A 243,793-nucleotide genomic window follows, 5' to 3' on the forward strand; every position below is an offset into this window, starting at 1 on the left:
CTTTTAACATAAGTGCAAAAATCATAGAAAGTGATTAATCCAACCAGTTATGAAGGGAAAGCAAATTTTGTGATGATAGCCATTGTTACTGTTCTATCATGTTTCCAAATGAAAGATATTTTGAAATGTTTAGTTGCACATCTTCCACACTCTTTACTCTTTTAACATTACCACATTCTGTTGGGTCTGTGTATTTTCTTATTTGTCATTGTGTCATTTGTCATTGTATTCTGTATAGATACAATATATTACCTGCATTATTTCCTGTCAAGATTAGCTAATTTCCTTGTGCTTTAATTTTTTTTCAGATTTTTGTCCTGTGTATTTCTTTCAAATACAAGTTATGTGTATTTTTAATTATATCAATTTTTTAATTACTCTGTGAGCAAAATCACTCCTACGTTTTCATAGATTCTACAGTGTATAAAATATCATATGAGCCATTTAGGAATGACAGACATTTTTATACATGGTCCCTCTATTTTCAGGGGCTCAAAAGTATTTAGACAAACTAACCTAGTCATAAATATAATAATCATTTTCATTGACTGCCTGAGGTCTGGAACCCATAGTCATCTCCAAGAGCTGGGTTTCCACCCTAGTGATGCTTTGCCAGGCTTTTACTTCAGCTGTATTCATATGCTGTTTGTTCCTTGGACTTTCTACCATGAGTTTTGTCTTGAGCAAGTGAAAAGCATATCCAGTTGGGTTGAGGTCAGTTAATTGACATGGTCATTGAAGAATCTTCCACTATTTTCCGTTGAAAAAGCACTTGGGTTGCTTTCACAGTGTGTTTTGGCTCATTGTCCATCTGTACTGTGAAGCATTGTCCTATCAGTTTTGCAGCATTTGGTTGAATCTCAGCAGATAGTATAGCTCTATACACTTCAGAATTCATCCTGCTACTTCTGCTAGCAGTCATATCATCAGTGAATACTAGTGACTGACATCCATTGGCCGTCAGGCAGGCCCATGTTGTAACACTGCCTTCGCCATGTTTCACAGATGATGGGGTATGCTACATATCATGAGCCTTTCCTTTTCTTCTCCATACTCCTCTCTTTCCATCATTCTAGTACATATTGATCTTAGTTTCCTTTGTCCAAGAAAATTGTTTCAGAATCTGACAGACTTTTAAAAAATGTTTTCTGTCATAGTCTATTCTGCCCTTCCTGTGCTTGAGGTTTACCAGTATTTTACATTATCTGGTTTACTTTCATGACGCCTTCTCTTGATTGTCTTAAAATAGGGGACCATGTATAAAAATGCATGTCATTCGTAAACGGCTCATACAATATTTTTGGTAAACCCTATAAATCAGTGTTTCCCAACCTTGGTCCTTTGGCACCCCTGTGACTGCAGGTTTTTGTTTCAACCAGATTCCTAATCAGTGACAACACCTGATAGCACTGATCTCATTTAATTAGCTGGTATTATTTTTCTTCTACATTCAGAAAAGCACAGCAGCATGATTTTTACATTTATAAGACATTTAGAAATATTTCTACTTTTGCTATAGATTTAAATGCTTAACTCTCTTTTGTTGATTTCATTATATTTTGCCCTTTCTCTGTGCAGTTTTTCCCCTTTGTTGTATCTTATTAGTGACAATAAAAAATGAGCAGAGCAGACACGCTGGCAAACAACACTTAATCATCAAAGGCTGCAACTACTTTAGCAACCGACCCACTAATTAGTAAATAATGGATTAATTAAACAATTAGAACACCTAGAAAAGTAGAATGAAAATCAAGATGAAAATATTGTTAAAAAGACATTTTTCCCATATGATTGCTTGGTACATTTTAATATATAATATAATTATAAATATATATATACTGTGACGGACGACCGGCTATGGACTCCGGTCGCCACCCCCAGGCCGCTAGGAGGAGCCCTCCGGACAGCATATTCGTGCCCCGAGTTCCAGCAGGGCCTCATGGACTTTGTAGTGTTGTGACACAGCCCTGCTGGATACCTTGGGGGCCGCCAGGAGTCGCTGTAGGGGGGCTAGTGGGCTCTTGCATGCCCTATAACCCGGGAGTGCGTGTCAGTCACGTGACTGGAGGAAGCGACGTGCTCCCGGGATGAAGATGAGGACTGTTTGCCCTGACCCGGAAGGAAATGGACTTGTGGGTTGTGCTTAGAACCACTTCCGGGTCAGGAGCTATAAAAGGACTAAGGAAAGCCCAGAACGCTGAGCTGAGCTGGGAGGTAGGAGGGCGAAGTGTCTGGGAGTGGAGGATTGTTTGGAGAATAGTTTATTGTAGTATATGAGTGTGGTGTGTGTAGTGCTTTGTGCACTGTACAATAATAAAAAGAATATTAGTTGTACTTTTACCTCGTGTCAAGAGTGGTACCTGAGGGTTCGAGAGGTGGCTCCACGCTATATCTGCTACACTGGCGTAGTCGGCAGGATACTCTGGCCGTCCGTTGGCAGAAACCTGCATTTAAATATAAATTTTGTTGTGGCAGAGAACCCAGGGAAGGTCCCTCTAGTAACCGCGGAGGTGAAAACTCCACCCGCGACCAAGAGCGCTGCAGCTGTAAGCCAATCTCTACAGCAGACAACCATGGGGAAGAAATCCGGAAAGAAGGCTGGAATTGCCCAGAAGACTTCGGTCCCAGATCCAGTGGAGACCCTGTGGACTTACCTGACGGGCAGTGAGGAAGATCGGGAGCAGCTCAATACAGAGCAAACCCGAGCGGGACGACAGCCGGAACGTTGCAGGATTGCAACTCCCGAAGATTATTACAGGGAGTTGGAGCGTGACCGCAGACGTTCCGAGGTAAGTGCTGGGGAAGCACGCGAACCGCCGGGTGCTTGTTTTTCTCTGTTTGCAGAGGCTTGTCTGCACGAAGCGGACAAAGAGCACGCCCGCCTCACACCTAGACAAGATGGCCGCGAAAGAAAGGAAGCAAGCCAGTCTAGGCGTCCGCGGAAAGGAAGTCCATTGGCCGAGGATGTCCACGTGACCTCGCACGCCGGCGACCAGGAAGAAGAGCGGTTGGGAGCTGTCGGCGAGGCGAATACTTCCCTGACGCGTCTGCGCTCCCTGAAGGGGAAGGGGGCGGCGAGCGAAGCAGCGCCACTTTCACACGAAGGTAAAGAGGGGCGGGAAGTGACTGTAGTGTCTGCCGGCAAAGTTAAAAAGGCAGACCGCAGCCAGCTGCGGGAGGCTACCCGTTCCTCTAAAGACTCCAAATCCCAGGAGCCCTTGCGAACCCCAGCAGAGCACGTGCCAGGAGCGGACGTGCTCATTGGTTCCCGGTCGGCAGGTGATCATAATAAGGAAGTAGCCTTACTGCCGGCCGAGACAAATAACTTTATAAACTTAGGGGAGCTCGACGAATATCTCGAGCCCCTAAATATTGTCTTCCAGGGACTAAATGAGTTAAGGAAGCGAGTGGAGGAGCTGGGAGCTGCAGCCGAAGCGCCGTTGAAGGGACTACAGGAATACCTTCGGCGGTTAGGCCGTGAAGCCCTGGCCTCGATTGATTCGGCGGTGCAGGTGAGTGAAATCTGCGCCGTATATAATAAGGGGACGCAGTGTGAACCGGCACCGCGTTTAATAAGTTGCGGTTGCCAAAGCGCTGTGTACCCGACAGTAGAGTGTGGCGTGATGACTGACTGGACAGGGGAGGAAGCGATCCATCCGGGGCTTGCGTTTGACGCAGGTCCTCGGAACGAGACGCCACTCCAGACCCCGACAGGTCTGATGAAGGGGTTGCCGTTGGTTACTGAAGGGGCGGGGGAAGCACCGATCGTCCCGGGGCAGCTGAATAGTGCTGTTACCCGGAGCGATACGGTACTAATGACGCCGCCTCCGAGTTTACACAGGACAACGGGTGTGCAAACAGCAAAGAGGCTCTCTCTTTTCCATAGAGAGCCTCACGCTGTGCACAAGCCCCAGAAAAAGCAGGAGATCCCTGAATTAAAAAGAGGGTCTCCTAACAGAGTAAAGAAAAGGGCAGAGAGCAGCAAAGCGGCCGTTAAACCCTCCTTGGCAGAGGACAGGGTGGAGCTGACAGAATTCCCGAGGTGTTTCCGGTCTCGGGAAGAGAAGCCAACAGGAGGACGTCGGCGGTGCTACAACTGCCGGCAACCGGGCCACGTGTGGCGTAGTTGTCCCTGGAGGACAGGGGAGCGGTGGAATTGCAGATACACCGTTCCCCCAAGGTTCGCTGGGGGATCTAGACAGCAGAACCACGGCCCGGATCTCGCGTCCTCCTGGAGGAGGACGTCCCTCGCGGGAATCAACGCTCCGCCCCACTGGTCGTCGCTAAGGGGGAGGGACTGTGACGGACGACCGGCTATGGACTCCGGTCGCCACCCCCAGGCCGCTAGGAGGAGCCCTCCGGACAGCATATTCATGCCCCGAGTTCCAGCAGGGCCTCATGGACTTTGTAGTGTTGTGACACAGCCCTGCTGGATACCTTGGGGGCCGCCAGGAGTCGCTGTAGGGGGGCTAGTGGGCTCTTGCATGCCCTATAACCCGGGAGTGCGTGTCAGTCACGTGACTGGAGGAAGTGACGTGCTCCCGGGATGAAGAGGAGGACTGTTTGCCCTGACCCGGAAGGAAATGGACTTGTGGGTTGTGCTTAGAACCACTTCCGGGTCAGGAGCTATAAAAGGACTAAGGAAAGCCCAGAACGCTGAGCTGAGCTGGGAGGTAGGAGGGCGAAGTGTCTGGGAGTGGAGGATTGGTTATTTGAAGTCTTTATTGTGTTTATGAGTGTGTGGAGGAGAGTTCTTGGTGCACTACTGTATTATAATAAAAATAGTAGTTGTTATACTTTCACCTGGTCATCAGAGTGGTACCTGAGGGTTCGAGAGGTGGACAAGTGCTATATCTGCTACAATACGTATAAAATATAATATTTTACCAAACTTAGTTTTCTAATTTCTATATTGTTCCCAAAACACAGAACTTGGGAAATAACACACCAGTTAATTAGCCCAGGAGTCCAATTAAAAACAGAAGCTGGTTGGAACAAAAACCTGCAGCCACAGGGGGGCCACAGGACTGAGGTTGGGAAACACTGCTTTAAATTAAAGCTGAAAGACTATACTTCCATCATGTAATGATTGCTTTATTTCAAATCCATTGTGGTGGAGTACAGAGCCAAAATTATGTCACTGTCCATCTACTTATGGACTTGACTGTATACTTAATAATGTTTTCTGGATAAAATTAGTTTTGGATATGTTTAGTTTTGTTTTATTTAGATTTTAGATTATTCTGTTGTATTTTGCCAGATAACTAAAGATGTGCATTTCAAAATTATGTTCTTGATTGTTTCTACTAATCTTGCATTGATTTACTCCATTTTATTTTTATAGCTCAATCACTTAAAAAAGCACTACTCATATTTAAAGTCCACAGTGGGAAAAGCGGGGGTTCCACAGTAAAACTAAGAGGGAGGCACATGCCCTGGGCCAACTTCATGTTAGCTTGTCTATTATAATCCTGCTATACACCCATAGAGGCTGCTTTTCATTAAGACATTTTGCTTCTTCACAACACTGGGTTTCATGAGTCATCCCATGTTTAAAAAAAAAAAAATCTCTCTGGCAGGCAGTTCAAAATCTCTGGTACTAGTCTTAAAAGAAAAAAAAAATCTGAATTTGTAGTTTGGGATAGGAAATTAAGAGCAAAGGTGCCCCAAATTTTCTAGAGGGACATTTGTATATCCTTACATTAGAATAACTTCAAGGATAACCTGGAATGAATTAACAAGCATTCAACAAAAACAAATGTCTCATTGTTTTGCAGTTACAGATTATTTATACAAAATATACTTCTCATGGGTGTGATCTTTTTCCAAACTGCAAGGATGTACAAATGGAAGGCTAAGCATGTTGCACATTGTAGAATGTTTCCTTCACTTTGAAGTATATTTGAGAGTCAAATGTTTTCTATGTCCTGTAGCAGTAGAGGCCCCTATCGACCCCTTGAACCCTCAGGTACCCCTCCAAACACCGGGTAAAAGTACAATTATTCTTTATTTTATAATAATATTGTGCACAAAGCACCCTCCACTCTACACTACTCATATAACACAATACTCAAACACCAATCCTCCTCTCCCAGACGCGTTGCCACCCTTCCTCCCAGATCAGCTCACTTGTCTGGGGTTTCCCAGAGTCCTTTATAGTCCCTGACCCGGAAGTGGTTCCAGCCTTGCAATCCATTAGTCCTCCTCACTTCCGGGTCAGATTAAAAGTCCTTTTCTTCAACCTGGAAGCACGTTGTTCCTTCCGGTCATGTGATCATGACACACTTCCGGGGTTATAGGGCACGTAGCACTCTGCCAGCCTCCCTACAGCGGCTCCTTGTGGTTCCCATGGTATCCAGCAGGGTTGTTTATAAAAACTACAATGTCCATAAGGCCCTGCTGGAATTTGGGGACCTTCCATGCTGCTGGGAGGGCTCCATCTGGCGGCCTGGAGGTATAGACCGGAATATTTGGCCGGCCATCCCTCACAGTCCATAAACCTTTTCTCCATACTCCTCTTATCCGTCTTATCCCGAAGGTGTGTTTTTTTAAAGTACTGGTGTCCCACCCAGGACAACTAATGCTGCATTTAAAGGTTCCTACTCTTTGACCTGGCATTAGACAATGTAATCTTTGAATAATTGGAGAGCAGTTATGCTAAGTTAAATTCTGCATGTCATTCAGAGAGGCATAAGTGGGATTTGAACTAGAGTCTTAGGGTCTGACTTCCTCATTGGTATATAATTATGTCAAACTCCCAAACAAATCCTTGCCTGACCTAATGCTATAAACAAGTAGAACTCATTAAGCCGTGAGACATGTTGCCTTGCAAAAACAAGTCATATAAGGTATAAGTATCAGATCTCCAACTCTTTGCAAAAGTAAATGTTGCAAATAAAGCACTTTATTAGTGACCTTAAAGCCATTATTGGCATCACCTCATAACTATCACATTGGATATGCCAATTGCAGGAGGAGTCTGCAGTTTGTGATACCTGCCCTTCAAGGCTAAACAGTGTATAAACAAAGAAAAAGCACCAACTACAAACTGACCTAACCATGAACCATATCAAGAATTGTGAAGCGCTTGTCTTAACAGACAATATCTGCTTAAACCAACTTTTCACCCACAGAACTTTTCCTGAAACACAATCAGTCTCACCGATGAAGGACCATCAACAATAATGCTGATATAATAGAAAGACGCCATGTCAAGGAAGCCGTGCTTTCAGAATGGATGGAGGACATACTAGTTACTTATACATTTTCTCTGTTTTCACTGTTTTCATGTGTTTTTTTATTTCTTTTATACAGAAAATTGTTGGAGGACATGCCAGTTGCTTATAGAGTTTTACTGTTTGTATGTGGGGTTTTTCTAATTTCCTCTTTAATTTCCAAAGATGTAAATGTCAGGTTTCTTGATGGGGGTGTGAGTTGTTGTGCTGTATGATTCAACTGTGCATATTGTGCAGCAATGGTGTGTCTTGATATAAAAGGTCATCAATGATCAAAATCAATTAATATCTTGCTGGATTTATCTAATTGTTTGTTTTGATTTTGAATTTGGTTTGTGAAATAAGAGATACATAGCAGCACACAATTTATTCAGTTTGTTTACTGCAGTACAGAAGGCCGTATTTACCTTTCTTCATTTTAGAGCTTTTGTAATGGTAAGAAATGTTTCTTCTGCCTTAATTTGGCTTATCAATAAACAGAATCAGGTGTAAGTAAGTTTGTGACAGTCGGTGTTCATTTTATTTGTATGTGGTATTCAGCAATATTTCAAAATTCAAAAACATAAAGAAGAAAATCTTCAGAAAAAAGCTTGAGATGTTCAAACACATTCCAAATAAGAGATCAATAAAGGTTATCCATACATCCTCTGTTGGCTATTTTTGACATTACAGTCTGAGGCCAAAAATAAGCCCCCATTTCAAGCTAGGTAGGTGCCTGCAAATTTTAAACTGATTACAACAAAAAGAAGCAGCTATGGTGGTCCTGAGAGGTCAGCTTGGCATTCCCACCTCTCTTAGCTTCTCTTTGATAACATCTTGTCGGAAAAGTTTGAGTAACCTCAGTAACCAGTTCTCAAACTTTTCACAGCAACAGACAAGCAAGGAGTCCAATCATATATTTTTTTTTTGTTGAATAACGTTTTAAACCAAATGTCAATATTTAAGCATATTAAGGCTTCATTTAAGGAATCAGTATGTTTAGCAGTGTGGCTTTTTTTTTTTTTGGACACAATCAAAAATTTGTTTAAATGAGACACCTTCATTATCCACTTTTTAAATTGGTATATTTTATCATCTTTGTTAAATTTAAGGCTGTTTGTAAAGACTGATGGAGTCCTTCGTTATAGTTGGGATGACAACATATTTTAAACGAGTCAGAATGCTGCATTCATGTGTACTCTTGAGTGGTTCTTTTCTGCTTGTTCCCCTGTCTACTGATCCAGTAATCATGTCCCCCATGTAGATGATTTTCCTTGAGCAATATCATAATGTCTACAAAAAGTCTAGTGTATTTATTTTTCACATTTATCTATTGAGAGGAAATCTGCTGCAATCTGCTTACATCTCTGCTGGGGTCAAATAAGAAACATTCTAGAGTGATATTTCTGCATTGCTGATGTCTCCATTTGACAATAACAAACAGCTGGGTTGCCATTGACCTAGAATGACCCGTCTTCTACTAAAGGTTATACTTGGCATCAATTTTGGCTCTAATTAAAAAAAAAAAAAAAGTGGCATTCCTATGCCGTAATCCTCTGCAAGTCAGTATCAAATAGTTTACTGCATTCTGCAACTGATGGCCATTTAAAAAGAAAAAAAAGGTCTCATGTGAATGGATAGCATAAAATTCTCACAAAAAGTCGCACCTGTTCTACATTAACAGCACACAAAAATATTAAGGAACTGCAAAAAACTGCAGGCAAGCTGTTTAAGCACAAGGACACTACAATGATGTTATCTGAAATACTGTCACACCACAATAAGAATGCTAATTGTAGCCAAGAGATCATATTAAACAGCCACATTTGAAAGCAGCAAGACTAAGGCCTTACTAGAACTGCATCTGCATACCAATTCAAAATAATCAATGCAAATGTTTTCACCTTTAGTCTTGTTACTTTAGTAATAATTAAATAACATCAGCTCCTTGTTCAAATAGAGAGAATGGTATAGTATAAAAACATCTTGTTTAAAACCTAAATCAGGGTCTGCAAAGTTGGTCGTGGAAGGGCCATGGTAGCTAAAGGTTTTTGTTTCAGCCTGATTGCTTAATCAAAAAACAATCCTTGCTAAAAGTAGATATTATTTAATTTTATGGATTGTTAGTATTGTTAGCATTTTGTCATGTTAACTCATTCTTATATCACAAATTTGTATCCTTTCCAAGGATATTATCAAAATTAAAATGTATGAGTAATTCTCAGTCCTTCACTTTTTCCTCTTTAGTTTCTTTCCAAATATTTAATTAAACCAGATAGTTTGTGTTGAATACAGAAAGAAAACATTTTGATGAATACAAAGAGAAAATTGTGTGCTTTGAGTTTCCTGCACATACTTTAGAAGAGTTTGTTAGAAATCTGCAGAAATAATTGCCGGCAAAGGAAGCTCTCAGCAAGGTGGAAATGTCAGGTCTTATTTAAACTGCAGCTAGGTGGCAGTATATCAGCAGTCATTATATCAGGCAGTATATCAGTGATGAACTTCAGTCTAGCAGCATGAAAAACGTCTAACCTCAAATCTGGTATAACAGGTGTCATACATATATATATTTAATCTAATACAGTAACTGAAGCCCAGTCTAATCTATAGTCAAACAGGGTAAAAGAAAGTTATACCTGAACTACACCATATATAAATATCAAACCAGTAGTACAGTCTAATAGTATAACAGATATCGTATTGGCTTACCTCACTGATAATAAGTGCTATCCTACCTGCTTAGGGCCAAGTGACAGAATTACCGAAATCTGTACATTTATTATGATTTTCACCATGTTAGTCATAGTATTTGCCTACAAATCAATAAAAATAAATTCACATTGTAGCTTCATAATATTATGGAGATTGTAAATAAAAGCAAAAAGACCAATTTATGCTGACATGTTAAAACAAACTTTTTTGTATAGTCATATCTGGTATAAAGTCGGAACAGTCTGTATTTGGGCCAGTGGCAGCTTGACATTTGAATACAGTATGTCCTTATTACAATATACAGATTAAAAAATAATTAGTGCTAGTGCTTAGCCCCAAGGGATGCCATATCTGTCTGTCCCTAGATTTTCTTCAGGACAGCTGGTTGATTTGAAAATGAGTTGACAAGTTTAAACTAAAACCTCCTGCACACTGTGTTAAATATGTCCAAAATCTTAAGCCCAGGTAGCAGAATGCTTAGTCAAAAGATGTACTAAAAGTATAGTAATGGTAAGTGTTTTCATTAGATAATATTGACTTATTATTTAAGCATGAGTGTTGTACTGTGACTTAGCCATAAGCCAGACTGAAATTCTCAATAATGTGTTTTTTAATATGAGTGTGGATTTCATCTGTTTCTAAAACATTAAAAAGAAAATGAAAATGTAAAATTAATGTATATTTCTTAGGAAAATTTAGATCAGCTATAAATCTCATTTATTAAAATACAAGTGTACTGATTGCTGCTTTGAAAGAATCATTTTTCACTTTATAACGATTTATTAATTGTATCCATTATTGGTTGTTCAACTACTGCAAGTGATTTTCTTAAATATACTAGTTGGAATTGGGTCTAGTTTATTACTAAGAAAAAATCATAAAATCATTGATGTTAATCTCCTCCTCTTCTTTATCTGCAGTGTCATCCTACAGCCCACCATCCTATACTGTCTAACTACACTTTCCCCTGCTACCACTTTGCAGTCTACAATCTCCATTAGACTGACCCTCCTGCATAACATATAACCTACCTGTGTGCATCTTCCTTCACTCTTGTACGTCACCCTATATTTCCCACTTTTCTTAAAATACATATTCACCACAGCCATACCCATCCTTTTCGCAAAATCCACTGCCATGTGACCTTCTTCATTCCTGTCCTTGACATCATACCTACGCATCACCTCCTCATCTCCTCTGTTCCCTTCACCAACATGTCCATTGAAATCTGCTCCAATCACCACTCTCTCTCCATTGGGTACACTTTCCACCACTTCATCCAACTCACTCCAGAAATCTTCGTTCTCATCCATCGCACACCCAACTTGTGGGGCATATACACTAACAACATTCATCATCACACCTTCAATTTCCAGTTTCATAGTCATCACTCTATCTGACACTCTTTTCACCTCCAAAGCACTCTTCACATACTGTTTCTTCAGGATAACTCCTACCCCATTTCTCCTCCCATTTACATTATGATTGAACAATTTGAACCCACCTCCGATCCACCTGGCCTTAATTTCCTTCCATTTAGTCTCTTGCAGCACAATATATCAACCTTCCTTCTTTCCATCACATCAGCTAACTCTCTCCCCTTACCAGACATACTGCCAACATCCACCCTCACTTCCACTCTTTTTACCTTACTCCTCTCCTTCTGCCTGTGGACACGAATTCCCCCTCTTCTTCTCCTTCTTCAGCCAACAGTAGCCCAATTTCTGCCAGCACCCTGTTGGCTAACAGTACTGTACTTCCCTTCATAAGATGCAATTTTTGATCACCAAGGAATATTTGTATTTGAAAAGTACAGTCATTTTCTAGATTTAATTGGATAGTCAGTGGAACGATAAAAAAAACTGCATTTCCAAGATTAGTCTTGTATCTGACACACACAAACTAATACTCACCTAAACAGGGTCAATCATCCTGACTGGCACCACTTTGGGATTTGGCATTAAGTTGGAAAGGAGAAAGTCTATACAGATATGGTACATACGTACATAAGTCATGTGCAATGTTTTTAAGGCTATTCAGATGTTAACCAATTAGATTACTGGTTTTTGAGTGGTGCTAAATTATGCATTTTTACTTCATTTTAAATCAAATGTAGATTTGACTCATGTTAGCAGCATTCTGTGATATAATTTATGCCTTTTAGTGCAGTGTTTAGGGTTGTAAAATTGATTATTGTAAGATATTTTAGTGAATTGGACCACTGTCATTTTTTGCTAATCAGATCTGCTTTTTTAATTGATTTTATTTGAAGAGAACAACATTCCATGCGATCAAGTCAAACTTAACAAACTCTAAGAGAAAGAGAGGAGAACCATCAGCATAAGCAAATCTTTAAAAAAAAAATAAAGAAAGTAGAATGTCTCTTTCCCTCGATATAAAAGCTCATTCTAAGATTTGATTAATTAGATCTTTCCATATTTTAAAAATATTTTGAACAGATCCTCTAAGTTAAAATTTTATTTTTTCCAATTTCAAATAGTATAGAACATCAGTTACCCAATGACGTCTAACAGGTGGGCTGGGATTTTTCCATGCTAGTAGTGTGATAAAGGCAATAATAATCAATTTGTCCTTTTCCATTTTAAACCCATCCTGGAGTCCACCAAACTCGGCTGTAAATGAGTTAGGAGTGATTGGACACCAAGGATGTCTGATAGGCATTCAAAGATTTTAGTCCAGGATGATGTTAATTTGGTGCAAACCCAAAACATGTGGCCAAGTGAGGCTGGAGCTAGATTGCAACATTCACAGGTTGAATTGAGCAAAGTTACTCAAAATCTTTGGGAAGACAGAGAAATTAGAATATGTAATTTTTTTAATGCACTTCGATTACTGCATTTTCAGTGTATTTATTTACTGCAAATTTAAGGAACTTAAAATTTAGACACATGATTGTGGGATAAAAATGCATTTCAAAATATAAATAACTATTTACTATTTATAGTTCTTTTCTTTATGGTTAAATAATTTTGTTTTTTTAGAGTTACAAAAAAAAGTTTTTGTGTGTGGAGGCCATGCTAGTTTTAGCTGAATTATATATGTTCTCATTGACACATAAAAGAACAGTAACTGAATTACTATTATACTTAATGTAATACATAAGGTGCATGATGTACAGAGAGTTAGGTGAGGAAGGGAGGAAAAAAAGATGACAACTCAACAAATACTTTAGTGAACAGCAGCAGAAGTTAAGTATACCCGTCAAGAAGTGTCCTCCACTGTGGATGTAACTGGCGCTGAGGACTAAAAAAATGTTCTGGTTATAAAGGGCACTAATTTTGGTTGGAGTAATACTTAAGTGGCCCAGAGCTGATGTTGCTGTATCACTACATGGAGAATAGTAACAGGATACAATCTGGAATGCTAGTTTATTAAAACTCCCTTGATTAGTAGAGACCTTTGGAGTAAAAATAATTTTAAAAAAGCCAGTTATGCCCACAGAACTTAAGGAGCTATGTTGTAGTGTAAAAATAGGATGGCTTGTTTGCACCCTTTGGATTTTGGGAGCCATTCAGGATTTGCTGTTAGGCTGTAAATAAACCAGCTGCACTTTGCCATGACCAAGATAATGACCCAAGATTTATTAAGCTGTGTGCATTTGTATATGTACTGTACTTTGCGGCGTCAAATTGGAGCTGCTGCTAATATGAATACTCCAGGTCCTGAAGCACCTGGCAGGAATACCCTGCCTGGCCTCATGTCACAGTCGAGCAACTGACTGCTTTGCCAACATTTAACCAAATAAGTACAGCTGCACAAATATTGATTCAGGGCCAGATTAGCTAAACTGTGTTGATTACACTGCTCAACCCCCTCTTTACCACTTGCTATGCCTTTGGATTAAAATGAACAAGACTAAAAACTGAAGGAATTACTTGAACATGCTTCTTATTAACAGACCCTCTGGAGGAAACCTTCTCACTAAACAAGCGTCTGCGTGTATTGCCTGAGGTCACCTCACAAGGGGGTATTCCATATTTTCCCGAGAACTCTCCATCCTGCAATAAGTCAATGCAGAACACCACTTATCCTGTATTGCAACATTGAAAGCACGGAACGCCTATGTTAATCTTGTGAACTTTTGCTTTTCTGACTCTCAAATAGAGACTATGCCAGGAAATGAGTCATTAAGGCTTTATTTTTTCTGAAATTATATTATCTAAAGGTTGGTGCTTACCACAAGCTTTTGCAATAATATTTATCTTCCTCTCTTGTCCTTATTGCCCATGGCTCTGCACTGTTCATCTGTGCTGACCTCGATACTGTCAAATATATTGTTACCTTTACTTTGTTAGGCACCCTTTCATCACAAACAGTATCCTTTTGGCCACCTCCCAACATTTCATCCATGATGCCTTAATTCTTACAGTTGTTTCCATTTCATAAAGCCAACCTTCTCACTCCCTGAGTTATACCTGACCCTAATCATTTAAACTTCTCTACCTTCTTCATGTCTAGGCCAGCTCTGCTTTTATTAGCAATCTCTACCATCTCCTCCTGCTCCTAACCATGATCTCAGATTTTTTCAGCACTTATTTTCAATTCTTCCTATTCTAAGCTTACACCATTCAAACATACTTTTCTGCAATTCTTTCTTGGACTCTACAGTGGACACAAAGTCATCAGTATTTAACAATCCCCAAAATTGCCATACCTGATATCCTCGCTAAATACAATGTATCCACCACAAGTATAAAGAAGAGGGATCTAAGAAGCAAGCCATGATGTAGACCTACTTGCACATTAAGCATTTATCTTCCTTAGATAAAAAAACACTTCCATCATTTAGGACTATACAATAGGTCTTATCCAGATCTATAAATGCATCATATAGCTTTTAATTTCTCTCTAATATTTTCTCTTGACGTTGCTGCACAATGTCACATTCACTGTCCCTTTACATTTAAAGAGCCCTTCTTGCCTGTCATCTCTTCTAACAAATTCTCTTAATCTATCATCTATATTATTAAAGTGTTCCATTAACCTTAACTCCATGATAGTTTCTATAATCCAGTGCAATCCCTTGTCTTAATCAAAAGGACCAGTGTAGTTTTTCTACAGTCACCTAAGATCTTTTCCTCATTCCCATACTGCTTTCAGCAATTCCAGCAACCAGCCCCCCAGCCCAGCAAATTTGACTGGTAACCCCTATTTCAGGTGTTCAATGCCCACAGCTTACTATAACTGAAGACTCTGAGAAAGTCACTAAATCTGCTTGGGCTCCACTTCTGTAATGAAAACAGCATCATTTACTGGGGATTTGTAGATACTTGGGAGAAATGCAAAAGAATTGTGGATATTTGGGGAATCAAAATATGTGTTTTACTGGAAATTGTCTTTTAAATAAGGCTTTAGTCTAGAACGGATTTGAAAAAGAGAATATGGGAATACACTGTATATGTACAGTATTTTATTTTGTTTTTATTTTTGAAGTAACAAAGGCCTTGAAATGTGATTGTTTTGTATTTGTACTGTATTTATTAAAAAAATCCTACATATTATGACACTTGAGGGCAACCATAACACTGCCATTTCTATTTATTTTCATTTAGCACACTCCCAATAAATAGCCCAAAGTTCTATGAAATAATTACAAATATCTAAAAAAATTCAGCATAAGTACAAAATATAATGTTGAAACATAAACAAAGAGCATGCTGTATGTACAGTTAGGTCCATAAATATTTGGACAGAGACCACTTTTTTCTAATTTTGGTTCTGTACATTACCACAATGAATTTTAAATGAAACAACTCCGATGTAGTTGAAGTGCAGACTTTCAGCTTTAATTCAGTGGGGTGAACAAAACGATTGCATAAAAATGTGAGGCAACTAAAGCATTTTATTAACACAATCCCTTCATTTCAGGGGCTCAAAAGTAATTGGACAATTGACTCAAAGACTATTTCATGGGCAGGTGTGGGCAAGTCCGTCATTATGTCATTATCAATTAAGCAGATAACAGGAACAGCTCATTATCCAAAGCATAGCACATCATCTGTAAAACACGGTGGAGGCAGTGTGATGGTTTGGGCGTGCATGGCTGCCAGTGGCACTGGGACACTAGTGTTTATTGATGATGTGACACAGGACAGAAGCAGCCGAATGAATTCTGAGGTGTTCAGAGACATACTGTCTGCTCAAATCCAGCTAAATGCAGTCAAATTGATTGGGCGGCGTTTCATGATACAGATGGACAATGACCCAAAACATACAGTCAAAGCAACCCAGGAGTTTATTAAAGCAAAGAAGTGGAAAATTCTGATCTTAACCCAATTGAGTTTGCATTTCACTTGTTGAAGACTAAACTTCAGACAGAAAGGCTCACAAACAAATAGTAACTGAAAGCCGCTGCAGTAAAGGCCTGGTAGAACATTAAAAAGGAGGAAACCCAGCATCTGGTGATGTCCATGAGTTCAAGACTTCAGGCTGTCATTGCCAGCAAAGGGTTTTCAACCAAGTATTAGAAATGAACATTTTATTTCCAGTTATTTAATTTGTCCAATTACTTTTGAGCCCCTGAAATGAAGGGATTGTGTTAAAAATGCTTTAGTTGCCTCACATTTTTATGCAATTGTTTTGTTCACCCCACTGAATTAAAGCTGAAAGTCTGCACTTCAACTTATTTATTATTATTATTTTTATTATTAACTGCATCTGAGTTGTTTCATTTAAAATTCATTGTGGTAATGTACAGAACCAAAATTAGAAAAAAGTTGTCTCTGTCCAAATATTTATGGACCTAACTGTATATATTATGCCTCATCATACTCGCTAAATTCAATTCATAAATACCCAATTTCATTCCTGTACACACCCACAGGGCCATGTTAGGATTATCAACACGCATGTTTTGAGATGTGGAGGTATGGGAGGAAAACCCAATACTATGAGGAGAAAACATGCAAGCCCTACACAGGTAATGTTCAGACGTGGACCACTGTGCCACTACGTCCTCCAAAAAATGGAGAGTTTAATTTGAGATTTCAAGTTTCCAGTGGGTTGTTGACTAGCAGATAGGGACAATTTCATTTAGACAGAGCACATCAAAAATACTTCCATCCTGTTTGACTGGTAACTAGAAGTAAAGATTATTCCACACTATAAAAGAAAGTCAACCCTTCTTCATCTGCCCTTAACCTGGTGAATACTATACAGCCGAAACATTATATCTCTACCCTTAGTGAATGGTCTCATCAGTGTGGAAACTGAAAAAATAACTAAGTCTCATTGTTTGGCACAACACATCCGTTGAAAGGCAGACGAAATGTAGTTGTCAAGAAAAGAAAGAAAATGGGTAAGACTGAGTAATGGCCAATCAAAACAACTACAGTGACTTGAAAAGCGGCATGAAATGACTCTGCAGCAGTTGTAAGCATAAACTATTAAAATAATGTGTTTTTAGTCTTGATTTAATAGCACAAGTGGATTGGGTTTTTCTAATATTAGTATGTAGATCATTCCTATATAAATAACAATTTTTCTTTCGTTAATGAGTGGGTATTGCTGTAAAATAAGAGGCTAAACAATCCCAAATCTGAGGTAATGTCTACTATTGAAAAACATGTGGGAGTTGCTCAATTGTGTAAAATTTATTTGAATGGAAAAAAAACAGAAAAGCAGGCACCTTATTAGTCACAGTCAACACCCAGGACTAATTTGTTTCATCTTTATTTTTAACAATCTTTGATAGTATTTGTTTATAGGCTGGATATTGAAAATAACTCTTAATGTTCTCAAAAATGGCGGCACGGTGGTGCAGTGGTAGCGCTGCTGCCTTGCAGTTAGGAGACCCGGGTTCGCTTCCTGGGTCCTCCCTGCGTGGAGTTTGCATGTTCTCCCCGTGTCTGCGTGGGTTTCCTCCGGGCGCTCCGGTTTCCTTCCAAAGACATGCAGGTTAGGTGGATTGGCGATTCTAAATTGGCCCTAGTGTGTTTGGTGTGTGGGTGTGTTTGTGTGTGTCCTGTGGTAGGTTGGCACCCTGCCTGGGATTGGTTCCTGCCTTGTGCCCTGTGTTGGCTGGGATTGGCTCCAGCAGACCCCCGTGACCCTGTGTTTGGACTCATCGGGATGGAAAATGGATGGATGGATGCTCTCAAAAATGAATTCTCCCCAAGAGGTGTGTGCATGTTTGCTGGTAGACTTTGGAATCGTCATTATGTGATGATGAGAAGGTCATTTCACTTGCCAGTGCTCATATTAAAGGACTTAAATCTAAAACTTTTTTTATTTATATTTTTAGATAGATACTTTATTAATCCCAAGGGGAAATTCACATACTCTAGCAGCAGCATACTGATACAAAAAAACAATATTAAATTAAAGAGTAATAACAATGAAGGTAAAAACAGACAATAACTTTGAATAATTTTAATGTTTACCCCCCCGGGTGGAATTGAAGAGTCGCATAGTGTGGTGGAGGAACGATCTCCTCAGTCTGTCAGTGGAGCAGGACAGTGACAGCAGTCTGTCGCTGAAGTTGCTCCTCTGTCTGGAGATGATACTGTTCAGTGGATGCAGTGGATTCTCCATAATTGACAGGAGTCTGCTCAGTGCCCGTCGCTCTGCCACGGATGTCAAACTGTCCAGCTCCATGCCTACAATAGAGCCTGCCTTCCTCACCACTTCCAGGCATGAGGTGTCCTTTTTCTTTATGCTGCCTCCCCAGCACACCACTGCGTAGAAGAGGGCGCTCGCCACAACCGTCTGATAGAACATCTGCAGCATCTTATTGCAGATGTTGAAGGACGCCAGTCTTCTAAGGAAGTATAGCCGGCTCTGTCCTCTCTTGCACAGAACATCAGTATTGGCAGTCCAGTCCAATTTATCATCCAGCTGCACTCCCAGGTATTTATAGGTCTGCACCCTCTGCACACAGTCACCTCTGATGATCACGGGGTCCATGAGGGGCCTGGGCCTCCTAAAATCCACCACCAGCTCCTTGGTTTTGCTGGTGTTCAGGTGTAGGTGGTTTGAGTCGCACCATTTAACAAAGTCCTTGATGAGGTTCGTATACTCCTCCTCCTGCTCACTCCTGATGCTGCCCACGGTAGATAGATAGATAGATAGATAGTAGCAGTGTCATCAGCGAACTTTTGCATTAAGTTAACAGGCATTAACTTTTGCAACTTTTTATTAAAGTAATTACCTTGTACCAGACTAGTATGTATCCTTCCCGTGTGCTATTAGTCTTATGTACCTTAATTTTATTATTCATTTAGGAATACTGAAAATAATTATTGAATTAATTTCTTTGTTACTTCAGAATGGTTATGTACTGTATAAAAAAAAATGGCAAGCTCTATATGATGGCACTAGAAGCATGGATATTTTAGCCTGTGTTTCACAATTAAGTGCTTACAATTGTTGTGTGCAGTGTGTGTGCCGGCTTGCAATTCTTGTGCAATGAGACAGCCGAATGTCTGAATGCTGGTGCCACTTTGTGAGAGTAATCATCCCAATTGCCCGAATGAAATGGGACTTGTTGTCCATATCTGGAAAGGAAAGGGCGATAGCCTGCATTGTAGCAACTACAAGGGGCTAACACTGCTCTCGGTGCCTAGTAAGGTCCTTGCTAAGGTCACCCTGAATAGAATCTTGATCATTTACTCACCTACCAGTGACTAGTGCAGTCTGGGTTTATGACTAAGAAGTCTACCATCAACCACATCCTGGCAGGAAGGGTTCTCATTGAGCGCATACGCGAATATCAGCAGTTTCCTTGCAGCCTTTGTCAATTTTCACAAAGAGTTTGCCAATGAGACTTCGCAGGATCCCCCCAAAGTTGCTGGATATCATGGCTGGCCTGCACACTGGTACTGTGAGTGCTGTGCAGAGTGGAGGCAGAACCTCTGTATTTTTCCCAGTTGATTCTGGGGTTCGTCAGGGGTGTGTTCTTGTTCCTACTGTGTTCAATGCTTGCATGTACGGTATTTGGAAGAGTTGTGGAGTCCAAGAGCTGTGGGACATCTGTTGGTGAAGAGAGATTTACTGATCTTGACTTGGCTGACGATACTGTGATCTTCACAGAGTCAATAGAGGCTCTGATCGGGGCTCTCGGAGGCTGAGTGAGGGGTCTGAGTGTCTGGGCTTGCGAGTGTCCTGGATAAAAACCAAAATCCAGGCCTTTAATGACCTCTTAAGCATAGCCATCAGCAGTGTGTCTGTCTGCGGAGGGAATGTCAACCCCGCCAAGAGGTTTACTTACCTCGGCAGCAACATTCATGTAGACAGATTGGGAGAACATGAGGTCACTGGAAAGGGGTGTATGGCACTCCCGATATCTCTGCAAAAGATGAAGGTCCATGTCTTTAGAGTGTTGGTGCTTCCTGTTTTGCTATATGTTTGAATGACATAGAAGCAGCTTGATGGCCAAGGTCTCCAGGACTCTAAACAAATCCAAATCGTATTATGTAATATCATCTACTGTTGAATTCTGTTCTGTAATATTTCTATTGCACTATTATGTTGCATTGAGGATTACTTGTGTTCTGTTCTGTGTATTGGATTATATTTACTCCCCTTTTTTTTGACACCCACTGCGCGCCCAACCTACCTGGAAAGGGATCTCTCTTTGAACTGCCTTTCCCAAGATTTCTTCCATTTTTCTTCCATTCTTCCAGCTGGGGGGATGTCAAAAGACAGGACCTGTTAAAGCCCATTGTGGCACTTCTTGTGTGATTTTGGGCTATACAAAAATAAATTGTAATGTATTCTATATGCTATCCAGTGACTGGAGACAAAGACTGGACTCCTTCTGTACTGTGTTTCTTCGGAGAATCCTTGGGTACCGCTGGCTTGACCTCGTGTGAAAAGAGTGGTTGGACGTGGAGTTCCTAATGAGGCACATCACCTGCATTGTAAGGGAGTGTCAGTTACAGCACTATGGACATGTGGCATAATTCCCTGAGGATGATCTGGCTCACAGGATCCTCATTACTGAGGACCCGGGCAGCTGGACCAGGCCAAGGGGACACCCACGTAACACCTGGCTGTGGCAGATAGATGGTCATTTCTGGAGGTTGGGACTGGACCATGTGTCTGCTTGGGGGGGTTGCCAATCGGGATCCGGAGCTGTTTCATCATGTGGTGGTTGCGGCAAATCACTGTAGTAGTGCATGCACCCCAATCTGACCTGCTGACTGTGATGGTTTAAAACATCTATAATAACAAGGATGATTGAGATCTAACACGATATGTTGATATCGTTGGATATTGTAGAGGTGGATTGTTTAACATGCACTTTCACTGTTGCACAGAATACAGAAACGGTGCATTGGTACTGGGATTTGCAGACTCAATTTTAAGGAATAGAACATAGGCTGAGTCTAATAATGAATTTTTATGTTGGGAACAAACAATAGACCAATGCATTTTCCTTACACGGAAGAATGAGAGGTTATGGTAGTTGGCCATGGCTGTCTATGTATGTTTCGTTTGATTGGAGAAGGCCTATGACTGTAGACTATGTGGTTTCCTGAGGATCTATGGGGTCTTTGCTGATATGTTATTTATGTTGTATTTACTTAGCCAGAATCATGTTAACATACTCAGTGCTGAGATTGTGTAAAGTGTGGATAGGACTCTAAACAAGGCTGTATATTTCCCACTAACTTGTTAGTTTTTTCAACCGTATGTAAAGTTTACAGCCAGTGGTTTGGGGGCTGCATCTGTACTGTTCATTGAAAATGACACCCTCTTGGCCTCATTAGACTGGAGTTGTTAATAGCTGAGTGTGATATGGTGAAGATCAGAATTAGCACCTCCAAATATTATGTTATGATGTTCTCATGGAAAACAGTGACTGTCTTTCTATGCCTGGTGGAGGAGATCAATTAATAATAATAATAATAATAATTCATTACATTTATATAGCGCTTTTCTCAGTACTCAAAGCGCTCTCCACACAGGGAGGAACTGGGAAGTGAACCCACAATCTTCCACAGTCTCCTTACTGCAAAGCAGCAGCACTACCACTGCGCCACTTGTGAGGATTACTTTGTGTAAATAGGTGACTGTGACACTAAGAGCTGGTGCCATGGTTGCAGGATTTCTGAACATTATACCAGACTGTGGTGATGAAGTGGGAGCTAAGTTCTTGACCAAAGCCTTTTATTTACTGACCAGTATGTATTCTGATCCTTTCATTAATATAAATGGCAAAATTAAGTTCTTGGTATGGCTGGTTGAGTTGGGTTCACCCTTCATGATAGGATAAAGAGCTCAGCAAGATGAGAGGACATCAGAGCAGATCCGTACTTCTTTGGATCTATAGGTGCCAGCAGAAATTGTTTGCTTATGTATTGTTGACTCTTCTGGAGTCTACAACAAAAGGTATATTGAGCAAAAACCCAGGATACACTAAGGTGATTATTTCCCTTTGATGGAGAGGAACCGCTTGGAAATTTCCCAGTAGTACTTGGCAACTATTGTTTAGGGATAGGTTGGCCTGGTAGAAGCAACTTGGTGTGTTGCCAGTGTAGCCCACACCAAAACCAGTGGATATGGAGTGAAGTGAACCCTTGGTAAATGCTTTACAATTAGTATGACTTCGGACAGAGCATATAAAGCAATGCTTTGAATGTTTATTATAGGATAAAGCAGAGTATGAAAATGGTGTGTCACAGCTTAAATATAAGCAGAGTTTGACAAAACAAAACCAGATCTTCTAAGTGGAGTCCCCTTTTGCCTGGTGGTCAATTTATTACAGCCAAATTCATTAACTGACTTCTCATAACAAAAGTCTAAAGCACCGAGTACATGAGAAGAACAGGTCCAAGAATATTGTTGAAGATAATATGACAAAACCATTGAAACAGCTGCTCACTATTGAAGGATGTTTCACATGTGCAATGTCTTAATGTCTTGTTGCCATTCTGCCTTTCCCAGTAGTAACCCACAAATCTAGCAAGTTGTCTCCCTGCAACAAGTTTCTGTTTGCTAAGTGCTTCAGTGAAGGTGACAGTGTCATCGTTTTCTGGTTTCCCCATCATAGCTGTCATATGTAATTTATTCATCGGCATTAGATTAGTTACAGCATACTTTATTAATCCAGTGGGGGAATTTCGATGCATCCAACAGAAAAAACATAAAAAACAAACTCTCAGGACAAATAATAAAGTCAATCATTCAATTAATAGATGAATAAATATAAATGTGTTTTGTGCAGATATTTCAAAATGAACTCGAGTAGAAGCATTGAATTGCCTAATAGCAGCAGTAAGAAAAGAGCCCCAGAGATGCCTTTTAGCATACTGTGGTGGAATTAACTTCAAAAGAGCACCGCCTGGAGGGGAGAGAGGGGATATTTCATGATGGCATCTAATTTTGCCACCATCATTTTTTCCACAACAGCTTCCAGTGTGTCTATGGTTGGCCCTGTGATACAGCAGGCTTTCCTGATAGGTTTGTTCAGGTATTGTGCTTCTTTTGAGCTCAAGTTGTTCCCGCAAGGAGACTGCAGCATAGAACAACACACTGGCCACCATGGACTGACAGAACTTTTCCAGATTGCTGCTGACATCAAAATTTCTGAGTCATTGTGTTGTCAGACCAGTCCAGTTTTTTGTTTATGTGAACCCCCAGACACTTGTACCTCTGCACCACGTCCTCCCCTGGATTGTAACTGGTCTCAGAGGCTCCTTGGCATGCTGGTAGTCCACCACCAGCTCTTTTATCTTGTTGATGTTGAGTTGCAGGTTGTTGTCTTTGCACCACAAGATGAAGTCATCCACAATACTGATACCAATACTGATGCTCTGTGTAAGAAAGGACAGAGCCGGTTATACTTCCTTAGAAGGCTGGCGTCCTTCAACATCTTCAATAAGATGCTGCAGATGTTCTATCAGACGGTTGTGGCGAGCGCCCTCTTCTACGCGGTGGTGTGCTGGGGTGGCAGCATAAAGAAGAAAGACGCCTCACGCCTGGACAAACTGGTGAGGAAGGCAGGCTCTATTGTTGGCATGGAGCTGGACAGTTTGACATCTGTGGCAGAGCGACGGACGCTCAGCAGGCTCCTATGAATTATGGAGAATCCACTGAACAGGATCATCTCCAGACACAGGAGCAGCTTCAGTGACAGACTGCTGTCACTGTCCTGTTCCACTGACGGACTGAGGAGATCATTCCTCCCCCAAACTATGCAACTCTTCAATTCCATCCGGGGGGGTAAACGTTAACATCATATAAAGTTATTGTCTGTTATATCTGCATTTTTATTACTGTTTAATTTAATATTGTTTTTGTATCAGTATGCTGCTGCTGCTGGAGTATGTGAATTTCCCCTTGGGATTAATAAAGTATCTATCTATCTATCTATCTATCTATCTATCTATCTATCTATCTATCTATCTATCTATCTATCTATCTATCTTATAGTGCCTTTCATGTCTATCTATCTATCTATCTATCTATCTATCTATCTATCTATCTATCTATCTATCTATCTTATAGTGCCTTTCATGTCTATCTATCTATCTATCTATCTATCTATCTATCTATCTATCTATCTATCTATCTATCTTATAGTGCCTTTCATGTCTATCTATCTATCTATCTATCTATCTATCTATCTATCTATCTATCTATCTATCTATCTATCTATCTATCTATCTATCTATCTATCTATCTTATAGTGCCTTTCATGTCTATCTATCTATCTATCTATCTATCTATCTATCTATCTATCTATCTATCTATCTATCTATCTATCTATCTATCTTATAGTGCCTTTCATGTCTATCTATCTATCTATCTATCTATCTATCTATCTATCTATCTATCTATCTATCTATCTATCTATCTATCTATCTATCTTATAGTGCCTTTCATGTCTATCTATCTATCTATCTATCTATCTATCTATCTATCTATCTATCTATCTATCTATCTTATAGTGCCTTTCATGTCTATCTATCTATCTATCTATCTATCTATCTATCTATCTATCTATCTATCTATCTATCTATCTATCTATCTATCTATCTATCTATCTATCTATCTATCTATCTATCTATCTATCTATCTATCTATCTATCTTACCGCACTGTGACTCGTCTCCACTATTAATGCAGCCTATTACAGATGAGTCATCTGAAAACTTCTGTAGATGGCAAACACTGGTTTTGTGCAGGAAATCTGTTGTGTAGAGGGGAAACAGGAAGGGAGACAGGACAGTTCCCTGAGGTGCTCCAGGGTATACAAGGTCGCGGGGGGGGGGGGTTAGATGGGATAGAAAATGCTGAGGTGGTTCTGAAATGTAAACTCAAGTTATTGGGAATTGTGTTTGTGACTGCGTTGGTTGATGTGACCATTTCTGCTAGGACAGGGAGATAGTTTTGGGGAGAGGGCCCGATTAAGAAGACTGAGGCAATAAAACGAAGCTGGCTTCAGCAGATGTTACTTGGTGTACAAGCCAAGGCTTTTAGCAGAGTTTGCCAATAAGCTATCTTGGCCAACAGGAAGAAACTGGCCTAAGCAGATATCATTTGTTAAACATAAAGCACGCTGTGACACAAATGTGCACGGGTAGGCAGCTCCTTCATGCATTTTATCGCTCGTCAGGATCAAGAAAGCAAAATTCCAAACAATTTGGTGTGTTCTCGGTCATTTGTGACAACTTGTTTTTGCTGTCCCTTACTGTAAAAAAAAAAAAAAAAACAACTTGTTACCATTAGGATGGGAAGTCAGTCCATCTTCACTTGCTGAAAGCTGTGCTGCCTATTGACTAAATTGTCTCATACAGCTGATCTGGAAAAAAATGACCCTCTATGATTCATTACCTGGGCAGCAGGGAGCATACTGGGAATGTTGAAATGACAAGAATTTCACAGTTAACTGGTAGATAGTTTAAAGCCATTTGGTCTGTGTGTGCCAATGGAAAACCTGCAGATGCAGTGCTTCAGCACCTTTGTGTCTCTCCAAGATGCTTCTTTTGTGATAGAGCACTGTGGAGGAGCAGGGGCTATATTACATACCAGTGGTGTTGTCATAGTCCACTTACTTCTATAGTCATCTTTTCAGAGCTTTTGCCAAAGGACAGAACATTTATGGAACCTTAGACTTTATGCTGTTTTTGCTCCAAATTCTCTTTGTTTGCTGATTTCTGAAAGTTAACCTAGCTGCCAAGGGAGGATTTGTTTTCTGTGTGTGTGTGTGTGTGTGTGTGTGTGTGTGTTTAAGATAAACTGCTCCAGTGGGCTGTCTATGGAAAAGCTTTGGGAGGAGCAGCAATTCAGTGACAGAAGCCAGCTGTGACACATTACAATGAAATGAGTTTTCCCAGGGATCTCCATGACTCACTGGGGGTATAGCTCAGGGGTAGAGCATTTGACTGCAGATCAAGAGGTCCCTGGTTCAAATCCGGGTGCCCCCTTTGCGTGTGTTGAATTTTTTTTTTTAAGTAATTAAACACAGCAGTTGTGGTTTACTCAAAATGCCAAAAGAGCCCTTCTAGTTGCCTCTTTTTGTGCCTGCAAAACGCAAACCAAAAAGTTTTTGGTAAGTGAATGCAAGCTGCCAGTCTCACAGCCCCTGCTGCATCAGCGTATATACTTGCTTGCTTTTTGTTTTGTTACTCTGTTGACCTTTTTCACGGTGCCGTCACGCCAGTGGAGCTCGGCGAATCTCTTAGGATCTCCTCTGGCTCCTTGCGTTCCTGAGAGGAGGACAGAACCAGCAAGCATTCTCATGCAGATTCTGAGCTTTCTCTTCTAAATGAAAGAAGTATTTAATCCTTACAAACCACTTTCTTATTGTTTTAAACACCGGCCTCTTTGTACGGAGTAGCTAGAATGGCCACCTGCTGCCGTCTTCCACCGCATCCATCTATGCTGAATCATATAGTGCACAATGCTCACTACCTGAATGGGTATCAGAAAAGTGCAGGCTCTGTCTGTCGACCCTGTGTAAATTCTTTTTTTCATTTTTAGTTATTCTGCAGTCTCACAGCTCCACTGTCCAGGGTTCAAAAGCTTGCGGGGTCACTGCCTTTATTCACATGTGCATACAGTTAGGTCCATAAATATTTGGACAGAGACCACTTTTTTTCTAATTTTGGTTCTGTACATTACCACAATGAATTTTAAATGAAACAACTCAGATGCAGTTGAAGTGCAGACTTTCAGCTTTAATTCAGTGGGGTGAACAAAACGATTGCATAAAAATGTGAGGCAACTAAAGAATTTTTAACACAATCCCTTCATTTCAGGGGCTCAAAAGTAATCGGACAAATTAAATAACTGGAAATAAACCCTTTGCTGGCAATGACAGCCTGAAGTCTTGAACTCCTGGACATCACCCGATGCTGGGTTTCCTCCTTTTTAATGCTCTGCCAGGCCTTTACTGCAGCGGCTTTCAGTTGCTGTTTGTTTGTGGGCCTTTCTGTCCGAAGTTTAGTCTTCAACAAGTGAAATGCCTGCTCAATTGGGTTAAGATCAGGTGACTGACTTGGCCATTCAAGACTTTTCCACTTCTTTGCTTTAATAAACTCCTGGGTTGCTTTGGCTGTATGTTTTGGGTCATTGTCCATCTGTATCATGAAACACCGCCCAATCAATTTGACTGCATTTAGCTGGATTTGAGCAGACAGTATGTCTCTGAACACCTCAGAATTCATTCGGCTGCTTCTGTCCTGTGCCACATCATCAATAAACACTAGTGTCCCAGTGCCACTGGCAGCCATGCACGCCCAAGCCATCACACTGCCTCCACCGTGTTTTACAGATGATGTGCTATGCTTTGGATAATGAGCTGTTCCACATCTTCTCCATACTTTTTTCTTGCCATCATTCTGGTAGAAGTTGATCTTGGTTTCATCTGTCCAAAGAATGTTTTTCCAGAACTGTGCTAGCTTTTTTAGATGTTCTTTAGCAAAGTCCAATCTAGCCTTTCTATTCTTGAGGCTTATGAGTGTCTTGCATCTTGCAGTGCACCCTCTGTATTTACTTTCATGCAGTCTTCTCTTTATGGTAGACTTGGATATCGATACGCCTACCCCCTGGAGAGTGTTGTTCACTTGGTTGGCTGTTGTGAAGGGGTTTCTCTTCACCATGGAAATGATTCTGCGATCATCCACCACTGTTGTCTTCCGTGGACGTCCAGGTCTTTTTGCGTTGCTGAGTTCACCAGTGCTTGCTTTCTTTCTCAGGATGTACCAAACTGTAGATTTTGCCACTCGTAATATTGTAGCAATTTCTCCGATGGGTTTTTTCTGTTTTCGCAGCTTAAGGATGGCTTCTTTCACCTGCATGGAGAGCTCCTTTGACCGCATGTTGTCTGTTCACAGAAAAATCTTCCACATGCAAGCACCACACCTCAAATCAACTCCAGGCCTTTTATCTACTTAATTGATAATGACATAACGACGGACTTGCCCACACCTGCCCATGAAATAGCCTTTGAGTCAATTGTCCAATTACTTTTGAGCCCCTGAAATGAAGGGATTGTGTTAATAAAATGCTTTAGTTGCCTCACATTTTTATGTAATCGTTTTGTTCACCCCACTGAATTAAAGCTGAAAGTCTGCACTTCAACTGCATCTGAGTTGTTTCATTTAAAATTCATTGTGGTAATGTACAGAACCAAAATTAGAAAAAAGTGGTCTCTGTCCAAATATTTATGGACCTAACTGTATGTGTACATGAACATTCACTGTGTATCCTCGGGTTTCCTCTTCTAACCCAACGACATGTTGCCTAGGGTTATTGGTGAAACTAAATGCGGCTACTCCAAGTGTATAAATGTGCCCTGCAGTAGACTGTGTCCCCCTCCAAGGGTGGCTCCTGCATAGTGACTCGTGCTGCTGGAATAGGTTTTCTGTAACCCAAAAACTGCATTTAGAAGGTCTAATAAATGGGATCAAATGAAGGGTTAAATAATCAAGTTGTTTCCTGTTGTTTATTATTTCACCATTTTGTAAAATGACTCACAAATCTGTAGTGTCCACCTGTTGTTGTGTTTCTTTAGGATAGGAGCCTTGTTTATGGTTATGTAGTGAGTTAATGGTGTGGATGGAACAGACAGCCTTTTGTTTTATAGTCCAACACTGTCATGACTAGGTGGCCACACTGCCTGTTAGTGATATTTGTACTTTTATTGTTAGCTGGATTCCTTTCATATGCTCTACTTAGCAATTCTTGTAATGTGATTGCTCCTTAAATGTGGTATTCTTAAGGTATGAGATGGTCTGCTTAGGAAAATGCTATTGAAGAAAATAACCGATTTGCCTAATTAGCTTCTTTGAGAAAAGAGCAGTTGATACATTCATTTGTGCAATTTCAGTTGAATCATTCTGACTCTAAAGTGAGGGTGAGTTTTACTTTTTGTAGTTTTATTAAGTCACAATGATGATTTGAGAGCCTGGTAAGGTAACATTATCACACAAAGAAAGTAACTTCCATCCATCCATTTTCCAACCCGCTGAATCCAAACACAGGGTCACGGGGGTCTGCTGGAGCCAATCCCAGCCAACACAGGGCACAAGGCAGGAACCAATCCCAGGCAGGGTGCCAACCCACCGCAGGACACACACAAACACACCCACACACCAAGCACACACTAGGGCCAATTTAGAATCGCCAACCCACCTAACCAGCATGTCTTTGGACTGTGGGAGGAAACCGGAGCGCCCGGAGGAAACCCACGCAGACACGGGGAGAACATGCAAACTCCATGCAGGGAGGACCCGGGAAGCGAACCCAGGTCACCTAACTGTGAGGCAGCAGCGCTACCCACTGTGCCACCGTGCCGCCAAAGAAAGTAACTTGATTTTTGCAAAAGTTATCACATAGTTATAGTTAATAAAAAAATAAAACCTGTAAGCTGGAATTTACTAAAATGTGGTAGCACTGCTAGTGCCCAAATTGTTGAAACTGGGAAGTGTTTCATGTACAGAAATCTACAGTGGCACCACACAGCTCATGTGCACAGTTTTAATGTTCATATTGGTGACACGCTTCAGAAGGCCCACATGACCTCTTTGCAGTGATTTGACGGGGTTTCTGCAGTAGTCATTCAGGGAAAGCCATTTTACTGCTTGATGGCAGTGCCCCTGCTTATACTAAAAGTGTAGCAAAAGCTTCAAAGAGATGCTAAACACATACAATTCCTTGTCCTTCTTCTGAGTGACTACCAGCTATTAAACATTCTTAAGGGCTTCCTTACTGGGACATGCTATGCCAATGATGAAGACGCAGTGTCAGCTTCAGTTGACTGGCTGTACAAGAAAGACGAAATTAATTATTTGAGTAGCATACGAAATTGTATTAGTGCTTCTGGGAATTACTGCAGGTTTTAAAATAAAGCCTCTTTGAAGTTACTGGGGTTTCTATTGATAGGTCATGTTGAGCATTATTTCATCCCCCTTGCACCAGCAAGAGTTAATTTCAGAAAATTTTTCCCAGACTTTATTTTTTTTAACTGTTAAATTTAGGCAATATAGCATTTTGCAAAATGCAATGCTTTGAATAGTGGGGTGGATACCACAGTGGCCAGTTGGTTAGCACTGCCGCCTCACACATCCAGCACCATGGGTTTTCATCCTTCCCTTTCTTCATCATCTGTGCGGAGTTTGCATGTTCTCCTTGTGTCTTTGTAGCTACATGTTATGTTAAAAATCAATTTTAAATTGGATTCATGCCACTGTGACTGTTACCAGACTCCATGATGGACTGGCACCTATTCCAAGTTGTTTCCTGCATTGCTGTTAGTGCTGCTTGGATTGAATTCGGCCCCTTGCAACCCGGATTTGGATTAAGCAGGCTTGAAAATATATGTAAAAGCAACATGTCATGTCAGCATAACTCAAAACATCTTTCAGTAAGCTGTACCACAAATATCTGTCATGATGATCTTCACTCGTGTCATCTTGTCAATGAAGACAAAGGCTTCCACATCAGTAAGGTACAAAGAATAGTAGGGCTATGACTTCATTAAAATTATGAGCAGGCGACTCATTGTATCATAATGTTATTGATCATGGGACATGTCTCGTATGTCATGATACTTTAAAAACTTACATTCTGTACTTCCTAGAGTGGCATGAGCACCGTCTGAACTTGAATGCCAGCCTGTTCACTGCCCATTCCCCCTTTACCTGTGTGGGTTTCCTCCCATTTCCCAGAGCTGTGTTTATTAGACTAACTGGCATCTCTAACTGGTCCAGTTTGACTGTGAACTACTGTATAGTGTCCTGCCACCTCTGTGGAGTCAGTTCCTGCTTTTGCACTAACTCCTCATAAACCTTCCCAGGACTAAGCAGAGAGATAAAGAAATGTTTGCTACACATGTTTCATACAGTTTTTAAACAGCAAAACAATGATTTAATTTCTTTGTATTTCAGACTACTTTGTTTTTTTCTTTTTATCTAAAACAATTTATAATCATAGTGGTCCAGATGTTTCCTTATTTCTATAGTGTAACCAGTGGTGTGTTGGGATTTATTCAGGCATAAGGGTCTGAACTGGCAGCCTGATGTTTTATGATCCTGCAGTTTACCCACAAGGGGGCACACAGCATTGCTTGTTGTAAATGGAGTTCAGCCTTACTGTATCCTTCCACTGATGTGAATGCACGTGAAGACACTGCACCTGTACAACATGCCAGACTTGAAGGTAATTGCATCTAATTAAAACATTAAAGAACTCTTCTTTTAGTTAATGGCATGAAATAATTGATATTTTATTCAACTTTACTAAGGCAAAATAAACTTAACATTTCTATTAAGGAGGTACAGTACTATACTGTTGAACACGAAAATATTTAACTTGTTTTCTTTTTTTTTACTCATTCACTTCTTCTGTATCCCTAATTAATTTAATTTTATGATCACGTCATTTCAGACTAAAACCTAAACTGATAAGGATACCAGTCCATCACAGGGTACGAACGCACACAAGTCTCGTCTTCTCAATTTGTATTTGATAGTTTACCTAAAATGTAGAGCTTTGGGATGTGGGAGTATGAAAGTGTCTGGGTTGGGTGCAAGCAAAGTATCTAGAACCGTAACACACTAGAGCTAACCACAGGGACATCATGTTGCCTTACTTTGTATTTTAAAATTATAATTTACAAGGTCATTGGCTTTGCATTCTGAGTTTAAATTCTATGCCCAGTTGCTGCCTTTGTGGAGTTTAAACAGATTTCCCCCCAGTGAGCGTATGTATGCCTCTCACATCCCAATTGGCTGCTCTGAGTTGGTCCAGTGTGAAGGTGGGTTTATGCATGAGTGGGCTCTGTCAAGCACTGGTGTCCCATCCAGGGTTCTATCCTGTCTTGTGTCAGAAATTATTAATTATTCTTTGCATTTATATAGCGCTTTTCTCACTACTCAAAGCGCTCAGCAATTGCATGTTAAGGGCCTTGCTCAAGGGCCCAGCAGAGCAGAGTCCCTATTGGCATTTACAGGATTCGAACCGGCAACCTTCTGATTGCCAGTGCAGATCCCTAGCCTCAGAAGATGCCAGGGTAGGCTCTGGTGGTTACAATAATTAGATTTAATAGTGCATGTATGTTATGTGTATATACAAAACACTTTTATTTCAGAGTTGTATTTGCAAAGTACCACGGAGTGATGCCCACCCTAGAAAGAATTGATTATTATTTTTGACTATTTGGCTGATGTCTTTTTCCAAAACGGCTTAGAAGATTACAATTGTTTGTTTTTTTTCCTACAATTGGAGCCTAGCCATGTTAAGTGACTTATTAGGGTCATGCAGTGTGTAAGAGGTGTGCACTGAACTGGCATCTTTAATGCCCAGTGCCTACTCTACTACCCCACACTGCCTCCATAGATATGACATGAATTGTGTTTACTAGTAAAATACCATATCGTGGGTCTATATGGATGGAATAAATACAGTTATTTTAAGATTTGTGAAAATTTAGCAATGGTAGTTTAACTGGTTAAGAAAGCAACAGGCAACTAAAATCATCCAGGATTTGAGTGCGTTGGTGTTTGCAGCCTGTGTTATTTAGTGACAGTCAACATAAATGTGCACTTCATCCTTCAGGGCGAGTTCTGGGAATAGCAAGTCTTGATACCATAAATACACAAACCCTGCATGTCTGTCTTGGTTTCACACCCCTCGTGCTCTGGCTTGGGTCTAATTTAGGTACCATGTTAATCCTTGCTAATAAATGTTCCTAGAGTTAGCACCTTCTTGTGAGGCAATTCTAACAGCGATGGTGACTCTCCAGTGAACCTGGTGTACAGACTTACTGTACCTTCTAATGGCATTGGTGTAGAGTGTATCACCAGGAGTTATTTTAAGTTCTTTGCTTGATTTTATATCTTGGGAGTAGCTGCTGGAAAATGCAAATTCTTAATGTGTAGGCCATGGGAATGCCTATTAAGGGAATGTTAATGGATCCACAAACCCAAAGAAGTAACCTTTGGGGTTCACAACAGGTCAGAAACCTCATTTATATTCTAGCTCAATTTTGTGGCTCCAACATGGAGACCAAAGCACCAGACTCCCCTGTTATCCTTTGCATTCTAAATTGCTATTTTTGTGTTTGAGACTCTCTTACAGCTTCATCTCATTTGAACTTCAATGTCTACTGACTCATAAAATCAACCAATATTGGTATTCACTTCTGACTGGTTACTTGTGCTTTCGAAAGCTCCAGTCAGAAGGTCTCAGTATTCCCAAAATGTATGATGTGCTGCGACTTTGAATTTTACCATCACCATGGTTTTTAACTTTATATTTTAATTGCACTTTGAGATAGCAATTGCCGTGAAATGTGCTTTAAGGAATAAATATTGGACCAGTTTCCTGGCTATATAACACTGCTTCACTGCTGAAATCCAACAAAATCTGTTTTGTTTGTTGGGTTTTTGAAGCCATAATAATGTTTATTAGTATAACAACTAAAACGTGACAAATATACTGAAAATAAAAGTGATGCATATTTGAATAGAAATGGACCAAAAATTATGCTACTTCCAGTTAGGAGTAATTACTACACTAAAAGTCATTCTAATTATGGATTCATACACAGGCAACAGCTCAATTTAATTACTCGAAAACAATAGAATATCAGCTGTTTGACAGAAATAATCTTAAATTGACAAGGTGGATTTCATAAAGTTAGCCTTAAGGTTGAGACAAATCTAAAAAAAAAAAAAACATCAGCTTTTGTGACATTGTGAAATTTGCTTATTAACTATTATTCTTCGATAAGTGTCATTAACGACTTAATGTTTCCTCCACGTGCAGACACCAACAAAATCTCAAGTATCAAAGCAGAAGAAGCGGTCCTTTAATTTGAAAAGTGTGTTATTATAAAAGCAGCTGTAAAGACTTTCTAGTATTACCCATTAATGGCTGACTCTTAAAGCAGCTTCTTGACATAACAAGGCAAACTGTCCAGATAGTGGAACGAAGGTGGTGTGAGCTGCTCTATTAAAACAGCGGTAATCCCCAAAGAGCATCAGTGATAACTTGTCTGCAAACAGTCGTTTACAGCCTATTAGATACCAGGGCTAAAAACAGCAGGCCTCTTCTCAAACCGCAGGCCATACAAACATAGCCGATAAAAGACAAGTCCAGAATCTCCTTCCTGTCTGCTCCCTAAAATTCAGCCTCACTTCTCTGCCTGCTTTACATATAAAGAGGGAGAGATTACTAGCTTCCTAATCTTTTCCAATGCCTTATGCAACATGCTGTAGCTTCAAGATAATGGTTAACAGGAAATGAGAAAAGGTTAAAAACCACAGTATGTTAAAGGTTGATTTTTGTGAATCACAGAATACCAGAATTATCGTTTTACAATTTGTCTTTCACAATTTCCTTAATATTGATCCAGCTAGTCAAGAGTAATGCTATATAAGTTAAATAAAAATAAATGACCAGGAAATATTGGCATGCAGTATGCATACGTATGTGATGCTGTGGCTTAGTCAGTCATTAGAAGGTTGCCTTGGAGTTTATCTTTATGTATAATTGTAAATGACTTTCGATTAAACCTGCTAATTTCTGCACACCAAAAATGCTTGGATGATATACTTTAGTGAGCATGATGGTGGCTGAATGTTTTGCTTTTTTGGCATTGGGTACATAATCATCCTGATTTATCATAGCACGTGTTGATTCAGGGGATGTGGCAGTGGGGCATTGGTAACAATGACTGTTGTTGGATTAACACAATGTTCTCAAGACTGTTGCAGTAGGATCTAGTAGGCTCAGGGAAACAGTGCCATGGATGGACTGGTGGATCACAAAGCAGGTTATCACAACTCTTTCTACCATATAAAGTGTGAGCCAAGGTCTTGCAGAGTTTACACTCACAAGTATAATACCTGCCATTGACTGCTCCGTCTCCCACAGGATCTGAACTAGCATTGTGCTGTGGCGACCTAGATAACCATGAACTGGTGTCAGGTAAAGTAAGGCAATAAGTACCAATACAACAAAGTACGATTGTTTTCTGGTTTATCTGAAAAGTGTACATTGTACCACATCTAAAGAAACAAACTGAAAACTTTCCAACAATTTCTTGAAAGAAAATAATCTAAACTGTGAAATTTAAAAAATATTCATACCCTTTGTACATATAAGGCTAACTTTCCCCAGGTGTAGTGTATTCCCCTACCAACTTACCCAGTTTGGTAATGTTCTCCACCTGGTGGATCACCTCTTCTCAATTAATTGCTTTAAATAAATCTGCCCTTTTTAGCCGAGGTCCAACAGTTTGGTAGAAAATTTCCACAGAGCAAACCAAACTAAAGACAAAAGAGCAGGGATGTAATTCTAGAGAAGGAAAGATCTGGGGAAGGGTAGAAAACCATCTGAGATGCACTGAATGAACCTCAGCGCTCGGTTCAGTCCATCGTAAAGAAATGGAAAAAACATTGAACTGCAGCCGAAATGCTGAGGTCAGGCCGTTCACCCAAATTTAGTCACCACTGAAGACTGCCACTTGTCAAGAGAGTGTCCTCCTAACTTAGTTGCAGAAGTCAATGACCGAGTTTGGAGAGAATGTTCACGGCTCAGCAACCTTCAAGGTACTGCACACAAGGGCCCTTTATGGAAGAGTAGGAAGGAAGTAGTTTCGGGTGGAAATAAATATGTCCTTGCTCATAAAGAATTTGCAAAAGTCACTTGGAAGATACTATAAAGTTGTGGGAGAAAGTGGTTTGATGAGACTAAAGTGGAACGTTTTTTTGGCTTGAACACAAAATGGTTAGTGTGACATTAATCTAACACTGCACATCAGCCAGGTGACACCATCCCCACTGTCGAAAGTGATGGTGACAGCCTGATGTAATGGGAATCTTTTTCGATAGCAGTGACTGACACTATGCTGAGGTTTGATAGGAAGATGTTGCACAATCCAATAAATCATGGAGGAAAACCTGCTCCCCTCTGCCATATAAGCCTAGAGTGAGTAAGAGGTTTTGACCTAAAACATGACGCCTGAAAAACAGTGGAGTGGCTTAAAATGAAGAAAATCAATGTCTGTGAGTGACCCAGATAGAGTCCTGGCCTTAAACTCATCAAACATCTGTGACAAGACCTAAAAATTGCTGTCCTCCAATGTTCCTCAACTAACTTGTCAGAACTTGACTAATTTTGTGAGCAGCAATGCTCAAATCTTCTTCTATCATATTGTGTAAAATTAATGGAGACTATTTGCTGTAATATCTTCTAAAGGCAATTTAACCAAGTACTAAACAGAGGGGATGAAGATGTAAAGATTCTTAATGTATTAGTTTTTTAATTTAATTTCTTAAATGTTTTATAATTTTACTTCTTTTTTTTTGGTCAGCAGTGTGAAAAAGAGATTGAATTACAAATTAAAATTCTTTGTCAAATCACTCAAAATATCAGGTTGTGAGAATTCTGTATGTGTAAAAGAGTTTGGGGGCTGAATACCTTTTGAAGGCACTCTAAATATGTGAGGTATTTTGGGACTGAGCTTCATCTACACACTCTTGGTGAACCATCAGAACTGTTCTTGGTTTTATATGCCACAGGAAACCATTCCACACCTGTATGACACCAGCCTGACACAGCTGCTTGTATCAAAAATTATAGCCACTTTACTAAACACCAGACACTCCCATCCAATCCTTCCATTACAATTTTGAACCAAAAAATCATTTCTTGCTCTCAGGTTTTAAAGCTACCTTGTTATATGTTTCCATTTCTACACATTTCTTCACCGTGTTTTGTGAAAAACCAATGATGGGCATCTATTATCTTGTCAATATGGTTATATAGTGTATAGGCGTCCTTATATAAATGTACCTGTATGCATTATTCTAAAGCATGTTTTAGAATGTAACACACTTCCCAAGCAGAGCTCCACACAGCTGGATGAAAGCATGCACAATGGTGTTTCAGCATCACAAAGGAGAGCTGCACCTCTTTCAAATGCATTTATTAAAAGTGACACTGTAAGGTAAATACTTTGCGCACACAGGAAGAGCTTGTGGTGGAATGGGTTCCCCTTTATTTGACGATATCTAAATGTCAAAGTAAGTTATGTTTCACTTTATGTTTCCCTGGTTACACAAGGGTTGTATTCTTCTGAAAGTCTTTATGCCATCTTCTGAGTATCAAGATGTTCTGTGTTTTTGTTTAAATAAAATCCAAATTGCACCCAATTAGTAAACCAGGCCTCCAGGATTGATTGCTTCTTTGTTACCTCTTACTGCTGCTCCATTTAATAAGCCATTGTTAACTGGGAGGAGGGGGTCAGTTTTCTTATACATTGCTCAGTGTTCCAAAGAATGACATTTGTATGTTTCTAGACTTGCACAATCGATTTTACAGCTTGTTTCTTTCTCTTCTTTTTTTTTTTGGTTGTCTTTTCCTACTCTGGCTAGTGTTGAGTTTAAGGTTTACTGTCTTACATTTACACATTCTACTTATGGAAATGTATGATTTATATAGTACACTGTCTTCAAAGTTTTGCTGCTTATCTTGTACATCTTGACAAGATCCTTAATATAAAAATAGTAGTTCTTGTTGTAATATTCATGGAATCTTAATGCCTATGATTTTGTATAATGGGAAACAAATCAGAAGAGGAAGAGCATATGTACATTCATGTTAAATCGTAAGTACACCCCATGATTTTTTTTTCTTTTCTAATATATGTGGACAAATCAAGATTTGATCTTCATTTAAATTGTACCTTTAGATAAAGGTGATAAATACAGTATAAGCATCATGCCACATTTATATTTTGTAATTCGTTGTATAAATTAAATGAACATACGTGCAAATTTAACATGTAGAAAAAGTAAGTACACTCCGTGGACAGGTGGAAGGAAACTCGAGGACATCAAGGAAGTGTTGGGGTGACACCAGGGTCGTCCTATTTAATCCTAACTTAACAAATATTATTAAAGAAAGCAGGTGCTCAATGGCACCAAATATAGACAAATTAACACAAACAAGCAGTAGTCTTTGTGACTCACAATAGTTAGTAGCTCGATAGAGCAGGCGTTATTTGGGAGCTTCATTCTGGTCGCAGTTCGGGTCCAGATTGAGATGACTTTCTGGGGCATCTGGTCTTTTACAGTGCTAAGACCAGAAGAGGTGGGAGTCATTTGCCCGCAATGGGCATCTTCTCACCTCTGTGGTTGAGAAAAGCGACGACAGTGTTAACAACAGCATCCCCTCCAGCTCCGGGGTAGTACTACATACCTCAGATAAACCTGGAAGGGGATCCTCTGATGTGATTGTGTAATAATTGGGAATATTTTAATAATAATAATAATAATAATAATACATTTTATTTATATAGCGCCTTTCCCATGCTCAAGGCACTTAAGCTATTGAGACTATTCAAATTCCAGTATGTTACTGCATTGTTTAGAAGGTCTGTGATGTTTTTCTCAGTAAGGTACTATACATATATTAAGGTGATCTCAACTAACTTTACTCTGTCCTGTATTGTGGCATCAAAAAGAAAGTTTTAGCCAGAAATAAACTGTTCAATGACATTGAGTCAGTGGGAAAAAGATGCACAAATTGGACTTCAGGGTCATTATGATAAACTTCACAAACACCTAGAGAAGCACGCACCACAGTTCCAATACAGTGCTTCAGTAGAGAGGAGTGTAATTTTGCCAGCACTTTATATCTTAATGTGACATTGAGCAAGCCTGGAATGAACCCTGGATTGGATACCAGTCTGTTACACACACACACACACACACACACACACACACACAGGGCCGATTTGGAGGTAAATGTATTTGGTTTTTAGAAAAAAAAATGGAAGAAAACCTCAGAGAACACAGGAAGTAAGTGCAATTAAGACAGTGGTTAGGCTGGGAATCAAACCAATGAGGTAGTGGCACTAACCTCTATGGCACCATTCCATTCTGTACTCATAAATTACACATTTTTCTGAAGTATCCAAATATAGTTTTTAAGGATACTTAAATAAAACTGGTTTCCTCCAATAAATCAGCAAATTGGCCCATTAGGGGTGTCTTTGTTCATTCATTCATTCATTTTCCACTGCTTATCTGAGACTGGGTTGCAGGGGCAACAGTCTTAGCAGTGAGGCCTGCACTTGCTGTCCCCAGACACTTTTACCAACTCGTACTGTGGACCCCAAAGTCTTCCCAGGCTATCTGGGAGATATAATCCTTCTAGTGAGCCCAGGGTCTCCTCCAAGGTCTTCTCCCAGTTGGTCAGAGGGAAGTGCCTGGCAAACATTTGTCTGATACCCCAATGACCTCAATTGGCTTCTCACGATGCTGCTTTACTTTGGGCCTCTACCAGATGTCTGGGCTTCTCACCCTATGTTTAAGGGAGAGTTCAGCCACACTGTGGAGAAAACCCATTTTCAGACATTTGTACCCACGATGTCATCATTTCTGTGACTGGTCAAAGCTCATGATCATAGGTGAGGGTGGAGATGTCGATTTGCCTTCTGGCTCAACTTTTTCATCACCATTACAGATTGTTGTAGCAACCACATGACTGCTGTCACCACCCCGATCTGTCGATATCATCATCCCTTTTCCCTGCACTTGTGAACAAGACCCCAGGGTACTTAAACTCCTCCACCTAAGGCAGTAACTCATGACCCACTTGGTGAGGACAATCCACTTTTTTCCTCCTGAGGACCATGGCTTTTCTCCTCATCCCTCTAGCTTCACTCTTGGTTGCAAAGCGTCCCAGTAAGCTAGAGTTCTGAGCCTGATGAAGCCAACAGAACCATGTTTTAAATTCCAAGGGCCCCGAACTGGACACCCTCTACTCCCCGGCTTCACCTTCATATTCTGTCCATGAACATAAAAAACGGGATAAGAGACAAAGCACAGCCCTGGCGGAGTCCCACATCCACTGTGAACGGTGCTGATATTTTTCTGAGTATACGGACCAAATAGCCCTTATTAGAGACCCCAGCACAACTTTGAGAGGCACCTATAGCCTTCAGGCCACTTCCACAATGGAGGCTTCGAATAAGATCCATTCAGACTCTATGTCCTCCGCTCCCCTGGGACACAGGAAGAGCTCTTTTAGAGGTGAGAGTTGAAAGTCTTTAGGACAGGGGTCTCCCCTAGATGTTACCAGTCCACCCTCACCACTTGCTTAGGCTTTCCAGATCTGTCCAGGCGGCCCCGCTTTCATTTGACCCAGCTCACCACCTGTTCAGCACTTCCCCTCTTCAGATCATATGGCTGTAAATATGATGGTACAGTTATAGAATCAATCATAGATCTTTAGCCTAAGATGCTCAAGAGCTGCCTTTGTACAGTTGAAGGTCACAGAGTGTAGGACTCTGACTGCCATATGTGCTTATGTGCCAGATGGCAGTTCAGAGTACTGGGCCTTCTTCGAGTGCCTGAAGGGGATCCTGGAAGGGGTACGAGCTGGGGACTCCATAGTTCTGTTAGGCAACTTCAACACTCACTTGGGTAACGATGGAGTGTGATTGAGAGGAACAGCCTGCCTGATGTAAACCAGAGCAGTGTTTTGTTACTGGGCTTCTGTGCTAGATGTGGTTTGTCCATAACAAACACCATGTCTTTGTGCCTTTTGGAATCCTGGTGCTCGTTTTTGTTTTACATCTGTTCCTACTTTACATGACACTGTAATGGAAATTGACAGATGAAGAAGGGATATTTTTATTAATATAAATCCTGTTACATGAGCTAACTATCATCAGTAATAGCAGTTTGATAACTAATTCACTTAGTAGTAGTATTGTCACACCATACAGCGGACAATGACATTTCTGCTTGCGTTTCTGACCAACATGCAACATAATGGCACTCTCCAAAACGATCATAAACAAGAATGCATTAAAATTCAGAGCTTGATTGCTCCATAATTTTACAATTATTGGCAAAAACAGAAGAGAAAGAAACGCAAAGTAATTTTGACACTTAAGAGACATAATGTTGGTAATTATAAGAAGTGTTGTGATCAGCTAGTAGGATGATAGCTTCTGTAGTAGGGGCCTACTCAAGTCCGTTGTAGTAGTAATAGTAGTAGTAGCAGTATTGTCTCATTTAAAGAGTACAGTGAAAGTCACACTTGCATGTCTGAAGACCATGCAATATGGTGCCATGATAAACAAAGTATTAAATAACTTCATGTTATTTAACAGAAACCACAAACTGCTTCACCAGATGTTTCCCTTGTCTCTGTTTCCATTCATCCAGTTTTGCTTCACCTTTTTATGTGATTCACTTTGTTAAACTTTGCAATACTCATCAGTGGTAAGCCAAAGGGGAAATGTGAGCAGACCATACCTGTCAATGTGTTCAAGATCTACAGCCCCAACACTTCCTCAGGTCCACGTTTGAGACAAGACTATCTTGTTTAAACACTTCACACGTTTTTTTTTTATTTTGTTTCAACAATGCAGCTGGAAGATGCATGTTAGGCTACAGCAGTAAGATGAGCTGATGACATGACATGTTCTGAGGAGACAAAGAAAGATGGGGATTAGGACAAGTGAGTCTTTCAAGGTGATGATGCTTACATTATTTAAACTTTGCAAACATTTTAGAGCAACGATGATTAACTTTCTGAGATCTTCTACTACTGTATATCAGTTCTTACATTCAAAAAATGTAAATCTACCTCTGTTGGAATTGCTTCTTAAAACCCGTGAAAAACATGGCTGTATCTGTTGCATGATAACTGAATCCCATGCAGAGTAATTTGCATTTGTGCATGATCTCCAAAACCCATTTATCACTCTTAATTAATTTTTGTTTGCTAATGGAAAGCTGACTAATGCATTTAAGTAACAAAAGGCATGTTTCTCCATAATTAGGCTCACTCCTTGTTAGTGGTTATATTCTGACTCCGTCACGTTTTTCAATGCTGAAACTTTAGTGCTGTGAATTTTCTTAGTGGTCGCCACTGAAGAACAGCACAAATGTGTAAAAAATATTAGGAATAATGTAACGGAGTAGAATATTTTATGTAGTCAAGTACATTTACACATAAAAGGAATTTGCTTTGGTGGTTTCTTGTATTGACACATTAAATACATACACACATAAGTGTTGTAAGAAAATTTTAAAAAGTGTAATTGAAGCACAACTTCAATAAATGTGCACAAGGGAGCATAACTGAACAAATGCTTGGAAAACTCGAATTAAGAGTACATTGGGTATGTTTTCTAGTAAATAAAATGAAGTTATGTATTTTTTATGAATTTGATTATGAACAAAAAAGTAAGCAATGCACTGGTATGGGACATAATGCTTAATGAATTAGAAATAATGAGAAAAACAGGCATTGAGCAATTTTCTGCATTTGATATGTCATTATGGGAACAAATAGAAAAACTTGGCTAAATAAAAAATTGAAAGGAGACAAAATTTTTACTGGAGAAAAAACGACTGCTGATAGATAAACTAAATGGATCAGACATGTTTTACAAGGATACTTTATCTTTACGAAAACATTGAACTTCACTACAGTGAAAGAAGACAAAAATGAGCCAAACTGTGACAATAATTCATTGGATGATGTAGAAGAGTGGGCAAAATAGAGAAACCAGAAGATACTGGAGACGGGAAGCTGTCAAAAACAAAGAACTTAAAGGAACATAAAGTGTTGTGCATATCATTGGGCAGAAGGCAGAAACCAAGCCTTGCATTGTTGGGCAGATCAAATTAGACTGTGCAGTCTGCCTAACTTGCTTGTGATTAGTTTCTGGTCTAAAGCTTAAGTACCCCAAGGAGAAACTTAGAAACACAGGAAGAACAAGCAGAAAGTACAGAAATATGGATAATTACTATCCGGCATTTTTTTTTTTTTTTTTACATATTGTTATGTTTCAGAAAATACAAACTTCAATTACTCAAGCAGAAACAAATGTTGTATTCAGCAATACTATTAAATTTAAAAAATAAAGTATAGGTAATTTGGAAACATTATAGCTATAATTTAAATCCATATAACATCCATATTATTATATAACAAACTGTAGTGAACAACATCTGGAAAAATCATGAGGGCATGGAAAGTAAAGATTTGGTGCATAGTCAGAAAATACAAAGTATGTTAAAACCAAACGTGGCAGATCCAGACATAAGGATGATTCTGTGAACATGCTGGTGTCTGCTGCGTTTGACACTGGAACATTTCTTTTTGGGTGAGGGATTTTCATTTGTGCAGATTTTCATCATAAATCCTCATCTAGTCAGAGGCCGGTTCCTGCTTTTGGATGAAATCCACTCATTGACTGCTTGTCCGATATACGTGATCGGGATGATGCAGAGTGAAAATCCATAACATGGTGTAATAATGTGCATTATGATTTTTAGTATTTTAGAAACACTTTAGGGAGGAGGATAGTATTTAGCAACCATGTAGAAAGTGTGCAATCCAGTTGCGCAAATAAAATGACTTAAAACTCCATTATTTTGAAAGAGAAGAAACTAGTAAACAGCACTTCAGTTAAAGAGACTGCTCAGTTAAAAATGGTGATCAGCCTGTAATTTAGGGTAGCAGTACTAGTATGTCACTGGTTCAGAGTACAGGAAAATTCCTACTTGCATGTCCAAACAATATGTAACACATCACCACTCTCTGACTCCATGATGAACAGTACATTTAAGATGAATGTACATCCTAGTACTGTTCTAAACATAAACTCTTCTGACTAGTGCTTTGGTGCTCTAAGGACCATGGAGTATTGTAGAGTGCTATCACAACAGAGTTGATGACTGATGAGGCAAGTGCTGATAGTGGATGACAAGATCACCAGTACTGAAAAATCAGTTGTCACTATGGACTCTGTGCAAGAACCATGGACCATGAGTATGGGCGGCCACTAAATGTTGATTCTAATGCTGGTTTAACAAGTTTAACATTTTCCAGTTACCTTATAAAGCCCTTAATGGTATGGTCTCATAAATTGCCAGACCTCTTAATTGGAATGTTTGCTTTGAAGGTGTCCCCTTGTTAGCAGTTGTTGTGGTGCCATAAATACAGATAGAGACCAGCACAGTTTTAGAGCTGGCATGTTCAAGGAGATGATTGAGTATGTTCTATATTGATAAGAGAGATGCTCAGTTTCATTTTTACACCCTAATACTGGATGATGTTCTAATTTCAGGACACACCAGTTGTTCATCCACAGTGACAGACCCATCATCAGACCTTCTTCATATTTTACCCAGTTCATTGATATTTGCCTGCACTGTTGTACACTGTAGTGACATTAGTGATCTTGCCTGAAGAAGGGGCCTGAGTTGCCTTGAAAGCTTGCATACTGTAATCGTTTTAGTTAGCCAATAAAAGGTGTCATTTTGCTTGACTTTTCTCTGCATAGAACTCCCTGAATTTGAAATAGGCTTGGTAGTCATCCAGGTCATTATTGACTCTTTATTCTTCCTCTGGTGTGGAGGTGTTCTTGCTCACCCTTTCCATACTTTGTTTAAAGTGGCTTCTTGCCCTTTATATGGTGGGCCAGTCTGAGTAAAGCTAGATGGCCAGTATATCCCTGATAGCGCAGTAACATCTGTCTTCTATAAACACACCACCCCCATACCCTGGCCCTGAAAAAATGTCCAGCCTGGCAGCCACAAGGACTTTACGAATGAGGCTTGGGTGGGGGGAGGAGGAGGAGGGATATCATCTGATAACAGACATATTTGCAAATAGACTACGACACCCGACCATGCGGCTAGCAGACAGTTCACCTGCTTAAGCATCACATTGTCTGTTTGTGTGTTTATTTGGCTTACCCACCAGGGAAAATCCTTGAAATATCACACCTCATTTACAGGGACGTGCAGAGGGCAGACAGTGCTTACAAATCTCAAATTCCCCTGCATATCACATTCGTAAGTGTGCATACAGAACAGATTTACAAGATGTGTTACTGATAGAGAATACTGTGTTTAAAACTGTCCGCTGTGGCTCCAAGATTTCAGCCAAATGGTAAACACCATCAATTACACCACACCCCCCACTCAGTGTAGACTCCTCCCAGTCGTGAATGATTAAAAATCAATGAAATTAACAACAGCATCAGGACAGCTGTGCAAATCACAGACAGATTTTATCTTATTTTATTTTGGCAGAGAGACTTTGCTGAAATACAATCAGAAGTTTTAGGCTATTGGCAACATCAGCAAATTCTAGTTTTGCAAGGCTAGCAGAGTGAATTACTTCAAGATGGGACCATCTTTCTGCAGTCGGGGGAGGCAAAAGTTGGCACCTGTTCCACGTTTCTAATTTTCACCTGACTTTCTTATTAGACTGTTTGGGATATTTCAGCATGTGGATGGATGACCGGCACTACAGCAGAAACGTCTGGCGTGATCTTTTGTTTTTTTTTTTTTTTAAGTTAGCCATCATGACAAATGTGGAATTCTGGTTTGTTTTGTAAAGCTCTTAGTGATGGTGAATAAAGCTAATAGTGCTTTATCAAATAAGGATTACATTATTGATCCTGGACCACTGGATTCATGCTGAAATGTGTGATCAAGGTTTGAGAGATAATGGCAATGAATAAAGCATATTTCAGTGTGAACATTAAATGAATGCATAATTACTGGGACAGTGGCTTTAAAAAGAGTTCCAGTTAGTGGCAATGCTTGTGTAAGACCGTTTGTATTTATAAGGTTTTATATGGATGGTAACACCTAAGATATTTTTGCACACATCTTTTCTATGCATAATATTAATAATAATTTGGGTGCTAAATCAGTCAGACCATGGACATTCCTTAGTGTGTTTTGTAGTCCTGAGGGTGCTTTTATTGTTTTGCTTTTTTTAACAATTACGTTGGCATTGACGTTTGTTTACTAAGCTGCCACTTTCACCTAAAGCAACAGTGAATTTACAAGAGGTTTGGTCAGGGTCACAGAACAAGTTGTTAAAGATCATTGAGCAGAAACTTAGTCATTTTATAGAATTCATTTCCAAAGCAAACACATTACATAGGCAGGTCGTAGCATAATGTAATGGTTTCCATAGTTCAGCAGTAGCAAATGTATTGTTGTTCTTCGTGTCTCACTCACAGTGGAGTGGATTGAAGGGGCAAGCTCGTGGTTTACAGCCCAGTCAGTACCTTTACCAATAGGCCACATTGTCTGAAACAAGTTTCAGGTGTAATAGTGAGTAACTTTTTTTACCTTACAATGTTGATATCTTCTTCGCTTTCTTTGTCCATCCATGTGTGTTTTCTCCAGGTTTCTCACACAGTCCAATGACATGCTGTCATGTGGGTGGATTACTCTGTAGTGATGCGCGTGACCTTGTGTCCTGTCTGGAGGCTGCCTTGGGACACACTGTGGTAAGTGAACTGGTTACTGAACTGAAGACATGACTGATAAAAGTCATTTATTTCTATTTGATCACTCATCAATAGCTGTTTTTATCCCTTTTATCCCTTTCTCTATTTCTGCAGAAAATGACATCCTCTCCACTATCACCCGTATTCCCTTACCAACCACGATATTCTCAGATTTCAGTTTACCAGCTGAAAATAATATCTCAGAGCTTACAACAAAATCAAATTCTTCCACATGCCAATTAGATCCAATACCTACAAGCTTTGTTAAGTCCTGTCTGTCCCATATTTCCCCCATGATAACTGCTATAGTTAAGTCTTCCCTTACTACAGGTACGGTCCTTCTGTCACTAAAAACAGCCTCAATTACTCCAATTCTGGAAAAACCTGGTTTAGACCCAAATGTCCTTAACGATTATCGGCCTATTTCAAATGTTCCATTTATATCTAAAGTTCTCAAAGATAGTTGCCTCCAAACTCCAATCCCATCTTTCAAAAAATAACCTTTTTGAACAGTTTCAATCTGGGTTTCGTCCTAAACACAGCACAGAAACTGCCCTGGTCAAAATCACAAATGATCTTCTCCGGGCAGCTGACATGGGACTTTGATCAATTCTTGTGCTTCTTGACCTCAGCTCCGCATTTGACACCACATCCCATCAGATACTTCTGAAATGACTAGCTAGTTTTGGAGTCTGTGGCCTTTGTGCTGAACCCACTCTTGTTGAGCAGGGGCCATACTGCAGGAAGTACATGTCAGAAAGCACTTCTAACTCACACTGCAGCCATTTAGAAATACTAATCAGCCTTAAGAGGACGCTGAAGACCCCAAGTGCAGTGTGCTTTGAAGGTATCTCTACTTGGAGCTGTGCTGATCTTCAGGAGTTCAGCAGCAGTTCTGTGTACATACAGTATATTAGAACAAGTGCAAACTGGGTTATGAGATACCACAGGAAAACTGCTATGGGTCTTCTATTAAATATAATAAAGTTAGTTTTGTTTTTTTTATATATTACTTACTTAAATACAGCCTTACTGTTTATTGTCCAAGGCTGTATTTACCAGACCATAATGCCTGACAGATTATTGTGTTATCCTTGTGTGGGCTTAGACCACCAGCCTCACTATAACTGAATATGGCAGAGACAAGCTGACTAAATTGTTATGACTGTGACAAGGTAGAAGAAAAAGGTAGGAAAATATTTCCAGAAAGATGGCAAGAGAAAATGTAAAAACTGGCTTAGAGAATCGGATATTCAGCAAAGTGGCAAGTTGCATGCCATGGCTGGAGGTTCAGAATTTTTGTGTGGGACAGATGATAAGAGAGACAAGCAGGGCCTCCACCACAAGGCACTTGGGGTTAAAACCAACACCATCACCCAAACCCCCCAAATACAGTGCATGGGTGCAGTTACGCTGCATTCTATTTATCTTGTATGTCAGGGCTGGAAATGATGCCACACACAAGCTAACCACGCTCTAGTAAAACATTTGGAAAACTAATATGGACGCATCCATGTTTTCTCCATTGGAATAAATAGTAGTTGATAAGACCACATTACAGAGTGTTTTGTGTATCCAAACACAGTAGCAACATGTCCACAGATAGACGTTGGACAGTGCTGCGTGTACAACTGATTTAATGAGATGCTAATAAACAGTAAGTACTACAGCTCTCACTAATGTTTGCGGTGTATGTTGCCATTTAGGATTGACGTCATGACCTGAAGTCGGACAAACTGAGACTGACAAAGCAGCCCCCGAATTTCCAAGTTGGATACCTGACTTAAGGGGGCTTACCAGTTGAAAATTCTAACTAGAAACTCGCACATTTCTGACTCCTCACTTCAAATAGAAGACAACATAAGGTAGCAATGCCCCCCCACTTTGGCCTAGACTCTATTGGATACATTTTAATGGCAGCTTAATACTAGTGTGCTAAGTTTCCACTCGGCATCTTTTACTTTTTTTTTCTATTCTTCTTCTACTTTTTTAAATGGAAGTTCATTTTTTGGCCTGCACTCTGTAAAATGCTTGAAGCTCTCAGGAAGCTAATTACTTTTGGTGATAATTGCAGTTAATGAGAGTCCAGCCCTGGGACAAGCGGTTTTGCAAATTGCTCACAGCAGGACCTTTGTGTCCGTTTGTCTCTGGGGATGGGATGAGCGAATCTTCTCTCTTTTTTTTTTTGTTTTGCTCTGCTGAGCCCAGGGTTGTGGCAGACGTTGTGTGCATTGTCTGCGTTATTGTGTGAGGCTGTTTGTTTATCAGCGGACCCCATTTAGATAAGTCTTGAATAGTCCTGTGCTAGCCTGTTGTGTGCTCAGTTGACCACACACTGCTCCTCATCCTTTCCAGGAGGTGACAAGGGCTATTAAGCTAATCCTTTAACTACTAATCGTCTCCTCCCTCCCATGGGCTTGAGCAAACACTGCCATTGAGTAGGGGTCTACATAAAGCTGGGTTCGCTTTACTGGCACCTAGTAGCTTGTAGCTCAGAGGATCTGCCTCACTTGACACAGCTGAAGAACAAAAAAAGAAGAAAACGTCACAATGTGCAGCATTTTACAAAGCCTGCGACTGGGACTTGTTGCTTTCTTGTTTTACTTTTTTCTACCCTTTGCAAGGGGTCACATTTGGGCCTGGCTGTTGTCTATCCCATACAGCCCACCTGGAGAGGGACCACTAGCTCGTGAAGTGCACCCACCTTTGAACATACGGGATTCTCTGGTGAGTCTATCTGCACTTGTATCACAAAGTTTTTGTTTGCTAGCTGCACAGGTCTTACCGTCCCATTAGTGAAACGTAGCAAATTTGGAATACAACTCAACAAGTTAAGTTGATGCTCAGAGGTTTACTGAAGTAAGCAAAACATCCCAACAAATATGCCATATTAAAGAGTGAACTGTGTTAGGAAAAGTCTTGAAAATTGGGTGAAGCCACATGGGGCGTTGGAGAGGGTGGGTTATTAGGGTCTTTAAGGGCAACAAGAGGAATGATGGTAACAACCTGAAAGAAATTATGGCTGATAGTTCACAGCTTTCCTCTTTCTTCCCAGTCGTCCTGATTAAATATATTTGATTGTTGCCTAATGGGTTTATTCAAGGCGACTTACTACATCTGAGATACATTTGGTTACATTTCTTCTGTTTTTCTGTTGGAGCTCAGGCAGGTGAAGTGAGTTGCTTGCGGTCACACGATGTTAGTAGCAGGATTTTTTTTGTCTACTGCAGCTATGTGGATCGTGCAAATTTATTTATTTCTTTTTTTCAGACACTATGTTAAACTGATGCTCTCTATTGAAGATTTAATGTTTTTGTCAATGTATAGATCTGGTTTTCTGTTACAGGGGTCACTAAAACCTGGAATCTATTCAGTATCAGGAGCAAGGCAGGAACCAGATATGGATGCTAGATGTTCGCCCATCACAGGTCCCACTCACAGCTCTCATCCACGCTTACTCTGTTACCAGTCATTCACCTAATATGCAAGTCTTTAGACTGTAGAAGAATGTTAGAGTCTGCACGTGTATAACTGGAACTGGGCCCAATCCCATGGAGCTTTGAGGAGGCAACACCACCATCACGCTCTTTGTCCCTCCATGCATATACTGTGTGTGGTTTTATAGTTTCCACAAAGACATGTAATTACAGTAAGTAGTTCTAGGTCAGCCTTCACTGCACCATGCGTTTGAAGGTTTTAAAGTGGGGTTAAGGTGAGAGAGTTTCACTTCAGCGAGGCGTCATTGAGCAGAGGAATGACTTCATGCTATTTTTTACTTTGAAAGTGTGCGTGTGTGTGGATCTGAAAGTGGTCTTCGATTTTGGAAATGGATTGAAGACGCTGGTATCTTGCAAATCCTGTCTCATTTCCTTCCATTAGTATGGAATAGTTTCTGGAGATAGTTTGAACTTTATCACCACCCCACTAGCAACACCTTTGTGCAACGGCACATGACACCTCAACAACTGGACAGGTGTTTATGTTTGTTTAAATGGTGTCCCATCCAGTTTTGGTTCCTGTCTTGCACTGAATGCTGCCTGGATTTGCTCCAGCTCTCCATGACCCAACTGCAGATAAAGAACGTTTTAAAAAATGTATGCCTGTCAATGTAAAGGTAATGAAAAATAACTGAACAGCTGTGATGCTTGTTTTAATGCAACTCTTCCTAAGACGTTGTCTTTATATGTCACCATGTGGGTGTTGGACCGTGTTAGCCATTATGGGTGTAGTGAGAAGTCAAGCAGAAGGACCCCTTTAATTGGTTGACTAAAAAGATTACAACATGCAAGCTTGTGAGGCAACGCTCAGATGTAAACTGAAGAAGGGGCCTGAGTTGCCTCACAAGCCCGCATGTTGTAATCTTTTTAGTTCGCCAATTAAAGGGGTCCTTCTGCTTGACTTCTCACTATCACCTTCTAGTATAATTTCAGTATACTATAGATTAGATTAGATAGAGTGGTTACGTGAGGGGGACTGGTGAGGTTTCACATAAGCTATAATTTCTTAAAAGGTCTCTAGCTGTAACGTATTCTTAATCAATCAGGAACTGCACATTACATCATCAAATTAGCTGGATGATTCAGTCACCCATAAAGCTTATTTCACCCTAAACCTTTTATTTTTTATTTTTTGTCACTGTTTTGTACCCATCACCCTTGAACCTTTAAACATTAAATCCAAACGTAATTTCTTAATTGTAGAGGCAGACATTCAGTAACAATATAAGGGTTATGGAAGGGCCAAGCCTGGAAGTAGAGAGAGCGCTTATTTTGGCTTCCATGTTCTGGTTTCAGTAGTAGTGTATCACTGCAGGTGAAGTGTTAGAATACTGGATTATTTAATGTACGTTATAATATGAGCACCGTTAAACTGATTTATGTTTTGGAACTTGGGAGAAGAGCCGTGTGGGGCGTGTTTGACTTGTTAGGATGGCACATCTCCAGTGACTTTTGCAGTATTTGCACAGTCTGTTCTACTGGTGTACTGTGAAAGACGCTCACTGTTTGCTTAAACCGCAGGCTGTTAGAACAGAGCTAAACACGGATGTGTGTACTGAAGTTCTCCATTTCGTACAGAAACAAACAAGCGGATTTTGCAGTTAGCAGTAAGTCTATGAAGAATGTGCTGGCAGGGGCCACAACTCTAACTTGCTCATGTCTGCTGCCCTCTGAGTTTTGAAGGTGAACCTATGGTATCATTTTTTATGTGTTTCCAGCAAGAAGCAAATTAGGAACATTAAAAAAACACAATGCCTAAATAATCTATGTACTGTAATGGTCTGAAAATGATCAGACCTTGTTAAATAAAAATACGAACCCGAAGAGGATATTTTTAATTCAAACACTGTGGCCAGGTATGATGTGGCGGCCTCACGATGTACACCACAAAGCTGACCCGGCCTGTCTTTTTGGCTTTTCCAGGTTTCATGTGATCATGATCGCAGCTGTGGGAAAGGTTTCTCCTGTGACCGGCATTTTCGTGTCTGTGTGCCACTGAAGCAGGCTGGTCAGTACTGTCGCCGGGATGCCCAATGTCTCAAAGGATTGACTTGCATGTTTGGAAAATGTCATCATAGCATTCCAGAAGGCCAGGAAGGTAAGCGACTCGTTCCTCCCCAACACCAAGCTCTCTCAACTTAATTGTGCTAACTTACTTTAATACCTTCATGTCTTCGTCTACAGTAGTAGATTTTTTAGGTAAGGTGAATAATTTACATATAATGTTGGTCAGGGGTCTCCAACTCCAGTCCCAGAGAGCTACGGTGGCTGCAGGTTTTCATTCTGACTCTTCTCTTAATTAGTGACCAGTTTTTGCTGCTAATTCACTATTTCCCTTTATTTTAATTGCCTTTTCTTGAGACTCTGACCGCTGAATTGATTCTTTTTTCCTAAATATAAATTTGATGTGAAGTGAGCCAACAGATGACCAGCTAAGATGGGGCCTCAAACTCCTACAAACTTCACTTCATTCAGTTTCTTAATTTGAAGCCAATTCTCATTAGTAATTAAACCCGTTATTTAATTCCATGGCTCTCATTCTGCCATGGCAGACATTTGCAAAGCTGATTTTCTTTTTTAAGAGCGTGTGGACCTGAGCAGATCAACATTACGGAGGCCTTCACCTTTCTTCATTTTCAGTTATTGTGTGATGGACGCAGGTTGTTGTTTGTGTGTTGGTTCATTTTGTGTCTTAATATTGTTTGGTTGCTAAATTAAGGAAAAAAGAAATAATTAAGGGGGCCGAGTCTTACGATGTGCATCAATTTAAAAATAAGACAAAGAGTTAATTAGCAGCAGAATCTGCTCACTGATTAAGAAAAGGGTTAGAATGAAAACCTGCAGCCACAGTAGCTCTCCAGGACTGGACTTGGAGACCCCTGTTGTTGATGATTTAGGGTCCTCTATAAAAGTTCTTCTGGTGGTAGCCCTAGAGTTTTTCAATTTGCAAATAAGGAAGCCACATTGCTAAACTGATGCCTTCTCCTGCTTTACGCAGCTAGCTTTGAAGACTCCATGTTGTGTTTTACAGCAGTTGTGGTTTTCATTTGTAACTTGACACAGTTATATGTTGGGATGAGTCCATGGAACTTTGCCTAATAATTTTGTAGTTGAAGCCTGGGAGAGACCCTTACAGGGGTCGACAGTATTTCACAGCACAATTCCTGGCAGTACACTTTAAGCCGGAGAGCATTGCCCAGTAACTCTAAATTCCCATTCACAAAGCCCAGCATACAAACGCAACATTTTCTTAGTCAGCCTCCCACCTTCCACATTACTTCCATGGCCACTGTCCCAATGTCGCAGCTAAAATCTGTAAGGCGCCAGCTTCCCTGCCGCTGCCCAATGCATTATTCTCTACGCTGATGTTAGGTTTTTGCTTTCTGGATTTTTTGGAAGCCGGATTTGAGCCTGCTGTCAGGAAAATTGGATGTCTGGGGAGTACGTCTTGATCCTTCAGAAACACGTTGTTTTGTTTCCCTGTGCAGGTGCCCGATGCAAGCTGGATAAGGACTGTGGAGGCTCAATGTGCTGTGCACGCCACCACGGAGAGATGATATGTAAACGTCGCTTGATGCTTGGTGAAAGCTGCTTTGTCCCAGACGGCGGGCTGGCTTTCAGCATTAACCAGATATGTCCCTGTGAAGAGGGTCTGCTGTGCCGCAAAGCAACAGACATACCCCAGAGAGAGTGAGTTCAATTAACTTAGAGATCATAATCAAATAATGGCCAACACATCTCCTGTAATGTGCCTGTACTCTCGACAAAGGTAAAGTGGTAGATGTAATATGCATAGACTCCATGTGGAATTCATTTTCTTTTTTCCTTTACAGAAAAGAATTTGTATATCGCCCAGAGGTGGAGAACTGGCAATGCCAAGCCCCTGCTGTCTGACACAGTCATCAAACTCTATTTATTTTGTAAATATTTTGTACATACTGTATTTGTAACTAATGTTAAATAAAGAGACCTATAGTTATTAAATGTGTAAGTTATGGTTTCTGTATGTTGTACAGGAGGAGGTAGAAGGGTTTGTAGGAAACCCAATGAAATGTAAAAACACCACCCTTAGAGAAAGTGCCCACCATCAAAGGGGCTTTAAAAGTACAATACAAATGGACTGGCTGAAGTATATTAGCGGGTGGCACGGTGGCGCAGTGGGTAGCACTGCTGCCTCGCAGTATGGAGACCTGAGGTTCGCTTCCCGGGTCCTCCCTGCGTGGAGTTTGCATGTTCTCCCCGTGTCTGCGTGGGTTTCCTCCCACAGTCCAAAGACATGCAGGTTAGGTGCATTGGCGATCCGAAATTGTCCCTAGTGTGTGCTTGGTGTGTGTGTGTGTGTGTGTGTGTGTGTGCCCTGCGGTGGGTTGGCGTCCTGCCTGGGATTGGTTCCTGCCTTGCGCCCTGTGTTGTCTGGGATTGGCTCCAGCAGACCCCCATGACCCTCTGTTCGGATTCAGCGGGTTGGAAAATGGATGGATGGATGGACTGGCTGAAGTACATTACAGTATTTGCCATGGAACAGGGAGGCCAAGTACAGAAGAGGAACTCTGCATACTATAAGAGTAACACTGCAGGTTCCACTCAGGATTATTCAGCTTTCATTGGCTGTGTTTTTATGAAGTTGATTGTTACTTCTTCATAGATTTTGTTAATTTAGTTTTAGTCTTTCTGTTCCATTTTGTTGTGAAATTTTGATAGATAGATAGATAGATAGATAGATAGATAGATAGATAGATAGATAGATACTTTATTAATCCCAAGGGGAAATTCACATACACCAGCAGCAGCATATTGATAAAAAACAATATTAAATTAAAGAGTAATAATAATAATAATACATTTTATTTATATAGCGCCTTTCCCATGCTCAAGGCACTTTGATAACAATGTAGGTAAAAACAGACAATAACTTTATATAATGTTAACGTTTACCCCCCCGGGTGGAATTGAAGAGTTGCATAGTTTGGGGGAGGAACGATCTCCTCAGTCTGTCAGTGGAGCAGGACGGTGACTGCAGTCTGTCGCTGAAGCTGCTCCTCTGTCTGGAGATGACACTGTTTAGTGGATTCTCCATGATTGACAGGAGTCTGCTCAGCGCCCGTCGCTCTGCCACGGATGTCAAACTCTCCAGCTCCATGCCAACAATAGAGCCTGCTTTCCTCACCAGTTTGTCCAGGCGTGAGGCATCCCTCTTCTTTATGCTGCCTCCCCAGCACACCACCGCGTAGAAGAGGGCGCTCGCCACAACCGTCTGATAGAACATCTGCAGCATCTTATTGCAGATGTTGAAGGACGCCAGCCTTCTAAGGTAGTATAATCGGCTCTGTCCTTTCTTACACAGAGCATCAGTATTGGCAGTCCAGTCTAATTTATCATCCAGCTGCACTCCCAGGTGTTTATAGGTCTGCACCTTCTGCACATGTTTCTACCTCATAATCTTTAGCTTTTTGTTACATCCTTACCATTTTGTTATAGTGTATGTATTGTTATTTCTGACCTCTGCTGCAATGGTCTGTGGCAGGGGTCCTCAATCCCAGTCCTGGAGGGCCACACTGGCTGCAGGTTTTTGTTCCAACCCGGTTGCTTAATTAGAAAGCAATTCTTGCCAATAATTTAATTTCATGGCTTGTTAGTTGCTTTAACTCTGCCATGTCAGCTCGTTCTCATATCCTAGATTTTCTTCCCCTTGCTAAGGATATCATCCAAATGATTTGAAGGCTAAAATGGAGGAGTAATTCTCAGTCCTTCACGTTTTTCTCTTCACTTTCCTTTCAAGAATTTAGCCAGCCAATCAGTCATTATCCAACCCGCTGCATCCTAACTACAGGGTCACGGGGGTCTGCTGGAGCCAATCCCATCCTTCACAGGGCACAAGGCAGGAACAAACCCCGGGCAGGGCGCCAGCCCACTGCAGGATACACACACATGGGATAATTTAGGATCGCCAATGCACCTAACCTGCATGTCTTTGGACTGTGGGAGGAAACCCACACAGACACGGGGAGAACATGCAAACTCCTCCAAGTATCCAATTAAACCCAATAGTGCCTGATAAACACACACAGGTGTAAATGGTAACAAGCTAAATGGAGAAATGCTGGTCTCTTTTGTCATTTGCATGTTATTGCTAATAAGGAGCCATTATAAGAGTGGTGCCTCTGAGGCTGGCAATCGGAAGGTTGCCAGTTCGAATCCCGTAAATGCCAATTGGGACTCTGCTCTGTTGGGCCCTTGAGAAACGCCCTTAACCTGCAATTGCTAAGCGCTTTGAGTAGTGAGAAAAGCACTATATAAATGCAAAGTATTATTATTATTTATTAAAATCCAAGAATACAGCTGTTTTAAGACTAAAATAAGCAATAAGAGTTCAAAATCTTAACGAGTGAGATAACTAAAGTGAAGCAGAAGTGTTACTTGAGTAATATGTGCTTCTTATTAAGACATTGGGTTGGAGCAAAAACCTGCAGCCACTGCGGCGCTCCAGGACTGGGATTGAGGACCCCTGGTCTGTGGCTTCTGTCAAACCCAGAAATTGAATAAGCAGATAAGACAAAAGTTTTTCAGCCCATGGTGCTGCATGTATGTAACGCCCTTCTCGCTGGCAGTACCAGAAAAAGCAAAGCAGTTTTACAGATCCCCCCTAATTGTGAAAAACCGTTTGAGTTTATCTGTTTTTCAAAGCTGATAAATCCTTTCCAGATCATAAGGTGCTGGATACTGTAAGAATCGACTGTACATGGGACACCAGTACATGGCAAGGCACTCGCTCACTCACACCACAGTCCCCAGTTACTAGGCAACTTCAGGGCTGCTGGTTCACCAACTGCATACAACTTTTAATGTGTGATGAGACGCAAATACGCAATCCAAGTGGACTTGAAAAATGAAGTCTGGTCAGTGGAATTGTGACTCAGGAGTGCTAACCGTGAACTCATCCTCCCTCCAAATACACCTCCATGATGCAAGTTTATATGAGGACAGCAACCAAATCTCATGTCATTCCGATCTGAAAGAAAAGGAGATATAACTACAGAAGTGGGGGCAACACATTGTACCTCATTTGCTACTATTTTTGTTTTACTTTGGAGCACCCTGGCACTGCCCATTCGTCTGAAACATGCCTCTGAACTGTGTCACGAGACTGGATTCCATTTATTTTGTGAATCCGCTTTTTCCTTTACAGGTCGGTGATGAAACAGAGGGATATCACATCAGCATGGGGCATAAAGCCGAAAACAAGCCTGAATTAGGCGGGGGTGCACTAACTTCTATCAAGTAACAGTCATATAGGTGTATGTGTTTATTTATATGCAAACAAACCTGAAATAGGCAGTGAGCGTACCAAAAAGCAAATTGAATCAGTAACGGGACCCGCTGACGACTCCTTCTGCCCGACTCACACCATTAAATATGAATGACGTGGTATAAAATTCTTAAATCCTAATCCGTTTCTGGGTCACAGAGATGCAGGGTCTTTCAGTCAGCATATGAGATTTGCACTTCATTTTGTGTCTCCTCTTTGGTTTTCTTCTTCAAAAGACGTGCAGGTGAAGTGATAAAGCTCGTCGGTGGGCACACCCAAGGCAAGCCAGGTCGACTTATAGTGGTATCTGGGACGTACGGTTAGGGGAGGCATCATGAAAAATAATTAAAAAAACTAATAAAAAAATAAACGTTCACTGGTCTTTGGTATAAATTAGTTTTCTGTATGGTTCCAATTATTTTGATCATTTTTATAGTCAAAATCGCTGAATTGGCGCATTTCCTGTTCAAATACTGGGGAGAAACACGAGGTGCTGCAGCGACGAGCCTCGCCTCACCTCGGACTGCGCTCTCCCTCACACACTGACGGGGTTGATGCGTGTGATTGTCGCGTGCCTGTTGCTGTCTCTCTGTATAAGGTTTGCAGACACGTTTATTATACTTCCTGAATTTCCGCAGTCTGGCGAATATCTTTAATGAATGTGTGTGACATATTTAGTCTTGCTGATCGGACATAAAACCGCGGTGTGCAGACAGTACCATGCCGCCCTGAAGGGGGCGCATGTGAGCCCAACAGGTGCTCGTTGCTGCTGTTCTACGCAGAGGCGCCAATAAGTTAGCGACATCAGAAAGTCAAGTGCACTGCAGCGGTCCGTTTAGTTTTATTTATTTGTTCCGATTGACTGACAAAATGGAAGTTTAAGACTTGTAAAGCTAAAGGAAAATAAGGAGGACTTCTACAAGAACGTGTCGGAGATTTTCGTGGAGAAGAATAGGCGCACGGACTTCATTTACCAATAAAGGTAAGACCATAACCGGTTTTCAATTTTATAAAAAAATGGGAAAGAAAATAAAATCCAATACTTAAAAACTTAATTTTGACCTTAAATAAAATATTTGTTTTTCTTGTTATTCTTCTGTTGAACAGCCTGTATGAAAATTGATTAAAGCATCAAAATTAAAAGCTTTTCAAAACAACTAAATATTTCAATTAAGGTCAAAATTGAAATCCGTTTCTTTTTGTACGACACTCTATCCTTTCATCTTTATTGACTGAGTTTGAATTGTGGAATTGTAACAGCAAAGTTAGAACACACGGAGGGTGAGGTGCAAATGCGCTCTCACGCAGGCCCCGTCTTGGGTATTATGGGGCCCTAGGCGAAAGGGGGGTCCAGGGGCCCCCTGAGGGGGGCGGAGCCCCCCTGGAAGCTCTGTGAAATGCGTGAAAATTAGTCCAAGGAGTCGATCCGGGGCCCCCCAGAGGCCGGGGCCCTAGGCGGTCACCTACTTCGCCTATGCCTAAGGCCGGGCCTGATTGGGACAAATAATGCTGTAGTATATTTAAGTATATATGACAATTGCTCACTCGGACAATTTGTTTTGGGGGCCCCCAAGAAGGCGGGGGCCCTAAGCTATAGCTTGTGTAGCTTATACGTAAATCCTGCACTGCTCTCACGCCGCTATAAATGTGACGCTCTTTCTTAGCCAAATATGCGCCTTACCGGTGTGTGTGTGTAAAGAATGCTGATGAGATATGAAACATAAGCAGTAGGCACTGTACAGGCTGCCAGCTGATTAGTGAATAAGCGACACTTTGGGGTTCATATATTTGTAAATGTCACTCTGAAGGAGTCCGTGCCTCACCGCACGTCACTGAGATATATAAAGGTATTAAACAAGGAAACCTGCACTTATTTGGGATATCTGTGACAATCTACGTTGGCTATATACAAGAAGTGGAAAAAGTAAAATGCAACATTATATCATATTTATTTAGGAAGATAAATATTAAAACAACGAATCAAGACCACCAAAGTGATAACGCGCCTCTGCCTAAAGTATTTAATGAAAATCTTTCTTTAAAGCTTGACCCTGCTGCCATCTTGTGGTTCAGCTAGACAATGGCTGAAGGCGTTTCTGGAAGGCTGAAAGATAAAAACAGAATGTCTTTTGCTCCGCAGATGTTAAAGATCGAGCTGTACGGAATTCAGTAATTCATTATTTATTTTGTCGAACGTGGAGCAAAGTTCTACAAATACGGCTGTTCAGCGCCATGATAAAGCGAACTGATTTTCACGTATTATTACAACACGGCTGTCGGTCGCTTGGTTGCAGTTTACTAACATGTGGTACGTCGTTATGACACCTTCATCTTAACTTTCTAGCGGTATGATGATCTTTGTCACTTAGTCCCGCAACAAATTCCAAGCTCTTACTCCCCTCGGACTGCGAGCACAATCACCAGCCTACCGCAGGAACACCGAACTGCACAGTGAAGGGATGTGCGCCGCCGGGCACGGTGACGTTGAAAGGACCCGGTTTCTTATGACCCGGATTTTCCCCTATTGAGACGGGAGTTGGAGGTCAGTGGAATGGTGAGGATGCAAGGAGTCGAGTTGGCGAAGGTGGAGGAGTTTAAATACTTAGGATCAACAGCACAGAGTAAGGGGGATTGTGGAAGAGAGGTGAAGAAGAGAGTGCAGGCAGGGTGGAATGGGTGGAGAAGAGTGTCAGGAGTGATTTGTGACAGACGGGTATCAGCAAGAGTGAAAGGGAAGGTCTACAGGACGGTAGTGAGACCAGCTATGGTATATGGGTTGGAGACGGTGGCACTGACCAGAAAGCAGGAGACAGAGCTGGAGGTAGCAGAGTTAAAGATGATAAGATTTGCACTGGGTGTGAGGAGGATGGACAGGATTAGAAATGAGGACATTAGAGGGACAGCTCGAGTTCGACGGTTGGGAGACAAAGTCAGAGAGATGAGATTGCATTGGTTTGGACATGTGCAGAGGAGAGATGCTGGATATTTTGGGAGAAGAATGCTAAGGATAGAGCTGCCAGGCAAGAGAAAAAGAGGAAGGTCTAAGAGAAGGTTTATGGATGTGGTGAGAGAGGACATGCAGGTGATGGGTGTGACAGAACAAGATGACGAGGACAGAAAGATATGGAAGAAGATGATCCGCTGTGACAACACCTAATGGGAGCAGCTGAAAGAAGAAGAAGAGATGGGAGATACAGCCTGAACTGCAGCTAAACGACAACTTACGTGTCCAATAATTCATATCACCAAGCCATTATTATAATGTGCATTGCTGTGACAGACATATTGCACCTCAAAAGTGATGACTACAATGTGCAGCCTGCATTTTAGTTTCCTTCTGCATATTTGCATTGAAGAACGTTTCTTTTTATTTTATTTTTTCAGTTTATATCAGCTACCTGTTGTCACTTATCAGGGACCTGGCCAGCAGGTCAGGAATACCTCAGCCAAGCTTCACTCCATCACGCCCATGGTGCTGGAAGCCGTTAATCGACCGGTTTTTGTATGCTGTGGGTGCACATCCATCCATCCATCCATCCTCTTCCGCTTATCCGAGGTCGGGTCGCGGGGGTAGCAGCTTGAGCAGAGATGCCCAGACTTCCCTCTCCCCGGCCACTTCTTCTAGCTCTTCCGGGAGAATCCCGAAGCGTTCCCAGGCCAGCTGGGAGACATAGTCCCTCCAGAGTGTCCTGGGTCTTCCCCGGGGCCTCCTCCCGGTTGGACGTGCCTGGAACACCTCACCAGGGAGGCGTCCAGGAGGCATCCTGATCAGATGCCTGAGTCACCTCATCTGACTCCTCTCGATGCAGAGGAGCAGCGGCTCTACTCTGAGCCCCTCCCGGATGACTGAGCTTCTCACCCTATCTTTAAGGGAGAGCCCAGACACCCTGCGGAGGAAACTCATTTCAGCCGCTTGTATTCGCGATCTCGTTCTTTCGGTCACTACCCATAGCTCATGACCATAGGTAAGGGTAGGAACATAGATCGACTGGAAAATTGAGAGCTTTGCCTTACAGCTCAGCTCCTTTTTCACCACGACAGACCGATGCAGAGCCTGCATCACTGCGGACGCCGCACCGATCCGCCTATCGATCTCACGCTCCATTCTTCCCTCACTCGTGAACAAGACCCCGAGATACTTGAACTCCTCCACTTGAGGCAGGATCTCGCTCCCAACCCTGAGAGGGCACTCCACCCTTTTCCGGCTGAGGACCATGGTCTCGGATTTGGAGGTGCTGATTCCCATCCCAGCTGCTTCACACTCAGCTGTGAACCGATCCAGAGAGAGCTGAAGATCACGGCCTGATGAAGCAAACAGGACAACATCATCTGCAAAAAGCAGTGACCCAATCCTGAGTCCACCAAACTGAGTGCACATACATACAACATATATTTTTGCCAAAATAAAAAGGCAATTTCCATCAGTGTTCGGTTCTCCTAATGTAATCAGAGCACTTTACTGCACTCATATTGCAATAAGGGTACCTCACGAGAATAAAGCTGCTTTTGTTAACCATGAACAGTGACATTCCATTAATGTACAAGTCAATGAAGATGCCAGTGTAAGACTGACAATTGTCATGGCTGTCTTGCTTGAGTCAAACTGTGATTCAATCATTTTGAGGCAAAGGTGTGCTGCTGCTGTATGTGGTGGCTGGCATATTGGTCAGGTAACTGGCTGAACCCTCAGTGTTTCAGATGCAGGCCTGAATTATTAATTGTAACAGCAATCATGTCATTACATCAGCCAGGTAATAGCGGCTACCTGCTTAGACGATGACACCTTATGCCTTTCCCTGACACCCAATTTGCATAGGAGTGCTGCTGTAATGCCACGCGTGATTTTGTGCTCTCAGTTGTGAAGAGCTCCTAGTTCAGGGGTCTCCAACCTTTTTTCCCCTGAGAGCTACTTTTACAGAATGAAAATGGCCAAGGGCTCCTCATGTTTTCTAACGCTTATTCTCATAGCTTATTTCAACCCAAACACACTGAATAAGCTTGTTTTCCTGAAAATTTACAAAATGTTGGTGTCCACAACTCACATTTTGCATTAAAACATCACAAAAAATGTATTTATTTACATTTTGTATGTCTGTAAGCATTTCTAGTGTATCTCACACTATTGAATTAAAACATGAATGCTGTCAAAACAAAACAATGCAATTCCAAATACACAGATATTCCTTACTTATTCATTTGTCATTTTGTCCCATGTCACTGTGTCACTTTATTCACAGGTCCAGTTGCACGTGTGATGTGTTTTTTAGTTCGTCAGATGACTGGCACTGAGGTGTATGGTGGAGTGGAGCCACTGAGGTTCACTCTTATGGAGTCATTTCAATGTTCGTCTGTCAGTCTTGTTCTGAACTTTGATTTCATGACATTCATGTCAGACTCACAGATGTATGGAGACCCAAACAAAGCAGACATTTTCAGAGCTGCTTGGTGAAGATTCTTATAGTTATCTCTCTCTGCTAAGCTCCAGAAATGCTGAGAATGCTGTTGAGACTTTAACTGCACACTATTTTGAAGGTTTACTAATATATATAAAATCCAATGTCTCTCTGTCTGTCTGCATTTCACGAGAGAACTACTTAACGGATTTAGATCAGTTTTTTTTCTATAATTTGCTTGAACATTCCGGTTAATTTTGCAACTTCTCTCATTTCACTATGTATCATAGATCACTTGCGGTACCGATTTATTTGCGTGAATCCAAGAAACATGCAGCGGGTTGAGTGGGGGGGCCTTCCTCACTCACTCGCCAGCTTCAGGACGGGGTCCTTAACTCCACTTAGCTAGCGAACGAGAGAACAATTGAATTCAACTTTGTTTGATATTTAAAATAAAGTGTTACTTAGGTCTTGATGAGTATGAGTCCGGATATTCTCTTACGTGTATGACACATTGAAAAGATAGATTGCAATTCAGATTGTGGATCTTGATATGATTTTTTGGAAAGATCGCCTACCCCTATTTTGACTAATCATATTTTTCAAATTTATGTAGAATTCATTAACCCTTTGGCGAACTACTTGAAAAGGGGTGGTTGAGCTTACCGGTACCTCGCGAGTGATGTGTTGGAGACCCCTGCCTTACAGACACCTTGAATGCAGGTGGTGACGTCTCAGTGCGTCAGATGGAAGGCTGCTGTACTGGCCAATGAAGTTCTGCAGCATCATAATTGCATATGTGAGGTATGCGTATTTACACAATGATTGTGATTTAAAAAGGGTAAATTGTGGAGAAACCTGCATACACCAGGTTTTATAAATCTGATTTTTTTTTGTCGTAGGCCTTTTTCTGTGTTGTGCCTGGAGCTTTGAGGCAGCAGTGCTAACCAGAGTCCTACAGTGCCATCTTATTTGAATAAACAGGAAATGCAAAGGATTTCCATGTAATTTTAGGGTAGCTGAGTGCATTAAAGTACATACAATGTGTCCCGGACAGAGGTGGGTACAGTATCCAAAAATTGTACTCAAGTAAGAGTAGCATTACTTCAAAATAATAATACTCAAGTAGAAGTAAAAAGTAGTCATCCAAAAAATTACTCAAGTAAGAGTAAAAAAGTATTTGGTGAAAAGACTACTCAAGTACTGAGTAACTGTTTGAACATAATAAATGATTTATTTTTTAGAAATGTTGTAATAAGACAGACAAAAATAAAAAATAATGTGCAAATTCTGCTATTTCCAAATTCTAAAATAAAAAATGAGTACAAATAAATAACATCGTTACAAAATAAAGATGCACAAATAACACAAAGTTCCAAATCTCAGTTTTTCACAACAAAGCTTTTGAAGCCAATACCTACAGTAGGTAACATGTATGTTTGGACAGTGCAAACTACTTACAGTGACAAGATATACTGTACACTGACTGTATAATATTGTATATTCACTTTCAAATCCATAAAGCCATGTCACACTCCGTAGGCACAACTGCACGACCGCAGGGAGTTAATGAGGTAGCTGGAGGAGTCACACCTGCACGTGCAGGTGTGATCGTTCTCAATTGCTTCATTGGCTTTCTGCAGCGTGTGATTAAGGCCCATGGAGACGGGAGTATATATATACGGGTCGGCACAAAAAAAAAAAGGGGGAATCAAAGAAAAGGAGAAAAGAAAAGAGTCTGTAGGGGACCGGCATCGTCACACACTTGCCCTCCAATAGCACAGCTGATAGAAAATAACATTACAACAAGGCAGCTTGTGCACATACAAAAGGTCTCACTTTACCATGACTGTCTGTGTCTGTGCATGTTTGGTTAAAACCTGCTTGTTCTTCACTCAGTGAAGTGATGGTTAAGCTTCAGCAGGAGATGGCTCTCAAGGTTCTTGCAGTGAAGGTGTGATCGTTTAGCAGTGAACAGAAACCCTGCATGACTAAAAGTCTCTCACAGGCTGCAGATGCAGGAAGTTTGTGTGTGGTCATGTGACTGCATGGCTACGTCTGATTGGTGAAACGGAGTCATATTATTACTGTTGCTACATCTGATTGGTGAAACAGTCATGCAGTAGATCCACAAGCGACTTCTCTCTGGCAAAAATATAGTGTATACTGTATAATGGAAAAAAGTAACGATTCAAGTGTTGCCCAGTGTAGCGGAGTAAGAGTAGCGTTTCTTCACAAATGTACTCAAGTAAAAAGTATGGTGCAGTAAAACTACTCTTAGAAGTACAATTTTTTTTTAAAGTTACTCAAGTAAATGTAATGGAGTTAATGTAACTCATTACTACCCACCTCTGGTCCCAGATATGCCTAAGGGTATGTATGTAATTTAGCATACCTCAAGGAGAAGACCGAAGAAATCCTCATCAGGCTGTCCAAATCACCTCAAATTGTTTCTTTACATCTACAAGAATAGCTTTTCAGTGTGTTACACCAGCTTTGTGTCTTGTCTCAGGCATATTGTCAAACACAAAGCAGCACAAATCAGTAACACATGAATGGTTCTCAAAAAAAAAACCTACAGTGTAAAGTCATGTGTTACTTGATGTTATATTAACTGACACTTTTCCCCAAAGCAGCATAAAAATGAAGTAACACAGAACCTCAAAAATAAAGATCTGGGCTCAGATGCCAAACTCTGTGTTGTCAGTGTGGTATCTGCATGTGCTCACTGCGTACAGGTGGCTATTTCGTCCAAATCTCAGTCACTTTCAGATTAGGAAAATATGTGTGCAAAATGAAACCTTTTCCATCTCTCTATATATAAAAATCCAACGTCTGTCTGTCTGTTTTTCATGAGAGAACTACTAGACGGATTTAGATTGCTTTTATCATATAATTTGCTTGAACATTCCGGTTGATTCTGCTACCTCTCTCATCACGCTAAGTATCATAGTTCATTTGTGGTATCGATTTATTTGTGTGAATCCAAGAGAGACGCAGCGGGCCGAGGCCCTCCTCACTCACTCGCCAGCCTTGGGGCGTATCTTACATCCGCTTAGCTAGCAAATGCAAGAACTACTTAACTGATTTAGATCGGGCTTTTTTCTATAATTTGCTTCTCTCATCGCACTCAGAATCATAGTTCACCTGCAGGAGCAATATATATTTGTTCTAATCTGAGACAGAGGCTGTGCGACAAGTGGAGGGCGAAGTGTGATATCAGGAGTGGGGAGCCAGGCAGGGTCTTCCTCGCTGTCCTGTTTCACTTGTATACGAGCGGAGCCACGGAGGACGGCTAGTATGCAATATAACAAACTACCACTAGATAATCTCAGACACATGACAGGAGCTCAAAGTGGTATACAGCCTAACACGTCCTTAGCAGTATCAGCACATGCATCTTCCTCAATATGCACAGCACATGCCATGAACTGCTCTCAGCTGTATGGAAAAAAACATTTGTTCTGTACAGCTTAAGACGATGTAAGCACATTTGTAATATTAACACAGCAACAGAGGTACCCTTATCCCACTATACTCCTGTTGGACCTGATTTAATTCTTTGTTGTGCAGGACCTAATTTTAAGTGCTGTCAACAGGAATGGATGAGAAATAAGATAGACAGATAGCACTTTATGTGCCCCAAGGGGGATTTCTTGCTTGTTACAAAAACTCAATGAATAAATAAATAAACAGTATAACAAACAACAAAGCACCACCCCAACCAATGCACACCAGAATAACTAAAAGGAAAGAAAAGCTTATGACTTGACAAAGGGGAAACAAGCAGTCACGGTGACAGTGAGGCATTGCCACTGAATTCATGGAGCCCCAGTCGTGTTTCTTGACACATTTCGGCTTAATAATTTGCTGGCTGAAGGTCCTCAATGTTACTGTGCCAGAGAGAAAATGTGGAGCATTGTGTCTCCTTTGCTACTAGAGGGTTTGAAAGTGAGTCCCATATCTGAGCCTGCCTTTTCAAAGCAGGAACAAAGTAATTTGTACTTTAAAAACATTTTTATTCAGTTGCTGCATAAATCTGAATTATTGTGTTTGGCAGTATTTGCCAAAGTAGTACACAGACAGCATGAGATGCACCTGTCACACCTAAAATTACATCTCGATTAGTGTGAGATTGTGAGGTGGTGTTAGGCCAACGAAAAGAGCATTGTCTGCTTTATCTATTAATAAAACAAAAACATGATGAGCAATTCAGTACAGAAGTTATGTTTCACTGTTGTTAATAAGTGGGTAAAAATGCTTTGAATCCAAACTCATCTGAATATGTCTCGCTTGAATAATCCTAGTCTTATTGTAGTTGCGTTTGTCTAAAATTTCCAAGGTTCTGCAGTTTTGGCTTACTTCATAGAACAAATCAGGCAATAGATAGATAGATAGATAGATAGATAGATAGATAGATAGATAGATAGATAGATAGATAGATAGATAGATAGATAGATAGATAGATAGATAGATAGATAGATACTTTATTAATCCCAATGGGAAATTCACATTCTTCAGCAGCAGCATACTGATACAATAAATAATATTAAATTAAAGAATGATAATAATACAGGTGAAAAAAACAGACAATAACTATGTATAATGTTAAATATTAACGTTTACCCCCCCTGGTGGAATTAAAGAGTCGCATAGTTTGGGGGAGGAACGATCTCCTCAATCTGTCTGTGGAGCAGGACAGTGACAGCAGTCTGTCGCTGAAATAGTGTAACATGTTTTACATACCGTATATACTTACGTATAAGTCAGGCCTTGAAACCCAAAAAATTAATCATAAAATCAGGCATGACTTATGTGCACGTTCAAAAATGCAACATTTACATTTTTTTCTCGCCTCCTCAGATCTCGCACCAGCTTCTTAGATGCATTGAATTTTGTTGCAGCAGTGCAGTTACCAATTTCTTTCGCCACTTCAACAACTTTTAATTTCAAACTAGCTTCATATTTTCTTCTGATCGAACGCTCCATCGTAGATAAGGGATGCTCTTACGATAAAGGTGTATGAGGGTGTGAGATACAAAAAAACACAAAACAGTGGAAACGTTGCTTTAGAATAGTTCAGGTATTACCGTGTGGTCACGTAAAGCAAAATACATAGAAAAAAAGAATATGTGCTCCGTGGTGACTCTCTCAGGTGGGCGTTAGCATATCGTAATCTCTTGGACCAATAGCGTGAGTTTTCCGCATTCGACTTATACAACGACATTATAAAATACCAGAAATTATACGGTAAAATCAAGTCCCGACTTATCCGCAGGAAAACTTATCTGCGAGTACTGTATATACAGTAATTCCACAATCCAAGTATCTCCGTTTTTAAAATTTTTAGTAAAATTTAAAGCAAAACAGTTCACACAAAAATAGAAAAACTTAATATTACAAAGAAAAGAAAAGTTCTTGTTCAAAGAAAATTCTGTTTAAGGCATACCTACCTTGTTTCATTTCTCTCTAAATATGGACATACAGTACAGGCATAGTTTTATATGCTCCTAAAAAGTTGTAGAAAGATCAGGAGACGGTCAGAAAACTGTATGCCAAAGTTCTGTTTGTAAACTAATCTAACATTCCAAGCTTCTATCAGGGAGATGGCTTTCTAACTGGCCTGATTAACACTTTGTTTATACAGGAATAGCTAAAAAAGTTCTACTTCACGATAACTTACAGGAGGTAAAAGATTATACCATAATCTAAGTAACCTAGAGAAACTGATATTATCTTCAAATTAGCAGACGCTTAAAATGTATTTAACATTAACTTTCTAAGACTGGCTCTTACAACTGAGGCTCAGTTGGTTCCGCAAACAGAAATGGTTTCTTGATATCTCAAGATTGGCTTAGGTGATCCACGATTATACACACACTTGTGATATTTAAGCAGCACTGAAAAACGATCATTGAGAATATCTATCATGGCTCAAAAAGACGAAGTGGGAGAGAATAACATCACTCGCCCCTTTTTCTGACAGCCAGTAGTGTACTGATTATGGAGCCAGTGCCCGTGCAAAGGATGTACAGATAGAGTGAGTTTAGCTGCAACCTCTGCCCTTTATTCTTTCTTTTCATTCTATAGTGGTACATAAAACATCCAACATCATACAAAGGAGTTTCTCTTCTGTTTATCACGTTCAAAATACTTGCGTTCCTTATTCTTGGCAGCTGCATTATATGCATTATACTTCTGAGTGAGTGCTCATTGGTTGTCAGCTCTCACATGCACACAGAGGTTGTCGCCACGACTTGACGCAAAATCAAAACTGTTCAGTTTTGTCAGGGCGACTCGCAGACTGGTTGGACTGAGTTTCTGAGAATGTCAAACTTCAGTACTGACGTTCACTGGAGCATACCATGCTGTGACTACATCCGACTCACTACCATGATATAAATGAAGTCAGCATTTACTGTAAATCCCTGGAAAGGTTCTGTAATGTGACATGTCCTTTAATAGCAATTCTGGCACAAATAACCAAAAGAAACTCACAATAGATGCCTTACATCTAAAGCTGTTGCATTTTAATCATACAGTATAATGAATGTATTTTTAAAACTAACTTCACATGTTGTTTGTTAACATTAATCAGCTCTTATTCTGATTTGGCCCCAGAAATGCACCCCTGCTCACAGGTGGTTGGTTACTAGCCAGTTTGATCAATAACTGTTCATATCGATAAAAAAATCAACAGATCACATCATAACTTTGGATGTCCTTTAGTGATTTCAGAATTTACAGCTTTTTTCTATTCAATTTCTTATTTGATCAGAACTACTAATATATAAATTGTGTAATTCTGATCAAATAAGAAATTGAATAGAAATAATGATAGAAATAATAAATTACTTTCCAACCTGCTTCCATATTGAGTTGTTGCCCCCTGTGTAGCTGGCAGCTGGAGCTCTTGTAGAGCTCTGTGTGACATTTGAATTAAAAGCAGCAGGCCTGCTCCCTCAGGCACATGAGAACAATACTGTTCACCCATAGAGCAGGAGACACACGTGGGTACATTTTTCATAATTCCTGGAACCAGAGACAGCCCTCGGGGTGTGCGGGGCCTACGGCTGACCAACCCCATGCAGGGCCAGTTACGTCAAACGCTGTTACCGGTATGCGTGGACTGTATAAACTTAGGTATAAAAATAATGTTAACATACACCGGATTTTCTCATTATAGTATTCAGCTACATTTTTGCAAGATAACACACAGACTTTATCAAAATGTAACGATATAATCTATTAAAAAAGTGCAATTCATAATTCATGACAATGCCACAACAGTGCAAAATGTGATGCGGTGTCATGCCGAAATTAGCAGGGCCTCTTCTATAAGAATCCAAATTGCAAGTATACTCTGTGTCTTGATATGCAGGATGTCATAGTCATAACTCACGTTGATGTCATGTCAGCCAGTTATCACTAGTGATATGTGTTTCTGTGCATTCATTTTCTGACATGTTTATGGCCTACAAATAAAATGTGAGTTTCAGTGTTTTGACAGGAAGTGTGAAATTAACGTTGCGGCACCATTATGAAATCTCTTACCGGTTTCCAGGTTCAGAGACGAAAATCCACTTTTCTTGCCCTCCGATTAGAAAAGTCGTTGATGACATTCTTCGTAGTCTAATCCGGATGCAATGTCTTTTTCTATAGATAGGAGAAGCCAACCCAGCAACTAATGGGCGATAACTATTTTAGGAAGGGATTATACTGACGGCCTTTTTTGGGTGATGAAGGTAGACTACGGAATGTTTTCAAAGTTGTACATGTACGGGATTTGACCTTGAAGGGGGATTTTAAAAGGGTTCCTCTTAGAAGCATATCAAATATATATATATATGCTGGAGAATACAACTTGACAAATCCGCTCGAACAGGACACGCAGACCTCAAAGCGGGCCCCCTTAGACTCAGGGCCTGGGGTGGTTGCCCCACTTGCCACCCCCAAACACCGTTCTTGCCTGGAACTGAAACTCAAAACAAGGGTTAATATTCCATAACGCTAAATATAAGTGTCATTTTCTGGGACTAAGATAAAACTATTAGTTGATTCATTGCCATTACTTGCTTCACAAATATTACAACACTGGCTATTCATATGGTAGCGACGGACGGCACTGAGCTGATGTCCCAGGAGGATCTGCGCTGCAACTTAAATGAAACTTTTAATGATGATTTATTTCTTTTTGGATTTCGAACAATTCTTGTGTTTAATGTTGGGTTATAGCTTTTGGCAATGGGAGTGTTTTTCTTAAAGTTTAAAGGGGTTTTGAAGTTTGCCTACCAGTACTAACCGATGCTGCCTGGTGTATGAGTTCTGGTATCCGGAGTATAGAAGAAGGCTTAAGTTTAATGTTGTCGTTTTGTAGTGTTCGCATTACTTGAATGTATATCTTTACCATTTTATTTCCTTTTAAAAAAGCGTTTTCCTTATACATTAAGTGTGTGTTTATTTGTCACAATATGCAATAACTCAATCAATTTATCAGCCTTACCTTCAGGGACGTACGGACGGGGGAGGTAAGTGAGGCAGAGCCCCACCTGTCATCATGAAAAGTAAAAAAAACGAATAATGATAACATAAAATAAATGTATCCACCTGTCTTTGCTATAAATTTGTTTTCTGTATGATTCCAATTATTTCGATCATTTTTATAGTCAAAATCACTGAATTGGTGCATTTCCTGTTCAAATACAGGGGAGAAACGCGCAGTGCGACAGAGACGAGCCTCACCTCACCTTGGACTGTGCTCTCCCTCATACATGGAGTTGATGCGTGCAATTGTCACGTGCCTGTTGCTGTTTCTCTGTATGTCGCCAATATAAGTTTTGCAGACACGTTTATTATACACCCTGACTTTTCACAGTCTGGCTACTATCTTTAATGAATGTGTGTGACATATTTAGTGTTGCTGATCGGACATAAAACCGCAGTGAAAAGGCACAAGGTGAGGCAGACAGTACAGTGCCGCCCTGAAGGGGGCACATGTGAGCCCAACAGGTGCCTGTTGCTGCTGTTCTTCCACGCAGAGGCTCTGGGCGCCACTAAGTTAGCGATATCAGAAAGTCAAGTGCACTGCAGCAATCCATTTATTTTTATTTTTTGTTCCGACTTACTGCCAAAATGGAAGATTAATACTTTTAAAACTAAAGGAAAATAAGGAGGACTTTTTTTTACAAGAAAGTGATGGAGATTTTCGTGGAGAAGGATAGGTGCATGAACTTCACTTACAAATAAAGATAAGACGATAACCGGTTTTCAATGTTATAAAAAATGGGATCAGACTAAAAAAAAAATCCAATATTTAAAAACTATATTTTGACCTTGAATGAAATACAATACACAATACAATACAATTTATTTTTTGTATAGCCCAAAATCACACAAGAAGTGCCGCAATAGGTTTTAACATGCCCTGCCTCTTGACAGCCCCCCAGCCTTAACTCTCTAAGAAGACAAGAAAAAACTCCCAAAAAAAACCTTGTAGGGAAAAAAAATAGAAGAAACCTTGGGAAAGGCAGTTCAAAGAGAGACCCCTTTCCAGGTAGGTTGTGTGCAGTGGGTGTCAAAAAAAAAAATATTCCATTGTTTTTGTTGAACAGTCTGTATTAAAATTGATTAAAGCATCAGAATTAAAAGCTTTTAAAAACAACTAAATATTTCAATTAAGGACAAATTGAAATCCGTTTTTTTATGTACACCACTCTGTCCCTTCATTTGTATTGTATGATTATGAATTGTGAAATTGCAATGGCAAATTTAGAACACATGGAGGGTGCAGAGCAAATGCGCTCTCGCTGCTCTCTGTCACCACTATAAATGTGACTTTCTTTCTTAGCCAAATATGCGCCTTACCTATGTGTGTGTAAAGAATGCTGATGAGATATGAAATATAACCAATAGTCAGTTTGCAGGTTGACAATTGAATAGTGAATAAGCTACTCTTTTGAGTCCATATATTTGTAAATGTCACTCTGAAGGAGTCAGTGCCCCACCAGCCATGAGCCTCACCGCACGTCACTGCTTACCGTTACTGTTAGTTGACAGAAGCTGCCGGCCTGCGGGTGCCGTTTGTCGTCCACGTTGCCTTCCTTCCCGCGGTTTTTTTTTTTTTTTCGGCGTCCGCGCGTGCGCAGCACAGACTATCGCCGCTAGCGGTGCGCCTGTTTTGGCGGGCTACACCTGGGACTAACGGCGTGCAAAACTGCAAAGAAATTATTCAACGAACTTCTCTTCTCATTAACGGAACTTTGCAGAAAATAAAAGTGGAGTGAATTTTAAAGGATGAATATACATGCGACGCATGGCTCTGAGGCTAAGGATCTGCTCTGGTATCCCGAAGGTTGCCGGTTCGAATCCCCGTCAGTGCCAAAAGAGATCCTACTCTGCTGGGCCCTTGAGCAAGACCCTTAACCTGTAATTGCTCCAGGGGGCGCTGTACAATGGCTGACCCTGCGCTCTGACCCCAAGGGGTATGCGAAAAAAACTAACAAACACTGTTGTAAGTCGCTCTGGTTAAGAGCGTCAGCTAAATGATGTAAATATAAATCTCTTTTTGACGTATATCTGAATTGACCCGGACAACTTCACGGGACTGACACTAACCACGGTTATATTGCAGCAGCAATTGCGCAAAATGGATCTTTGAGACAAAATTCGTTCATATCCCTTGGAAAAAAAAAATGATAGAAATTTTGGAGGCTGAGATACACCACGCCAGATAAGCATTCCTTATTGAAAACAGGAATGCAATGCCATTATCAGACAGCAGGTGTCTCTCTCACCGTTCTCAGTGACTGTCCCGAGAGCGCGTACGAGACGGCGTTCAGTTGGAAAAGTTATTTGCTTGTCAGATGGAATATAAGACTGGAAGTGCCCTGCCTACACCAAGATGATCAGTCGAGGAATAACAGACTAACAAACAAAGCAAGGTAGATAATCTGCTTGTTAAGTACTAGTTTGGGCAGCATCGTTAAATCGAGATGATGATGCTTGATGTCGCTAGTCTGGAGTGCTTGAGCAGGGGGTTTAGGTACTGTGGGGATGTAGGGATAAAGTATATTTTTTCCCCAAAAGAATGTGGCTGTGTTAAAGTTTCAAGCTATTATCAATAACATTTTAGAATAAGCATTTAATTTGAGGAAGCAGGTTCTCTCCCCAGTTTTACTCCGTTTATCCATTTGTACTAGCATAAAGTTTTACACTGCTGGCCTAGCTCTCTTTCACAGGGGTGGGGATTGATTTGTTTTGAACCTTTTTTTTTTGTAAAACTTGAGTTATTTGTATGGAATGTTATTTGATTTTAATAAAATCAATAAAATAAAAAAAAGATAAAGTTATTCTTTACCACATAGTTTTCTGAAGTGCAATGGACTGGCACTCTGTCCAGAGATTGCTCCTGCTTTGCGTAATCTTGATGAGATAGGCTCCAGCTGCTCCATAATTGGATACGTAGAGCAAAATATTTGCTTATTTATTTTGTTATTAATTTTCCGAACGTTTATAATGGAGTACTACTCAATCAAACAATAATACCATAACAAACACAACCTTTTGCGTTAAAATCAATACAGAGAAAGTGAATTAAAATTTCAAATGCAAAGGGAAAAAAGCTAAAACAAGGTTTAACTCCAAAGAAAAGAGAGAGAGACACAAGCAAATAGAAAAACTAACTGCTTAAATATAGAGAAGAATTAATAGCATGAGAGATACAATAACATACCCAGCATGCTTATTCTAAAAAAAAGTGGTCCATGCAGTACTTTCGTGTAAATCTCACTTCACCTATCCATCCATCCATCCATTATCCAACCCGCTATATCCTAACACAAGGTCACAGGTGTCTGCTGGAGCCAATCCCAGCCAACACAGGGTGAAAGGCAGGAACAAATCCCGGGCAGGGTGCCAGCCCACCGCAGGGCACACACACACACACACACCAAGCACACACTAGGGATAATTTAGATCACCAATGCACCTAATACCTTAGTAAATCACTCAACAGAAAAGTGTAAAATATAATACAATTGATTGTACTGTACTATAATAAACAATCAAGTACATTAAATTACTTTATTATGTCCATAAATAAATGTAGAGTAAAATGAAGAGGTAAATGAATAAAGTGAACAACTTAAATAATATTTAATTTGAAAATAGACACATTGTTTCAAATGAAGTACTCAAGCTCCTTCGATAGACAAACCGATATGAGTGGCTTAATGACTCTGTCCATGTCAACCATTACAGATCTTTTGTGTGTGTGTGTGTGTGTGTGTGTGTGTGTGTGTGTGTTCATTTCCTTCTCTACATCATCCATCATGTGCCCTGGTAGGGTAAACAAGCTGTCAGCTATTTTCACTTACAAGTTTCTTTGGGTGTGTGAATGCATGTATGTGTACTGTATATGTGTATATATAAATAAATGATGCATGTCAAAATCTACTTGTGTGAAAATTCTGCAAATCAATAGGCCTGGTCCTTTCATTAAATTGAACAATCCTTGTTAAATGAAGCAATTTCAACTGCAGTTATAATTGGACATAGGTCAAATCGCTTTTGAAGGATATGGGGATAAGTACTGGACCAATCAGCCAAAAACAACAAGCCTGGAGTCAGTAACAAGACAAACACCAAACATATTGTTTGAAAAAGACAGGTCAATTTTTTCAGAAGTTATTGTTGTACATAGACCCCATGCTAAATTCAACTTTTCCTGAAAGTTTAAATATATCATAGAATTAGAATCTGAACTTAACTCTAGCACATTTTTGACTCCATAACCAAGCTTCCATTTACAATGAAGTAATAATATTAATTAATTGTTGCTAGGTTTTTTAAAAAAAAGTTTTTGGACATATTCTCTAAAAGAGAATTAGATTTTTTTCTAATTTCTAATATAGAACATCACTTATGCACTAAGTTATAGGAGGTGGAGGCAATTAGAAGCATATTAGTTTAATTATGTTAGTTTTTGTTGTTGCCTACATGTTTTTTTTGTGAAGTGGAGCACTTACTCACAGCAGCAGTTGATGTAGCACAAGGTAAACAAGGTTCAGCTGGAAATAAACACAACCTACCCTGGTTCACAGTGAAGTGAGCAAGAAAGAGTGCACGTGTATGTGAGTGAAAGTGTCCTTGAATATCTCATTGCAAATTCTAAAGCTGAAAAATAATCTTATTGAAGGTAGAGGAGTAGTGTAGTAGTTATCTCTGTTATCTTACTTTGCCAGGACACTGACTTCAGAGTCTAGCCTGGGCATGGTCTGCGCCAATCGAACCTGTAGTTTTTCATTGTTTTGGTCCAGGCACTTGGGTTTCCTCCCTAAAACACTAAACATTGTGTTAAAGAGTTTTATTAAGTTGATAGTTAAATTGACCCAGCTATCAGTTTTCAAACACAGTTACAAGAACAACATTTATTTATAGAGCACATTTTCATACAGCAATATGTCCAAAATGCTTTACAAGATGACAAAAAGAAAGTTACAAGAAGAGAAAACAATTGAAAATGAGCAATAATATTAAAGAATAAATAACAAGGTAAGGTCAGATGACTGAGAGGACATAAAAACAAACAAAAAAAAACTCCACTTAGGCTGGAGAAAAAAAAAAAAAATCTGCACAAGTTCCAAGGCCAAAAGTGCGTCCAGCCTGCACTGGGCATTCTACCTAACATAATTATTCCTAAATCAAACCTTGCAGATTCCAAGATTCACATGATGGAATTTGATGGAGTTGGTCTCCTGGACAGCTGAGACAACCGCCTTCATTACATCATCTCAGGGGGCTGCATGGTGCCTCGATCAGGTGGTTGTCGCACAGATCACCACCACAGAAGAACCGGAGAAAACAACAGAGAATAATGGATATTAGTACAGATTACAGATCTCTGAAGAGTCTGATAATTCCACACCCATATACTGTATTCTATTGGTAATACAACTAAAATGTTGCTACAAAAAAACATATTAAAGTAATGAATTTTTAGCAGTTTTTTAAAATGTTCCACAGAGTTAGCTTGGCGAATTTCTATAGGTAAAGTATTTCAGATTTAACGACAAAAGGCTGCCTCACCAACATCTTTAAGCTTGGTTCTAGAAATAATAAACTGTCCACCATTTAAGGATCTGGGGTTATGACTTGGGGTGTAGGGAGACAGGCATTCCAAAATATAGGACAGAGCAAGATTAATTAAGGATTTATAAACTATTAGTAGTATTTTAAAGTCAACTCTGAATGACACAGACAACCAATGTAATGATGCAAAACTGGTGAGATGTGCTGATTTTTTCTGTTTCTAGTTAAGATTCTGGCTGCTGCATTGTGAACTAATGCAACCGACTGATGTTTTTCTTAGGTAATCCTGTTAGGAGAGCATTACAGTAACCTAGTTGACTAAAAACAAAAGCATGAACTAATTTTTCAGGGTCTTGTAAAGTTATTAGAGATCTAATTTTTGCTTTGTTCTTTAAGTGAAAGAAAGCAGTCCTAGTAATCTGGTTAATGTGTGACTTAAAGTTTAGGTCAGAGTCGATGATTAACCTAAATTCTTTACTTCCGATTTAATTTTTAAACCTAAGGGATCAAGTTTATTTCCAATATCCCCACTATATCCATGTTTGCAATCACTATGATTTCTGTTTTTATCCATATTTAGTTTCAGAAAGTTACTACTCATCCAGTTGGAAACACTGCTAAGACATTGGATCAGAGAGCCAAGAGCATCAGGGTTATCAGGCTCTAGCAATAATTAAGCCAATTCAGAATCACAGGGCTGGAGCCTACCCCTACTGCAATTATCACAAAGCAGGAACCAGTCTTATACAAGATAGCAAATCAAATTGCACACTCACATACAGTAAATAGTCCCTCATAGAGAAGACGGTCAATTAGCCTAGCACAAGCATGTTTATGGCTTGGGAGAAGAACTAAGGTGCTTGGAGAAAGAAAAAAAACCTTTCAGTTATGGAGAGAATGAGTAAACTCCATGCACTACTTACAGACAGTGATTGAGGCAGGATTCAAAAGTAGTTATTTGGAGCTGTTTTCTTTTATACTGTATTATTCATCTATTGTATTCTTCATCAAGATTAGGATGTACAGAAACCTATCCTAGTGACAAAAGTGCCAATTTAGAATCGCCAATCCACCTGACCTGCATGTCATGGGAGGAAACCGGAGCGCCCGGAGGAAACCCACGCAGACACGGGGAGAACATGCAAACTCCACACAGGGAGGACCCGGGAAGTGAACCTGGGTCTCCTAACTGCGAGGCAGCAGCGCTACCACTCTTGGTGGGCTGCCAGTTCATTGTAGGACTCTTATTCTCATACCTTTTTTTTTTGTTCTTTATTTCGCCTTATACAATTTCTTGTATTAGGAATTTGTTAGTTTTCGCATACCCCTTGGGGTCAGAGCGCAGGGTCAGCCATTGTACAGCGCCCCTGGAGCAGTTACAGGTTAAGGGTCTTGCTCAAGGGCCCAGCAGAGTAGGATGTCTTTTGGCAGTGACGGGGATTCGAACCGGCAACCTTCGGGATACCAGCGCAGATCCTTAGCCTCAGAGCCACCATTCCGCCCTTTTACACATGTATCTGCACTTGCTTAGATCAAGTTCATTTGCTTTAGTGTTATATTTGTGTTGTTGTTTCATGTATTTTTGTGTTTTAATTTGTGTAACATTGTATAAAACTTTCTTAATTCAGTTCAGAGTCATTCTCATTCTCATTGTACATGTGTATAGTGACAATAAAAGGCATTCTATTCTATTCTATTATCCATTTAACGTCGGGTGTAAGGGAGGGTCTATTCTTGGATGGGGCAACAGTTCATTGAAGACCCCACTTGTACACACGGAAGCAATATCAAATCAAGAAGTTATCCAATGCTTACACCTTTGGAATGTTGGAGGAAATTGTAGTACCCAAATAAAAACCTACACAGACATAGGGATTATTTGCAGGCTACATATGAACAACAACTAGGTGTAGTAGGATTTATTTACAGGATGCTGAATCCATAAGGTGGTAGCACTTATGATTTCTCCATTGTGCCATGCAATTTGACTTTAGCTTTACCAAATTTGTAATAGATGACAGCATGCTAGAGTTTCAAGATGCACTTTACAAGAAATTGCCAGTTAACCCAGCACTGTTATTTCTGGGATTTGGGAGTTGTACTGGTGATAATACATGCAAAAATAAGGAGAAGTTGCTACCTCCATACTGAGAGTGATGAGGGCATTATTAAAATAAATCATCTTTGTGTGATATAATGTGATATAATGTATGATGGTTGTGGAGGATACTGCTACTGTCTCACAGATCCAGTATCCTGAGTTCAAATCCTGCTCCCAGACATTATGTGGAGTTTGCAGATTTTACCACTGACTGTGGGGCTTTCCCTTTGAATGCACAAGCTTTCCTCCCACATTCCAAAGATATGCATGTTAGGTTGACTGACAATTAAAAAATGGCCTTGTGAGGGACTGGTGGGGCGTACAGAGTTAGTTACTTCCTTGTGCCTAGTGCTGCTGAACTGGATTAACGGGATTTGAGGATGTTATGATTTGTTATAATATAAAGAATGATTTCCTGCCAAACACAAAGATTCAAGGATTTCTTTACTTGATCAAGATAAATGCATGTTTCTCAGAACTATTCACCTTTTTAGATTTATCAGAAGAATGACAATTTCAGATATCTGTATAATACTCTGTTTTGCTGTTGACAGTCTGGTCTCTTTGTGCATTCCGGTTATTCTGGGGTGTGCGTTTCCCGTGATAGAGTACTGAGGAAACGGAAGAGGATTTCTTGTTACTGAGTGATGGTTGTGTGCGTTCAGCATGACAAAGTCTATATTACAATAGCTTTGTTGTGTGGTGTTGCTGGAAAATCTGCTGGAAAGTCTAACCTTATAATCTGGTTTAAAGTGTCATTGTGTATATGAATAACAGCATAAAAAGTTTTTCCTCACCTATTTACGCAGCTTTTTTTTTTTCAAATGACACTTCCTCAGATATTTGTGCAATATAACTTTTTTTCAAATGAAGCAAGTCCATGATACTGAGAACAGATTTTTTTTTTTCTACTTAGAGATTTGATTGAACTTGAGGAAAATGACTTCTGTTTATCACATACGGTAGTTTCTCAAATCAGACAGGGACAGAGTGTCACTATAAGTATGGTCAATTTCAATCAATAGGAGTAAGCTTATAATTAAATTAAATAAGTCAACTGCAGATCGAGGATAATGAATTTCCAGTCAGAACTTTTGCTTCCACATATCAGACAGGAAACCAAAAACTGCAACAAAACATTATGTTTACAGAATGCAGTATATTGGTATTGAAGCAAACAGATTCTTAGTTTGTGTCTTGCAGTTCATTAAGGTGCTGTACGTACCAGATACTGACTCTTTAATTTGATGTATTATATATTATTGTTATAATGGCCCAACAGTTGTAATGAATGAATTTTTCAAAAAGAAAGCTGAAGGTAACCCCTTTTAAAAGAGAAATCCATTCTGTCTTTTACATATCAGTATGTTAGTCTCTAGTCCAGTTTCTTCAGTGAGTGCCATGTATTGTACAATCACAGCACTAGGCAACAGAATATAGTGGCATTCCTCCGCCAGGCAGCTGTCAATGTACTTAAGATGATGATGGCTGCTGGTCACATGGTGTCTCTCTTGGGGAAAGGGGGAGGGGGGTATAGGGAAGCGTAGGGGGAGTGAGGGGAGGGGAGTTAAGGCAATGGGCCAGCTCAGAGCAAGAGAGAGCACACATATGCATTTCTTCAGAAAGGCTCTCCCTGCCTCGCTCTTCCTTTCGTAAGTGACTACCGTCACATGTGAAATGGGAATGGCTTGGATTTTCCTCTTACAGCAGTGACAACAAGCTTGCCATGCCTGATAAAATTACCCAAGACCCGGACTGAATTCATGGCTCTGGTAGGCAATGGCTGTTTTATTTATTTTTGATGTTCAAATATGCTTCTGGGATAAGCAGTTATATTTATGTGTATATGTGTGTGTGTGTGTGTGTGTGTGAGAGAGAAGGCAGGAGATAACTGCCTTGTCAGTGTATTAGGGAAGGGTGTTGTCTCTCTCTCTCTCTCTCTCTTTCTCTCTCTCTCTCTCTCTCTGTCTCACTTAGATCGTTTTGCTTTCATTAATACTGTGAACCTTCCTGGCGTGAATGCCATCTGCAGCAAAGCTCCCTCAGTTGTTTTTCCTTTATGTGACATAATCCAAATCTAAGTGAAATCTGTACCTATTCTGCAGGTACTGGAGGTACTTTCTGTATATGTCTTGAATATGTATTGTGTGTTTATGTCAATCTACTATGTTTATACAGTATACAATATATATATATATGTAGTATATATATATATATATACAGTATATATAAATATATATATATATATATATATATATATATATATATATATATATATATATATATATCTTATATATACTATATATAGGGTAGTTGTAAGTAATGCCAAGTGAATAATTCAGGTTGAATATAGCAGGAAAAACCTGTCATACAATCTTTCAAACAGATGTCTTTCTGTCTTCTCTTTGTCCAGTTGACTGTAAGCCCAATGTGGTAGTGGTAGCCCCTGTTGTTTATAGAAGTGCTGTGCCCATAATGTTATCACCTTGGACCACGCCCAGCTTCTTATACTCTTGTAGTGTTTTTGAAAGTGTATTGGCATATATTTTAAGTACACAGTAGCAACCTTTATTATAGCTGTCATATGTGCATGTTTGCAAAATATACCTTTGATAGTAGGGCTTCCCATAAAAAAAAAAACAAAAAAAACAGGACCATCACAAGTATTGATGTAGTGTGTTATCTCATTGGGATCAGTTATTAAGAATAGTTATGGTGCGTTAATGATCATAAATAGTTTCTAAGCAATACAGTATTGAGTTTGATTTAATTATTATTCATTATTGTCTCATAGATTTTCAGTATATTAGCAATTTATCCCTGGTGCTTATTACTTGGCAGACTACAGCAATTGTTGTTAAAGTGCTCAGTGATTACCTCCTTTCCAGGTACAACAGGTGTGATACATAATAATGTTTTCTATTGATAATGGGAAACCAGAGTGTCTCCGAACTGGCAGTAGTGGCCTGATTTATGATGTACGAAGGCTATTTTCATTTTGTAAAGGTGGCATCTTTTAAAAACACGTATAAATAGATTTCCGTAATTATATGCTGATAAAATGAATGAATGTAGTGTAATGAAACTTCATTCTTTGCCATACATAATGAACAAGCTGGTGATTCCAATACTATAGCATGATACTATTGTGCATGATGTGAGCAAATTTCATTTTGTAGTAATACTACTGTGTGTACCTCTTATTTTAGGTTCATGGAAGTGTGTAATTGTGTGATGTAAAGTAGCTACTTTCTGAGTCATTTGCTTCACGCAAGCGTGTTGTGTATACTCATAACTCTGCTGAAGTCAACTATAAGACCTTTCCACTCTGAACTGACGGGAGTATTTGTGTCTATAGTGCATTCCAATTTTTCTTGCCATGTGCTATAGCACTAGTACACTTAAGCAACACTAATATGTGAAAGGTCTTTGAACATTTGAAATTGTATAGGTTACAGATTTCATATTATAGATCACTTTGGTTTTGCCTGAATTAAAATACTATAACATCAGACAGCTGCATGCAAGTACCAATGGACTATCTAGTTTAGCAAACTTAGAAATGTGTAATAGTGTGTAGTAAATTGGATTCTTTTTTAACTTGTGGTGTTATTGCTCTCTACAGACTAACCTTTGTTTGTGCTATTTTGGTAGATGACATCAAATATGTAGTGTAGAAAAACTGAGGTATATATTGGTAGAACGTATGTTATATGAAGTTAAATGTAGTAGTACGTGAATTATAATACATATGCCTTTTAACTGTATAGCAACATAAAGACATGTGGCATAAAAGCTTCTTCACTTAGTGCCATATGCACCTTGCTGGAGGAGGCCGAAAAACATGATTGCATTCAATTTATGTTCTGACACATTGTGGCTCCATTCTGTACAGATGGCAAGATCCAGGTGTGAGGCATGGTATAAAGCAGCTCCTTTCAGAAATTCTTTGTTTATATAATATATTTCAGCTCTACGTCCAGCACATTTATAGTATGAAATAGTGGGGTGTTGCAGAAATTCTTCACACTGTGCTCTCCAGATATCTTTCAGAAGGAGCAGCCGTTTATCTCCAGAAGACATGCCTTAAAATGGGGCAGAAAGATAGCTTGCTGAACACTTTCAAAAATATTTATTTGTGACAGTACTTTGGCTATATATTTTCCTGTTGTTCACATTTGACTTAACTGTGCTTATTTTAACTTGACAAAATACAGTACATAAAAATGTTAAAAATAAGCCAGTGGAAATGCTGTTTTACCAAGCATATCCTATTTATAATTTCCTTGAAAACATTTTGCAATCATGTTTACTATGAAAACACCGCATAAAATAAAAATGGACTGATTGTATGCCAGCATTATGGGATCAGAAGTCTCCCAGAACTGGTCTATTCTGCATTAATCTCATTATTTATTTAATTTAATTATATGATTGTTCCCACATTTCTGTTGTAACTCTTTTTGTGATATTTTCATTAACCTAATTTATGTCATTTTTTGTTATGACTTCAATTCCAAAAAAAGTATAAAAAATGCTTATATTAACAATGAGTGACTTGTAAATTTACTTTAACATGTATTTAAACAAAAACAGGTACAAAGATAATGTTTTTCGTGTTTTACCTAATCAACTGCATTGTTTTTTGAAGATACATTTATTCTAAAATTGATATCTGCAATACTTTTCAGAAAAGCTGAGAATTTAGGACTAAAAAAGATGTAGCAAGGTGATGTAAAACAGTTGAGGCAATCATATTATAGTATGTAAGAAGCCTTCAAAAAATGCATCATCCTTCAAGATGGGTTGAGGCTTGCCAATTTGCCAACAGATGTCTCAGTAAGTAATCCAGCACTTTGGGAGAAATGTTCCCCAAAGTAAATCAGTAGAATTATGGGCATTTCGCCCTTTACAGAGCATAATATAATTAAAATATTTAAGGAACCTGGTCATATCTGGGCACAAAGGGCAAGCCTAAGAACCATTTCTAAATGCACATGATCTCCACCCCTTTAGATGTCACTGTCTTAAAAACCATCATGTGTCTGTAATGGACATCATCATAAGAGTTCAGGAATACTTCAGTAAATCTTTGTCAGTCAACACTATCTGCCGCTGTATTCACAGATGCAACCTAAGGCTTTACTATGCAAAGCAGATGCTATACATCATCATTGTTCAGAAGTTTTGCCCACTTCTCTGTGCTCAGACTCATCTGAGATGGAAAGTAACACAGTGGAATCATGTTGTATGGACCAAAAAGTCAAAATTTTCGAGCCACACATGTCAGGAAATGACAAACTCTGTCCTCCATCCATCCATTCTCTTCCAATTATCCGAGATCAGGTCACGGGGGCAGCAGCTTGAGCAGAGATGCCCAGACTTCCCTCTCCCTTGCCACTTCTACTAGCTCTTCCGGGGGACTCCCGAGGCGTTCCCAGACCAGCCGAGAGACATAGTCCCTCCAGCATGTCCTGGGTCTTCCCCGGGGCCTCCTCCTGGTTAGATGTGCCCAGAACACCTCATTAGGGAGGTGTCCAGGAGGCATCCTGATCAGATGCCCGAGCCACCTCATCTGACTCCTCTCGACGTGGGGGAGCAGTGGCCCTACTCTGAGCTTTTCCCAGATGACCGAGCTTCTCACCTTATCTTTAAGGGAAAGACACCCTGCGGAGGAAATTCATTTCAGCCGCTTGTATTCGCGATCTTGTTCTTTCGGTCACTACCTACAGCTCATGACTAAAGGTGAGGGTAGGAACGTAGATGGAGCGGTAAATTGAGAGCTTCGCCTTTTGGCTCAGCTCCTTTTTCACCACAACAGACCGATGCAGAACCCGCAGCACTGCGGACGTCTCACCAATCCGCCTGTCGATCTCCCGCTCCTTTCTTCCCTCACTCGTGAACAAGACCCCGAGATACTTGAACTACTCCACTTGGGGCAGGATCTCTCTCCCAACCCTGAGAGGGCAATTCACCCTTTTCCAGCTGAGGACCATGGTCTCGTATTTGGAGGTGCTGATTTCCATCCCAGCTGCTTCACACTCGGCTGCGAATCAATCCAGTGAGTGCTGAAGATCACGGCCTGATGAAGCAAACAGGACAACATCATCTGCAAAAGGAGTGACCCAATCCTGAGCCCACCAAACCGGACCCCCTCAGTGCCAGGCTGTTCCTAGAAATTCTGTCCATAAAAGTTATGAACAGAATCGGAGACAAAGGGCAGCCCTGGCGGAGTCCAACTCTCACTGGAAACAGGTTCGACTTACTGCCGGCAAAGCGGACTAAGCTCTGACACCAGTTGTACAGGGACCGAACAGCCCTTATCAGGAGGTTCGGTATCCCATACTCCTGGAGCACCCCCCACAGGATTCCCCGAGGGACACGGTTGAACGCCTTTTCCAAGTCCAGAAAATACATGTAGACTGGTTGGGCAAACTCCCATGCACCCTCCAGGACCCTGCCAAGGGTGTAGAGCTGGTCCAGAAATGAAATGACAAACTCGTCACAACAAAAAAGAGTTGGGGAATAACCCTGTATATTGTCCAGTGTACAAACACAAAGAAAGTGAATGAAAAAAGCGATCAAAATACTTCAAGAAAGCAGCTGACACATGATAACAGAAAAATGGCCTTTATATACAGGAAAATGACTGAAGGAAATGATGTGGCAGGAGGTGACATCATAACAGATGGAGGGAAATGACGTCATTATCTGGAGACTGGAAGTGTCGTTGTTATGGCGGTGACAGAAGTGATGTCATCAATGGATGCCCAGAAGAGACGTCACCTTCAGGAGTCGAAAGTGATGTCATCACAGTGTGACCGGAAAGTGATGTGATCTTCGAGAGTCGGAAGTGACATCATCGTCAGGGGGCTGGACGTTCTGTGGAAGTGATGTTGGGCGGCTATCTTGGAAATCTGGAAGTGGGTGAGTAAGACAGATTATTTGTCTTCTTTTTGTCTGATGAAAAAGAGAGAGAGAGGTTAGGACCATAAATCAATCCTTAATCTTGTGATGTTTCATTCACCCCAGGGCTTGTTGACTGCCTCCTAAGCACATGTGTGTGACACATGCTGCCATCCAGAGGCCACCTTTTCCAGGGACTTTCCTGCATTTTCCAGCAGGACCATGCCAAACTACATTCTATCCAGATTACAAGGGCATGTCTGTGTAATCAAAGTGTGCAGATACAGGACTGGCCTGTGTGCGATCTTGACCTGTCTCTGACTGAGAATGTATGGTGCATTATGAAGTGCAAAATATAGTAATGAATGCTCAACGCAATTGCATAGCTGAAGACCTGCATAATGGATGAATGGGGAAAAAATTCTGCTTGCTAAACTGAACCAAGTTGTGTCTTCAGTGTCCAAATCGTTAATAAGTATTATTAAAAGAAATTGTGATGTTACACAGTGGCAAACACATGACTATCCCAAAATTTCTAGAGCGTTTTGCAGTCGAAAGAGATTTCATACTCTTTGTCTCAGTGAAGTTTATTTGTAGATGCTGATTATGCGATGATCCAATATCAGTAGGAACATGCTTGTGTCTTTCTTTAATAATAAGTCACCCATTAATCATAAGTGGTATGATTCTAAGGTGTTACATGGACACAGTTGTTATTAAAGAAGGTGCTATGTATTGTGACATGGATACAGCACCTCAAGATGTAGAAAATGTTATAGGTTTTGATACTGCCATGATTCTTCAATGGAGAGATTATTTTTCCTAACATGGACGAAAACAAAAATGTTTGAGGAGAAAAGAAATATTTAGGCTTTTTGTTTGATTTTTGTAAGAATTGTAGATAATGTGCATAAGTTTAGCACTAGCAGCACTTTAGAAATGTGATTAACTTATGTTGTCCACAAGCAATAAATATGTGGACATTTTGGTGAAGGTTTAAAGGGGTCCTCATTAATGTTTTGCATTGATTAGAAATTTTCCAGTAAACAAGAACCTTGTCACCAAGCACACTCTCTATTTGTCTACAAAAAGAAAGACAAAGTGATATGAATATGTGGACCATGTTTCATCTGAGAAATCAAGAAAGGAAAGGGGGGTCCACCATTAAGATTGTTTGGCCGAAGGAGTTAGGTGACTGGCAAGGTCTTAATCATTGCTTTTCAAAAGACACTAACAAATTTCAAGGAGCTACGCCATTGATTGAAACACAGTGTATCAATATATGAATCCTACACCTATTAGATTAGTTGTAGTATTTGCCAGACAGTCAATGTTACTGGGCAAATGTTCAACCCTTTTGTTTTCATTAGGATGTTCTTCTTTGTTGCATTTTCTTTTTCACTCTATAGAGTTCTAGCATATACTCCCTAACTGCATAAAGGTATAGGTATTTGGCATTATAATATTACTATCTATGCTGTTTTTGATATAAACATTAACAGTACACCCTTTTCATGTTCAAGTCAGAATATGGTGTACTGTATATATGCTATAGCTTTATGATGTTATTTGAGTTGAGAAATTGCATTCTGGCTTCTTCACTACAAAAACACTTAGATTTTCCTTTGGTTTTCTGAAGTAATATCCTTATAGAAATCTGTAAACCTTTACAGATACCATAATCAGAGTTAAGTTGCATCTTCATGCATATTGCATGTGTACTCATGAGCTGAGTTTCTGGTCATTGATCTTTGTCTACATATAGATGCCAAAAGGAAATTTTTGATTATTTATTAACATCTAGTCTCACTTTCACAGCTAAAAAGAACTATTGACACCCTTAAACCAGCCCCCAGTCCTCTGGATATTGTACCACCACGTCTCTTAGTGGAAGCCTTTGATGTGTTGGGCCCACTCTTATTAGCCATTATCAATGATTCTATTCGTTCGGGGGTTGTGCCCTCATTTTTTAAACATGCTGCAGTCCGTCCCAGTCTAAAAAAGGCAGAATTAGATCCTGGAGTTTTAGCCAATTTTCGTCCAATTTCCCAACTGCCATTTCTGGCTAAAATTCTAGAAAGAATTATTTATAATCAATTGGTTGATCACCTTAACTCCAATAATTTATTTGAGATCTACCAATCTGGCTTTAGGCGTTATCATAGTGTTGAAACGGCACTCCTGAAAGTGTTCAACGACATCTCTCTTATTACTGACTCAGGTGATGTCAGTCCTTCTCCTCCTTAACCTGTCCTCTGCCTTTGACACTATTGACCATGAGATATTGCTGTTGCGGCTTGAACATCTTGTTGGGCTTAAAGGGGCTGCTCTTAACTGGTTCAGGTCATATTTAACTGGTAGACACTTTTCAGTGACTTTTAATTCCTCTTCTTCATCTACTGCTCCTCTTAAATATGGTGTTCCTCAAGGATCCATTTTGGGTCCTGTTTTATTCTCTATATACCTTCACCCTATTGGAGCGATTTTTAGGAAATTTAACATTTCTTTTCACTGCTATGCTGATGATACTCAGGTTTATATTCCTGTCTGCAGCTCTACAACAAATCAACTTCACAACTGTCTGTCTGAACTAAGATCCTGGATGGCTAATAATTTTCTTGATCTAAATCAAAATAAAACAGAGGTGCTTATAGTGGGTCCATCAGCTAAAGCCCAAATTGGTCTTGGACTTCTCGGCTCTTTCTCTGTCTTTTCCAAACCTCAAGTCCGCAATCTTGGTGTTACCTTTGATAGTAACCTCTCTTTTGAGAAACAAGTAAATTCTGTAGTCAAGAGTTGCTTTTTCCAACTTTATCTATTAGGTAAGATAAAGCCTTTTTTATCTTCTATGGATCTTGAGATAGCTACTCATGCGTTTATTTTTTCTCGCTTCGATTACTGCAACTCGCTGTATTCTGGGATTAACAAATCCCTGATACACAGGTTACAGTTGGTCCAAAATGCTGCCGCTCGCTTTCTGGTTGGGGCAAGAAAGTATGACTCAGTTTCTCCTATTTTAGCTTCTTTACACTGGCTGCCTGTCAGTTTTCGAATTGATTTTAAAATCTTGCTGCTAGTTTTTAAATCTTTACATGGGCTTGCTCCTGCCTATTTATCTGAACTGTGTGTTTTACATCAGCCATCTAGAGTGCTTAGATCTTCTGGTCAGCTGTCTCTGGTTGTCCCTCGTACCAAGTGTAAAACCAAGGGGGACAGGGCTTTTGCAGCTGCTGCGCCTCGCCTGTGTAACTCTTTACCTCATCATATAAAGGAGTCGTCTACAATTGAACTGTTCAAAACAAGATTAAAGACTCATTTCTATTCACTTGCATTCCGTGACCTTCAGTAATACTGATGGTTTCCTCTTTGTGATTATATAACATTACTTCAATTTTTTATGTATATAACATTACTTCTATTTATTATGTATTTTATTTTATGTTAATATATTTTTTTTCTATTTATGTTTTATGTTAATTGTTTTGTTTTTCTTTTATTCTATTATTGTAAAGCACTTTGGCCACAGCATTACTATGTTGTTTTAAATGTGCTATATAAATACTTTGACATTGACATTGACAATTAAAAACCTTTCCTCAGCACACCCAGTCATTGACAAGAGTTTGAGCAATATTTGATTAACAATTTTTTTGAAAAGTCTTGCTTCCTGAAAAGTTTTTGCTGATTGTGACAGGTACCTACTGGGTATGGACAAATATAGTTTTGGTTTTACTGCATCACGTAGGAAAATTCAACAGAATTAAAAGTGTTTTGCTCCTGATTTTCTTTTGTATTCAATGTCTGGTGCATCACGTTGCAGTGTCCAACAGTAGTCAGCAAGCATTGATGGGTTCCAGTTGCCCTGGTATCGTTTCTCCATCGTAGCAATGTCCTGGTGAAACCTTTCACTGTGTTCGTCACTGACAGCACCGAGATTTGCGGGGAAGAAGTCCAAGTGTGAGTGGAGGAAGTGAATCTTGAGTGACATGTTGCACTTCATTGTCTTGTATGCTTTGAAAAGTTTTTCTACCAGCTGAATGTAGGGCTCTGTAATTGCCCAGAAAATTGTCAACAACGTCTTTGAAGGCTTTCCAGGCAATTTTTTCCGGCCCAACTAACAGATCTTCAAACTGCTTGTCACTCATAACATGTCTGATCTGGGGGCCAACAAAAATGACCTCTTTGATCTTGGCATCAGTTATTCTCGGGAACATCTGTCTTAAATAACGAAAACCTTCACCTTCCTTGTTCAGTGCTTTCACGAAATTCTTCATGAGTCTCAGTTTTATGTGAAGAGGAGGCAAAAATATCTTTGCCGGGTCGACAAGCGATTCATGTTCCACATTTTTCTGTCCTGTTACTAAGTTTTTACAGAGTGGCCAGTTCTGTCGAGAATAGTGCGACTCTTTGGCACGACTGTCTCATTCACAGATGAAACAACAGTACTTTGTATAGCCGAGCTGCAGTCCTAGTAACAGAGCAACGACTTTAAGATCTCCACAGATATTCCAGTTGTACCTGCTATACTGGACGTGCTTCAGCAACAGTTCCATATTCTCATATGTTTTTTTCATGTGTGCTGCATAGCCAACAGGTACTGAAGGATAAGCGTTGCCATTGTGTAGCAGAACAGCTTTCAGGCTTAACATTGACGAATCAATGAAGAGACACCACTCTTCCGGGTTGTAATCACAACCCAAGGCCGAGAACAACCCTTCAATGTCACAACAGAAACGGAGACGGTCGACTTGTGCCAAAAAATTTGGTGATATCATGATGTCGGCCTCGAAACACAGAAATTTTTGTACCTGGTGACAGCAAACACCATTCCTGCAGTCTCGAACCTAGCAGCTCGGCTTTTGCTTTTGACACACCCAAATTCAGACTGTGTTATCAGATATGGATCGCCTGATGAGGACGGTTCAAAATCCGGGTCAATGTCACTGTCAGTACCCCGATTTGTAGTTTCTTCATCTGGTTCATCTAAGGTCCAATCCTCTGGTGGTTTCGGAATTGGAAGACTGTCGTCATGTGGCACGGGTCTCATTACTGAAGGCAGATTAGGATATTCAATTGACTTCTTGTTTTTGGCAGAGAAACCAGACACATTAGTCAAACAGAAGTAACAGTCCATCACATGGTCTTTCTGTTTTCGCCATATGATCAGAACAGCAAACGGCATCATCGTTCAAGTGCCTCTGAGCCAGGCTCTCAAACTGACAGCACATGTCGCACAGCAAATGTGAGGCGCCCATTCCTCGTCTTGATCACCAATTTTGCAGCCGAAATACAGATGATAAGCTTTCTTCACAAGAGCAGTCATCCAACGTCTCTGAGGCGCAAGTGTATATTCGCCACAGATATAGCAGAATATATCGTGGCTGTTACAACATTGACGAGACATATCATCCAACACCAAAACATCTATAGCATCAAGCTTACTTACTGTTATATTGCTACAGATGCTATACTTTACTATACTGATACTATACATACACACTGACTATCTATATTAACCAAATGAGCAGGATCGGTATATGCAAGCCACCTTTATAGCATGCTGAGACAGCGTCAAGCTCGTTCAGACCTGCCAGCGTGTCAACTTCCACAGAACAGCTGCCAACCTGGCCTGATTCCATGCCTGGACATGCCCAGGCTACACAAACCATTGTTGATAAGTCACTTACGGGAGCGAAAATGTTTGGATAAAATATAAGAAAAAATCATGACAAAACTGAAACGGTACGTGATGGGTAAATTTTGATGTGATATTCGTGATCAGCACCCAAAAATCTATAAGAAACACCCAACAGTGTTCAAGAAGCAAAAACTTTGTTGTGCAGTGTTATTGCAGTTATTTCTTAAATACAGTTCAGTTATTTAATCATAAAGTAGAAATATATTAGCACAATTATTTATTTTAATCTACTATTTGTTTTCTTATAATCTGCACATTGCATTTATTAACAATTCATGTGACCATAAACTGCATAGCTGTGAGTCATTGGCTGTTTATCTTCCTTCAGGTCCTCGAGGCACAGTGTTTGTCTTCTTTGATGCACTGCTACTATTTCATGTTTGCGTAGGAATTTAAATTCTCAAGCTGTTCATATCAAATCTGTGAGTCCCGAGGTCTTACAATGGGGTGATTGTCTGAAGAAAGTAGGATGAATTTCTGAGCAGATTTGTGAGTGACAGACCATTTAGCTGATTCACTGTGATGTTGACCTTTCCAAAGAAGGAAGGAGAGTGGGACAGATGAAGATTTTATATATATACATTTTTGAATAAAATACATAAGACTTTTATATACTCCATGAAGTTTTATGTCATTTTGGGAGATAATATTAGAGTTAATATTAGAGTGACATCATTTTATAGTAGCATTCACATATAGAAAATTAAGTTCTGAGTTTCATCTGCAATGTGAATCGACCAATCCTTTGCATTTTAATTAAACCATTCTGTATTTAAGTTGGATTTTTCAGTTAGCTTCTTATAGCTTTACATTATGGTATCATGTCATAGGCCAGGGAAGAATGTTTTTCAATATTTACAGTAACTTGGAATGTTTGCTGCTAGCTCATTTGTAACAAGAGCCCAAATTGTATGGTCATTCAAGAAGTGTATTTTTGGATCAATAATATAATGTCCTTTAGTAAAGCCATGATACAGTATTGCCTTATGGCTTAGAGACTTATTGAATTACCTGTGATCTTGGTAGTCATCTGGTAACATTATGTGAATGACATCTTCCTGCCAGGAGAATTTGAGCTTGAAGTGGAAAGCAGAATGATGACTTCCCAGGGGTGTTGAACAGTGGCCAAGATAGAAGGGTAACTTCTTTGGCACTAAAAGGGAAAACAGTGGTTTTGTGAAGGGTGCACTCCCAATACTTCAGTAAATAACTCTTAGAGTAAAGTTAAAGTAGACAGGTAAGGTTTTTTTTTCCAATGCAGGCAATTGACGTCTTGTGGACCCTGTCTTTGAATCATTAGTTTAACGCCTTCATTTCTGTATATTTCCAGGACTGGATTTTTTTCAGGATTTCAAATGGTTCCAAGGGTTGTGCTAAGACTGCATTTTAGGACTCATGCAGCTTAAAACCGTTACATCATTAAGTGTGGTATATACAGGAGAAGTTCAAAAGTTGCAAACACATTTAAATTCAATCACTGCTCAGATAAAAATGGTCCTAAATAACAGAGCGAATTATAAGCTCTATGTATGACCCAACAGATATCAGCTCGATAATCCATTTTCTGCCTCACTATCTGCAGTAAACTTTTGTCAATAGCAGGAGAGATCCCCTCTGCATTGTCTGTAAAAGTACCACCTCACTAGAAAAATGTTAAAAAATATGAATAATTGAATAATTATAGGTAGTTTGTAGTAAAGTGTTAGATTTGTTCAGAACATTTGGATTAATCTTTTGCATTTCACATATCAGTTTTCAAATATTGGAAGTTTTGCTTCAGAATGTTTTTAAAGAGACAAAAACTATTATACTCTGAACAACTGCTGGTTTTTAATTTACAAGGTCTAAAATATGAATTGTGGCATGCTGGGGACATTTTTATTGCTTATTTACAAAGTAATTACTATACTAATCACACTTGTTAGTTCTTGAATATTATGAATGGTTCTCAGGGTTGGTATTATTAGAGGTTTGGTTGTAAGGTTTTATCTCCCTCATGTGGCTGATGGTGGGTAATACTGTGATCATTGTTTTCTTCATTAATGTGTGTTAACATTGGTATGAAGCCAGGAAACATGGTTTACATTGTAAAACTTTTTTTTTCATTTTCATTGTAGGACCTGATTCCTTTTGAATACAGCTTCTTAACAGCCAGATATTGCTTCTAATTCTATTTTGTTAAAACTTTAACTTTCTCTTGCTTAGTAACTTATACAAGTTCACATTGTGTAGTAAATGCATTGAATCGTCAGTTTATCTTAAATTTGGAGTGTGTGAAATAGAGTGTGATTTGGCATTCAAGGGAAGGACAATTTGGCTGTTGATCATGAAAAGCAGATGAATGAATCTTGACTATTTCCGAGGACTGAGGCAGGAAACACAGACTTAACTAAGATAACCTTCTTCTCCATCCTTACATTAGGTACAATAAACTTTTTAAAGTCTGCAACTGTAAGTGATAATTTTGTATAGTTTTCACTGTATAATTTTAAGACATAAGTTAAATAAAATATATTTACTGTACATATAACATAATGACTCATTATAGGTTAAGCAGCAACAACAGGTATTCTGGAATGTTGGAATTAATAGTTTTGTGACTGAGTAGCAAAATCTTGAAGATTTATAAGAGCCATTGTAGCTAAGCCAGTTAGATAGTGATGTGATGTAATTCTTGCACATGGCAAGAGTGGAGGCTCCAGAAGCAGTATTTTGGAACTGTTGTAATATTTTGATAATTCATGCAGAAAAACTGCAAAAAAATGCAAAAACCCTAGTGGGAACTAAAAATGCATATCATTGTCATTTCAAATCTTAGACTGAAAGGTAGAATCAGGTTCTAGCAATGTCCTCTACAGTATATTACATGATATTTTTTACAATTGGAACCATATTCCAAGATTGGTTCCACTTTGCACCTAATGTGGTTATGCAGAGGTGGCCTTAGGGGTGTGCGGGGCCTACGGCTGATCGACCCCATGCAGGGCCAGTTACGTCAAATGCTGTTACCAGTATGTGTGGACTGTATGAAGTTGCGCGTGAATTTAATAAAAATAATGTTAACATACACCGGATTTTCTCATTACAGTATTCAGCTAAATTTTTGCAAGATAACATGCGGGCTTTATCAAAATATAACAATAAAATCTATTAAAAAAGTGCAATTCATAAAGCAGACAATACCACGACAGTACGAAATGTGATGCGGTGTCATGTGGAAATTAGTAGGGCCTCTTCTAGAAAAGTATCCAAATTGTAAGTATACTCTGAGTCTCGATATGCAGGATGTCATAGTCATAACTCACGTTGATGTCATGTCAGCTGGTTATCATTAGCAATACATGTTTTTGTGCATTAATATTTGGACTATGGAATGTTTTCAAAGATGAAGAGGGATTTTAAAAGGGTTCCTCTTAGAAGCATCTCAAATATATATATACTGGAGAATATAACTTGACAAATCCACTTGAACAGGACATGCAGAAATCAAAAGCGGTGCCCCCTTAGGCACGGGGCCTGGGGTGGTCACCCCACTTGCCACCTCCAAATGCCATTCTTGCTGCGATGATTGATTTTGGCCCCGTTGCAAAAGGTGATGGAGAGGTGCATATTTTATTGGTGTCAAGTAAGGCTCAGTGGATAGTGAAAGAGGATAGTGGTATTGGGCATTCAAAAGAAAAGAAGCTAACTTTTTGAAATGGGCAGGAGATCCTACAAGGTTGGTGTTGTCATCTACAAATTTAATGAAGGATTTAGACTACTGTTTTCCCATGCCTTCATGGGTGAACAAAGGTTTTTAAAATTCATCCTGAAACTCTATCCAGGCTGGATCCCTTATGACTGTTGACTTTTTAAAATATCTTCCTTACATCATCCACAAAAACACTGATGGATGAATCATGTGGTGCTTTGGGCATAAGCATAAAAGACAGTTTGAGATTGCAATCAAAATGGATATAGAAAACATCAAGTTGTTACTAGAGAAAAATGTAGATGTCATTTGATTAGGCCTTAGTTTGTAATCCATAAACATTTGTAAATCATGAAATACACAATTATAAAAAGTGTTTTATTATTATACTTTAAAATGCATAACATATAGTATTTTTGAACATTAATTTTTTATTTTTGTTTTGGACATTGTCATGTTATTAAAATACTTGCTTGAAATTTCCTTGTGTCCATCACTTTTAGGTAATTTCTTCCAGATAAACAAAACTTAATTGTTTAATAAATAACTGACTTCAGATAAAGGTACAGGTGAGAATGCAAGGTAGGATGGACAGCTAGAAAACAGATAAGTATGTAGGACTGAAAAGAATGCAAAGCATTCACCCTTCTTTCAAAAAGAGCAAAAATAATGCAGGCTAGAAATGTTTTTTTTAAAGTGAAAGATCTGGTGGATATTCTTCCAGCAAGTTTGCATTATATTTGCTGTAACTGACAACCTTAGAGACATATAGCACTTTACACTAGGGTCACACATGAAAAAAAACAGATCTTGTTTATGAACAGTAAGTCCAGAGAATCTCAATGTTCACTCCATCTTCTAACCAAGAGTTTTGTTTATCATTATTTTCAGATAATAAAGAAATTTCTTCCAAGTAGTTAGGCGTTACTAGTGACATCTCAATCTGTGATGTGCATTAGCCTGGGATAAGTTGTTAATAGAACCATTCTCAAGGGTAGATGGGAAGGAAGTGAAAAATTAAGAGAGGATTTAAACTTCAGAAGAATCCCCTGGGGAGGAGATGGTGTTTTATCATATCATTATTTTGCATTTACAATGTCTGGATGGGTAGGCACAGTGGTGAAGTGGTAGCATTGCTGCCTCACAGGAAGGAGACCAAGGTTTTGTGTCCTTGGTGCTGCCTATGTGGAGTTTGCATGTTGTCCCTGTGTTGGCGCAACTTTCCTCTGAGTGCTTTGGTTTCTGCCCACAGACCAAAGACATACATGTTAGATGAACTGGTGTTCTGAACCTGGCCCCTTATGTGTGTATTTGTGTGTGTGTGTGTGTGTATTTGCCCAGCAATGGACTAGTGGCTTGTTCAAGTGTTGCTCCTGCATTGTACCTAATGCTGACTGAGATAGGCTCTAGCTGCCCTGTGACACTGCCTTATGTAAGCAGGTTAGGAAGACTGATGGAACTTTTAATTGGCAGTGTGTAAATAATAAAAATTAGGTTATTGCTTAATGATTACTGTATCTTTACAGATTATAGGCAGACTATAAATGCGAAATGGTTGAGATTGGCTTTATACCAAAAGCAACGTTGTTAGCCGAGGCTGGACATAGCATCAGAGTGCTCAGAATTTAGTATAAAGAATTAGCCAGCTCACCTCTCTTTGAATTTCACTGTTCACTCATTAATTTGATATGTGCAACAGCAGCAGGCGGGAACCATGGTTTAATTTATTTTGAGTTCTGTGCATTAACATTATACTGTTACATAATCAAAAATGCCTTGTTTCTGATTTGCTTGTGTCCTGAGGGCCATGCACTTCATTACAAATCATCATCAAGCTTTTTTTGTTCAGCTGAATAACTCTGCTGTCATCTTGCTTCACTGGATGAGCTTCATGGAACTTTAGCATGGTCTTGGTATGTGGATGTGTCACAGCACGTGTAAGTGCACATGTTCCAGTCCAACAAAATGTCATTGGTATGCATTATGAATATTTATAGCACTCTAGATATTTGAATGAAAACAACATGTTTATATAAATTAATGTCAGTGACTGTTCAGCCTGTGTGATTATTTACACGATGCATAAATATTTGTAAAAAAATGTCAGCTGTTGATATATGAGATAATATCCATAATATGTTATTTAATATATCTTTATTTTATAATTATTATTGTGTAATATATACGTAATGTATTAAACCAAATTTGAACATCCTTTTTCTTTCTAATATCTTTTAAAAATAGTATAGGTTCACAAGTTCAATTTATAACTTTTTTTAAATAATTTCTTTTGATTGTCATCCAGATCACAACACAGAAACAGCCTTTGCTCATGTAGTGTACAATATTCTAATTTTCTCCATAATAATAATTTTATGATAATAATAGAATCAGCCTGTTAGATTTAAGCACAATCTTGGACTCTGTTGACCACACAATTCTGTTACAAAGACTTGAGAATCATCTTCAGGGCTGAGGCATTATTCTTACATGGTTTTAGCTTATGCTAAACAAAATTATTTTCTATATGCAGAGAAACATTATAATGGCATGTCACTGTTTTCTGTCTAAATGCTACTATTAAGAGATATAGCTTAAAATGTGGTTTTCACTTTCAGTCATGTGTAGACCACATTAAACTATACGTAGCAATTGTAAGCAGTGATGTTTTTCTGATTCTTTAATCACTTCATTCAACAAGTCAATACTTGCTCCTAATCACTGACAAAAACAGAAGTTGTATTAGTGAGTGGAAACTCAGCAGAAGATAGTATATTATTAATTACTAACCAGGGGAACCCTGAATATTGTTTTTGCTAAATATGCAAGTATTTTATTTGTTATACTTGAAAATCATCTGTCCTTTAACACTATATAATAATTTGCCCTACAGCAGACATTTAACACTATTTAAGACATGATTTTTCTAAATTAAACATTTAGGAAAAATAAGGTGCTATAAATAATACATGAAAGTTAATTCTTGCAATATATAATTCTCATAAACAAAATAAATATATATTCATTGTGCAAAAAAGTCTGAATAGACAAGACAGGCTTCTCAATTTTCAATAAAATGTGAGTGGGAACACTGCTGTCAAGTGGAATTGGTGTTAGGAGCTGCCAACTCTCAAAACACAAAAGCAGGCTTTAAACAGAAATCTTTGCATAGAAACAAAAATCAGCCTGGCCCCAAAACCAAAAAGTAGGTTCCATGTCCTCTACTGGTCAAAATGGACATGGGCTGAAAATTCAACAGGGAGACGGGAAACATTAAAAGCACTGGCACAAGTCAAAAGGAAACTAGAGACCTAGCATGATTTTACAATACATTTTTTCCAAAGTTTATGAATCATTACTGTTTAATAAAATTAAAGGAACACTTTTTAATCAGAGTATAGCATCAAGTCAGGGAAACTTCTGAGATATTGATCTGGTCAGTTAAGTTGCAGAGGGGGTTGTTAATCAGTTTCAGCTGCTTTGGTGCACTAGAGGGGCAACAATGAGAGACCCCTAAAACAGGAATGAATAGTTTAACAGGTGGAGGCCACTGATATTTTCCCCTCCTCATCTGTTTTTTCACTTGTTTTGCATTTGGCTATGGTCAGTGTCACTACTGGTAGCATGTGGCGATACCTGGACCCTACAGATATGGCACAGGTAGTCCAACTTCTCCAGGATGGCACATCAGAAAGTGCCATTGCCAGAAGGTTTGCTGTGTCTCCCAGTACAGTCTCAAGAGCATGGAGGAGACACCAAGAGACAGGCATTTACTCTAGGAGACCTGGACAGGGCCGTAGAAAGTCCTTAACCCATCAGCAGAACCGGAACAGGATGAGCACTGCCAGAGCCCTACAAAATGACCTCCAGTAGGCAGGCTACTGGTGTGAATGTCTCTGACCAAACAATCAGAAACAGACTTCATGATGGTGGCCTGAGGGCCCAACGTCCTCTAGTGGGCCCTGTGCTCACTGCCTGGCACCGTGGAACTTGATTGGCATTTGCCATAGAATACCAGAATTGGCAGGTTCACCACTGGCGCCCTGTGCTTTTCACAGATTAGAGCAGGTTCACCCTGAGTACAGGTGACAGACGTGAAAGGGTCTGGAGAAGACACTGGAGAACGTTATGCTGCCTGTAACATTTTTCAGCATGACCGGTTTTGTGGTGGGTCAGTGATGGTCTAGGGAGGCATATCCATAGAGGGACGCACATACCTCCACAGGCTAGGCAACGGCACCTTGACTGCCATTAGGTATCGGGATAAAATCCTTGGACCCATTGTCAGACCCTATGCTGGTGCAGTGGGTCCTGGGTTCCTCCTGGTGCATGACAATGCCTGGCCTCATGTGGCGAGAGTATGCAGGCAGTTCCTGGAGGATGAAGAAATTGATACCATTGACTGGCTCGCACGCTCGCCTGACCTCAACCCAATAGAACACCTCTGGGTGGGACATTATGTTTCGGTCCATCCGACGCCTCAGACTGTCCAGGAGCTCAGTGATAGCCTGGTCCAGATCTGGGAGGAGATCCCCCAGGACACCATCCATCATCTCATTAGGAGCATGCCCCGATGTTGTTAGGCATGCATACAAGCACGTGGGGGCCATACAAACTACTGAGTTAGACTTGCTGCAATGAAATTTTGGTAAAATAAACTAGCCTACCGGATCATTTTTTCACTCTGATTTTCGGGGTCTCTTTGAATTCAGCCCTCTGTAGGTTGGTAATTTTCATTTCCATCAAACGATGTGGCATCCTTTCGTTCCTAACACATTACCATATCAGTCCATATCAGCAGAGACAGCCAGCAGGATTTTTTTTCCTATTCAGGTCTGATGTGTTCAGGTCTGAAGTGTTCCTTTAATTTTTTGAGCAGTTTATTATAGTTTAGTATACTGTATATACACAGGTTTGATCACAATCTGATATTCGGGTGGTTACCTATCAGATAACACATGTGGTTGGTTTAAGAAATGAATAGATGGACGGATGAATAGGATACCTTTCTGATTAAAGCAATTAACAGAGTGTTATGAAAGAATATGATCATGTTTTGAGTACTCACAACATTTTCAAGTAATTACAATGAGGCAGTTCTTGGCAATCAGGAAAAATTTACAACAATAGACCTAATGTAGGATAAGATATTAGCAGGATTTAAAGTATAACAGACAAAAATTACATAATTTTTGAATGCATTAGATTTGATGTAGAGACAGAAAATGCACTGCCAAAAGATGGATCGACGGCAGGCAACAGGGGCAGAGTAAAAGGATAGGGAAATAAACATTTCAAGGATAACCCACAAAGGTCAAAACCAGCAAGTCTAATCAATTTTGAAAATCCAAAATAGTAATCAAAATCAAAGTTGAAATGTTTTTCACCAGAGGTTGAAAACCAAAGAGAACTATGAATAAACATACATCAAAAGTCTTTTTAGAAACTATCTGGAATCTTGGAGATTTCTTAACTTGTAGTGCCAACTTATAAAGCGTGAGTGATGTCACACAGTATGACTTCTGGAAACCGTGCCCCTAACAATGAACCATTACATAGTGGTGATGAAGCCACAAGATGACAGTGCTCATGGTAAACAAAATGGAACATAGTAAACACAAAAGAAAAAGTGAATTAAAATTAACATTTATCCAGAAACAATATACAAATAAAATAATGATACATTTGAATTCTTTGAGTTACAATGCCAATAGAAAACTATATTTGATCAGAATAAAACATTTATTACTGAAAGAAAAAAATGATCAAAGTTTGCCAAATCATAAAGTGTACATTTGTGTTTAAGTGTTGCTGAAAGTGGTTAGACTTTGAGAATCTTGTCCACAGAAGTTTTTGAAACACAGACTTTGCTTTTAATGCATATCATAGTACTCTCACATATTGAATTCAAATACAGAAATGTGTTTTCTACATGGTAGAGAAATTCTAATATAAAAAATAAAAACCTCTTCCCAGACTCCTTTACCATAACATTTTTTAGGGTGTTTATATTGGGTTTAATTCCTTCTTATAAATGTGCCTTCACTTACTATATATTTGCAATATGCTATATATTATTACAAAAAGGCAGAGGTATATTAAAAGGTATATATACAGTACCACATACTGTACATACTGTATAGAATACATATTATCTTGCATAATAGATTCTTTAAGTGTCCTAATATTAATAAGTATGTGGCAATAAAACTAAATTTAAGCTCAAGATGTCAGCTGTCCTGAGACAACCATGGAGGAGGCAAATGTTGTCCTTTCTGATGGAAAATGACAAATGGTTTGATGAAGGGTCTGTCATTGGTGATGGCACATTAATTCTGATGCAGCATTCCAAGATCAGTAGGGTAACTTGATAAAACCTGAAATAACACCAAGTATTGAAAACCATAAAGATTTCTATAATTAAAAGGCAATATGAACAGAATCAATAGTAAACCTAATATGCTATGCAAAAATAAAATGTTTCTGGCCTTGATTTATTTGCTTCCTGATCAGAGGCATCTTTAATATTGGAAGGAAGTTGATTAGAAGGTGTGTGAGCTCTTTAGTTAACGTTTCTGCCTCCTAGTTATTAAAAATAAAAAGGATGAAGGTCTGGTGACAGAGTTGGTGTCACTGCTCAGTGGACACTAGGTTTATGTCTTGTCACTGTTTAGTTTTAATTGGTGTCCCTACATTTTCTCTGTAAGAGTGACTATGGTTGAGTGTGAGTGTGCATTGCAGTAGACTGGTATCCTGTCAGGGGACATTAGCCCAATGCCACCATGAAAGGCTATGGCTTCCTGCAGTACTAAATTGAATTTTGTGGGCTCAGGAAACAGATGAATGTTTAAAAATATCCATATACCCAAATTCCTTTGGTGCAATAGAACAAACCCAGCATTTTTAATCTCTATGGATGGGAATTCCTGATCTTTGAAGTGGTTGTACTGAATATGGCTGTTCTAATAGCAAACACATGATCCATGTAGTGATATGCCAGCCCTTTAATACATGCTGCTGAGCCTTGGTGAAAAGCATTTCAAATGTTCATAACTCAAGTTTTGCAAAGAAAGATTCCAAAATTGCATATTAAAAACATGCTGTTTACTTATACCTGGCATGGCCAAATTCTAGCATCTAGAATGACAGCTATAACAACATGTTCATACACAGTATGAAACACATTTGGAAAGACATTTCTTGCTTAAAAAGTAATTTCAAAATGAAAGAAACTTTCTTGTGTTGTACTGTAATGTAAATTAACATGTTTTACAAAACTAAACCTTTTATAGTACAAGTATTTGAAGAATGCTGCTGGGATAGGCTGTGGGCATCAATGACCTTTTTCTGTATTAAGCAGGTTCAGAAATGGATGGATGGCTTTTACTGATCTATTACAACTTTTTCTTACTCTGTCTTCCCAGCAGTTGAGTATCCTTGTAATAGATCAATTAGTTTTTTGGTCTTTTGTTTAAACTAAAGCAATCAGAATGGCTATGTATCACTGAATCTCAGTGAGAAAAGATTGTTTCTGTGGAAGAGTCATGAGTCATGGTTGCATTGAATATTGTACTATGATTTCCAAAGTCAGAATGTAACTACTCATATGTATGTTGATTGATTTTAATCAATGATTTTTATTTATAATTTTGATAGTGTTATTGAAAGTGTACATATGTAAAGGATGACTGGTTACATTGGATGGTTGCTTTCACATTAATTAAATCTGAAGAGCTACTTGCTTATGTGATAGACAATACAGTATACACACATTTTTATGTTTTACAACTTATTTGAATTGTTGACATGCATGATTGCAGCCACAGCAATTATATATGCAATAAATACATAACTCTTGATGGGCTTTTTTATTATAATACTTAAAAATACAAAATATGAACCGTAATTTTTGAAAACGATATAAACTTTAAGGATTATTTTATCGGTTCACAAATACCTCGTTCTACAGGTATGTGTCAGTTATTTACTTTTTCAAAACATATCTCGTAAATGATTTGATCACCTGTAAATTTACTTTAAACAGAGATATTTTTATTTCCTGCATTGTTCTAAAACGAGAAGCCAACCTTGATTACCAGAAGAGACCACCCGGATAACAAATGGAATTTCCAGAGCTAGTGAGGAAATGACAAACTTGTAATGGATTTTTTTTTTTGAAAACGTGGATAAATTAGACCGTCGACCGCACTGCAAACAGCGCCCGCTGTTTCCGGAGATCCAGCCAGGTTTGCGTCACGTCCAATCCCCCATTTTTTTCAATGAGGCCGCTCTCAGACACTCTCTTGTTTTGCTGGAAACCTCCACTTTTGCTTGGAGGCGGCTGTCAGTTCACCTTTTCTACTTTGTGGAATGAGGTGTCGGTTTCGAACAGTATACTGTACAGTTAATTGAATACGACACGCCTCTGACCCTCCCTTCGAAGGCCGGCCTCACACCCCCTCGCTTGCTTTGCTTTCCTTGTCCTGTCCTATGCAGGAGGTTAACGCCCCCTTTTCCTGAAATCCTTCCCCCCGTCCATGCGTCGTGGCTGCTTTCCTCCTATTTGGAGGGGGCGGCCTCTGTTTCTGCTGGCTGCCTGATTGAGTAACGGGACGAAGAATAGAGCAGCAACTAGGGAACCTCTGCCACCTCTGTTATTTTTTCATTGCTCGGCCACCCGATGAATGGAGTAGCTTTCTGCCTGGTGGGAATTCCTCCGTATACAGACTCTCAGGTAAATAACTCTGCCGGACTGGGTTCGGCTCGTCTTTTGGCTCTGCAGTGCGCTGGGCGGACGGATCTCGTCTCTTAAGCGGATTAAGGCTGTCTTCTGTGGTTTATTTATGTGTGTAGATTCAGACAGACAGGCTGATGGGCAGACTTTAGGGCCGGGATAGGAAGATAGCAAAATGTGTTGGGATGTTTGTTTTTGATAAGTGATGAGGGGATTTTGCCGTGTTATTCCCAAAAAAGCGAAACTTTTTCTTGCATTCGACATAGTTTTCTGACAGAGCCCGCCATTGACTATTCCAGCTGTTCATTTGCTGTAATGTACAAGTCCCGGTTTTAGTTGCCAGCGCAGCTTTATGTTTGGGACCGATGGCTGAGATGACTGTTTCACACTGCTTGGTGCCTGGATGCTTCTAGACAGTTTTAATAGAATCAGCTGGACCAGCCTCGGCCTCTTTACTAAATGAGAATAGAGGTGAATAAAATACAATCCCCCCGTTATGTTTAATAGGAATATGTGGACTAAACTATATCTTTGCAATCGAAGTGAAAACTTTATTATTGAGTATGATTTAATAACATTAACAAAACACTTTGAGGAATATAAGGAAATAATATTACATTTATACCTTCTTGACAGCTTGACAGAATGAATTGGAGTTTTTCTCAGACTGAAATTTTGTCAGGAATTTGCAAAATTGGTTAACGTTCCTTATTAGCTCAGGGTGAAATTTTATTAAATGTCTTCTCATCTTTTTAGACTGACATATTTGAAAAAGAAAACGTAAAGTCTATCCGATTGTTTGTAAAGCATAAGGAGTGAACCACTTGTTATATCAAGACAGTAGAAAACTGTACTTTACTGTTTTTTCCCTTCTGTAGTTCGGGAGCCAAGACCAAATATCAATTTTATAAGATTGTAATGGAACTTGTGAGAAACAAATATGTAACATTTTTAACATAAGCCAGATCAAAAATAAATCTTGTAGTGACAGTGTTGTGTAGTGCCTAAGCAATCTGATTTGGAAACACTTATGCCTATAATGTCCAAATGCTTCTTTACTACGTAGTATCCAGATTAAGTGCCTTTTTTTTTTTACTAACAGTTCCTGGCACTACTTACCTGGTTCTAGGCATGAATGCTGAGTCTATCCTAATTGAAATGGCATCAATGAGGTTGTAGTAATCATCACCAGTTGGTTTTAATTCCTGACATCATGTAGATGACATTTTTGTAGTTGAAGAGGTGTTTCTTTCATTGACATATTAAAACACTCATTTTAATTTTCTGGATTGTGTTTCTTCTGTGCAGTACTAGCATTTGGTGAAAAATAGTGTCACAAGTACACGGTACAACCGATAAATTAAAAGAAGTTGCAGAAAATCGGTCTAACGAAACTATTTACTGTTAGTATTTAGTATAGAGAAATTTTCAGTATACTATGAAGCACATCTTCATTAGTTTATCACGAACTTGAAGAAATGGATGGCATACTCATAAAACTGAAGAACAAAACAAGAATTTAAAAAAAGTAGAAAATGGTCTCCTAGGTGGTCTAGTTTTCAAATGTTCTTGGTCAGTGTAATGCAATAAATAATGAACAAGTAGTTGTTTGTAAAAGGAATTTACCTGTTATTAGATTATTGACATTGTCCTTTTTCACATGTCTTCTTGGTGTTGGTGGAAAAGCAACATATTTTATCAAGACAGCTTTCTTGCTTTATCTGAGAGAAAACTTTTCTATGTAGATACTATAGTAGCTCAGTCAGTGACATCATATATAAGACAGTTTAGCAGATTTTAATGGGTCATTTTTGCATGAATTAGGAGAATGAATAGGAGAATGGAACCCAGCGTGTTAAGTGAGTTGTGGTATCCAGATAAAGTGTTCCAATAACTCCACTCCTGCTGTTTTTTTTCACATATAAGTGTTATTTATGTGTGAATTGAAAAAAAGCTACTCCACAACAAAACACCCAGTCAATGGCAAACCTGAAGGTAGAAGAAATTGTTCGTGAAAGAGTTTGAGTCCATTATCACTTGTACAGCATAAAAGAGAAGTACAACAGTGGGTCTAAAATGTATACTGTATCAGCAGGCACTGATTATACTATGTTGTTATAAACAAGACTTGGGAAGTGATAATCCAATTTGGTTACACATCATTCGGCGAGAAACAAGGAGGTATGGTTGTATTGGGTTAAAGAACAAAAAAAGAAGTATTAGGCTTCAGAACACAAAAAGAATACCTTTTTGATATATCATATTTGCTACTGATTCATGCTTATGTGTACAAGCAGACTGCTAGTGTTGATGAGATGATGGGAGGTAAAGTTTTTTTTTGGCTATATGCTGGGTCCCTTGATATCAAGAACACCACATTTTCAATGCAGCAATATATCTGGACATCACTGCCCATTAAGTGTATAAGTGGCAGCAGTTTTTCCATCCGTCAATGGGATTTTTCTGTACGACAATACTACCTGCCACAAGGAGTGTCTTGGATTAGATCAGGAGTATGATAGCACAACAGAGTGATTTTCCCAATGACCAGACTTCCATTCTATTGAACATATGTGGGATTCTTTGGAATAAAAGATCCACATGAGTAAACGACACTCCTGTTTTCAACACTTTGTTGAATTCATATCTGCATGAATGCAGGGTATACTGAGGATAAATGGAAAACCTGCTCATTAATAGTTGGGTGTGTGTTTGGAATACTTAAGGACTTTTGAGTCATTGTTATGTTAGGGTCTACATTAAGACATGTGAATTAATAAATCATTTTACAGTAATCTCATTTGGAAAACATAGATTCTGTGTGACATGAAGGAGGTTACAGTGATTAGAGTTGATACTTTTCAGAAGCTAAATTTACTACTACAGCAGTTTTTTATGCAGCATCATGCAACAAATATGCACTTACACCTTTGGCTCATACAGTATAAAGACATTTTTAATCAGCCTATTTCAATAATTCAGGTTTATTTACAGTGTGATTAACTTCAGTTTCTAATGCAATGAGACTTCTGTTGTCATGTATAAATGATAAACATCTGTCTGACTCTGACCAACTTTGCATTGTATCTTTTGCTTTGTAGTATGAGGCTTGACATAGGAAGAGTATGAGACACAAAGTTCTTATTAGGTATTGTTGGTTAGATCATCTAGTGCTGTTATTGATGATCTAAAATACTTTAAAAAAGAGATTTTTGTGTCATTAACTATTTTTGACATTAACCTAGCATTTCTGTTATTGTAAACGTAAATTTTTAGCTGCACAAGAACAATTGCCATAGCTGTTACACTTTTTTAGTTCAATAAAATTACTCACCTTTTCATATAAACACTAAGCTTTAAACATGGTGTGAGATACCTCATAGCTTGGTATTCTTTTTTGAATGATGAGGGGGTTGTATTTTGATATCTAGTTACTATTTTTTTCAGTACTTTGCCTTGATTACAGAGATTGAGTTAATTTGTGTTTAGGGCACAATTGTGCTGGACATTCCAGGTCTATAAAATGTTGATTGACCACAGTCTTATTGAGGTCACCTAAGCTACACTTTGTAGTAAACTGCTTGAAACACAGTTCAGTTCTGACATCTTAGAGGTTTGAGGTGAATGACAGAAACTTTTTGGATTATTTAAGATCTGTTTATCATTGATTTTCAACTTGACTTTGTGAGGAAAACCATGTCCTGTAAGCCATAACTCCTGCTGGCAGCTGTATGTATGTATGAGTTTATTTATTGTAAATTATAAGTGCACGATATGTTTCCTTGCTTGGTTTGGTTTATTAGCAACAACACCATTGCCCTTGATGCTTTTAATGAAAATCAACTCATTATATTCTCTTTGCAGGTGTTGTTTGCACAAAATGCCTTTTATATGTCTCTTTGTCCCTAAAGCAGTAAACCAGGAGCGAAAGGCTGTTTTTTATAATGTAATATATTTAATGCTAGTTTAAAAAGCAAATTATTTTTTAAGACAAAATTATGTAATCTATGAACCCCGAAGTACTCTGTATTATTCTGTTTTTAACCAGTAAATGGAAGTTAAAAAGTCTTTCTTTTAGATAAACGTACATAATTAAGTAAAGAATATTATTTGCTATAGTTTGTGCAATATTCTTCTTTCATGAGCTCTTGTCATTATTTTTTTGTATTACGTAGGAATGAGTTCTCAACCACTAAATGTATATCGTATAAAATACTATAGATGTGTAAACCCTGATATGATGGCACAAAGTCCAAATGCCTATTTTTGTATATGATTTTCCGTCTTATACCCAAATCATGTAAAATTGTTTTTTCAGTTAAAACTGAAAATTAGATTGCAAATTAATTGAATTTTTTTCAGGATGCAGCAGTAAGTGCAATAAAGGTAGAGCATAAGGTGCATTTCTCGTTACTTCCAGTTTAGTATATACAGTACAGTTTCTTGAACTGGGAAAGTTCAACTACTGTTTAAAACACTGTTAATTATGTATTGCTAAAGCTTAGTTTTGGTAGATGGTACCTAAATGGTAGTATTTAGCTATCTCAAAGCCTCAAGTACATCTGTGATTTGGAATGGATTAATTATGCACTGCAATCGCAGCAGAACACAGTTTTTTCATGCACAATTTGTATGCTTAACATACAGTCATATGAAAAAGTTTGGGAACCCCTCTTAATTCTTTGGATTTTTGTTTATCATTGGCTGAGCTTTCAAAGTAGCAACTTCCTTTTAATATATGACATGCCTTATGGAAACAGTAGTATTTCAGCAGTGACATTAAGTTTATATAATTAACACAATTAGATAGGTGCATAAATTTGGGCACCCCAACAGAGATATTACATCAATACTTAGTTGAGCCTCCTTTTGCAAATGTAACAGGCTCTAGACGCCTCCAATAGCCTTTGATGAGTGTCTGGATTCTGGATGGAGGTCTTTTTGACCATTCTTCCATACATATCTCTCCAGTTCAGTTAAATTTGATGACTGTTGAGCATGGACAGCCTGCTTCAAATCATCCCATAGGTTTTCGATGATATTCAAGTCAGGGGACTGTGACGGCCATTCCAGAACATTGTACTTCTCCCTCTGCATGAATACCTTTGTAGATTTCGAACTGTGTTTTGGGTCATTGTCTTGTTGGAATATCCAACCCCTGTGTAACTTCAACTTTGTGACTGATGCTTGAACATTATCCTGAAGAATTTGTTGATATTGGGTTGAATTCATCCGACCCTGGACTTTAACAAGGGCCCCAGTCCCTGAACTAGCCATACAGCCCCACAGCATGATTGAACCTCCACCAAATAGGACAGTAGGTAAACGGTGTTTTTCTTGGAATGCAGTGTTGTTCTTCCACCATGCAAAGCGCTTTTTGTTATGACCAAATAACTCAGTTTTTGTCTCATCAGTCCAAAGCACTTTGTTCCAAAATGAATCTGGCTTGTCTAAATGAGCATTTGCATACAACAAGCGACTCTGTTTGTGGCATGAGTGCAGAAAGGGCTTCTTTCTCATCAGATGTTCTTGCAGGTCTTTGGAGGTGATCTGTGGGTTGTCTGTAACCATTGTCACAATCCTGCGCATATGCCGCTCCTGTATTTTTCTTGGCCTGCCAGACCTGCTGGGTTTAACAGCAACTGTGCCTGTGGCCTTCCATTTCCTGATTACATTCCTTACAGTTGAAACTGACAGTTTAAACCTCTGAGATAGCTTTTTGTAGCCTTCCCCTAAACCATGATAGAGAACAATCTTTTTTTTCAGATCTTTTGAGAGTTGCTTTGAGGATCCCATGCTGTCACTCTTCAGAGGAGAGTCAAAGGGAAGCACAACTTGCAATTGACCACCTTAAATACCTTTTCTCATGATTGGACTCGCCTGTCTATGAAGTTCATGGCTCAACGAGCTCATCCAACCAATTTGGTGTTGCAAGTAATCCGTATTGAGCAGTGACATGCATTCAAATCAGCAAAATTACAAGGGGACCCACATTTTGGCAGAGCCAGTTTTTCACATTTGATTTAATCTCATACAACTAAATACTGCTTCACTAAAAATCTTTGTTCGGAAAACACCCCAGTACTCAGATGTTCCTAGAAAATGAAAGACATACCACTGTTATCTTTTTTTGTTGAAAGTAGCGTCAATTATTATGCAGGCTGAGAGGGGTTCCCAAGCTTTTCCATATGACTATATTAAAAAACAAAGTTGTACAAGTATATTTAAGAAAGTATACAGTTTAGAACATGTTATCATTTACCAACCCCCATCCCCAGGTTTTCTCAGTGATTTGAGTTTGGGGAATGAATGAGGGTGGTAATTTGTGTTTAAACACAGAAAACATTTCACAGTTGCTAAGGTTTTTGACAGCAGATGGCTGTGGAACTACATATAATAAACTCCTGATTCAAGCAACACACATTAGCAAAGTTTGGATGCAACAGAAAAATCTTAAGGCTTAGTGTTGTGATATCAACTAAAAAGAATTCCTTCAGTTTTGTGATATTAATTAACAAGAGACTGTTGATGAGGCCACATCCATAATTTCTTGAACAGAATCTAATTGAATTCACTGTAATGCCCTAAATGCCCAAAATCTCAGCACTCTGTTGAATTTTTTAAAAACGTTTATTTTTGTGAGTAGGAAAAAGTTAATGCTGTTTCTATATCTGGGCCCAGTCATTGTCTTTGTGTCACCATGTCTGTACTTGAGTATTCCAGGCTACTTTACACATCCCTAAGATTTGTCTGTTACCTTAGTTGAACATTATCAGTTAGCCTGGTGTTAGTAGGTGTGAGTTTGTGCCTGATTACTGTGGTGGCCCATCAAGGTTGGTTCCTGCTTTCTTTTGCCCAGTACTGCCAGCATAAGCTCCATCTCTCCAGCAGGTTTAACAATATGTAGATGGAAGCATTCCTGGAGAAAGGAGGTTGTATGCATTCAGTCTTCTATGCAGAATGCTGTACATATTACACATGTCTTCAGCTCTAATTTTTCATGGTTGAACTAGTACAGTAACCCATCATTTGCAAAATCTAAGAAGGGTAGGTATATGTATGCATGGGGTGGAGGTTAAATAATCCCTTATGACCGCTTAAGGTTAAATAACCACTTAAGGTTTTGGGAAGAATTGTTGTGAATTTATCAAAAGAGGAAACACACAATACCACAATCAAGGATGAATTATTTTTAAAGTGGCACATATGCTGCTCTGCTAAACTAGGAGAGGCAGTCATTTGTATAGTAACTCTTGGAACTGAATTTCAGTCTAAGATACCTTGTAGTCTGTGCGCTTTGTGTGGACCACCAATCTTTTACTCCGTGGTGAGTGAGGTACTTCTTAACACTGCCTTGTCACGTGTACCTTGAAAAAACACTTCTGTGCAAGATAGTGAACCTCAGTGCTCCAATTGTTTCTGGAATGCTTTCCATTTGCTAAAATGCATACTTAATAAATGCCAATCAATGGCTGAGATTTTGGGGCATTTGAATGGGACGGAAAAAGCATCTGTCCAGAATTCTCTGTGATTCATAGGACTATATTGTGCAAATCACTTGGGCTGAAGCCCATTATTGATTAATGTCTAGTTTAAAACCCTGAAAGAGAAGATTTGTTCATTACATCCAAGGGCTGTTAAACCAAGGTGGATTGAATTGAGGTTTTACTGTGAAGGGTTTCAGGAGTAGTATTACACTGTTCTTTCTTGTTTATGAAAATAAGGATTTTATCTGTTGTGACACCAGAAACTAATTTAAAATATTAATTCAGACATTCATTATTATACTTTTTATGCAAATGTACCACTTGTAGTAAAAATGAATGTAAAGTGAAGCATTTACCAGCGAGATATATGCTAAAATATTACATACACAGATAAAAATGTGCCTCTCAGATGATGCTAAATGAACAGAAGTCAAAGACTTGTTGTGAAAAATAGTTGTTTAGGTTCTTGATTTCATCTTCGCAATTGAGTGCCTATGTAAAGGTACAAAATATACATGTGCAGGAGAATGTTTTAAATATTTCTTTGAATGCTTTTAACATTTCAATTAATTTCTTTTATGTAATACTGTAGACTTTCTCCTTAAATGAAGTGCATCAACATGTGTTTTGTTTTGTTGTATTGAAGTATGTGCCTTAAATACAGTACAATGCATTTTGCCACATTACAAATGAACTTATTTAGTTGTAGGACTGTGCCATTTCTACTATATCATAAGATATTGTTGCTCTATTTTTGTTTGTAACAAGACAAAGGTAATTACCATTTATACCTTCAAGTTTCATGGTCGAGTGTGAGCAGTGAACTGATATTTTTGGTTCGCTTCCTGGGCCCTCCCTATGTGGAGAACACTTTGAGTAGTGAGAAAAGCACTATATAAATGTAAAGAATTATTATTATTATTAAAAATATTTACTGTATATTACATTAATGGGCAATTCAGTGGATATTGCTGACACCAATCATTTCAAATGTTATACATAGAATAATAAATCTATTAATAGATTTCTCCATTGTCCAAGGAACATCTGCAGCTGGACCCTTTAATTGGTAGACCCTAGTATGTGCCGATTGGCAGCATCACTATCTCCACTCTGTTCCTCATTGTAGACACCTTACAAGATAGTGTGCTGAGTGCTCTTCTTCTTCAGCTATGACTTTGGGACCAAGCACATCTCTAACATCATTATATTTGCTGTTGATACAACTGTTGAAACCCTGACTACCAATACAGGTGAGATGACAATCATAGAAGAGATTTGAATTCTGACATTGTGGCACCAGAACCACAGTCTTTTCCACAATATTAGCAAATCCAAGGAGCTTAGCATAGACTTAAAGAAGCAGAGCACTCTCACACATACAGTATATTGGAGGATATGCTGTGGATAGGGTCAGCAGCTTTAAGTTTCTTGGAGTTACCTTCACTGACATCCTGAAGTGGGCATAAAATATCTCGGCTTTATTCAAGAATGCTCATCAATGCCCTTTCTTGCTCAGATGTTTAGGAATTCCCAGATGCATTCATGTATAGTCTCCAGCTCCTGTTGGAGCACAAGGGAGTCCATGCTCACTAGTTGCATTACATACTGGTATTGCACAGCTCAGGACTGCAAACTTCTACAAAGGGTAGTGAATTTGGCAGACCTATTACTTTTTTAACTTTTTTTCATGTTCAGGACAATATGCTTTTTCATTAGTAGATTCAGAGACAATGTTTTGTCTCATAATGACAAATTATTGTATGTAGAACCTTATCTGTTTAAATTGAATTCAAGATATGATATTGTATTTATTTAATGTTTTTGTCTTTTGTTAGTATATTGTTACTGTAACTAGTCTGTGGGAAACATGCAAGTAAGAATTTAATTGCAGTATGTACACGGGATGATAAACTTGAACTCAGAACTTGGAAGTACTAATTATGTATGCCTTAGTTTGTATATGCATTGTACTGTATTTTAAGTGATATTATGCAAGTGGTTGCAGAACTTGTGAAAACTTCCCAAAACTCCTTCATTGACCCATTAGATCAGTTAGCCAGAATGATCATGTGTGAAAAGAAAAGTAAATGTGATGTCATACATACAGTAGATGAAAAAATAATACCATATAGCATATTTTGGTGCAAAAACAAAATATTGTTGAATTCTTTTATTAAATTTCCTTGATAGTGGTGAAATATCGCACAAATATGCCAGCATGTCACCTGTCAGGACTTTATAAGTGCATTGACAATTCCTTGCAGATTCATCAGGATATGTATTATATCAAGGTGACCTATTTTGTTGAAAGAAAAGTAATACATAGTATTATTATTTTTCATTTTATGTCTGAATGATGCTTCACAATTCAGATCTAAACCAAATCACTTTGTTGGGTTTATGAGTGTTCACTGTGTCCATGTTTGGGTTTTTCTCACAGATGTCTTGTTTTCCTAATGCATTCCAAAAATGTGAATTTTAAATTAATTGTTGACCTTGTTGAGAGGTTTACTGATCTTGGCAGTGACATTCATGTCTCTGGTGACTCTTCCTATAAAGTCAGTAGATGGATTGGGAGAGCATGGGGGGTTATGAGGTCGCTGGAAAGGGGTGTATGGCGCTCCCGATATCTATGCAAAAGGACGAAGGTCCAAGTCTTTAGAGTCCTGGTGCTTACTGTCTTGCTATATGGTTGCGAGACATGGATGCTATCCAGTGACCTGAGATGAAGACTGGACTCCTTTGGTACATGTGTCTCCGGAAAATCCTTGGGTATCGTTGGTTTGACTTTGTGTTAAATGAGCGGTTGCTCATGGAGTCCCGAATGAGGCACATTACCTGCATTGTGAGGGAGCGTCAGTTACGGCACTATGGCCATGTGGCGCGTTTCCCCGAGGGTGATCCAGCTCATAAGATCCTCATTGTTGGGGACCCGAGTGGCTGGATCAGGCCAAGGGGTCGCCCACGTAGCACCTGGCTGCGGCAGATAGAGAGTCATTTCCGGAGGGTGGGACTGGACCGCGTGTCTGCCTGGGGAGTTGCCAACCGGGATCCCAAGTTGTTTTGTCGTGTAGTGGGTGCGGCAACACACTGTACCAGTGCATGCTCCCCAGCTTGACTTGACTTGACTTGTTGACTGAATTGAAGATGTGTCATTTAGTGTGCTCTACAGTGGACTAGCACTATGCAGGGTGGATTCCAGCCTTTCACGCAGTGCTGCTCATACAGACACCAGCTCTCTGTTAATTTGAATTGGAATATGCAGATCTGAAAGTTAATGTTTTGAAGGTTTAATGACAAATTGTTGCTTTATTTCATTTTAAGATATATTGCAGTTGGCACGCCTGCATGTCCTAAATCATTCAATATAATATCCTCTATTCACAAAAAATAAATGTGTTAAATGTGCTCACCCAGGCAATATGATACGCATGTTTAGACTACAGTTCTGTTCCATCTATTCCTTTTATGCTCTTATGTAGAAATGCAGGTTTCAAGAAGTTCTGCTTGTTTACAAAGTAGCTTTTAGCTGAATATGTGATGGACTGCAGCTGTATAAATTGTAGATGTATTCTTATATGTTGCGCTGAACCCTTGAATTCTCTATCTGCAAATACAAGTTGTACGCCAGTTATCTCCATATGATAGAACTTTCTGTCTCTTAACATGTTCCAGCATAGTTTTGGCCTTTTATTTTTCTTCTTTAGAATGGTGATTTTATTTACTGTACAGTATATGCACTTCTTTGTAGACTGATACAAGTTGACATCTGTATCTAGATCAAACTGACATTGCAGCCTGGTTTGTATTCCACTTCTGCCATCTAGTATCCTACACCTACTCATGCAGTGCTTGTTGATCTCATTAATTTTGTAAATATATATGTCACTTTTTTTCATGTCAACAGAATAGCATCTTTCTCTTAGCTTTGCATACTTGCCCAATGATTCTTTGCTACATTCAATTCAAAACAATTTCTGGCTTGTTACAATTATGTACTTTTCTAACATTATTACATTGTACTTGTGCAGAGTCATATATGACTATTCAGAAGATATCCAGTTTTACTTTTGCAGGAGCATTGTCTTTAAGTAAGGAACTAACACTGAACAGGTGGCTAGTAAGTGGGTTCATAGCTTATAATCTTGTGAATTAAGTATTGTTCAACTGTTCAACATTTAAGTATCACATACAATTCAGTAGATTCACATTTTCTATGAGACATACTAAAATATATTAAAAACAGAATGTTCACAAGACTTGCATTGTTCTTTTCAATCTTATGTGTATTCCCAAATTTTTGGTTATTAGGTTTTTAGTGATAAGGTTTTTCTGTTATCAAGGTTTTTTAATTCTAACTTTCCAAAATTTGCATGATAGGGCTAAAGTTTTATTATGCCTTCAATGCATTCTGACAGTTATGAAATCTGTTACTAGGAAGTACTCATCTTGTAAAATTAAAAGGAAAAAATACAGTAATTATCTCTTCTGTACTAAATGGAGATAACTATTAATTTTGCATAGTTTAATTCATGTCTTGGGATTGATGCCATATGTAACTTCAACAAAATATGTAACATAAATAAACAAAGTAGAAAGGGTGTGAAACCCCACCATACTTCATGTTACATCATTTCACACTGGTTAATCAACATCAAGCAATGGATCAGTGCCTATACATCAAGCAGGTTTGATTAAAAATGATTTTATTTATATAGATTATAAATTAAGAAATAAGTTAGAAAGGTAATGTACAAGGGGGCAATATTTATTTGTATTTGTATCCCTTAAAAGTTCCCCGGTGCTAGTTAAATACAGCAACTCCATAACACAACTTTGCGTCCACAAAGATGTATAACAGCATGGGACAGACTGAGTCATGTGATATGTCATATTTACTCCAATTAAATGTTTTATGGACCAGAATTTTTCATATTTGTCTTTCCTGAGCACAAAGTCATATCATACTTACTTGCAGTGTAACAAAAATACTATATTGTAAGGTTAATGTCAGATGTAAAATTTCATGTAACTGTACGTTTTTAAGGAAACATTTATAGAACAATTGGGATTTTGTTAATTCATATGCGTATTTTCTTCAGTAACTATTGAAATTTGGAGCTCTTTCAATTAAACTCTTAACCTTTTGCCGACATCCTTAACTGATATTCTTTTTTACCTTCTGTTGAATGGATATGTAGTTACAAAGACAAGCCTGATCTGTGTAGGCGGAATCATGGGACACTAAAGCCTTGTATTTGTTAATAGTTCTTAAAGAAAAAATCACTTCAGACTTCTTTTTCTTTTACATGTCTTCCTATAAGTAACAATACTGTTTCTGTTTGAAGTGGCTTCTTCATTTGAAAGTCACAGGTTGACTGTCATTTTATGAAGGCAGGTATTTATTCAGGAATCATTTAAACAACTATTACTACAAACATACTAAAGTGTTTTGGTGACTAAGATCATTATGTCTAAACAATGGGACTGCATTCTTGTTTAGTCAAAGTACGTAGTTTTGCTCCTTTTTTCTTTTAAATAACATTGCTCACGTTGATATCCCTTTTATGAATTCAAATGGTAAAAATAAAGAATAAAATAAATCCTCATTCTGATTTGCTAAATGTGACCTAATTAGATCAGGCAGACTCTTTTGCAAGGCAGTTTGTATAATTTAACATTGTACTACTTTTTAGGGTCTGTTATGGAAAGAAAATTATCTCTGTTTCTCTTTTGAGAATTAGCTTTTTTAATGCATGTCCATGCAAGTAAACTCCCTTTTTCTTATCTGTATATTGTAAGTACTCAACTGATTACTGATCCCGATAGACTGCCTTGTGCAGGATAAACAGAATTATCTCAAGAGCTCATGAGGGAAATGTATGTCTTGCCTGTTTTGATCCAAATCACTCCCTTTAATGGTAGATGCAGTGAGTTTCTGTGTCTTTCTGTTTGCCGAGCTGCTTTTGCTAATTTGCGATATCAACCATCTTAACAGTTTTAACCTCTTAGTACAATTAAAGAGTGTTTGTTCAATTACTGTATTTCCAGAATACAATATTAATTCTTTTGCTTGGTTTGCATGGTTAAGATTTATCATAGGTCCCCTGAAATTTCATATTTTTTGTTAGAGACATTCCTTCGTTACAGTGGTTTCAATGTGAGAGACTGAGAGAAAAAAAAACACATTAGAGATTAATCAAGAAAATATCATTTGTTTTATTGCCTGTATGAAAGGAGTAACGTAATATTTTTTTTACTTTTGTCCATTAGTAGTGCTTTCAATTTTTTTTTTAAGTTTGAAAAAAGAAAAAAAGAACATATATGCTCTGCTAAGTGAAGCAGTTAGAATAACTTCTTGAATTTTCTTTAGGGGTGTAAAATATTTAATATATTCATTTAGTTTTTAAAATTTTGTGTCTGTCTGATCCTAATTTTGTACCCCACATAATTCTATAACAACTCTTTTGTTTGTTTTTTCTGATTATTTGCTACTGTTGAACTGTTTTTTGGCTGATTTAAATATGCATCAATCTATGGAGCTATGGTGTGTCAGCATCAACCACTTTGCCACCATGCTATATGGTATTAGCTATCTTTGAGATTAATGATATTTAATTAGTGTAATGGAATGCCAGATTGTCTGAATTTATGATCGTTTCACATAGGACTACTAGTGCAATAGTTACATTTCCGTAAGTCCTCCATTGGTACTAGTTGCTTGCATATAGCTAAGTGATTTCTTAAGTAGACGTTTACTATAAATTCTGATGTTGATGGTTTAGTTGACTTTAGGCATGTGTAGCCACTTTTAGAAAAGATTACAGTATTGTTAGAATATACGCATGATTGACATACTGTAAATGAGGTCACAATGATAGAATGTATATTGCCTTTAGGTTATAAATGAGTATATAGTGATTATATAAATATAAATAATTAAGTAAACACAAGCGGAACGTCACTTCCACATTATTAGCTTTTATATGCCAAAATTTCCTTACTTTGTTCCTATGGTATCAATTTGTCTTAATGTATTCATATTAACTGAGGGTTGAACCTCTGATTAAATAGGCTGCCTGTTTGTCTGTTCTTATGCTAGGTATGCCATTTGTCAGTCTTGTATATTTTGCTTTCTCAAACAATTAAAAGTGTTTTGTTTAAAGCTTTTTGTAGCATGTAGAAAACAATTGATTCTATGACTTGCTTATTAATTCTGTCCAATAATTCACTTGAAAAGTGAAATGTTAATATTAAAAGATACATGTCATAATAATAAAGAAGCTCTTAAGATTCTGATTTCTTGATTTCATAAGTCATCTTTCTTTCAAGTACTATATACTAAATCAACACTTTTTGTACAGTATAATCTAAGAATTTTAATACTTCATTTATCTTTCATAATCTTGCAATGTTTAGTTAACACAATTCCTTGTCCCTCTCTGTCCACTGACACTTAGCTTCTATCCCAGGTTATTGCTGTACTAGGTTATTTCACCTGTGGTAGCTAGTTCTCTATTATCTCTCAGTTGACTTCCCCAGCTTGTTCCTAAATCTAAACATTTTGGATTTTCACACAAGATACAGTATAAACATCTAGATTAAATATTATTTATATTATTTTTTGCGGTCATATGTTTTGTTTTTTAAAAGTGATACTTGTACAGTGAATATTGGAAGAACTTTTTATTTTTATGGCTCTCATGGCTGTGTATTTTTTTTCACTGAAGCAATGCTTGGGACTATTGAAATTATTTAAGTTAAGGAGTTCAGTGAACTACAGACTGTCTCCTTTGTGTGAACTGTTAACAAAGGAATCATTCAGCTAGAGCTACTCTCACTGTACTGGAAATAGTATAGCAGCCTCTGTCAGCCTCTGTAGTAGTACCCGATTAGATGTAACCCATCCCCCCCATCATCCATTCCTTAGCAGTAACATGAATGCCAACAATATTAGTAAGAGAACAAAAGACCATCCTTCACTCAAACTGTACAGAATTGCCTCACTGTAAAATAATACAGTAATACACTTGAGCAGTAATGTTATCCCTCATTACTCTTCTCATAATTTAAATTTTAAACAAAAAAATTGCCAGCCTCTCATACAACCAGAAGAATTTAGTTCTTTTGGGTAAATTAAGTAACAGCATATTAAATGCAGTAGCTACAGTACTTAAGAATTTTTTTAAACTATTAGATTATTTGGCTACACAGATCTTGGACTAAACTCCTAAAACGATAATTTTCTGAAATGATACATTTAAAAAAATCTCAGTTGTATTTAATTGGATGATGGTGATGGCTGGAGTTCTGCTATGTATGTTTTTTGTAATCAGGTATAAAGTCCAGTTAAAGATGGAAGGCAAGATAATGGCTGTGGTCTCTGAGTGGTTCACGTTTCTGTGTTTTGCTGAAGAGTTTTATTCCTACTGGCATCACAAAACATTTTTTATCAATCAATATATCAAGAAATAACTTGTTATTTACTCTGTTTTTGTCTGCATGGTGCTTTATTATTGCCATCATGATTATATGTTTATACCCAGGCCAATTACTAATTAAGTTATAACCCAACTTTTACTATCAGGACCAGATTCAACCCTATTGCTTTGATGGTAATCTTCTTTTTCTTTCGGCTGCTCTCGTTAGGGGTTGCCACAGCAGATCATCTTCTTCCATATCTTTCTGTCCTCTGCATCTTGCTCTGTCACACCCATCACCTGCATGTCCTCTCTCACCACATCCATAAACTTTCTCTTAGGACTTCCTGTTCTCCTCTTGCCTGGCAGCTCTATCCTTAGCACCCTTCTCCCAATATACCCAGCATCTCTCCTCTGCACATGTCTAAACCAACGCAATCTCACCTCTCTGACTTTGTCTCCCAACCGTCCAACCTGAGTCAACCCTCTAATGTACTCATTTTTAATCCTGTCCATCCCCATCATACCCAATTTAAATCTTAGCATCTTTAACTCTGTCACCTCCAGCTTTGTCTCCTGCTTTCTGGGCAATGCCACCGTCTCCAACTCATATAACAAAGCTGGTCTCACTACTGTCTTGTAGACCTTCCCTTTCACTCTTGCTGATACCCATCTGTCACAAATTACTCCTGACACTCTTCTCCACACATTTTACCCTGCCTGCACTCTCTTCTTCACCTCTCTTCCACAATCCCCATTACTCTGTACTGTTGATCCCAAGTATTTAAACTCATCCACCTTCGCCAACCCTACTTCCTGCATCCTCACCATTCAACTGACCTTCCTCTCTTTTTATGGTAATCTATTCATTTAAAAAAAGCAATTTTTTTCTGGAATGTGGATGTTTTAAGAGGTACTTTCTTATAATGTGCATTTGTTTTATATGACTCTTTACATTATAGGCAATTTCAGTTTTTCCACAGGAAGCAAAGTTAGCATTGTCATTTCTGAAACAGGGTGTACAGCACCCACGAATTGTGAAAAACCGTGAATTTTGGATGTGGTTAAAAAAAATGCCCATTTTTATAGTTTTAAACCCAAAACACTTTAATTTAATTTCAAACTCAGCTTAATACATTACCTAAAAATAGAGAATGTAAAGGTAAACCTGTATACTGTACTGATATGTCACCCACAGTGCTAGAATGTAAAATGCTGATGTTACTGCTATATGTACTGTAAACTGCCACATACTTGTGGGTTAATGCATCCCTGGATGCCAAATACTTTTTTGCTGCACTTTTTAAGTAAACGTCACAATTCACAATGAAAAAGTGAAATTTTAATGGAACACTTTTTTCATGCAAAGAGCATCACACTTACACTAATCATTTTACACACTGCTAATGAACTGTAAAAACTATTTAAAAAACTACTGGAACAATATGTACAAGGTGCAACTGACGCAATAGATGAAATTCAATAAATCACCGAGCCAACTGTGCTTGAACTGGCTGCACTCAAGCACACAGAGGTAAGCGCTGATGCTGGCAGGCTAGTCTAGTGCAGCGGCTGAATGCCAGAGACAGTGAGGCTGCAGGGTGTTACGCTTGGGTCACAGAATTGCACAGAAACACAGGAGATTGTAGAGACAGGAACTTTATTCAAACACTTGAAACAAACATGTCTTTTTCAGAAGTTAAACAAGCTTAGTATGCAGTTAGTTCTCGATTAAAGAATAGATAAACATCATAGGGGAGCACAATGGGAGCGGGACCCCCAACAGGAGCAGAGGATGTCTGGGGGAAGAGAGAGAAACAAAGCAATCAGCCAAAAAGGACAGGTCCTGTTCAGGCTTTTAAGTATGCATAGCGTTGCGCGTGAAGCATTTCACGAGACAGAGCAGCCGCAAGTAAGCCCAGAAAGTAAGGGGGCAATGTGAAAGTAGTCTATCAGCGTTTTTTAAGAGAGGTTTTTTTGAGGAGCATCCGTGTCTTCTAGGGGTGCGTTCAGCCCCCTGCTCACAAGAGGCTGGCAGTGGTCATGAGCTGGCTGCTCAACAAATGTACAGCACTGACTGATCAGCTCCTGCGTGCTCACAAATGGCACTGGGAAACGACTGTAGCCAATTGTGGCGGTTTAAGGGTTATGTGGAACAAAACGGAAAACACAAGAACACTCAGCTGGAGGTGCATCACAGTCAATCAACAGGAAGGAGAAATGAATAATGCCGTTGCGGTCCAGTGCTGCTAAGATTTACACCGTTGAGAAGACGGTGATTTATTTATTTTTATGGTGAAGATTCCAGGGACGCACCCAGCCTTGGCCCGACCCACACGCACTCACAAACAGAGACAAAAATAAAGCAAACCGGTAATCAAACAGCAAATAAAGAATGTAATGAAAACAAATGAAATAAATGAAAACAACAATACCACCCTTGTTCCCTTTATGGCAATTACACATTAAATACAACAACGCACAAACAAAGCACACACAGTAAATCATGAAAAACAGCAATGGATGAAATGTAATGATGAAAATAGATAGTCCAGAGATCCGCACGTTGAATGGGAATGTAAAGATAGTCCTACCGCTAGTTCCCGAAATGGTGAAGACTGGTGGACGGGTTCAGGAGCACTCCTTTCTTTGCAGGATTTCCACTTACTGTCCTCATGTACACAGGTAGACGATCCAGACGCCAAAAAAAAAAAACGATTCAGGACAAAATTAATAAGTACAGGTAACCCAGCAGAAGGCAGACAGATAGGAACTTGAAACACAAATTACAAAAACTTTTTTTTTTATTTGGTCACCGGCATTTTACTTTTGGTCACCGGCCCAATTTTTAAAAGCCACGCTGACATCCTTTGACCCCAACAGCCCCAGCACCCTCAGCAGAAGACCAATCAGAGCCACTGCAGGGACTGCTGGGAGTTTGAGTTTCAAATTCTATTGGCTACTTTCACCATCCCAAGCCGAGTTTTCCTCTACAATTGCTTCCTGTTCTCTCTACAGTATAGTATTTCCATGAAAAAAGCCATAAAAATCACGGAGGATATTTGCGGTTTCCACTAACAATTATTAGATAGGTTATAAGGAAAAATCCGTGAATGACTGAGGCCGCAAACTCTGAACTGCGACTTCGCGGAGGCCTACTGTATTTCTTAGGTAGACATGCAGGTAAGGCAATAAATTAAGGTCTTAAAATACTTGTAATGTCAAAAGATATCAGGTAAATTACATGCAGATTTAGGAAAACAATATTCAGTTTCCCTGAGCTAAAGGCTGACAGCATCCCAAAGATGAGCAATAAAGGTTGAATTGAGATAATTTGGGTATGAATGTGTAATTGGTATAACTAATCCTTTTCCAAAATAAACATTTTAATATAATGCATAGAATAACTGGACAATGATAGAGAAAAAATTTGGGATGAAGGTACTGTAAAGTATGAGTATAAGGAATAGCTGAAGGTAAAAAATCAGCGCAGTTCATCAGATTTTCAGGATGCTAATTGTGGATATGTAATCATGATTGTGACAAGGGAAAATGTAATATATAATCTACTGTATGTCTAACAAGGACAAATTTAACAGATTAATAACCAAATCTAAAAAAAAGCCAAATGGGTTTAAAATTACCTAAAAGATTTCCAGATTTTAAAATGCTTGTATTGACAGTGAGTGCCATACAGTACATGTTTAATTTCATTTATTCACTGCATTTTGTATTTGTATCTATCCTTGCATACACCCTTCTATCTATCTATCTATTAATGCCTGTAGCCTAATTATTTTATTATCCAGTAAAATAGGAACTTTTTTTGGTAGACTTTATTAATATATTAATAAGTGTCATTTTTGGAAGACTTTTTTATTATGTTGCCTAAACCATTAATCTCAACACCATAAGATCAAGAGGTAGTGAGTGAAAGTGCATTATTTTAGATTTCTTAAAGTTTTTGCTTTTTTTGAATTCTGATTTTTAGGCTATTAAAACTGCTGACTTTTTCTCTGATCCTAATTAGCATACTTCAAATGTATATTTGTAAAAACAATTGTTAAAGTTCTGTTTGTATAGTAGCTGCCTTGAAGAAGATTACAATCAAAAACTAAGAATAACTAATAAAAGTGTTAGCTCTGCTCTATGCAGAATTTAGTTTAGTTTATCCATCATTGAACTTGTTCAAGGTTGTAGGGCCTGAAGTCTTCCCTGGTGGCACTGGGCACAAGACAGAACCAACCCCGGCAGGATGTTTTTAGATGTCCCTAAATATATATAGCATCTTCCACTCAAAAATACCAGGCTTTTAGCATATATCTTTCATGTTTGTGGTGCAAATAAGTACACTGACTGGTTTATTACAAATTAAAATCTAACAACATGCATACTACCATGTGCATAAGGTTGCTTGTTGCATTCATTGAGTTTTACAAATTTAGTGAGCCTCTCTAAACACAAATCTTCAGTCATGCATGGCTTTTATAATACAATTAATCATCAAGGAGTCCTGGACCAGGACTAAATTTTTAGCCATTTTAGGCACAGTTTATTTAGTGCTTTTGCTTCGCATCATTCGTTTATTTATTTATTCATTCATTTCCACTCTTGGCGAGGGCCATAGTGGCAAAATACCAGGCTGGACTAACTACGCCATTTTATCTTTAACTATTTTTCCAGCTCCTTCTGGTGAGATCCAACACTTTCAAGACATTTAAGAGATGTTATCTCAATAGTATGTCCTGGATCTGCCCTTATTTCTTCTTCCACTGAGCGATGCAGGTTATGTCCCCCTTGAAAGATGCACAGAGGCATCTTAATTATGTGCTGAAAACACTTCAGCTGTCTCCTCTCAATCTGGAGAAGCAAATTCTACTCAGGAGTCCTCCTGAATTTCTGACCTCTTTACCTGATCAAGGAGAGTTAGCTCAGCCACTCAGTCATCTCATTTTGGTTTATTGTTCTAATTCTTTCTGTCACTACCCAGCATATCTCACTTAAATTGGTGTGTATTAATCTAACTCTTTTATTTAGTTGTAATAGGCTGTTTTGGCAAACCTCTCTTTTGCTTCAGTGCCACACTCTGATTGTTCAAATTCTACACAACTAGGGTTCATTATTTATATTATGAGCATAGTATAGTCATTCATTACCTTTATGCTCACTAACATGTATATGTTGTGTGTGACTGAAGGAACAATGTTTTGATGAGTGACGTTTGCTTAAGAGTAATCAAACACAAGTGAGACCATGGTTGCTACAATAATAGGAAGCAAATGCTATTGGGCTAGAGATCATTGGAGCCGGTGGTCATATTATCAAAAACATAAATTATGCTTGTCTTAGTTTGATTGTTCTGTACATCAAGAATTGGTCTTCCGACTGAGAGGGACAAAAGATAGGATGTCTTACTAGTGACTCATTATAAGGCAGTAACTTGGTGTAATGTTGGCATTCCTGTCTAACAGAAAATGTTAAGACTTTAGGTGATTTAGTAAACTCTAGTATTGAATAATGGTGATGCTTCTATATTATTAGATCATAGTTTATGAATTCACACTGTTATCTTAGTGCATGTTCTGAATTTTTGGTATGATGTCTCCAGAACTGTGCTGGTGCTACTTATGCATTTGTATTGACTTTTTTTTAAACAAACATGTAATTCTAAATGGACAGAACCATTTGCTCAATCTCCCTAACTGCATTTATGCAGACAACACTGATTTAATTTAGTACAGCATACATTTTAAGCATATCTGCATTTACATGTAAGTGTATTTTTACTGATGTTGTTAATTTAACAGAAATAAAAAGCATTCTATCTATCTATCTATCTATCTATCTATCTATCTATCTATCTATCTATCTATCTATCTATCTATAGATGATCACAGATATAAAGTTGCACATGGATGAAAAGAGGGCTTTGAAGTTTCATAGTTCTCATGACTCTTTTTTTTTTAGCACACAAGCACAAGTTATATTGGTGGGATAGTGAATACTAAAACTGGGTCATCTCCAATACAAATCTAATTTATGCAAATTAGTTTTGCTTCTTTTTTTGAAAAACAACGAATGCCGTTTGCTTTTAATTGGACTTGTGATTTCTTTTTTTTAGAATGAATGGTCATGTGAGTGGTTTCTAGAAGACCCTTATTTTATTTTGGCGGGGAGAATTCTGTCAGTAGCCATTATTCACTTTGTAGACCTTTAATTAATTATGGCTTTAACCATCCTACAATAGTGCTAAAGTACAGTTTAAGTTGTTCTCAACTGAACATATGGCTCTAAAACATTACATTTAAAATCATAAAATAATGAACATGACCCAAGATACTAATGTATTAGGTAGTTTTGTGCATAAATGTATCCATAAATAGTGAGATAAAGAAATGATCTATATGCAAGATACTACTGAAAAACTAAATGGTCTAAGTCCACAAGATGGAGCTGTTCAATTTCCTGTCTTGCCGCACAAGAACTACTTATTTAATTATAAACTGAAAAAGACACCAATCAGACATTGGTATACCAGAACTACTGCCAATAAGAATGTGCTTCAATAATCAACATACATATTCTAACTGTTTATCAAGCTGAATAATTTAGTGCTTTGTTCAAGTCATTTTATTTCCATATAGCATGCTTCCCATTGGTTGGCTTTGCATTCTGTATCTATGATATAAAACTCTTTTATAATGTTGTATTATGTTCTCTACACCCCATGGGGAAGCCACAACAAGTCCTTTAAATGCTTTATTATAGAACAGGTTTAATTCAAGTTCAACGTTTTGGCAAAATGAGTTACAAATTAATTCAGAAAGCATTTGAATACATACTATTTACAAAATGGATGAGATCAAAATTGTATTGTTTTTGAGGAAATTAAACCACATTTACAATAACATAATATTTTTCGCTTTACCAAGCGATATAGTTCAATATCCAAAATGTGATTTTAACAGCAAATGAAGGATCGATGGCAGTGAATTTTAGAGATCAGGGAAGCTGATAGGAACACAAAATAACTGTGCAGATAATTTAAGAGATAAGAGCACCATATATCATCAAGCTTTAATGAGGTCACATATCTTCCAGAACAGATAAAGCAATGCTATGTTGTGTCTAACACATATATTAAACATGGTAATACACTTTCAGGCTTTTAGTTTATGTTGAGGTATCAAAACAACATCATTACAGTATTAATATTGATAACATATGAACAACAGTTCTTCTTCTTTTTTTGTTAAATACTTACTGCACCACTTATACAAATAACAGGGACGGACGCTGTATAAAGCATTCAATCAATGTAAGTATGTTAAGAGAACAACAATATAGTAGTCATTTACAAAGGTGCATTAATGTCTATAATTGTCATTATCATATTTTATATAATTGATCATTTTTATCATTCCTTACATTAAACAGGAGTCAATGCTAATCTGTATCAGTCTGGTTACCTTGCTGCAGTGTGATGTAACTGCTGTTACTATGTGACCAACCAATTATTCAATTAAGTTATTCCATTAATAACTAACCAGTGTAAACCACACAAACTAATATAAGCAGAACTGATTGGTCACTTTCAATGTACCTAGGACAACATATAGCACCAGACAGAGTTCATCACAAAATGCTTGAAAAGTAACAGTGAAATTTATTATGTTTAGGTAATATATAGTTCCTGTTTCTTCATATTTCTTTCTGGTGCTGAATGAAGTGTTTGATTGCTCATTAAAGATGAGTGATCAGGGCAGCATGCTGAGCCAGTGGGTAGTGCCTCTGCCTGACAACTTCAGCAATCTGAGTTGAATTAAAACCTGTGTGCTGCTGTTTATACCCTGTCCAAGGTTAGATCCCATTTTCTGTGGTGCTTATATTCTGCCTAAGGTTAATTTCTGTCTTGCTCCTAATATTGCTTGAATATGCCTTAGGACCTATGACCATATATTAGAATCTGCTGAAAAATCCACATTTCCATCAATATACTGCGTCTGTCCAGTTAAATGACACATTGCTTTGTCAGTAACACTGAGCTCAAGATGTACTGCAGCAATATAAAGGTGTCAGGTAAAATATACTGTGGGTTGTGGGAAGTAAGTAGAAGCACCTGATGAAATCCTATGTGGATATGGGAAGAATGTTTAAAATACACTGACAACATTTCTGACCTAGGTTTTAATACCAGGATTCTTGAACTTTAATGTAATATTGCTCACAATAGTGACACCATCCTTGCTACCAAATAATTATTTAATATGAGTGTATGTAGGTGTTATTTGTGATGTATCTTAATCTTAATGTTCACCCAGTTTGCTATTATACGGTGTTATCTCTGAGCTGAAATTAATAAGCAGAAAATTTAGAAAGACCATGTAAAATCCAAACGATAGAAAATGCTGTGCATGTCTGGCATATTATCCAGGTGCTTCCTTTCTCTTTTGGCCTCATATTTCTACTCCTCTTAGTTTATAAATTAAGAGGAAGTATAAAAAGCTTTCATGTTAAGTTGTGTTATCAGTAAACAGTGATTTGAAATTACAACCGATATATTTTATAGAACATCTTACAATGATAAACAAACCCTTTTATTATTTAATGGAAGTACATGTTAGCTAGCACAATCTAGATAGAGGTGAGCATGATATTATGTAATGTCAGAATATTCTGTTGCTATTTTAAAATAAATTACCCATTTCCTCTTAAAAAATAACTTCATAATAGATTTAATGAGAAATAATTAATTTTAGTCATACATTATTTATTTATTAGTGCGCACTGATGTAATTCATTAAGACCGTAAAGATTTTATTCCCACTCAGCTTTCAAAATTACCAAAAAAGTGTTCCGTACATCATTATGTATATAAGGAATGACTTTTCCATGTAACTGACAATACCCAATGTTAGGGTGACGTGTCATTCTGGAATTTCACTGGTTTGCAACATTACATTCTTTAACTTCCAGTTTTCTGTAAAATAGTAAGTTGAAGAAACAGAGTCAGTGTAGTCCATGCATTAATGTTTGCTCCATTTATTTGTGACAGTCTCTTGCTGAGAGCAGTGACTTTATCAGCATTCAGTGTTTCAGGTCATGGTCTTGGCAGTTTCCTTGAAGAAACAGAGAACTTGCTTTCTATAAATGCCATAAATTTGTAATTCATCATGAGTGTTAAAACCAATGGACAACATATAATTATTTTGTGAGAGCCATTGTGTCACATTGACACCACCTCACAACAAGCTGACATTTGCCCATTCATGTTGTTTTTTTATTCATAATAAATACATTAGCATAGCATCACACAGCCCACATAACTTAACATAACATTCTCAAGCCATTTAACTCAATTTAGTATTGTGTGGGGCTAAAGGCCTGCATGTAATCAGTAGGCTACAGAAAAGCATCATATGTATAAGGTGTTGCAATCTGATGTTTTTTTCAGCATAGCATTTGTTTAACCTTGTATAGTGCTCTACATTGAGTAAACACATTTACAACCATTATATCATAATATTGCCAAAGTAAAAACTTAACCTTTATATTTGTAAACCTATATATTAATGTAAAATAAAATTAAATTATAAATTCCATTGTATACCCCTATTTGCATAAGCACTGAGATATAACAGCTGACAGTGGATGAGAGGAAAATAAATACCCCGACCTAGAAAATGTAAAGCTGTAGGGGAGTTCAGGACTATTTACAACAGACAATGTCACAATTGCAATAACCTAGGCTGTCTGATCCCTCTTCCCATCCTGGGCATTTTGCAGTTAGCCAGTGCTGATGTCCACTTGTGTAAACTTAAGTAACTAACATAGCCTGATGTCACAGTAAACCTTAAATCCCCAGGTTTCAAGTCTCTAGGAAGAGCAGAATTCTAGTTTGTTGCTTTTTTAAATCAATTTACACCATATGTAAGAAGTTGGGGCCTGCAGCATGTCAGGCTCCGGAATTTATTACAATAAAAGATAAACAGTAGCCCCAATCATTTCTTGCTAAAGTTTAATTAATTCATCTTACTAGGATGCACAATAAAAGAAAGGGTGAGTGTGACATTTGCAAGTGACACCGTTCTACACCAAGGTTGCTTTGAAACTAAAAGTCATTGGCATCATGAATATCATACAAAGTTGGATTTTAAGTGAGTTGATGGGCTGAAGATAATTGTACAAATAAGTGGCGAATGCTTCACATGAGTTGAGGTTATCAGTGGAGTCCTTGAGTCATTACTTTTATATTAATGACATTTATTCTGGGGTAGTTAGTAAATTTATGAAATTCACAGAGGATGCTAAAATTAGAGATATACCGTAACTGATAATTAGGAGACAACAAAAACAAATCAAGAAGTCTTCAAAACTGCTATACACAGACAGAAAGAATATTAATTTATTAATATTAATATAAGTATATAAATCTTAATGTGTGTGTGTATATATATATATATATATATATATATATATATATATATATATATATATATATATATAAAGAAAAATATTTATGAATTGACACAACATTCTGATTATCTAGGCAATGTGCAGAAACAATTTAAAAGGCAAATAAATTGTTAGGTTTAATTGCTCAATTTAAGTGAAATGACATTTTGCTCAGACCGTATAATATGTTTGTGAGACCAAATCTGAAATAATGGCTGCAGTTCTAGGTCACCATGAGACAAGAAAGACATAGCAGCACTTAGAGGATGTGTACAGGAGAGCAATTAATTGAATCCTGGATGTGAAGGGCATATCCTATGCTGTCATGTTAAAAAATAAAATTTCTTTATTTTTGTGCTGAGAAGTCTGTGATGAGTTAATCCAAGTTGCCAAAATTGTCAAAGGCATTGATAAAACAGATCAAAAATTTTTTTGTGATATAGTGAATTTCATACGTAAAGACACTGGTGCATTTAAAAATTAAGCTGGGAAGTACATCTTTACACAGAGTCATGGGAATCTGGAGAAAACATGTCGAACATCAAACAGTATAGCAATTATTGGACCATACAAACTTTGATGGACTGAGATGACCCTTCTCGTTTGTCAAACTTATGTTCCACATGCTTTGGGTTTTTTTTTTGTTTTGTTTTTTTAATGGTGTAAGAAGATGGCAATTCAGTATCACATTATAATATAACCTTGGTTAAAGTAGTTTAATGATCAGTTAAAGCATTACTTATAAAGGAATACTTTTGCCTATTGTGTTGTGGTAATTTATTTTGTGAACTGTATGGTACAGTCATGCAAATTGCAACTACTGTATTTTCCTACTGTGTGTGTCACGGCCCAGTCAGTTTTTCACTAAAATAATGGGGCACACAAGTGTGTTGGAAACTAGAAGCACATAATATGCATTTTGTCATCTATTTAGCATATCTGTAGTAGGTGTGTATGCAAAGAGCAACAGAGATTGTGTGTTCATATTAGAAAACCGTTTATACATAGATTATTAGAAGATGTTAATTGCTGTCAGTGTGACCAATGAGATTTTCAAGCCCTGGCCATGACTTTTTTGTTTGTATTACTTTGTTCAGATACTTTATGAATCAACACTAGGAAATATAGGATTTTCTGTTAAATGGGCACAGACAAATTTAGTTTCGATAGTTGGGTATTTCTATAACAGAACCTGCATCATTGTTGAACAACTTAAAACGGCTTTGGAATAAATGTCATCTCCTCTTTTAATTTCATATATGTGAACTTGCTACCCTCTAGTGGAGACAGAGGGATAGCAAAGTTCATGGTGATGTAGTGTGGTGGTTCTACTGTCCTGGTGGAACCCAGAAGAATTTGCATTGCAAATAATTATATTACAAGGACTTATTTCTGCTTTTAACTGAATGTCTTGTTTGTTGTCCTATTTCTGCTCGCATTTTATAGTTACAAAGACATTTCAGTATGTGACTCTCTTTTAATAAATTATTTCTACACAGTTTGCTCTCTTAATTGCATTTAAATAGTAATATACACACTTACAAAAATAATGACAGAATTATGACAGGAAAACTTAATCAACCAATGTATAACACATACTTGCTAAATTTGTACTATATAAAAGGCAGAAAACATTTGTTTTCTAGACTAATATGCAGATACTATGAAATAACTGTGTGTCCTAATAAAATCAATAATTGCTTCAAACAAAAAGCAACAGCCAAAGAGAACCTTAGATTAAATTTAGGAACCATTGTCTTAAAATAGGAAATAGACTGGTTTGGTCAGATTAGATTAGATTAGATTAGATTAGATTAGATTAGATTAGATTAGATTAGATTAGAAGAGACCAAACCACACAAGACCTGATCTGACCTTACCTTACAGTTTACAGAAGTTGCCAAAAATTTTTTAAAATGATTAAAATAAAAACAAACATCAGCCCCCAAACACACATAAAAATTTAGAAGGTGGTTCAAATCACAATTCTTTAAATATTACATAGACCATACTACTTCATCTAAAGACATAATTTATAGAGAAAGACATTTTATTTGGTGACTCATAAATTCAACAGGGGGTGATTAAGTTTAATGTTGGGCATCTTTAACTGCTTCCTTTTGAGCAAACTTTATATATATAACTCCATATCGAATTTACAGGAGGCAGAATTCCTACCTTAGCCTGCTCAGAGGGCTCTAAAGCTGAATTTTAACTCTGTTTTCAGTCACCTCCAGGCCAGTTTTGTAATGGGATGAACAGTTCACATTTAACTATGCTTAATAGCACACATTTTCATTTTAGATGTGGATTAACTGTATATCAAATATTTGTAAACTTTGCACATATAATCCACTTTAGTGTGCAAACTCATTCTCTATGCATGTGTATATTCTTGGTAAATATTTGTTATATTTATCTTTCTTATGTTATTACAATTGTTTATATTGTACAGTTTGTGTTGTTCCATTTTTAGAATCTGAAAAGCAAATATGGACGACACAATATCGGACATCAGCTAGGACTTTTTCTTCATTTCTTATTTACTTTGATTGCCATATTTTGAGAAATCTTTCCCAAAGGCAGACCTTGTGGTTTTTTGCTCACAGCTGTATAAAAAGCATTAAAGATTATTTTTACTGCTTAGATTTGTCCCATGAAATGTTCTCCATTAGCAGCCAACTGAAACTTTAATGTAGCATCCTCTAATGTATATGGTTTTATTTAAAAAGGTTTATTGATTTTTAGAGTACAATAAATGGTTTTCTTACAACCTTGCCCTGAACCACCTTCTGTTCTATAGCATTTCCTGGAGCTCAGAATCAGTTAGCAGTCAAGAAAATATAATATGGTATACTCAGTGCATTAAATATTTTGTTGTTTCCATTGTCTTGGAGTACATTTTCCATTGTGTCCAATAACCTTCTTTGCACTGCCAGACTCTAGAATCTCAAAGTTCAATTGTCCATCATGCAAGGTTGTCATTACATAATGCTTGTTTTTAAATTTTGAGATTCACATTTCAAAATTCTTTTTACGTTGCAAATAAAAAAATGTCTTAAAACAAACATACTAGGTAAATAAAGAAGTACCACTTAGGGAGAAGAATGTAGCAAATATTTGGTATTGGAAGATATCCGTGATGCTTTATAATATCTTTATTTTAGGAAAACAAGTACAGTTTAAATATTTTTTGTGACCCATTTTTATTTGATCAAAACACACAATATAATATAAAAGAGATCAGTTTAATGGGTAAAGCAATATAAACAAGATTGTGCCCAGTATGCCCTCTGCTGAGAAAATGTTTCTGGAATTAGGGTAAAGTCTGAATTATTTTGAGTTGGATAAACTGGTAGTTAGGGTTTCTAGAACAAAATCTGACATGCATTAAATTATTTTTGGCAGGAGAGTGGAAAATCTAGTGAAACAAGTTCACAGGACCATTGTGAGATTAAAGGTGAGGTTTGTAGGTTGATTTACAGGGTAATGAATGAAGAGTAGAGACAGGCTTCTATGGGGCAAAAAAGGAGCAAAACAGAGAAAAAAGAGGTGTGAAACAACAGTGTCAGATAAAGAGATACCACAGAGAAAAATATCAGATAAAGAGACACCACGTACCCTGAGCATTGGTTGGTCCTGCAAGTGAAAGAAAAAGAATGAGCTAGGAAGAAAAAAAAGAGGCTGGCGAGACTGGAATGAAGATCAGTTTAGTTCCTAAAAGGTTTTGTTGATAACAGAAAGTTTTAGTTTCATATACCTTGTGGCGGATGGCCAGGGTCCATGACCTGCCGGGACACCCCTTTTTTTAAATTCTCGGGGGGAGCAGCCATGGACGGTGCAATACCTCACCCTGGACGCTAGATGGCTGCCCCCCTGGCTTGGAGTGGTGCCTCGGTTTCCCACAGGGCTCCATGGGAATTGGAGTTGGGGGCAGCCCTGTTGGGTCCTGCAGGCGCCGTCAAGGGGGGCTGCAGTTGGAACTCCTAAGCCCTTGTGGGCAGTGTTTTCACCACACCCGGAAGTGCAGCCAGAACTCAGCAATCTGGAGCACTTCCAGGTGAACTATAAAAGGGGCGAGCAGCCACCACTCGAGGAGCCAGAATCGGGAGGAGGAGGACGAGGTTGCCAGGGAGGAGTGGTGGAGGAAGAGAAAGAGTGCTTTATTGTGTGTTTGTGCTTGGGACTGTGTACTGCCTGTGGGACACGGTGAAGACGTGCGCCCACAGGTGAAGAAAAAAATAAATCTTTGTTTGTTTTACATGTGCCTCCGTGTCCAGTCTGTGTCGGGATGGGCGCCTTTATAGCGCCTCTTTCACAACCTCCATAATTAAATTTTAAGTAAGTCACTTGACTATCATTTAGATACAAGAAAGTATGCTGTTATAATTTGCATTTCACCAGTTAATGAAAAGTGTAGGTGTAGTGGCAAATTGGTAAGGTTTACAGCTTCACAACATTAAGGAACTACAGTAGGCTTGATTATTTTTCTAGTTACTAAGGAGTTTGCTTGCTGTAATTGGGTTAACTTGATTTCAGACAACCAGAAACACATTCACATTAAGAAAATTACAGACGCTAAATTGGCTAGTTATAATTAAATAAGTCTGTGTGCAAGAGTAGATGCTCTCTTGATGAGTTCTCATTCTTCTGGTCTTGTGCTTGGCACTGTCAGGATAGGTAATGAAAATGAATGGATATTTGGATGGAAATGTGCATATTCTTTGATAATCTTCACAATGTGAATAGTATATAAAATCAGGTTTCCTTTTTATATATACCAATATGTATATTACATTATAGTCCTTCTATGGTACTTCACATTTCACATAGAGAAAGAAGCCTTGAGCGATGTGTATGTTATGTTTTTCATTGTACATTCAAGCTCAAATAATTTGGTTAAGGCTTCAGAGAGAAAAGCAGTAGCAGTGAACAGACTTTTGAAACTTTACAGTAGTTTTTATAACTTTAACTGCTTATTCGGGGAGCAACAATAGTGCTCTGGTTTCTGTATATTGTAAGAGCCTATCAGATTAATTAAATTATTGTCTTTGCCAATACAACAAACTGTCAAAATTAAAATATGAAATGGGTAGCTGTAATGGTACGGAAAAAATAAAAAAAATAATAGTGTGGCATAAAACAGGGTACTAACCTTATTAATTACTAATAAGCAAAATAAAAATAGAGACTCTTAAGTCTATATATAAGCATTTACTAATCAAAGAAATCTGAATCTGTAACAATCTATTTCATTAATTTCTTTTTTCCCCTTTATTTGAGAACAAAGTATTGCAAAATATACAACTTAATCAAACAAATAAGATTAACATAGCGGATGCAAAAGTATTTGTTCAAATTATTATAGTAAAGGACTCAACATTTATCCCCCAGTTGAACAAATGAAATCTGTGTGTTACTAGTGTTTTATATGTTATTACAAACTTTTTCTTATAAAGCATTTAGAATTAATGCCACTTAAAGTAGTTATAAAGTAACTTTATATCCATATCCAGAAATATGCAAAACGTTTTGCCCAAAGTGATTTATATATATGGGTGTTCCCAGAATTTATGGTACAGAATTTTAGGCACTTGGTAACAGCTCTTACAAGCTGGATCTGGTCCTGGATATATTTTGGACAACTTTAAACGAGATATATGTGATTGCTGAAGAATTTAGGTTGAATTATGGTGTGCTTGGTGCGTATTGAACTACAATGTATTTTATGAATAACCTTTATCCAAAATTTGTTTTAAGGAACCTTTTCTTATTGCTCCCTACAGGATTATTAAATGGTATACTCCTGGAAATATTTTTACATACTATGTGAATCTTCACCCAGATGAGTTAATATCACTCCAGGTACAGATTTAGGCGAGATGTGTGGGAAATTGAGTAGGTTCCTTTTAAATAACTTTCTAAATTGTAGATAAGAAAAAAACATGTAGATGGAATATTAAATTTGGAGCACAATTTTTCAAATGATGAAAATACATCACCAGTTATATAAATCTCTAAATATTATCTATCTAATATCTCTAAATATGCAATCCTATGTGTTTTCAATAAATTGAACACATAATTTAGAGAAGGCTGAAAAAGATGATTGTGATAATCAGTCATCGTCCAACCCACTATATCCTAACACAGACTCCAGCAGACCCCTGTGACCCTGTGTTAGGATGTAGCGGGTTGAAAACTGACTGACTGAATGCAATGGTAATAAGGCATACTTGTCTTATATATGTATGTAGGTGACTTACCAATTAAATGTTAGTCAGTCATGACCTTCCACACTGACAGTAAAATCAAGTAACTGTTTTTTTTTAAAAGAGAGAGAGAGAATTAATGTTCAGATTCTATTATGGCACACTCAAGACATCAGGAATCACCAATAGTAAGCAAGTACCACAGCTCTTGTCTGTATGAGGAAAGAAAACACTTTTTGACACCAAAATTGAATGAGAAAATATTTATTTAATTCCTTATACATTACCCATCTAATGTAATTACTGTAAACATCCATCCATCCAGTTTCCAACCCGCTGAATCCGAACACAGGGTCACGGGGGTCTGCTGGAGCCAATCCCAGCCAATCCCAGCCAACACAAGGCACAAGGCAGGAACCAATCCTGGGCAGGGTGCCAACCCACCGCAGGACACACACACAAACACACCCACACACCAAGCACACACTAGGGCCAATTTAGAATCGCCAATCCACCTAACCTGCATGTCTTTGGAGTGTGGGGGGAAACCGGAGCGCAGGTCCCCAGGTCTCCCAACTGCGAGGCAGCAGTGCTGCCCACTGCGCCACCGTGCCGCCCTTACTGTAAACATTAAAAGCAAAAAGACATCTGAGGCTGTGAATGCTGTGTAAATGTAAATATTGCATTTCTCAAGCAGCACATCTTGTTGTGATGCAATGAAATAATAAAACCATTATACTTAGAAGTAAGGGTCGCACGGTGGCGTAGTGGTAGTGCTGATGCCTTGCAGTAAGGAGACCTGGGTTCGCTTCCTAGGTCCTCCCTTCATGGAGTTTGCATGTTTTCCCCGTGTCTGTGTGGGTTTCCTCCCACAGTCCAAAGACATGCTGGTTAGGTGCATTGGTGATCCTAAATTGTCTGCCCAGGATTTGTTCCAGCCTTGCACCCTATGCTGGCTGGGATTGGCTTCAGCAGACCCCCGTGACCCTGTGTTAGGATATAGCGGGTTGGACACTGACTTACTGACTGATTTAGAAGTACATTTTTGTTGTTTGTGTGAATGGCAAGAGGATGTTTTCAGGTGTCAGAGAAGTTGTTTTTTTTTAATATTATAATTTGCCAAACCTTTTTCACAAGGAGAAATAAAGTAAAAAAGTAGATTGCAGCCACAATTTTGTTGAACAATCACCATTAAGCGGCAACCCCACCACAAAACAGGCCAAAGAATGTAAGAAACAGGACTAATTAACAGATGCAAAATATGATAAATGTTCTATAGGTTACATCCATTTTCTGTTACCAAGCACAAACATATCATGGTATATACAGTATATTTTTGTACCAGTTTGGGCTTTAGAACTAGAATAAAGGTTAATCCTAGCAACATATTTGGGACTAAATCTGAATTTATTTAATGGGGCATATGATAATGGAGTACATATCATATTAAAAAGTCAGTGCAGCAAATAAAGAAAGTAATGTCTGCCCTTCATAAAGCTTTTTTAAAATTGTACAAGTATATCCTTTTTGTTCAATGTAGCTCAGTTGATTTTTGTACAATGATATTCAAAATAGATTGTCTCAGAGCACAGAAGTGAATATCACAATCTAAAAGAGAACAAAAATGATCATTTAACATATAAATGCAAATTATTGTTAGAACTAGTAAATTACAAACATAAAGATGATTACATTCATAATTTTACGTTGACTGATAGTTTAAATACACTAGATTGAGCAGAGATGTGAATGAAAGATTGTAAAAAGCCAGTAAATATGTTAATCCCAGGAGAATGTAATGCAGTCGAAAGAAATGCAACATGAACAGGCACAATAGATGATCTAACATGGGCCTTTCACCTCTTTTTAAATACTGAGACTGATGAACATTAGATGTCGAACCATTACAAGGTTTTGAAGTGCTGTATCTGAAAGCTATGGGAAACCTTTGTTGTGTGATTGCAGGTACAATTTAGTATATTGAAATGTTTTAAATTCAGCAAGTAGAAGTGAAGCTATTACACTCACAACTTTGCATGTTAAAAGAAAATATTAAAAAATTATTCTGAAAATAAGTAAACAGTTCACTTAAGCACTATAGTAATAGTGTGACCATATTTTCAAATTTTTGTGTTGATCCTTGTTGTTGCATTTTTTATTACGTGTAGGCTGGAAAAAGATGGAATGTGGCTCAGTATGCTGTCTACAGATAATTTTTCTAAAGTGCCAGCTATGTTGAGTGGCATGTTCTTTGCATATGTTTGTGAGTTTTTTCAGAGAGTCTAGATTCCACCAACAGTCCAAAGGCATGTTTTAAGATTGACAAGTGATATTAAGTGATAAATTTGGAATGGTCTGGAATCATATTTTATCCACATTGTTCATTTTCTTTCTGGTTCCCCACCATTTCTAGTATAAAAGTGAACTTTTTAGGGTAGATTGACAAAAAGAAAACAACGCTGCTTTAAAGTAATGTATTCCAGCAGTCCATTCTGCTATGTAAAGATAAGTGAATTAATTTCTCTGTAATTAAGTATTAATTGTTTTTCTAATCTAGAGAAAGCACATTTTTAGTCAGTTGATATTCATTAGTTTTGTCAACCTGCCTTTTCCATTTATCCATCTTTGACGCAAAGCACATTGTGAGTGGAAAGAAAATCTATCACATGGATCACTCAGATACATTTGGCCTATGTATAGTAACCAATTCAGATAAAATACACATCACTGGAAGTAGGGAGAAAACCGGACTACCTTGAGAAATTTTCAAATTTCACACAGCTAGTATCAAGGCCGGTAATCTATCCTAAGCCTCTGGAGCCATAGGATAATAGTGCTAGATTCTCTTCCACAGTGTCACTGAATTAATATTTGTATTAATACACAAACATGTTTTTAAACAGAATTTGCTCACCGCTTACTTTCATTAAAATGGAACTGTTACTTATTCATTAACTGAATTAACATTTAGTAATGCTATGGAGTATTCAGATTAGATAGAAAATTACTTGATACAGACACAGTGCAGATGAAGATTCGTGTTTAGAATAGTTAGCACTGACTGGCACCGACTGGTGCTGTCCCCGTCCTGCAGTGTTAAACTAATGAACTGAGGTCATATGTCACTGTTGTCAGCTGAATGCTGTTTGTTAAGCAGCTTTATTTCATGTCAGCATCTCCCTGTCTTCCTATCATTTCTTTTGTCAGTCAAAACCCTAATTCAACAGTTTTTACTGATCTCTTTTACTTTTAATGTTATCAAACTTCTTTTTACTGTTACATTTTTGTATTACTATCTTTTGTCCCTTAGCTTGCTATAATTAGATTGGTAATCATTATTGACTCATAAGTTTAATAATTCTGTTTCTCAGTGTTTAACACTTAACAAAATATAATCTAGGAGTACTTACAGTAATTGTCTTAGCTATACAATTAATATTGAAATTATTTGGAATAATTTTAAATCCCACAATAAGCGGAATAAGCTGTATCACAGAGTCCATAACTTTCCTAGTGCATTGCTCCAGCTTAAATCTAAACTTTTGTTTTAGTTGGACATAAAGGTGGTGATCTTCAGAATTTCTTCTTTATTTAAAGGGTAGTTTTAATTTTTGGGTGCTCTGTGGCTACATTTTCTTGTTGCAAAAAATATACAGTGTGGGTAACTGATGCATACAAATTGCACTGTGCCTTGTGTTGCACTGAATGATGTTTTTCTTCTAAGATATATTAGTCATAATGGTTAATTTCAGTTTCTCCCTTTGTGAAGTTTGCATGCTACTCCTGTGTCTGCCTGAGTTTTTCTCCAAGGATAAAGCGGTTTTAGAAAATGAATGGATGGATATCAGCTTCATGTTTTAACTGTTATTTATGCTGTATATTTGTGGAGGACAAAAGAGCTTCCAAAATAAAAGCTACAGCTGGAGCCACATTTAGTGGAAGGTCTGTACTGTTTTGCTTAAAGAATAAAGTAGAAAGATGATTTCAAGTTCTGATCTTATTCTTCTTTGTTGGCACATACCTTTGAACCAACTCTTTCTAGCAATCAAATAGTCTTTATTTTATGCCTTTCTTTGAGAACACTATCAGAAGCTGCTTTATTTTTTGGTATACTTTTAATTGAGATGAAGATTAATCATCACAAACATCTTTGTGTATGACATTATTTTTTCACCACAGTTACTAAAAGCCCATTACCCTTCTGTGTTGACCATGCCTATTAAAGCAGTAAGTGGATCCTTCAGACTGGTAACTTACAGCAATAGTGGAAGGGACTCTCTTCCATTTAATAGGAAAAAAATAGACATGGTTGTGAGGTGATGTTTGTAGGATGCATTTTTTAAATTTCATTTTTTTTTCTAATTTAAGTCTAACTTCTACAGTATACCTGCGTACTACCATACACTACTAAGGAACTGCTATGTGAATGAGTCATCCAGAATTTTTTAGATGCAAAGATATTTTTTATAAACTGGTAATTCAATTACTATTTTACTATTTTCAATTAATTCAATTACTAATTACTAATTTACCTGTGCTCATTCCTTGTCTCTTCCATTGCACTGTATATCACAGGGGATTTTTTCAACTTGAGGTTAATGAATTATTTTTCTTTTAATTTTTTGATAATGAAATGACACTGTTGAAAAGAATGAAGATTCTTTTAAAGTGTAGCTAGTATACTATCATTCTTGCCTGAAGCTGTTCATTAGCAATTTCCCAGCTTTATTTAAAAAGATCTAAAGTCATGAGCCTAACGATGAAATGACATATTGTGGGATATAAAATCCTGGAGAGGTACATAAAAATGCATTGCCTTGCATTATGCATTATTGTTTAGTCAATAATTATGTTTGTAAATCATGGAAATTAACACAAGGTCATAAAGAAATCAATCTTGATCAAAAATCTGCAACTACTGAAGATTTTTTCAGGTTTCAGTGGACACTACAATAGTTTATATAGTTAATTATATTATTAAGTGCTAAGAGTTAAAAACGAAAATATTAAAGAGTAGGAAACTAATAAACATAGATCTTAGTATCTATTCATTAAGATTTATCTGTGAAGGGCAATTTTCTTATAGTGTTTAATGATTTACTTTACAATTCTTGTGTCTTCTTTGATTGTGAAAGACAGTGCAGATCATCAGAATTTGTATAGTTTAGAAAATCTTTTAGTTATATGATGTACATTTTAATGTCTTCTTTTGTATATTTACAAAGGTTGATTTTTTAACTATGTTTTTTATCCAGTGATATTATGATGTGAGTTACAGTAATAAAAACCTATCTTCTCAGCAATACTGGACTTGAGGCGGGAATCCATTCTGAATAGGAAGCTAGCCTGGGCACAGTAAGGGCACACAAAAGTTCACAACAACACATTCTTTCTTTTATTGTGATCAGTTAACATTAACTAGTCCACCTAAATGTGTACGTCTTTGGAATTCTAGAGGAAAACTGAACTACGTGTAGAAAAGCCCATTCATTGGGGAATGTGCAAACTCCACAAATACTGTACAGACTTTGAAAGGGCACAAATTTTGAACTCCATCTTCTAGGTCAGTGAAGTAGCAGTGCTAACCACTGTGCCACTTTGCCTCCCAAAATAGTTGTGAGCTGAGAAAAAAATATTTTTGTACAGTGGCCCTGTGTAGATATTTTGAAAAAATGAAATATTTGCATTTGTCTTGTATTAGGTTTCTTAAAATAACTTGACATCATTCCAGTCAGTACTTTTGTTTTTGTGTTTACATTTTTTATTTCTCCTTCATTTGGCATGTTTTTCTGCTTTTTGGACACTCCACCTCAATTTAGTTTTACAGAGCTGTGAGAAAATTATCTAGGTTGCTTAAAGACATAGAAGGTACTTTATTTGTAAGAAAAAAGTGAATGTGAGTAGTTAGTACTGCACGGGAGTTTGCTCAGTCACAGGCAGGTGCCACAATTTACAATGAAGTGCAACTTGCTAGAGCTGTCCTGTGAGAGGCAGCTGGTGAGGGTGTTGGCCTGTACTTGAAGGGAGGGAATAAGCAGATTGAGGCCTATAGCAGCTGCTGCCTTCCAATTGTACGATGTATGCAATGGGAGGTGCCTCTCTTTCAGTAGACACTCACACTCACATTCTGTTTTTCTTTTCTGGTTTCTGTGTCTTGCTCCTGGTAACTTTATGCTACTGTTTCTTTCTACGTATCTCATATACAACACAAATTCGTCACTTTTGGGCATTTTTTTATTTTTAGCTAGGATACAGAACCAGTCGCCTGGATATCTCTCAGAGATTAGGCTACCACAGGTGCTGCCTTTATGCTTGGTTCTTCCTGTTTCATTGCTATGGATGATGGATAGTCTGTTTCAAAGCTTCAAGGAAAATGAAAAACTGGAATCACTTTCAGGAGCAATGCTGATTAAAACATGTGAAGGAAACAGGAAAAAGAGGGAGCACCAGACTAAAAGAGTAAAGATAAACAAGTGCCATGGACCAGGTTGACAACAGCCTCAGGCAAAGCAACATGCTTTTGCAGGCAGGTACGGTTGGAGGCCTGATAAAGATTAGCCTTTGTGTGATATTAAAACCCCTGGAGCACGTTACTGCTTGTCCACTGCTTACCAGAGACAATAACCTTCTGAAAGGATAAAGATGTCTCCTCTCTGTTCCTGATGATAGATGCTAGAGGGTTTGGCTTCCTTTATTTTATTCTGACCTGCATATGAAGACTAAACTACTGGAAGAGGTGCTTTAGTATTTTGCATTTGAATTCTTTTCTGTAATTTTTGAAAAAGTGTTCAGTTTGTGTAGATTCTTTAGTATGCTGTCAAATGCAAAAGTGACTTTTTAGTTCTAACCAGGATCACTGAAGTAGTTGAAGTGGACTGCTTTCAGAGAAGCAGTTTTTCTGGATTAATTGATTTACAGTTAAGTGGAACTGGTTGATTTTGTTTTTATTTTTATTTTTTTGTAAGAGCTTGTTTGTGTGGGTGAAGAGCATGTCATCAGGAAATCAAGCAGATATAGACCCTCACTCTCGTTTAGTTACTTTACCAGCAGCACCTATCAGAAAAGGTGTGTGGCACTTTCAGAGTCCTGTTGGGATTGACTGTAGTACCCCGGAACCTCGCTGTATTTGGCTTGCCGTATTGCAAAGAGCAACAGAGATGGGGCACTCCAAACATTTAAAGGGGATAACAAGTAAAATATCGAGAAGGGAGGCATTCATACGAAAAGACTGCCATTTGCCAAAGGTGAGTAGATTTTAATGTTTGTGCATCTTTGATGAACCATGCTCAGGTTGTGGTCATTTCTGTGCTGTCAAGGGAGCTACAGCTCCATTAGCAGTGTTAATCTAGTGTACTGAATATGGTGAATTTTTAAGTTCAGTTATCTTCCATTAGATTGCCTTCCTTTACTAGCCATAATTTTACTAAATTGTAGATTCTTACATGATTTTGAATCCATTATATTATCTGATTTGTGACATATTCTCTAATGATTAGTCTTAGAAAATATGTTTTTTCTGATTAAAGTGTATTTAAGTATGATTTGAAGCAGTTAATGCTGATCACAAGTGCCATTTAGTTTCAGGCAGTTGCCTTTTCTTCATGGAAGTAGCATTATCTTGTCTGAGTTTATATTATTGGATTTCCTTTTCCTTAACTATAGTGTATTGTGACCTGTTGTTTCTGCTTATAACTGTAATGATCAGCGACCCTTACATTTACAGTTGAATTAGTAACTTTGCTTAGTTTTGATCTTGAGGTATGGGGGAGGCGAATATTTTTTCTGTTGGACTTCTTTTTTTGAACAGATAACTAAATTACAAATAAGAGACTTTGCTTTTTGAGCAACCTGTGATTTAATTAGAGGTGCATATGTATTTCATTTTAGGCTGTTGTTCCATAGACCCTGTATTGTAGTTTCTCTGTCCAGTAAATGATTTATGTCTAATTTCATATACTATTTATTGAATTAAATGCAGTATAACTGTAAGGAAACATAGATGAAGTTGTCTGGCAGACTTGAAGCAGCATGAAAAATATTTAATCAACAAAACAGGTACTGTCAATAGAAGCCAGATATTTATTTACCAATGAGTAGTCATCCATCTATACATTTATCGAACTTGTTTGATCCAATTTTAGGATTAGACAGAGCAAGTCCCTTTCTCAGCCGCACTGGGCACAGAGCAGAAAAGAATCCTGGATGGGATGATTCATTGCAGGGAACTCTCATGCAGCCACATACCCACAGTCATACTTGAACAATTTAGAGTCTGCAGTTAACCTAACATACACACTTTTGGAACGCGGAAAGAATATGGTAGTACCCTGGGGAAAACCCAGATTAACATGGGGAGAAATGTGTAAACTTCATACAGGCATTGCCCAGGTCAGGATTCAAATTTAAAATTATCTTTGAAGTTGCCTCTTTGAAATTCCACTGCTCAAAAGAAGTTTACCATTGCTGTCTTTACCAGTATACAAGAACTGGACATAAATAATATCAGTCCAGGTTTAATAGTAAATGTATGTATCTGAATTGCATTTTCTTTTTCAATGCTTTGTAGCTGCTACGCTACTAATGTTATAAACTTTGGAGGTTTCTGATCTTTTGTTTATTTGAACATATAAGTAACTAACACTAGTGTGATGTGTGCTTAACACTGGGATGCTGCAGACTTTGGAGATAATCTGGGACATTTTTGTTGCCATCTGGAAGACAGAGTGAGTAAATCAGATAGACCAAGATCCTTTGCTGCTTATCTCCCTTTGGAATAAAATGGCATAGTTTGTAAATGACCTGCATGGTAAAGGTGCAAACTGTTAATTAATTTTAGATCGATGGTACAGGAAAACCTAGTTGTGATATGCACTTTATGATAAAATCTTGACTGTTATGCTTTAGGTGAAATGTCTCCCATTTGCCAGAGAGCTGTCTGTTTTATTCTTCTTGTTGGACTGCTGAAATAGCTCCAGTTATGCATAAAGGGTGTAATTACCCAGCAAGAGACATTTGCGAAGCTGGAAGTAAGCTCATGTTGGAACATGTCCTGCCCCTTTTCAGGCTGTACATTCCCTAGTGGTGTCTCCGCCTCACTTCTTGGCCTGTGTTATTCTATCTCTTTTGTTAATCTCTGAGTTTTTCTTGTTTGAGCAAACTGTTAATTCCTTCAAAACTTACACATTCAAATTTGCCTCCTACTATCATTAAGCTTTGGGACATATATGACAGTGTTCTGATGTTGCAATATTTTTTGGTTTAGAAGCACTGGGTGTTAATTTATTTTCAGCATTAAGGTCTTGTTTAAGATGCAGGATTATTTCAGTTTGTAAGATAAATGAGCTTATAAATTACATTTAAGGATTTCCCAGTCTTCACCATCAACTTTCACAAAAAAGATAAAAAAGTATTCCTAGTGAAAGTGCAGTAAAAATAAAATAAAAACACATTTTAGAATATTTAAATATTTAGAATATGTAAATACTTGCATGTTATATCTTTAAGGAACCAAATCTTATATTAAATTTGTATAAAAATAAGAAATGGACTAGAGTCTCTTTCAGGACAGGGTTAAGTTATGAATGAGCTGACTACAGTGCAGCGCTAGCAAGCTAGTTACTATTTTTAGATGAGTGGTATTTTCTGAATTGCCACTGACCTCAGGCATGGCGTTTCCTTAGTGCAGACTGCTTTTCCTGTTTTTGCTGTTACTGGATTGCGAGGTCAGCAATATGTAGTGCATTTTGGACAGGAAATTTCTGTTCTTTGAGGTGGAATCCTTCATCTGATGTACATAGTATGAGTTCAATGTGATTTTCATGGGAGGGATTTTGGATTCCTTACTTCTTAAGGACTCGCTTCTATTATTATATTGATGAAAAGCTCAAAACTTTATATAGTAGAGATAATATAATGTTTCTGTACAGAATTCAGTCACTGATGATCAGATTGAAACAGTGTTATAAGAAATAATGAATAACACTTTATGATTGCTGAAGAAAACTCTAATGAAAAGAGAACAATGGATCACTTTTAGGACATATTTTTGTCAAGTACCTTTAATACCCAAAGATACTTGTTTGTCTAGGACTGCAACTATCCTAAAAATTATTGAAACTGAGAAATAACTTTGAAATCTGAGTTCTTAATGAACATTATTTTAATGGGAGGAGAAACAACAGAAAGAGGAACATTTCTGAAGTACATTAAACAAATGTTGTGTCAGGCTACCAAATTCAGTCTTTTGGTATGATCTGACATACAAAAATTCCTTGTTGAAAGAATCTACTTTTTTATCTATATTATTAACTACTATCATTTTGGCCATGATAAAGATCCCGATTTTTAGTTTATGTCTTGAAGCTTTTTGGTAATAATATTTGCCATTTATGGAAGATTTAAGAAAAATGTTAAGATTTGTGCACAATAAATAACATAAACACCTACACAAACATGGGTACTCAACTTGGCACAAGGTTGTCTTGGAGACAGACAGACAGACATACAGACTTTATTTGTCCCCAGGGATATCTGGCAATTTAAGGAAAAAAGTTAATGCCTTATTAGAGCCAGTGATTTAGGAGTTCAGTGGGACATGTGTGCAGAAGTCACATTACAGTGATGCATCCAAAATGGAAGATAGAGATTATTTGCTCCAGGTATGTTTGACTGGAGTTCCAAAAGTGACTTCATGGAATGGGAATAGTCCAGGTGATGTGATGGACTGGCAGTTGTTCAGAAGTTCCAACAAACTGGCCTCTTGGTAATAGTCCATAAACTATCCCAGTAGGAACGCCAGCCCATACCTGATGTCCATTGAAGTAAGTTATTCGCACAGTTATTGCGTTCTGTGCTATATAAATAAATGTTGTTGTTGTTCTGGTAGAATATGCTGGAATCCTGGTAGCAGATACATAAAGCAGGCCCCATAAAGTTTACCAGGGTTAAAAGTGTTAAATGATTAGCAGATGCAGTGAACTATGGTTGTAACCTTCAGTATCATTGTGTGTGTATGTATTGTGTCTCTGTATGTGGGTAATAGTAACAGAAATGAATTAAAACAGTTTTGTACTTTCCTTGTACAGTACAGCATTGTTTCATGGATAGGCAACATTACTCACACAGAATGCTGCTTTAATATAATTTCTTCAGACATGAACAGCTGAAGTCTATCGCAGGAAAAACTGGCACAATTCAGGTATCAAGACTTAGGGAAATGTTGCACTATGGGGGGCTCTGGCACTTATTTCTTAATAAGGGAAATTATCTTATTTGAAAATGGTCAGCTACATTTTTTTCTGCTGTTTTTCTTTTTTGTTTAACATCAACATTTTTCACATGTATAACATGTTCTAATGCTGATTGTATAATGCATACATTCTTTGTAAAACAGCAAAAAAAACATTTAATATTGATATTATTGATGTTACAAAACATTTCCACCATAATAAACATGTTAATTAAGATATTATACTTTGTGGAAACCAGGGGGTGGCGCCCCAACCCCGACACAGACAGGCAGAGACACGTGTTTTAGCACAGCACACATTTATTTACAAGTGGGTAATTGCTTTTCCTTCGCTCCCCACAGTAGCACAGTACAATGCACCAATACACGGTTCCTTTTCTTCTCCTTTCCACCTCCACCCATCCATGATCAAGCTTCATCCCTCTTCCTCCCAGATCTTGCTCTCCGAATGAAGAGAGGCGGCTCCTTTTATGATACACCTAGGTGTGCTTCAGGTGGCTCATCAAGGTTAACTGGAATCACTCCCAGGAGTGATGGAAACCCAAAGTAGGGTTCTACAGCTTCCCCTGACGGCCCCATGGGACCCAACAGGGTTGTGCCAAACTCCAACTCCCAGCGTGCCCTGCAGGAATCTGTGGTGCCACAGCCGTCCAGGGGAAGGTAGTGCCTTGTGGATGCTCTCTCCCCAGGTCCTTCCATCCAGCTGGCGTCCATGGTCACAACTTCTGTACATACTGTGTCAATTACAGGATTTTTAAGATAGTTCAGCCCTGTGTGGGTTACCAGTCCACCACAGGACACATTCACAAACTTCCACACATACTAATATTAGTATCAGAACAGAGAATGTGCACATTCCAAACAACCAGTGTTGGCAAACAAGTGAGAACCTTTAGAGCTCTGATGCGGCTTGTAAATAAATATTTTATCTTTCTTACAGATGTATTCAGTATGTTTTATTTTTTGATGATGACCCAGACAGGGCAAGTTTTCTACTTTAGCTAACAGTCTTCATATATTTTCTTAGACACTTGTGGTAGATATTTTTTAATCAATGCTATTTCTTGAGTAAAGCAATTCTTTAGGAAGTAGTCAGCAAATGGCATAGACTTTGACAAAACCTTCTGTCAACCTGTAATTCATATGTACTTTTTTAAAGGGCAGATGTCTCATTCCCTTTTTTTGTTGTTGACTTTTAATTTTTGTCTTCCTTATTAGTGAAGGCCTTGCAGGTGGATAGGGGATCCTTAATTATGCTAAATTAAATATGCTTGATTGCTTTAAAGTAGAAGCAGCAAAATAAAATACCATGTTTTGCACAAAAATATTTTTGCAAGGTTTTCTTTCTCACAAATTTGTTAATTTACAATGTGCCATTACCATTCTTTCATTCTGGTAATACCCCACTTAATTTATTGTATTTGCAGTCAATAGACCTGTTAATCAAATGAATAATACCTGCTCACCTCCATGTTTATCGTTTTTAAAGACAGCAAAACATTTCAGTAAACCAGCCAAAGAAAGCCTATTAGAGGCATGACTTCTGTATTAAAATGTGTATTTGCTTATTTAATATCAATTTCTTAAAGCAGAATCCTTCTTATATTTGATTCATAAATTGTTGTACAAATCAACTAGCTTGCAAATTGTTGGTTCTACAGCTGGTATAAAAAATCAAATAGTGCATAAAATTATACCTTATAACTCATCTTGATATACAACAATTTATTGATACATGGCACTGTAAAATGGATGTAACTTAAATTAAATACTTTCATTAAATTTGCTGATGTGGACAAAAGATGTTGCATTGTATAAACATGCATTATTTAAAAAAATATATTGCTAAGTAAATCTCTCTGCCAATTCCATTATCAGACCTGCCTGATCAAATTCAGGGTTTTTGGCATTGGAGCCTATCCAGAAGTAATGGGTGCAAGGATAGAGTCAATACTAAACAGGTCCCAGCCTATCATAGGGCATATTTATGCATTTTCCCAATGACACTCTTCCTTGTACTGGCCAGTTTAAAGTTGCCATTTATGTCTTAAGGATGTTTGAATAAAACCATTATTCCTGAAAGAAATCATGGAGATTAAGGACAATATGCAAACATTTGATGAGACATAAATACTTATTACATCATTCTCTGCTCATGACTAAGGAGATTTTATTCGTTTATTCTGACAGAGTAGGAGATGGACTTTAGTTAACGGATCCATTTGGTTGCTGTTTTCTTTGAGAGTTGCTATGTCTTTTTTGTGGCGTGGTGACCAGATCTTCAGAGGACTGCATACAGGTATGTGATCACCCTAGTGTGGGCATACCATCCCTTGATTTATATACAAGAGTTTAATTGCTTCTCTGCATTCTGTGGCCAATGAATTTTTATTTTAACGTAAACCACTGAATTCTTTTTCATTAGTACTTCCTATATATGTATATAACTATATTCCTATATAACTTCACCCATTGTCAGAATTTGGCTGAGACATAATAATAATAATAATTCATTACATTTATATAGCGCTTTTCTCAGTACTCAAAGCGCTATCCACACAGGGAGGAACTGGGAAGCGAACCCACAATCTTCTTACTGCAAAGCAGCAGCACTACCACTGTGCCACCTATGATCCATAGGCACTGCTCTTGCTTGAATTGATCCTTTTCCCATCTTAATCAGTATCTTTTACCATAAAACACTAATCAGGATACAGTTTTGTGATATGAGGGGTGCTAGAAAATAACACAGGGTGCTTAATGGAAACACTTGGTTTGAGTATTATATTTTTAGCCCTAATTGAAAGATTTTTGTCAAGCTGCCATGTGATTTTTCGTGATTTTTGTTTCTTATCCTTTTTAATTTTCTTTTTCTATTGTGATTTTTCTTATACTGTTGTTTGTTTCTGTTTGCTGATTTCTTTTTTGCCATCTGCCTCTCTCAATTATTCTTTGCATCATTGGACAATAATAAATAATAATTGTACGATTTTCATTATGTCATTGTTTATGGCAGCCAAGGTACAGATTGCTAGCTGTACTTCACAGTGTTATAATAAATAATAATAATAATATAGTTTTGCCACCCATACAGGTACATTAATACTAACACACTGTGTATTGTGCTTCCATAATACTTACTACTTTGACATGCAGCTTTGTTGAAAGAGCCGTTCAGATGCTGAGTTTTGTACTTTGTGACTGCTCCTCGAGAGGGTGTGAAATGAGCTGTAGTTTAGACATAGACAGCAAAGAAAGATATTGATCTGACAAATGTGCTCTGCAGAGAAGACAAACATATTTGGTTTGGTTATTATTTTATATATTACCCAATTTTGCATGCAGGCAGCACATCCCTAAATATTATGACAAGCATTGACATATTCCCTGTGACAGTCTGCTATAAAATTCTGCTGTTAAAGTTCTTCTTGCAAGTCTCTCAGGTTTTTCCTGCACTATAAAAATCTATCTTTAGAAGTTCACCTTTGGCTTTAATTTAGTGATTTTGGTTGTTTTGGACATTCCTGCTTTGCTAAACTTTTGCCCTGTTTTACACACAGTTTTTCAGAGTTTAGTTGCATTTAAGCCTCATACATAAACACTGTCTTTGTTGATAAGACATTTACTTTAAGTTGTGTATCTTATAATTTTATTCAGTATAAACTTGAGGTCTCCTGAGTTTGCAAAAATGTCAGAATTTATTAATCCAACTTTTATATGAATTTTTCACTCACCTACATACATGTCAGTCATATTATGCAGTCAAACAGAGTGAACACAAATCATATAAATTCAAAATAATAAAGGAAAAAGTGCTTTATAACTTAATTGCAAATATTACCATCAAAATAAGGTACATATTATCAATTTTCCTACACAATTTTCCATGCTGCTTTTCTGATAAAGGTCATACCAGCAATAGATTAAGTTTATTAGACCAGACATCTGTAACCCCAGCAAACATCTTTTAGTTCTTACTGGGGAGTTTCCAGGTGCTACCAGGTCAGCTCAGATATAACATTCCTACAACATGTCTTGGGATTTTGTTCTGGGCCTCATCCCAGTGGATTGTGTCCGATATACTTCTCATGGGAGGTGGTCTAGGGCATTCTAGGACATTCTCACAGCTTACGAAAACCATTTCAGCTGCCTTCTGTTCATCTGCCTGTTTTGACAGTTCACAGTCATAAGTACAAGTGACCTGTGTCTAACTTTAATGTGAACACATCTGTTCTCCATAATATCACACACGTGCACATTGACACGTTTCTTGACAAATCGTCTTTGTCACCAATGTCTAGAGTAAGGCAAAAGGTTTGTCACCTGTACATGATTAGGCTAAGAAGGTGAAAAAAGCTAGATGGCTTGCTTTTGCTGTTTTCATAGCTATTACTCAAACTGATGCACCAAGAGATGTGAGAGGAGAAAGGAGCCAGCAATGGTGGGACCATGAATGTTGACACAGCTGTATATCTCCTTCATGTTTTTTTCCGTGCTGCTGGTGCTGGCTGATGACAATAGCGTATAGGCAAAAAACCACATGAATGCCAATCTGACTGTTCTCATTCATGTTGCATGTCCACAAATCAGACACATATCCAATCCGTTCATCTAATTTGAAAAGTTCAGATTTTCACAATCCTGATGCAGGTTAGGTGGATTGGCGATTCTAAATTGGCCCTGGTGTGTGCTTGGTGTGTTGGTGTGTTTGTGTGTGTCCTGCGGTGGGTTGGCACCCTGCCCGGGATTGGTTCCTGCCTTGTGCCCTGTGTTGGCTGGGATTGGCTCCAGCAGACCCCCGTGACCCTGTGTTCGGATTCAGCGGGTTGGAAAATGGATGGATGGATGAATACATCAGATTTGTATCACATTCAGGCAAAAAACTGGATTTGAGTCACTTCAGCCTTTTAATGTGAAAATACCTTTAGGGTTCTCCCTTCTTGTTGGGCATCTCACTTGTTTCAATCTGTGACCTTCTTTCAGTTACCATCCATAGCTCATACCTATAGGTCAGGATTGGATGTAGACTGACCAGAAAAGTGTCTGTGGTACTGTGACAACTATACTGGTTAATCTCATGATTACTTTCACTGTCATACAAGACAAAAACTTTTAGTTACTTAAACTCCTCTACTTTAGAAGTTCCTTACCCCTTACCTGTAAAGCGCATCACTCTTTTATGGTAGAAAACTGTAACCCCAAATTTGAAACTGCTCATTTTCATCCTAACCATTTCACATATGGCTGTGATTCACTCCAGTACATGTTGAATACCCATTAAAATTAATTCATGAGGATAACGTCATCTGCACAGGGCAAAAATGCAGCCCTGGTTTAGACGAATTTGCCACAAATAATGAAATTAGCAGACCAAGGCATCTAATAACATATCTATACATCATTGAGGTAAACAGGCCCTTCTACTGCCACAGGGTCAAAAATTTAGAAGGAATAAGGAAGTCAATAAATGCAAATTCATTATCATGTAACCTAATAACATAGCATCACTGAAGCAGACAGACCTCCCATAACCACAGGATCAAAGTTTTAGGAGGAATAAGGAAGCAAAAACATGCAAATTCATTATCAAGTACATTATGCTTTCTGTCTAATTTTCTAAAACTGTATTTGATAGAAACTGCATTATTCTTTAGTATGAACTGTTTTTCTAGTAAAAGATTATGGCAAACCAGAGCCTATTCAAGCATAACAGCAACTATAGGTAGAAAGAACAGAAGACTATTGCATAGCATACACATTCATACAGGTTCAATTTTAGAGTCATCATTCAGCCTAATAGTATGTCTGTACATAGTGAGAAGAAACCAATGTTTCTATATAAAACCAATATGATTAACCAAAACTATTAGTACATCCACAAGTTTAAGCAGCATGCTTCAAAGTGTCAGAATTCCTTGTGCAACCATGTTGTTCTTATACAATGTTTTATCAGTGTTCCTTTATGTTCAGACTTTTGTAACAATAACATTTGTAATGTCCTATCATGCAGGAACTAGCTCAATGTGGAATGTCAGTCCTTTCTAGGGAATACTCTGGCTTACACAAACACATTCATACCGGGGCAATCTTGAGTTTATCATTCCTGTACATTCCTTGTAATTCCTTGTGTGATGAGAGAACAAGTGAAGTTTAAATCTGGCCTGAGCTTCAATGAATATTCTTGAGCAGTGAAAACAACTCTGATGTCTAAGCAATGTGATGGTAAGGGTCACAGCATGTATTTGAAGACTGATGTTTTCAACACATTTGGCTTGTGTATGAAACTTTACTAACTTATTGTGCATATAGCACATACATAGTCCATATTTTACAAAACCTTCTGCAGGCCCAAGAATTTCAAATGCAAGTTTGTACATATTCAAACAATATTTTATATGTAAAAAATTCAAATTTCAGTTATTGGCAGACAGCTCTGCTACAAACATAGAGGCTCATTGCAGAAGGTTTCACTCAGAATTAATTTTTATGTTATACGTTAATGGAGCCTTCCCAGTTTTGTGGAAACTGCTGCAGTATTTAAAATTAATTTTCATAATTGTAAGATTTAAGTGAAATAAATAGAATCAAGAGTTTTTTTATTTGGCATAATCACTATAGGAATATAATTTAATCTTTAACTTAAGTCAGATAAAAGCAGGGTAATAAATTGCAATAAATAAATTGCAGAATTGAATATATAATATTTTAAACATCATAGTATTGTCTATTAGGGTAAATTGTAATGTGAGGTTCCTGGTAATTCCCTCTGTTACTCATTGGTATACATGCTACTGTAGCAACTAACCATTTTACTGTAAACCGAGATGACTGATTTCACTGTGCAGACTTCATTGTAATCAAATTATGTCTGAAATTTTTAACTGTCATTTTGACAACTTTTGCTAACATTACACAGAATTTATGCTTTCTCTAATAGTAAATGTAAATGTATAGGCAAGACATATATTGTAACATATATACAGCTTGACAGCTCTTTCAAAAAACAAGTATTCACACACAAAAAAAAATCTTGATCGACCCCACCTCATACTATACATAATTATCTGTATCAGCTCAAAAAAAAGAAATATATTGTATACTAAACACAAATCTATTCCTTTTTAGTCCATTGCAAATTATGTAAAATGTAAAGAAATTGCAGGCAGACACTAATGTTAGATATTAAAATATGTGGGGAAAAAACAGCAGTGTTTTCCAATAAAACAAAAAAGCTCACTGTCTATATGTTGGGTAAAAAGTATGCAGTTTTGGTCTTAGGACCCTTTCTAAAATTTTTCTCACTTGGGCAGCTAGCTTGTCACATCAAATTGAATTGTTCTTATGATTGTAAACCATATTTTTATTCTTAGACTTAGATAAATGGTTTCTGCAACAAGTATTTGCCAGTTATCTTACAGCCTATTCACCCCTGATTTTCCTCACATTTTTCCTCTGACTCTATAAATCTGACTTCTTCTACCCCTGGAAGATATATTTATGGGACTTGCTCCTTACAGGCTTGCATATGGTTTGGTCAATTTACAGGAAACCTTTGGGCAAGACACAGACACAGACAAAACATGTCTCTTTTTAGGTGCATCCACATATAATGCACAAAGCACCTATTGTGATAGCCCATGTCTGTCTGTCTGTAGAACTTGTATAGTGGTGTGCAGTTCATGATTTTACTTTTCATTTAATTTTTGTGCAACAACATTGTGTGCTGTGGGGGATGCTAGTTTGAAGGCAAAAGGTAGTAACACCAAATATTGATTTGATTTAGATTTTTCTTTTGTTTGCTCACTTTGCATTTTGTAAATAGATAACAATAAACAATCATTATTTATATTTCTGAAAGCATTCTTTGTTTACAGCATTTTTTCACACCTGCCTAAAACTTTTGCACAGTACATATATGTATATACATATATATATATACTGTATGTGTATATATATCATACTAGCAAAATACCCGCGCTTCGCAGCAGAGAAGTAGTGTGTTAAAGAGGTTATGCAAACATATATATACATATACATATCCACATATACACATATCTACATATACATATATATACATATATACGCATATCAACATATATATATATATATATATATATATATATATATATATATATATATATATATATATATATATATATATACACACATACATATACACACATACATACACACACACGAAAACATAGCTTTATCCCAGATTACACTCAAAATTTGGATACGCTATGTAGACGACACATTCGTCATATTAAGAAAGAACCAGCTGAATGAGTTCTACAATCATATTAACACAATATTCCCTGCAATCCAGTTCACAATGGAAAAAGAAATCAATCGACACATCAACTTCCTGGACATTTACATCAAAAGAAATTGTGACGCCACCCTGACCACAAGTGTTTACCGCAAACAATGCTACGCAGACAAGATTCTACACTTCTCCAGCAACCACCCGGTATCTCATAAACGGAGCTGCGTGAAAACCCTATTTAAACGAGTCCACACGCATTGTAATACCAAGGAAACAAAAATTAATGAGAGACGCTATCTCTTCCAACTTTTCACCTCGAACGGATACTCAAAAACATTCATTAATCGGAGTCTACACAGCAGACGCCAAAGGAATCAGCATACAATCGACTTAAATCAGAACCCCCACCCCACCTGGCATTCACTCCCATATCACCATAATGTGTCAGAAGGCACAGCACGCACCCTGACCAAGTGGGGCATCAGAATAGCACATAAACCCACGAACAATCTGCGCATGGTCCTGTTTAATGCTAAAAACAATAAATCGACAGCCGAAACACGAAACGCAGTTTATAGTATTCCATGCAATTCTTGCTCAGCTGTATACATAGGACAAACGTCAAAAAGAATTTCAACACGTGTACAGGAACATCGCAACGGCGTCAGAAGAAAGGACGCACTATCTTTGATATATGCACATACTAAATCGACAGGACACACATTCAACTGGGACAACGTAAAAGTAAAATTTAAGGCCAGCACTAAAAGTACCAGAGAGTTGGCCGAGTCTTGGCTATCAGATGAAAACGCCATCAACAGACACTTGGACATAAATCCAGCATATGCCAACTTAAGAAGGACATGTACACAATAATTAAACTATACAACCCCCCCCATGTCCCCCCCCCCCGATCATACTGACATAGTCACCTCTGGACAAAAAAGAGGTTTCAGTTATGACCATTACGCGTAGAATTTCGAAATGAAACCTGCCTAACTTTTGTAAGTAAGCTGTTAGGAATGAGCCTGCCAAATTTCAGCCTTCCACCTACACGGGAAGTTGGAGAATTAGTGATGAGTGAGTCAGTCAGTCAGTGAGTGAGTGAGTGAGTCAGTGAGGGCCTTGCCTTTTATTAGTATAGACTAGCAAAATACCCGCGCTTCGCAGCGGAGAAGTAGTGTGTTAAAGAGGTTATGTAAACATATATATATACATAAACATATATACATATATATACATATCTACATATACACATATCTACATATACATATACAGTAATCCCTCGCTATAACGCGCTTCGCCTTTCGCGGCTTCACTCCATCGCGGATTTTATATGTAAGCATATTTAAATATATATCGCAGATTTTTTGCTGGTTCGCGGATTTCTCCGGACAATGGGTCTTTTAATTTCTGGTACATGCTTCCTCAGTTGGTTTGCCCAGTTGATTTCATTCAAGGGACGCTACTGGCAGATGGCTGAGAAGCTACCCAACTTACTTTTCTCTCTCTCTCTCTTGCGCTGACTTTCTCTGATCCTGACATAGGGGGATTGAGCAGGGGGGCTGTTCGCACACCTAGACTATACGGACGTTCGTCTAAAAATGCTGAAAGATTATCTTCACGTTGCTACCTTCTGTGCAGCTGCTTCCTGAAGCGACATGCTGCACGGTGCTTCGCATACTTAAAAGCTCGAAGGGCACGTATTGATTTTTGATTGAAAAACAAACTCTGTCTCTCTCTCTCTCTCTCTTTCTCTGCTCCTGACGGAGGGGGTGTGAGCTGCCACTTTCAACAGCTTTGTGCCACGGTGCTTCACATACTTAAAAGCCAAACAGCCCTATTGATTTGTTTGCTTTCCTATCTCTTTCTGACAGGCTTTGCTCCTGACGCGCACTCCTTTGAAGAGGAAGATATGTTTGCCTTCTTTTAATTGTGAGACGGAACTGTCATCTCTGTCTTGTCATGGAGCACAGTTTAAACTTTTGAAAAAGAGACAAATGTTTGTTTGCAGTGTTTGAATAACGTTCCTGTCTCTCTACAACCTCCTGTGTTTCTGCGCAAATCTGTGACCCAAGCATGACAATATAAAAATAACCATATAAACATATGGTTTCTACTTCGCGGATTTTCTTATTTCGCGGGTGGCTGTGGAACGCAACCCCCGCGATGGAGGAGGGATTACTGTATATATATATATATATATATATATATATATATATATATATATATACACATCCACATATACATATATATATACATGTACAAATTTACATATCTACATATATATATATATACATATAAATATAGACATACATATATACATACATACATACATACATTCACATATATATATATATATATATATATATATATATATATATATATATACTGTAGGCGGCACGGTGGCGCAGTGGGTAGCGCTGCTGCCTCGCAGTTGGGAGATCTGGGGACCTGGGTTCGATTCCCAGGTCCTCCCTGCGTGGAGTTTGCATGTTCTCCCCGTGTCTGCGTGGGTTTCCTCCGGGCGCTCCGGTTTCCTCCCACAGTCCAAAGACATGCAGGTTAGGTGGATTGGCGATTCTAAATTGGCCCTAGTGTGTGCTTGGTGTGTGGGTGTGTTTGTGTGTGTCCTGCGGTGGGTTGGCACCCTGCCCAGGATTGAGGCGTAATACGTGATGACGCAATACGTGACTCCGCCTCCTCCATTAGAGTATATGGACAAAAAACAGGTTCCAGTTATGACCATTACGCGTAGAATTTCGAAATGAAACCTGCCTAACTTTTGTAAGTAAGCTGTAAGGAATGAGCCTGCCAAATTTCAGCCTTCTACCTACACGGGAAGTTGGAGAATTAGTGATGAGTGAGTCAGTCAAACAGGTTCCAGTTATGACCATTATGCGTAGAATTTCGAAATGAAACCTGCCTAACTTTTGTAAGTAAGCTGTAAGGAACGAGCCTGCCAAATTTCAGCCTTCTACCTACACGGGAAGTTGGAGAATTAGTGATGAGTCAGTCAGTCAGTCAGTCAGTGAGTCAGTGAGGGCTTTGCCTTTTATTAGTATAGATATATGTGTATATAGATATATATATATAGATATATATATATATATATATATATATATATATATATATATATACTATATATATTCATGGCATTCGTAGTCTGAATCACAGTCTGATTGTATGGGTGGTTATCTACCAGGTAACGCTTGTGGTTGGACTGCAAGCCGGCAAACATCCACCACGGTGCCCTCTTTCAGTTGCGAGAAGCAGAATGAAGGAGAGAAATTCTGGGAATGAAGATTGTTTCAGAATTTTGGATAGCGATCAGTTTGCACTCAATAATATTTGTATGTATTAGGGTAACGATGAGTCTTGCTCTGATGCAAAGACCTTTTGATGGCATAATATTTCGGAGGAGCATAACTACAGCTCCCACCTTCAGATGAAGGATATGGGGAGGCATGCCAGTTGGTGTGAGGGTGTGTAAAAACTCCTGTGTGTACATTAGTTGATCATTAGGATCGTCACTGACTACTGTATCTACACTCTTGAAGGTCACTTTTTCACCCTGTATAATATCAAGAACTTTGTTGTTAATATGTAGAGAATCGTCGTTTGTGACGTTCAGTATTGGTCTTGTAGCAAGTTCTTGGGGAGACACAGTCCAGAAATTAATATCACTGTAAAGTTGAGCAACTGGGTCTTGTTGTTGTGGTAAACATTGAGATGGTAGTTCTGCCGTTTCTCTAGTTTTACCTTCCTGAACTTGAAGAAGCCATTGAACAAATTGAGTTTCACTTTCGAGAGCTCTCAAATTTTTTGTGAGTTTTAGGACTTTCATTTCGTTCCACAGCCTCTGTTTGTTGATGGAAGAGGCAACGGTGAAAGCTCGAGAACCGCGGAAGATAACAGGCAGTATTTGGCGGAAATTAACGATACTGTCATTCATTTTATAACAAAGGCTTAGGAAACAATCATCGCAGTATAACGAAAATAGGAAGGAGCGAAATGAATAGCAAGGAGCAACACCAATGCCAATGGTTTACAGAGTACCTTCCTGTAGCAGGCTACGGAAAAGACTCCCAGGTGCACACATGGCTGAAGTGAAAGATCACGTGGTCAGGCTAGATATAGGGCGATGATATGACACCAATGTGGTCATGAGAGAGGATTGTGGAACGCGGTAGTCCAAAGGAGGAATAGGAATCGAGAAAAGCGGCGTGGGGGTGTATGGGAAGCCTCAGGCAGCGTGGAGAAGGGTTTGGAAGAGCAGGAATAGGAATCGAGAAATGCCATGTCGGTTGCATGTGGGCGGGACCGGTTTTGAAGAGGAGCCGCAGGCAGCGTGGGGAAGGGTTTGGAAGATGACAAATAGCAATCGAGAAATGCCGTGTCGGCTGCGTGTGTGCGGGACCTCTTTTGAATAGGAAGCAGGACGAACCAGAAGAGAAATATATATGAGATATATGCACACTGTTTGTTATGTTACAATATTTGTTCCTATGACTAGTTGTTTAGTAACCTTATGACCAGTAAATAGAAACTGTTCTTAAATATACTAGTACAAGTGCCAATGGTCTGGTACTGGCTGACAGAAGGTAAGAGTGAGAAAAAAAATGCCTGTGAAGGATGGCAGATGTCTTTATCTTGTTTGTGTTGCATGATGTACAATAAAATTGTAATCTAGTCACTTCCTTGACCAAAAACCTATTTCAATTGTTTAAACTTCTTTTACAACATATGAAAAAAACCTGTATTGAAGCACATCATAGTGGTGGCGTAAATGCAGGCATATAAATGTGTGTATCATATTTATTTATTTGGTATACTTTATTAATCCCTAAGGAAGGTCAGAGCGCAGATTCAGCCATTGTACAGCACCCATGGAGCAATTATCACATTAAAGGCCTTGTCCAAGGGCCCCTGACAGAGTAGGATCACTTCCAGCAGTAACAGGATTTGAATTGGCAACCTTCCAGATACCACCGCAGATCCTTAGCCTTAGAGACACCATACCACATATTAAAGTGGCCTAAATCTGATCTAAAAATTTTCCAATTTAATTTGGTTTTTTGCTTTTCAGATTTCTTTAAAAAGAGTGTATCTGTGTCACATGAGTGCAAAAATCGGAATGTACCTCCAGTATGAACGTAGTGTTAGTAAACAGGTTCTGATTCTGGTGAATTGAAGCAGGCTGTTTGAACAAAGCTCTGGTGAATATATTCTAAATGGTATAATGCTAATAAACTGCTTTTGTTTAATAACGGTGTGAACACAAAACTAAAACTGCATAATACTCACAAATTGCACATTACAGGTGAAAACTGTCTGATTCTGATGAATGCAACATTTACATTTAATACTTTACAGCGCGGGTGGCACAGTAGCGCAGTGGTAGCACTGCTTACTCGCAATTATTTCATGACCCCTTCTTCAAGCAAGTTGTAGTTCTCATTATATCAGTAAGACATTTGTGCAAGAAATGCAGTCTGTGTTTCTATATAAAGTATTTAGCCTATATTTTCCATTTGTTCATCCATGCATGTCCTGTTAATTGTCAAAAAAACTCAGCAACTAAATAAATATAAATATGAACACAATCAGTTTTTGTAAACATATCTAGATTTGAATTTGTTTTGTAGTGAATTATTAGCAAGCAACTAAACAGACATAAGTAGGTTATATTACTATTGCAGGGACTCTAAAAATGTACAGATTCAGCTAACTCGGAGCCTAGTGAAGCATTGGTTGGTAGAGTTCTTTTGTATTTGAAGCTCACATAAAACAATAACACCAAAATTATTGATAACTTTTACAGTCTAATAGGCCAATACCTGTAAAGTAAAATCTGTATAGCTTTAATTGATCACAGGTCTGATATTAAGTCTACTTTCACATGAGAAACATCAGATATGTACATGGGTGTCTACTTTTTTGATTAAGACAACAGACAATGGGTGTAGGTTGGCATTATATTTTTCACACAAACAGGCAGATAGCAGAAGGTTCTGAAGTGAAGAGTTGTTTTATTATTAAACATCCATCCATTATCCAACCTGTTATACCCTAACTACAGGGTCATGGGGGTCTGCTGGAGCCAATCCCAGCCAACACAGGGCGCAAGGAAGGAAACAAACCCCGGGCAGGGTGCCAGCCCACCGCAGGGCACATACACACACACCAAGCACACACTAGGGACAATTTAGGATCACCAGTGCACCTAACCTGCATGTCTTTGGACCATGGGAGGAAACCAGAGCACCCGGAGGAAACCCACGCAGACACAGGGAGAACATGCAAACTCCCCGCATTTATTATTAAACATGTTGCATAAAGTTTGAACTCTTCCCAGACTCACTTGTTAGAAAGAATATAGTCTTCAGAAGGCAAAAGAAAGTTATACTAAAGCAGATTTTAAATCTAACAACATTTTTGTGTGCATGTAGAAGGGTTTTGTTACTCAAATAATAGGGACTAGCCAACCTGCGGCGTAGCATACACCGCATAATTATTTATTGATGTGTGAACACTTCCTGAAAGACACAGTTGTCCAAATGGGGTGGGTTTGAGGATACGACTGTAAGTGAATGAAAAGATGGAACTCTGGAGAGAGCAACATACAATTATCCGTGACTGAAAACTGGCTCTGACTTGCGTCTTGCCTGCCATGGTCGGCTGCCTTAGTGAATTATATATATATATATATATATAGATAGAAGATTATACCATAGAATGCACAGCGTAATAGTAAACTAAATGTAAAAACATTGAATAACACTGAGAAAACCTTGAACAACAGAGAAAACTTAACACTGCAAGAGAACCGCTCGCTAAAAACACTTTTTTAATGAGTTTTAAGCACAGGGAAACAAATGAACACTTGAAAAATCCGTAATTTAATTAATAAACCATCAAGAAAAGTAACAAGAAAAGTAACATTGCAACAATGCACGCTACGAACCGATCGCTGTAAACAGAAGTGAAAACAAAATCAAGTCCGGTGCATTCTTTAACTGCCTTCTCTGCCTTATGCGTCCAGCCCCCTCTCTTTCGCGTGTGTGTCTCTCTCTCGCGCGTCTGTGTGTGTGTGTGTGTGTCTCTCTCTCGTGCACCTGTGTGTGTGTGTGTCTCTCTCGCGCGCCTGTGTGTGTGTGTGTCTCTCGCGCACCTGTGTGTGTTGCTCTCTCTCTCTCCCTCTCTCTCTCTCTCTCTGGCTCACTCGCTCGCTGCACAGGGAATGCACAGGGAGAGACTGAACAAATGCAGAAATCATCGGCATGGTCGGCTACCTTAGTGAATTATATATATAGATGGGCAGCAAGAACTGTTGTGGAGCAGTTCAAGTTGCAAAACATTCTCGAACCCTCATATTTCATTCTGAGTCACACTAGACCAGGGCTTATCTTGGCAGCATGAGGTGCAAGGTAGGAATCAGCCCTGAATGGGACAGCAGTCAATCAGATAAAACTACATTTTTATTCTTACTGTATGGGGTCTGTATTTATTTTTGCAGTTTATCTGAATGAAAATTGTATTTTTGTTTTAGCTGGATGTTGTAAAAAATATTTTTTCTATGGTAAATGAACACCTAATCAGCAGTTTCCATGTCAGTATCAATTTATTTAGTTATTTGCTTAAAAAGCATAAAGGTCACACACAAAATGTAATTAATAATGTCTTTTTGTTATATAATACTACTGCTCACATTTCAAGAACTTGATTTGTTTTCCTCCAGTAGCTGTTGCTGTAGGCAAGGAAGGCAGGCTATTCTTGAATTAGATGCCTAGTATTGTGAATCATAACACATATCACACTCAACTAAAGTGACTACACAAATTGATGTCACAGTATCCATACCATTACCTTTATTGGTAATAACTGACATTTTACTGTATCATTATACTGTACTTTGTCATTTGTCCTAACCCTGCCAGCTCACAAGCTCAAAAATGGTGTAGACCTCAAAACACAAAAGCCAGACCTGCACTTCACGCAGACTTGAGCCCAAAAGAATATGCCTTACAATCTCAAGTAACCAGCCCCAAACTCATAAGCCAAACTTACAAGGGATTTTAGCAAACAAAAAAGATCCACAAAAGGGGAGAAGAAAAATTGTGAAAAAAAACCTCTGACTCAAAAACAATAAGAAAGTTCCTTTAATATTTAAATATTGCATTTTAAGAATTCAAAAAAATAGCAGTAATAGAAGTGAGAAAATCTAATAACACAAACCAGAAACAGTACCTAACAACACAAACAGGGTCAATAACAGAGATTCCAAATCCAAATTAAAAGAGCACAAACCAAAAGATAGAAACAATCGCAATACCAAAACAGCTATGTTTTCAGCTGCTTCTTCTTAGTACTGCTGTATGTGTGGTCCTTCACCTGTAGTATTAAGTTGTACTGCCCCAGGTTACATATAAAGGGGACAGGGCAGAAACCAAAGGCAAATATATAAATACAATACTAACACAATATTCAATAAATCAAATGTAGACAATGTGAAAACAAAACTATAATCAGTAATACAACATATGAAATAATAACTAAGAAGCAATGAAAATATCAAGCAAAAATAAATCACAAGCTGCTTTCTGGTTAGACAGTCTCGAATGAGTGGCAGAGTTATCATATGTGAAACTGTCGTCTGCTTCTGGCCTTCACATGACAATATTATCCAAGTCAGAAGGACTGGTGAATAATGTAGATTTTACTCATATTTACTATGCTCATATTAATGTTGTATAGTTTTAGTATGTATGCTACCTATGCCATTTTATGAATTATGTACATATACTGTACTTTCTGAGATCATGTATTACTGAGAATTCAGCTGCCACCATGTAACTAAATTAAACTATACCAATTGCGAATTTGCAAAATAAGGATGCCATTCAGTTCTCCCCAACATGTCTTTCCAATGCTGGTTTTTTTTCCTTTTTCACACCCATTGCCCAGTGTTATGCTAGCAATATTATGATATGTGCATTTTGAACATTTTTCTTATTTTTTTTCTTTGTCTTCCAAAGAGAAATTTTAATAATTCTGAGTTTTTTATTGAGCAAAATAAATTTCTTTTATGTATTTTGCTTTTTAACATTGTTTTAAGGTTGCTGGAAATTTGTTGTTTCTCGTGGGAATTTCCATTTTGTACAATGTTCATTTACTGTTGCTAAGCCATTGTAACTAATAGACAACCAGAGGTGTATGATGCGTTATGTCACATATGAGATGATATAAAGGTCAGCACAATTCCTGGTTGTCTGAGATTGTGGATGTAATATTTTCAAAGTTAGATTTACAGAATAAAAAGTTCTTACTACTGACTATTTCAAAATAAAATCTAGCTTATTCTCATCCTGACAGAACAATCAATGATTATTCAGTTGCAGAAGCAGAGCTTCCAGTATCCAAGAGGCAAATCTTGACTGTACCACTGGTTAGTAGTCACAGTGAGAGGTTTAAATATTTGCTCAAGATTCCCATTCTCACTGCCCATAAGTTAATTGGCTATATGCAAAGAAAGTGACATTGAGTGGTAATCCCCTTTTGAGTGGTTAATTGTTTCTTTTTCTTTCTGTCCATTAGGCAACTGGGCATAAAGATGGGACATCTCTGTCCAATGAAAATGTGCAGCTTCCTTCAAGTGAAAGTCTTCCTTGGCCTGGTCCACGTACTGTGGTCCTACATAAGAATTCTCAGGGATTTGGATTCACACTACGTCACTTCATAGTATACCCACCGGAATCTGCTGTGCATGCCTCCTTCAGGGTGAGTTTCTGGTTACCAGTAAATTTAATATCAAACACAGTATGAAACCTATATAAAAAGCATGGACATATATACAGTGGTGTGAAAAACTATTTGCCCCCTTCCTGATTTCTTATTCTTTTGCATGTTTGTCACACAAAATGTTTCTGATCATCAAACACATTTAACCATTAGTCAAATATAACACAAGTAAACACAAAATGCAGTTTTTAAATGATGGTGTTTATTATTTAGGGAGAAAAAAAATCCAAACCTACATGGCCCTGTGTGAAAAAGTAATTGCCCCCTTGTTAAAAACTAACCTAACTGTGGTGTATCACACCTGAGTTCAATTTCCGTAGCCACCCCCAGGCCTGACTACTGCCACACCTGTTTCAATCAAGAAATCACTTAAATAGGAGCTGCCTGACACAGAGAAGTAGACCAAAAGCACCTCAAAAGCTAGACATCATGCCAAGATCCAAAGAAATTCAGGAACAAATGAGAACAGAAGTAATTGAGATCTATCAGTCTGGTAAAGGTTATAAAGCCATTTCTAAAGCTTTGGGACTCCAGCGAACCACAGTGAGAGCCATTATCCACAAATGGCAAAAACATGGAACAGTGGTGAACCTTCCCAGGAGTGGCCGGCCGACCAAAATTACCCCAAGAGCGCAGAGACGACTCATCCGAGAGGTCACAAAAGACCCCAGGACAACGTCTAAAGAACTGCAGGTCTCACTTGCCTCAATTAAGGTCAGTGTTCACGACTCCACCATAAGAAAGAGACTGGGCAAAAACGGCCTGCATGGCAGATTTCCAAGACGCAAACCACTGTTAAGCAAAAAGAACATTAGGGCTCGTCTCAATTTTGCTAAGAAACATCTCAATGATTGCCAAGACTTTTGGAAAAATACCTTGTGGACTGATGAATCAAAAGTTGAACTTTTTGGAAGGCAAATGTCCCGTTACATCTGGCGTAAAAGGAACACAGCATTTCAGAAAAAGAACATCATACCAACAGTAAAATATGGTGGTGGTAGTGTGATGGTCTGGGGTTGTTTTGCTGCTTCAGGACCTGGAAGGCTTGCTGTGATAGATGGAACCATGAATTCTACTGTCTACCAAAAAATCCTGAAGGAGAATGTCCGGCCATCTGTTCGTCAACTCAAGCTGAAGCGATCTTGGGTGCTGCAACAGGACAATGACCCAAAACACACCAGCAAATCCACCTCTGAATGGCTGAAGAAAAACAAAATGAAGACTTTGGAGTGGCCTAGTCAAAGTCCTGACCTGAATCCAATTGAGATGCTATGGCATGACCTTAAAAAGGCGGTTCATGCTAGAAAACCCTCAGATAAAGCTGAATTACAACAATTTTGCAAAGATGAGTGGGCCAAAATTCCTCCAGAGCGCTGTAAAAGACTCATTGCAAGTTATCGCAAACGCTTGATTGCAGTTATTGCTGCTAAGGGTGGCCCAACCAGTTATTAGGTTCAGGGGGCAATTACTTTTTCACACAGGGCCATGTAGGTTTGGATTTTTTTTTCTCCCTAAATAATAAAAACCACCATTTACAAACTGCATTTTGTGTTTACTTGTGTTATATTTGACTAATGGTTAAATGTGTTTGATGATCAGAAACATTTTGTGTGACAAACATGCAAAAGAATAAGAAATCAGGAAGGGGGCAAATAGTTTTTCACACCACTGTATTCTGCATTGCTAAAGGGGAACAGTCATGTTTTTCTGTCTTTTAATGGTAAAATGTACTCTTTCATGTGGACACTGAAAAAGTCATGGAGTGAAATGATGTAGCCCTTTTCATATAAATTGACATAAAAAAGTGGATTAGTGACATTATTGGTCTAGTACGGAAAATGTGGAAGGACTCAAAATCCTAAAAATGATTGTTTTGATGCGGTTATTTTTCAAAGCTACCACATGAAAGAGTAGAAAAACATGATTGTTCCCCTTTAAGTGTAGTCTAATAGTGGAAAGCACCCATATAGGGATTCTGTACATCGGGAATGGTGCCAATTATATAAAATACACAAGAGGAGCAAACAGATATATAAACATATAGAAAAAAAGGAAAATAGGTGATGTGCCTTCCTACTTTCCTATCTAGACAGTACCACAAAGCATTCCCTTTATTAGCTCCCATCCATGACTCTCTCTCTCAGCTTGTTTTGATCTTAGCCTCTTCCTCCTACTGGTGATTCTCGAACCCTATTCTGTCTTATTGTCTGTAGACTCAGTTGGTTTTCTGGGTCAATGCTGCTTTAAACCTAGCCCCAGGGCCACTTTGAGACACTTTCCTTTGGCTACAGGGATGCCAGACAAGGTCTCCCTATAGGTATTTCTGATATTGTAGCACCCTTGGGCCATCTGTAACCTAAAAAAGGGACATCTCTTAGGTAGTGTCTGAAATGCCTGGCTTTAAACTGCAGCAGGTTCCAGTATTTTCCATATTAAACCAGTTTTTTTTCTTCTGTCGTCTTTGACAGATTGAGTTACAAGTTAATGCAGGTGACAGTTTTGTTGTCTTCTATAGCATGTAAGATGTCCAGAGATTTTAACAAAATGCGTTCTATCTATCTTCTCTCTGTAATGCTTATTCTCAGAGTAGCTTTTTGAAAAGGATGCCTGCCACAACATGTAAGATATACCTGTCATATGCAGGTGTTGTGAAATACAGCTGTGTGTCTTTCCTGCGTGCCATTAGGATCATTTGTTTTGTCCTTTTTGCAACAAATTCTTTTCCTCATCTCAGTCACTTCAACATATTTATAAACGGGTTTCTCGTGTCTCAAGTAGAGACTTGCTGTTCCCTCAGAGGGCATTAATATATCGGTTTCACAGAATATATTTGTAAGTTAGCTAATTTTATGGCAACTTTCCTAATAAATAGTGGACTTTGTTTTTGTTGAGATACTATAAAAATGTATTTGATCATTTCTGCAGATAATACAAAATATATTTGTTACCTGAGATTAAGCCAATATGAAGTGTTTTATTGAATGATGACTGGAAAAGGCAAATAATTTGAATTGGCATTAGTAAAGAATTGTTTTTTGCCTGCAAAGGAAACATATTACTCATTACTTACTACTATACATGTCTATTTTACAGCTACAAAGAGCTTTAGTTCCTAAGGAACAGGCTATTTTGAAAAGCATGTGGAAACTAGTACAAGTTGAGTATCCCTTATCTGAAATTCCAAAATCAGAAATGCGCCAAAATCTGAAACATTTTGAGCACCAATATCAAGCCACAAGTGAAACATTCCACACCACGGCTGTCTTTTGTAAAGCTTGACTTGGATTCAACCTTTAAAATATGCAGATGCAAAACGTGAATGCAAATAACATGTGCAAATTCAAAACAGATTTCTGTCTCATGAAACTTAGAGTGTCATGGAGCAATGACACACGATTGATGATCATTCATTGGTTGGTGGGTCCTGCGAAGCATGAAGTATGTTCACACGATCAACAATTGAATTGGGAGACCCTACCCTATGAAGCATCGAGCAGCACTAAGCAAAACTCAATCAATAAGCTTTGTCACCTGTGAAGCCACATGATACCACTCACAGTGCAGTTCAACAGTGCTGCATGCCACCATTAAAATTGCAGATGGCTTGTACGTTAATGGAATGTCATTCTTATGGTTAACTCGCTGAGAAATGACAGCAGGTAGCTGATATAAACTGACAAAAAAACAAAAAATGTCTTCAGTGCAAATTGGCCCTAAAAGGGAAGTAAAACAGAGTCTGTACATCATATTAATCACTTTTGAGGTTTAATATGTTTGTCACAGCAATGTACATTACTGTACAATGATGGCTTGGTGATATGAATTATCAGTGCTGGAGTTCCTAATGGAAATGCCAATGCTGTACTCTTTATTTAATTCTCAATTATGCGTTTCTCAGTGAGGGTCACAGTGGCATGCTCAAGCAATTATGTCTCTCAACTGGTCTGAGAGCACCTAGAGATTTAAAGAAGTACCTGGAGTCTGTTTCTAAGGCCTTTGTGGTGTGGTTTGCATGGTTTACTGTAGCGTGTTACCACTTTTGACATTTTGAAGAGATCATGAGCTAGTAAATGAATGTTTGGTATTGTTGTAAAGTGTTTGTGATGGTAATAATATTTAATTAAACAATAGCTGATTGTTTACATAGGGATGCAGTGCCAATCACACATTACTGTAGAGTAGATCACCTCTTCTCTGTACCGCCACTAGCCTATTTCAGACTCCCTATGAATTAGTTTGCTGATAATGCCATCATGTCAGAAGGGTGGTGTGGCCTATAGGGGGCATCTTAAAATCCCAAACATCAGACACAACTATACCAAACACAGTACCTGGTTCAAAAAGGCTTATTTATGTATGCAAATATCTTTTCACAAGCTTTTAACATTTAAACCAGCACAAGCACAAACACACTTTTTTCTCCTTTTTGTCCTCTTACTTCTCCACTCCTCTCAAGAGAGGTTTGTCCTACTCCATTCTGACTTGAACACACCTGGTTGAGCCAAAGAGCTCCTTTTTAACCTGGACCGGGGGGTACTTTTGGCACATCAGCACTGTAATCAGGAAGCTACCACTGCGCCACACTGTTGTAATGGTGTTGATATTTTCTTGTGTTTTGTTTCATGTTGTGCCTTACATGGTTCTCAGCCAAAATGACATAAATTGTTGTCAGTGTTTTATCAGTATGGTTTAAGTTGATGCAATATGATAAAGTGCTGATTGTTGTTTTTAAGCTTGTTTTTAACAATCTTTCAATATTCTTGTTTTGTTTGGTTAGATTAAATCATGTCTGCATTTATATAATGACCAATTATCCTGTTCAGTTTGGGTTAGGCAACTGTTTAGTCTGTTGTGCCTCTTGCTTATAATTGGTAAAATATTTTCATTTCAAAATATCCTGTTCAGTTGCCTCTGGACAGCACTCATTCCAGATTGTAAGACAAACCTTATTTCATTGAATTACCCAAATTACCATATAAATAAATCCAAAGTACAAGAAGTGCAATTAATCTTATGTGTGGAAAGCAGACTGTTGTTTTGTATAAGATTATTTTCTGGTCCTTTATAAACTTTGAGTTCCTTTCACATTATTATTACTGTCAGATTTGAAACATCTTTCACTGTATAAGAACCAACATGGGATAGAAAACATTGAATTGACTTATTTCTTGATGTACAGTATGTTAACTGTGTTATGTGCCATCAAGTGAAGATATTTTGTACATTATACAAGTCATTCATTAATATTTAAGGTGCCATATATGTAAGACATGGTCACTTTTTACCAATGCAATAAAAACGATGTTTGTTTCATTTCTGGTTCTTTTATCAGTGTAAAAAATGCAATTTTCATTTTAAAGTATTTGTTGAACTCAATATTACCCTGCAAAAAAATCAACATTACAGAAGTAACACTGCATATATAAATGAGAGATGGTAAAAAGGGCTAATTCTACAATGCTGATTTTGTGGTCAAAGATTAGTTCCAATATACTAAAATATTTTCATTACAAGTTTATAGTATTTGTGGTTTATATTATATATTCCTTGTTCCAGAACCAAGTCAGCATGATATCAAAAAGCACAAATTCAATTTTCATGCTATCTTTGAATTTGCAGTACTAAAGAAAAATATACTTTAAGAGGTTAATTTTCACCTAGTCAATGTGTATGAGGAACAGTCTCTTTCATATGCCAGAATCAAAAGATTGGCTAAAGAACTGCTTTATGGTTAGATGTCACTTGAAAGTGACTCATTGTCTGACCGGTCTTCAACACTTATGACATATGACAAACATGGGACAGTGTCCATTAGTGGAAGCTGTTCTCTCCAAGTGCTTTAGGCACTCATTAGAAGGATGTCCAATTCTAAAGATCAAAGAGCTATAAAATAGGTTGTTACATCTATTAGAAAAAGGCATTCCTCCTGCATCAGAAGTAATAAATGAGAGAATCCTAGATGGTTAGGAAGGTTACAGGGAACAGGCAACATAACAGAAGAATTGTTCCAGCTTGTTGTCTGGAAATACATAGAGTTTCCTCTGTTCCCTGGTATAGCCGTGTTTATAAGTAAATTATTTCTGAAGAGCTACTAGTGTCTAGCCGTTTAACAGCTTATTAGAGCTCAGGGATGCAGAGAGACCTGGGGCCACCAGAGGGTGATCTGGGTGTAAGGCCACAGGACTTTCTGAGGGCATTCCTGGCTGCACAAATGGTCCAGAGATTGCTTTAGAAGTAGTTCCAATCTGCCTTTGGGAATTGGGCCTTTGAGCTTGGAGCTGGGAGAGTAGTGCTGGCAAAAAACTCAGTTTATAAAGCAGTCCTATGGCCAGATATTTAGAAGTGAGTGGGAGGAGGTCATTTGGAGAGCTCGTGGAGTGCTCTTTGTAGGACAGTGGGTCTGTGGACTCAACACCCCACCAGGTATACAGTTTTCAAAGCCCTTTTATAAGGCTTGGCTGGATAACCTGTTGCTTACTTTCCATGTATTTCTTTTTCACAAATTGAAATTCTCCTACATTTGACCTTCCCTGAGTTTGCGATGTATAAATGAAAACAGATAACTTTTATATAAACAGTATTGTACAGTTTCATTTGTTAGGGCTGTCAAATCAAATGTCAATATTCAAGTATAACTACCTGAATATAACTGAAAACTGTTATTCAAAGGAAACAAATGATGTTCAAATGTAAACGAATGGTTGTTTGTATTTGCCACTATTTTCAGCATTGTGTTATTCCAGACACATTATGCAATTTTGTAGTATTTTAAAGAACTACTGTATTTTGGTACATCACTAATACAATCAACCTTCTTTTTTAATTTTAAATAATGAGCTTACTTCTTCATTTGTAAAACAGACAACCTTCTATTTCACATCCCTTCACCACGCATTTTAGGACAGACATTTTACTATATCACTGCTCTTCTGTCCAATTTGATCTCCATTTACAGTAATAACACATTTTTAAACAGTTCTGTGGCACCCAGAAAGTATTGTACTGCTGCTCATTATGTCAAAATGTACTCCTTAACCTGAGGTCCCAGATTTTATACTGCTTTATGATAGAACTATTAGGCATCGTTTGCACCTGGAAATGGTGGGTTCCTTTATCATTAATAACAATGGAAAATAGCAACCATATTTCTGTTCTTGCTTTTATTATTGTCAAAACTTTAAAACTATAATTTTAAAGAGCCTTTTCAGCTAACATTCAGTTACTGCAGTCCCAATTGGCTGCTGACTTATATTTATTTATATTTATAATTATTTATTTTTTATATTTATATATATTTTATATTTATAAGTATATATCACGGCTGGAAATCAATTAAAAAAAATAACTAATTAATCACATAAATGTATGTAATAGTGATTAATTGCATCTAACATAAAAACATAATTATAGAATTAATACATAAATCATGAAGTAAATACACACTGAATCACAAAATTAATGTAGAATAAACACAAAGGAATTCTAAAAAAAAATTAATGGCATAGTTTAACATAGTACAACATGAATTTGAAAATCGTCCTTAAAGGCAAGTTGAAAAGAAGGCAATAAGAAAACAAGGCCATTGCATTAATTCTCAAATTGGCATAGCATATGAAACACTGACGTGTCAAAATAAAAAAGGATCAAAACAACTGTTAACTTTGAATGCACTGCTAAAGACTGATTTAATTGAATGAATAAGCATCTCTTAATTTGGCATACATTAAAACTTGTGTTACAACTCCACAAATACTGTATTCAATTGTTCATCACCATCAACGATTGAGAATTACACTCTACACAAGTGCTGTCGGCGGTCTCCAAGCTGTTTTTTTTTGCCTCCCCAAGTCCTGCCCCTTCGGACAGTTAAGCATGTCTAAGAGGAATTTGCCTTGTTGCAGGCCCAGGATGCAACAATATTTTCTAACACATTAAACAGGCCACATTAGTTGCAAAAATTAACATGTTAACTTTCCTAGGCCTAATATGTATAAATATATATATATATATATATATATATATATATATATATATATATATATATATATATATATATATATATATATATATATATATATCACCTGTATTAAATTTTTGCTGCAGTTGTGAAAGGGAAACTAATTTCAGTTTTGTCCAGTATGTTATTTCTTGATAGACTGCTTCTGCCTGTAGAACTGAACTATCATTCTAGAGCACAAAATATCAAGTTGTGCCCAGCACAACTAATCAGCTGCCTGCACTTCTTGTGCTTTGTTTTAAAAATCTGTACTGTATTGTTCGCTGAACATTCACATTTTTTCTTGCTATGAATTGTTGCCATGAATAAAGCCATCAACTAAATTATTAATGATAATGTGGAGGAAATACTTAGCGACTATTGTCATGCAATATTAAATACATTTGTGAAACATGTACAGGCTTAATAAAAAAAAATGATTAGTCACAATTCTTCTGACTCCCAAGACTAAATAAAACATAGGTAGGAAAATTAATATTAACATGTTTGACCAGTCATGTGGTGTTTTGTTTGGGTTCATTTTGTGCGTTACAGAAAAAATATCAACTACTCTGCTTTCTCATTGACAACATCACATTTTGCGAACTGAAAATCCAGTTTTTGTGTAGGCCTCTGTTTTTGAGTTTTATATGCATTTCTTTAGAGTAGTATCGTGTTCACCTCTCTAATCATATGCTTTTATTGCTTCCTCATAAAGCTCCTTCATACTAGTAAAATCTGAAGCACTGCACCTAAACCCATGCTGACTGTTCACTAACTCACCTGTTATGTGATGCTTAGTTTTGTGACTGCTTCCATTAATTTAGTAATACATATTAAGCATACTGGTCTGTAGTTACTTGGATCAGCCCAATCTCCCTTTTTTGTACAATGGGATATAACATTTGCTGGCTTCAAGTTCATAGGAATTTCCATTTGGGCATTGATTTTTGAAAAATATGTTTGAGGAAATTATATGTGCAGCAAGACATTGACACAAAACACAAATGCAAGTTCACATCAAAGTAGTGTTAATATGTTGAAGCATTGTTTACATAGTGAAGCATGTTATAAATATCTCTATTAAAATTAGGAGTTATCATAGGAAGACATTCAATGTTTAAACGGCTTGCTATATGCCATAGGACTATTCATATTGACTTTTACAAATCTTTAAATGACAAAATATCATCTGTATTTATATTTTGACTAGTTAAAAGTACAGCTGAAGATATTTTGTTATATTTTAAGTAGATAGTTTTGTATTTTAGATATTAAAAATTACAGTTTAGACACCTTTAATGTGTTTGAGACAAAGTCATTTGTCATCTGATTCTAATCCATTACAGAAAACTGGTCAGAAAATGAAAAATCCTGATATTGAAAAACTTTTTCCCATTATTTTAAATTGGAAAAATAAAATACATTCCAAACCTATCAGGAAAGCCCCAAACAGTGACTCCAAATATCACTGACACACTTTCAAAATCCTATATAACTGTCAGACCATTAATTTCTCTAAAATATAAAACCATTCATTCATTAACCACCTAATTAAGAAACTGTCAATGAGACCATTAATAGAAATGTTTTTGATATTGACCTATGTTGGAGATACAAGAAAGAAACCTGCTCTTTACCGCTCTCGCCTCGCAGATAGGCCAACGCCTATTGTATCACAGCAAAGTGAAAAAATGGTCTGGACACCGTTTATATATATATATATATATATATATATATATATATATATATAATATATTACTTTCATGACATTCGTAGTCTGAACCACAATCTGATTGTACGGGTGGTTACCTACACCCATACAATCAGATTGTGATTCAGACTACGAATGTCATGAATGTAATTACCCCGATCTACATGCTGTCAAATAAATAAACCACACGCTGTGGCGCAACAAAAAGAGGCTTTGCCGCTGACGTCCGAGGTTCGATCCCCGAGAGGGGGTGCAGTGAGTGTGTATGCTGATAAGCCCAGAATTAGGGCGAAACACGTGTCGTGTACTCTTTGTATTATTTGACAGTAAAGTATGCAATATATATATATATATATATATATATATATATATATATATTTATACATACATATATACTGTATATGGAAGAGAAGGTCTGTGATACGGTTTGCATATTTGCAGCTGGAGATCCACAAAGGGAGAAAAAATGAATCACATATCATAAAGTAGTTTTTATTCCTGAGCTTTCAACCCCTGCCAGGGGTCTTCATGAGAGGATAATGCTTAGACTTACAAGAATCAAAGGCAATGTATAGCAAAACATTACGTTGGGGGGGTGGGAGGGTGGCTAAGTCAGTGTGATCGGCAGGGGGGGGGGTGTATTCTAATAAGAATGTGAAGGGAAGTGGCAATAGACATATAATTATATAATATAATATATAATTCACTGTAAATAATAACCAATCCTGAAACTAGTATAATAGTAATCCATCAGTAAGCATAGTCTCTCTGAGTAATCAATAAATTAAAATCATGTTTGAGGAATTGTGTACACTGCTAGATAATGCAAAATTGTCTAGTGAGGTTTCAATTTGTTGAGAATAGGGTTAAAAAGCAAAACCGTTTTAATGAGACTTATTTTAGTCACTCACTGTGCACCTGTGGTTGCTTGAATATACTATGTCTATGGGCTCAGAATGTTGCTATGAAAGCACAATATGCCCTCTGTGCTGATTTTTGGTGTGTTGCATAAAAAACATGTTGTTTTTTTAAAGAATAAATAATTTAGTTGTCAGATTTGATTTACAATGTTGCCTACAGTAATGTGATGGTCCAGGTCAGCTCCATGCTCCATGTTGCATCCAGGAGCCTCTTGAATCTGAACCATCGATAGTCATGAATCAAGATAAGCCAGGCAAATGAGGACACATGCTTACAGCAAGGGGTAGGTGTAAAAGTGTGTAGTGCTTTTATTAAAGACAAAATAGAAAGTCAAAACTTGTTCAGAATGAAATTACAGTGTAACAAATTTTCTTCTAACGAATAAATAAATGATCTGTAAAACTGGTGAAATCTGTGGAGGTTAAAAATTCAATTCAATAAATAATCCATAAAATGAGGTTAAAATCCAGAGACAGTCCTTGCCTTCCTTTAAAAATATGAGCCCCAATGCTTTCTTCTAAAAACCCGCTGTTTCCTCCACTAATCCTGTCCGGACCCTGCAATAAGAGGAGACGCCCGCTGACAGGTACAGCCAACCTTTAATTCCTGGCTCGGGTACCCATTACCAGGCCTGCAGCATCCATGGGGCGCCATGCCAAGCTAAACATCCTTGTCCCGCTGCCAGTCCCTCGGCGTTCTTGGGACACACCACAGGCTGCTCCTAACTCACTAACATTACTTAATAGGAGCGCCCTTCTTCAGCCTCAGGCTTCTCGCCCTGAGGCCCATCCCCAACCACCTGTCTTCCTTCATTTTTCTCAAAGGCTATCTCGTTTTCTCTTTCTTTCACTTTCACTTTAACGTCCATTCTTTCTCTTTTTTCTTCTTTCTGTTCTTGCTTTTGTTGTTATCTCTCTCCTGTGCAGACTTCTTTATACCATCCGATCTGGTGCAGATGACACGCTCTGTGCACTTTCAAGGTGTCAATGAGGCACCTGACTGATCCACTTACAATTGCACATGAGTACGCGATCAGTCAAGCACTGCAATCACATTTGGAGCAATGCCATCAAGTGCTCACCTGCACCCATTCTGAGCCTGCGTGCTCTTGGGACCTGAGTATTTATTTAAAATCTTACACAATGCCAAGGACCATTTATCACAAATAGTATCAACAGAAAATTTCTGTTAACAGTAAATTGTCAGTAGTACTTTCTTTGCTGCTGCAGTGCCATCCTGATAGAACGGTATTTTGAAAACTGGTCTTTTTGCTGAGAGCTGCTACTTGACTGCATAATTTTAGTAATTTATTACACATAGAATTTTTACTTATTGACATTTTTAAATTCATAGTTGTAGTTAGTTAATCATTTGAACATTAAATGCTTATGTTTTAATGCAATTACTCAGAAATAAATTTTACATTTCTTTAAAAGTTAAAAGGTATAGTAAAAAAGTGCATATAATGACAAAAGGGTAACAGCTGTGACAGTGACCATGACTGCGAGATGCAAAACATGGTAGACTTTTCAAAAAGTGCTTACCAATCAATGTGCATTTTTATCTGTCATAAATTTAAAAAGCGTCATCATATAGGAGAACACTTATAGTTATACTCTTAATGGTACTGAGAGTTGTGACATGTTGCATGTTGATTACCATGTACCGTACACTGTTCACTTGACAATAATAGCCCTATAATATTGTCTTTGTATGCCACTGCCTCATGGAGGTACATTTTTTGGAGGATGGTAGCAGCTTAACTGCAAGAAGACTAATAACACACTTGCATTTGGTCTCTTATAGTCTTTAAACATCTAGTAAAGCGCTAAATAACGACATTTTCAGCACCTACAGAATTAATACATTACTGAAAATTTGCAACTTTTGAATTAAAAGTAGAGGTAATGAGTGCTGCAATCAATCTAGTTGTAGAGAACACAGAAATAGATTTGCAAAAAAATTTTGATTTGTGCAAAGTGTATCGCTGGTGAAGGTGTCCAAAGTGTTTATTCTGTACAAACATATTAAAAAATGAAGATACAGTATGCTGTGTAAAAGGTTTGAATTATTTTTAATTGTATATTAAGTAATTAATAGCTTGTAACTTGAGTATGTACTGGTTTTGGCATTCATGTAAACATGAATGTGTGATCGAGTGTACTGTAATCAAACCACTTTATATTACTGTACTAAATATAAACCATATGTCAGCACTGCTGAATAGCGGATTTTCAGTGTGTGTGTTTGCTAAAAAACATAACGGGCATAATGATAGCCTGACATAGTAGTGTTTATTGGAGTCTGAAGAGTTTATCATGTTTGGATAGATTCATGTTAATCTACAGAGGTGTTTATCTATTAATGTGTTTTCCTCTGCATTATAATCTTTTCAATTTGTATACTTTTTAGTACACAGATATTTAATTTTGACTTTTTCCTGTTTGGTGCCCAAGTAGCTAAACACAGTTGAATATGCTTAATATTTGTGGTAGTTTTTATTTTTATCCTCTGTTGTCAATGCTAGCTTGAAAACAAGAAAGCACATTTAAATTGACCTCTCAGTTAATTCATATTTTCCATTATGCAATTAAACAAAAGGCTATTTTAAAATCATTTTTATGCTTAGTTGGTGTTTTTCACAGGGCTATAGCTGTTAACCTGTGTCATGGCCAACGGGCAAACTTTTTCAGTTTCATTTAAACGATTCTTACTGAGAAGCAGATTAAATCTTTAAAGTACCCCTCCACCACCCACTGTTTCAAAATAGTCATGCTGTGACCTGCCTGTGCCGCTATGCTCTCAGGTCTCTTTCTGTCCCTCTAAACCCCATTATTGTTTTGCATGTAAAGAATGAGCTCTGTCAGCTAGCTTAAAGCTTGGTCAACTGGCTGAGGCACTACTTTCCATAAACTGTACACTCAGCTACTTCACTGCTTTGCCGGAAAACTCATTTGAACATAGAGAACTTCTATCAAGCTAACCGTTCGTTTACTGTCATGTGTTAATGTTTGTGTTCCTAAGTATAATGATATAATGATATATGAACCGGTTTGGTATAGTGGCTTATTTTACATAATCAGTATTTTACATGCAATTTCACCTTATAACCTATCCAAAAATATGTAAAAAGAAGTTTGCATCACTTATTTTTATTGAATGAATATTATATTTATAGTCTGGAATCAAGCAGGAGCCAATTTATCAAATCCAATGAATTATTCTATAAAGTAATAGGATTTTTGTAAATAATGTTAGGATGTATTCCCATAATCCTACACACTGTTATTTGTACATCATTGATACATATAGTCTTTAAGTAAGTTTGGAGACTTCCTAATAAAAAAGCACCCCCAAATAACACAAGTGGCTACCCCCCCCAAGTCATCCTTACTGTGCACGGTATGTCATCTTCTGGTATTCCTTCTTATATTAATGTTTATTTATTTCATCTTTGCTAAAGGAGATTTTTTTTACTCTTTTCAGGATGAAGAGAATGGCAATGGAAAAGGTGAGCATTTTTAACATTTATGCTTTCACTTTATTTTATGGGCACTCAGTCACACCCATGTTTAAATGCATTGGCAGCTGTCCATCCTCATTTTTCTTCAAATAAAATTTGTTAGGCATTGCCATCTAGTGGTCCTGATTAGTACTTACCGCTGAACAAGAATGTCCAGTTATCAAGTAACTTCCTTCATATAGCACATTTCATAATGGGAAGTGGGATCAGTTTTCAAAGAAATTAAGACTGTTATTAAACCAAAACCAAAACAAAATCAGAATAGTATATATAATATGCAGTATTTAAAGCTTGCTTTATTTTGTACTAGAACACTGTATATTATTTCTTAACTTTGAGCTGTTGCTAAGCTCCACACCCTATCATGCAAAGTCAACTCAGCATCATTACACACTGAGCTGAATTGAGGCACATATTTTTCTTAGAGCAGTTAAGTTTGTGAATCATAAATTTACATTTGTCAAAAAGGACCAAATAATAGATTGTCATATTTTTGCCAGATTCGGTTTCCCCCATTAAAAAAAAATGTAATGTTCATACTTGGACACATTGATATATAAAATCACTAAGCAGTGTGGTAGAGAAGTAGAATTTTAAGGGCCTTAAAAACTTGACTTGAAGTTGTTTTGGAGAAATTAGCTGGATATGATTGACAAGCATGTTGGGCTTAATGAACTGTTCTTGTCAAAATTGTTCAGATGTTCAAGGACGGTTTTTGATTGTATTAGGATGAATAGTTATATTAATCCTGGGCTTCTGTGTCAGGAAAAGTACAGTAAAATGTCCAGTCAAGATAACAATTATTTAAAAATAATAAATTAAGTTAAGATGCACGATTTATAAAATCAGAGTACAATCAGTAGTTCTCTATGAGGCGACGCCACAGATACAAAGATTTCTTAAAAGAATACTATGTCATGTACATATTGTGTGTATATTTTAATTTGTATTATTCATTCCAAAACCATTCAATTACTATACAATCCCTTTAGCATGTCCTGAATCTGCCCTTGTGAGATGTGTTCTGGGGTATCCTCAACACATGCCTATGTCATAATAGTTCTTTCAATTTTGGGAAGTTCTATTTAGAGCTTTTCCCATGTTGCTAAGCTCTACACCCAATCATGCAAAGTCAACCCAACATCCTTACAACACTAACCTCAATTGAGGCACATACAGTATGCTCGAAACATATTGTTTTACTCGCTATCCAGAATTCTTGACTATCAATAAATCCAAGGATTTAGCCTCCACTTTACGATCACTGTCCGCTAAAACACTCAAAAAACTGCTGTTTGCTAAATTATTTGTTAGTCAGTCTCACAATCACCTTTGTCATTGCTGGTGATCAGCACCCAAGGATACATGATGTCCTCCACCAACAGCAGGTTCTTTCTTTTATTTGAAGACAGAAATTCAGACGTTTCCAGGAGAGACCCCTGACCTCAGATTTGGAAGAGATAATGTTCATCCCAGCCACATCACACTTAACAGTGGACTGAGAGTCTGATGAATCCAAACAGCAGAGAAGCAAATTCCCCAAACAGAATGCTGTCCAAGTCTGTTTTTTTTTTTTAAATTTTATTTATTAATTTTATTGTAATCATTCCATACAAATAGATCAATTTATAACAAAAAAAATTGAAGACAAATCAAACCCCACCCCTGAGAAGGAGAGCTTAGCCAAAGGAGAATTGCTTAGGGCTTTTTAATAAGGCAACAATAAACAAAAGAAAGGAAGAAATATATATAGGTAAATAAAAAAATGGAGAAGGGAATTAAATGCAGTAATAGTTATTTCTCTTATTCTAAAATAATATTGATTAGATCCTGCCAGGTTTTAAAAAAATTCTGTACAGATCCTCTAACTGAGAATTTGATTTTTTCCAATTTCAAATAATATAAAACATCGGTTTCCCACTGACTTATCAGAGGAGATTTAGGATTCTTCCAATTTAACAAAATAAGTCTGCGTGCCAAAAGTGTAGTGAATGTAATCACCGTTTACTTGTCCTTCTCCACTTCAAGTCCGTCTGGAAGAACACCGAACACAGCTGTTAATGGGTTAGGAGGGATTGTGACCCCAAGGCTGTCTGAAAGGCACTTAAAAATTTTGGTCCAAAATGATGTTAGTTTGGTGCAGGCCCAAAACATGTGACCCAGTGAGACAGGAGCTTGGTTGCAGCATTTGCAGGTTGGATCTGCCCTGGAAAAATTTTGGACAGTTTTAAGCGAGACAGACGAGCTCGATATATAAGTTTTAGTTGAATAATTCTCTGCTTTGAGCATATGGAGCTCGAGTGAATTCTCTGCTTTGCTACCTTCCACTCCTTTTCTGATATATTGATTAAGAAATCTTCTTCCCAATATCCTCTTGGGTCTTTGAAAGGTAGGGACTCTAATAAGATTTTATATAATGCGAGAATGGTGTTTAATTCCTCAAAATTGAGCAGTATTTTTTCCAGCATGGTGGAGGGTACGAGGTGAGGAAAATCAGGCAGTTTCTGTTTAACAAAATTTCTAATTTGAAGATTGTGAAAGAAATGTCTAGCTGGGAGGTTGAATTTGGAACGTAATTGTTCAAAAGATGCAAATATGTTGTCTATATAAAGATCTCTAAGCATTTTAATCCCAAAACTTTTCCAGGTATTAAAAACTGGATATGTTTGCGAGGGTTGAAAGAAGTGGTTCTCTTGCAGAGGTGCCACGGATAAAAGATTTTCCATCTTAAAATGCTTTCTAAGTTGGTTCCACATTCTGAGTGAGTAAAGCACAATTGGGTTATTAGTATATTTGCGATAACTTGCATTTATTGGAGCGCAGAGCAGGGAATATAAAGAAGTACTACAGGATTTTACTTCTATTGCGATCCAAGCCTGTGTATGTTCATTTTTTGTGTCAAGGTTTTTATGGCTTGTATGTTTGCTGCCCAGTAATAAAACTGAAAATTAGGTAAAGCCATGCCAATTTCTGCCTGAGGTCTTTGTAGGGTCGCTCTTCGGATACGTGGGTGTTTTGAGTTCCAAATGAATGAGGTTATTGTTGAATCTAATTGCTTAAAAAACGATTTATTGATATATATTGGAATGTTTTGAAATAAAAAAAGAAGTTTAGGAAGGATATTCATCTTAACAACGTTAATTCTTCCGGCTAGAGTGAGATGAAGGGTTGACCATCTATGCAAGTCTTGCTTAATTTTTTCCATACAGACGGCAAAACTTTGTTGATAAAGAGCTTTATGTTTACTTGTGATATTTACCCCTAGGTATTTAAACTGATCTGCTATGGTAAAAGGTAGGGTGTCCAATCTAATATTATATGCTTGTGAATTCACTGGAAAGAGTATACTTTTATTCAGATTAATTCTAAGACCAGATATCTTTTGTAATTCTGTGAGTACTGTTAAAACTGCAGGCACAGTGTTTTCTGGGTCTGATATATATAAAACCATATCATCTGCATATAGAGAAATTTTCTGTTCCAGTCCTTCTCTGATAATCCCCTTTATCTGATAGGAATTTCGACAGTGAACCGCCAGTGGTTCAATGGCGATTGCAAACAGCAGTGGTGACAAGGGACATCCTTGTCTGGTACCACGTTCTAGCTTAAAGTAGTCTGAACAAATGTTGTTAATACAAACTGAAGCTTCTGGATTGGTATACAGTAGTTTGATCCATGCACAAATATTCGGGCCAAACCCAAATTTCTCCAACGCAGTGAAAAGGTAGTTCCATTCAATCATATCAAATGCTTTTTCTGCGTCTAATGATAGTAATATCTCTGGGGTGTTTGATTTTGCTGGTGAATATATAACATTAAACAAGCGTCGGAGATTGGAAGATAGGTGTCTGCCTTTAATAAATCCAGTTTGATCCTGTGATATTACCAAGGGCAGCACTTTTTCCATCCTTCTAGGTAGAATTTTTGAGAGTATCTTAACATCATTATTCAGGAGTGAAATTGGTCTGTATGATGCACATTGTAACAAGTCCTTATTTTGTTTAGGAAAGACGGTGATTAATGCTTGGCGAAATGTTTGAGGTAGTATTTGGTTGTCTCTAGCTTCTGTAAATGTTGCCAATAAGAGAGGAGCTAGCTGAGTGGAGAATTTCTTATAAAATTCTACGGGGTAACCATCAGGGCCTGCTGATTTCCCGCTTTGAAGTGACTTTATAGCATCTAGTAATTCTGTTAGCGTCAGAGGTTTATCCAGTTCCTCAGCACTTAAAGCATCTATTTCTGGTGTCTGTAATGTATCCAGAAATGCATTAGATTGTGTGTTGTCTTCTTTGAACTCAGTAGAATATAAGGATTTATAATAATCTCTAAATGCGTGCGTTATATTTTTATGGTCAATGATTTCTTCTCCATTCGTGTTGGCGATTACTGGTATTGCATTGCGAACTTCTTGTTTGTGAATTTGTTGAGCTAAAATCTTATTAGCTTTCTCTCCGTGTTCATAGTAATGATGTCTTGACTTATAAATAAGTTGTTCAGTTTCTTTAGTTGTTAAGATGTTGAGTTTTGTATGCAGGGCCTGCCTTTTCCTGTGAAGAGCTTCACTTGGACACCTGGCTTGTTCTTCCTCTATTCTAGTAATTTTGCTTCTTAGCTCTGACAGTTTCTTGGTTTCTAATTTATTTCTGTGGGAAAGATCTATATATATAATTCTCTAAGCCGCCGCCAAGACACCCATGAAAGCACGCAGGAAGGAGCCATGCCCACCAACTCTAAGACCATTGGATACGACGAAAACTCGCAAAGCCACGCCCACCAACTCGGACGCGACGCCTCGGAAAACATGCCGTCATTTCTGTTTGTCTGTGCTACAGTCCACATGCAGCTCTGAGTCACGTTGACTTTTCGGTTACAACGCACAACCGCGTGCAACATCGCAACTGTTTTACACGCTACATACAGCAATTCGCATCCGCGACAAACATGCGTCTTCTTAGATGGTCCTGCAGGAACACGGAAAATGTTTCCCCGCCCACCAACACTCTTTATTCCCCGGCCCGCGTCCACCGCATCCACGACAAACATGCGTCTTTTTAGATGGTCCTGCAGGAAAACGGAAAACGTTTCCCCGCCCACCAACACTCCTTATTCCCCAGCCTGCGTCCACCCTCGCTCTCTAGGCATTCCCACTGCCTGCTCATGTGCCCGGACGCAACAACTCACCGACCACCTTGTAAGTCGCTTTCGTCTGTGCTAGGAGTCCACATGCACCTCTGAGCCACGTTGACTTTTCATTATTCTTTTCGGGTACGACACCCGACCGTGTCCACCATCGAAAACCATGGGAAAGGAACAACGAGGCCCCGCCCAGAAACTCTACCCCTCCTCCCACGTGGTAGGGAACGCACCTCAGAGCACTGCCCGCCAACTCGAACAGCTCCTCAAACACATACTCACTCGCTTTGGTCTGTGCTGCGGTCCAAAACTAGCTGTGAGCCACGTTGACTGTTCATTTGCCCTCCATGGCTACCGCTTCAAATGTATTTCATGGAAACAACACTTAAGCCGCCGCCACAGCAAGCAAGACACCCATGAAAGCACGCAGAGCAAGCAAGACACCCATGAAAGCATGCAGGAAGGAGCCACGCCCACCAACTCTAAGACCATTGGATACGACGAAAACTCACAGAGCCACGCCCACCAACTCGGACGGAGCAACTCACAAAACACGACGTCATTCACGTTCGTCTCTGCTAGACTCCACATGCACCTCTGAGCCACATTGACTTTTCATTATCCTTTTCGGTTATGACGCACGCACCACCATCGCAAACTGTTTTACACCCCATGGTCTTAGAGTTGGTGGGCGGGTCTCCGTGAGTTGCTCTTGCGAGCGGGCACATGACCAGGCGGTGTGTATGCTTTGAGAACGAGGGTGGATGCGGCAGGACCATGTAAGAAGAGGCATGTTTGTCGCGGATGTGAATTGCTGAATGCAGCGTCTAAAACAGTTTGCGAGGGGTATCCCATGGGATCCTTAAAACAATCCTTTAAAACTGAGGTTAAAACACAATGAAGGAAGCAGTCTTTAAAAACCAATAAGCCCTGTGCCTCTGTTTCATTAGCGTCTCACCTGCTTCACTGATACAGGCCCTGCAACAATCGAGACGCTCTCTCAGCAGCTGACCTTCTCTGTGCCTGACTCCACTATAGGCTGCAACAAAATTATGAAAGTACGGGCGCATTTTTTTCACACAAGCTGTGTATGTGGGTGGGTTGGTGTTAGTTAGTTAATTAGTTACTCGAAGGATTTCAAGATTTAATATGCACAAGCGGTAACACTGCAAAAGCAGCCCAAACCAGAAAAGACGGCTGGCAAAAAGTGGCCGACAAATTAAACGCGTGTGCATTGTACTTACTGAAAGCAGCGTTACGGATTTTGCAAATGTTGAATGTGAATTTTTTTCCCTCTGCTTAAAAAAGATTTAAAAAGCTGTGTGATTATGCGGCGTATACTACTCCACAGGTTGGTATGCTGCGTGTAAAACAGTTTGTTTGTCGCAGATAATTTGCCTTTTACTATTACACAAAGACAATTTCCTGTTAATACTTCGTTACATTGATATAGCGGTGTTCTCAGTATTCAAAGCGATGTCCACATAGGGAGGAACCGGGAAGCGAAACCACAATCTTCCACAGTCTCCTTACTGCAAAGCAGCAGCACTACTACAGCCCCACAAGGCAGTTAAAGAATACACCGGGCTCGATTTTTTTTTTTCACTTCTGTTTACAGAGATCGGGTCGTAAATAGCATTGTTGCAATGTTACTTTTCTTTGTGGCTTATTACATTACGGATGTTTCACATGTTCATTTTTTTCCCTGTGCTTAAAAGACATTAATAAAGTGTTTCTCAGCTGTGACTCCGGAACAACTCAGTACGCAAACTATATTAAGCGTCAACAACGAAGACTCGCTACACCTTAATCTACAAGTACTGACACTTATCCCTACCGACAAAATAACTTTCACCAGCGTGGCCTTCTTCGTCACAGATGATCCCGCTTTCAGTCACGGACAATTATATGTTGCTCTCTTCAGAGGTCTATTTTTCATTCACTCACAGTGGTATCCACATGTAACGGCCGACCCCGTACCCAGCCGGCAACTACACCTCCAAGACCTGTGGCCTGGATAATTTACTGAGATGAATCTAAACTATCAAGCCATACCTCTAACAAATTACACTTTTCCCCCACAATCGACGGTGTAAATATAAGCACGCAAAAGCAGGTATGTAAAATTAAACTGATTAAATGTATTAAATGAAACCACAAGACAAATGCAAAAATAGAAACATATATAAATATAAATATCCCTCCACCACATCAACAATGAGACACCACCATATATAAATACAACAAAACCCTCCCTTGCCCCTGTAACATATAACACACAACACGAATAACAAAAATGAATGATATACTGAATGAGTGTGAACTTGAGTCTGGTTATAAAAACTATCCTGAATACAGATGACTGAACTAGTGGTAAATGAGTCGTTTGATTTTCCCGGCAAATGGAACAACCTCACCGTGATTCCTCGGCGTATGGTGGATGGCGAATTGACCCCGGGGTCTCAGCAGATGAAGGATGAAAGCAGTCCAGCAAAATGAAAAACAAACTGGTGCAAAGGCGCGATGTGGAAAAAACAGCAAGCAAGTTGATACGTGGTCGAAAACGAATGGTCTCCTTTCTCCTCTCTTCTCTCCTCTCCTCTCTCCTTTCTGATTACTTAAATAGTCCTTGTGACGGCTGTAATTGATAAATTGCGAACAGGTGTTTTCCAGGTTAGAGGCCGTGGTCTTCTTCCATCATCGGGACGGCATTCACTGATGCACACAAACAGCAAACGGGACAATGGAAACAAGACGCACTCAGAACTGACATTTGACAACACTAACTATGTAGCCCCGCTACACACAAACCCACCCCATTTGGACAACTGTGTCGTTCAGGAAGTGTTCACCCATCAATACATAATTATGCGGCGTATGCTACACCATGGGTTGGCTAGTATGAAATAATCTGTCCTCTTAAGAAGGCCTTTAGAGTTTCCCAGAGTGTTCCTGCAGAAACCTCTGTGGGCGTGTTTGTCTCTAGGAAGAAGCTGATTTGTTTGGATATAAATTCTATGCAGTTCTTATCTGCTAATAGAAGAGGGTTAAGACGCCATCTACGAGGTGAGTTTGAGGGGCTTAATGATTTTAGCTCCAAGACTAGAGGGGCATGGTCGGAGATAACAATTGTGTCATATTTGCACGATTTAATCGTAGGCAGGAAATTATTATCTATAAAAAAATAATCAATTCTTGAGTAGCTATGATGCACTGGTGAGTAGAACGAATATGATCTTGAGTTTGGGTTAAGAAACCTCCAGGGGTCTGATAAGTTGTGGTCAGTTAAAAACTGTGTAATTGTCTTTGCAGTGTTAGATGTCATCCCCCCTGTCACAGGAGTCCTATCTAAGAGTGGATTTAAAACACAATTAAAGTCCCCAGCCATTATAATTTTATGAGTGTTCACATTGGGAATGGATGCAAATAGATTTTGCATGAATTCCTTATCATCGACATTGGGTGCATAAACATTTATCAAAATCATTTTACTGTTAAATAAGTTGCCCATGACCATCACATATCTCCCTTCAGGGTCCGATACTACATCTGATGCTACAAATGGAACTGTTCTGTGTATGAGAATTCCCACCCCTCTAGTTTTCTTTATAAAGCTAGAATAGAACATTTGGCCAGTCCAGTCTTTTTGTAGTCTGAACTGATCCTTGCTTAGTAAGTGGGTCTCCTGTAAAAATACTATTTTAGCGTTTAAGCCTGTTAGGTGAGAGCATACTTTCTTTCTCTTTAATTCGTGATTCAGGCCTTTAACATTCCAGCTCACAAAGTTAACTGTCCCATCATGGAGACATTGATTCTGAGTTTTTAATGTCATTTTATAGTCTTAACTGGTAGTGAGGCAGTTTTAATCTTAATTTCAAAATTCCCCATGAGTTATTGCATTTTAGCCTATTGTTGCATTGATATTTATAGTTATAAGGATTAGAAGAATAGATTAGATATAGCCTGCTCTCCTTCTCTCCCCCTTTTATCCCCCCCCCCCCCCCCCCCCCATTTTGCCTCCCCACATGAGGCTTGATCCCACTTCGCGATGTCCCGGTCCTCTGACATACAAAGAGACAGAGTACGTCCAAAACAAAACAAACTCCACCCCGCAGCGGCGTTTGAGAATTAAAACAAAGTGATATCTATTGCAGCTGAATTCTAAATACAATCTGCTGAAAATATAATCATTAACAGTCTTTATGCTTAAAATAATCTTCAGCAATTTTAAGATATTAAGATAATAAAAGAATGAACCCTGGGAATGATTTTAAAAAGTAGTCTAGGATAAACATAGTTAATCCTAGTGTAATAGTATAAATGTAATAGCAATGTAATAGTAATAGTAATGTAATAATAGAAATAGCAATAAACCAAGAGTATGATATTAAACAGTCTACTTAAAGGTAGAAAAAAAAAAAAACTTTAATTACTTCCACACTTCCGTCTATAACTGTAATTAGGACATAAACATATAATGTCTAAGTAAAGAAAAGGATGTATAATTATAATACCAGTCTCTTAAAAAGTGGATCCGACAGCAGATGATAGGTCCTTCCCATGCCTTGACAGGATACGGCTCCTTATTAACTTTCAAAAGAGTGTCGGAAACAGCTTCTTTAGTTCCTTTTCAGTTTCCTCCTTGCTTGAAAATACATAATATTGGTCTTGAACTTCCACTTTCAGTTTGGCGGGATACAAGAGGCTGTATTTGATATTGGCTTTCTGTAGCAACTTTTTAATGTTAAAGTAGGCTGCACATTTTGCAGCTGTTAATGGTGAGAAGTCAGGGAAAATACGAATAAGATTATTTTCAAATATAATCTCTTGCTTGTGTCTGAGAAGTGCCATCACATCAAGCTTACATCGTAATCGCTCGAAGCGGACAATAAAAGACCTAGGTTTAAAGGTGCTTGATCTGTATATGCCAGGGGTCTGCAACCTTCACTATCAAAAGAGCCATTTTGCCCCCCCCTTCCTCCAAAGAAAAATAGTCTGGAGCCGCAAAACATAACACAGCTTATAAACTTTTAAAAGTTTTAATCTTTTTTTAGATTTTACATGTTACAACCACGGAATACAACAAACAGAAGTGCAGTGTGCATGTGTAGGGCTACTTTGAAATAAATTAAACTGAACTATGCAGGCCTATTTGGGTCCTTCCTATACCTGTGTAAAATTAAAATAAAAACTAGCCCACTTTAATATAAATAAAACATTTAGCTGTAGGTTAGCAGCTTTAAAAAAGTAAACATTAAATTCCATTTCAATGTGCTGAATCAACTGAAGCACCTGAACATACAAAAAAACCTACATCAGCTCCGGGTCCGAAATGAATGTGTTTTGTTTTTCTGAAAAATAATAGCCTATTAAATGCTATTGTTGTCACCTGTTTAAAGTGACTTCTGTTTCTGAAGTTCGCTGCTGATCATCTCTATGTCGGGGCTGTACAATGTGACTTTGACCTTCACACAGGACTGCAGGCTCTCATGTGTGAGGCGGGAGCGATATTTGGACTTTATGAAGTTCATGCTTGAGAAAACTTGCTCACTTAAGTATGTTGAGCCAAAGATGGACAGGACTCCAAATGCATATTTTTTCATGTTCATATACGTTTCGGGAATGGCACTCCATGTGTCGAAAACAAATTTGTCGGGTTTGGGGAGGTTTTCAATATCACTCCATTTGTGCTCTTTAGCGAGAGTAGCCTTCTGACGGGTGACTTCTTCAAGATCCGCTGTCAGGCATTTGAACTTGGACACCCATTAATCTTTATCTGCTATGTCGTCCAGTTCAATTTCTAGATCGGGCTTACTCCTGTGAATGCGGATGTGTTCAGCAGGGATGGGTCGATGTCCAGGGGTGTGACAGGGAAGGAGAGAGTGTGTGTTTTTCCTTTCTGAACTCACTGAATCTTTCTCTAAATGCAGCTTGCATTTTCTGAACAATTTCCCGTTTGTTTTTAAAGTCGGAGAATAGATGCTCTGATATTTTTATGAACGATTCTTTCATGTATTCTCCGTCTGTGAACGGCTTATCCCTCCTTACGATCTCTTGAGCTGCCACAAAACTAGCAGCTGTAGTTGACTGTGTAGAAGTGATCCACTTTTTGAAAGTATGTTTGCTCTGTTCAGCTTTCCGTTGCAGTTCCGAAATTGCTCTCTTTCGCTTATCTTCACTTGGGTATTTTTCAGTGAATGCTGAGAGCTTGTTTTGAAAATGTCTTTCAACGTTACATTTTTTGTTGTTCGATAATTTATCGCCACATATTAAGCACACCGGTAAGCCAGCGTCGTTGGCGGTGAAGGCAAATGCTTCTGTCCACGCAGAATTAAACTCTCTAAATTAGATGTTAAAATGTATAACCGTAGTAGTAGTAGTAAATAAACATATATATATATAAATACAAGTTAAATTAAGAAATTGCCATTATTCATTTTCATGGTTTTTATTTTTTTGTCAAGGCCAAAGGGAGCCACTGCAAGGAGGCTGAAGAGCCGCATGTGGCTCCAGAGCCGCGGGTTGCCGACCCCTGGTATATGCAATAAGCAGCTGCTATCTCAATGTCGAGTTTAAGATCATCTCCAATTATTTTAGAGAGTAATTCTACTGCAAATTTCACTAGGCTTGAGCTTTCTCTTTTCTCAGGTATACCCTCAATTCTTATATTGTTTCTTCTGCACCCATCTTCCAGGGCCGCAAGTCTGTGTCCGAGTTTTTTGCATTTGGAATTCGCGGCTGTAGCTTTTTCATCGGCGTTAAGACGCCAATTGTTCCACTGTTTCAACTCGAGCCGTGAAACGTCATCCAGCTGATCTGTAATGTCATTAATCTGGTCGGCAAGCATTTTCAGTTTGGATCTATTTTCTTCGATGTGTTCCTCTAATTTCTCCAACATGCCTTTAAAGTTCATGTCAAAACATTTAAATAGACACGTTTCCCGGTTTTTGTTATCCTTCTTAAGCTCATTCTTGTTATCCTTCTTGAGCTCATTTATGGCTGTAGCCATGGCAGTGGCCAGTGTAGCGATCATCTCTTTCAGTTCGGACAGTTTGTTTCGGATTTCGTGCTCCGCGAGTGGAAATGCAGCTCCTGTTACAGCAGGTGCTGTGGGCTCACGATGAGTAGATGAGAGCACATCCTGCAGGGCCTTTTCTAGTCTTGAATGATCCTCAGAAATCGGTATCACTGGCACCTTCGCTCCCATTTTCACTCTCAACTGGAGACGATACAATCGAGCGGGGTCCCAGGAAATCTGCGCATTCGTCTGCCTGTTCCAGGTCAGTCTCCGAGAGGCCATACCTTGCACTCGGGCCGGATGTCTGTCCAGACTTTGATGCAGCTTTTAGTTTCTTTTCCGGTTCTTTCTGACTTTTCTTCTTGTTACTCATGCTTGTATATTGTAGTGGAAGTTCCTTGGTCGGGTTAAATACAGGATACCTCTAAATAATATGAAATACGTGGGAAAATAAAGCTGCTGCTAGCGGAGCTCTGCTTCAGACATCCATCTCCTATATAGGACGAGACCAACACCCCAAGTCTGGTTTTTGTATTCCTATTGTATCTGTCAATAACAGGACAGGATGTGCAATCTTAGTAGAGGCCCACATTCCCATTAAATATACTCAACTTAAGGGCACATTTGTGAACTCAGTTCTTCCTCCACAAATGTGGGGCCAGAATCGCGTGCAGCAGTGGTCCAGAAACACCATACTCTTGTACAATTTTCACCTTCAACAAAATGCTCTTAGTGTTACATGATCAGAAGGCATTTCTAAGTCGGTAAAGCTTATGTAGATAGGACTGCAAACTCTTAACACCACTCTAATATCAGTGCAAGGGAAAATCTGCAGGATCTAAATTGTTCTCCCCTAAACTGAGGTTGAACTTTAAGCCATAGTTTTTATTCCAGTACCCTGGAATAGGCTTTCCCAAAGAGACTATCTTCCATTTTTAAAAATGAGGACCATCACCTGCCAAGCTCATGGCACATAACGAAAACTCCAAATACCTCCACAATATCTATTGCTTCCATTATTTCTAGGTGGGTTCTCAGCCATTAAAATGTGCTTTCAGTACTGAATACTTTGAGGAGGGTATATCCACTAGGTTTAGGAGTTCCTCAAAGAGCTACTTTCACCTCTCAATGCTACCCCCATTCGAGATCAATATTTATCCAGCTTGGAAGAGAACAGCCTGGGCAATGTTCCACCTACCCATTTTGGATTATCCAATAGTTTTTAAAGTACCTCTTTTTAACTATCTGAAAGTTATTCTCCATGGCCTCACTGACTTTCTCTGTACAAGCTACTGGGGTCAATATGTTTCAGTCAAATTCAGTGATCAACCTGCTTCCAAAATGCAAAGGAGTGCTTTTTCTTTTCCTTGACAGGATCCCATATAGCTGCTACCACTTTTGATTTCTTGAGCAGAGGCTGTTCATGCTTTATGTCTTTAAATTACCTCAAGATGCAGGAGAATCCCTTCAAGATTTAATAATTAAAATTAAGGCAAACAGAAGCATTCACTGGTTATACCCAGCACTTCCTGATGACATGATTTGTGTCTTCCCAGTGTTTTGAATAGATGCTGTGGACATCTGAGTCAGCTTGATAGCTCTGCACTACTTTTTGGTTTTTACTTAAATGTCCAGAACATAAGTTCTTTAATGGGATGACATGACTTCAAAGTCAATCATTGATTTTTGGTACCAGGTACTCTGATACCAGGTACACTTATGATTTGGCTTGTGTTTGAATGTGGTGTTTGTCATGTACTATCCATTCAGATCAGACAGTCCATTCCTTCTAATTACACTGCTCCAAGTTTCTCTGCTATTCCTTCTGTGAGTGTTTAAGTTTTCAAGCAGTACTACAGAGCCAGTAGGTAGAACACTGTTGAATGCTGAATCCACTGTCTGTAAGAATGGATAATGGACTGTCTGCTGGGCAAACTGTTTATGAAGCACAAGGACTGTGTTTATAAATATATATAAATGTGAGCAGCACCGAAGCACCATGAGGAACAATGCTGTCTCATTTTCACTCCATTCTGTACACCTCAGACTATGAATATAACACCAGGTCATGTCATTTGCAGAAATTCTTAGAAGACTCTGTACTTATGGAGTGTATTGATACAGAGACTGAGGAGACTAGTCAGGTGAAGAACTTTGTTGGTGCAGAAAGAATTGTCTGCAACTTAATATCAGCACAACCAAAGAAACTGGTTATTGACTTTGGCATGAAAGAGACTCTATGTCCGGTCACCATTCAGGTAGTGGATATAAAGGCAGTGCACTCCAATAACTGCTTTAGGGTCCACATCAATAACAGAGGAGCTATATATGAAAGAGCAGAGCACACTCTTTTTTCTTAGGAAATTGCATTCCTTTAATGTGGGTAGTGACATCCTTTACATCTTCTATAGCTCTGTGATGGCTAGTGAGATTTTTTACACTGTGGTGTGCTGGGCTGGAAACATCACTTAAGAGGGGCCCACTGAATCAACAAGCTAATGAAAAGGGCATGTTCAGTAATGGGACACACTCTGGACCCCCTGGCGGTAGTTGAGGACAGAATGAAAACATGAAAAATACTGCACATCTCCTCTGTGATACACTAACACTGAAGACTTCAGGCCAACAAATTATTCAGCAGAAATGTGTCAGGAAACACAACTGGGGCTTTTTTATATCAACAGCAATATGCCTGCATAAAGCTTCATTCTGTCATTCTGGTGTGTGTTCAGACTATAATATGTGTGTATATACTGTGTGTGTGTGTATATATATATATATATATATATATATATGTGTGTGTATATGTATATATATATATATATATATATATATATATATATATATGTGTGTGTATATATATATATATATATATATATATATATATATATATATATATATATATATATATATATATATATATATATGTATATGTATATTGTGGGAGGTGGCCCGGACACAGACAGGCAGACACCGGTGGTTCAAGCACCAACATACGTTTATTATACATTATTTACAATGTACGCACACACAACCCAGTGCCCCACCACTAATCACCCACAGTCCAGGCCTCTTAAGAATGCCTCTCTCTCTCTCTCTCCTGACTGCCTCCACTCCTCTCCTCCGAGCTCCGTCCTCTTCCACCCGACTCCAGCCATCGAATGGAGGCAGGCGGCCCCTTTTATCTTCACCTGGACGTGCTCCAGGTGCCTGCCAATAAACTTCTGACGGCACTCCCTGGTGTGGTGGAAGTGCTGGCTGTGCACCCAGAAGCACTCCGGGTGTCCCTGGTCTTCGTCCCCCCAGCACTTCCGGGTGTGGCAGAAGTGCTGAGGACCAGGGCACTCCAGGCATTTGGGCACTCCCTGGCAGTGACCACGGGCCCCTATAGGGTTGAGCTTCCATGCTCCTTTCCTGTGGTCCCCATAGCCACCAGGGCGGTCGCCCCCTCGTGGTCTGGAGGAGGCGTAATCCCTCCTTCGATCCTTCCGGGTGTCCCGGCTGGGTACCGCCCCCAGCCGCTCGCCACAATATATATATTGTGGTCAGGTGGTGGAGGGACAGACTGGAATCAGTCAAAAGTTTGGGATGGCAAATGGGCTGCTCCTTTTTTTCATCATGAGACAAAATAAACAAAAATAAAAAACAAAGAAAAAATGTGCCAATGTGCTGCTCTCTGGTCAGGGTTTCCTCCTTCTTAGGAGTTTATTTTAATGTTGTGCTCTGCTATGCGGCTTATTCGGGTCTCCTGGCAAAAATGCCTCTCTTTTAGTCTGCACATCTTTTATGGCGAAACTCCCGGAAGGGGCGGAGCTTAGTACCCTTACTGGGCAGTTTCTCAGAGCTGTGAGGGAAGAAGAAAAACAGGACAAAGTCAGCGTTAGCCCCCTCTCATGTTATTATACCTGTATACTTTTCCCCAGCGCTCGAAGGAGTCCTCTGACGCCTATTAGTGACTAATATATATATATATATATATATATATATATATATATATATATATATATATATATATATATATATATACAGTATACAGTGCATCCGGAAAGTATTCATAGCACATCACTTTTTCCACATTCTGTTATGTTACAGCCTTATTCCAAAATGGATTAAATTAATTTTTTTCCTCAGAATTCTACACACAACACCCCATAATGACAATGTGAAAAAAGTTTACTTGAGGTTTTTTCAAATTTATTAAACATTAAAAAACTGAGAAATCACATGTACGTAAGTATTCACAGCCTTTGCTCAATACTTTGTCGATGCACCTTTGGCAGCAATTACAGCCTCAAGTCTTTTTGAATATGATGCCACAAGCTTGGCACACCTATCCTTGGCCAGTTTCGCCCATTCCTCTTTGCAGCACCTCTCAAGCTCCATCAGGCTGGATGGGAAGCGTTGGTGCACAGCCATTTTAAGATCTCTCCAGAGATGTTCAATCAGATTCAAGTCTGGGCTCTGGCTGGGCCACTCGAGGACATTCACAGAGTTGTCCTGAAGCCACTCCTTTGATATCTTGGCTGTGTGCTTAGGGTCGTTGTCCTGCTGAAAGATGAACCGTCGCCCCAGTCTGAGGTCAAGTGTACTCTGGAGCAGGTTTTCATCCAGGATGTCTCTGTACATTGCTGCAGTCATCTTTCCCTTTATCCTGACTAGTCTCACAGTTCCTGCCGCTGAAATACATCCCCACAGCATGATGCTGCCACCAGCATGCTTCACTGTAGGGATGGTATTGGCCTGGTGATGAGCGGTGCCTGGTTTCCTCCAAACGTGACGCCTGGCATTCACACCAAAGAGTTCAATCTTTGTCTTATCACACCAGAGAATTTTCTTTCTCATGGTCTGAGAGTCCTTCAGGTGCCTTTTGGCAAACTCTAGGCAGGCTGTCATGTGCCTTTTACTAAGGAGTGGCTTCCGTCTGGCCACTCTACCATACAGGCCTGACTGGTGGATTGCTGCAGAGATGGTTGTCCTTCTGGAAGGTTCTCCTCTCTCCACAGAGGACCTCTGGAGCTCTGACAGAGCGACCATCTGGTTCTTGGTCACCTCCCTGACTAAGGCTCTTCTCCCCCGATCGCTCAGTTTAGATGGCCGGCCAGCTCTAGGAAGAGTCCTGGTGGTTTCGAACTTCTTCCACTTACGGATGATGGAGGCCACTGTGCTCATTGGGACCCTCAAAGCAGCAGAAATTTTTCTGTAACGTTCCCCAGATTTGTGCCTCGAGACAATCCTGTCTCGGAGATCTACAGACAATTCCTTTGACTTCATGCTTGGTTTGTGCTCTGACATGAACTGTCAACTGTGGGACCTTATATAGACAGGTGTGTGCCTTTCCAAATCGGGTCCAACCAACTGAATTTACCACAGGTGGACTCCAATTAAGCTGCAGAAACATCTCAAGGATGATCAGGGGAAACAGGATGCACCTGAGCTCAATTTTGAGCTTCATGGCAAAGGCTGTGAATACTTATGTACATGTGCTTTCTCAATTTTTCTTATTTTTAATAAATTTGCAAAAATCTCAAGTAAACTTTTTTCACGTTGTCATTATGGGGTGTTGTGTGTAGAATTCTGAGGAAAAAAATGAATTTAATCCATTTTGGAATAAGGCTGTAAAATAACAAAATGTGGAAAAAGTGATGCGGTGTGAATACTTTCCGGATGCACTGTATATTCATTGCATTCGTAGTCTGAGTCCCAACCTGAATTGTGTGAGTGGTTACCTACCAGGTAATGCTTGTGGTTGGTCTGCCATTTGGCAAACATTTGCCACGGTGCCCTCTTCAGTTGCGAGAAGCAGATCATGGAATGTTGCATAGTTTACTGTCAAATAATGCAAAGAGTATGCGACACGTGTTTCACCCTCATTTGGGCTCATCAGGTGTACACACTCTGCTGCTCCCCTATCGGGGATCAAACCTCGGACATCAGCATCTGAGACGAAGCCCCCTTACGCTGCGCCATGGCGTGTGGTTCGTTTCGTGTCGCGTACTGTTTGCATTATTTGACAGTAAACTATGCAACATTCTATGATCTGCTTCTCGCAACTGAAAGAGGGCACCGTGGCGGATGTTTGCCGAATGGCAGACCAACCACAAGCGTTACCTGGTAGGTAACCACCCACACAATTCAGGTCAGGACTCAGACTACGAATGCAATGAATGTAATTACTCTGGACCTACCGGCTGTCAAATAAACGAACCACACGCCATGGCACAGCGTAAAGGGGCTTCGTCTCTGACGCTGATGTCTGAGGTTCGATCCTCGAGAGGGGAGCAGTAGAGTGTGTACGCCTGATAAGCCCAAATGAGGGCGAAACATGTGCCGCATACTCTTTGCATTATTTGACAGTAAACTATGCAACATATATACATATATTTATATCCATCCATCCATTATCCAACCCGCTGAATTTGAACACAGGATCACGGGGGTCTGCTGGAGCCAATCCCAGCCAACACAGGGCACAAGGCAGGGAACCAATCCTGGGCAGGGTGCCAACCCACCGCAGATATATTTATATATATATTTATTTATTTATTTATTTAGTTACTTATGTATTTGTTTACCTATCTGTTTCTTTATTTAATTTTTTAAAGTCAAGTTTCTCTCTGTGGACAAATAAAATTTTATCTATCTACATGCAGTAAAGGGTGAAATACTGTTGTTCCTATGATATTATGTTAACTTCCAGGATTGTGCCTTGTATCAATATGTTAAAAAAGTGGCATCATGGTAAATTCACAAACAAAGCACTATGAACTTTTAACCAAGCTTAAACAGAATTCTGTAAAGGAAAGCATGATATATTTGGATTCTCTGCATTTAAGTTTGGAAAAAAATTTGAAAAATTTACCAAGCTGAGAAAACATTTACATAAGATTCAGTAATCATCACAGCAGGCAAAGAGAATTCCTTTGTAACATTTCGAAAAATACACATACCCATGCCGTCCATGATTCTTGGGCAGGGCATCTGTGGTCAGTAGTTTTTGTGTTTTAAAACATGCCAGTGACTGGATCTGTGTGGTGAATGAAGCAAACAAGGTCCCACTTCTCTAATGAGAATGAATGTGAAAATATACAATGGCTGACTTTTTTTTTTTTTGCTGTTTTCAGAACATAAGAACGTTTTTGACAGGAACAAGACATTCGGCTCAATATGCTTTGGCTTCTTCCATTTTAATAGTTCTATATACCATTCCAAGCAAAGAAAAATCTTTTTGAATAGTATTCTTCACTTTGGCTCATTGCTTCTCTCAAACCAGAAGAGATGTGTGAAGAGATTGTGTGTTTTACCTGTGACATGGGACGTTTTTATCAAAGTACTCAAATTTGCCCAAAAATGTGCATGTTAGGTTGACTGAAGATTTTAAACTGGCAGGTTGACTGATGAATCTAAACTGGCCTGTAAACTGAGCCCCATCCAATGTTAGTTACACCTGATTCTACCAGGTATTCTCCAGCCCACTTTGACCCTGATTGGCAAGTATGTTATGTTATGTAGGTGTTTTGTCAGAAACTTGACTGGCTGCATATATCATATTAAAATGTCTCTTTTAAAATTAGCTTGACTTGGTGCAATGTGGCTCATAAGATATATCCCAGATTTTAAATGAAGAATTAGAGTTCTTGAAAACGTTTCCTGTTAAAGATGTGGAAGTGTTTGAAATATGTGATTGAAACCTGGGTGTAAAATGTGTGCTTTTATTTGAATAAAATTTTATAACCTTTTTTTCTTCACAAAGAATTTCAGAGAGGACGACTGGAGCCAATGGACACCATCTTTGTTAAAAATGTGAGGGACAAAGGCCCAGCACATCTGGCAGGCTTATGCACTGGTAAGAATGGGTAAGATGGGATGTTATAACATTGTAACTCTCGACAGTAGAGGACTATAGTCTAAAAACAAGACATTATGTATTTATGTATTCTCAAATATGCATGAAAATATTTTAAGGCTGGTGGTTGCTTCCTATTCATCTAATGGAAGATATTTCTAGTTATAAGTTGCTAAGTGAAGCATTCATCCCTTATATATTCCAAAATTTTTACAAAACCTTAGCAAATCTCCTTGCATAGGCACACTAATAAAGGAAACATGAGGGGCTTCAAAATATTCATGCCACATGCTATCAGAAGTAAGAAATAAATATTTAGGACTTATAGACTAGAACCAACAATGTGGTGCTCATATGCATAAGTGGTGTTTGCATGTTCTCTCATTGTCCGTGTAAGATTTTCTGTGGATACGTAGATTTCCCTCTCACAACTTAAAAAACATGCAGGTTAGGTTAGTTTAGTGGTGATTTAAAACCATCCGGGTATGAATAAGTCTGAATTTGTGTGTAAGTGCACCCTGCCATGCACCATTGCTCGTCACTTGGTTCAGTGCTACCTTTTATACAGTACTGTCATGATGGGCTCCAGCCTCTTGCAACTCAGAACTGGTGTAAGGCAGTTTATCATATGGGTTATATTGCTTTTGTCTCATTCATTAGTTATTCTAATTTGAGACAACTGTAAAGCCAGAGCCTTTTTTAGTAGTCCTGGGAGCAAGACAGGATCTTACTGTGATTTGGGAAACGGTCCTTTACGGGGCCTACACCCATCAACACACTTTCTGTTATTTTTAACGTTATACGTTGTAAGAACATAAGAAGTTTGACAAATATAAGGTAACCATTCATTCTTCAAAGGTTGTTTAGTAGTCTTATACCAACATTGTTGCAGTGTTTGATCCAGAAATCTAATAAAATTTGTTAAGATTTACAGATCAGCTACCTGAATTGGTGATTTGTTCCAGATCCCCTCAGCACTTTGTGTAAAGAAGATATTCCTCACTTTTGTCTTAAATGCCCCTTAAATTCTTTCATTTGCATACTTTCTAACATGAATTTTGACAGGCCTAAAGAAGATACCACAGTACAAATCCCACTTGCCCTTGGAAAATACAGTAACTGCAGGTTGTATACAGAAGACATTCTAGATATGGATTGTAAGCAGAGTAAAACAGCTACTTATTTTTAATAATAAAAGTAGTGCGGTTGTGTGCTCAAGTGTGTCCAGCATTAAACGAGTACCCTGTCCTGGGTTGTTCTGTACCTTGCAGTTGAGGCTTATTTGATAGACCCTGGTGCCTCACAGCCCTGAATTACTCTCACTTGGAGTTCTTAGAACTTTGAGTTCTTAGGCTACTTTTTAACAAGCACTAGGTTGTTTCTGTTTTTTTTGTTTGTTTTTTTTTTAATTTTTGGAATTAATTTATGTGGCTTGATTGGTTCCTGATTTGTATATGGAACATGTGTTGACCTGAAAAGACTTCAACTAAACCATAGCAACACGATGGACACAGATTAGATTCTACCTTTGCCGTCATGCAGGTAGTGCTAAAGGGCAAAATGCATAAACAAGTAACAACATTTTGTATGTTAATTTTGTGCAGCATTTTTAATAATTTAAGTTCATAAGATGAATTGTGTGAACAAAATGAATGAAAACTGAAAAGATTTTCACCCTGTGGAAGCAGAACAATCCTTTTGAATTATGTAGACTGTCAACAGAATTTACCAATGAAATGAACTGAATAAACAGAAGGTATACTCAGGCTCGAGTGAAGTGAACTGAGAACAGGGTGTGCAGCACTCTTCTGCTCCAAACCAAGATGGTTTGTAGTAGTAGTAATAGTAGTAGTAGCAGTGTCATATGTACAGAGGACAAGCAACACACTGCCATTCTCCATTCAACACAAGTAACACAATACTTATTTTTGTATTCTTGCTACTTCATATTTCACTCAGATAGTTTTTCATTTTCCTTTCAATATTGTTGCTTGATCTCTCAAATTAGTTTTTGTGACTGGAATACCAAAGAAAACCTGTGAAAAATCCCAGGAAGAACTATGAGGTGGAATTTCAGGAATAAAAAATAGGACAAAGACATGGATTCTCATGCTCTCACATTTTTAAACAATTGCTTTTGATGTTTTGATTTGTCTTACATTCTGTTTATGCAAAACAGATTTACAGTTGTAATGTACATACTGAAGTGCAGGTACTTACTGACAGTTTATAATGTAACTTGTAAACTTTGAACCATAATAAAGCACAATAATCTATACATACAATTGTCATGTAATTTTTCAAACCTGCTTACTCCTGAACAGGAATGTAGGAATTCTGGAGCCTTTCCCAGCTAGTATAGGGCACAAGGCAGGAACAAATCTTGGACAGGGTACCAGTCCACTTCAAGGTGAATACACACACTCGGGGCAATTTTAGTATCATCAATCTACTTAACCTGCATCTCTTTGGACTGAGGGAGGAAACCGAATCATTTGAAGGAAACTCATGTAGACACAGTGAGAACATGCAAACTCTCTGTAGGGAGGACCTGGGATATGAACCCTGGCTGCTTTAATGTGAGGCAGCAGTGCTACCTCTGTACCACTATGCTACCCAGCATACAGTTGTGCCATAATAAAAGCAAAAAATTCAGAAAAAATATAAAATACAAGCAAAACGTATAACTGACATAAAAATTAAAAATAAAAATAAAAAAAGATTTTAATTATGTAATGTACAAGTAACGCCCCATATAGAGTTTTTGCTTTAATTAGAAACGCACATGGAACCAAGTTTCCAAGCTTGTTCTGGTTCACGGGTTTTCAGAAGCACATTTGCTCTAAGTAGTGTTTCCAGATGAATTGTCAGAATGCCAGTCAAACTATACAGTAAAAGCAATTTTTTTCTCTTTATTGGGGGTTTGTTATTTCAACTTGCTACTCTTGTTTTGTGCAGGAGATAGACTGGTTAAGGTGAATGGGGAGAGCATACTGGGAAAGACATACTCCCAGGTGATTTCTCTTATCCAGAACAGGTAAGTTACCTGGACAAGAGAGTATTAGGCAAGTAGTCTAAGTATTTTTTTATTATTGATACAGAGTTATTAAAGATTTGTCTGCTTTTCTTAATATAAGCAACATTTTCTTATGTTTTTCTTTAGTTTTACTGGAACATTTTGCATGACAGAATGACACTAATATATAATTAAATACTATTTTAAAAAATATTTATATTTCAGCATTACAATGTGAATTGTACAATAGTGCAAATATAATGAACTTTAATGGCATGGCATATAGCACAGAATAAGTAAAACTTAAAAACAAAGGTCCAATTGGTTTCCACTCTTATAGTATAAGGATTCTTTAGTGTTTGATTTAGTGTTTGGGGCAAAGGAGTAATGTGTACTTAGAATCAATAGGGTAACAGAATAATTATAAAAGACAGGAAAATCAGCTGTCGAGCAGGCTTTGCTCACAAAATATCATAAACAAATTTTAACTTGGAATTAGGAAGAAATGCATTTTCTGATGAAGGGGGATGTTTAAGGAAATGCCAAGAGTGAGAGCTTGTCATCAGTGCACTTCCTTGATAAGGTCCATTGTTCTGTATTTCAGTTGTCTGTGATAGATTTCATAAAGTCTAGACTTGAATTTTTGCTTCTTTTTCCTAGTTTCTGGTGTGGGAGAGACTTTGTTAGACAGATTGCGACATAGTCTTTCTTTCGGGTTTCAGACTTTTTCCTGGAAAACAACAAACATCCAAAATGCCACTGCTTAACATATTTAAATGTCCTCCTTTCCTTGCAGTGACAATGTCCTGGAACTTTCCATCATGCCAAAAGATGAAGATATCTTACAGCTGGTAAGAATATATATGGCTGGAGTAATTTATAATATGTAGACTAATCGTAAAGTACAGTACATAATCCCCAGCAAACTGTATCTGTTATTTGTCAATACAGCTCTTAGGCCAGTCTTCACCTTTAACTTGCATTGAGTTTCAAAATAAATGTAAAGGAACTGTCTATGCGTCTATCTGTTTAGTCTCCCTGTACTCCTCTGTCTACCTCACCACTTGCTCACTGAAGCAGCATTCCTGTGGTTGCATAACATGTCAGGCTGTGAAAGAGTGAGACTCGCCCCACTGTGTTTGAAAGGGTGTGTAATCACTTCTCACGAAGTAATACTGATCAGTTTGCTAGTGCAAACTGGATAGCTGGGCGACCGGAGAAAGCAAAAAGATTGGGAGTGTCATTTTGGGTGATGTTCAGTTAATATGGCTCTCTCAGGTATGTATATTTACAGATTATCAAAGACTTGTTTTGCTGATAAGGTTTATGTAGTAATCTGGCATTGCTTTCATTAAAGAATGCAATTCTAGCTTTATCTCTCATTCTATAAGAAATACTTGAGAGGCGGCTGCCTTCAGTATGCTGTAACAGTTAATGGTAACAAAGGTATCCCATAATTGCATGTCTGGATTGTACTGTAGCAATTTTTAAAGCACTTTTCTTAAAATCAGTGATTATATGTTTAATTTATGTCATATGTATATCATATGTTGTGTGAAACATTAAATTGGCACTTACATTTTCCTTACTGAAATATTTAAACTTTTGGATTTATTGCATTTAGTTCTGTTCAGTGATATCATATACTACACAACTGTATTACTATTGGGAATCATTTGATAAGTAAAGATTTCCAACCACCATACTATGGTTATAGTTAAAGGAATGGGGATTCCCAATTTAAATTACTTCTACTGTTAAGCAAAGTAGCTTGGTTGAAAAGATTATTGACTCTAATCTTCTTATACGGTATATTTCTGCTAAAAAACACAAAAGAATTGCATACTTTTGTACCTTATTAAAAATTACTCTGCAATCAAGCCATCACATTGAGTTATCATTTTATAACTGTAAAAGGTATAATGTTGTTCAGAGCAGTAAGAAGTGTGTAGCATAGCTGTTTAAAATATATGAAGTCTCATGCCGCTTTCTTATATTTGGGTTAGTAGTGTAATACAGATACTTTGTTTTAATAGTTCAGTGAATTATAAATGTATTGCAGAAATGAGGTGTGGTGTCCATAAGTATGATTGAAAGAGACTTGTATGGATCAGATTTTTTGTTTCTGAACTGTAATAAACCAATTATTAAACAATAATATGACCTCTTTGCCTCAGATAAGTATAACAATAATAATGTTTCAATGGAAAGAGCAGAAAAATACCAAAGCACCTCTGCGTGGCATGTCTCATTAGTGTTTTTTATGCAGCCTTTGTCCACATGACTCTTTTAAAATATTGTTTATGCCTATCACTCATTATTATAACTACACAGAAACAGGCAGGTGCTTACAACACATATAAACAGTTATAGGACTATTGACTATCAAGCACTGGGGTTCCTATTCCAGCTCTACAACTCTTGTTTTCCAGTAATACATTTATTGTTAAAGAGGTTAAGAGTAAAAAAGAGAAAAAGGGTATTTTATTACTTTGTCCAAACAATGTAATTGTTTTATCAGAATAATGCAACATTGTGAAATATTTTACATTGCTTTAGATAAAAAGTACTGTTTTACTGATTCTTTTTCAGTGAAGTATACTCCTGATGTGTTAACATACAGTATGTGAAGAGTATGTCATAAAATGTTTTTTTGATCTATAACAGGCAAAGTCAGTAATGGAACACCATAGTAGCTGCAGGGTTTTGTTTCAATCCGGTTTCTTAATGTGAAGTCAATTATTGATATTGAAGTGCATATTATTCAAACAACATTTTTCTGCATTGTTTTAGTCTTCTTGCTTGTTCAGATTCCTCCAGTAGTGGACCTTCATTTTTTGGGCCCTGAAGCTTGAACTGTTATGGGGGCCCCTTTTCAACTAGTAATGAGGTCTAGGTAACTACTGCTATTTTCTTTAGTGGAGGTGTTCCACAACTGATCACTACAAGTTTTTTAAAAATGTAACCATTACATCTCGGATTTATTGCATTGTATCATATGTCAAAATTACTGGTGTATGTAGGATTTTCCTATACCTTATAGTTTTGGAGTTAGAAGAGGATGAAAGATACATTCATGATACATCATGGAATAAAGAAATAAAACATAGAAAATACCACAGTCAATGAAATTTTTTATTTTAGACATATGTGGAAATACATACTACATGGAGCACATTTAAAAACATTTTTTTTGTGTTTTCTGTTAATATATTCCTTGTAAAAAGCGGTGACAGCAACAAAATATAGTTTCATTTGTTTCAATTATAGCTAGATTAACTAATTTTAATACAAATTTTAATTTCTGTCATAAATGTTAATAATGTTTTTAGTAATTTATAGTTATTTTATATTAAATATATATTTAGAATGAAACATCCTTAATTTGAACATTTTTCTGTTTATGGCCTGCCTACATGACACGTATTTATTTTAACTATTACTTTGTATTGAACTACCCTATATTAATAACATTATTATTTTTTAAAAAACCCTTCTCATGCAGTACACACCCAAAATTTTTAAGCAATGTAGACTAAAGTTGCTTCTGGGGCACCTCCAGGATTAGGGGCCATGAAGCCTAAGCTTCATTACTCTCACAGTAGATCCACTCCGGTTTCCCCACCCTTAATTGATTATTTTAGTGTTAAACAGCCACATACACTGTTTTCGGTAGAATTTTTATTAGTTACAAGATGCCAATGACAAAGAATTTGGCAGTTCTTTATCTAACTTGTTTCCATTTCCATTGTATCAATTGTGAACTACAGTATCTGATTTAATACAATATTTGGAAGGAGACTGAAGAGAAAAAAAATGAAGGACGGAGAATTATTCATCCCCTTCAAACTACAAATCATTTACATTACATCCTCAGAAAGGAAAAAATCTGCAAGATAAGAAAGACCTGACATAGCAGAGCCATATATTTAAATATGATCTGTTATTGGCAAGGATTGGTTTCTGATAAAGCAGCTGGGTTAGTAGAAAAGCCTTCAGCCACTGTGGCCCTCCTGGACCAACTTTGCCGATCCCTGGGGCCTCATGCATAATGCTGCGCATAAAATTCACACTAAAACATGGTGTAAAGACAAAAGTGGAAATGTTCATACGCACAAAAAAATCCAGATGCATAAATCTGTGCGTTTGCCAACTTCCACGTTTTCCTGCTCCATACATCCCGGTCAGCGTGAAAAGTAACGCACGTGCACGCAACTGCTGCCACTCCCCAAACTCCTCCCAGAATTACACCTCTTTGAATATGCAAATCAATATAAATAGCCCTTAAGCTCAGCGTTCTGTGAAAATGCAATGGCAAAAGCACGGGGGAAATAGAAGAATTTCAGCGAATACCAAGTGGAGGCAAAGAAAAACGTACTATTTGTTGGTTTAAACAGTGGTGTAAACAACAAAAGGAAGTTGATTGAGTGGCATAGAGTGTCAGAGAAACTCAAAAGTTCAATTTCACAAAGTTGCACAGTGCCCGAAATAAAAAAGAAAGTTGTCAGATATCAGCGCTGCGACACCGTGTCCTCACATGTTTAATTCTTAACAAAACAGATTATTTAAATGCAGTTAAAGTTTCATCTGTATAATATAATAAACATATTTTGCTGCACTTCATCTTAAAAATGATATCATCATCATATGTAAATATGCGCTTTATAAGGTGCTCAGGTTGTGCAATATTATAACTATCGCAAGTTTACAGTGAGATAATGTACTTGTAAGTACAAACAGTTCTACAAGGAGCACTTGATGGACTGATTGAGTGAGTTTATAGTTCTTGGGATGAAACTGTTTCTGAACTGCGAGGTCCCTACAGGAAAGGCTCTGAAGCGTTTGTTGTATGAGAGCAGTTCAAACAGACAGCATTTGCTTGATGCTGTATACCGATAATTCTCTTTCCGATCAGCTGCTGTAGAGCTGTGATTCCACACTCAGATACAGTGATATAAATACTCTGAGTGGTGCAGTGAGACAAATATGGAAAAAGATGATCCACTGTGGCAACCCCTAACGGGAGCAGCTGAAAAAAGAAGAAGAAGGTGCAGTGAGAGTAACAACGCTAAAGCAGTTATGGTATTTAGAATAGTTTGGCCATTCTGTGAACCATTATATTGTTACAGGTTAATTACAATCAGATGCCTTAAACTAATAAAAAATATGTGGTTAATTTCAGTGTATATGATGAAGCCACGTCAGGGATGTGGATCTAAAAAAGAAAGGGAAACCACACTGGAACAAAAGCACTGCTTTGACGCTGGGTGCTGCTAGTTTGCAAAACCAAGCGGAGAACTTGCGTATCTCAGGGATTGAGTTGGTGTGAAAATGTGCGTGGCTTTACGCCAAGTTTAGGGTTTATACATCGTGATTTGAGCGTGGAAACGGGACTACACAACATTTTTGTGCGTATGCACTGTTTATACATGAGGCCCCTGGTCTGTATGGCTCTTTGAAGTCAGTAAGGTTAAGCTGTCAAGCATTTGGTGTGAGTTTTAACATTCGTTAATTTTCTGTAATCATGTAATGTAGTATTGTTTGAATTGTGCCGTGCTTGTTTTGGTGAAATTTTAAGGTTAATAAAATTTAGATTAAAAAAGTGACATTAAGAGAAGGTTGTGTTGAGCACATATAACAACAAAAAAAAAGTTAACTAGTGTGCAAATACAGTTGGGACAGAAACCCTTTTCTCTTAAAGGTACACGCAGTAATCCAGGTGTAATGTACTGGTACCCTCCTTGAGCACTGTACATTTGTGTAGTGTGACACTTATTGGATATTTCTAGTTATTAAAATTATTTATGACTGGGATTTTTGATAAATTTAGTGGTGCTGAGAACAAAATTTGAAATGCATTTCAGATTCTGTGGTCTTGTACATATTGAAAGTACACTGTACAGTTTGCAAAACCACCAGCTACACTAGGGATGAGACACTTCTTTTCATAGGAATTTTCATCTAAGTGATGATAGTTCAGGCAATTTCATTAAATACTTTGTCATTATAAAGAAGAATTGGTTGAGACTGTCCTATTTAAGAACTCCATCGAATTGAAATCATGGGAGTTGATTAGACAAACAAAATATACGGGTCATTAATAGCAAATACTACCCCACAACAAATATAGTAGTTTCCATTCTTCAGCATTAGCAAGATAAGTAAGTGACCCTCTCATGGGATTCAGAGAGTGCTTGCGTTTGAATGATTTAAGAAAAAGTATAATATGACGGAGTATTTATAATGTGGCTTGGAAATAGTAAAGCAGATGCTGTATGGTTGTCATGTTTCTTATTTTGAGCACACTGGATTCTCAGTGTTGATTATGTTTCAAGGATGGAATATAATAAGGAACATGATCCTAACAAAGCATTCAAATTCATTGGCAACTACCTCATGAATTGTTCATTTTTCTGTCTCTTCCACTAGGCCTATTCTCACGATGCCTATCTGAAAGGGAATGATCCATACTGCGGAGAAGCCCAGAACTTGCCTGATCCACCTCCAGTTTGTTATCCTCGAAAAACTTATGCATCACAGGGGAACCAAATTCAACTCCAGAATCAGCTTGATAACTGGACCTGCCGCTCCAGCTCCTCAGGACCATCTTCACCATTGGAGAACCATTCTAGAGTGACAAGTCCTGCTGCACAACTGTCTTCAACACAGAGCTGGCAAGAAACACGGGGAACTTCACCTGGGGGGGGTGGGTCACTCGAGTCCAGCGCATAGGACTGAGGAAATTCAGTACGGCATGACTGCTTCAAGATTTCCTGTTAAAGTCAAGTCAGTGTGTTCTTCCTCTTCCTCCACAGGGGGAACATCAGTGACAGGTTTACTGAATACATCAGGACAGTTTGTTTCTAACTACCAGAACCATATCTCTACAAGCGTTACACAGAAGTCACGTAAGCACAGTCAGCCTTGGCTGTCAAGTGAGCAGCAGCAAAAGCAGCAACAAACCATTGGACTCAGTAACAGTGAGCGTTGCCAACAAGCCCTGTCAGACTGGTATTACAGCCAGCTCCCCCGAAAAAAGAGCGATAGCTACGTCATGCCACCTCGTTATCGCAGCTTCTCTCAAGATCGGCTAGGGGAGGCTCCTCCGCTCAGCAGAGGAGGAGGAGGATGGCCACACAGTGCCTCCCAGGATACACTTCTTCAGCCAGTAGGATTAAATCCTGCTGGAGACCATTATTGGTGTGTATCAAATAGTCAGGATGGAGGTAGAAGTCGTTCAGAAAGCCTCCTCATCAAAAAGTATGATCGATCTGGTCACTCGCTAGAGATGCTCGACAGAGCTGGGGTGCTTTTCTCACCATATTGTGAACGGCCAACCTGGCTATACAATGACATAGGACGAACTGATGACTTCCAAAGGCCAGAAAACTTGGAATCCTCCTCTAAGACTGGCAGTAATAGACAGCAGCAGCCTTTAGCACCCCAACAGCATAAACTCTACCCCACCCAAGTCAACGATTTGCGAAGACTGCCAACACAAAGCACTGAGGACCAACCCATAGGCTATCGCAGTTACAGTCCATCATTTTACAGAAAAACTGGGCTTCTAAGGCCAACTTGCTCTTTCAGGGACCCTTCATACACTGACCCACTCCTTACATGGGCACTCACGCCCAAGTCTAGCCCTCCTGAAAGCACTGATCTTTCTTTCCAACTCCCAAACGATAAGGAAAACCTGTGCAGCATATCTAAGCATGAAATGTCCACAGAATCAGGGCAAGAACAGCCGCTTGCTCCTCAGCAGGATGTTGTCTTGAGATCTAAGCCAATGGCAGGCCGACGCACTACTCAGGGCCTCCGGCACCCTCCGTTTGCTCTTCCAGTGGACATGCCGGATCCACCTATCCAGTCTGAACCCATGGCTGACAGCATTTTCCCACATAGTGACAGGGCAGCAGTGCCTAAAGGAGCTCGTTCCAGCACATGTCACCTGCCACCATTACCTGTTGAGGATGATTCTCTTGCATCAATTCCCTACATAGGTCAGTTCCCATCTTACTGGTTTGTTTGCTTTTCTTTTCTCTGTTATAATACTGTGAAATTGTTATGTTGTATATGGAGTCAGTTTTCTTTCACAAAGTGTGAACACAACAAAGTTTAGTTCATTGCTTTTTTTTTAACAGTCAAGTTTCTTGCATAGAATTTAATTCTTCTGGATGGTCTGGCTGTGTCATTTAAGATATAAAGACGTTTCTCTCTTATTTGCATGGTTTTCAAATTCTTGATCAGGAAATTCAAAATTCTTTTCTAACTCTCTGTCACCGTTATCTCTAAAAGTAAACAATGCTTGGGTTTTTACTACTTTGAGCAATCCACGTAGGAAAAAATGTTGGTATTTGGGATGAAACATACAGAGTAGGGGATTTTGCAGGTCCTGCCCAAATTACAGAAATGCAAGAACGCTTTGGTTTTTAAATGGAAAAAATGACGTCAGGCTGCTTTGTATACTAAAAAAGACTACATCAGCTGGAAAACCGCCAAATGAAAGTAACATTAAGGAAAGGTCTCTGAAATCAGTCCCGAGAGGTGCCTCCATTGTAGACTAATTTAAAAATTATTTTGATATACAGTATATATATCTTTCTTTAAGAAACAGAAAATATTCTGCTTTGTTGTATTCTCTCCTGAGACAAAAACATATGTAGAAAAATCTCCCTTCATTTTAACTTCCTCTATATTTGCATAAATAAATCTAAATGAACAGTACAGTGATTCTCAGGCTATTAATAAGTGAATAAACATTTGAATGTATTATTATGATTAAACTTAACAATCACAGAACTACAAGTTAAATAAGATCTTGTGTGAAATCTGACTGTATGCCGGAGTGAATTTGTTTCCTAGTAGCCAACGGCAAGTTTTAACAGACAGCCAGCAAGGGCAGCAGCAGTGAAGGCATAGTTTCTTATAATGAGGTTTGACTCCATCAAGATTAGGCATGTTGAAGGCGAAAATAGGCCTGTCTGTGACTGAAGCTGTAAGTGTATGTTTGTGTTTCCATGTGTGCCAAGAACTGAATTTGTATGTACCAGATTGGAAGAGGGAGACACATTATCAATTATATATTACAAGTGATGTTTACACAATGCAGAAAGGAGACAGACATAGTTGGAAAAATAAAATATAAGCAACACTGAACTAAATACATAGCTAACACTCTTGCTTTCGGAGTAATTTTTTGTTTGTGTTCTGTATGTAGACCTGCCTGTCCAGTTTACTTATGAAAACCTGTATTCTCCATGTAAAAATGCTGCCAGGTATGCAGAGAATGTATCCACTTGAAGCAGGTCTGTCTTCATATTCTAAAATAGTATAATTTATAAACAGTTGTAAATCACAGTACCCATTACAGCAAGCAGGAAACAGTGAGTTTCATATTACAAGTTCAACCTAATGTCTCAAAACTGAATTTACTAACAGGGATATCAGCTGTTTTTTAGGTTCTCACTTAAGTCTATCTGCATGCAGGCAGAACATTTTTGCAATGAATTGTATATACACTACCAGTCAAACGTTTTCGAACACTTAATTTTTTTTTTTTCAAATTTAATTGGTTGAAATGCAGTGAGTGACCTAAAATGGTGAAAAGGGAAGCATTAAACTGACAGATGTTTAAATTAAAATTTTAGGTGAGCAAAAATGGAAAAAAGGAAATTCCAGAGTATTACAAGTGGGCCTTCTTCAGGCAACAACTAACAGGTTACTACCTATGGATGTTCTACAGCAATTAAAGTAAATGAAGCCTTGCAAGTTGAAGCAAACAATTTGCACAGGTATCCCAACTTCTGTTGATTACTTAAAAACCCTCTGTCTGTCTTAAAGCAGAGTTGGAACAAACTGTGTTGCTACATCCTCTGAAGTGCTAGTTGGACAATATTACAATGCAGAAAGCTGTATGTTTCCGTGATAATGACAAAAAACGACAAATAACAAATTAAATGAGACAGAACATTGTTATCCTTAGAAGTGTTAAATTGCAAAATAAATAAATAAATAAAAGTGTCAGTGAGTACAGTGGAGTCCTACACATTCCAAAGGCAACTGGAAACTCAACAAAACTCTGATAGGAAGAGATCTGGCAGACCCAAAGTCACAAGCCAATCAGAAGATAAGTTTCTGAGGGTCACCAGCTTGTGTGACAAGCTCCTTAGAGCATAACAGCTTCAAGCACAGCTAAACAGAGCAGGTCGAAAAAAGTGTCCATTTCTACTGTGAAGAGGAGACTTTGTACTACAGGTTTAATAGGGCAAGTGACAGTAAGAAAGACAATCTCTAAAGGATAATATAGGTCCTTGAAGTACCGGCTGTGGACTACTGCAGACTGGAAGAAAGTCTTATCGACTGATGAATTAAAATTTGAAATCTTCGGTTCATCATGCAGAGTGTTTGTACTCCATTGAGTTGGTGAAAGGATGGTTCCTCAGTGTGTGACACCAACTGTCACTTATGGAGGAGGAAGTGTGATGGTCTGGGGTTCTTTTGCTGGAGGCAGAGTTGGTGACTTGCACAGAGTGACTGGCATTCTGAATCAAAAGGATTACCACAGTTTATATCAGCTAAAGGCCATTTTGTACACTTAATGATTCCTTGACTTATTTTCTTATTTGCCAATGCTTATTTTTTCTAAGGCTTGATTTCTTGACACATTAAGACATTAAACAGTGTGCATTTCCATAAAAACTGAGGTGCTCTAAAACGTCTCACCAGTAGTGTAAGGCACCCACAATATTCAATGAAGCACCAAATATCAGAAAATATTAGTTGAGAAATTCATAAGTGTTTTAAACTATACTATTATGAATAACTAATAGATATGTAGCAATTACAGTAGTTTTAAACTGTAATGCTTGGTTAGCACAGTAATGAGTGCTACTGCCTTACAAATATAGAATCCTGCGTTTGATTCGCATGTACCGAGTGTACACATTTTCCCTGCCCACTGTCGGTGTTTTTTTCTTCAGCTATTTTGGTTTTCCTGCCACATCACAAAGACCATTGTGCATGTCAGGTACCTGGCAGTTCTAAAATAGTCTTGTGTGACAGGTGGTATGTGCACATTTGACCCTGCTATGCACTGGTGCCCTCCCTGTCCTTGGTCATTTTTGATGTGTTCTCAATGCTGTCAGGTTTGGTTGTGTCATCCCACCACCCAGAATTGGATTAAGTGGTTTACTTTAATGCTTGCTTTGGCCACAATGAAAACATTTATGCAATGGATTTTTAATAGATTACATTGTTGACTTTATTAGTATTTGTATAACATGAATGAATACATTATTTGAAGAAAACTATGTGTTGAGACCATTGGGAAACTGTTAGAATTTTTAAAAGAAATGAGCATTAGATCAAGAATTTGTTGGCAATCCAAATTAAGTAATGTGAAGTGCAGCAAAATTAAGCAACGTCTTTGTTTTTTTTTGTTTTTTTTTGCTGCATACCACCATTTCAGGTAAGCCTAAGTATTCAGGCTAATTAACTTAAAGTAAGTCAATTAGTATAAACCTTTGGTATTTGATTTTAAATCCTTTATTGGCAAAAACATAAGCAAACCTGCAATCCATAGATACCAACAATCTCCTTTTGAAATGGCTTCTGACTTCAGTCCTCTACTCAGAAAGTAAAAACCATTCTTAATTTCATCTAAATGGTTTAACTTAGCAGTTTGTGAATTTGTGCTTTTGTCCTTGTGATTAATTCCTTGCTTGTTTTGGGTCATTTTGTTGCTGCATGGTGAAATGCCAGCCAGCAAGTTTCCACTTACCTGTTTGGTTTATTATTGCCTATTCCATCCATAGCAGTTTGCCCCAGAATTCTGTTGACACATCTCTGTATTTTTAGCAAATTTAAAATAGACCTTTCTATTTTTTGGTATCAATGAGATGTCTGCATGCTTCAGTGTGGCCTTTGTATTCATGCTATTCTGGGATAACTGTACTGTGGAGACTGTCTTGTCAGGTTTTTCACCTTAAACAGCAAAATGTTACTAGACTTTAAGTACGTCATCAATTTATTTCTTACAGGTTGTTCATTTTTGCTGATTTTCCTATACCCAGTGTTGACGTTTGCTTCGTACCAAATACATCTTTTCTTTCATAATGCAAATTGCTGGCTTTCTTTCTCAGTCAATTCTTTAGTCTTCATGTTGATTTAGGCCCTGTGGCACCAAATGCATGAGTAAAGGCTAAACCCAACATTGCATTTTCACTGCTGTTTTTTTTTATAGGAAACACTTGATCTCTAAAAATAGGGTGGTCAGTTGCCTGAGTGGAGTACAAAAAGTGAAATTGCCATAAATTATAAAAGTCCATAAATATTTATAAGTAAAGTTTGTCTTTTATACCTTATTTTAATCTTTCCAAATCAATATATTGTCATTATACCTTACATTTCAATGAAAGGTGTCTCAGATATCTCATTTCAAATCAAAACTGTCACAGTTTAAAGCAAAACAGTATTTTTTTTATTTATAAAGGGCAAACTATGATCTACTGTATGTGTCTAGCAGTGATTCTCAAATTGTTAAAGGGAAGTTGTCTCGGTTTTCTACCTTTTAATAGCAAAAAGTACTCTTTTTTTTATGTGAGTGAGCCGAAAAAATCATGTGAAACCATGAAGTTGTTTTCTTGTAAATTGCCAGAAATGGTCAGTCAAGTGACATCTCTGTCTTAGTATTCCATTGGAGTAAAAACTCAAAAACCCAGGAATCAACATGGCAGTTATGAGATGGTGTCTCTTTTTCACTATTACAAGATATAAAAACAATGACTGTTTCCCTTTAAGAAGAAATTATGCACTATTTAATATTCATTTAGAACCGGGATGTAGTGTTGATCAACTAGAAATGTCAGTTTTTATAAAGGCTCATAAGGTGCTTATTGTCATGTTTACAGAGGATGTACTTGTATGTCAACTTTCAGCACATTGCCACTCTCTGACACCTCTGAAACTTCTGTCTTTTTTATCTGAAATTATGAACCATACCTCAAAGTTAGAACATAATAAAACATCCATCCATCCATCCATTCTCTTCCGCTTATCCGAGGTCGGGTCGCGGGGGCAGCAGCTTGAGCAGAGATGCCCAGACTTCCGTCTCCCCGGCCACTTCTTCTAGCTCTCCCGGGGGGAATCCCGAGGCGTTCCCAGGCCAGCCGAGAGACATAGTCCCTCCAGCGTGTCCTGGGTCTTCCCCTGGGCCTCCAACCGGTTAGACGTGCCCGGAACACCTCACCAGGGAGGCGTCCAGGAGGCATCCTGATCAGATGCCCGAGCCACTTCATCTGACTCCTCTCGATGCGGAGGTGCAGCGGCTCTATTCTGAGCCCCTCCCGGATGACTGAGCTTCTTACCCTATCTTTAAGGGAAAGCCTAGACACCCTACGGAGGAAACTCATTTCAGCCGCTTGTATTCGCGATCTCGTTCTTTCGGTCACTACCCATAGCTCATGACCATAGGTGAGGGTAGGAACATAGATTGACTGGTAAATTGAGAGCTTCGCCTTGCGGCTCAGCTCCTTTTTCACCACGACAGACTGATGCAGAGCCTGCATTACTGCGGATGCCGCACCGATCCGCCTATTGATCTCACGCTCCATTCTTCTCGCTACAAACCCTGAGAGGGCACTCCACCCTTTTCCGGCTGAGGACCATGGTCTCGGATTTGGAGGTGCTGATTCCCATCCCAGCCGCTTCACACTCAGCAGCGAACCAATCCAGAGAGACCTGAAGATCACGGCCTGATGAAGCAAACAGGACAACATCATCTGCAAAAAGCAGTGACCCAATCCTGAGTCCACCAAACCGGACCCCCTCAACACCCTGGCTGCGCCTAGAAATTCTGTCCGTAAAAGTTACGAACAGAATTGGTGACAAAGGGCAGCCCTGGCGGAGTCCAACTCTCACTGGAAACAGGTTCGACTTACTGCCAGCAATGCAGACCAAGCTCTGGCACCGATCGTACAGGGACCGAACAGCCCTTATCAGGGGGTCTGGTACCCCATACTCTCGGAGTTCCCCCCACAGGATTCCCCGAGGGACACGGTCGAAAGCCTTTTCCAAGTCCACAAAACACATGTAGACTGGCTGGGCAAACTCCTATGCACCCTCCAGGACCCTGCTAAGGGTGTAGAGCTGGTCCACTGTTCCGCAACCAGGACGAAAAGCACACTGTTCCTCCTGAATCCGAGGCTCGACTATCCGACGGACCCTCATCTCCAGAACCCCCGAATAGACTTTTCCAGGGAGGCTGAGGAGTGTGATCCCTCTGTAGTTGGAACACACCCTCCGGTCCCCCTTCTTAAAGAGGGGGACCACCACCCCGGTCTGCCAATCCAGAGGCACTGTCCCTGATGTCCATGTGATGTTGCAGAGACGTGTCAACCAAGACAGCCCTACAACATCCAGAGCCTTGAGGAACTCCGGGCGTATCTCATCCACCCCCAGGGCCCTGACACCAAGGAGTTTTTTGACCACCTCGGTGACCTCAGTCCCAGAGGGGGGCCCCGGTGACCCGCGTCCGGGCAAGGGAAAACGCCGTCCAAAGTTTTCATTCATCATAGAAGGTTTGAACCGCTCTTTGTCTCATCCCTCACCTAGGACCAGTTTGCCTTGGGTGGCCCTACCAGGGGCATAAAGCCCCGGACAACAGAGCTCCTAGGATCATTGGGACACGCAAACCCCTCCACCACGATAAGGTGGCGGTTAAAGGAGGGGATAATAAAACATGAAGTTAAAAAAAAATAAAATTATTCCCCTTATCTGATTTTTCCACATTTTACTGTTAGAACATGGGAATGAATGCAGTTCAAGTTACACACATCTTTTGTTAAACTACCTGTAAAGGTTAATTTGCCTGACTTTTTGCAATACCATGTGAGTGAATTAATTAATTCTTAATAAATTGTTCATTGCTTTATGTAACAGTAGCCCATGTTTTTGCCCTGTATGATGGTTCATTTCAGAAGTCTGAAAGTTTATAGTTCAAAATTGATCGACTCCTTCTACTGAGTGCGGCCACCTTATTAGCAAACTGATTACCAGTACCAGTTAAATGTTTGGACACACCTAATCATAGATTTACCCTTTTCTACATTTTTGAATAATAGTGAATGTTGTCTTTGACTATTCAATATCATGTGGATTAGATTAGATTCTTCAGAACAGCCACTGTTGCCTTGATGATAGCTTTGCATACTTTTGCCAGCATCTTGCCTTGTGGGTTCTTCTTCAGCAGTCTTGAAGAAGTTCCCACATATGCTGAGCACTATGCTTGCTGCTTTTCCTTTTGTGGGTTTAGGTCATTTGCTGCAGCTTTAAATCTCCTTTGCCCAGTAGCTCTTGCACAGCCTTTAAGCCTGTTTATGGTAATTTTCCTGTTTATACACAAATGACAGCATAAATAAGTACAAAGAAGGTGGGATGGTCCAAGATGCTGTGATAGCAATACCAGCCAACTGTGCCTTCAATTTTAAATAAACTGCAAGCTGCAACACCATCACGTATTCTTCCTCATGCTTCATATTGAAAACCACAAATACTGACATTAACCTTTAACCCCTTCTGCATCTTACAAAGCCAACACTATCCATCCATCCATCCATTATCCAACCCGCTATATGCTAACTACAGGGTCACGGGGGTCTGCTGGAGCCAATCCAAGCCAACACAGGGTGCAAGGCAGAAAACAAATCCTGGGCAGGGCGCGAGCCCACCGCAGAAAGGCAACACTATTAGAAACTAAAATGTCAAGTTTGGACTCATCAGGCCAAAAAACAGATTTCAGCTAGTATGAAGTCCATTACCTGCAATTCCCTGTTTTTCTTCATCTCCTTCAGTAGTGGTTTTCTTTGCAGCAGTTCTACCATGAAGACTTATTTACAGAGCCTCCTCTGAACAAGTTGATGTGGAGATGTGTCTGCTCCGTGGACTATGTGGAGCTTTAATTTGGGCTGTAATCTGATGTGTAGTAAATTGGTGATTTCTAGAAATGGTGTCTATAATGAACTTCTCAGCAGCAAAGGTAACTCTTGGTCTGCATTTCCTGTGGTGGACATCACAAGAACCCAGCATCATCATAACAATGTTTTTTGTGACTGCACCTGAAGAAACTTTTAAGAGTTCCTGAAATTTTCTGGAATGATTAACCTTCATTTCTTAAAATGATGATGGGCTGTTGTTTCTCTTTGCTAAGTTGAACTGTTCTTTTCATATTTTAGACAACTGCAACCTGAAATAATGAGCTATTTGTACCCATGTTACCTGTCACAACACAAACGATTGGCTTAAACCCATAAATAAATCCTCAAATGAACTTCTAAACACACACACACAAACACAGTATTTTGAATGATATAATGATTGTGGTTCAATTTCACTAGAGTTCTTTGGTTTTGGTGGGGAGTGCACCTCAAAACTAGTTTGTAAATTAATATTTTTTATTCTTGAAAGACAATTCTCATAGCCATTAAACTCACTATTTGTATGTGTTTTAGGAGAAAACGTTTAAGCCTCATTCTGTATATTAAAAAATCTTTTAAGATTCTTAAAAGCAGACCTTCAATCAGGCATGACCAAATACTTGACTGGTACTGTACAGTATATACTGACTCGGGTCCTGTTGTAGGAAAAGGGTGTGTGCTCAGTTTACTCACATGGATGAGAAGGACAAGTCAATACGGAGGTATCTATAGACTGAGTCACTCCCTGCGAGTGCATGTAGATTCATGTTTGTTTTGCAAGACAGCTAAAATCCTCTATGCTTTTACAGCAGTTACAGATGCTTTTTTACAAAGTTACATATCATGGTGTTAAAGGTGTTACTTGTGTTAACTCTAAACTTGTTTCTTTTGATGCATTCAAACTCCAACGCCCAGATTTCATACTTATTGTAGCCAATGCTTAGAGATGGACCTGCAAAAGCAAAAACAACTGTATTTTGTTCCTGCTCTTAAAAAATGAAAAGGAGGTGAAAAGCACAGTGTTTCAATTGTTGAGCCTACATTAGATGAGTTAGTATGACTATATCAGAATGTGTACAGGTTTTTCATTTTTGTCCATCTATCATCTTGCCAAAGACAACACAAGATTTGCATCTTCATTTTTTGATTTTGTTTTACAGATGAGCCAACGAGCCCAAGTGCTGATTTACAGGCAAAGCATGTTCCAGCGTCCTCTGTGGTATCCAGTGGGATAAACTCTGCACCTGTTATAATGACAAGTCCTCCTTCACCTACTTTCAGCTTCCCTACCAACAGGCTTGTTTCCTATGACTGCAGTAAGTAACAACCTTCCATTTCTCTTTCTCCCCCTGCCATGTTTTAACCTTGGGTACCATGGAGGTACAGTGGTGCCTTCAATTCAATATCCCTTTTATAATTTTAAACAGGTGGTGTAAATGCAATTCACCAAACAATTACATACTTGGGGATGTGGGAGAAAAACTGTGGTACCCTTGGGAAACCAACACAGACATGGGGAGAATGTGCAAACTTCACGCTGACAATGACCAAATGCTGGATAAGAATCCAGGAAACTGGATCTGTGAGGCTGCCCCAGTGCCGTTGTGCAGACCCATATGCTGAAAGGTCCAGAAGTAAAATCACCAACATTACGCCATACTAAAGGGTATTTGTTCAAGAATGACCAGGGAGATACTAGATGACCAGCTGACCAAGTGCACTTTCTCTGTTTGTGTTACAGATTTGTATAATAGTTATAATAATAATATTAATTATTGTTATTGTAATGAATTAGTTACATTTATATAGTCCTTTACATAGGCAATGGGGAACCACTTCAACCATCATGAATGTGTAGCAGCCACCTGGCTGATGCAACATCAGCTTTTCTTGCAACAGTATGCTCACTACATGTTATTTAGTAGGTGATGAAGGGGTGAGAGAGACAGTTATCCAATAAGGGACAGAAGAATGAATGGGGACCAGAATGACCAGGCCCTGATGGACAGTTTAGCCAAGACATCAGGAAACACTAGGAAACACCCTACTCTTTTTGAAAGATGTTCAAAGGTCTTTTATGACCAAAGGGGGTCAGGACTTTGTTTTATGTCTCATCCGACGGACAGCACCAAATTTATAGCAGGGTGTCCCCATCGCTGTACTGTGGCATTGGGATCCACACACAAACCACAGGGTCTTCACCAATACTTCCTCCAGCAGCAACACGAGTACTTTCATCCAAGTACCGGCTGGGCCCAAACATGCTTAGCTTCAGGTGGACTGCCTGCTCTGAAGTGCCTGTGGCATGGCTGTTGGGAGTTGGTTATGTGTAAACTATTGAAATGTTTCCTGATTTCATAAATTACATATATAATGACATCTGTCAAGTAAGGATTATGTAAAATGCTGTTTTTACTATAAGCTTAAATTTACACAGCACACTAGACTCATAATTGAAAGTATAATGTATACAAATAAACTAAACTGATTTCAATTAAATGAAATGATCCTAAATTGGAACGGGCAGATTTACTACATAAATGAGTAAACTGACTATAATTTCATTTGGCCAGAAAGGTGACAAACATGGCAACTGTTTGAAACTGGGAGGCATAAAATGTTTACAACTTAAAGAATTGCTATAAAATTTGTAGATTTCCTGTTTTCTTCCATGGCCCACATCTTCAAAAAACACTAGTAACACCTAAGGAAATGATTGGCCTCTTTGCTGGTGAGGTGTTTTATTCTGTGTTTCATTTTCTGTTGTTTAAAGAGCATGTAAAGTGTCATTTTGTATTTTTTTTTTTGCAGGCAGTATCAAAGCCAGTCGCCGCTCTTCCTATCTAAAAGCCATAACACCAGAGCGTTCCAAGTCTTGTGATGAGGGACTGAATGCATTCAGGGATGAAAACCGAGTATTCTCGTAAGTGGTTTCTGACACTTGTTAGCTCTAGTGATGGTGTGTTTCTAGTCCTCAGCTCTCATTTTTTGTTTTTATACAGGATATTGCCAAAACGGGTAAAGAGTTTTTTCACAGATGGGGTAAGTTTATCATTGCTTATCTACAGAAATTGTCCAGACTGAAATTTATCGTATTTTAAAAGATGCATAGAACTATATTTAATAAGAAGCTACTGGGGTCATTGTCAACTTACAAAGTATTACTTTGTCCCTCACTGTGTTTAGTCGTCTATTACAAGCTTCTTTCATTGACTCAAGGGTACCATTTTCTGACATGTCTCGATTTTTATTTTCATTTAGTCTTTGGATAGTCTGAGTGCTGCAGAGGAATGCAGATCAAAGAGACACTCCACCTCAGAGCTAACTAATCTGACTTTCAGTGACGTGCGCAAAGAGGGTTGGCTGCATTACAAACAGATCCTAACTGAAAAGGGAAAGGTATATACCTTAGAACACCTCTGTATCACAGTCATTTTAAGCAATATGTTGAATGCCATGTTAGTACTGAAGTACAAATCAGTGGCTGTGTTTGATGGTCATTTTATAATGTACTTGTCTGAATCTTTTCTATTGTAGAAGGTAGGTGGAGGAATACGTCAGTGGAAGAGAGTTTACTCCATTCTTCGTTCCACATCACTTTTCTTGTACAAAGATAAACGTGAGGCTGTACTGTTTAATACAAGCAACTATGAGTATGAACAACCACCAATAAACATCCGTGGCTGCTTGGTAGACATTGCATATAGTGGAACAAAGCGAAAACATGCTCTCAGGTTAACCACACAAGACTTCTGTGAGTATCTGCTACAGGCTGAAGATCGAGATGACATGCTTGATTGGATCAAGGTTATCCGAGAAAACAGCAAAGCAGATTGTGAGGTGAGAGAATAAATTAATCTCAGGGGATGGATAATTGTAATTAACTAATTTAATTTATTGTATTTACAGTGGTGTGAAAAACTATTTGCCCCCTTCCTGATTTCTTATTCTTTTGCATGTTTGTCACACAAAATGTTTCTGATCATCAAACACATTTAACCATTAGTCAAATATAACACAAGTAAACACAAAATGCAGTTTTTAAATGATGGTTTTTATTATTTAGGGAGAAAAAAAATCCAAACCTACATGGCCCTGTGTGAAAAAGTAATTGCCCCCTGAACCTAATAACTGGTTGGGCCACCCTTAGCAGCAATAACTGCAATCAAGCGTTTGCGATAACTTGCAATGAGTCTTTTACAGCGCTCTGGAGGAATTTTGGCCCACTCATCTTTGCAAAATTGTTGTAATTCAGCTTTATTTGAGGGTTTTCTAGCATGAACCGCCTTTTTAAGGTCATGCCATAGCATCTCAATTGGATTCAAGTCAGGACTTTGACTAGGCCACTCCAAAGTCTTCATTTTGTTTTTCTTCAGCCATTCAGAGGTGGATTTGCTGGTGTGTTTTGGGTCATTGTCCTGTTGCAGCACCCAAGATCGCTTCAGCTTGAGTTGACGAACAGACGGCCGGACATTCTCCTTCAGGATTTTTTGGTAGACAGTAGAATTCATGGTTCCATCTATCACAGCAAGCCTTCCAGGTCCTGAAGCAGCAAAACAACCCCAGACCATCACACTACCACCACCATATTTTACTGTTGGTATGATGTTCTTTTTCTGAAATGCTGTGTTCCTTTTACGCCAGATGTAACGGGACATTTGCCTTCCAAAAAGTTCAACTTTTGTCTCATCAGTCCACAAGGTATTTTCCCAAAAGTCTTGGCAATCATTGAGATGTTTCTTACCAAAATTGAGACGAGCCCTAATGTTCTTTTTGCTTAACAGTGGTTTGCGTCTTGGACATCTGCTATGCAGGCCGTTTTTGCCCAGTCTCTTTCTTATGGTGGAGTCGTGAACACTGACCTTAATTGAGGCAAGTGAGGCCTGCAGTTCTTTAGACGTTGTCCTGGGGTCTTTTGTGACCTCTCGGATGAGTCGTCTCTGCGCTCTTGGGGTAATTTTGTCGGCCGGCCACTCCTGGGAAGGTTCACCACTGTTCCATGTTTTTGCCATTTGTGGATAATGGCTCTCACTGTGGTTCGCTGGAGTCCCAAAGCTTTAGAAATGGCTTTATAACCTTTACCAGACTGATAGATCTCAATTACTTCTGTTCTCATTTGTTCCTGAATTTCTTTGGATCTTGGCATGATGTCTAGCTTTTGAGCTGCTTTTGGTCTACTTCTCTGTGTCAGGCAGCTCCTATTTAAGTGATTTCTTGATTGAAACAGGTGTGGCAGTAATCAGGCCTGGCGGTGGCTACGGAAATTGAACTCAGGTGTGATACACCACAGTTAGGTTATTTTTTAACAAGGGGGCAATTACTTTTTCACACAGGGCCATGTAGGTTTGGATTTTTTTTCTCCCTAAATAATAAAAACCATCATTTAAAAACTGCATTTTGTGTTTACTTGTGTTATATTTGACTAATGGTTAAATGTGTTTGATGATCAGAAACATTTTGTGTGACAAACATGCAAAAGAATAAGAAATCAGGAAGGGGGCAAATAGTTTTTCACACCACTGTATGTCTTTACTTCAATTGCCACTGCTAAGAAACCTGAATTGAAAGAGTGCAAAAAGTGCTTGGGTACAGTACATTGAAAAAAAAGTGTCCTGTACCTTGATATATATATACTGTGTATATGTATATATATATATATATATATATATATATATATATATATATATATATATATATTTGTAGCTAGAGATCCACACACAAAGGGAGAAAATAGTTTTTTTATTCCTAAGTTTTGAAAACCTACCAGGTGTCATCATCAGAGGAAAATGATTAGATAAAGAGAATTCAAAAGCAATATATAGCAATATAAAACAAGTGAAGGATGGGGTGAAGGGGGGATTAATAAGATGGGGTCATAAAGTCTTTTTTATTATTTGGATGTTCTTCTTTTTAAACCTGCATATGCTGGGTTCAAGTCCAAGTGTGTATTAGTGGCGAATTCATTAGATACTATAATCTCAATTCATTTGGCCATGGAGACTTTACTGTCAAAAGTAATCAACGACCCCACCATATCACAGACTTTCATATACAGTTGTATATATATATATATATATATATATGCGTAAGGCACAGAAGAAAATATCTGAACTTTACAACTCCACAGCAAAGACAGCATCTGTCACAACACAAAAATATGCTCATGGAGTGTTTGGCACACGTCTAGCATTGTTCACAAATTCACCAATCAGAATATCTGTTACAAAGTTATGTTGCAAACATCTTATAGAAGAGTATTATTTCTGGGTTCTTGACAGTTCACAATGTGCACAGCGCATCAGAACACCACTTTCAATGTCAGTGTGGATCATGGAGGTCGCACATTGTGAGCAACAAAGAAAGTTTCATTCTTATGTAAAACTTGTATGTTATAAGCACTCCAGAACTGGGACTTTTTACCTGCACGTGAATATGAACTATTTTATTTGGACTCAAGCTTCTAAATTTTAAAGATGGTGTCTTCAACTTTTTAACATGCAGGAACATGAGTGGATTTCTCATGAGATATCAGTGTAAAGAAAGACTGTGTATATTCTTGCCCTTTTAAAGAACTTACATATAAAGACATATTTTGATATGTCTGCAATTCTTTCATAGCCATATGCCCTTTTAAGTACTGTATGTCAAACATTTGAAGAAAGAATTTGTCACATTTTACTCAAACCTAATTGTAATCTTCTAATCACAATGCCAGATTTCCATGATCTGTTTTTAACACAATAACTGCCACCTGGTGTGCTGTGCACAATACACTCACTGGAATCTCCACGTCCTACGCATTCATAACAGCAACCCACAAGCTTTCTATCCATGATACACAGCAGCACAGGGTTACTAGGGTGAGAAGTGGCACACTGCAGGGACATGACAAGGGATATACCTGGCAGGGACTGTACTTTAAAAGAGGAATCCACATTGGATCAGTAGCTAACAAGGCATAAGTGGTGATGTGAGCTTCAGGACTGCCTAATTCATTTGGTTGAGGAGACTGATGTTAAATATAGTCATGGTGGATGAGCAGAAGGTTCGAAGAGATTCATAAAATAGCTGAGCGGTAGCAGGGGGCTTCTGTGTGGAACAGTTAGGACCCTGGGATATGTTTTGGAGGGCAAGCAGCTCTATAGCCATCCAGGACACTCAACCCTTCAGATGTGTCTGAGGGCTGACAAAGGAAACTCTAGAGTGATGGCCCAATGACTTTTAAGGGGATTAAACAAGAAGTAACACTAAGGTGGGGTTTAAAGATTGATCCCTGCCAGAGGCTTGAAGGACTCCAGAGTCAGGAGGTGAGTTGGGAAAAGGCTCAGCTGGTAGGTTGATAGTGAGTATGAAGAGAGGTGCAGAACTGTTGAGAGGTGAGAGGGAATCGCTTTGGTGCTTGTGATTTTGGTCAGCCTCGATACTGAAGAAGGCAGGGACTTATCCTGTTTAGTGAAGCTCAGTGTGCAACCAGAATATGGTTTACTGATGAGTTTATATTTGATTCTTTTGTGTTCTCCCTTTGGTTGTTCATTTCTTTTGAGTTTTTCATGTGGAATAAAAGTTATAAAGATATTTTGTGATGCTTCTCCAGCATTAGGCAGGCACACACACACATTACTATATATCAGTATCTGTTAAATAAAATATTACAGTTTGTGTTTTATCTTTTAGTGTTTACGGCTTAGTGAACTTACCCAATGTGAAATACCATATGCAAAAATGAATAGTCAAAATTGCATCTTCAACAGTTTCTGACATACTGTACTTAGAAACGTTTTAAAATATTTTACGAGTAGACTGTGCCTCCTAACAAGTTTCTTTGTACCCTTGCAATACAGTATGGTGTGTCCTCCCTGTTGTACACATCTTAAACTGTGTATGTTTTTTCCTCATTTAGGAGGCTGGGTTTTCTGGTCAGGCTCTTATAAATAAGAAGCTGAATGATTACAGGAAGCAAAGGTAGATTATTTTTATATATAAACTTTTTATATAGTGTGTGAATATAATGCATTATTTTTACATCAAATTTTATAGTAATTGATTTCATTTGCAAATTTGTCCTATTATACTGTGTGTATTTATCTCAAATGGCATAGGTTCCGTTTTTTTACACTTACATGCTCTTCACATTTGGCATTTTCTACATTTCTATATGTGAAGAACCCTACTTCCCTTTGTTAAATGTATTTGCTTATTTACGTTATCCTTTTTTGCAGCCCAACAGGCAACAAGCCAGATTCCTCCCCAAAGGCAACACGAATAATGTCTACATTCCTCAGTGCAACTGTGCCACCCCGGTCACCAAAACTGGATTCTGGAAGTAAGGCTTAGGGTGAATTCTGGGAAAAATATTAACAAGTGACTGTAATGAGTAGTACATCTGACAGACGGTCATAATCACAATCTGCCTTTCCCTCCTGCAGGAAATGTATTTGGACAGTGGGTAACCAATAGTGGGAACCTTGTTATTTGCTGATCACGCTGGTCTGGAGCAAAAATGAATTAACACTCAAATAATGCATCAGAGCTCACAGATACTGGCCGTGCAGCATTTTATAGATCTGTGATTTTAGGAATTGTATTGAGCATGTGCTTTTATTCTGTAAGAGTAAAAACATGAAGGATATGAACGGTTGGTCGGTGATTAACATTTTTTCTGAACTATCACATCCTTCTTATCCTCTGTGTGGTAAACTCTTTTAAATTAAGACTAAGACTATCATATAACAGTATTAATTCATAAAATATGAAATACATGAGTGTAACATCTTGACCACAGGAATCACCCACTCTAAACTGATGAATATGTCTAAGTGTGTTTGTGAGAATGTGCCTTTTGGGGCTAATGATTGTCATTGTCTTCCTGTTAAATGCTTATGTGGATGTTTTATTTGAATGAGTCTACACAAAACAAAATGTCATGTAACTCACAATGTAGAAATTAGCAACAAAGCAAACAATTACTGATTATTGTTCTGTTGTAGTTGAAAGTGAATTTGTGTGGCGATATATACCTCTGGTCCCTCTTTATTGCGGATGCCATTGAGCAGACCACCCACAGTCATTTGGCTTCATCTTACACAGATGGATTAAAAATAAGTACTTTAGAACAGGACATTAGGATTTCTGCAAATCACTCAAATAGTATCTGGTATTCAGTTTGACATTTTCTGTAGCTCATAAAATTAAAAAAGTTTGTTTCTGATTATAGCATCTAACTATTTTAGAGACCTAAAGGTTCACACTATGTGGTTTCATGACAAACACTTTGACCAAACAAAGTGCCCACTTTTGAATTCTTTACCACATTCCAGATGATAGCAGTCCCCCTAAGTCTCCTTGGGGCATTCACATGAGCAGGAAGCCAAAGAAATCGGGACCCAAAGTGTTTGGGGTGAGGCTTGAAGACTGTCAGCCAGCATCTAGCAACAAGGTGAGGAACGAAACATACTGCATGAATCATTAGAGGCCTTACTCTGTTGTGTAGAAAAAAGTATTTAAAAGTTTTTTTTTCTCCTCTCAGTTCATCCCTTTGGTAGTTGAATCTTTCTGTAACCTGGTAGAAGAGATGGGGCTGGAAAACACTGGGATCTACCGCGTTCCCGGGAGTAATGCTGCAGTGTCCAGTCTGCAAGAACAACTCAATAAAGGCATTGAGATGAACCCTAATGATGAGGTATGTGATGAAGTGAAAACTGGAAAGATTGGTCTACTGGAAAATCATAGAAAGGAGGAATTCAGGTGTTTAGTTTAGAAATCTGAAATGTTCCCTTACAGAGTATAAAGTTATACATTTTAACTAAAACGTACCTACCCTACATCAACGGCACAGTAAACAGTGACAATATGTGATAGAAAGTGAGCAGGCAGATGATGAATAAAATAAATGATGAATGGGATAGTGAGTAATTGCAATGCATGCAAATGGAGGACAGTGTTGATAAAGTACTGTATATGTCATGCAATGATAGGTTGTTCCTTAATGAGTGTATTTACATGCACACACAAAACCGGGCTAATGTGAGTAACCCAATTAACACAGAAATCTGGTTTCTTAAAAGCCTCTCTTTACATCCACTTACGTCCACCAATAGAAGTCTCTTTTGGGAAAACGCTCCAATGTCATAAAAGCAGAAGATTAAACATCATCAGCTGCCACTGTGAATTCAAAGGGAATGTAGCCTGTACCTCCTGAGGAGTGTGGGGAACATACTTACAAAAAAAGAGGTTGGTGATGTAACTGAGGCAAGACGCACCTGCATGTGAGGGCTGGCTGTATGTGTCCTCGTCTGCTAGGCTCATCCCTTGGTTACATTAGACGGTGGCGGGTTCAAGAGGCTCTCTAGAGCAACTGGGATTGTGGAGCCACACTGTAACCTGGTTAAGGGTTTACATGGCCACATAGCCAGGTTACTCGCACAGAAATTTACATGTGTTAACTCTGTTTCTCAGAGACTAATAACCTGGTTTCTTTAACTGGAATAAGTGTTTACATGGCATTTTTGAAACTGGGTTTTTGTGAATAACCGTGTTATTAAAGCACTTGTAAACACACTAATTGAGTGAGTTAATGTTTTCTATATTTGATTCCTGCTGGGATATAGTTGTATGCTTGAGGTTCTTTGAAATGAGCAAACTGAAACAAGGAGGTATTGTAGTTATCATATGAGGTTGTCACTCTGGGAGTTCATAGAGCTCTTATAGTTTGAGGAGTTATGTAGGCCCCAGCAGTGCTTCATAAGTAGGTAAAAAGAGTAGCTCAGTAGAGTATAGGCCGAGGACATGGGCAGAAATTATTGCCAGAGAAAACAGCCTTGTCCAGCTGTAGGAACAGGGCTTTGCCCACCAATGAGTGGCAGAAGAACTGGTGCAGAGACATTAGCCTCAAAATGTTTGGATATCAAAGCACGACAATTTGCCAATGGAAAGATTATTTATATACTTGTTCACTGATCATTGCAAGTTCTGTGCATTTTCTCAGCATTGGTGACAAGAAGCCTTTCTTGTACACTACACCTACATATTGGTACCACCAGGTGTGCCCCTGAACAGCAAAGGTTACAGTTCACTGTGCTGATTAATTTGCCCCCCTTTTTATTGTTCTACTATTTCATACAGAACTGTATTTCAAACTACTGTTGGGTACATGGCACCTTACGTGCAGTGTTGTTCACTGAATTTATGAAATTGATTTTACAGATCGCAATTAATGTGGTTTTTGTCAATATTTATACATAGGTATGTTTTCTTTTTGACTTAAATATGTGCATAGTTAATTTTGTGTTTATTAAACCATTTTGTTTATGTTTTCGCTGTAGTAATAAGTGTGAATTTTGCTTTTATCTGAAGACTAGATTTGTATTGGATATTCCATCCATCCATTCTCCAACCCGCTACATCCTAACTACAGGGTCATAGGGGTCTGCTGGAGCCAATCCCAGCCAACACAGGGCGCAAGACAAGAAACAAACCCCGGGCAGGGCGCCAGCCCACCGCAAGGCACACACACACACCAAGCACACACTAAGGACAATTTAGGATCACCAATGCACCTAACCTGCATGTCTTTAGTTTAGACTGTGGGAAGAAACCCACGCAGACACGGGGAGAACATGCAAACTCCACGCAGGGAGGACCTGGGAAGTGAACCACAGGTCTCCTACTGCGAGGCATCAGTGCTACCACTGTGCCACCGTCCCCCTGTATTGGATATTGCATCTCATTTATTGAGTTTCAATTAGATGTGCTTATCAATAAACCTCTGATAATATTCCTACTTATTCAAAACACCAAACTGCAAACTCTTCATCAGCCAGTCTATAGTGTAATTAGGTTTAGTCTTGAGAACTCAGCCCCTCTAACTACAGGGGGCACTGATTCTGCTTTCCTCTGCACCAGAAACCAGGCAAAAACGTTTAACTATATGGGGGTTTTATTTAACACAGTTTTTTAAAGAAAAATGGAGTCATACATGCACCAGACTGCAGACAACTTTGAGTTTAAGACAGTGTAGACTGTGACATGGAAACATTGGTGTGTAATGAAATGTAGTGCATAGGCAAATATGAAAAAGAGCAGCGCTAAATAGTGCCAAAAAAAAATTAAAACAAAAAGTATAAAACACATCAAAAAGAAAACTAGTGCACTGTATGTGAAGAAAATACTCACATTTTCCTTCCTTATGTTTGTGTGTGTCCTGTGGTGGGTTGGCACCCTGCCCGGGATTGGTTCCCTGCCTTGTGCCCTGTGTTGGCTGGGATTGGCTCCAGCAGACCCCCGTGACCCTGTGTTTGGATTCAGCGGGTTGGAAAATGGATGGATGGATGTATGTATAGGACAGGCTTGTAATAGAATAACAACTGGAATTAAGACATCAGCCTAGTTCTGGTTCCTGGTTTTAAGTAATCAATGGTATCCGTACTGTCCAAGGTTGAACATCCAATACACCCTGCAACATGTTACATTTTTCTTCACAACAAGGCACAACGTTTTAGTTGTCCTATTTTTTGTCTTCAGAAATGGCAGGATCCAAATGTGATAAGCAGTCTCCTCAAGTCTTTCTTCAGGAATCTGCCTGAGCCTCTTTTCACAGATGGTGAGAAACATCTATTGTCTTACCTACATCTAAACTGGCAAAGTGAGACCAATGTTTTGATCTTAGTATACTGTTTTAAACTGCAGATCGATACAGTGACTTTATTGATGCCAATCGATTGGAGGGAGCTGGAGAGAGATTGAAGACCATGAAAAAACTGGTAAGCTTGATGAATGAAAGTAGTGAGGCTACACCGAGACCCTAGTAGTCCGCACAGGGCCTCTGAAGTGTTTCATCACATAACATTGTCCTGTGTAATGCTTTCTGTATTAATCTAAAGAGCTGCAGAACTAAGAGAGTTAATAAGAACACGATGATTTGTATGTATATTCTAGGATGCATTTACTAATTTGACACTCAAGGCTTTTATCCTGTAGCTGTTTATTCAGTTGGTGAAGGACCAAACTGAACTATTGCTGTTTCTTTACCCCTGTTTACATAGCAATACCGGATGATACTGTTGTTTTATTAATGGCATTAACTGTGTGGTGTTTGCAGTTTAATATTATTTATGGTTAATATTAACTCAGGTTTTTTCCCGTCACAGATTCATGATCTGCCAGGTCATTACTTTCATACCTTGAAATTTTTGGTTGGCCATCTGAAAACCGTAGCTGATCACTCTGAGAAAAACAAGGTGAGGTGTACACGGTCTTAAGTGCAGCATTTTACATAAAACTCCATTTACATTAAATCTTAGTAAGGTAAACACAAAACCGTTTAAGCCATACTTGAAGATTCGGGTCAGTCTATTTGCATTTGTGTACTCTTTTAATAAAATTCTTGTGAACTGTGATTTCCACTAATGCATGAGGGTTAGTGCTGCTGCTGCTTCACAACTCCAGAGAAGTCCATTTGACTCTACGCCCTGTCACTGTCTATATGGGGTCTGCACATTCTCCCCTTGTCTGTGTAGATACTCCACCTCATACTCAACAACAAAAACTCCTCCTGCCTTACATGTGATAGTGCTGGGCCTGCCATTAGTCTGCCACAAGGTTTTTGTTTTTTTTAAATAATTTCTAAACATTTGAAGTAATCTTTGGATTTTTTAATACCTGAATTTAGCCACTTTCTTTTTCACTCACAATTTCTGAAAAAAAGGGTTTATTTTCTGTCACTAAATTTAAATAGAATACTCATTTTAATACAATGTCACATATGTGTTCTTGCATTAATATTCATTTTAGTACACATTTTGTTTCTCTTGTCCTGCTACAAGATGGAGCCACGAAACCTGGCACTAGTGTTTGGACCCACTCTGGTTAGAACCTCTGAAGACAACATGACAGACATGGTGACACATATGCCAGACCGTTACAAAATTGTTGAAACATTAATACAACATGTAAGTACAATTAGAACAATCGTTAGAGGACATGCTTTTTGTAGCATGCGCTTTGCCTTAAACAATTTTTTATTTTTTAACTCTCCCTTTTGTGTTTAGTCGCTTGTTTTCGCGTTTAGTGCTTGTGTTTCTACTCAAAAGATGCTCCAATAATTGTAGTTCTGCTAAAATTCTCTCATACTGTACAAGGTTGAACATCTTACTGTAGCAGCTGCATTGAATTTAAGTTTTTTATTTAGGACTGAGCTCAGTAGTTGAGGATTTCCTTTTTTTTCCAGTATTCCTGGTTCTTCAATGAAGAAGTGGGCAAGGATGATAAGGTAGGAAAAAGCTTTTGTTATTCCATTTTTACAATATTAGCAGACTCTTTAAAACTTATAAATGTATGAAAAGTATGTTCTGCGTACACATGTAATAGTAATAATAATAATAATACATTTTATTTATATAGTGCCTTTCCCATGCTCAAGGCACTTACAGAATATAATAAAGAACAGCAGCGTATACAGTATATAGCATTGTACAAACCAGATAAATAAATAAAGAAGATTAAGACAGTGAATTCTGAACAAAAAAAGAAACAGACAACATAATTGATGGTCTCGCGCACACATACAGGTTACATTAGCATCTTGACAGAGAAGTAAACTGAGAGAAAGGTAATAAAGTCAAGTAGAGCTAAAAGCCTTCCTGAACAGATGAGTTTTGAGTTGTTTTTTAAAAGAATTCATGGAGTCAGCTGACCTGATTAATTTTGGTAGGTCATTCCAGAGTCTGGGCGCTATACAGCTGAAGGCCCTGTCACCCATGGAGTGTAGATTAGTGAGGGGCACAACAAGATTACCAGAATCAGAGGACCTTAGTGGGCGGGCAGGCACATAGTGATGGAGGAGGTCACTGATGTAGTTTGGTGTGAGGTTATTTAAAGCTTTGTAGGTTATTAGTAGGATTTTATATTCGATTCTGTAGGACACAGGGAGCCAGTGAAGACGGAGCAGGATGGCTGTGATGTGCTCGCTGCTGCTGGTCCGAGTAAGGACTCTTGCAGCTGAGTTTTGAATAAGCTGGAGCTGTGATATAAGATTAGAAGAGGCACCTGCCAGTAGGGAATTACAATAATCGATGCGGGATGTGATAAAAGCATGGACAAGTTTCTCAGCGTTAGAAAAGGAGAGGAAGGAGCGAACACGGGATATTTAATGGAGGTGAAAGTAAAAAAGTTTCTTAATGTGATTTATGTGGGCTGAATAAGAGAGGGAGGAATCAAAAATGACACCAAGATTTTTTACAGTAGAGGCAGTGTTGTATGTACACATGTATAATTGTAACATAAAGGATTTGTTAAAAGGTTTGTCAAATTCATGTCTGAACAATAGAATTAATGAATTCAGTAAATGTGAATAGATGCTTTTAGTAAAGGAGGTGTCCACTGGCCCTGTAGAGTGCATCACTGACCACTTGTTGTCCTTCTTGAATTTTAAGTCTGTTTTGTAGTTCAGTGCTTTCAGTGTGTACATTACAAGACTAAGGTGATCACCACAACTGTCCACCGTTCTGAACCTAATTGAATAATCAGTTGAGAATAACATCTTACACTAGCTTATACTAAGCACTAGAAATGGTTAAGGTTTTCAGAAAATCGAGAAGAGTGTCATCTGTTTCACAGCTAGCAGGTTGGGTTGTGGATTTATTCCTAATAACTACGCTCCAGCATTTGATTATTGGTTAACTGTACTAAACGTTTGTTGGATACTTGATTGACAATCACAAATAAATATTATAAATCGTAAATAAGTCTCTAGACCATATCTAGTTTATCCAGCACACAGCAGATAATCTTTAACAAGTATTTTATTGAAGAAGCACATTTGTCACATTTGACAAATGAATGAAGAAAGACGGACTTGCTCACATTCTAGGAATGCTTTCCTCCTGCTGTTTCTCTTTCATGTTCAAGTTCAACTTTACTGTCTGCCCCATGTCAAATGTGTTAGAAAACTGGTAATCTCTTAATCTGGCTGTAGGCTCTCATTTTCTTTAAGAAAATAACGAATGTATTGGATGGCCTAGTGTTTCAGGAATGAGTGCTGCTCCCTCATGGATCCAGAAGCCTCAGTTTGACTCCACTGCCCGAGCACAGTCTCTGTATTTTACGTGTTATTCTTTGCTCTTTGTAGATTGCAGGTTAGTTTAACTACTGATTCAAAATCAGCCCTGTATGTTTATGTACAGTACATTTCTGTAAATGATCCTGGCAATGGCCGGTGCCCATCCAGGTTCAGTTACTGCTTTGTACCCAAAGTTGCCAGGATAAGAAACCAATCCCCCATGACCCACAACTGGATTACTGTTATGTTACTGTACCGCACAGCTAGCTGGCAAGAGTCACTGTCTGGGCTGGTAAGCATGGCAGTGCGATGTGACATTACATCAAGCAGTAATTACCCTAGCAGTCATGAATACAATGCTGTGGGGTTTACTGATAAAAATAAAGTTTTATGGCGAGATGGAAACTACTGTAATGTCTGTCTCACAACTTGCTTTTCACCAGTAGAGGGAGCGGCGAGCTCAGGCACCATGCAGCAATGAGACAACAGCCACATGACAGACCATAAGAAAGCCATGTGTCTCTGGGGCCTTGCTGCTTTGCAATTGTTAATTTCCTATCTGATAGTTTAGGGGTAAAAATGTGTCTTGTTTTAAGCATATTGTGCCATTATATATGTAAATGGAAAGTTGTGATAACTAAATACTCACCTCACTGCCCTCTGCTGCTCACCATTCCATAAACAACTGCTACACTGGGAATTGTGAATATTTTCCTCAAGTTTCGGAGGTTCTATTCAATAAGGGCGCGCACAAAAAGGCGAGCTTCAAAAGGGCAACCTCAATTGGGCGCGGCGAATAAAGGCAAACGCAACAAAATTATTACAGAAAATTTATTAGATAAAGGCAATGATTGAACGTATAAAAAGGCAAAAGCAAGAATATTAAAACAATTGAGGTCGCCCTTTTGAAGCTCGCCTTTTTGTGCGCGCCCTTATTGAAGGATACCAGTTTCGGAAGTCCCACCATGTTATCTAAGACTGGTACTGTACGTGTGAAAAAGCAAATCCAAAGAGCTAAAGCTTGGGGCTTCTCAAGTGCCGCTGTATGTGTGAGAGGCCAGAGATATGTGGGTGTTCACCGTTGTTAGTGCTGCTCTGAAATGTGGGATGAAAGTATGGAGACTTTAAATTTTGGCATTAAGCACTTTTAAGGTTTCAGCTCGTTTTACCTTGGCACAAAATTTTTAACGACTGTTTTGCTCTAACAATACGTCTGATTGAGCTAAATGCTGTTAAAAGCGGCATAGGCTGGTTTTGATTGCAGATGTTAACTGTATTTTCATCAAAATTTGATGTCATATGTTCATTCAGTCGCTTTAGTATATTATGAGATTTTATTGATGAGCCTGGTAGTGTACGGTGGTGCAGTGGTTAGTGCCTGTCCTTCACAAATCTAGCATCAGGTCTCACTCCTGTGAGCTGTCCTTGTGCAGTTTGCACATTCTCTCCGTGTCTGCATGGCCCTTATTTTGGGTAATCCAGTTTTCCTTCTGCATTAACGAAGTGCAATTCTAACTTGGCCTTGTGTGCAAATGTGGAACTAATGTGTGTGTGCATGAATGGGCTTGTGATGGACTACTGCCCTGCCCAGGGCTAGTTATGGTCCACCAGTGACCCAGACCTGGATTACGAGAGTTATGAATGATGCAGTAACATTCACTGAGAAAAATATTTAATAGTGCAGAAAATCCAACAGGGGCAAACTATGGCACTACACACTCCAAGAAGGTACTGAAACACTTTAAAGGGGGTCATGGGTGAGCACATTACTGCATTTTCACTTTAATATCTTGATACATTTTAAGGGGTGTAATATTTACTGGTATAAATCTGACTTGAATTTTCTGTTCATTGTAGACTCCAGTTGATAACGGAGATACACAACCAGTTCCCAATATAGACCATCTTTTGCCAAACATTGCCAAAGCTGGAATATTAGGAGAAATTTCGGGTAAAGAATTATTTTTCTTTTTTTTTTTTTATTTTACTGTTGTCTTTAAAGTATTGCAAATGTGAAAGTACGGGTGGAGGTCAGCATGGGCCTAGAGAGTTTTTTGGTGTAACATTTTCTTGGTTTAAACTACAAAGCTTTAGATTGCAGTTCAGTTACCTTGTGTTCTGTACAGATTTGCTTCTAGACTTGCTCATACACATCTCATTTTCTTTGCTCTTTATTACTCTACTGTCTTCTCTTCCTAGCTGAACCTTTGGAACAGGCGGCCCGGTATGGAGGGATTTTTCTGGACTAATGAGCGTGTCTGTGTCTGCATATGCTAGGCAGCTGAGTGGCTGTGTGCATCTCGCTGTTCATATCTCCCTGCCCATAACCTCTTCGCTGTATTTCTGTTCAGACTTCTTCGTATGTGCAACTCACTGCTGTCATTTCAAGGCTTCACTTACTATTGAGCCGTCAACCTGTCCCTGCTTCAGTCCTCCTCATCAACAGACAGTGCAGGTCGCGAGTGTGCACTGGGGGTTTGAGAGTGCAGTGCAGCGTACCACTCGTCTGCTGTTTGCAGAGCTCTGCTTGTTCCATTTCACAGGTGACAAACTCCAAGGGCTGCGGTGGCTGAAGGTTTTCATCACAGCCTTATTCCTAATTAGTAACCAGTTATGGCTGCTGATGAAACAGAACTTTTGTTCCATTGCATTTGACTTGCGGGAGGACTCTTCATCGTTTCTTTTTTAACGAGCAGCCAAACAATGATGTGATTCAAATTACGAGCCAACAGATGACCAGTGTCCTCAAACTAAGTTCCTGCAGCACCGCCAGTTTTGCTAAAAGCAGTTTGTTTTCATTAGAAGCGATTTCTTACTGTTAATGAAACACGTAATTTATGTACTCATTCTGCCACCCCAGACAGTTCTAAAACATTTTTTCTGAGAGCACAGTCTCTGTGTTTTATGGCCCAGAACAGATCGATGTTTCTCGGGCCTTCACGTACTTCTTTTGAAATACATTATTAGTGAAACAAAGTAGAATCACAAGTAGAAATAGGATCAAGTGAGCTGGTCATCTGCCGTATTGCTTCCCATCTCAACATTATTTGGCTGATAGCTAAGAAAAAAGAAACAATAAAGGGTTGTGGATGTTAAAACACACCTCAATTAAAAATAAACCTTGAAATTCTGTTTCATTTGCATCAGTAATTGGCAATTCTTTGAAAAAGCGACTGAAACGAAAACCCAGAGCCACTGCAGCCCCCCAGAGTTCTGGTTTGACTCCTGTTTCTCATTTATATTTGGGTAGTTGCTGGTGGACGCTTTGATTTGGTCATTGACTCTAAAAGCTACTTGCTCATGTGTTGCACCTCAGTCACCTTCAGTTCCACTTTCTACTGCACTTTGACCCTTCTAGGACTATATGTCTTCTTACCCCTTTTGTTATTTTTATCTTTAGATTCAACCAACAGCGACTCAGCTAAATCCAAGGTAAGAGTGCTGCTTGTAAAAAATGTTGATGTTCTAATTATTTACCAGACCAAGAAGCATCCAAGGATGGACCAACACTGCATGTTCTGCTCACTGATGTTTCTCTTGTATGGTTTGCATAGGGATCTTGGGGATCAAAGAGAGATCCAAAGGAGTTCCTGACCACGTCAATAAAGTCTGTTGTCATCAATAAGAGGAAGAAGCACCGACATGCAAAAATAATTGGCAGTAGCACAGATGAGGACTCAGAACATGAGCCAGTTAAAGTCAGCAATTTCAGGTATCGTGATCTAGAAGAGAAGCTAGTCAAACAAACAGAAGTGGAGGAAGAAGAAAAAGCCAAGGTAAAAAGTTTGGAAGCAGAAAGACGAGAAATAAATGAGATAGAAAATAAGCAAAAATCAGAAGGAAACCAATTCCAGGACAGATCAAAACATTCTGAACCCAACAGAACTAAGTTTCAGACTGAACTGCTAGACGAGGATGGGACGTGTAAAACATGGCAAGGCCCAGAGGAAAGAATCCAACTGGATGCTCGCTCTATTGTGTCTGGCTATTCAACCTTGTCCACACTAGGCCGCAGCCTTGCTTCTGAGGTACCGTCTGCATCTGAGAGTCGTGGAGATGAGGCTGATGATGAGAGAAGTGAGCTAGTCAGTGAAAGTGGCCTTCTTTTAGAGACGGACAATGAGAGTGGTTTTGCCTCACGCTCTTTGACACAGGAGAGGTGTACATCTAAAGTACATCAATGCAGCTTCCTCTCCTATCAGTCCAAACTGTGGGAGGGTAGGAATTATAAAACTGTGCAACAGGAGAGTGATGAAGTTCAAACAAGAGAGAGTGAGGTAGCTCGGTCTACCACTCCATCTTCATTTTCATCCTCATTAACTTCTCATAAATTACATAGCCGGCCGTCTTTCAGCTCGCATAAGCTCATACAATGTGACACACTTGCCAGGAAGAAGCTAAAAGACACAAGAGACAAAAGTAAAGTTTGTTCCTTGGACAAGGAACTGAATAAGGTTGAGGAAATGGCTTTCCTTGAGAAGCCACAATATAGGACTCAGAGATCGTTACAAAATGAGACAGACAGCAAGATTATGTTATCCAGAGTTGATGGAGCCCCCATCAGCCAGGAGAGTCTTAAAGGCGGCCAGACACGCAAGTCGAAGGGCAATGACATACCATCAATATCTAGCAAAAACACACTAACAGAGCAGCTGCGTTTGAAGCTCCTAACCTCCATGGATGACATGTTTGGAGTGGTAATGCGTAAACCACATTCACCAGAAACCCGCCGCAAGAAGAATAAGCGACGCCACACGGTAGTGGTAACTATCAGAGACAGTAGCATTCTTAACTCTGATCTCCAGTATGAAAAATTGTCAACAACCTACACCTCCACTGAGGTCCAACCAGCATTAAGTACCAGCAACGTTAACATCCAAACAGACCCAGCTAAGCCAGTTCTAGGAAAAGTCGGCCCCACTGGTGGTCCGTCAGTCCTGGCAACTTCTGCTGCTTCCTCTTATTCTGTGACTGCAAGTTCTTGTTTGAATCGCAGTGAGGCACCAGTTTGCACGTCTTCCTCCAGGTTTCATCAGTATTTGTAGGTGGGAGGCTTTGGTTAACTCAAGAATATGAGGAGCGCCATTTTGTATTCAAGGCTCAGCGAACTATTGCTGGAAATGGAGGTCATAGAATTTTTACCTGTTGTCTCTCAAGCTAGAAACCTGACTGTTCACTTCAAAGTTACATACCTGAAAATCTGCGTGGAAAGGTAATAGTGCCAATTATGTGTCTACACGCACTGGTTATCAGCTTTAGATCTTCCTCTGAGTGGCGTCTGTCCCTTACTGCCTAGCAGAGAGTCTCGCTCTCATCTAGATAGGACAGTCAAGCACAGACTGGACAGTTTACCTGTTGTGCAGCATGTGAAGTATTCCTTCAAGGTATGGAGTGAGTAGACCGCGCGCTTACCAAGGCAGTACTTATTTCCAGAAGTGGCACAGTGGTTCTTGTTTCATAATCTATAAATGGTAAATCCAAGGCATTGGACACTCTTGGCGCCTGGGCAAGGGACCCGGGTTACTATTAGCCACTCCTTTTGCAGATTTTGTAACACTGAAATGAAGCATTCCTAAAGTAATCTTTGTGTTTGTGTGCGTGTGTGTGTACATTTATAAATATACAGTATATAATATAAACTATAAATTAATTTAGTTTTATCATTGTTTACATGTCACCCCTGAACACAATTTCCTATTACATGGCTACTTGAAATGTCTCCCTGTTGTTTTTTTATTTAGATTTATATTTTTTGTAAGAAGATATACATCTATTATTAAAATTGTTCATTCAAGTTTTTATTTTTAAGAAAAAAAAAGCTTCTTTCCCTGTTAAAACAAAATGTGACAGGCTGCCTTGGATAGCTTTCTAAAGTGCCTGAAAATAAATTGTGAACTAAACGCAGGCAAATGTTATCATTAAAGTGTATTGTCAGTATTGGGAGCTCGCAGTGCATTGCAGTTACGCCACTTCATCCTTGCAAATGTCTTTTTGGAAGTTCAAAGACGGGTGACACCTGCTGGCTTCTCAGATTAGGATGTCCTAGCGCACTGTCCCCCTGAATGACTGTATTGCAGTGTCTAACATGCTGCAGTACTGAAGGACCTGCTGATTCAGTCAGCTTTCAGTTCATTCCAGGATGCAGGAGCTTCATAACATCTACCGCCTCGATAAAGCTGTTATTGGGATGTAAACAATAATCCAGCTGTCGGGACGTGTGAGTCATTTGACCCAGACCATCGTGGTCCTCAGTCATTTCTAATAAGTGCAGGCTGTTTAAGTGGCCAACACAGATGCATCCTGGATGACCAACGTCCATTAAAACTGGACAGATAACGCTGAATAGCACGCTTTTGCTCATTTGTTTCTCATATTTTTTTTTACTGTAGCTCAGCTCAATTGCACTGTAGGAAACGGAAGAGTGCTGTGATCAGAGAGTGCTCTGGGAGTGTTTCACAAGTGTTAGTCTGAGGTCGTGGGCCATCCGTTCAATGTTAGGAGTGAAGAAACAAAACTATGCAACTAGCTGGGACCTTTGGAGATGGAAAGGGGTGATTGGGTTCTACTTACAGGAAGATGGACATAACATACTGTTTTTGAAATGGAAGAGTTCTTTTAAGGCCTGGACGTAGAATGACTTCCTCACAGTAATGTTGTCATTATGCAACTGTGTGGCTGTTGGGGGGGGGGGGTTTGGTCAGAATTCATCTTAAAAAAAAATCCCAGTATTGGTCATGGACGGTCTACCCCAAGACTTGAGAACAGTGCCCACCCTGACTGAATTACACTTTTTGGATCTCCGTGGGGACAATGGGACAAACAGTTGTCACCCTAAACACAGCATTGTCCAGGAGGTGAGGCACAGTGCTATTGTTCAGGGCTGGATTATTTGGTTTTGTGATTCATTTTGTTTTTTAACAGTCCTGACATAATTTATATGCTACAACGAATGGCAAAACCTGGCTGATTGATGTCTAGATTTGGATTTGTTTCAGTAACCGTTCATCTATTTCTGTAAGTAATATATTAAACTGACGACTGACAAGGTGTTTAATTTAACCGACGCAGAGACGAGTACGTATACAAATTATGCCATGAATGAGGGCCTGTCGACAGTGTATGCAACTTAACTTGAACCAGAGCTCCTGGGAGATTTCAGAAAGTGGATGGTCACCAAGTGAGGTATTGGTCTTGAACTTCACACACGGGTCACAGAGTGCGGTCTGCTCGTCGCTGTTTGAACTGCAGTTTTACATCAGGGACCAGACGTTTGGCTTCTTATTATCAGTGTTAACCGTGGCTTTGTCTGTTTCTGACTGTTACGATTCCCCATCTTTTTCATTGTCCTTTGTTTTTACTGATGTTGCGTCGTCGGTTTCAGTTTTATTAAAACATTTGTCGAAGTCGGTCACTTCTGGAGAGCTCTACTTATCACAGTGGCACACACACTGCAGTCAGATTGCTTTAATTCAGTCTTTCGTGACACAGACCCATAGCCTCCTTTCTACATTTCTATAAATTAAAAGCATAACAAACAGTATACCTCTGTAACTGCTGACAAGCACACTACCAGAAAACTATGCATATTCCTAAAAGTGAATTTAGTTAAAAAAACAAAAAACTGTTGTTGGTTGCTGCTATACTAAATAGGTATTTAATAACCCTAAGAACAAATTCTCAACTGCCTAATGAACCGTTTGCAGGAAATGTGTTAATGCTGGTCAGATTACATCTTAGAAAACTGGTACTGTGTTTTGTGACATTTCTGTTTTTATTTACAGTGTTGTTAAAGATTTTCTTACAGACTAGTTTGGCTGAATATATTTGAACCATTCCATTGGGGCCTTGGACAAGACTGTCAGATATCCAAACCAATGCACATGTGTGTGTATACAATGTGTATTGAAGTAAATGTATGCAAATATTTGCTGTAAAGTTTACTTTAGTTTTGTACATACTGTGTTTAAAGTGTAATATAAAATTTATGATGAAAATGTTGCTAATATGAAACTATTGTAACAGTGCTAAACCAACCTGCATGAACAAACCCTTACATGGTTCAGTGCTTTAAAACACCTCTACTCCGAAAAAATAATAAAAAAAAAAAACTTCTACATTTGTTGGAAATAAATGAAATTATATTGAACCTTTTAAACATTCGCGTTGCCTTTTTTATTTTTTAAACATGTCCTTGTTTCTAAATTCAGTATCATTACCTCCAACTAAGCTCCCATCCAGCAGCATTGTAAATCTATAAAGCCTTATAGGATGAGACAAGCCAGTTGTGCACTGGGACTGTGAGTGTTGTGCAGAGTGGCGGCAGGTCCTCTGCGTTTTTCCCAGTTGATTCTGAGCTTCGTCAGCGGTGTGTTCTGCTCCTACTCTGTTCAATGCTTTTGGGTGATGGGCAGGGTCATCGGGGTCCAGCGGCTGTGGGGCATCTGTTGGCAAAGATTCACTGATCTCGACTTTGCTGACAATGCTGTGATCTTCGCTCTGTCAATGGAGGCTCTGATCGGGGCGCTCAAGAGACTGAGTGAGGAATCTGAGTGTCTGGGCTTAAGAGTGTCCTGATAAAAACCAACATCCAGGCCTTTAAGG

The 243,793-nt window shown here is 38.5% G+C and overlaps 2 protein-coding genes and 1 non-coding gene across 3 annotated transcripts; all 3 read left to right on the forward strand.

Moving 5' to 3' along the window:
- Window positions 1-26,247: 26,247 nt before the first annotated feature.
- On the forward strand, window positions 26,248-26,319 carry trnac-gca (transfer RNA cysteine (anticodon GCA)). Its single transcript has one exon. It is a non-coding gene; the product is annotated as a tRNA-Cys (tRNA).
- A 21,377-nt stretch (window positions 26,320-47,696) lies between these two features.
- Window positions 47,697-54,172, forward strand: LOC114664761 (dickkopf-related protein 3-like). The gene is made up of 4 exons (XM_028819007.2): window positions 47,697-49,418; window positions 52,112-52,286; window positions 53,677-53,878; window positions 54,022-54,172. The coding sequence occupies exons 1-4, from the start codon at window positions 49,242-49,244 to the stop codon at window positions 54,080-54,082; spliced, it is 615 nt and encodes a 204-aa protein (XP_028674840.1). The 5' UTR covers window positions 47,697-49,241; the 3' UTR covers window positions 54,083-54,172.
- A 49,750-nt stretch (window positions 54,173-103,922) lies between these two features.
- Window positions 103,923-243,347, forward strand: LOC114665211 (rho GTPase-activating protein 23-like). The gene is given in 25 exon segments (XM_028819643.2): window positions 103,923-104,105; window positions 165,797-165,979; window positions 180,118-180,142; window positions 200,056-200,148; window positions 203,107-203,185; window positions 203,961-204,015; window positions 209,594-209,863; window positions 209,865-211,167; window positions 220,299-220,454; window positions 221,950-222,061; window positions 222,141-222,180; window positions 222,400-222,537; window positions 222,676-222,978; window positions 227,039-227,100; window positions 227,358-227,461; window positions 228,456-228,574; window positions 228,665-228,817; window positions 231,658-231,736; window positions 231,823-231,896; window positions 232,284-232,373; window positions 232,959-233,084; window positions 233,363-233,404; window positions 237,050-237,143; window positions 238,593-238,624; window positions 238,747-243,347. Coding segments are annotated over 25 exon segments (5,277 nt in total). The 5' UTR covers window positions 103,923-104,051; the 3' UTR covers window positions 240,238-243,347.
- The last annotated feature ends 446 nt before the right edge of the window (window positions 243,348-243,793 follow it).

The sequence above is a fragment of the Erpetoichthys calabaricus genome, chromosome 14 (assembly GCF_900747795.2).
Source record: "Erpetoichthys calabaricus chromosome 14, fErpCal1.3, whole genome shotgun sequence".
Taxonomy (NCBI): domain Eukaryota; kingdom Metazoa; phylum Chordata; class Cladistia; order Polypteriformes; family Polypteridae; genus Erpetoichthys; species Erpetoichthys calabaricus.

Excerpts from the sequence above, each read along its gene's own strand:
- LOC114664761 (XM_028819007.2), top strand. The coding sequence starts at position 49,242 with ATGTGCAGCATTTTACAAAGCCTGCGACTGGGACTTGTTGCTTTCTTG. Across the intron at positions 49,419-52,111 it reads TGAACATACGGGATTCTCTG|GTTTCATGTGATCATGATCG; the intron begins GTGAGTCTATCT and ends TGGCTTTTCCAG. Across the intron at positions 52,287-53,676 it reads CATTCCAGAAGGCCAGGAAG|GTGCCCGATGCAAGCTGGAT; the intron begins GTAAGCGACTCG and ends TTCCCTGTGCAG.